Source organism: Lepeophtheirus salmonis, chromosome 10 (assembly GCF_016086655.4).
Source record: "Lepeophtheirus salmonis chromosome 10, UVic_Lsal_1.4, whole genome shotgun sequence".
NCBI lineage: Eukaryota > Metazoa > Arthropoda > Copepoda > Siphonostomatoida > Caligidae > Lepeophtheirus > Lepeophtheirus salmonis.
This window is the reverse complement of record NC_052140.2, coordinates 18664952-18953309: the sequence shown is the minus strand read 5'-3', so window position 1 is coordinate 18953309 and position 288358 is coordinate 18664952. Positions and strand designations below refer to the sequence as shown.

The 288358-nt window shown below is 30.7% G+C and overlaps 1 protein-coding gene and 1 long non-coding RNA gene across 13 annotated transcripts; one reads left to right on the top strand and one right to left on the bottom strand.

Moving 5' to 3' along the window:
* Nucleotides 1-96923: 96923 nt before the first annotated feature.
* Nucleotides 96924-286307, top strand: LOC121125441 (uncharacterized). Of its 12 annotated transcripts, none has more exons than XR_011781991.1 (6): nucleotides 96924-97054; nucleotides 209490-209543; nucleotides 241893-242623; nucleotides 244730-244903; nucleotides 269827-270005; nucleotides 285244-286307. XR_011781991.1 is itself a non-coding variant. In XM_071891334.1 (3 exons), exons 1-3 carry the CDS (start codon nucleotides 258316-258318, stop codon nucleotides 285458-285460), a joined length of 486 nt encoding a protein of 161 aa, XP_071747435.1. In that variant the 5' UTR covers nucleotides 258301-258315; the 3' UTR covers nucleotides 285461-286307. The 12 variants fall into 12 exon arrangements, 1 of the variants encoding a protein (XP_071747435.1); XR_011781993.1 differs by lacking the exon at nucleotides 241893-242623 and adding an exon at nucleotides 227502-227634 and having other exon boundaries at nucleotides 96929-97054; XR_011781990.1 differs by lacking the exon at nucleotides 241893-242623 and having other exon boundaries at nucleotides 96934-97054.
* On the bottom strand, nucleotides 210212-210806 carry LOC139906448 (uncharacterized). Its single transcript, XR_011782000.1, has 4 exons — nucleotides 210668-210806; nucleotides 210570-210586; nucleotides 210438-210517; nucleotides 210212-210354 (listed from the first exon to the last, which is right to left on the bottom strand). It is a non-coding gene; the product is annotated as an uncharacterized lncRNA (long non-coding RNA).
* Nucleotides 286308-288358: the final 2051 nt, after the last annotated feature.

The window sequence follows — 288358 nt, the reverse complement described above, 5'->3', positions numbered from 1 at the left end:
ATTTCACCAGCTAAATATTGATGCCCCTAATACCACCATCAATTGGTCATTATGTCCTAAGCTAATATCAAAGCTGTCTGCATGGACTTCAGGCAGAGTTTGGAGGTTTTCCGTTCGTCCGATGGTTGCAATTTTGTGTAATGATGGGACGATTGAAATAAAATTTTATACGATTCCAGTCAAAATTAGTGATGTCAATTTTTTAATAATAAACATTAATTTAAAAAAATACCATTTTGCTATCAGGGGTGTCGGCATCATTATTTTTTAAGGGGAACTTGGGTTTTTGGATTTTTTCTTAAATAATCCACAAATTAAAATTTTTGTGAAAAAGTTTTATTTTAAATATTAAATAAGGGTGTAGGGTTACAAGGGAATATCTTGAAAAATAAAGTAATAAAGGAAACTTTTACGATCACTCTCGTATATATATATATATATTGATGTAATTTTTTTTATTTGTCTGCAGTTTTTGTAATGATTATTTAACTCCATAGTTTCTTTTTCTTCTACATACAATTATATTCAAAATCTGATTGAACTTTCTTTTTTACTCATAAGAGATGGAATGTAACATTGAGCATTTGTTGGAGAGTCCAAATGGTAAGTCCTCCGAGTAGAATTGAGGATCAGCATTGGAGTAATTCTTGCCAATGCCCATGTTTGTTTTTTTCCTTCTCTCATTTAAAAAAATTGTTCAAATTCTCAGGGTTACCATTTTGATTGTCCATTTTTTTTAACATTCCTAAAAGACACACGATTTTCATCAATAATTATATACTTCATTGGTACTGATACTTCATCTTTTTACCCTTCTCTTCTCCTAATAAACAGTTCTTTTTGAATATTTTAAGATCATGGTAATGCCTATTTGTCTATTTCATGCGCGACAAAGTTGGATTATTTCACTTCTTTTGCTTTGTTCAATTTTTGTTCTTTATTTTTGTTTACTTTTGACAGAATAGTTGTAGTTGCCACTATTAAAAAGCAAAAATTAAATTCATAAATAAATATCTGGAAGGCTTTAATTTATCTGCAACACCTTGAACAAATTATATGATTATATTACAAATAGAAAAAAGATAATTGAAAATGAAAAAAAACTAAACAGTAAAACAAACATATAAATTGTTTTTATCATTCTTTGCAATTGATGATTGTTCCAATATGTACAGTAGACCGGTTTGGTTTTCTGCTTTTTTCAAATTTCGATTATATTTATTACAGAAAAGTAGTAATATCATTTAAAAATAAACTGCGACAAATTGCATTGTCCTGTGTGGTCGTGTTTAGGTACCATTATTTTGATATACATTCTTTTAACCTATAAGCATATTTTGAAAGTTTTATTCTAAAATTGTCATATGGAACAAAAAAAAAGTTAAGAAAATTTGATGAGCCGCGTGTAAAGCGCATTCTTTTTTTTTTTTTTTTTTAATAGATTATCGCAAATGAAAGATATAATGAATATTTTCTTATGGCATTCTGTCTGTTTGCTCCATGGGTAGCCTTGGATACAAATGTTTATTAATATTTTGTATAGTCTAGAATAATGTATATCATAATCAATAAATGGCAAATAATGATTAAGGCTTTATTTTAATCCTTTTTGGCGAAATATGGAACTTTTGTCTCATATTAACTTAGAACTTAATGTGCTACTTAAAGATGACATCGTAGGTAAATGAAATTTTGCTTAGGTAATTTTCATATCATAGGACAACTCCTCTGCAGTACCCGTATAGGGAATGCAAAAAAGTTCAAAATGAAACCGGTCTAATGTACAGAGCTCTTTAGGAAAGCGAGTGTAACTTTTGTTATTCTACTAGTTGCAAATCAAATTAAAGTAACTGCATTGGGAAGAAAAAACAAATTATCTTTGCAACATAACTCTCCATAAGGTAAATTGAATGCAAATATCTAATTAAAGTTTATTTTCTTAAAAATGTGTAAAAATATTTAAGTATGAGAAAAATTTAAATGATTTTTCTTTGAGTTCAAGATAACTCATTTATTGTTTAGATATTTCTTTAGCCAGTGTTTATCAAAGTGGTTGCAATGTCACATTGGGAAGGTTCAAAATATATAAAACAACGTGACGAAAGAAGCTTTTTACCTAAAGTAGACTCCAAGGAATTTCAGTACCTAGTTTTAATTTCAATCCAACTGCCAGTCCAATATGTGGGTTTATTGGATGTTACTTTTCTTAATCTATTTGCTGGAATTCGTTCCAGTAACACAGCTTCAATTACCTCAATGTTCTTCATCATCAACTCCTTCAAGGATTTCTGCCACCGTGTGGAGGCTGTGATTGCTGCCGAGGCTGCCATATTGAGTGAACACGTTCACAAAGTGGTGTCTGAAAGTTTTGTTTAAAAAAAGTTCAAAATTATTTACCAAAAAAAAATTAATGACATTTTTGTAAAGTCAGTCATTCAGTCCATGTTTTCCTTCCGCACTTTGTAGGTAACCCTAAAAAAAGACCTTGATTCGTCACAATTACTTTGACCATTAAGGCGATATATTATAGTGGAAGAACAAAGCAATATAGCTGATGCTTCAACTTTGGAAATATTGCAAAGGAATGTAATAATAAATCGAAAAGTCCACCAGAATATAGAAGATGGCTAGAAAGAGAAATGAATAGAAAAGACGCTAATGGAAATAGCTTCCAATTACAGAAGAGGGACTTAGAGAAAAGAGCCTAAGCAAGAAAATCATGGTGGAACTACTCCAAAGGAAGGATAGGAATACTTCGGTCTCCCTTGTGGAAGAAGAAAACACGGAAAAGACACATACACATATATAAAAAAACAGCACTCAACCTCATAAAATATTGTAGAGTACTATGAAGGTCCATACAACAAGGAGGGAGGAGAAAATACAACGCATGAATGTGATTCGGAGATTAGAAATGGGGTTCAGGCAAATGAGGGAGAGAAGAAGTGAAAGCAACGAAGTACAAAAATAAATAATTATTCATATCTATCATACTAATACAGATGGACATTAATGGACTATCTTCCCAAAAAAGAAAGGGATATAGATTAAATATTTAAATATACTAAACTATCCCAATGTATTCTGCCCGGCACATACCAGAATAAAAAGTGATTGCAAATGGTAGTTTGTGTCTGAGAACTATAGAGTATTGTACTCCAATTCAGTTACAACTCAATATGAATATCCTTCGAGGGGTGTGCCGATATTGACCTTTTTATATAAAAGAGCGGAAGATGGTAATTTAGTCACGATAGCATTAAACAGAACAAGAAAACCTATTTACATTATGGGAGTTTACATACTGTCGAGTGATACAAAGTTCCTTGCAAAAAACTTCAGAAATATGAACTTAATCCATGGAAAAAAATATATAATTGTGGCTGGATATTTTAATATCTAGTATGGATTTCACATACCTATTGGATTACAAAAATAGTGGGTCTCTAAGTGAGTGGAAAATGTAAATGTAATGATGGATATAGCAGATAGAACGAAGAACTACAAAGAAAAATTTGAAAGAGAAAACGCCAAAAACACAACAAATGTAAAATTGATTCCATTTATTTATGCATATGGTGGAAAATTGAAAGCAAGGCATGTTGACAACGGTACAGAAGTATTGAGTCCCTAAAGTAATTGGTCGAGAAAGAGTGGCGATCAATGTCGAAGCAGTACGGTGTCAACGTGTGCAAAGCGTTCCGGGATCGTGGGGAGCGTGCAATTGAGGCTGAACGTACTCAAATTCATAAATAATTTTATCCATTGAGTATTCAAGGGATGAAGTATTTGAAAGGGATCTTGGTTCTAAGAAATGCGGCACCGGGTAGTTTAAAGTTCCTTGAAGGCCAGTACTTCACCTGGACAATACACCTGAGTAATCAACAAGTCCCGATAAAAAAAAAATCTTCATATTTCATTTAAAGCTGCTAGGTGTCATTAATTATTCAACGTTCATTCTGTTCCAAGACTTTCTCATGCCTTGGTACTCTATTTATGAATTATAGTCATTATCCATTAATTGTACATAAACCACCACAATTTTGTATGAATAAATTAAATAATAATTTTATTGTCATAAAATTCTTAGTTGTTATTTTTAAAATACGTTGATATTATCTGCTTAGAATCAAAAAAATAATTAATATTGTGTTTACTAACTTTCTGAGCATGGGTTTTATAGATACATTTTCGTGGACAAATAATGGTGAATAAATAGACAATAACAATTCCAGAAAATTAGACAATCATGCATTATACTTGTAGTATCAGTTACATCGAGATCCATTAATTAAATTAGTATAAATATGATCATTACTTAATAATATTTATTGTATTGATCCAGAGTAACACAGAATAAGTATATTAGTGTAACATTATACTAGTATGTGTTAGTTATTCTCTCCAACGACTAACATCTTCATCTAGGATAAGTTTATATTATTATATTTTTGAATTAAAGGCATCTGTTGGGCAGGATTTTAATTTTTTTTTAAATATATATTATTATATGTACTTTAGAAATAAGTATGACTTATTTGGCTTGGTAATAATAAAGCCTTTTGCTTATTTTGAGATGATTTTTTTATTGTTGAACTGTCATTCGACCATCTTTTAGTCTCTGATAATGTACTATTGCATCTAAAAAGATACTTATGAATTTGTACATGTAGTGAATCAAGGGCTTCCTAATGTTGACATCAACGACACTGTTAAAAATCTCAAGATGCAAAAGAGTTTTCTTTTACTCATCATTCTATAAAAGTTACAAAATGCCTATAATATTACCTATAAACAACTACCATTTTTTTATTTATCCAATGATTTACGCAAGTTGATAGAGCTCAACCATGTAAAAGCTATTTGATAAAATATGAATAATAGGGGTTGATTAGTTTCACCTTTTAATATAAGTTATTTATTTTGTGTCTTCACCGTAAAAGTTTTTATGGAAATTATGAACAATGATGAAACAACAGAATTATTTTTTTCCTTTCACTCACTCAAATGACTTATTTTGAAACATATATATATAAGTCGAATTTAAGAGCAAAAAGAGTTCAGTTCATTAACATCTCTATGTGATCAGGATCATTCTTACGACATATATCATATAACAATTCAATGTTACGAGTATATCTATACATGTATATTCGTAAACGGAGTTGTTCACAAGTTATTTTTACGACCAGAAGTAAAATCTCAATTGTTGAGAGATACGCTCGAGAGAAGCCTCAAATGTAAATTCCAATGTCTCCATATCAAGTTGCGAGTTTTGGGGTACGTTAGTTAGTGAGTTTCATTAAAATCTAAACCTTGTTCATCTGATAACGGATTCTAGTCGAGTTACAAGTCTTTCACATTGAATCCTATTCAAATCTGAAATTTCTTTTTTCTAGTCCAAATCAAGTCCTTGTGTAGTTTGAAGACCCTATTTAATAAGAATGATGTACAATTAGTGTTCAAATTAGTGAGTTGTAATTACAATGAATTGACAACTGAATAAACTAAATAATATTTTTATCACTTCACTTCTATTAGTTGAATCTAACTAAAGAAAACAGGATGCACTTTTAATAGATTGCATGATAAATTCAAGACCTGTAGTAAAAGATGTCTTAGGGTAATGTTTAATAGACTTACTAACTTACGCAGAGGGCGCAGCCAAGAGGAAACAATTAGTTGTTTTAACAACGTGGCTCTTTTGGTCAGAATTGGATCCAAATCGATTGCAAAATCCTATTTTGTATATATTAAACTCCACACAAATGCTACTTTTAACAAATTTAGTTTTTTTAAATCTGCTTTATTCTTTTTATTTTTGATTACATGATTATTTCACTAATTTGTCAAATCTTGTTTTTTGATTATGTTTTGTAGGTGAAGGTTTTTTATTTCTTTTCTCGATTCCCTTTTTTTTCTTTTTTGTGGTTGTTTTTACGTACATAGTACTGAGGCTGTGTAATAATAAGAAATTACCGAGAAAAAAAACCCAACTATATATGCATATACTGTACAAACTTCAATGATTATATAATTCTTCGTGGAAAACTTTTCGAGCAATTGTGATCGATTGAGTCCAGATCCCTTTCCACCTTCTCCAATAGTAGAATCTTTGCTATACAAATTTATTTGAAGTATTATAAAAAGATTGCCATAATTGAATTTCAAATATCTGCTGTGGCTGTCTCCAATCCAATTTTCTGATGGAAAGAGAAATCATGATGTCCAAGAAAACTTCTACAATGTACCAAAAAAATAGAATCATTTCTTCTTTTTAACTGAGCTTCCAAGTTTGGTTCTATCATCCCGGACACATCATCGACATAAATAACGAGGGATCAGAGTGCACCAAATATAGTACTTTTGGTTGATTAATACTGCAGTTATTTGCATTAAAATAATTTTGAACATAAATTAGGTAAACAGTACTTGATAAGCGATTGTGCTTTTCCATTTTGACACCTGACCAAAAATTAAAACAAACACAAATTAATTTTATTTGTAATCTAGTCATCGGGCGTGATTCCATCATCCAGGATCCGGATAGGGTCAAATTTATTACTAATTTTAGTGCAAGATATTGTGGATCTATTATACGTTAAATATTTACAAAACTTACACCGAATTCAAAATATTTTGATGTGATAGCGGGTTTTAGCTCATTTATTGCAGCCACAAAAGTAGAGGCAGTGAAGGGCAGCCTTACCAACAACTTTTACTAAAGCAAATTGGGTTGCTCTCTTTATTTCCAACAGTCACTGCCGAAGATAGTATAGCTAGTAGTATCTGATCCGGTTAAAAAGTGTTTGTGTTGTAGTTTTCAAAATATGTGTGTTTAAGCAGGGAATCCAATGTTTTTGAAAACTCTCTCACAGTAATAGCTTCAAAACGCTTGTTCTTGTCTATTTTTAATCCCAGCTTGAATATCTCTAGAAATATACAAATTCTGGTCCTATCTTGTCATTTACAATAGATTCAATTTGAACTATTACAAAAAAATTCTGCTTTTGTCTTTTATTAATATTGTAAACGTTGTTGTAATGAGTTCTAATTATGTTCTTTTAAATAGTGAATATCTTTATTATTCAATAGAAGCATGCTAACAGTTGGTGATAATGACAAATATTTTCTTTTTAACTCTCCATTAAGTACTTGGGGTATTGAGTTATAAAAATTCTTCGTTTTCTAATAAAATCTACATTTTATAGCCAATAGTTTTTAGTATTCTCCTGAAATATTGAATATGACATTTTGCAATGAATGATGTATTTCAATAATTTTTTGTTTAGGATTTATTTGTATATTTACAACTTTTACTCACGGTTTAGTAATTAAATTAACTGTTTATCTTCAATACTTTCTTTTTCTATTCGATTTCTTTGAATATTATTTTTTTCAGTGTGAGGACTCAGGACGTAAAGTTAGGCACAAAATTATGATAATTTAACTATACTTTTAATACTTCACGCAACCTCATCAAATGTGCTGTATACTAATTTGATTCCAAAAATTTGTATCACACAATGAATAAAAATGGTTGATAAATTAAATGGCATAATGAATAAGATCTTTCAACTTTTTATCATGTAATTAAATACTTTTATTTTTGGGGTTTCTCCTTTACTCAGTAACCTAACTGGATTGTAGAAAGAATGTTTGCTAACAAATATTTAATGGAAGTTTAAACGTAGAATGAAAAATATAGAGGGTGCATAATCTATTGGTCAAACGTGGGCACTTAATTTGACCTGTGTAAAATAGCTTGTTGAAATTTGTACTAGTTGGAAAAAATTGACCAATTCCTTTTTCGAAATATTTGGATAAAGTACGGAGCCCTTCTTGGAATCAGCGCTGGGAACAACAAGATATCAATTATCAGAACGTGCTAGAGACCAAGATGAAGCCTTGGATTGCCATGGTTGCCTATTGGAAGCCTTACATGTTGCAGCAGTATTTGGCTCCCTACCCCACCAAGAGAAAAATAAACTTCAAATGGCTTCAAGACAATTTTGACAACTTCATCTTGCCGGACATTTGGCTTACAAACTTTCCAAATTTGAATATAATGGATTTTTTTTGTGGAGCCCGATCAATCAATTGAAAAATCAACCGAACTCCTTGCCACACCCAAGACGAATTTATCCATGGAATTAAGAAGGAATTCCAGGATTTGGCCAGGGACCAAGTGGTGAAGGCCTGCTCGCACTTTTGGGCTGCAATAAAGATTATCATATTTCTTTATTTTATATAATAAATCAGAATCCATGAAGCTTTTAAAATCTGGTCATAGTTTTTTTAGTTGGAAGAATGATTGGAGAGAAAATTTTGTGAAAAAAAATTATTTTGGCGGCAATGTATGTGTAATAATTTTGATTTTTTAAATACTCCACCGCAAGATCTTTGTTCCATCTCTCAACTAAAAGTAAACAGAAGTATGCCCCATGATCTATCATTAATTAGAAAGCCAACCCATGAGATTTGTAAAGTTCAAAATATAGCAACTTTTGAAGTAATTGTGTGAGTTGATTATTTTTGTCTCAATTCAAATGATGATAAAAACAAAGAAAATCCTACCTGTGCATGCCTTCAAAGTCCTTATTAAACAACGGCTGTTTAATGTAACTGCCATAGTAGTGTACGTATAAAAAGACAAACATTTCAATATTAATATTAATAGTTGCTACAAAAAAACTTTTTATATCTAAATGAGAACACCATGACATTGTTTCCATTAGCAAAAAAATTCAATACTAATTTTATTGCACAACACAATTTCTTTATTGTTATTTTTTACCCAATTAATTGCTATCATTATTTATAAAATAAAACAAATTTATTTGAGTCTTAGTTAGATCCATTAATATTGCACATTTTAGTCTAGTACTGATAAAAGAACTTTGATATATGTTTGTATAACGTCTATAATTTATACTCAAATTTAATGACCATGTATTACGTACTTTTTTAAGAAATTGCATCTAAAGGGGATTTCCAAGGCCCTTTGCAAAAATTATTAATTAGGAAAAGATAAAAACATTGGAACTAATATTATGAAAGAAGTTCTTTTAAATATATAGTTTTTGTAAAAAATAAAAGTAATTAGTAATTTTGTTAACCTTTGTACTATGTAGAGAAAAAAAATGAATTAATTACAATGGTCAATGTAAAAAAACTTTTAAATTCTTATGTGTGCGTTATTGAAAACTATACATTTTGAATTTGGAATTTTAACAAGTTTAATTGTACGGGATTGAGCCAAACAAACCTATTGGATGGTGTCCACCGGTCCAAGGACAAAAGATGGATTTAAGATTGAAGCAATCAATGCGAGGGTGCTTTTTATAATGTATGGTGTGAGGTCTTCCGGGTCAGCTATGCCTAGAGATTTGGAAGGGCTATTGAGGATGCACATAAATTTTTTTCGTGTTTTTGACGAGAAAGGATCAAACGGTAGGTTTGGAATTGCTTATATGCATCTTTTCTTTAGAACTGGCTCGTGATCCTCTCTGGATCTACAGGTTCTCCTTTTTTTTCCCTCAATTTTTTGTTTCGTTCTTTTTTCTATTATCATATTTTTATTCTTATATGAGTAGTGGAAATGAATATATTATTCTATGGAATATGTATATGATAATCTAATGAAGCTTTAAGATAAGTTGTGTTTAAAACAGCCCAAACGTAGCATCAATATTACAATAATTGAATTGAAGTACCAACGCCAGTTTAACAATTGAATTTGCCCTGTATGATCTCAAGTGTCTTTCATATACAAAAATATAGTGTGGTGTAATATGACTCCGTTTTTTAAGTGTCAATGAGGCTGTAGAAGTAACAGCAGACTGGAGGTGGTTACATTCTAGAACCAAGATTCTAAAGTTTGCATAAATGACTCTCAGTCGCAAGTTTGCGCTTGAAAAGTGAGGAACGTGCGTTTGTCGTCGAAAATATATTCTGTCAAAAACTGGTTTGACAGAATATTATATATAATTAAACAAATTGCAATTTGTTTTTCAAGTTTAAAAAAAAGTACGATATATGAAAATCTGTGATCTACTTCAATGTATTAATCCTGAGATATGAGCTCACTAAAGACATCTAGCAAAAAAATCCAAGAATTTTTTACTTTACTATATATTTACATATTTTAAAATTTTTTAGTATAAATTTCAATGCACATTTACAATAATTTTAACATAACTTAAAAACGCATAGGAGACCATTCTAAGAGCTATTTAGCACAACCCATATCAGCCTTACTAAATTTTTGATTAAATAAAAATGCTTGGGAAGTTTTTTATGAGGTAATAAAAAAAGTATGCTATTGGTTGTTTTGGTATTTTTGGAAAATGACATTTTTATTTAAATGAACTCTTGCAATATTTTGATAACGGAGTCATTTTTTATATTTATTCAGGCCTTTTTGATTATATTCAAAGCTATTAGAAACTCTTTTCGTCTAGATAATAAACAAAATTAATAGTATTACCTCATGCTACGCATTACTTGTCATTAAAGTCATAATGATTGAAATGTAATACATACATTTATAAAAAAATAATCTTACCTTAGTGAATTAACAGGACATTTTTATAAGTTAAAAATGTTGGTTACGCTGTGAAAGTTTGTCCACAAGTCATTTTTTCTCTTTCTATCTTAAAATTGGAGTCATTGACAGGAGAAAGTTGAAATTCAATAATTGCAACCTTTAAATAATAAGGAAATCACCTCTCTAAGTGAAGCGAAGGAAATAATACGTGGGTTCCTATGTATATTTCTGACCTCAAAGAAAATACACGTTGTAAGCTCCATCTGTTGTATCGAGTTAATACCTAGGTACTTATTTGTATCTACTTTATTATCACGTTTTGTTATTTACATATGATTTGAGTATTTTATGGTAATTTGAAATACTTTTTCTTGGAAAAAAAAAAAATGGAACTGAAGAGTGATTATTTTTGTGCTATCATTTTTATAACTTTCGACATAGTTTATCAAGGCAACAGTGTATCTGTGAACTTAGTCCCTTATATGGAGACTGTGAACCATTCTACAGTACAATAAGAAACTAGTATAACGAAGTCAAGTGAGGCCGGAGCTTGCTCCATTACGAATTTCGTGAAGATTGTCTAAAATGCCGGAATACATGGAAGCTGTGTGTATGAACTAACAAAACAATATGGTCATGTGACTTACCGGTTGACCTAAGCATCTTCAGGAATAAGCATAGCTAGTACAGGCGATTGCATGAAAATTTAGCTGTAAAGAAAATTTGTTCACGTTTCATACCGTGTAATCTAACAAATTATCAAAAAAAAAAGTTTGTGTCGATTTGTATCAGGAATTGCTTACAAATTTCTTGGATGTGCGTTAAAGGCTTTGTATAATAATAATACTTGTGATGAAACATGGATCCCTACATGCTACAATTGATACAAGCCTTCTTATAATCATATGTCAGATTAGTTAGGATCCAATTTATTTAAATTTACTTTATTGCCTTATTATTAAGCAATATCAGATATTTCATTATCACAGAACATTAAACATTTCAATTTCAGTTTTTTTTTTGTGATTTATGCATGAATAGATTTCGATATAAAATTAATATTGCTCGAGCATGAGACCCCTTAGAAAAAATATATATTATTTTGATAAAGAAAGATTAAATACCAAAACGTCGAATAAATTATTTTTTTTAACAAAAAGATTATCAAAGTGCAAGAAGAATTATCCTTCTAGACAAATGTTGCTTGAAACATATAAAATGAAAAATATTTTTTTTTATAAATTGCTCATATTTGGTAGCAAAAAAAACAACCAAAAAACAATTAAAAATTCTTTATCAAAATGTCAAGTACTCCACATTCATAAATTTTCAAAAACATGATTTTTTTCAAAAGAAATTCAGCTAAAATATATTCCAATAATGAATAGTTCCGTAGTAACTTTCATCTTAGTCGAAGCTCTTATAAAAAAATTATATTTTAATGAAATTGAAGTTGGAGGATTACAGTATCATAGTACTTGATTTAAAAACATTAAAGTCTGAGAACGAATAATTGTTTACGTGCTTGTAGAATAGTTGGTACATATTTAATAAATACACTTATGAAATATGGTTATGCCAGTAATGGCTAAGGTCATAATTAACTTTATTATATTTCCAACTGAATTAAAATACAAAAGCTATCTTTTTTTTATGCCATTTAAAAAATAAACCCTTTTTTATACAAAATTTAAGTAGGCAAGACTGAGGAGAGTTACGACACATCTTTTTTATCCCGTAGGGACGTCAAGTATACATTTTTATGTCATTTAATTTCTCAGATGGAATGGTACTGATTAACAGGGTACTGATTTACATGTCTAACATAACAACCCCTATGTATTTTTTTGTCAGCTGTTAATTCCCTTTTCTAACTTGATCCGTTTGGAATATTTCATAATTTATTCTTTTTGATAAATAAACGATGTAACAAGATAAAATACACTTATGCTGCTCCGTTTTCAAAAGAAAAGGAATACCATTTCTTGTTGATCCTTCGTTTAATAATATATATTCATATCTCTTTGTCTAAAATGCCACACTTTTTAGATAGCAAAACTTTCTCCTATTTGTTATACTTCTTGTTTCACCCTTACACCTTATTTTAGGCAATTGTTTAAAGGGAATGTAACAAAATAAGCCGATTAAAACGCCGTAGCTCATGGACAACTCGCTCGGGTAAAGTTATTCTTTTGAACTTAATGTGTGTACGTTCGCCCCCAGGTGATCACTAGAGAAGGAAATATATTTTATGTTTATGGATTTCAACAAAATACTCTTAGGGTAGATAAAGTAAATATAATCCTATAATGTATACTTAGTCAGTGCAACTCCATCTAACCAATTAAACGAACATTAAAAAAAGTATCTTTATGATGTTTGGTTATTAAATTTTAATATATTATTACATATTGAGATGTAAATTCTTTTTTATTACAGATCACTGATCAGTAAAACAGATTCCAATAATGTACTCGTAAAAACTGTTTTGGGCTACAATTTGGCTAAAAAGCATGTTTGATCAAAAGTTTACTTATGTATCCATACATTAAATGTTAGTGTCTGTCTGTGAATGTGTATGTTTGTCCTTCAATCAATGGAAACCAAAAGATGGATTTTCCTGAAATTTTTCATTTATGTTTTATACGCACCAGAAACAGATCGGGTGACTTTTTCTAAGTCTTAAGGGCCAAGCCCGCCTTACAATATCTTTTTTTTCTTTTAAATATTCCTTTAATTGGTTATATGGAGTCGCACTGATTAAGTTTAAGTAAACATTGTAGTATTAAAATTATTCCATCTAACCTATGAATATTTTTGTCGAATCCGTAAATATACATAAAGTATTATATATTGAGTTCAAGAGAATAATCTCTCCTGAGCGCATTGTCACTGAGCTATGGCACTTCCTTTTTTTTTAAAAAGTATTTTACCTCTAAACCCTGAGGGACGGGGTATTTGGATATTATACAGTTTTTTGATACTCAAGTAAGCATGGTTGAAGAACGTAATCTGCTTCATGGACGAGCGGCCCACAACCCGTAAGTGGAGGTGTATTATTGTGTATTAGAAGGAAAATAAAATTTAAGAAAAAATAATAAAAAATAATTTTTTTTATTGTTTTGTTCTAGGTCAGACGCCGAACTTGCATCCATGATCCCTGAGCATCAAGAAATCCTCCTAATATCCCAAAATACAACCTGGCTCTTAGGTTGTCCAGGTGAAGTACTGGCCTTCAAGGAACTTTAAACTTCCCGGCGCCGCATTTCTTAGAACCAAGGTCCCTTTCAAATATGCTTGAATACACCCCTGTATGGGTTCTTTGATACTCAAGGAAGTGGATGTTGAAGAATTTAACCTGCTTTAGGGATCAAATGTCCACTACCAGTGGGTAGAGGTGTATTATAGCATATTAAGCATATAATTTCGTAATGATCTGAGCAACGCAAGACAAACCTTCTGTAGTCTATAAATATTTCAGCAAAATCCATGCTTTGGTTTTGCTATTATTCCTGGACACATATATAAACAGACATTCGTATTGAACATATAGAAGATGCTTCAATACAAAAGAAAATAACTCTTGTACTACAGTTTTGCCGAAAAGTTGATGAGGGAGACCCCGTACTATCCTTGGCTGAAAATAAAATCTGGAGTGAGGGATAAACTATAATTGAGATATTAAAGAATTTCGGGGAATTGGTATGGATACACTTTACAGGGTTGATCTTACAGGTTTGATATATAATCTAGTAGTAAACATTTGATTATTTTCAATCCGGAATAACATTCGTGCAAATTCACAGAGTTGAATAAGTAGACATTTTTTACACCGTTGATTCCACAGTAGAACATCCAGATAATGTCTATGCTTTAGTGAGACATGTCTTCTGAACAAAAAATCCAGCTGGAGACATGGTCTTGGGCGTTGTGCCCACCAAAGGCAATGTCTGCCCTCCCATTTTTTCGGAGAGGAAGGAAATACTTAATGCAGATGCCTACATCGAACTTCTGGATAAGAAAGTGGTACCTAAAACTATGGCGATAAGAATTTAAAGGACAAATAAATTTGAACTCGATCACCGGAGGAAGATGAAAATAAAAGCTGTGAATACTTTGAAAAGAGTTGATGAGGATAAGCTGTTATGTACTCCTGATGCTGAGAAAACAACTTAAATGCCAAAACTGTTTCCAGGTTGGACATGCCCACCTAAGGTGCAACAGAAAACGATTACAAATCAAGGAATACGAATCTGTATAGGGTCTAAAAATTGATGAAATCAAGAACAACAAAACTGATAGGGAATCAAAGCGAGAGGGTTCAATATAACAAAAGTAGAAATTAAAAAACAAAAATTGCAGTGAGTGTCCCACTCTTGAAGAAGACAACAGCAGCCACAGAACCATTACAGCCTGTAATGGTAAATATGTAAAAAATCTCAATGATAAATCCACCCTTGGTGTTGACGACAACATTCTTGCCAGGACTCAACTTCTAATAATAAAGGAGTAGAAAAAAGGTGGACGACAAATATACTTCCACTATAGATTGTTCACAATCATAAGAACGATATACATGAAATGAGAACAATGGACATAAGATCCTTATGCCTATAACTTAGGCGAGCGCTGGACAAACTGAAAAACACCTTAAATACTTTCTGAGACAGAAACCCCCTAAGAAACTCTCTTTTTACTCTCACTAAATATTACATTTTGCCAGTTAAAACACGATCTTCTTTTGTGTGAGTCTGTATGAAAACAACATAAAAAGAATGACCATATCAGTCTTTTCCTTGAATTTAAGCTATACAATATTTGAAACGTAAATATGACGCAGCTAGATTTATAAAATATGCTACCGACATTGTCATACTTTGTGATACAAGATGTAATTTTGAGAATCATCACTCAATTCCACCAGAATACCTCTCTTTATCGTCCTTCAATACTATGAATCACAAACCAAAACGTGGAGCAACTTTACTAATCAAGTCGAATCTAAACCCAACCGAGATCGATATCACTGCGCAGAGGGAAATCCCATTAAAGCACATTGTAATCACCTAGGTGTTAACTTTGAAGTGAAGTGAAGTCTATTTGGGCCGAACACTGACAACACAGATTTATACCAGTGTAAGCTTCTGTACAATGTCTCACACAGGCCAAAAATTATAATAGAAGATTTTCACAGGACCTGAGACTCAACAAACAAGGCAGCAAAATTTCATGCTGAATTTACAAACGTACAGTCGTCATTTATTATGTCCTTTGGGTTTAATGACGTAGGAGGCAACATGAAAAATTTAAATAACACCTACTTTTTTGTATTTCTGCTTCCGCAATCAATGTTACATAGGATTCAGTTTCTGTGCCGGAAAAAAATAAATCTATACTTGCTTAAAGAGAACGGTAATACCTAAACAAAATCGAATCTATTTCCAAGATCATTCTTATAGACGAAGAAAAAAAAGGGCGAGATATATAGAAAAAACAATCTGAAATATAGAGTCCTAATGAAAATTAATAATATTGATGGGCCGTCACATTCCAGATTACAGTGTATGTGGCCAAATAATAATAAAAATAGAAAAAAAAACAACAATAAAACATAATGCTAATAGATGTTAATGGCGTGAAATCGGATGATCCGAAATTCATTTGCAATGAGATCAATAAATTCTACTCTAAACTCTACTCATGTTATGATTGCTAGAGCCATAATAAAGGGAGGAGATACCAAACGAATACTGCTTCCTTTTGTAAGGACTTGAGGTGTGAACCAAGCGATGATGCTGATACATCCGAAGTGGGTATGGTTTGTTTTTTCTCGATAAATAGAAATAGTATAAATAAAAAAAGACGAATGATGTGAAACAAAGAATTTTGGTTCATTTATTTTTCAGAATATTATAGCGGACATCCCTTTGTTCACGAACAAACAAAAACTGATCAAAAGGAACGGGAAATAAACTATGAATAAAAAGAAGGAATATCACAGTAAGGGGGTCAGATGAAGTTAATGCCTGACCGCAGCAACACCCCCAGCCTTGAGAAATTATTTTCTCAGAACTATTGATTGAATTTCTCAAAAGTTGAACATGTTTTATAGGCCGAGCAAAAATCTTGTCTTTACTTGTCCTCAGCTTCAAGTTTCGAACATTGCCATTTCAATGCTTCATTTTTTGACAACACGAGGTAAATGCCTAACTAGACAATGAATATTATCTTCAGATATGAGAACGATGCCACTTACCATCACTCCATCGACGCAATCCCTCAATTTATCTCGGATTCGTAGCTGTTGCAAATATTATCTGGCAGTATCGTTTCCAAAATGGTCCAGAGGACGACTCAAATATTTAGAAAAAGTTTTAAAACTAACGCTTTATCATGAAATTCAAGAAGGGCTCCTAAAGGTCGAGTTAGATATAAATAAGATGGAGTGATAGGCTCCCAATCTCGGGAATTGGAACTAAAAGAAGTGAGTTATCGTTAATTTATCGAGAACTCTATTTCCGTCAATATAGTATACATCTTGTCATATGCCAAAAGTACTCTTCCAAGAATAACCTTTAGAGGATTCTTAACATAGGAAATAAATTGCACATAGAATCCTCTTCAAAACGGGCTTATTGGTGTGATAAAATTCCATTCAATGGAATGAGTGGAATAGAAGTTATGAACTTCTATTCATTAAAACATTTTGGAAGCTTTGACAAAATTGCTTAATTATCTAAAATTGTAATTTTCGGAATTCTTCTTGGGCTAACCATTTGGCAAAAGGCTGCTAAAGAACTTATCAGCATCCATTCGTAAAACCAATTCCTAAAGAATTTTTGACTTTGGGCACCTATAATTAAACATTTATATGACTTAACTGTGGAAGCATCATATTTTATAAGAAAATGGCCTCCAAAATCAACTCCTACACTAGTAAACGCAGGTTCAACCCGAACTCTTCTTTAAGAAGCGTAGACATAAACAGAGACAGAGGCTATGTGTTTTGATGCTTACAAAAAAAGGCAAAATTGAATAGCAGAGGAAACAAATTTCCTTCCACTCATAATCAAAATCGTTTTTTGATATTTGTAAAAGTAGTTTTAATCGATGAGTGAGAAGAAAATTGATGATGGTGGATTATTATATTTTTAACAAACAGGGATTTCCCTATGAAAATGATTTGATATTTTGATTCATCTAGTAGAATTGTATTATGTAAACGTCCACCGACAATTACCAACTTCCTCACAGGATCCCAAAGTGGTGCAAGAGAAGAAAGTCCTTTGACAAATAAAAAACACAAGACAAATCTTCATATTCTTCTGGAAAACCTTAATGTTTCAACTCTTCAGTATTGAAAAACCTTGAATTACGATTTCTTTTGAAAATCCACCTCTGACTCCAAGTTTTAAAGCGAATACGTTTCCAATATTTGTTAAACCTCACGAAGATATACTTCCTGATTGTAACAACATTCATATACTATTTACACAATTCTTCTTGAACAAAAGATGTATCGTTAGACATAATTGATCCTGTCCAGGCCGTGACCATTAGAAAGTATAAGCAATGAAGGTCCATTCGAATAAAAGGTATTTAACTCCAATGAAGTAAACGAGCATCCACAAATAAGGACATCTGGAAGATTCTGCTCACTAGGAACATAATTCCAACATAAGCTACCGACCAAATCTTGAATTTCTGGGACATGATTCCCAACGATTATTTTCCAAATATAACTTCAGTCCATAAATAAAATGAGATAATAGGTAAATGTTTACCCCTGAAAGAGTCGAGCACATAACAAACAAGCCTTGATCCCATTAATTCTGCTTATAAATTTCAATAGAGACAAAGTTTTCCTTACCTTTGTCTCTAGGCACGAGATTCACTGATGAATAATTGTGTTTGGACGAAACTGTCATTCGCAAAGCAAACATTAACTATGCTCCCACAAGCGAGGTCTTATTATTTTTAAATAATGCCCCAGTAGCTAACTTATAACAAAATCATTTTTGTTTCTAGTTTGTGTAGGGATTTTGAAAGTATAAAAATCTTTAATACAGAATACTTAGTCGAACTAAAGTGTGCACAACTTATCTTTACTGGCGCACTCTCTTTGGAAAACGCCGGCACTAATGCAAATGCTTATTTTTGTTAGATAGCTAGTTCAAGTCTGCTGCAAAAATGTAAAAAAATGAATCAATTAACGAATTCAGGAGAGACAAACTCGGTGGAACTCGGTGAGACGTTCTTTCGCAAAGTTATGATGGAATTTGAGGGCTGTAAAGGTCTAGAAACATTTTTACAGGACTTGAAGGTCGACAATCTAACGAACATATGGTTGGTTTTCCCAGCCTTCGTCATGGTGTTTATCACCAAAGACTACATCATTCCTCCTAATGTGTTCCTCAAAGGCTTCAGGTCATTTTCCACCATACATATGTTTTCTAATTTCACATGAATTCAGATATACAAAGCAATGAATTAAAACAATTACGTTCAAGGAGGTGAAATTAATGTTTCCAAAAATAAAAGTGAAAAACATGTGTATTAAATGATTTTTTTATTTTTGGAAAAAGCAATTATGAAGATGAATTCAAGTGTTTGTGTCAATGAATGATCATCGTCAGTGAGAGCAAATTAATTTGCTCTAAAACATTTGAAACAAACATCAGTAGTACAGTGTTAGTCTCCGAATCCATTGCAAGATACGATAAGTTTCATTAATCATTAGAATGTTGAACAAGCATTACATTGCTTCTTTCATTTGTCTTCTCCTCTCCATGACTCTGGGAGAATCATTTCCCTGGTCAGATTATGAGAGTGACATACAGATGGATCCAATGGAGAGAATTCATAGTCTGACGGGATACTCTGAGGAGGGAAGAGACAAGAGAGGTGGGAAAATGGTACTCTGTGGACACAACTTGTTCAATGCTCTGAGAGTCGCATGTTCTTCAATCCGAGGAAAGAGGTCTGCGGATGGCTTTTCAGAAGAAATTATGGGTATGAATGATCTTCGTAGTAACATGAGGAAACGAGCAGGGCTCACAGATCAATGCTGTGCTCAGCCTTGTTCATTCACAACCCTTCTTAGCTTTTGCTAAGTTACTCACTCGCTCTCTCTCTCTATCATCTACGTATATGTTGTACATAATATAGAAATAAGTTTTTCTTACATAATTCGATGTTAATTGTGCTTTGCTATATTATATTCATGTACGGATTCATCAATGTTTATCATTATTGTCATACCTATCTATAATATATAATTAAAATAAATGTTAATAAAGTATTTATGTGAGCATCAAAAGATTTTTTGCTTATTTATTCAAAAGCTACGAACCAATTCTTAAAGAAATTTCTTAAATTAAACGCTGAGTTTAAACAAGTAGATGTTTATTTTTCAATTTAAGAACAGAATAAAAATGATTTGAGGAATAACAGAAACTTAGCCGTCTGGTAGGAGTCTCAGATTCATCTTAACTAATTTATCTCGCATTAATATCAGCAGATGTCATCCTTCGTATGAGATCAACGGTGGGAGTCAATGAAATAAGTGTGAGTTGCCCAAAAACTATGACACAAGTGAAATCAAAACTTCCAAACTTGATGGAAGGTCATGGAACGTGAGAGGCACAGAGAGGTGTGAATTTTGTTGTCATGCTATTTATATTATACTTGTGTAGTAATCTGAAGAGATAGAAAAATTATTAAGGATGGTAGCTGGAAAAGAAAGACGACGCCCATATATACTTGTCAGAGTTAAATGGGGGTTTTAGAGGGGTGAATATGGTAATAAAATAATGAAAATATCCATTCATACCGACTCTGTTACTGTATACTCAATACTTATGACATTAGAAATGCAAGTAGATAAATTTAAAGTGTCCGGAATATCGGATATGCTTGTCAAGAGTTGGACTATTAGGAGAGCTCCTAGTAGAACATGGAACATGGAGTTGGTAAAGTCTTAGAAAAATTTAGCTGAAACAATGCCCCAAGTCACTTAGATTTGGGATGTAGTGGTAATGAAAAGTAGTTGGAGGAATTGGTAAACTTTGGAATAAACTGCAGACTGAATTTTGCAAAATAAACCTTGGAGGAAGTACCAAGAGGATTGGTTCAGAAAACGGTGAAAGAATGTGACAACTGCAACTTCATTGACCCAACACCAAAAGGAGTAGCAAAGACTCGTTCTCTGTAGAGTCAGATGGGCTATTGACGTCACTCATGTAGGAAAATACATTTTCTTAAAATGTAGTAGACTCTGTTTCTAGTAGGTTTGAAATATGGAGAGCTTTTAATACTAAAATGGAAGATTAGGTATGTCAGAAGATCGGAGAAATATTCAGTCAAATGGGACTACCAAGAAAAATCATTTGTGATAATGGTAGAACATTTAGATAAAAAAAATTTACATGAACACTCCACAGATGGAGCACAAGTCTTAAGTTTAGATGCGTCTATTGACCCTCATAAAATGGAATAGTCCAAAGAAACCCCACAACTGGTACCCGATATATATCCCAAGTATTACTTCTTTTAGAGGGAGTCAGATAGGATGGTCTCTGCCAGCTCACACAACACATATACTCCTTGAAGGCCTCCCTCATCCAGTACTCGGAGAAAGTCTTTCCCAATGACATGGTCCACCTACTTCCCTTATTAATCAGGATGCTGTTAAAGATGGACAGATTTACCTGTATGACCATGTAAATAGTGTTGTTTCAGCCCTTGTTTATTTGGTGTAGTCCAGTTTTAGCACCGTTCATTAGGACTGTCGGTCCTAGGGGCTATCAGTACTAGAACTGATTAACAATGAAGAAATGAAGTTGAGTGATGTAATCAAGGACGTAATCTTATATGTTTTAGGACTAATATGTAGGACTGAACTGTACCAGATTAAGACTGAACTTGACGGGACTACAGTCTTCAGTCTTAAATAAGGATTGACACGTTATTAGTTCAAAATAAACGATGCAGTAAGGAAGTATTCTACTTAGCCAACTAAATTTTGATAATTAATTGATGACATGATCACTGATCATCGTTACGTTATTTTCAGGGTTCGTGAGCCGGAGCTACATATTTTTTTCTAGAAATCAGAGTCATCGAATTTTATAAAATTGGAGTTGGAGCCGGAATCGTACAAAATTTGAGTCGAAGTTGAAAATAAATAGTTCTAAATAGTTTGGAGTTGGAAGGGACAAAAAAAGTTTTAAAAAAAAGAAAAAAGAAAGGATTACATTTTAGTATTGTACGATGTCATGTTTACTTTTTAGACTCATTAGGAATATATATTATCAAAAAAAGCTGCTCATTTAAAATCAAATATCTGAATGGGTTCGTTATTACGTGTTGTGTCAGCAACAAATAATTAATAGTACTATTTTTGGAAAATGCAAAAGTTTATGATATGAAAATGATCAAAACCATCACAAGCATAGAAACCACGTCTGAGAGAATGTCATACAAAATAAGGTAACACTAAGAGACGACACATCTGATGACAGGGATCACAATATACACTATACTGCTTACAAATAAGTTTGAATTTTTAAAATAGTGAGGAGCAAAGCTACAAACTCTTGGCAAAACTAACACCACATGATTATTGTTTGTACAAAGTAAAGTCTACTCAACACCTTTTTGCTATTTTGTCCACTGGAAGTAATATATACTACTTTTTAACTAACTGAATTCTGTTATGTTCAGAAAAAGTTGAATACGTTACAAAGATAAACTTTGAAGTAATATCATCTGTAGTGCCATAAAAAAACATATTGTAGGATAAAAAAATCACCTAGAGAGAAAGTCCACTTAACCTAAAAGCAACGTTTCACCACTTGTTTCAACCAAATCTTTTGGCTTTATATTGACCCTGTAAGCTTTTGGTGTATCTTTTGTAGGCACCCAGTACATATTTGAATTGTTACAGCGAAGCACTTTAGAAATACCTGATGGTGATTTCCATGTCTGAATATCTTCATAATTGCGATTTTCCATAGTTTTGGTTATGCCACTCTTATTTCTCAGTTGACTTTGTATATTTCTTGTATATAACTTCTTTAGAGAATTAGAATTAAACATCGCAATACCTTTTGACATTAAAAAAGTGTTGCATTTTAGAGGAAGGGGCCTGTGGCTCTGGCGACAAATATAACAATATCTTGTAGTATATCAACATTGTCTTTTGTTTAGTATTTACAGATGCAAGAACGTTAATAACTTTCCTTGATTCCAGTATTGATGAACTTTTGTGACGTAGAAAATTTAATAAAAAATATAAAATATCGAAATTTTTATTATATTTAAAATTTTATTGGTCTCATAAAATTGTATGTAATTTTATCTCAACGTCTTGCATAGTGTAAAACTTCTTTAAAAAGACAGTTGAAAATAATAAGAAAAAATAAAGATTCCCAAACACATTCTTCTTAAAAATAAAATTATGATAATAAAAAATATGATCTGTTCTGAGGGGAAGGAAATAAACACAATGCTCCTACGTATCAGGCAAGGGCATCGGTAGTAAATAATCCGTTTTGGATCCTCAAGTCTCAACCGAGTCCAATAAAGTCATACATTATAAAACTCCTCAACAAATATTTAAAAATATATTTCATGTAAAAAGGAGTTGATAATTTTTTTTAATTTTCTCCAACTTATATAATAAATGACGCACATTAATGCTAAAAATATATCTAAAAAATTATACAATTTCCCAGAAAATAATTTGGTAGTTATTGGGTTAAAGGTAATTTTCTTCTAATTTTAAATAGGATTTTATTTTCTCTTTTATCTATATGCTTCTTTTATTTCAAAAATAAATAAATATATATAGATATCTACATAAGGAATAAACATTATTTAAAGATTTCATCTTGTAAAACTATTATAACCCAATTTACTGTCACTCTGAGAAAAATTCTTTTTTTTTATTACTTTTGTATCAAGCTTATGTCTCAAATTCAGCAGCATTGAATAAAAAAAAATTCAATTTATAAACATGTATTTATAGATTTGAAAAAGAATGCAATGTAGCTAGTGTCGTCTGCAGGATTATATATATATATATTATTTTTTTTCTACCCCAAAGCACAAAGTCTTAATTAATAAATATTTAGATGTACAAAACTGAAGCTCCAAGTCTAATATTTGCCCCCAAAAAAAAAAAAAAAAAAAAAATAATAATAATGCTGGATGTTTTGAATATTTTTGAAAAAAACCCTCAGTTAAATTTTTTGAAAAAAATAAGAAATATTACATTTCTGCGAAAATAATTTCAAAATTTCCAAAGATACACAGTTGTTCACGAAAAAGTTAATTTTTAGGAATTTTTTTTTAAATCCACAACTTTCCTAAAAGATAAAGAAAATAAGGTTAAAACGAAATTTTAAATATTTAAAAAAAAAAAAATCAAGAAATAGATTTCAAACTTTTCTCCAAAAAAATAAAATGTTTTTTTTTGCGAGAAAATTCCTAAAAAATAAAAAAAATTAAGAAAAAAAGGTTTAAAATAAATTTTAAATATTTGAAAAAAAAATCAAGAAATAGATTTCAAACTTTTCTCCAAAAAAATAAAAAAAATTTTTTTGCGAAATTTTTTTCAAAATTCATGCTATTCTCAAAAATTGAATTTTTTTGAAAAAAAATTGAAAAATCGAATTTTTTGGAAAAAAATCAATTATTAAATTTTGTAGTAAAAAGGAAAATTTCTCAATTTGGGGGAGACTACAGACCCTCCAGCTCACCCTCAGCGAATGTCCCTTATTGTTGATGCTTTAAAGAGAGCCGCCAGGAAAGAGTGGCTAATAGGTCTGAAGAATACGTAAAGAAGAACTGTATTGCCTTCAAGGTTTGAGGCCATAGTTGAGGCCGAAGGAGGGCACTTTTTGAGTAAGTTGTTTAAACAAAGGGAAATAAACTACTTGTACTTTTTGTGAATCTTGATAAAGTTGAGTTTAGGAAAATTCGTTTCCCAAAGCTTTTGAAATAACTGGAAAAACTTTATTTCTCTTTTTCTTAAGAATATTTTTGACAACATAAAAATAAATATGGAACAAACTCTTTATGTACCTATATTTGTAAAAGAAATAGGCTTTATTCAACTTATTTGTTGTACGAACTAACCTTTGAAAAAACAAACAATTTAATGCACGTATGGTTTTTAATACAAGATGTCTTTCTTTCAAAAAAGATAACCCTTAATAAAGCCTATTACTTAAAAACAGTTATGCATAATACACTGGGTTGGGTAGCAAAACGTGGACCGTTAATTAGTGATTATTTTTTGACATACTGGTTCAACATGTTTTGTTTATAAACAAACTATAATAAAGATTTCGTCAGATTAGTCAAAAGGCAGGGCACCTTAAATCCTGGATACTGAAGTTGAGGTTGCAAGGATTACGGTCATTGTGATTTCTTATTGGAGCCTCGATGAATCGCCTCCCTAACAACTTCTTTGTGTCTACTAAGACCACCAGAATTGCTATGATTTGCTTTACATGGATTTTCCTTGTAAACAACGACCTAAGCCACCTTCTAACAGGAGTCATCAAGGCCTGAAGGCTCGAGAGTTAAAGAGGCAAAGACAAAGGCTTATGACCTGAATAAAGTAAAAAATGATGTGTTCATAATATGAACTGTTGAATTATGACCACAATTCTAATAAGTTAAATCAATTTTTAAGTTAATCTATGGTCATAAATTACGAATACAATTTTTAAATTACAATTTTAATAATTCTTAAAAAAATATGACTTTTTGACTGACGTGCTTGTTAGCGAGTAAAAAGTGTTAGGGAGAGTAACAAGTATAGGTCGTAATTATTCGAGTATTTTTTCAGAAACTCTAAATACTACACCACCAAAATTCATCTTGTGGCACATGACTAATTGATACTATTTTGGAAATTTGTAACCTTTAATCATTGTCCAACATTACATTAATAAAAATGGTACTTATTGGATAGTGAAACTATTAATTAACTTTAGGACAAAGAGTAACTATTTCAACATATATTTTCAGATATTGTCAGCGTATGAATAATTTTGAACATACCATTTTTTGATCAACTCTATTAATAAAACAAAGTTTCTCCTTAGGGTATTTATAAGAATATCACCTCTTGCTTACTTTAATCTAAAAGAATGTTGTATAAAGATAATTATGGCATTTTCTAATGTAATCATGATATACAATTTCACTCAATTGAGTGAAACATTTTTTTGTTTACAAAAATATTGCAAATCGACGCGTAAAAGTATTTAAAAAAGAAATATTGATTAAACGGAAGAGCCATCTAGTATGTATAATATAATTTATATATGAAAGAATGTATTAAATGATGTCACTGGGTGCACTGTTTATTGTGCTTCTTGATTCATATACCAATATATTACAATGAAAAAAAAGTTGTATAATATAAAGGGAGCACTATACAAAAAAAAAAAAAAAAATGACATTTTGCAGGCGTTTAGGTTGAATCACATTAAAAAAGAACAAAAAGCAAAAAGTAATTTCAAAAACCACTTAAAAAACTGAATGGGACTTTAGATAAAGACTTTAGCAACGAGCTAAAGTACTGCTTGCTCATCAAATCATATTATTTTTTTGCATTCTTGAGGAGATAATGTTTATTTATTGAGTGAGTTGCTACGTGTGAGTCTACTCTTGAAAAAAAAAAAAAAAAAAAAAGAGGATAAAAAGAAGGATTTGTAGTAGTGTTATCTTCTATAATATTGAAGCAAAATTTGCATGTTTCTTCGACACCTAATAACTCCGGAAAATGCGGGGTGCAATCACTAGTCCTTTAATAAAATAGCCAAATAATTAAGAGATTTTACAAATGAGTATTGCTCTGATTATTTCTATTGTTGGTCACAGATAACTCATGAACACAGTTAACAAAAACTTCTTAGTTTCATTCCAAGAATTACCAAGGATATAAATTATTTTGTGGGCAAGTGTAATTTATATGAAACTTATCAGAAACAACAAAGGAAATGTATTATAATGGCTTGGGGAAAAAGTATTTTCATATTATTTCCTCTATTTCAATGTCGTGTTACTATCATTCGATTATGCCGTGTATGCCGGTTCTGTTCGATAACTTCTTGCCAAGGAGAATACACCTACAAAAGGACTTTCTCGTAGAAGTCCTTGTCACGATTGGAAAAAAAATCGTACAACCAATTTTCATAGGTCTTTATTGAGGGCAAATTTGTAGTCCAAAGTGGATCAGCCATAGGCAGGAACAAGTGAGAGTCACTTGGTGACAGGTCTGTACTGAAGGGTGGATGAATAAAAACTTCCCATCCGAGCTCCAAGAGCTTCCGGTGTGTCATCAAATATTTGTGGAGCATGGCGCTATCTTAATGATGTCCTTTTTACAACAATGTTGACGGCTTCTGTTTCATCACCAGATTCAAACGGTTGAGTTGTCCACAGTAAAGAGCAAAATTGAGCAGGGAAAAATATAGTTCGAACTACTGTTGTGTAACATGAACCAATAAAGTATCGCCCCGTAAACTTTTCAAATTTTCTTGGTAGCTTTCAGGTATTAAAACTATGAAATATGATGAATTTCTTCCTTTGATACCTCCATACTCGGCCAATCACAATACATGTACGATAATTCACGACTCAATCGACCAATTACAATACAATCCAAAAAGTGTTGGAGGTTATCATTTCAAGAGGGATACGAGGTTCTTGATAAGTTTGGAAAATAATATAAAGGAGGATCCCACTAAGCCCATGAATCGTCTCACCAATGACTTCTCTGTGGCTTCTAGGACCATCAGGATGGCTATAAATCACAATTTTGAATTAGTTTCTTTTAAGGCAAATGGGTCAATTATGAAAATTTTATCTGACGAGAAGAATTTCCCTTTTGATCAATTCCACAACTGCTGGAACTACCGTTGGGTAGTGGAAACATAAGAAGAGTTTCATGGGGTCTAGTTTCATATAGGTGGAAGAACTGCTTACCACAACAAATATTCGGCCCAAACAATGGTCCTCGGCGTTGTGGCCTCTAATGGGCTCTAATAAAAAAAAAAAAAATGACTGTTCTTTTTCAAGACTGGACAGAAAATCGGCCAGGAGACCTACTATAAGGTGCTTAGCTACACTATCTTGTATGGCTGGAAGACCAACTATCCGGGGGATAACTACATGTGGACTCCGGATTTGGAGTATATCACACTTGACCAAGTAAGAAAAGTTGTACATTACAAGAATAAAGGTCCAAAGAGATTATGCCCTTTGGGTTCTTCACCACAATTGAACCCAATGCACTTTTCTATATAGGGCATTTTGGAAAGAAAAACCAATAGGACCTCAATAAACACCCAAATATATATGATTTGAGAACTTTAGAAGATATAAAAAAGACGACATATAGAAGAAGAAAAAATTACTACGATCTTATTTATAACTGTTCTTTGAACAAGAATCACAGTTGTCTTACCTAATAGGAGAGCGAATAAGGAAAACATAAATTTTGCCGTTTATCTTTATGTAATTTTTCAAAAAAATCATCAATATTTTCTTTAACAATTTAGGCTTTTCAAAAAAATCAATATTTTCTTTAATGATTTCTTTTCAGTAGAAATAAACTATTCTTGAATATAATTAATTTCTCTAAAAACAAAGAGTTATATAATACTATTAAACATGAATTTATTAATGTTTTTCAACCAAATAATCTTTGTACATAAAATCTTAATTACTTACGCTTCAAATATACTCTTTTGACTCAAAATTGATTGAAAAACCAGAGGGGTGATTCTTTTTCTAATAAATCTTAAAAAATGGTGGTTTTAGAATCTTTAAAATTGTATTGTCTCAGGATTGGATCATTGCGTATACAATATAATCACTCCTTGGAAATCAACAAAAGATTTTGCCAAGAATTAAGTGTTATATACATTAAAAAGTCTACGTTTATAGTTAGATATGAAAATTGTGTGTATTTTGGGCAGGTTAAAAAGAAAATATCAACATGCTAACCTTGAAAATTTATGAATCTTTTAGGAAAGTGCTACTTTGATGTCATAGCCTTTCATAAAATCAGCAACAATTCGCTGTGACAAGGGAGGATATGGAAAAATAAACAATCAAGAACATTGGCAAGAACTATTCCGATGTCGATCCTCAAACCTACTCTTAGTACAACAAGGATTTACAACTATAAATTCCAAGGAAATCCTCAAGGTATCTCTACGTTTTTATGAGCATATAAGAATATTCAATCAGGCTTTGAATATAATTGAATGTAATAGAGAAGGAACTTTACTAATTAGGAGTTAAATAATCATCAAAACAGCAGAGAAAAATTAAATTCATTCCCCCAATTACCAATTTATAGAAAAGGACCAGCTAAACAATATACATGATTTTAATTACTACTTAAAGTCAACTTTTATTCAGATACAATTTTTTAAATAAATAAAATAATTCACTTAGAAGTTTTCTTTGTACCTAGCTTAAGTTGTTATGTCATTGTGGCCAGGTGCTGAGCCTTGTTGCCAACAAACATCCCCTCAGGAGTAGTTGACATCTAACCAGGGCTTCATTTAATCAACTCTTGGCACTTCAGAGGCTTCAAATTCAAAGTCCAAAGCGAGCCAGAAGTCTTCAGTGACAATCCTGCTGTATACTTTACTTCCTAAAGAGGCTCTCTTCATTGTTTATTAGTCTTCTGCCCCAACAAAAAAACTCAAAAAAGCAATCCACAATGTCTGCGACTTCCTTTACAGAGTGATGGGGGAGATAAGATCTGTCATCCATTGCTTTTTTGCTTTCGATTCCAAGTAATAAGGGCTCTTTGACTCTCTAATTGGCGAGGTACAATTTTTCAAGGTACACTATATTTTTCTTTTCAGAGTTATTTTCAAATAACACGAATACATATCATGAATGCCCTTAAAAAACCCTTTAGTACAAAGTTAAGGTGAAAATCATCTAATATCTGTCAAAAACAGAACCTAATTAACCACAGGTTGCTGCAAAATGGAAAGTTATAAATTTACATATTTACATAAGTACACGAAAATTGAGGTTATTTATATACCTTGGATATACAAAAAATCCAGTAAACTTAATATTTAAAAAATAGGAGTTTCCTTTATCAGGATTTGACTCTATCAGGATTGCTGATTTGGTTCCTACTCAAAGTCAGCTTAAACCTATAAAAAGTGTGAAAATACTCAAAAGTTTCAAATCAAAAATTCTTCAATATTAGTTTTGATACGAAAAACATGAATTCATTGCACCCAATGATACTAGAAATGAATACAGAATTTAAAAGTGGTGAAAAAGTGAAATTTTATCGACATGTGTACAGAATGTTGTATATAACAATGACCTCTTAAAGAATTATAAATAAATATAATGAACAGAAACAGTAAACAGAAATCTATTTATTTCCCCAATATATTGCTTTAGTAATGGGTATCTCACGTTGTATAAGTGCAAATGATTTGCAGTAGATGGCGTTAGAAAGATAGGCTTTGTTTAAAAAAAAGCTCTCCTCTACTTTTTTATATTTAATGGTATTTATGGTCCTGACACTGTAATAGTAAATCATATGGTAATTTTGCTTTCGTCAATTCCGTTCCTGTTATTTGGATGTCAAAGATACATTACGCTCTTGAAGGCCCATTGTCAAAAATCTGGGTAAAGTAATGGAAATTGTCGTTTCGGAACGACTTGTAAGCACTGATTTGATTTTCAAAGAAATAAACATTAATGGAAAAAACCCAATAAAATCCATTTAAATTCAAGGATTTATTTTTGCTACACCTTATATATTTATAGTAGGGATGTTTGGAAACAGTTGAAATTGTCTCTGGTCTCCCCTACATACTAATTTTATTTACTATATAATGAGCAAAGTTTTCATTAAAATGTCAAAATACCATTTAAAAAATGTTTGTCATTAAAAAGAACTTACAATGATATATAAATAATAACTCTTTTGATAAGACCTTCCATGTCTAAACATGGTTACTACAGTTGTAACAGGGGAAGCTTACAAAAATCCTTGTTTCTCTAATATCAAATATGCTGCAGACATAAATTTGTCATATTGTATGACTAAATATGAGTTATTGTTGAAAAAATCAATAATTTTATACAATCTATGTAATAAGCCTATTTTCTTGCACCATGAAATAAGCTACAGTCATAAAATTTACATCACACATTAAAAAAAAAAAAAATACAGATTATTGATTAAAAAAATCAATATTTTTCTTAGAGATATTGAATAAAAACAATTTTGTGAGGTTGAATGTGGATTCTTTTGAAGAATCGATATTTTTTGTTATAATGCAGTTAGTTTTTCAATGTATTTTCGTTGAGAAATATCAATTTAATCATTTATTATTTTGCTATTAATTGATATAATTCAATCAAAAGTCACTCGCTCGGGGAGTGGACTAGAGGAACTGTAGCTCCCCCCCCCCTTCCAAAAAAAAAAGGTATACTAGAAAATGTAGTGTTTAAAATTTCATTTTTCGATTTTTTTTTCAAAAATTTAAATTTTTAATTTTTTTCATAAAATTTTGTATCTTGAAAATCTAAAATTTTAGAATTAAAAAAAAAATTTTTTTGATTTAAAATATAATTTTTAAAATTGGTTTCAGAAAATTTTTATATATTTTTACATTTACATTTTAATTTTAAATTTTGAAAATTTTCTCAAATAACTTTGAATTTCGCATTCAATTGTAAATTTATAGAAATTCAATTTTTTGAGAATAACTAAGGTTTTTTAATTTTTTTCCAAAAAGTTTAATTTTTGTACTTAGGATTATCGATTTTTTTTTCAAAGTTTCCAAAAATTTTAATTCATGAATTTCTGTTAAAAAAATTTTAAAAATCAATCCCCCAAAAAAAAAAAATAATAATGAAAAAAAATGTATATATATTTATATATAATCTGTAAACACCCTGCACTGAGGATAAATTTTGCATACCATCAATATGCATAATACTTTATATAAAGGGAACTGCAGCAACAAATGGCGCAATTTTCCTCGTATTGTATTATTCTATACAACTACACTTCACATGAAGCATTTTCTTAGCCAGAGTATAATTCTGAACAATTTCTTGAATTTTAATTTTTCCTATCTTTAATACTGATAAGTGATTGATTTATAACTACTAACTTCCATTAGTAAAATCACCTTCAATTTCATCCATCTTTGTCCTTCCGAAAGAAACTAGCCCCTTTAAGAGATTTCTCGAAAAAATGTGGAATAGGATTTTTCTTCTAAAGCTTGAAAAGTTATGTTTAAGTTAAACATTTGTTTGAACCTTTTAATGGGCACTCCACTCCAAAAAGCAAATAAAACATAATCATAAAAATTTATAAAAGCCAATTTGATTAAAAAAGGAGTGTTCTTTGTTAAGCCAAGGACTTTTCAGTCCGTGTATTATCTTACTTCCGGGCAAAGATAAAAACAAAACGTTTGGATATTGCAACGTTGATACACGCTGGCAATGACACCTCGGACATCGTCATACAGTTTGGTGTCAACGTCTACACCATTTACCGGGTTGGCTTGCGCCTGGAAGATATATACCGCATCAAAGAATGTTCACAAAGTGATAGGACAATTAAGATAATTATCATAGGTGCCAAACACTCATTTGAAGATAATTTGGCAATGCCCTTGAACGAATACGCAAAAAAAAAGTCCTTCATTGATATACCAATTCTAAAGTGGCCAAGGTTGCAGTAGGGAAGACAAATAAGTATAAGATAAATCCATTCCTCACTCAAAAATATCAACAATTACCATGCATCAATGAGGTTTGAGTCCTTTTAATGTCGTCAAAGATCATGGCGACTGGTGGTTTTTTTTTCTAGAAAAAAGAGAAAAATCTAAAGTTAAAATAAAATTATAATTGTAATTATTTTGCAGATATTTCAGTCCTTGTTGCAACCTGTTACGACAATGTCTGAGGTGTAATTGCAGGTACCGATAAAAATTGCAATCTCCAATGTTTTTGTTTCACTCTTTGTCTAGAAATGAGACGTATTTGTTTGCATATTTCGTTTGAAAGATAACGACCTGCAGATTTGACTAATGTGTCACCTTTACGATTAAAACTCTCTACATCTCTAAAAATTATTGTATAATTTTATATTTTATTGGGCCGTGCAAAATTATTTACCGATGATGTAAATATACTTATTAAGAGGTTTTGTGGCAACCAATCTGATTGTTTCGTATTTTTACTGTTAAAATAAACAAAAATCCTTCATGTGAGAGCGTAACAACTTCCACACGTGAGACCATGTCCAATCAGGAAACAAAGAGGATCGGAATTGCAGCCCTCCTCCGAGCGGGAGTGCCTCATAACAACATTAAGGAACAGGCTGGGGCCTCGTTGAATACACCAACGTTTCCAAGCGCTTGGAGGCTGGGGGTGATCTCAAGCATTCCCGTGGGCTGGCAGGAATCCCACTGTCTCAACAAGGCAAGTAAATGCAGTGTTCAAGAGGACTCCCAACAGGTCCATTGCCGACATGGCCAGAAAGATGGGAACGTCGAGATCAACTGTTTCAAGGGCATTGAAAAGGGCTGGAGGAAAGTCCCTGAGGCGTACTGAACGCCCACTGCTAACTGATTGTTAGCAAGAAGTCAGACTTGAGCGGGCCAAGAAAATCTTGAATGATATCAAGAGCTCATCTGGACGCATCATCATTTTTTCAGATGAGAAAACTTTTACGGTCGATCCTGTTTTCAACAGGCAAAATGAGCTTTGGAGATGTGCAAGATAAGCACCACTATGTGGCAACAACAAGCACCCTGGCTCGGTGATGATGTTGGGTCTCGTGGCCTCCAACGGGAAGGCCATGAAACTGGTATGGTTCCCCACTGGCTACAGATTAGCAGCAGAGGATTATGTGAAGATTCTGGCGTTCAAGGTCCTTCCGTGGATCAAATCCATAGTCGGCAACTCTCCTTGGGGGTTTCAACAAGATGGAGCACCCGCCCACGCTTCCAAGAAAGCTCAGGAGTGGCTCAAGGACAACATTAACTTTTGGCCCAAGGACTACTGGCCCCCTCAGAGCCCAGATCTGAACCCACTAGACTTCTCTATCTAGGCGCACGTGGAGACCAAGGCCTGCAAAAAACGATACAAGAACATAAATACCTTAAAGGCTGCTGTCAACAAGGCCTGGGCCTCCATGGACGCCGATTACATCCAGCAAGTCTGTGGCAGCTTCATACGTCGCCTGACCAGTGTCATTGAGTCAAATGATGGCTACATTGATTAAATTTGATCACAAACTATTTTATTATTCTAAAAATGTATGAATAAATTGTTTCTCAAGTCATTCGAAATGTCATTATTGTCCGCGATATGTTCTGAACAAAAAGCAGTAAATAATTCCGCACGGCCCGGTAGCTTAGGATTTCATTAATTATTATATAATCAAATATGCAACCTCCAAAAATGTACACTTTTAATTAAATTATCGAGGTGAATTCAGTAAAGGGGGAAAAATTACATTCGTCAAATAATTAAGTCACGTCATCTGTTACAGCTCTAAATGAACATTTTTCGTATACAATTTGGACAAAAATTATAACTAGGTTCTCGTTTTGGTTTTTAAGAAAATGAATGAATGAGCGCCAGAACGGATGCACGGAAAAAGTCATAACTAGTATTATTAACCATTATTTTATTGTTGGTTGACAGTCTGGAAATTATGGACCGATCAAAGACTATCACACTGTTTTAGAACTCACTTAATATACTCTCTGGATTGTTCATAATACAAAACCGGTCAAAAGTTCGTATCTCTCAAATATCTTTAGATGACGTCAATTGTGATTCAAAATTGAAAACAACACTTAAGTAACATAAATTTCAATTCCACTTGGCAGGTCCTGGTCTAAATCATCCTTGAATAACGAGGCCTCATTCTATTATTTTTTCTTTTTGAGTAAAAAAAAGTTATTTATTTAACGTTGTTGCTTCCTTTAAATATTGTGAGGAACAATTATCTCTAAAAGAATTATATAGCAATATATTCATAATTATATTCAAAGACTCAAAGCCAACCGTATGATTATTAAAAATAAAAGATAACCCTTGAGTCGTTCATTAAGTTTATAAAAATTAGTAATAAATACTTTTGAGTATCATTTTTAAACATTTTTTAATATATTCATTTATTCAAGGAATAGCTTAAAATTACATAGACCATTAAAGAGGTGACCAGTGCTGCAGGCCCTTTTCTGCTAATTAAAAAAAGAGGAAACACATAGGCATAATTACTTATTCTCTGATCTCCCCCCTCCCCCGAACAACTCCGATAAAGTCGTTTAGAGCAATATTAGAAAAATTCATAGTAGGATATACGCTATAAATGATTAAAATTGTCTGTATTTCTTAGCACAACGTTTTTTTGGAGTTGGAAAAACTAAAGTGTAAATTTTCTTATTGTGAAGTATTGTCTTTATTATTTAATTCCTAAGGAGTGTTCTTCCTTTTTTACTAAGTTATGTTATTTTTGAAACCTGATTTAACATATGTGTGTGGTCGTAAATACAGAGAATAACCTTTGGGCTTGTTTGAGGAATTACAATTGCATGCCATTGTTGTACTCAGAGTGGAATTGAGGATCGACATGAGAGTAATTCCTTGTTTTTTTCCTTGTCCCTTTTCCCTTGTATCTAATTTAATTAAACGTCATAACAGCCAAGCTGATCTCCTTAAAAATATCTTTAAATTGACAGTTACCATCATGATTTTCGGTTTTTTTTAACATGTCCAAAATAGACACGATTTTCATCGTTTCACGTTATTATATCTTGCACTACATATATATTAAGAAATGGAGTTTACTTATAGCCTTCTTTGTCCACTTGCTTGAGATTGATAGATCTTCTAAAGCATAATGGAATTCGTGGTCTGATGGCTTTCAGCCCAATTCGGAAATTCATACTCTTCCTAACTTTTTGCAGTATATACTTAAAGGATTTATAGTCCCTAAAATAATGTGATATTATTATTTTTTTCCATTGCCAAAAGATGTTGTCCTTGATGGTTGATGGGTAACCTATAAAGGAGTTTAGTAGAATGTTTATATATTTACATTGTATAAATAACAATAAAGGATATAAATAAGAATAGGGTTTTTTCACATGCGAGTATTTTGACACCAAAGCTATATACCAAGTGGATTAAGAGATTAATTATTTTACTGAAAGTACCTGGAATTGCTCAGAGTTGTTATTGAGCGTTGACGAAAATACTTTGTTTGACATAATAGTATAGATTTGCTTGATTAATATAGAAGATAACTCCGAAACAAATCTGCAGTTCTACTCTCCGTTTTACATAAAAAAAACCTCCACTTAGTTATTTTTCACCAGTGATGAAAGTCCGCTGTATTATCTCGCTGGCCTGTTTTTTTGGAATTAGTAATTTAAAGTAAGAAGTAGTGAACATCCTTTCCTAAATAGATTGAACATTTATGTCTACACATAAATGACAGAGTCTAACCCTAATGATTTGTTATGGATTTATAATTCTAAGTCCTTGTTGGACTCAGAGTAGAATTTGGGGATCGACATCCGAGTAATTCTAATAGTGTGATGTTTATATATCCTTTTCTCCTTCCTCCCATGTCAAAGCTGATTGTAGCTGATCATATGAAACGTCATGAGTATTATTCTTTTTCTCCCACAAAACATTCTTCAAATTGTCAGGGTTACCATGTTGATTTTCAGTTTTTTTTTACCTCCCTATTATACACTGGATTTTTTCACTGCTTATTACCAAGGACCCCCTTTTTGTATAAAATAAAAGTGCACGAAGAGAAGGTGGGATCAAAACTGATGGTATCATTGAATTAAGATCCGTGTTAACATCAACTGTCAGTTATATGATGATTCTTTTTTTTTAATCACTGCTAGAAGGAGGAAAAAATTCTAAATATCATTAGTGCAGGAAAATATTCTAATTATATTTAATTTATATATAAAAGGAGCGGGGATCAAATTGTCGCCAAAATATTTTTCTACAAAAAACAACACAAAATATACATTTTTTAACTTTTTTTATTGAAAATCAAAACTATGACGAGTATATAGGTATAGAGTAGCCATTCATTCGATATAATCACCGTTGGCATCAATAACAGCCTCAATACGGTCTCTGAACCGGCCACAGGCTCTTCTGACCATCTCATTGTCCATGTTGCCGAATACCTCCTTGATGGAGTCCATCAGGGTAGCCTTGCTGCTAAGGGAATGTCTGTTGGTATGTCTCTCGACATAGCCCCAGACAAAATAGTCCAAAGGATTAAGGTCGGGAGAGTTAGGAGGCCACAAATCCTTGGTTACAACGTCATAACAGTTCTCGGTTAACCACTGCATGGAGATTTTGGACACATGACAGGGTGCGGAGTCCTGTTGCCACACCCAGGGCCTGTCTCCGGCCTTCATGGATCTGGTAGGGTCATCCTCAACCATCTTCTTCACGTTGCCGACAAAGACCTTCCTGTCGGCACCCTCCTCCTTGGGTGCCCTCTTTATGGTAGCATCAACATCCCAGGTGCCTTCTATCTTCTTACGGGTACGCTGAACAGTCCGTAAATTCACTCTTAAGGTTGAAGCAATCGTTGAATTGGAGATTTCACCTCCTTTATTAACCAATGCCATGACTACGGCGGACCTTGTAAGCTCCTCGTTCCACTTTTAGCTCTTTATCTCCTCATAGAATGACGGCATGATGCTAACTGAACTACATATCGTCACCTGACAAGAATAGCTTTCCTATTTGGTAACCAGTTTTTTATTTGATAATTTCGTCTTCAAGTTATCAAGGTTTAAAGTAGGCGACAATTTGATCCCCACTCCCTGTATATATATATATCTTATTTGACATTTTTAAAACAGACAAAAAATAGGAAAGAACGCTTACTTTAGAAGTAGATATGTACACCGTGGTGACATATTAAACAATGCACCAAGAAGAAGAAAGAATACATGCAACAACTGTATTTCCTTTTTTAATTTATAAACTTTTTTTCTTATTTAATAAGATTCCGCTACATACACTTGCTTTTAGAAATGAGTCCTCTTTCGACAATTAATTACATTGACAGTCAAACTTTTCTTATTTATTATTGATTTTTTCTAACAAAAGAAAAGTTTGCCTTTTCTCAAGATAAATATAAATACAGGGAAATGTTTCATCACACTTTTTAAAAGTGACGTCAAAGAGTATAACTGTTACCAAGAGTAGCTATATATCACTTTTCTTTACTGTTAGAGTAACGCTGTTACATTCTATAACTTTATATCTGTCTGTCTTGTCCTGCAGTTCTTACGTAACATCAAATTTGAAAATTATGGCAAGGCCGATTTAATGATAGTATAACTGTGTATCTCTATTACTCTTGGCATTTTATGATACACAAATGGTGGTACTATATCATTTTCAGTGATTTTATTGAATAACGTATGCAACTATTTCTTCCTATCTACAACTTCTTAATATTAGTTTGATAAAAAGGGTTAATTCATCATGATTGTATGTACAGGGTGGGCAAAAGTATCGGGACAATAGATTCAAGTAAGTTTAAATACTAGTAAATAGCATTTTAAGACAAAATATATTACATAGTAAATTTACATTGAGCAATTAGCTGTTGTATCAGTCAATATGATTATCCTCAGCAATGAGTATCAACTGTAACTGTGTCATATAAACCGAGCAAGACTTTATTACAACTTTCTTTTTGAAATAGGACATGTTCCTCTTTAAAGATAGCTTTAGGGATCTCAATGAGCTATTGAGATGTTCGTTTACTTTCATTCTCAGCTCTGACCATAACTAGAAACCCATATATGTTAAGGTCAGGGCTTGGAGATGGCCACTCATCAGCTTCGATAACAACATGGAACTGTCTGTCGAGGTAATGCATGACAGTTTGGGCAACATAACAAGGCACTGAGTCTTGAATTCACATGAACCTTATATCCGGAGGGATGTGGTGCACAACATCTTCCTTTAGAAGTTCAAGTACACAGAAGAGATCAACTTAAGACTGTTGTAAAAAATGTGAGACGGCATTACCTTTCCGTCGTTGGTGATTAAGCCAAACACCATTATCTTGGAGAAGAATTTGATTTTCATCACAGGAGGAAAATTATATATATCTGTCCTTTGCCAGCCAGGAGTTATTATTTGGGCTGTAAGTGGCGTCAAAGGTGGAGTTTGTCTAATTACTGAATAGTTTTATGACGCCTGGATTTGATTTAACAAATTGGATTAGTTGCCTCTTGGCCATATGATGTCCTTCATCTTCGTGTTAATGAGGTGACACTTTCCCTTGATGTAGGACATCAAACCTAGGTCGTCCTTGATGACCCTGGCCACCATCCTCCTATTCATAGACCTATTGCTAGACTCAAACAATTACTTTTACGTGCTGCTTAATGGCGGAACTAAAAAGATTAAGTATAAAAAACAAAAGTTGTTGTCCTTCGAAAGTACTTTCGGATGAAGTTAGAGCTTAGAAAGATAAACACACTAGATTTGAAAAAAAAAAAAAAACACAAAACAATTATTAATATATCCAGATACTTCTGACTACCCTTGTATAGTTAGTTAAAATAGCGGATAAATAGTTATTATGTAGCCAACTATATTTGAACAAATGATTATCACATTGTTTTCGTTTCGTCACTTGGCTTATAACATTGGTTGACACATCTCTACTTATTTAAGTTTTGTGTTCATCACTTTTGTAAAATAACCAGTTATTTTGGTAACAATGGCTGCAACTAATGCTTTTGAATGGTGAGTACATTTATCCTAAAGTGTAATTCATTTTCTTAATTTATATCCTTGGAGTAATTTTGTATGTTCATTGACTTTCTTTTTAAATTCAACTATTGTATTACATTCTTAACACTTTTTTTCTATGAAACATGATATATTAAGAGCTATAAAACATAACTGAATAGTATTATTTGCTTTCTAAAATTATTAAAGGTGTAGTGTATTTTCCTTTTAGCTTTTTTCATTAATTTGTATAAGTTGAATCTTGTATGATTTGAAACAGCGGACTCTATGTATTATGAACTCAACCTAGATTTCTAATAATAATTTATAAAAATCATGGACTTTTGTTTAGAAATCGTGTCATTTAATACTCAGTCATTTATAAAATCATCAATGCAATCTATATAATAAGTAATTTTTCTCTAAGCAATAATTAATAGTTGTCAACATGAAAAATACAGAAGGCCGGACGTGTACAGACGTTTTTTCACCCTGAGAAGTTCACCTCCTTCTTTTCACTCCCAGACAAGTCCCTCCCGAAGCAAATTCATTACGAAGAAAGTTCATACCGGAGCAAGTTAACTGCTGAGAAAGTTGATAACGAGGAAAATTTTGATGAACTTGCACTGGGGTTAAAATAAAGAGGTGAACTTTCCATGGGTGGAAAAGAGGTAAGTGAACTTTCCGGTAACAAAAGCCAAATATCATATATTTTATTTTCAAAATTTGCCCCCTCCAATAACAGTCGAGGTTGAGAGATGATAAAAAAAGGTAGTGTTATAGTGGTGTATATAAAAGCATAACATCAGTTGGTAACATGAATATTCTATAGAAATGTGATTATTTTCGTAGTCTTATTTAATGTTCATGCCATATCATCACTCAATTTATAACTAATAATAAAAAAAACCAAGTATCTCTATTGACAAAGCTGGAATAAACTAAGCTAAAAATCAAAAGGGGAAAATAAGATCATGTTCTTGATATTTCTACAATGAAATAATGGCCGTATTGACTTTTTTTTTGTCAACCAGAGGCGTGTAGAATACTTAAATATTACTCTAAACATTACTACATAGTCTCCACGAATTAACCCTCTCAACTAAATTAAGAAGGTAAAATATGCAGTACACAAAAATAAGTTGTACAAATAACATAGCTTAATAATATGACGCCATTAGTGATATAATAAAAAGCGATATTTTGCGTGGGGAAACTATTTTAATTAGATCATTATCAATACCAAATTTTCATCCAATTCTGGTACCGATACTATCTAAATGGACAATTCCATTACCGATTCTGATTCTTTATTATTTATGAATGATTATTAATTACAGGCAGGAAAATATAAATTAATGAATCATAGTTAGTTGTTAATAAATTTAAATAAAAAGAGGGAATAACTGTCCTTGGGCAGGAGTAAGTTAATTTCTCGTGGCCCATATTATGCTGTTCAACGCCCATCCTGTATTAGATATTTAAAGTCAGCCTCCTCCCCCCTCAGCCTCTGATCTAATTTCAACTGCTTCACTGATTAAAAAAAACAAACAATTTTGACATTGACGATAGGCTATTTCCTATTATTCGGTTCGGCTCACATGAGATCAAACTGTCTTAAACTATCACTAGTTCATAAATAAGTTTTTTATACTTGCCATAGGAAATGAAGTATGTATAAACCAGTGCTCGAGTCTGGACTTGTGTCTTTTTTTAATGGGCCCAGGACAGATACTAATGACTCTTAATTGACTCTACGGACACGATTTCAGTTCTGTTATAAACAATATTGTTCAATAATACACATACAAAAAAGAAATATTTAGTGCAAAAGTTACTTAATTTCTTCTGAGTCAACTGCTCTAACCAATTTCCACCTGTTGTGTTTTGATAAGGTGTGTGAAGACACAATCTAAGTAATCATCGTATATGAAAGGTGACGGGTTATTTATACTATCAAATTAAAGGTACTTTACATGTATACACATTAAAGATTATATGAACATGATAATATCACTATTAAGAAAAGGAAGCGAGAAGGAAAGAAGATCTTATAATCCTTATTATATACACAACACTATTGTTAATATTTTCAGTCATTCTAACAACTTCGATTTAGAATGAATAAGGACTATATTTTATTGACTAAAATGTAGGGATGTATTGTTACCAAAATTTGGAAATCAATTCAGCACTGAATCAACTGCGGAAATCACAAAATAATCGTGCCATAGAGCAACCTTTGATAAATAATTGATGCTGGAGATCTAATAAAATATTATCCCTCTTGTTTAGATAAAGGTTTAAAACTTTTTGTCGATTGGTTCGCAATTTTAGGAAGTTGCAATATGAATCAATTTCACATATTTAGTTTATTGTTTTTTATTTGTTTTTCCAATAGTTTATAGTTGCTTCAATGATTTCAGAATTTAGTTCCAATTCAATTTAAACGCTGTGTATTTGAAGTCATTTTTTTGAATGATTTTAAAAAGGTAAAAATATATTTTAGTCGAGTAATTAATTTTATTCTTTTACCATGTCTCAAATATCATAATAGCTTTCATGGGGAGACTTTTTTTTCTAGAGACCTAATTATAAATTTAAATGATTATTTATATATGTAATGTATGTAATCTCCCTTGAATGAATAAAGCACCCTCAATTGTCTGTCAATGAAATCATAGAGTCCTGACGTCTTTATTATAGAACCCATAGTCCGGGTTAAGTATAAAATGTAGATAACTTTCGTGATGAAAGATGACTCCGTGTGATCCTTGTAGAAAGAGCATAGCATTTTTCGACTTGTTGGTGAATATTTTTGACGTAGCTAGACGATACCGAAGCCATCTCTCTCTTGAATCGGTGATTGGAGTTCTCATGACCGATCCCCGTCCCACTTGATCGATCCCTGTGTCCGTTTTATTCAGCTTTTGGAGTCGTTTGGAAACTAAAAGAATACGGGGGTTTTATGCTTTCCTTTTCACGAGCTTCTTTCGAACATATTGCATATTGAGAGCCTGTAACGCAATCTAAAATAGGTATGCCGACCCATACTTCCTTTTTTTTTGTCTTTTTATATGTTGCATGGAAATGATACAGTTGGTCGTAACAAATTTTAAAGAAGACTGACATGGTAATGAGTATATTTACCCATAGGAGACAATTCCCCCATGCTTCATTAGCTCATCTCTACTTTCGGAGAGTTCATTTAAATTTACAGGCTTATTTTGTCCCAAAAGTGGAAGAGCAGCCAACAAAAAGGAATTTCTAGAAGATAAATCCCTTTTCAATTAGCCTCATTCTTAGGTATAGCTGAAAAAAAACTCTCCTAGGCCCATCGTGATTATTTCCTCAAAATAAGAGCCTGTGTTGTTCTTAAAATATTTTTGTATTCTTTTAGCCCAGGAATTCGAACACAGCCTTAATCGTCTGAGCCAGGAATAGTTTAAGGACATCCACTGTATTTTGATATTACATAAACGGACCCCTCAGTCCCTAACTAGAGTATGAAGTATTTCATCTGCTATATAAGGGGTGTTTTTCATACTAAAGGAACTGTCTTTTAACATAGTCAATGTATCCTCTAATTCCTTCCGTCTTTCCTTCCATAGTTGATTTTTTTCATGCAGATATATTCCAAATATATATAATGTTTGGGCTGAATTTTCCTCGGGAAGAACTTTCTCTGTAATCAACTTGTTTTTGGATGAAATTTACTCCCGATAAACTAGTCTTTGGGTGAAAAGGGCGCGGTGAACTTAAAACGTAAGACAGAACGTTTCCCTGTTCCGTACATATATTTTAAGTAGCATATTAAGGACCGTTACAACACCCAGAAAAAAGGGATTCTGCGGCAATTAACCCGTCGCTGCTCCTACTTGAATTTTATAAAAGACTGAAGTATCTACATATTAGCAAGATATTCAATCAAATTTTAAATAATGAATAGATATTATAGATTTAAATAACCCGTAATGAATGATGAACATCAATCTTTTTTTATATGATTTATTATGTCATCAAATATCTAAAATAATTATATTATTTTCAAATATATCAATATTTTTAACAAATCTCAAAATCTATTATAAAATCAATTTGATTGAATAATTAATACTCTTTTTGGACTAGATAATATACACCAAACAATTTAAAAAAATAACTTTGAATCCCATTTTTTATTGGCAATACTTTAAAAATGAATTGAGCAATACACATATTTATTTCTTAATGAGGTGATTACATCAATCAAATTTTCAGTCAGCTCAAATTCCGATACCATTTTATATGATTTATTATGTCATCAAATATCTAAAATAATTATATTATTTTCAAATATAAAATCAATATTTTTCAAACAAATCTAATTCTTTCATTTAAAATCGATCATTTTCTTGTGTTTTATAAAATCAACCTCCGGTTTTTGATTGATTAATACATATGAAGTACACTAATTAACACTCTTTTAGTGGACTAGGATAATATACACCAAATTATTCATAAAAATAGTTTATTAATACTTAGAATCCACATTTTTTATTGGCAATACTTTAAAATTACCCATGTTATGTTACATCTCTTCAAAAAATCCTTAAATTATTTAGAATTAAATTGTGGACCTTGATCCATTCTCAACTTTGTAGGAATTCCAGTCTCCTTTGAGGATAATAAGGAGATGAAAATATTTTCCAAAAAATCAACATCCATTCTACAATTACAATTTTTTACAATTACAATTTTTAGGAGCTCTCTTAAATTCTTCTATGTATGGGTTACATACATAACCTATCACCATAAACAATATAATGTTTACCTTTACTCTCAAACAGGTCAGCAGATGCAGTTTCGAACCGTTTTATTGGAGCCGGATCAGACAAAAGTGATTTCTTTGGTAAAGATGGTAACCTTTCTATACATTTCCTACATGACTGTACAATTTCTTGAATTTCTATATCCTTTTTGGTGAGTAAACCGTTTGTATAGCTCTTCCCTTTATCCTTTCTATTCCTTTATGTGAGTAATGAGTAAGGGTGATAATTTTGGTAAGAATAGAAAAGCGTGCGAGGAGAAAAGAAGAATTACTTATGGCATCATTGATTAAATAATATACATCTTCTTTTATCAATCATGAACGTTATCATTCCCGCCTTTATTATTCAATATTAATATAATATGAGATGGTGATAGTCGATAGAGTACTGAATATAATCCCCAAAATGACGTCGCTTTCTGTCTGGATTTATGAAAATGGAGGCCCAGGAATTTGGAAAATACTTACCGGATGAGAAACAGATGGTATGTCGGATTTGTCGATATAAATGTGCCTTTAGTCCCCTGTCTAGAATTACACGCCACTCATTATCCTCATCTCATAACAAGAGTATGGATATTCATCTATAAAATCAATTTGACGATGAATACATCAAGTCAGACTTTAACTTTGATCTCACAACGATGATTATTGCATGTAATATAACCTTATCCATTGCTAATCATCTACGTTCAAAAAATTTATGGGAAATACAAGGGTATACAAATTGGTTCCCGAGGATCCATCATTAAATTAATGGAGGATGTTAGTATTGATGTCATATATAGAAATACATATAAAAATGCTTTGAGTCATCCACACCAAATGATGATCAAGTTATCAGTAAAAAGTATTTACGAATATAGAAATGGAACTCTGAATTTTGTACTATCTCACAGTAAGTATTCAATTTTTTTTTAAATCTAACGATAAAATATGATTCTATTTTAGCTAAACATATCAAAAATTATGATACACAACTCAGTAAAGGGCAAAAACAACTGCTTAAATGGTCACAACAACGGGGGTAGTAGCTTTGGATGGTTTGCAACTAGTTTGTCTGAGACTACTTACTTCGCTTTAAGACTTGGGTATGATAATTAGGTTTTCCAATATTACATAGTCAATAAATATTACTTTTTTATCACTAAAGGCTTACGATGAATTTATTTATAAAATTTATTTATTAGTATATTTATTGTCTAATTTTATGATTTTGACATTTACTTTATTATTAATAATTAGTTAGATCTCATCGGTAGAGATATATCTATCCTGTGCACAATTGTATATAGCAACTTCCACATGAAGAAGAGGGGTGATTATCTTTTTGATTAAACTCCACGTCTCGCTTGTGTATTGCAACCTAAAGTTATGACATATTTAACTGAATTCCGATGTTAAAACAAGAAAAAATTATCTGGATCAATCTATTATTTCAATCTTCTGTATTTATAATTTATTATTATTAATAGTTATATGATTTTAATTGTTTAATTTTGTATATTTAACTTAAATGTTTAATGGTTTATTTTTTAGTATGTTGATTATATTTAATTAAAGCCTTCTTTTTTAAACTTTGAGCTTCAAATATATTTCAAATACTCTACTTTGTCGTTTCATTAGCTATTATTCTGAGAATAAGGTTCATAATGAATTACAATTTCATGGAGTGTGACGTTTTCAAATCTATTGTAACGGATAAAAAACGTCGAAGTCAATTATACGTAGTATATCTTCATTAAACATTTTGCTAATAAATACATTCGTTATACCCTCAAAAATCATAATAAAGCAGGCAGATGATAATCACATCAGTATTTTAAACAATGATACCATATGTCTTTTTTCCCCCCTCCTCCTTGCACGCGTTTTTCTCTACAATATTATCAACTATAGTAATGAGGCTTTTCCAAAATCTGTTCCGTTTAACTTTTGGAATTATCAAACAATTTTTATTTATATAAAAAGTCTCCCTTAGAACTCACTACTCAAAAAATAAATAAATACTCGCTCATCTAATATTCGGTTATTTTCTATTATTTTACTGGCTGGCCCACATGAGATCAAACGGTCTTGAACTGTATCTAGTTCCTAACTGATTTTATATGTTTGCCGTAGGAAATGAAATATGTATAAAAAAGTGCTCGTGTCCAGAATTGTGTCTTTTTTAATTTAACCGGAACGAATACTGATGATGACTTTAACTTAACTCAGAAAATATGGACTCAACTTCAGTTGTAAGCAATATTGTTCAACAAACATAAAAAAGAGAAATATTTAGCGAAAAATATACTTAATGGTTTCAGAGTAAACCACTCAACCCAATTTCAACTGTTATACTAATAATAAAGTTATTTCTAAATTGTTACTTTCAACTAAATTTCATGTACTAACCTACAAAGTTGTAAAATATTTTGAAGTACTTCCCAATCCCTTCTCTTCTTTTTTTGAATATGTCTAAACGACGTTGTCCAGTCTAGCTATTTAATTGATTTATAACCTTAATTTTTGCTCGAAAAATGAAATCAAGTAAGTCATTAAGGAGCCCATTTCAATACTTAAAAAAAAGATGGATTCTTGTCTGTTCTGATGCATCAGTATTTAGTAATTTTTAATCGAGGTTTAGTGAACTTGATTTCTTGGATTCTTTTTTATTTATTCTAAGGACTGCAGAATACATCGATAACTGCAAAATTCACGCAACCTCATTAAAATGCTCTGGTACTAATTAATGATCAAAATTCGCATAAACTAATGAATATCTTGTAGAAATCTATATAAAAATATAAATTTAATGCTCCTTCCTGTAAGAATAATCAATTCTATCTTGTTAACACCACAAACTCACATTATTTGAAAATAAAAATTTATTTTTCCTCGATGTCTTATATTCAGCATTTTAATTGATATATATGAAAGTAAAATGGATATAATCGTTAAAAAATGGAATAAAAATTAAATGGGGTAAATATTATAACCGTACAAAATTTTTTCATGTAATTAAATCAGTTTTATTTTTGGTTTTCTTTTTTCCCAGCTCACTAACCGAGTAAAAAAAGGATATTCAATGACAAAAGATTAAATATAATTCTTCAACCATATTTTTTATTCATTTTTATGAGCTTTACTAGCCTGAAAAATAGCTGTCAAGGTTAATATACAAGTTTTGTATTCCAGATTAAGATTTAGTACAAATCCATAATGGTAATATTTTTTCTCACTACGATAGAATCAAAAAGTATATCAGATAGCAACTTTGATCTATACTGTATTCTCCAACAAACATATTGGTACGACTCTTGGGGTTGATCGCTACACCATCTACCGAGTTCGTAAGATGGAAGATAACTTCCGGATTCTAATTGTTATCAAAAACTGTTCCAGCTGTGAAATGTTTAGAATCCAAAATAACAGTAATAAAATCACACTATCCCCATGATGTTAAAAGGTTATTTCCGAGTCGTCAGAAGCACTGCATGATAATTTTTTATTTATTAAGCTTCTAGGACTTACTTCCAAAAGTTTTGACTTGTTTTGCAGCCTTTAGAGTTTGTTGTGCTGGTCCTTTTCTGCAAAGACGAATCATAAGGTCTTATTCAACTACCTTACGCTTACTAACACGGTACAAAAGTGTGGAAGTAATATTTTTATACATAGAAAATATCATTTTAATAAAATAGATAAATAATCGTTTTTTTTAAGTCATTAAATGTTATATTGACATAATTTTCAATAAAAAAAAGGTCATAAGAAAACATTGCCAAATACTTCTTATAAAATAACATCATTTGAAAAATTGGCACCACATACCTCTGGTTGTTTAGGGTTAACAGTGTGTCAAATAGCCAAACAGGCCGTCACATATCCGACCCCAACGTGAATGAATTAGCAAAAAATGTGAAATTCATATTTAAAACAAAGAATATGACATCTTTCCCGGGTTTGGGCGTTTTTTTTGTCCACTGGTTAAAAGAGTCCATCTATCTTCATCTTCTTTAAGGTTGTTTGAATAATGTTCCAACAAGATGAAGCTCCCTGTCACACGAAACAAAAGACCAAAAAATTATGTACTTTAACCTTAATGCTGTTTGTCCCAAGAACAAGTGGTCTCCTAGCTCCTTCGATCTTAATCCTTTGGATTATTCCATTTAGACAAAGGTTAAGAGAGCTGCTTGCACAAGGCTAAAGTGTCTGTGATATCTTTAAAGAACACTATAAAGCGGCATGGTATGACTTGATGGAAGACTACATCGATAATGTTTGTACTGCCTTCAGAAAGAAGGCACAGGTCGTCATTGAGGCTGAGGGAGTCCTTATTCTTTTAAAAAAAATGTAAATTTCAGTTATAATTCACTAGAAATAAACTTAATTAAATTCTCACTCTCTTCAACTTGTTTTAAATAATGTTTCAAAATGAATCTTCAGTGTCATCTTAAATTTGATGCGTTAGGTATGTGCTCTTTAACATAGTATTTAGCTTATGTGAACATTAGGTTATTTCAGGCTTGTAAGTGTTCCGTTCATTTTTTTTTCTCGTTTTACATTGATAATTCAGACATTATTTTCGCTCCGTTCCGCGTTCCAATCATAAAGTAACACGATCCTTGTACAGTATACATACATAAAGTAGTGCCCTCGTACAATGAAGTTGTGCAGTTTTTGAGGTACAAAAAGGTCGGATACTCCTAATAAGATTGCTATTTTAGATCGAACATAGATAAGAGAGAATGCTTTGATGTATTCTAGGGTGCCAAGGCTTTTTTTTTGTGTGATAAGTCTATGGGAATCATATAAAAAAATTAATAAAACTGATGTTCAAAACACCGACTAAAAAATCTATAGCTTATGACCAACTCTTAATGGTAGAGAGTCACTCTAATAAAATTGCATATTTGTAGCACGTCAACCCAAAAGGAAGCTCGAATAGTTTTTTCAAAATTGAAAATGGAAGACATTTTGTAACAAATTATTGTTCATTTCAATGTACAAATGAGTGTGATTAATCCATTAAAGGCACCGCAAATTGTACTTAAAGTAATCAAAATTCACCGCCACTTTTATAGAGCTAGGAAATTAATAAATTATCTGCAGGGGAGGAGGCTTTAGGTCCTCTCCAATTTCAAAAATTGCCTCTGAATTTGCATAGTCGAGTAAACTACAACACCCCTTTCAAAATTACTTTGACCTATGGGAACGGAACGCTAAAACCTCACTTTTAGCATTAAAAAAAAAAAAAAAATGCCGTTCTGTACATTGAAGGCACGTTCCATAAAACACCGTTCAATTTTTGTGTTTTGTTCACAAGCCTTGGTTGGTTATTTAATCTGAAGTAGTTGTCATTAAAGTCTTCATTTAAATTTGGGGACTCACAACATGATCTAGATTACGTATTTATTTAAGATATTAATTGAATATTATAGTGTATTATTTATTTCTTGTTAGATATGCCTTATTATGTTGTCAATGACAAATTCATTTAATAAGATAGACAAATAATAATATTTTTTGATCAATTGAAAAGACAACAACTTAATAATAAGGAAAAAGTAACAATGGTTATTTTTAGAATTATACTAAAGAAAATTTAGGAACCTACAGCAATAAGTATTCTTGATCTTAGATTTATGATGCCTAAAAAAATGGACTACAGTTCTTTCAGTTCGTCTTAATCAAAATTTGTTGGCCTGAGGACCGGTCTTTGTCGTTCTTTGAGTGTAAGTACACCAGCTGAAATGATGTATTTACTAACTTTGTACTTTCAGCTGTTCAAAATAACCTCTTTTAAGAGACAAGGTAGCTAAATTTTAAAGTAGGAGGTGTGTGGCTAGAACTTATTTGTATACGTTCTAGCTATCATTTATTATTTTGTTCGTTTAAATATTGTTTAATCCTAGCTATGAGTAAATTATATCTATATAAATAGCTAAAGGACCGATGTATCGGTCTTTGGGACTATGGAATGTTAAAAAAGATAAAACCGATATATAAAAAGACTCAAAGGGAAAAAAAAGAAGACGAATAAGGCAATCAGTCCTAGGACCGATACAACAATGCTCATAAGACAGTTTAAAATGTTCATGGTATTTTTGACATTGTAAACAGTCTTTATAAGTACGTCTACGATCTTGGGAATGTATTTTTTTTTTTTTACTTTCTGCAATTCACAATAAATAATAATTTACTCAAAGAAATCAAAATAATACAACTCCAGCTTGCCTTCAAGATATAATTTAATCCGTTTCGACATAAATAAAGTAGAAACAAATTATTATCAAATATTTGTAAGGAGAGCTCACACTCCCTGTTCTCTTTTCTTTTCATATCTGAAAATCATATAATTTCTTTTTTGTGCACAATAAATATATATTTCTTCCAATTTTTTTATTGCCTTTAATGTAATTTTTGATATATCATAGATAGGTTTTCCTATTAAAAAACAAAGGCCTTATATTTTGTACGTCGTTTAAAATTAACTTTTTCTTTAATAGACTCTTTTGTTCAAAATTCTTTAAGATCTTCATTATTACATAAAACTTCCTCATTTTAAGTTATTCTTTAATATTATTTGAAAAAGACATTTTAAGGCCTTAATCGCCTTATTAATCTTTAATCTTTTGTAACATACTTTATTTTCTGTAATTTGGAATAGATTAGTAACATTATGAATTATGAGATAGTAAAAAAGTTTTAAAACCCCATATAGGTTCAGTATATTTGATAAAATAATGACAAAAATGAGGCAAATATATAAAAAGTTTAATATATAAAGTTTAAAATTAATAATATAATATAAAAACTACAGATTATATTGGTCAGATAGTGTATTATTGTAATGTTTACTAATATTAATAAGTGGAACCCCAACTGATGGGTTAAATGAACACTAAAAAAAAAAATATATATACGTTAATGTAAAATTATGAAAAAGTATTCTACCAGTACTACCAATACTCAAATCCAAGTCAATTCCCAAACCATCTCGTTATTCAGTAACCTTCATTAGATAACAAATTTAGCACACAAATATATTTTTGTTACATTAAAGATCTAATTTTGATTTGAAGCTAGTTAAATAACATAAGTACTTTATTTTATTTTTTTAATTTACCCTAGTACAACTATATTTAGAAATTACTTGTATCATAGAATGTAAATCACACCATTTTAAGTACAAATTGTTTCTATATTGTCCTATTTTGTGATTTTAAATAAGTTTTTGATGATCACATTTGAAGAATAAAAGAATATATATTTTTTGATTTTTGTATATTCTTTTTATACATAATTTACTAATAATAAATTTGTTGACGAAAAAACAACTAAAAAAACAAATGAAAAAATAAAGAATATTTATTTATTGGTAGCATGTTTTGGAGCCACACTACTCAAGCAATGACACAAGTTAGAGAAAAGGTTGTAACATTTTGTTGAAAAATATTTGTACTATCTATAAAACTTACAAAATAAAAAGATGTTTTTAATGAAAAAAACATCAAGATTTCCTTTTTTTCGAAAAATTTAATGATTTTTTTATAATGACGGGTCTATGAAGGACGTTTTTTAGTTTTTGTAAAAGTGTATCAGTATATTAATAGCAATAATTTTTATGCATTACTTATTCTCTATATTTGCCTTCATTCCAAACTATGGAAGATAATCTACGTAGAAATGAGTTGCATGTTGTACAACATTGTATCATTTTTTTCGGATAGTTCGTCCCACGCAGCTTCGAAAGCATTTCGTTGAGTATCCAAACTTTGATAGTGCCGGTCTTTAACCAACAGCTCTAGATATCTCTATACAAAATAATTGCCGGGATTGGCATCCGGACTTGAAGGTGTCCACATTTTTTTGTCCCAAAATCGAATGTGATGTTCTTAACATTCTTGAGTTTGGTGTCCGGTGTGTATGGACGCCCCACCTTGCTGGAAAATGAACAAGGGCTTACTTTCTACCAATAGAGGGGCCACAGGTTCCAAAATCCTTGAAATGTAATTGTCCTGGTTCATACGGATAAATTCAGGAGGAAAAATTAGGGAAGTTTGTATCCGGAATCTCCGGACCAGACCATAAGATATCGGTTCTTGATAAAAACAGGTATGGTGTTATCATCCAAGGACAAAATATTGGACTTGTACCGAACCCGATCGTTTTGTCTATTATATTTATGGTTCAAATCCAATTTTTTTTCATAGAAGAATTTATTTTTTGTCCTCGGCGTCCAAAATGTAATAATTCACGTTCCACTCTCTTCCGTCTGGTACAATCATTGATGTTTTGAACGTATTGTAACTTGTAGGGAATCATTTTCAAATCGTCATGAAAATTTCTAGGCGATGATGATGTTGAAATTCCTATTTCATCACCCCTTTTCTACATCGATCTTTTCAGATTCCAATAAATCTTTTTTAAATCTAATTGTATTTTTAATCGAACATAATCTTATTTTTCAAGATAAAACTTGATAAATTAGAAATGTGATTGTTCCGTGTTTAATAACAACTTTGAATTTATTCTATAAGTGGTGCATGACGTCTGAGGGAATGACAAATTTTTTGATCCTATTTATACGTTTTGATGAGGATTGATTTTTTTTTTCAATATCAGCCAATCAGATTCACGATTGATTGGTTTTGCACCAAAATAATTACAATGTAAAAGGATAGGTTTACAACTTTTGAAAAACTGTGTACAACATACATGCACAATTTGCACTGTAAACAGTTCAGTTGGACCTAGTATATTCGCAAAAATAATGAAATCCATATGAGGGGAATCTCAATTCAATATTTTTTCGGTTGTTCTGTTAATCAATGGGGATTATATTGAGGATATCATCTGAGGCAAAGTTAAGAAGCTTGTCTTCTTTAGAAATCTTTGCACTCCGAAGAATTTAGAGGAAAAAAGACCTGAAAAGAAAAAATATTTTAACATTTCATGAACTAAAGGCATAATCCCCTTTTGTAATTATCGTTTTTATTACGCTTTAAAAAAAGTGGCAATGATATCTTAACAACTAAGAATAGGAAGTATCTGGCAACTTTTTCTCACTCAATGAATCAAAGAGATTCTTCATACCTGAAAAAATACATGAATATATAAATATTAAATTATAATCAGTAACACTGCATTAAGTAGGAAACGTGACATTTTAACTTAAAATACAGTGTTTGGTTTATGTTAGGGAATAATCATAGTAAACATATGTACCGCACCAAGTTACCGTTGTGACTACTGAGCAGCTACGTCCGAAAGTATCTAAACGGCTCTCGGAAAAATAATGAAACCCCACTTTCATATGTTTCCGAAGGATGAGTTACTAAGAAAACTTTGAATTCAAGCCGTACCTCACCCAAATTAGAAACCTTCAAAATATTTCCCCTTTGTGAACTTCATTTATCTCCTCTGATTGTAAACTTGAGTCTGAGGAAACAAACAAACTTCGTAATAAATATCCTACATATTTTGAATAATATTGAAAAAAAATGCAATTCCTTCCCAGTTTCAAAATCTTACTCTTCATTAGTTTAGATCAATACCAACACTAAGATCCCTATCTTATCTATCATAATCTTGGCTCCTAGAGGAAAATGATTTTTTTGAAATGACATTAGGAACTTTCAGAGGATTCCTACATTATCTTCTTTATAATAACTTTGAATGAAAGTTGATCGACCTCGTTTAACCAAAGAAATAAATGAAAAAATTAAGGAAATGAATATTCTATAATCGTACATTTGTGAATTTAAATGTGGGATTTAGTATCAAAGTCGATTTTAAACTGTAGACTCAAATTTGGTAGGGGATTTAAGAATTTAGAGTACTTTTGCGCGTGTAGTTTTTAACATGTTTTAGTTCTAGGAATAAAAATAATCAGCTTCCATTTCAATGCCTATTTGTATATTATTACCAACAATTGTTCACCAAAAATTTGACATATTACTTAATATATAATCGTACTTCAATTTCTTATTGTGTTTTTGATATTGAATGATTTAAAATTAATTAAAGTTATTGATAATGTAAAAATATTGGATATAATGTGAATTTGTTTACATATGAAAGGGATAAAAATGGCTGATTATTTTCTAACAAATTGATTGGTGTGGACTTAATGGTCCATCTGATATTTATGTTCCTGAGGTGAATTATAATGTTGATGATGTTCCTCGAAATTAAGAGTCATTGTCAGAGACGTTGAGGGTAAAAGTCATCTCTACAATGAATATATCAGGAGATTCATCTATTTAATTAATAAATTAGAGGACCAAACCGACAAGATATTTATTTTTACTCACACAATGACCATCTACAAATGAAATACAAGCTTAAGTCTTTCCTCTTCCTTTTTTAATTGCTCCCTTTTACTTCGATCTCTTTATGTAGCTACTCCAGGCAGCTTTCTCTTCTTTGTTGTTTAAGCATTCATTGATTAACTAATCGGTATTTTAATAATTTATTTAAGAGATTGAGGTTTTTGAAGTCCCATTTATCAATAAGGGTTTTTATCTTCTTTACAACTGCTTCCGCCATTCTATTATTTAAAAGGTAATGTTTATTTGATAATATTATTATATACAAAAAATCATCTTATTTTGTCCTTTGATTGAGATGGTATGCTACTGATTGTTCTACCCCGATGAACATGAAAATGACATATAAAAAAACAATGTATGGTTTGTGGCCTACAAAGTGTTTATGAAGAAATGAAAAATGCAGCATTTACATTATTTAGTTTTATTTTTGGCCTTAAAGTAGCAAATTAAATTAAAAAAGAAACAAACTAAACTTGAGAGAAAAAGCTGTCAGTTGCCAATAATTACAAGATTAAATAATTTCTTTGACATGATGTCAAACAACTTTCACAAACATTATTATTCAAATACTTTTATTTTTTTATGAAAACAATTTTTCAAAAAACCTGGGATTGTCACACAATTATGTTTGACCTATCTATAATAAATAAAATAGTTGCATTTTTTCACTTAAGAATTAAAATGATTATTCATATTTCATATGTAGTTGTTTCTGGCTTTTGACAAAAAAAAAAAAATTTTTTTGTTTTTGTCAATTTTTTCAAATATTGAGTAGATTTCTGATCAAGGTTTTGTGGACAGAATTGTAAGTATTTTATGATAGTTTAACTAAAAATTAAAGTTTTTTTCTTACTAATGGAGTGAAAGAAAAATAATTAACACAAAACCTCCCAACAAATTTGAAGTTCAATATTTAACTCATAAAATCTTTATGGGTTTATCAAATAAACGTAAAAGACTTATCAAAACTAGTAGTAGCATTTAACTACAATTTTATATGATGTAAAATTACGAGATTTTTTTTTTTATACACATAGTTGTAGAGGCTACTTAGATTCGGTGACGACAGAAACCAAAATCCCCGTAATACAAGTATTTTTTTTATTCCTTTAAATCTAGATTTTATTCCCAATAATTTTCCATACGCTGCTGAAATATTTTATATAGAAAGTTCTGCAAGTTTTTATCGAGGTTAAGTGAATTTAATTAACTGTTTCACTAAAATGCCGTTTTTTTGTTATTCCTTCTGATTTTTTGGATTCTTATTTTTTGTATTGCTAGGGCTCTAACGTAAAACGGTAACTATATTAATTTATTAAATATATTATTGTGGTTTTTATTTGGTATAATACACATAACCTCATCAAAAACTAATTGGTACTTATTTGATTCCAAAATTCACAAGAAATAAATTATTTTTTATAGAAATATTTATCAAAAAATAAGATTTAATTTTTTTACTATAAAAATGACAAATTATTCCTGGTTAAATCTCCAATATCCTGGTGATTAAATCATTTTGAAATAGGGACTTATTGTTTCTTGATATCCTATCCTATATAATTTATGGTTGTTTTTGTGCCTGATGTACGACACGTTTAGAAAAAAAAATGATAAAAATGCATTTATTTCACAAACGGAGCAAAATACAGACTTTAAACACAGAATAATAGTTGTTCAGAATTATAAATAATGTAAGAAAGGCTAAGTTCCGTTCTGATAAAACCAGATTTCTAGGCTCTGAGAGGCAAGTTTTTTTTTTGCAAATCATCAAACAAGATCGTTTCCCCGTGTATCAAAGTTTTTTTCATGTTTTGTTTGTCGATTCCAAATTGCACCAAAAAGTATAAAATCCAAAAAAGAATAATTGTACTAGCGAAGAAGGGGAGAACATATATAAAATACGATTGACTGAAATGAAGGATGAAGAGGATTAGCGAGACAATCTGAGTCTGTATCTTCAATCTTTATAATGCTTCAAGAAGGAACATGGCAAGCTAGTAATGGCAATGAGGGTAAATAAATCACAAGGTAAAACATCTGATAAAATTGCTCTATATATACTAAAATCAGTATTTTCACATGGTTAATTATATGCTGGATTTTCAAGAGTGTCAAAAAGAGGCGCAGATTGATTATATTTACATCAAATAGACATAAAACAAAACAAAAATTGTAAGTAAGGAGGTTTTACAATAAAATTTACCTATTATATAAATAGTATTTATGGTAGATTGTTTTAATTTAGAATTTTACATAAAAATTGGTTATTTTTAAAATAACGCGTTCGTGTTAGTATTCATATAAATATTTTTAGTCTTTTATTTAATATTTATAAATGTAAATTGGATGAATTAGTTGAAAAAGTTAAAAAGTAAAAAGAAATAAATAATTACTATCGTATCATATTATTAAATATGTTTTATTTTTGTGGTTTTAACTAACCGTGTAAAAAAATGATTTTCAATTACAGAGTCTTCAGTATGATTGAGTGACCTTTGATGTGTAGTATTGAGCTTCATCAGCCAATTTACAATCCTATAGGAACTTTTAAAAAACCCTAAAAATATTGTGGGCCACAGTACTTTTGTATTTGGTGCTATCCATTTTACCATTTATCAGATTTTCCATCACTTTCAAATATCAAACATAATTGCTAATTAAGAAAACTTTCCACATAAAGGAAGCGGGGATCAAATTGTCGCTAAAATATTTTTCTACAAAAAACAACACAAAATATACATTTTTTCTATGACGAGTATATAGGTATAGAGTAGCCATTCATTCGATATAATTACCGTTGGCATCAATAACGGCCTCAATACGGCCTCTGAACCGGCGGCAGGCTCTTCTGACCATCTCATTGTCCATGTTGCCGAATACCTCCTTGATGGAGTCCATCAGGCTGGCCTTGGTGCTATGGGGATGTCTGTTGGTATGTCTCTCGACATAACCCCAGACAAAATAGTCCAAAGGATTAAGGTCGGGAGAGTTAGGAGGCCACAAATCCTTGTTACGACGTGTTAACAGTTCTCGGTTAATCACTGCATGGAGATTTTGGACACATGGCATGGTGCTGAGTCCTGTTGCCACACCCAAGGCCTGTCTCCGGCCTTTATGAACCTGGTAGGGTCATCCTCAACCATCTTCTTCACCTTGTCGACAAAGTCGGTGTCGCTGACCTTTCTGTCGGCGGCATCCTCCTTGGGTGCCCTCTTTATGGTGGCATCAACATCCCAGGTGTCCTCTAGCTTCTTACAGATACGCTGAACAGTCTGTAAATTCACTCTTAAGGTTGAAGCAATCGTTGAATATGAGATTTTACCTCCATTATTAACCAATGCCATGAGTACGGCGGACCTCGAAAGCTCCTCGTTCCACTTTATCTCCTCATATGATGACGGTATGATGCTAACTGAACTACATATCGTCAGCTGACAAGAATAGCTTTCCTATTTGGTAACCGGTTTTTTATTTGATAATGTCGTCTTCAAGTTATCAAGGTTTAAAGTAGGTGACAATTTTACCCCCGCTCCCTGTATATCGAACACTTGGGGCTATTTCGTTGGGATTTCTTGTAATGGACTTGTGCTCCTGGAATTTACTGATCACAATAAATATTTTAAATACAAAACAACAGCTTAATTATCTGCGCATAAGATTCCATTTTGTTTATTTACATATAATGATTAAAGCAAACTATTAATGTTCTTGAGTCAAATGAACAGCTCAAATTGTTTTTTGTAAAAAATTAAAATTCATGTTTCTTCAAAAAGTGTCGAATCAATATTGAGATATATTGTATAACCATTTTAAACATAGTAAAACAAAAAATATACTCATTGCTAAGTAGAAACATATAAATAAAGTCCGTCTTTATAGTGTTACAAAAATTGGTATTTGGCCAAGATGAGTGATTATACATTTGTATAATTTATGTTTTATATGTAATTACTCACTACTAGACAAAAATTACTTCCTATAACATTTATGCATGACTCTTTGTCATAGAAAAATTAACGAGGAATTAATTATTGCTAAAATGAATATAAAAGACACAAAAATGTACTTGAATATCCTGTTTAGAGCATTATATTTCCTCAAATGAGTTTTATTGATAATATATAATTGTACGTACAAGTTGTGATTTTTGAACAATTCATCATTTGCACTTCTTAGAAATTCCTGTTTAATAAAAACATAAGTCATGTTACTTAGTAACCATTAATTAATGGTAATATTTCATTATTTATATGGCAATTAGTAAGTTTTTTATATTTATGAGTAATTCATTAAAATCTAAACCCTTTGAATTTTCAATTTCAACAATTTATAATTTATAAATAAACATTAGAATTTCAACAAAATTAATACAATAAATAGATATATGTCTGAGCTCTCTTAACCATTAGTATAGCCACCCTCAGTGGGAATTATGGTTTTTAGGCGGTGGTAGAAAGGTCTGGTTCCCACTGCGTATTTAGTTCTCTTTCATGGAATTCCAGTGTTGGCTGACAGTGGCATTGAGAGCCTCAGTTTGGATGACGGAAAATGCAGATCTTCAACTCGACATGCATCCAAAAGTTGTAGTCGAAGGACTTTGCATTAGGGCCTTAGGGCTCAAATGTCATAAAAGAGAGCAAAAGACTCATTGAAAACTCATTCTACTTAGTCTTGCAACGGAAAAGATGGGTTTCTTTCATTACTGGTGTTTAAAGTGGCATTTCCGCCTTAACAAGGCTCTTTCCACCTAAATTTTTGAAAGCATTCTGGACGGTCTGGTCTTAATTCCTGATATCTCCATAGGTCCTTATAAATAAGGGCTTTGCCTGGCATGTTTTCTTTAACTCCTCCGTTTTTCAATTTTTATGAAAGCTGAAATTTACTTTGTTTTGTTTCTAATTGTTTATGCTTTAATATATCGAAATATAAATTAATTTCAATCACGGAACTTTCATTATTTATTGAATTGGTAACTTTTCTGACTTAATTGGACCTCTTGTTATGACTATGGGCGCCAACATTATAATGTGGCACTGATTTAGACGTAGGATAATATTTCGGATCGAAATCAAAAACCGATATATTAGCCTAAATATCCAATATTTCCATCATTTCTATGTTGAAGAAAATTTTCAGCGATTTCAATATTTGCTCCGATATTCTATATGATGTCATCAGAAAATAGGAGGGAATGGAAATTAAGTTTTTGTTCAATTTTTCTAGCAAGGAAATACTTAATCTTTTATGAATGAATGAATGCATCTGTTTTGACGTATGCACTTCTTAAAAAGAGTACGACAGAGATATTACGTTAGGTAAAAGATAAGATAAGATGAATTACAACGGCTTGACAAGTTTATTTTCTAATTAAATCATTCTTTTTTTAAACAGATTTTTTTTATCTTGCTAAGATAAATAAACCGAGATCAAAGGGATGTATCCGTAACTTATAACGCAAATATTGTTATTCAAACAGACTCTCAGATGTGAGTTTTTATCGATAAAATAGATCATTTTCCAACAAGGCGTAAAACAAGATCATTGAGCGATATTTATTAAATTATTGCAACTACGAAATTAGCGGTCTGATCCCATTGGCTAGTTTAATTTAAATGTTTGTCACTGAAAAGCTAGAAATTAATTTTATATTTTGATTATTTTAAATATTTTATGCATAGGATATGAATCTGTCTGTAAACGGGAAAAAACCCGATAATGGTACATCTAATTATTTCGAAAATTTTGGATCAGATTGGAATATCGGATCGACCAATATTTTCTAATTATATATTAGATTTTTTGACATCAGTCCATTTCTACACTGAAATCTTATGAATTTGTGATTGTATCAATATAGTCACAAATTACTCTAATTTCAGGTTCCTATATTTAAATCTGAGCATAGTTAGACTTCATCATGATCAATAACGAGAGAAACATACTCAAGGTCTATGGTATTTATTTAACAATATACATGGAAATATAATTGTATATAATTCAGTCGACGTCAGCTGGAACCATGTTCTCGATCTTGTACCTCAAAATGGCACAGGGGTGTCTTATGTTAGCAGGATACAACTTTTTTTCCTTAGACACGATGCTGTTATTCAAGGCATTTCCAGAGATTTCAACTATTTTTAGACGTAGAACTCCAAGGTGTTCATGTCGAGTGAGTTGGGATGGAGGCACGTCTCTACGTCCAAGAAACTTGGAACATTGGCTTGGACCAAATGTTTGTCGGTGTAGGTCTTGGTGGAACAAATATAGGCGCCTGTCCCCTACTTTGTTCATCCACGAAACGAAAGACTTCTTGAAGAGGCAGACTTAGTCCTCATGGGCGAGCCATTACTTTCCCGGGAGGAAGAAGGGGGATTAGTCCCAACTGTAATTATATGGTAAGGTATTATCTCAACTAATTCTATCAGTTATCTGACAAGGGATCAGGATATAACTCCAACCTACCTTGTAGTCTGGAAGCTTAGGATCCTTTCAGAATCAAATATAATGATCCCTCTATTCGGGGATATTTTTAGTAAATTTTAACTGTGAGATAGTCTATTGTAATCTCATTGCATACAATTTTATGTTTTTTGTCTTCTCTACGACTCATGCCAAGTGTTGATTTACTTTTTTTCTTTTATTTTCCAAACCTCTTGGTACTCCTCAACAGTTCGTGTTTTATTGTACATTAACTCATGGTTTTTAGTAGTACTTAATTTTTTTCCTATCTGTAATTGTACTTGTTCATGTGGACTTAAAATAGTTTTCCCTTGTGAGTCTTTATTTGGGACGGAAAAAGAAAGGCGGCAAGAATTCATCCTCTCTCAAGACAAAGACAAGTAGCAAGATAGAGGAGTAATGGACTCAACTTTGGCTTGAGTGCATATTTAAAGACTTGCCAATCGACTTGTTGTCGCGATCATAAACTTACAACTTGACATGCAGTTGAAAGGTCAGACACACAAATGGACTTGTAAACGACAGATAATTTATACAAATTCAAGAAATCCTTACCAATGTGGATACTATTTTATTATTGGCGAATTGAAATGAACCAGAACAAATCTGAGACTCAAACTAGAATTTGTAGAAATATTTATATGTTTTTGGATTTAAGTGCAAATAACTGAGACTGGACTTGTATTTGCAGAATAAAGACTTTTTCCAAACCTCTGCAATTTGTTAATACACATAATAAATTATATAAAAAAACATGTACCGGGTGGTCCATTGAAATATGAACACTTACAAATTCAATTATTAATGAAAGTTGAGTGATTGATATTAATTCCTATTGCTATATATTAAAGTATAAACAATTAAATACACAAAATTAGCTCTCTAGCTTACCTTCTAGTCGAAAAAAGACATTCGAACGTGATCATCGAATTCCAATCGTGCATTCCAAGCAGTTGGGTATCTCCAGAACCACCGTTTACGCCGTCAGCAAGTCAAAAACATTATAGAGAAAGTAGGGGTTATTAAAAAGGGCCAACTCGATCCCGAGAAGTTAAAAAACTGTCCAGGCCAATTCCTTCAAGTCCATAATGAAGAGCCATTACAGAGATCTCAGGGTTTCATACTAGAATGTCCAGACAGCTATAAAAAAGTGGATGGAAAGAGCTTTATGAGAGAGGAGATGCCACATTAACAGCAGCAATGAAAGAAACCCATATGATCCTTTGCTAGACAGTTTTGGATGAGTTTTTTGAGTCATCTTGTACTATTTTTGACACTTTTGACACCCCTACAGCCAATATGCCAACCTCATTAACTACACCTTTTGGGTTCATGTCAAGGGGAAGGCCTAGAGTCGCCTTTATCTAAACATCCAGTACCATAAATTTACTGTCAAACATCACTGGGACACCATGTCAGAAGTACATCTGCAGTGAGCGCAAGCCTTCTCCCGTTGCATGAGCACATCATTTTACCTGCCCTTGTGTGCTCAGGCACACATCTTTTTGTAGTATTAATGTTCTTGAAATTCTATTTTTAATTAAAAAATGGTATATTTTTTAATTTAAAAATTCAAAGTGTTTAGATTTTAATGAGCCACTCGGTACATAAAGGGCCTTGTTGTATCTCTCAACCTTTCCTCTAAAAAGGGGAAATAGATAAAGGCCCAAAATCATTTGGTATTGAGCTCATTCTTGCAACTGCAGGATTCATCTTCATATTAACTATTCCTTGCCTAACAAAATATTATTCAAGTTTATCCAATCGACGTTTATTGTACTAAGAAGAGGGATAAAAGGTAAATCATCTATAGCTGACAAAAATACACAATTCTATTTTATTTTAATTGAATAAATCCATGGCACTCATTAAAAGATTTTTATATCCAATGAAACGAGCTTTCTAGTAAAATATGACATAATAAAAATATTTTCTAATATTTCAATTAGTGATTGCATATTGCAAATTTTTTCTCATTATGTACGATATATTTGCCCATAAAATATCCATTGATTTTATTATACATAAAATATTACTAATTTTACACAAAAAACATCAAATTGAGTCTAATTACATTTGTATTCTTCGACAAATTATCGTCAATTTCTATTGACACACCATTCTGATTAATCCTTTGAAGGTTTCGCAACTTTGCACTTAAAAATGGTCAAAACTGTATCCTCATAATGAAACAATAAGAAATGAATATATTTTATTCAAAAGAAGCCATATGGGGGCCAAATTAAGTAAGATAAACATTATGTAGGTTGCTTTGCTTACATTGTCATTTGAGGGACACAAATATCCCTAAATTTATTTAATAGTGACATGAATTGTTAGAAATCTATTTATTTCCTACTATTAGCAACATCCACAAATATATTTCTGATTAAAATGAAGGAACTTTATTTTGATTTAAAAAAAAAACCAAATCTTTAAAATACCCTAAATATTTCCGAAATTACTGTTACTTATTACTATTTCAAGGACGACATATTCTATTTTGCTGAAGGGTATCAAAATTTCATGTAAATACCATAAAGAGTAATTTAATATTTGTAATGTATATTTTTGGATTGATGTAGGTATGTATAAACTCATTTCTCAGATGGCGTCCAGGGTAATAAAGAGTGAAGGTGTACATTGTATGTAGATAGGCGGTCAGAAATCTCCTTCCAAAGAACAGTACAATGAGTTCTTACTTACTCTGTCTAAACTTTTCTTTTTACAAGAAGCCATATATATTTTTGAAAGTAAATGGATCAACATATATTTTTTTTACCAAGAATAATTTATTTCACCACTTCTAAAATGACACACTTTTGAGCATAACCAACAAAATCCTTAAAAAACAGACAACTGAAATTCGTTTTCTTAAAAAAACAATAGTATATAATGAGATCTTGATTAATTCTATATAATACATAAATATTAAGTAAAATCCTCGACCCGAAGAAGGAGTGACCACTAATAAGCATGTTGATCATTGAGTATATTATATCTTATATTCCAAAAGTTGACGTTCTTTTCATGACAAACTTATGGAGGCCAGTATGGACTTATTTGAATGTGCGGAGTAGAAAATATTTACGACAATTTTATAGAGTTTTTATCGGCAGGGAATCACATCGATAACCAGTCAGGTTGAAACAAAGTCCCCCCTTTTAGTATACAATGTTGGCTTACTTTCAGAAATTGGTGAAATATATGAAAATAGATTTCTTCCTCCATGCCACAGATGCAGAAATTTTGCATCTTGTTGTCTTTCAAAAATTAATAGGTAAATAATGAAATGTTCTCCATCTTGTAGTAGAACCATTTCTCCTGTGGACTTGACTTGTAATGGAGTTTCCAAAAAGTAAACCGCTCAATATTAACAATTTTATAAAATATACAAAATGATTTATTGGGTTACAGTTGATTTCGTTTTAATTCTCAATGTCGAGGAGAAAAATGATATTATCAAACAAAAGTACCCATTTCATCATAATTTCAACTTTTACAACATAATCACCATCATTGAACTTTTAAATTGTATTAAAGCGCACCAATTTAAAGCTCCAGTATGGTACCAGATATGTTTACATCAATTTAAAGACTGTAGCATCATTATCAATGGATTTATTTGCGCCGCCTTGTTCGTATGCCTGGCCCAAAGTCACACAATATTGGCCACATGGCGTCGTATTGGGAAATTATCACAAGATTTTTTTATTTTCTATAGTTTTGTCAGTCGATTCTAACTAGCACATTTCATAATCATAAATATCAGGGTTGGCAAGATATTGAGGTCCAAACTTTCCTCTGGAGTTAAAATCCCCGCCCGTGTCTTAAAAACATGTTATTCTCTTATTTTGTTAAATTCTGCAGATGCTGATGTATGACAAAGATATTTCCTTATTTGATTCAAAAGATAAGAGTTCAAGGTTACAATTTGTACTGTTTATAGTAATTTTATAACGACCCATAGTACGAAATTACCGTAATATTGAGTGGTTCCAGGAATATTGTTATCATAAAATTACCCCCAACTATACTATATACGTATTAATTCATTTACCGATCTGTCTTATCCATAGATGGGATTACCCATTTCATAAAATAACCCTTGAACTGTTGAACAAAGATTACGTACGTTGAAGCTGCCATTGTAAAAAAGTATTGGGAAATTAGAAAGGGTCCTTTATGGTTCTTCAAACGGCAGTGATGTTTTTTTTTAATTTACCACGGGGTCCCAAGTTTAAAATGCACAATCTGTTGACTGGGAGCATAGGAGATTTATAGGGAGTAGTGTTGGATGGGTCTAAAAAGACTACAGTCCTAAAATTTGTCAGCCCTAGTACTGGTCCTTATCGAGCTTTTATGGAAACTATAGCAGCATAAATTACATAATTACTATTAACTACGCCGTTTGAATTTCTATTTTTTCATCATAATTAATAAAATCTTGAATTGAAAGAGAGAAAAGATACATTCAGTTAAAAGTAGGAAGTGTGTGACTTAAACATACTATTATACGTTCATTATTTTCTTAGTTCTTCAATCCTAGCGGGGAGTGAAGATATTAAAAAAGTAGCGAGGACCCTAGGACTGAAAGAGCGATGTATCGGTCTTTAGGACCAATACGTTGTAAAAAAGATCAGACTGACAAAAAAAGACTGACAGTAGGAAGGGGGGGGGGAGACTGATTAGGAAATCAATCCAACACTAATAGGGGATTCTTTAGTTACTCCTGTGACTGGGGTGCAATTTTGGAATGTAAGAAGTAGACATAGACCGACATTACAAATTTTTCAATCCAATATCTGATCCAATAAAATTTAAAAAAACAACAACGATACGTTGCAATAATTTACTTTTTTGAAGTTCATATTCATGAAGCATATTTCCTTCTTTAGGAACGACCAGGCACGAACCAATTCACATAGAGTTCAAGACGATATCTTCTCCCGTGCTTGTTGTCCATTGACTACGTCATTCTGGGAATTTTTTTATCTTCTGCGTTCATCTTTCTAAGCTCTATCTTCGCCTAAAACTGAAATGACGTTCCATAGACAACAGCTTTTGTTTTTTTTCACTTAATCTTTTCAGTTACCTCATGATGTAGCACGAGGTCAAATTTGAAGTAATTGCTAAAAAATGTTGAGCCCTACAATGATGCTAAGGCAATAATAAATGTACAAAATATGAAAGAAGCACCGTTGATGACGTTTGGAATCAACTGAAGGCGGGAAAGGGGCCTTAGCAGTCCTCATGAGGTTCATACAAAGTCAAAAAGTGAACTGGATACTTCATAATTTGGCTCAATAGGTCCATCAAAGCAAATTCTGGCATCTCAATAACTACTCATACTCAGAGGAGGACAGTGGTCAGAGTCATTAAGGACGACATTGGCTTCAAGTCCTACATGAGGTAAAGGCGTCATCTTCTTAACACAATGAAATATACTTTGACCATTTTTAAATCAAAACTTTATTCAGTGATGTGTCAAACTTCACCATGGACGCTGCCTTCAACAGAAAGAATGAACACTGGCTTGGAGAGGACAAAGGTAATGTTTCTCCAGGGATGAAGATCAAGATCATGTCCGAGATAATGGTATTTGGATTGATCAACAGTTACGAGGATGTAATACCGGCTCACAATTTTGACAACTGTCTAATGTTGACCTCCTCAATGTACTTGGACCTTATAAACAATGTAGAGATACCATTGCTGTAAGCCACATATCCTCCAGGTGCAAGGCTCATGTTGATTCAAGACTCAACGCCTTTCCATCTTGCTAAACTGTCATGCATTAGCTCAATAGCCAGTTCCACGTCGTTATCACAGCTGATGGGTGGCCTTCCAATAGTCATGGCCATAAATCGTGTGATTTTTAGCTGTGGTCAGAGCTGAGAAGCAATGTAAACAATGAGCTACTTGAGATTTCTGAAACTCTCTGTCAATAGGAACATCCTGCTTATTCAAGAAAGATGAAATTAAGGCCTACAGCTGGTCATCAACGCCAAAGGTGATCATAATGAATAATACAACAGCTAATTGTTCAATTTAAATTTCATATCTTATAAACTTTGGCTAAACTGCCCTTTACTTTTATTTAACTTACTTTAAAATATTGTCAGGATTTTTCCGCCCACCCTATGTTTATTTTGTTGTCACCCATTTTGAAAAAGTAAAACTATTAACGAATCCATACATAAGTTAGATACATTTTCGATGGGATAAACCAGCAAATGAATCAATACATAATAGCTTATAATACAATTAATCCTGCTGATTTATTGATTTAAGGGAAATATTCTGAAAGGTAATCCTTTACTCACGATGTTGAGCAAAGTCTTTTTATAGGAATTATAAGATACAATTTTTTCTGAACAATACTATTTGGAAATGTATGAAAATAGATTTATAGTTTTTTTATTTTGTATATGTACAATGTACATAGGCCACACTAATGTAAAAATATATACTAGTGAGATGCTAAAAAAATAACTTATTCAAAATGTATACAATGTGCGGCAACGAATCATACAGTCAGATTTAAACTTGTTTAGAGCTCGTACACCTTATTTAAAACTATTTTAAGTTAAATTAGCTAATTCTATCATAATTTATTTTATAAAACATCATTTGTTTTACGATCGAGAGCATCGATTTATATTTAAAAAAAAAGATATCCAACTTGCTCGACGCCCAAGTCAAATTGGCAGAAATTGTCTGGATCGTGGGCTCCACGGAGAGACTTATCTTCCAGGTAAAGAAGCTAAAAAAAGATGACCTGTGCCTTGCACGGAAACCTTGTAGCGGTTGTCTCAACAATATTTGATCTCTAGCCTTTTTGGACTCGAAGCCCAATGAAAAACATAAAAAGGATGGCCAATTTTTGAAGTTTGAACTAATTAAAAAAACTTGAAGTCTCCTTGGGATCGGAAATGCATTTGAAATATTGCATTAGCTACAATTTTACTGGGGATTTTACATTGGAAGTAGCTGCAGATTTAAAAGAGTCAAACTCTCTTGTAAATCAGATGGAGTTTTCGTTCTATAAGTCAGTCTTAGGACATTTTTTACAAGTACAACGACCAATACTTCCTTTTAGAATAAGGATAAGTATTTTTTCCACCTGGTAACTGAGAAGATGTCCCACACAACCTACACTTACTTCTTTCATTGCTTATTTAACCCGTCACAAAATCCCAAAAACTCCGTAACAAAATATTCTAGCCATTAAAATAAGGATCTAACCGTTCCTGAAAAAGGGTTTAAGTACAGAATACTTTCATGTACTCTTGAAACGGCCGGGAAATACTGCAAGGATAGGTGAGCAGATTGTTTTTTCTGCAGTTTAACAAGCAAAACAACCGACCACATACTGTGGGAATACAGCAGATTAACAAAAACCTACAGTGGCGTACAAATAATCATTGAAGAAGGATTTGCCCTCCAACTTTCGTAAAATGATTTTTTATCAACAGAAAACGACGGAAAAATTGACACAATAATTAAAAGGCACAGTATAAAATATGAAAATTGCGCACTACAAGAGACAATAACTTTAATGGCCTTTTACCTATATTAAGATTGTATTTTAAGACTTTGAATGGGATTATTTGTTAATTATTATTTTATTGTCATGCAGCTATCGACGGTTTTTGATGATTGAAAGGTAAATTTGCATTGTAATACATGATCACAAATGGTGATTGAAATGAACGTGTAGTTTTTTTTGTTTCTTTTTAATGATATATTTTATTTGTTAAATTATAAAATCAATGTAATCTGTACTAAAAAATTGTTGAATAAAACTGAATACCACAGTGACCAAGAAAAAAAAATTGAAATTTATTTCCAAAAAAAATAATTTTCTCTACATAGCTATGTTTTTTTTTAAAATATCATTTTTGTATTATTTTTACAAAAAATTTACTGTTTTAACTTTTTGAATTAAAAAAATATCCAAATACCAAGCCCCTGCAAAATATAACCCTGCGTATGCCCTTGAAAGGATTCTGGTAAATGGACTTTTGACGCACCATCGCGCCCGGACCTAACTCCCTCAACCATGGGGTGTGGTGTACCCTTCAGAGGAAGGTTTGTGCGACCTCTCAACGTAATGTGGAGTCCCTGAAAGCTGCAGTGGACAACAAGTGGGAGGATCTGAGCGATTACTGCACGATTCGCTGCCGCACACTGTATTATGAAGAAATAAATTACCTCAATTATGTTGTAGATAAAAAGTAATGAATCACATTATTTATTCCAATCAATTTAACATTATATAAACTATATAAGAATCCTAAAATATAATTTAATATCAAATTATAAGAACAATATTATATTATAGGTTATAGTGTTTGTGTATAATCCTATACATAGTTTTTGCTAATTAAACAATTACTCTGATAAAACAAGAGGGATATTGTACAATCCAAACTTCGATAGTATTTGTAGAAATATTTATCTTCCTTCTTTTGAGAGGCATTCTATCAATATTCTCATGAATTTGATAGCAGCTTATAATTGGGTAAAGTAACGTTTTGATGATAGATAAATACCACCTGATATTCATTAAAAGTTTATCATGGAAGAACATTTCAACACCAAGTTTTCTTTCTGCTACCCTAATATTAAAAAAAAAAAATAGTAATACAAATACAATTATACAACTTAAATACAATTTTACTTTTTTCTGTCAGCTGTCGAGAGTCTACTTTGTATGCCCCTTATTAGTATTTATAACTTTAATTGGTTAAACTTGAATTATCTCTGGTTAGGATATGATAAATTCATTTAGTAATCAAAATGCAGAATAATTCTACAGTTTGAAGAATTATATTTTTATATTGCTAAAGTATTCATTTTAAACCTGAGAAGTACGGGCTCTTAACATTCATTAAAATTACTTATTTCTCATTAAAATGAGAAAAGCAAGAGTAGAAAAATGTTTTTACATGTACATAAATATTCTTTCAATTTCATCGTATCATGCATGCTATTTATACTTTTGGAAACACGTTTTGTTGGTCGGGATAAATCATGGGAAGATCCTTTTTTATAAAAAAAGTTAGTTATTTTCAGTTTTTAACTATTTTTTGCTGAAACTATTTTCCTGGCGGGAAGTCGTCATATTGTATTGTGATTTAATAAAATATTATTATAACCTATAACCATTTTTTCTATTTTCCAAATACATTACTTGTGGGAAACAAATTCTAAAAAAATAACATTGATTTATTTGGAAAATAATCACACCTGAGATGATATAAAATTAATATGGTAACCCTGATTCCAAATACACAGTCACTGTTCATATTTGCACTTTTGAAGAGGGCTGAGTCAACAATCTGCCACGAGAGAAGAATCATTGGAAATTCGATGACTCGTGAATCTTGAATAAGTATATGAATGGAACCTCTGTGAAGGCTACATCTTTAAAACAATCCACTAATATTTACATTCATCTCCACCAAACTCACATTGATCATGGATGGAAATCAATCTTTCTTGAAGCTTATGACCTTCATTCTGCTTCGCAGTTCCGGCCTTATTTAATTTGTCAACTTGACATATTCGGGACTCAGTATTTTAAAATGAATTTGTACCAGCTAATTATCTCTGAGAACTTGGATCTGTGTCCATCTCGGTGAAGTTATCTATCTAATTTATAAGTTTTACTTTTAAGACGAGATATTGCGTCTGCACCAAAAAAAAGGTTAGAAGTGGCTAACGAGATATGTTGTTTAAAATCTGTTAAGACGTTAAATTAAATTCTATAATTTTTTAAGAAGTTAATTTTTAAGGCAATTGGTAAGAAATATATATTTATAATATGTAAATATAAATGTAATTTGCTTATTTAAAGTTAAAGTGGCTAAACACATCAGGGAAGAACTTGTATAAGTAATTTATGGGATTAATGCATCAAATCCCATATATATAGGGGTAGGTAAAAGTATCCGGACATATTTTTAATTGCTATAAATAAAAATCTAGTGCGTTGATCTTGCTAAACTCTAACTTCACCAGATATTAATGTTCATAGACAATAACTTTTGTTTTATACCTTGTCTGTTTAGTAGGAGGGCCATCAAGTTCCAAGTAGGCAGAAACTCTGCAAAATTTATAAATCAAATCCAAGCATCATAAAGCTATTCAGTGATGAGTCAAACTTCACTTTGAACGCTGCCTACAACCTAAAGAATGCCAGCTGTCTGGCAAAGGCCATAGATAATATTCCTCCTGTGATGAAGACCAAGTTTTCGTCTAAGATAATGGTTTTTGGCTGAATTACAATAGACAAAAATTTCATGCCAGTCCTCTTTTTTGACAACGATCTCAAAGTGACCTCCTCAATGTACTCGGACCTTCTTAAGAACAATGTCAAGTCATGACTGGTAGCTATGAACTTCATACACTAGGTTAACACATTACTTCATTATGTTTAAGGGTTACTTTGAAGCATTATTATGATGTTATCTAAAGTGGTTGGAGCTGATGTTGTAACGCAAATGAAAGGTAAACATATTAAAAATATTTTTTTGCAGTAATTTGAAATCCGTAACTCTTATCTAATTCACATTTTTGTCTGATTTCTAATGAAAAACGGGAATATTTTTTATTTTTTTCTATTGTTTTTTTTTGTATGTTGTAAATATGAATATGTTAGAGAGTATGACTATGATAAAGTCTATAAATTTAAGTGGAAGAGTTCATATTTAATGTAAAAATAAAGGAGTGCTTTTATAAAGTCATGAATGATTATTTTTATGAACTTTTTTCTCCTTATCATCGAAGTATTTCATTTTGGACTGATATCTTGTCCAAAAATTGTGTTATTCAATTATTTTAAAAACTAAGATCCAGATTATTGAACTTCACTCTCCTCAATTTTCTACCCACCTGTAAATTCCAAAGTAATCTTAGATGAACGAGATGGTCAAAGCTGGTATACCAACAATATCTATGGATAAAGATTCGCGTATAACTACTTGAAAATACTCTGAATCAGTCTGAATTGGATCTACCTACGTGAATTCAGAGCCTTTTGGAAAGGGGGTCGTTACTATTGATAAAAACGCGTTAAACTTTCCAAACCATGTCTTAATTATATTATTGTATACAACGTGGTATTGACATGCTAGATAATAATGTAGCTAATTATAGAATTAAATTAATAACAAAAAGAGGGTACTGGGCAAAGTATAACTGGTTATGGAACGTTCAAATGGTAGTTTGTAATCTTTAACAACTATTAACACCAAGCCACATCATCAATCAATTCATCAATTACTGACAATTACAATTGCTGACATCGCTCATGATCATGAAAGCGCAAGACAGTTTTATGTGAATTCGCCTCAAACATGTTCACCTTGCATTATTTTGCCTCGAGCTTACTTGCCTTCAAGCTTTCTTTTGCCGTCATACATGTTTGCCATGCCGCATACCAACCACGATCACTTTCTTCAAAAGTTGTAAAATAAATCTTATAACTGTAAATATTGACATGTTATTGGTATTTTTTTTTAAATTCTTAGTTCTAATTACTTGAAGTCAGGGCTTAGTTATGAAATAATGACTTAACTTCCATAATTCCAATAAAATAAGTAAAAATCCTTATTAACTATCCTTATATTGGTTTATTGACATCACACACGAATCAACCGAGGCTGTCGGTTTTAAAATTGAATTGTGTATTATTCCCAAATCAAGCAAAGTAATTTGAAGCCTTACAAAACCCTTCAAGGATTGGAGATGGGCTTTCTTCACTTCAGATGGTCTTAGGTCACCCACCTTACATATACAACAAACAAAGGATTGTGTCATTGAGATTGGCCATTTAGTCTTGGCTATATTTGAGATAGTGATCATCATATGTTCACTGATTCTGCAGAAGTCCAAATAGATTTCATCTTTCCTTTCATTTCACTTTATATATAGAACTTCCGAGCTATTTGACAAGCCAGACTATCTACTGAATAAGATCTATTTTATAACTTTTTACGGCGAAAGTACTGGGAGGCAAGTATATAACATGGCAAACATGTTGGAGGCCAACCTGTTGACGGCAAAGAAGCTGGACGTTGAGTGCCTTGGAGGCTACGTGTTTCAAGCCAAGCTGCCTGTACCCGCCCAAGATCATGCCTTAGCACTTATCTATATTATATAACAAAAACAGTTTTGCAATATGATGGATGGAAATATTATGTTATTTACATAAATGAGACAAAGTCTGTATGTTATTATTGCGAAGAAGTCGAAAAAGAGTCATTTTTTGCTTTAACACGTGTGACGTAGACCGTCAGCGGCAGTGTTTTCTTAGCAAATCATACGTGTGAAAAATGAAATTTAATTATAAATAATGCAAATTTAATTCGTGTTATATTAAAATATACAGAAAAATAATTTTTATTTATTTTTAGGAATTATTCCAGACCGTGCTTTTAAGTACGTGGCCAGTACGTTCATCTGAGGGGCTCGAAATGAACTTTTATTTGTTATTGTTTATATTTAACTTATAAAATAAAAACCATATGAAATTCAAATGTAAGGGTTCGTTTTGGAAACCATTGGTTAATGTGGATTCAAGACTCAACACATTTTTGTATTGCCAAGACCCTGATGCATTACTTTGACAGCCAGTTCCACATCGTTAGCAAAGGTGTTGATTGGCTTTCCAACAGCCCTGCCCTTAACCAGTGTGATTTAAGTTGTTATGCAGTTATGGTCAGAGCTGAGGAGGAAGGCAAAAGAGCTACTTGAGATTCCTGTAGCTCTTTGTGTAGAAGAATATGTCTTGCTTCTTGATATAATAAATGCATGCACAGCCTTTATGTCCTGTTTACAGTTGGTGATCAATGCCGAGGATCATCAGAATAAATGATACAACAGTTAATTGTTTAGTTTGAACTTCAAATGTAAAAGAGTTTGTCTTAACATACCATCTTCTATTATTTAAACTTACTTGAAAATATTGCAGAAATATTTCTGCCTTCCCCCTCTATTTTCTTCGAATATTTGAATTTTTTGAGAGGTAAACTTTGAATCTATGCATACTAAATATAATAAAATAAAATGCTGTCAATATTAAAATAAAATATGTCTTTTTTTATTAATGTCAAACTAATATTATATGCATACTATAAGTCTATGTACTCGTAAATATATTCAAATAGCGTGCCAATATGTTTTAAATGAAAAAAACGGAAAGACTAACGTGTTCATTGTCACAATTTGAAAAATGTTTTTGAGAAGAACAGCTTTTATATCTATTTTCCTAAAATGTGGTCTTTTTTTTAAATTATTGCACAGCCATATAATTAATTATCAAGTAATAATTAAATAAATATCTGGAGGAATGACATTATACAAATAAAAACAAACATTTTAGTGTAAAAATAGACTTCCAGAGATATACTAGTTTTTCCAATCTCTTGCAATGTCTCTATTTTAGAAAATTCTAAAAAAGTGTGCAGTATTGAAAAAAAAAAAAAAATTATGAAAAATAATTCACAGTATTCATATAAATATTTTGGTATGAATCTAACTATGTCAGATGCGAAATCAGATACAGCTCCATATACTCCCCGTATTTTGATACTAAAAATAGTTCATCTTGCTCTGAAATCTATTAAAATGACTCTTTCAGGTTAAACTGTGATTGGATCTCTGAAAGTAAGTTTTTTCGCAACATATATGGATGACTGAACGCAATGACGCAAATGGATGACTGAACTATACATCTTCTTACGGTCTTTACACGGTTTGTAAAATAAAATGCATCCTGCCCAAAATTTATCTAACTGAGTAGTAAAATGTGAATATTAGTATTGAGAGCAGCTGATCTGTCATAATATTTCATGAGATTAGCTATTAGCATCATTGAGAAATATATACATGAACTCAGTCCATATTCAGCAATGATATATGCAGAAATTACGACGATGTGAATCCTCAATTCTACACTAGATCCAACAAGGACGTCTAAATCCTTAACAAACCCACAGTCAAACTCTTCTTCTTTTATGTATTATTGATTACTTTATACTTATATGTTTTCTCTTCTAATTTTAAATAATAATTTGAGCAAATATGGATAATAAAAAACACCTGTTCAGGTTGTAACTACAAAAACCCCTCCCTTTTTCATTGACGGTAATAAAATATGTGTTAAAAGGTTTTTACCCTTTTTCATATTTGATATGATCTAAAACAAGGTTGATGTGTGCGTTTTTGTTGTGTTTTGTTTTGTTTAAAAACAAATATTAATTATAATTTATTCAATTTACTCTGTGTGGTCAAAAAAAAAAACCCCGAACTTTTTGTCGTTTTCTTTATTCTAGTATTTCAAGGTAGGTCAATCCACGATTGGTTAAATATACAAATTGAGACTATTAGGCAATTATAAATTTTTAGTCTTGACAAAAAAACAATGTGCTTATATTTAATTTAAAAAAAATATTCCAAGTAAAGTTTACAAAACATTTAATAACAAATATAATAAAATACCCGGTTTATTTTTGTTAAAGCTGGGAGTTGTACCCGAGGAGACTTGGGACTTGACAGCGAACTTATACAAAGGTTATGTCGAGGGCTGGATCTGACCTGCGGGCAGTAAATTAGTTTGTTTGTGAGTTTTTTTTGTTATTTAATATTACTAAAAAGTTACAGATTGATTTAGATTTAACTTTGTAAGAATTGAAAAAATTTAATAATAAAAGACCATTACATTTAGAAACGTCAAGGGTGGAGGTCATACAAGTAGTCACTTAATACTTAGATGTTCTCTCCTCAAAAATGAAAGAATAATAATAGGTTGACAAAAAGAATAAAATGACATGATGAGTAAGGGAGTACTTTATCATCTAGAGCACGCACTGACTTGGTACACATACTCATTGTTAACCCTAATTTAAAGTCATATTCATGATTATTTACTTATTATTTTAATGATCTTTCAATAGGTCAGATAGTGATGACTTGATTAATTATGAGTAAACATTATATCATTAAATTTACTCCATCTGTCTCAGGAATCTTCTTTGAAGTCAATTTACATAAAGGATATATATTTTTCTCTTGGAATGACTAGGCACAAACCTCCGCACCCTGAGCTCAATAGCATAGTTAATCCCCGGTGCCTTGTTCATTGCGCTACGTCATTCCATTTTTATAATATGAGCTTTAGATACAAACACTTGTTGTTTCAAATATGTCCTAAACTCAAATTTTATAACGTGTTTTTGCATCGATTTGTTTGTAATCAGTATTACTAAACAAATGAAAGATTGATTTTGATAAGAATTTGTAAGAAGTCATTAAATTTAGAGAAGTCACTGGTCATATGCCAAGGTCAGAAAATATTCATACTCAAAATTCACTATAACTTTTGACAAAATTATACAAAAAGACCAGACTAAATATTAACATTTGAAAGATCACACATAACAAACAGAGTTATATTACTCTTATAAATGTTTTTTTTTTTTTTTTTTAATTTAAGGAAAATGATTTTAAGTGGAGGTCTACACTCTACTGAGTGCCCATTTTAGTTTTACCCTCTTTGGGCTACGTAGACCATTGCAACATTTGATAAGTCGTTTACAAATTATGTAAATGACTACCGATTGGTATGACCTATGAATATATTCAAACAATAACATACATACTTGTGTAATTTGTGAAATTTTTTGGAATGTCTATGCAAAACAAGCTCAGAGTAATTTATTTTTTTGCATCCCTATGGATAAATAATTGTTTTGAAAGTAGAGTAAATAATTAATGTAGAAATTTGGATATTTTTCAACTCAGTTTAAGAAGGAACGAGTAGAAAGTATGTGTCAAGGAGCTAATATATTTGCATGCTTCATTATTCTATAGTAGCTTGTGATAAAAATTGGCAAGACTCCACGACATTTTTTCCCCTCTAAAAAAAGTAACTTCATTATCATAATTGCCACATTAACACTTTTGCCTAAAGAAAAATAATTATATTCATTCAAAATACTTCTTTCAGCCTTGAAAAAAATATGTTCATATAATACAAGGAACATAAGTTCAAGATAAAATTAATTTTTTTGAGATTTTTTATAAAAAAACCCGTGTTCCATTGAAATCTGAGCACCTACTCATTAAACATTGAATTCAATTTGAAATATTGAAATTAATTCATATTTGCTGGGGGAAAAAAGCAAACCTTAGCCCTCTAGCTTACATACAAGTCGAGAAAATTACACATGAACGCGATAGTCGAATTTCCATTCACCCACTTCCAGCAGTTGGGGTCTCCAGGATCAACGTCTACGCTGTCATCAAATTCGATATGTTCGAAAGGAAAAAGGGCTGCTCTATCAAAAAGGCCCAACTGGTGCCGGAGGAGTTAAATAAAAAAGCCCAGGCCAATCTCCTCAAGTCCATGAGGATCAATGCAAGATATCTTGGGATTTCACAACAGACTGTCTAAAGAGCTAAACAAAAAAGTGGGTGGAAAGAGCATTCATTGTGAGGCTGGAGAGTAGGGAAGGTCGTACTTTTCATTTTTTTCAAAATCAAAATTGAACACAGGTTGATTCTATTTTTAATTACTAAATTATATATTGTTGAACTTTAAAATTCAAGGTGTTCAGATTTTATGGACCACTCCGTACTAATTGTGAACTCAAAGAAAAAAAATTATAATAATATAAATAATAGAATTTGGATTATTAAAATAATTCATATCAAGTAAGGGTCTTCGTTTAGAGCTAATCACTAAATAATAATATGTTACAGTTAGACAGAAGACTAGCTCTAATATTTTTTTTTTCTTCAAATTTTTCATTTCCCTTTTGACAGTCGAGGTAACAAGTGGATAATAAAGCTTGTGGGACTTATTTAGAAAGTTTTATACGATTGAAAGTATGCCCGGCATAATTTACGAATTTAGTTTTGTAATGTTTTAATGCAACATCAATGTTGAACATTTGTTTGCTCTAAATATTCGTGTTTTATAAAAATCAAATTCATTTTTTATTAATATTAAGGACAATAGAGAAGGATTGCTCTGATTTTGTGAGTTAAAATGGGACACTCAAAGAAAAGGAGAAGAATCCTTTTGTCTATCATAATCTATCTCTTTAACAGACTTTTATAAAATATTTTATTTCATTGTTATACAATCTCATTTTGATAAGATACACAAAAAAACTTTACAATCGAAAGAATAAGATCTTTTGATTTAATTATCCTGCTTTTCATATCACAAATATGAAAAAAATAATATTTGTACAAATTTTGTACTTTCATACAGGTTTTCAATACATATTAACTTGATTTGATTCAAATACCACTATTTATATCTGATATCAAACAGTAAATCAATTCTATGTGCTAAGACTTTTTTTCTATTGATAAAGTTTCATTAATCATTTTTGAATGATTGTTTCTTAAATGAATAAATCAAATATAACAAGATGGGGAAAAATTAATTCCGTATTTGTTTCTTTATTTTCAGGCTTTATAAAAAGTGTTACAATCAACAGATTTAAGCCAGATATGCCTTGTTCTGTTCCATAACTTATTGGCAACAATAATCCAACTTTATAATGCCCTTCTATTAGAAACCCTTATCCCAATTGCCGAAAAACTTGGACAAACAATTTTCACAGTGCTCTAATAAGGCCAAATTTGGAACCCTAAGCGCGTTGTCTATAGACAAGAACAGGTGATAGTCACTTTGTGCCAGCCAGGTCCGACCTGTACGGTGGATGCATAAGCACTTCCTCTTTAAGGTTCTAGAGCTTCCTGAGCGTCATCGAAATTTTTGCAGGCTGGCGTTGACTTTTCTTGTCTCTTATTCAGTAATGCGGCCTGTTTTTGTTCGATCGCCGGCTTCAAACACTGCAGAGGGAAGAATGGAAAGTGGGAAAAAATTTCTATATAAAATCTGATGGGACCAATAATAAATAGGATATTCTTAGTTAAAAAAAGGGATGGAGAAATGCGAAGTTACTTTTTCCCCAATTTAATATATCAGCCTGTAGTCACTTCTTTTTATGATACAATCTGTGACGTTTATCACACTGAAATATATTGAATCAAAAACTACATACCATAATAGAATCATCAATAAAAAATGATGAAACTTCATCAAATACATAGGTATATATATAAAAAAAGAAGACGTAGCACCTGTATGAAATACTACTTGATGCAAATGATAAACACTGATTCATAATTAGAGTCAAAGTAATAGGTAACAAAAAATCCTGCTAAATTTTGTACAATTCATTTTTTTGTATTCATTAGAACAAAAAAAGTAGGATATTTATAGAAAATATCTTGTTATAATAAATTTTAATGGTTTATTTATTGTTTATAATACGGAAATAAGATTATTTAACAATGTAATGAAATATTGAAATACTTTTAGGGTTTTTTATGGAGGGATGGATTTTTGATAGAGATTAACACTTAAATGTTTTTATTTGCTCGTCACATTTCAACATACGGTGGAGTATTTGATCTCTCATTAATTATTACCAACTGATGAAGATTTTCTATTGGATTAAGGTCTGTTAGCTGGCTGGCTACTCCATGACCTTAATGTGCCTCTTCTTGAGCCTTTTTTTTTTTGTTGTTGTCATGATCGTACGTTTGGGATCCTTATCACGGTCGAAGACCCATTACATGGCTTATTTTCATTGGTCTGGTCTAGGGAAAGAAGGTTGTGGCCCAATATTTACCGGATGATAGAAGGAACAGTCTTCCTACCATGCAGTAAAATCGTCCCTTCCCCCTGGCAGAGTAATACCCCTGAAGCATAATGTTTCCACCCTGATGGTTGACGGTAGAGATTGTATTCTTGGGGTTAAACTCGGCAGTTTCTTCCTTCAAACACTTTTATGGTTCATTTAATGCCTTTTACTGTTAAAGTTATGGACTGTTCTTTTCTTTGTCAGAGGGCAAACTTACAACATCGGTGAGGAGTCAAATTATTATTTTATCTACATACACTAAAGGGCTGTGCAGTTAACTAATGTTAATTTTCTCATTAATTTTTGAAAATTTATTAATTATTTTTTGACAGTTTTGTTCATCCAACCTTTGTGGATAAACATTCCTTGATAAGTATTTTTCTTTTCGCCATCATGAGTGAGCAAAAAGCCAAAAGGCAGCCCTTCACAGACCTCCTAGAGACTAAAGTTGTGGCGGCAAGGATTATGGACATTGTTAAGTGGTCAAAGGGCATGGTTTTCAAGGCGGCCAAGATGAAGAATACCTCTCCTTTAAGAGGGATCCAGAGTTATTGTCCTGCTTAAAGAAGAAGATCTAGGAGGACCCTCCATATCGATGAATCCCCTATCAAAGGGCTTCTCTGTCGCTTCTAGAACCACCAGGAGGGCTATGAAGGGTGACTTTGGATGTTACACAAGGAAGCCACAGCACCTATCTTACAGAGGTCAAGAAGGCCAGGAAGCTGGAGATTCTACGTTTTTCTGCCTAACCCCTGTATATATAAACAGCAATACTATTTCCTTAAAAACAATTCATTAAGGGTTTTATGGATATAAAACTTATATGTTTAGGCCCCCAAAATGACTGACATCAACCATGCTGACGTCAAATGAAAATTCTCTATATAATTTTATTTATGGCGTCTCAACGCCTTTACATTATAAAAAAAGTGTATTTGCCTCGCCACTGGTTGTGTAGCTTTCGGAAAAAAAGATAAAATGGATTTTTTACATATTACTATGAGACTAAAAAATTCCATACGAACAAAACACATAAATAGACAACATTTTAAGAAATGAAGTCGTGCAAACTTTTACCCGTAATGAAGCATGAAAACGTGACCGTTTACTATTTGTTATCTCATATTTTTCAACTATCAAAGATAAACCCAAAAAAAGAATAATAATAAACAAAAGAAAGACAGACGCTCCATGATTATAAATGATAAATGTCATGTCTGGCTTAGACGCCTATATGAGTTTGTTTATTAATGAATACACCGTAATTTACGTTGCTTAATTATAATACTAAGTGCTTGCATATTCATATAAAATATTCAAGTAGATTTAATATACAGGCGTCAATTTAATCTTGACAAAACTTATATAAGTTTTTTTTTACCAATCTCTTAAACATTTTTAAATACTAGACACTTAATATTATGCCAAGTGATGGAAATCGTGTGTACATGCCCGTGCAGATAAGTTTGAAACCAAGCTTATTGCAGTCTAGAGTAACAACAGTGATATATACAAGTAGCTTTTTTATCTGGAGAGGTTCTGTAGGGTTTATTTATACCCTTCCAAGAATAAAACATAACAAAATTCCACTTCATGAGAATGGAGCACCAAAAAAGGTCTACTGTGATTGAACTCCATTGCGCAGGACACTCCACACCTGATATCCTCAGACTCCCTAGTTTACCCAAAAAGCAACGTCTATACCATCATCTAGAGGTACAAAAAAACCAGTTATGTCCACCTGATCCAAGCACAATCCAGAAAAATATTGGTGATTTAATTTAGATTTAAAGAAATAAGACGGATTTAAAAAAGTCTAAGGTTGTACAATATCCCACTTTACTATGGAAGGTGAATTCCTTAAAACACTGTGCGGGCGTGTGGTATATCTGAGATCTGATTATGGTATTCTTTCAGCTATTCGAACATGCGTATAGATATACATACGCATATAACATTTTTGTTTCTAAATGCAGAACGATAACAACCAAATAATTATAACTTACGAAACTTATGGAATTTGATTCATCAACCCACTAAATAAATCAAATAAAAAAGCGTGTTCTAATTAAATGTACAGCCGGTAAAATATACAAAAACTAATTTGCAACCCACAGTACTTTTTAAGTTTGTTGATCTGTAAAAACTATTTTGATTTTTTGTAGGCGATAAAGAAGAAAACAAAGTACACAGGTTATATAACACGAACCACCGCCTACTAAACTTTTTCGGGCCTTACTTTTTGTGACTTTGTTTATCTTAATAACAAACATTTCACCCACTGTATCATAACTGTTCATATGTTGAGATTCTCTGAAAAAGTGTATCTTGTATGTTTTGATCTACAAAAACAAAAAAAGTTTTTTTAAGCTTATATTTTTCATATAGGTAGTATATTATTTAGAATTAACGTAATTAATGTTTTACATCATGGAAAAGTTATTATAGATATGTATATAATAATTTGATGATCTAGTAAACGGTATCATGTTTCAATACATTTTGCATTAAAGTTCATGTGAATGTATTATTCATAATTGCAGTTATACCTAGATGTTCACTTCTCAAGAATTAAGTAATAATGATAAGAGCTTTAGAAATATAAAAATCTGGTCAAATTAACAACTAAAAAAGCCGCTCCCAATTTCTAGGACATATTTTATATATCTATGGTTTTGTCCAATTATATTAAATACTATTTGAGGTGCGGCCGGTTCCTTGATTATGAAGTATAATATCAACCGATTGTATTTACCTTGAGGAATAAAGTTATTTTCTTGAATATGGTTACATACTAATTCATTTATACATGGGTGTACTGCAAGCAAAGCAAGGCCTTCAGGTAACACCAACAAAATAACAGATTATTATTTTATTTTTTGGTAAATTAAAAACAAAAAATTAAGTAAAATTCATCAATACAAATGGGAGAAAAATAGAACCCAAGTTATCACGATCCGGAAAGGAATCTTAATTACTTATTATTTTGAATTATAACTTTGATTACTGAATTGAAACAAATGAAAATTAGATTTGTTTTTTCTAGAGTCAATTATTTATGTAGCTTATATATATATTATATCCCTTATTACTTTTATAAACGATATATATAAATTTAATCAAGCCTATCTTTGTTTATTCCTTGATTAATATTAAATATTGTCAAATTACATTGTGAAAAATTAAGGATAGTTATAAATATTAAATCAGCAATAGTTCTCGAATACATAAAAGATATACATGTTAATATGTGGATCATCAGCAAACTATAATAATTTTTTTCGACAGATGTGCGGATTACATTTGTGCCTTTCGACGAACTTTTCATCATTTTTATCAACAAATTATTCTTATCAACACTTTGGAGGTACTGCAAATAAGAGTTAAAGTAGCCAAAAATGAGTTGGCATTGAAAGGTCATATTGGGGACGATATAACTTTTTAAATGAAATATAGGTTCTAAACTATAGTTAACATTCTTGGGTATCTTAACATATCCCTCGAATTTAGATAAAAAGTAAATTATTGACTCAAACAAATTAATTAAATATTGGGTTGAATATATATATACATCTGTTTTTTAAATAATCAAAATATGTTTTTAATTTTTCAGGTGACGTTCTGATTCAGTGGGTATGCACCTTACTATGTCAGAGGCAAAGTCCCGTAACTTTCCCTAGACTCTTGGTATTTTGATATTAACAACAAAATATCTTGCTGTGTCATCTATTAAAATGCCTCAAAAATCTTCTACTCTGATCGGCTCTCTCAAAGTGAGTTTTTGGGCAATATATGCCTTGGAATATTTTTTTTCAATCCTGAATGACTTGAGTGAAAAATCGAGGAAGAGGACAACACAACATCTTATCTCTGAACAGAACAAGCTGAGACGGTTGGAACGTGCGTGCAAAAAAAAGGTTCTAAATTTTCTGACGGCCATCCAAAAATCGGGCTATGTTTTGCTCCTTTCCGATGATAATTTGTTTATCGTTGATGCAACTGTCACTAAGGAGAACAACAGATATAACACAACCAAACATCTAGACAACGTCTCAACTTCTGTGATAATCATCTTCAGAATAAAAATCCAACTGGAACCCTGGTCTTAGGTATTGTGGAGTCTGCCCTCCCATTTTTGAGGAGAGAAAGAAGTGGCTCAATGCAAATGCTAAGATGTAACTTATGGATAAGAAAGTGCTACCATGTGCCATACTTTTTTTCCACTCACCCACTTATTTGCTTGAGTAAATTTGATCTCTTATTAGTATCATTTACAAGAAATATGTAGTTTCTATAATATCAAAATCTCTGTGTGCGGAAAACTGCCCTGTAGAAAAATGAGTTCGCCATAATACACAAAACATTACTAAAATGTATTAATAAAACAATGTTCCTCACTTTGAAAAAAAGAGACACCATCAGAAAGCTGGATCATTACAAAAGTCGCCGGTGACTGCAAGGCCAATTACATCTCATTTTTAACGAAAATTTGGTATACTGCAGTTGAAATGGGATCGGCTTTATCAATCCTTACTGTACTTATTTATAATGTGTAACCATATCAATAGGTAAAGGTCACATCTATCAATGTATATATCTCAGATGCCAAAAGCAATTGAGTTGAATATTATTTCATGTTTTAGATTACCTACATCGTTTTACTAACATATTACTCCAGCATAATTGAATTCGCATGAATGATTTTAATGGCTTTAGTTATTGCGAAGATTATAAATAAAAATCGAATAGCTAATTTGTTTACTAAACAAAATTTAAATGCATTAATCGTAATGATGCATTATATGAAACGTTAACAAAATTATTTGATATGTAATATACATATATATTAAATATTAAGGTAAATATAAGAAACTATATACCCTTGCACAGAGCTTGATTAAAAGTGATACAATGCAAATTTTACTTAGCATCTAATATAAACCTTCCAATAACCTTGAAACTGCTTTTGAGCGGAATCACAGAAAAACAAACTTTTAAACTACGAGATTCTTATAGTAAATATTAATACTGTGAAATTTAATTGTTTCTTTTGTTTTTTTCTGGAGAAAAGTTATTTTTAAATTAGAACCATAACAATATTTTGTGGACAATACTTCTTTGGAGCAAATGGTGCACCTCATATACAGGCTATCTTTAACACGAAAACGTTTCTTCTTTAAAAACAAGTTTCTCACCCACGAGTTATCCGATTAAAAAAAAATTAGATTCTTAAAGTTAGATATATTTTAATTTATTTTATTGAATAAAATTACCTACAGTCTCAAGTACTGTATCTATACAAGGCCGAAGTCCCGATCAGGCTTTCACTACTTGGTCCCTTGGCAAATCCTGGGAATCCTTTTTGATCTGATTCATAATTTCGTCTTTGGTGCTGTAGGGGGTTCAACTGGTTTGTTATTCGATCTCCCAACAGAAAAAAAACCATCAGATTCAGATCTGGCGATTTTGGAGGCCAAAAGTCGGGTATTTGAGCTCCAAACGTTTTTCTTATGTATTTTTAGTCAAGATCTGACCCTTCCTCATCTTGTATGAGTAATAAAAAATATTTTTGTTAATCCAAAGCCAGATCAACGACGCTGACCGGCCAACTTCTCGAAAAATTGCCGCAGTGGACTTCCCTGAGTCCTAATTGACGATTATTTGAATTCTAGTTACGAATTTTAGTGTCTTGACACAGTCAATTCGACTTTTGACCTCATCCTTCATTAATGTTGCCTTAAAATTACTTTAAAGGCCTCAAATTCATTCCTAAATTTGCTATGTTGTCGCTCCTGGAGCGGATTCCAAGGATGGCTCTATGTCTTTTCCTAATATTTTGGACATTGAAATCGTAATAAGATTCTATTTTTTTAAAGGGGATTCAGGATTGAAAAAGCTATATAACATTAAAATATTAGCCGCCTTGATTCCCGTGTTTTCCCAAAAGAGCATACCAAATTGGTGACATAGATAGTTTACACACCTCTTATATATCTATAACTGGGATTGTTATTATATTGCCTTCTTTGTCAATCACATTAAATAATTTTAGTTATTAATTTTTTTGTATAACTTCTGTTTTTCATGATCTCATCTCTGTTATTGTCTAAGGAACAGATTCTGTTTTACATTAATCTAGTATGTATTTTAACTGTAAACGATACCGTATTGTCATCTCAACATAATTACTTAGTAAATACAGGGGATGGAAGGTATCTATACCGACATTTTGGATCACTCACTTGAGAAAACATTGGCACTTAGGCAGCTGAATTTTTGTTGCTAGTTATCTTGTTCAAACTTGCACCAGCTGGAAAAAAATGGAATCAGTTAACGATATCATTCTCCCAAATATTTGTGAAAGACAAGAATTCAATCCTTGAAATCCACCAAAGGAGTGATAATAAAACAATTGCTCAAACTATGGGACTCTTTAAGATTTTCGTTTGCAAGGCTAGTACGTGTTATTGTCATGCAAAGAACGTTCCCAGTACACTTTATGGTGTTTGGGGTGGTCAGTTCTAAAGTTCACGTCATACCTCCTCATGTGTTCCCCTAAGGGATGAGGGTCAACACTGATGCCTACTTGTACGTGCTAGAGACCAAAGAGAAGCTCTGGATCGATACAGTTGAAGATGGGGGCCTTACCTGTGGCAGTAGGCCTAAAAAAAAGTATCGAATGGCTTCCAGTCTATTTAAACGACTGTATCTCGCTATACTTTTGACCTCTATACTACCGGATTTTAATCCAGTGGATTTTTGTTTTGTTTTGGGGCTAATAGAACAATTTAGCGAACCCCCTGCAACACGAAGGGCGAACTCACCAGTCGGATCCAGAAGAAATTACAGAATATGCAAAGGGGCCCAGTTGTTGAGGTCTGCTTCCGCTTTCGGTCTCGTATGGAGACTGGAAGTGACTTTTTTAATTAAAAAAATATAGAATCCATCTAACTTTTAGAATTATTATTTTTTTTTTTAATTTGATAACTAGTTGGAGAGAAAATTGTGTTTGACAAAAATCATTTTCGAGACATAGGTAGCTTGTGTCCCTAGTCCTTCTTATCCCACTATGAAGTGAGCATACCTGCTACTATATTTCCAATATTAATTTTCTCCATTTTAAGCGGCAGTTTATATGATTTACAATTATACCTATAAGTATCTAGACATGTTTTAAAATGATACCCTTTGAATCATAATATGATTAGATTCATTTGAAATGAACACAATAAAGTGGTGTATATCAAAAATAGAGTTTGATTACCTTACTTCATTTTATAGTGTACTTGAAATTTAATTTCTATTATTGGTCTCAGTTCCAAAGTTTTGGAACATAATTATTTGTGATTTTAGCGTTTTTAACATTTTGTGTGATATTGACATCTCAAAATGTATAGGTCTCGTACTGTTAAAAGATACTACAGTAGGTTTACCTGGCGTTACACGGGAAAAAAATAAAATTAATTAAGAACTCTTCTGCTTAACATAAAAAAAAATTATAGACCGTAAAATTCTAAAAAAAAATTCTCATGTTGCTTTATATCACTATGATTATACTAAGATAGAGGCATTATATAAGCACTCTTCTTTCATGCCATGAGGAAGCAGTTGCTTTATTCTGGGTCAGACGCCGAACTTGCAGTCTAGTGCCCGCTTCACTAAGCATCAAGGAAACCTCTTAATATCCCAAAATACACCCCAGTTCTCAGGTTGTACAGGGTACTAGTCCAAAATAGAATTAAAGGTCTACCGTTGCACGTTTTTTGGGATCAAGGAACACTTCCAATATGTTATGATACACCCCAGCCCACGGGTTGGGAAGGTTAACTGCTGGGTTTGAGTAAAGTTAAATTTTTACCTCGCCGTTTCCCTGAGCATCAAGGAAATTTCTAATATCCCAAAATACACCCTGGCTCTCAAGTTGTACAGCTAAAGTTCTGGGCCTCAAGGCAGTTTAAACTGCATAACTCTAATAATAGGTTTTACTAAAATAAATTAATAAAGTTAACCGTAGTCCTTGATTGAAAAATAAAAAAATAACGTATTGTATGATATCGACCTCTCAAAATTTAATTTAGTAGTATTGTTAACATATATCATCTTCCTACTAGTACTAATGGTTACCCTAATTGAACACTAAATTTGTATTAGTACAGATTTTTAACAAACACACAAATTAACCAAGGCGAAAACATAAGCTTAAATTTTGATGTTGTGTATAATAAAGAACTTAGCAACATTGAGAAGAATAATTATAATTTAAAATTCCAGGGAATTTAGTATCTTAATAATAAGATATGTTTTTTATGTATCTTGTACAAATATTATAGATTTACAATACATTCTTATAAGTTTTTTTCCTATAAAATCTTAGATTTCTAACACTATCCAGCGTAAACTGATTGCACTTATACAACACAGGAACCACAGGAATTTACTAAAGTAATCCATTAGAAAAATAATAGAGAAAAATTGCCACGAGCATTAACGCTTGAGACAAGATCAGGGGTATTTGACAAATGTTTCTTTGTATCCAAAAGACTATTTTATTATGTCAGGGACAAATATAATGTCCCAAAAAACTTTTTAATCGTCATTGAAATGGGAAGCGACGTTCAGCAATTATTGAAGCCAACATTAGTGCAGTTAAGCTCAAAATTGAAGCTCACCCACGTAGTTACATCTGTCAAACTGGCTTGGTAGATAAATATTGATGAATATCCCGCAAGTCGGTTTGTGAGACTGATCTGGGCCTCAAATAAAGAACCTGTACCAAAGGCCAAGGAAAGATAGCCCAACAACGTGAGAAAAGACATGAGACATGCAAACAAAAATCAATAAAGTGATAATAGTTCAAAGTCGTGTTTTGGTGTTCTTTGATGGAAAAAATATTTACTGTTGATGCAGCGTCAAATTTAAGAAGCACCAGATGCATTACCAAGAGATCTGAAGTGTGGAGTACCCATTCACTATGTTTGGAAGACACCCTGCTTTTGCCATGATGTTGCGTCTTGTGGGTTCTCACAGAAATATGGTTCTACCCTCGTGTTTTTAGTATTTTTTTAAATGCATAATTTAGTCTGAATTCTTATTTTTTATTAAATAATATTGTGTTTTTGCCAAGGACTTTTAATATCCCTTTACGAAAAAAAAACCACAACTAACAAGAATTTACATATTCGAGTTTGCACTTAAAAAAAGGATTGCATTCACATAATTGTCCTTCATGACACCCTCTCGTCACTTAAAATGAATTTAATTATAGAGAGCTATACATGACCTTCACTTGTGACGGTGACATTAACACTAATGAGTAGGCCAAACTAAGAACTTCCTACATAGAAGAGTATTTTTTTAAGGGGTCAAAATATTTTTTTTTTCTCGGAGTCGATATTCATTCGAAACATTGATAATTGAATCCTTCAATGCTATTTTTCTTTTAGTTACCTTTCACCAGCCTTACGGAGACCTTAATATACTTTTATGGCCAATACGCCAGTATTAGGGGCCTGCACCAAATTTAGACAAGTCTGAGTCCAAAAAATAGAAAACTACCGAGTCCAGGAGTTTTATTCAAAATACTAGTACACAACCCTTGGGACGCCTCCAAGCTATATAAAGACGGTAATTCATGACTTCTTCCATCAATATTGGTGTGACCAATATAAAAAGATCAAATTATAAACATACGCATACTATGCTCAATAAGCCAAAGTCGAAGTGTATCAAGCTCGGAAGAGAAAAATTGAGACTCATTCTACAAGACTACACTGCACATGACTCTTTCCTAGCACACCTAAGCAAGTGGAAAGACATAAGCTCAACGTGCAATGGTTGTATGGAAGAATTGCAAAGTGCAGACCATCTCATCAATAGATGCCCCGCCATATCTTACGAGATACATCAAGCCATGAATGAGGAAAACGAAGACTTTACCGTTTTAAAATTTATGAAATACAAAAAAAAAAAAAAAATTATTGAACAAAATTTGAATGTAAACTAAGTTTTAGAATCTACTGTTTTAGCAAAAATACCTCGTTTTGTGGTCGTGTTAGTTGCTTTATATTTGTAATATTTTATTTTATGTATGTATGGCAAGCAGTCATAAATATTTAACTAACTAACTAGTTCACATCCCTGATTGTGACCAATGAAATATTGATATAAGTAGATCCATTTTCCTACAAATTACTATAATTTTTAGAGCTTTTATTTTGAAAAATATACATATATGGATATTCAAGGTTGGCAGAAAACGTCATTTCTTCATCGTGAGTGAGAAAAAAGCCAAAAGGCAGCACATCTAGATATTGAAGTTGAGCTAGCAAAGATTATTTTCTTCTTTGTATGTCGTGCCTCCTAGACTTAATGACCTTCATTATAAGGTGGGGTGGTGTCCTCTTATATGAGGATAATCCGAATTGCCTTTCATGGCAGCCACGGAGAAGTATTGGCGATGCGATTCATCGATTTGGCTGGGTTCTCCTTGAGCTTATTCTCCAAGATGAACAAGAACTCTAGATCCCTCATTAAATTCTTATCGCTACTCTCTACTTTCTTTGAGAGATCTTCTCCTTCATTATTTACTCTGGCCACCATGAAAAACCAGAACCTTGGAGCATTTCACAATGTCCATAGTCTTCACCACCTCAACTTCAATATCTCGGTGGTCTGAAATGCGACAGCTTTTGACTTTTTCTCTCTTAGGATGACGATATGACGAAATGTTTATTATAGTTTTTTTATGCACAAAGAATGACTGAGCCAGAATGTCAACAAATAATAATTGAACCTTCCTTTATTAATTAGAAAATTAACACATTAATTAACAACCCACGTTTTGCTATTCCACCCTATAGAAGTACATTTTATTGTCTTATCCATAATTAATTAATACTCATTCCTTATGTATGTGAATAACTTAAAGGATATAACCAATTTTACTAAATTTGGAAATTCTTTTTGTAAAAGATAGAAGTTAAGTTCATCCTTTTGCTATACGAGTAAACTGTGAAACCATTAAGAAAAACTTTCTCCATATTTCAGGATTATTTATAGTTGTTTATAAATTGTATATAAAATTTGTTTAATATTACATACAATAAATTACGAGTACAGAGTGGGCCTATTAATTAAGTAATGAATGTTATAGACATTTTATAAAAAATAATAACTCACTATTTTTACTATAGTAATAACAAATGATGTCTTGTTAAAATCCAAAACTTATATTGTGAATATAACTTTAAAAAATGGATTCACTTTTTTCTAGATATCTTATATTCAAAAAAATATTTTTAACAGTATTATTTATATTATAGATTAATGGACAACGTGCTCAGGAGAAATTATTCTCTTGAACTCAATGAGTGTCTTATTCGTTCATAGAGAAGTAGATATACTTAAAGTATACTCTTAGTGATGCAAATCGTGTGTATTTTGGACATGTTTTAAAAAAACAAACCGAAAATGATATGGTAATCCCGACAATTTTTGAAGAAGGTTTTGGAATAGAGCATCTACAAGCAGCTTTGACATTAAAAGAGGGTACCGGGGAGAGAAGAAAATAAGCCAAGACGTTGGTAAAAATATTTCAAATGTCGATTCTGAATAAAAAAAAAAAGTTATTTACACGGAAAGTACTTTATTAAATATAAATTAATAAATTGATGGTACTGGGCCAACTTAGATTATTATTATTTTTTTCTAATTTATCAATTCTACTCTAAATTCAACAAGACTTCCCAGAGCATCAATCCTAACTTTGATGTAGATAAATTGTACTTCCCCTATAGCAAAGAAACACACTCAAGCTATAAAGTGTATTACCTAATGCTTGACGGTAGGGATATTTTTAGTAAGATTAAAAATAGCTCTTTCTTTCTTCATTCAATTTTTTGTACATAAAAGTCTCTGACTGTTAAAATTAACGTACTATTAAAATCATAGATCCTTCTTTTCTTTATTAGTGGGAAACTTACAACATTTGCAATCGATCAAATACTTATTTTCTCCCAAGTACATATACTTTTATGATGATTTCTTAAAACTTTAACAGGTTAAAACTTTGATGGTACATACAATATTATAAAAAAGTGTTACGAGTGGCAAAAAAGATCATTATTTGTGTAATCCATTTCTATTGAAATTAAATCAAAATTTCATTTCCTACAATAAAAAAAGTTGCATTGCACTTATTGATCAAACAACCGTGCCTATTTAATTGAAACTTCCAAATTCTATATAGTTACAAATGAATAATCCTATTTTTTAAACAATTCTCTTTGATTGTTTTTGAACTTTTGACCACTAAGTGCATCAATTCATTATTACTTCAATATTTACAAATTAAAACAGTCCTTTGTATTTTGTCACATAATTAAATTTTATTAGATCGAACGAGAAATAAAATTACATAAAGGAGTAGCTTCATACACAAGCCTTTCAATACATGGGCTTGTTATTGGAATTTTTAATTAAATAAGGTATTTCAAGGTTGTTAAAGTTTTAAAAATTGAAACTGTCTAGGTTTCTTATGACGATTCATTTACAAAGCATTTTGCTTTACAATTATTTTGGCATTTTTATTCAACCTATTAATATGCCAATGTTAGCATTTTGTACACATAATCTAAGTATTTTATAATTACTGCAGTTAAAAAATTTCAAAAAAAAAAAATACTTAGCGACGTAGCTCAGTAGACAAAACGCTCTGATAAATTATTTTCTTTAACTATATATTTGAATGTTCGATACTCAGTTTTACTTATGACAATCGTGTATATTTTGGGTATGTTAAAAAAAAAAAGTAGCCAATAGTCAACAAGGTAATCCTGACAATTTGAAAAATGTTTTGGAGAAGAGTAACTTCAATCACCTGTGACAAGGGAGGATCGAGAAAAGAAAATAAAGATGGAAATTTGCTAGAATTACACAGATGTCTATCCCCAATTCTACTCGGAGTCCAACAAGGACTTACAATTATAAATCTCACAACATATAATCAAGGTTACACTCTGTCTTTTATGAGCACACACGAATGTTCAATCAGGTGTCGAATAAAATTGAAATCTCGTACTAAAATGAGTTCATTACACCGAAATTAGATAATAATGACAAATGCTAAGGAAAAGAAAAATTTATTCTGTTGAGTACGAATTCCAAAAAATAAAATATAAGTAAACGAATTACATCATTTCTTGGTTGAACCTAGGGTAGAAAATATAGATATGAGAGTTAGTATACTATGTAGAATGTGGATGAACTTCAAAGGCTATTTATAGGTCAGATGTAGTAATTATAATACTATAATATTTACGTATACTTAATCAGTGCAACTCCACCTCAAAAGTTAAAGGAATATTAAAATAACTAACCTCCCTCCTACCTGAGTACTTACTTTGTAAATATCCCCTAGGATAAAAAAAGGAGCCAATTTTTCGTGATAACATGAACTTTTAAATTTTTAATAAGTATTCCATAATCTCATGAAAGTAACATTTTGTCAAGATTTCTGAAAGTATTCTTTCTCTGAGGTATTTTAAATGCAAAAGTTATAGTTGGCCACAAATGAGACTGTTTTTGGTTGATAGTACTCTAAAGCAGTAGTTTGTTTCTAATATTTACTTGTTTTTTTTTTCTTCTCCTTCTTTTTCAAAGCTGTTTTCAAGCTGAAAGGTTAGAGTTAAACATCTTAAACTCTGAAGGGATGTAAAAAAATAACACTGTAATCCTGAATGTTTAAAGAATAATTGATTATTTAGTAAATTATCTATAATTATCATATTACCGACAACTAAAAATATAATGCTCAACGTTTATAGATAACATGAATTTATAAGGAAGTGAGGTATAGTCCTTATCAATGACCAAGGATTCTTATTATGATGACAGATCCGTTTAAAATAAACATAGGAACTTTTAGAAGCCTAATATTTTTTTATGATAGTTCATAGTGATGGACTACCGGGTTTGAAACTTGACACTTACACACTTCGAAGGGAGAAAAAAATAGCCTGTCATTCTTTAACTATACATAAAAAAAACAAAAAACATTTATTTATTTTGCAGACACATAGCCAATGTTAAATTGATTATTCTATTCAAACACCATTGACCTCACAGATGGCAACAATCCTTTTCCAAAAAGAGTTGCAAGTATTGTGAATGATGTTTAGGTCCATTATAGCCCACTCTTTGTCTACGGAGGTTTTCATAGCTTCAACGTTCGGGTGAAGGATACTACAGGACCTCCACTCGATGTAAGGCCAGAAAGAAAATTCGAGGGGATTCACATCTGGACTGAACGGTGGCAACATTCTCTTGTCCCAAAAATCGATGTTGTTAGCTAAGAACGTATGATTAATTTTCTCAGTGTGAGTGGGAGCCTCAATTGAAGCCACTTTCCAAAGAAATCCACTGAGAAATGTTGCCTTCGTGACAATTTATTTTTTTGAAAATACAGCGATTTGATCTCAACACCCTGTATAAACTAATCATGTACATGTTTTTTTTTTTTAAAGCAGAATGGATTGTCTATTTGATGTACTCACGAAACTCATTTACACGAAATTTATAGGTTTAAAATAAGAATTTATTCGAATACGTGCCATGCAAAATGAATTTGTTGGAAGATTAAAAAAAAAAAAAAAAAAACATTTGTGAAAATGAAGCTGCCAAAAAAATAAAAATAAAAAAAACACACACACGTCTGCCACGTTGTTTCATTCTCTATCTAAGTATTTTTTAAGAATAAATTATGACAATGATGTAACATTTCCCGTTCTTGTATATTGCCCGTCAATACAAAAGCAAACTATATTGATTTTTCTCAAAATGGAGTGTGGACTACTTTTGTACTCTTCGACAATTTATCATCTAGTTCTTACAACAATTTATACTTATTAATGCATTGGACGAGTTGAAAATCAGCCAATATTGATAATCACAATAAAATAATGAGAAATGTATTTATTTCATTTGAAAGGGCAATATTGGGCCAATATAAGTTTCATCAATCAAATAAAAATTATAAGTTAAAGATAAAAGTCTTGTTTATCTTAACTCATCCCATCCACTAAAATACAATCCCTATGATTGACTCAAAATATTGATTTATTTTTTTGATAGTCCCTATCGGCACCAATATATGTCTGTTAAATCAAATAAAAGTTTCAAACTATAGTTAAAATTCTTGGGTATATTAACTCATCCCACAAATTTGAATATAAAGCATAACAATTAATCAGATAGGTCTATAAAATATGGATACTAATAAGTTATAGCTATAAGATTCATTTGTCTTAAAAATATGAGTACAATGCCCATAATTGACTTAAAATATTGATTTGTTTATTTGAGAGTCCATATCGGGACCAGTCACAAACTTCTTAAAATCAAATTAAGATTTTAAACTATAGATATAACTCTTAGGTATCTTAACTCATCCCACAAATTTGATTAATAATCATAAAAATGACTGAAATATGTTTATGAAATATTGATATATTTTATTTGAAAGGCCCTATAGGAGCCAATATGAGTCTCTTAATAAAAAAAGGTCATAAATTATAGCTACAAATCTGTAATATCTTCATTTATCCTAAAAATTTGAATACAATGCCTTTAATTGACTAAAATATATCTATGAATATTGAGTTGGTTGTGGTAAATGAAGTATAAAAAAAATTAGTATTTTCTCTTTTTGTTGTCTTGGTTCAAGATTGTTTTGATTCTGATGCATCACATTTACTAGGTCAATTATCTTTCAGTGGGATTTCATTAAATATATATATTTTTTAAATAACACTTTTGACTTCTTGTAAGCTTCTATTCTTGAGGTAATGCCCAATATAGAAAAGGAGTTTCTCACTTTGAAATGTTGGATACTGTGGTTCAAAATTGAGGTGGTTGATTTCACTCTGGACCCCTACGTGTAGTAATTTTTCCGGATTTAAAATTCCACCATGTATATATACTGATTGTATGAAACATATGCGGTGTGTTCAAAAATGAAGGTGACTTTGTACTTTAAGGGAAAAATATTTATTTATTCGTCAATGTTGATGTTTTCCTCTTCAATGTAATCCCTTTCAGATATAATACACTTGTTCCAACACTTTTTTCAATCCTCAAAGCACTTTTCGGTATAGCCTTGAGCTTTCCCAGCGACACTGTCTTTATCTCATCAATCGTTGCATACCTCTGTATTTTCATAGGTTTATTCAGTTTTTGGGAAGAAGAAAAAGTAACATGGGGCCAAATCCGGAGAATATGATGGCTGAGGCATGATTGTGGTGTTGTCCTTGGCAAAATAAATACCTCACAAGCTAAAAATAAATGAGCAGAAACATTATCGCGATGCAAAAGCCATGAATAGTTACACTTTCATTCCGAAAATCTTCTTCGTATTGCCTCTGGCAAGTGGCAATTAACTTCAAGATAATACTCTTTATTGACTTTTCGACAATATAGTAAGAACCCCAGATGTAGTACGCCACGATTTTCACCTGTTGTTGACGTGGTTAGACATCCAGAGCGAGGCTTATCATTGAAATCTTCCCAGCTGTCTTGGAAGACTTTATACGACTTGCAAACTTTTTTTTTTACGCAAAACAGTTTCACAATATTATATTGTCACATTTCAGGTGTTTTAGAGGACCTAATTGTATTTTTTATAGAAAATTTGAGGGATATTCTTTGATCCATTTTGTGAATAGCGCCAATTTAGCCAAATACTTCTAACCGTTGTGCCTCTCACACACAAACTAAACATGTTACATAGCTCAAACAGTAAATATATGACCATGGCGAGTGTACTAACATAAAAAATCAAGCATACCAAATGTAGGTTGCCCGTAAAATTTGAAAAGTCACCTTACTTTTTGAACACACCTGGTATATATTTAAATAATGTAATACCTGATTGGATTGACCATTCGTTTTGAATACTGGTAAAATCCATAATCCTGTTAAGAAAACCCCTTGTACTGGGACATCCTTGATCCAGGAAGGATCTTTGATCTTTCCTATTATCGCTGATTGAACTATTTTACAAGTTACAACATATTAAGGATTATGAAACCGCCTTGTATGCTTTTAACCTGCGCGCACACAAAGCTATATACTACAAGTATTATTACAACAACGATGATGCGTAATGATGTGCTCGTACGCAATATATATACATAACTATTATAGGACTATTTTTTGTTTCACAAAAATAAAAAATGATTAGTATTTTGTACAAATTGTGTGGAAGCAGAGGTGTAAAAATAGTGTGAAGTTGCTCTTGATATTTTTGCTATTGATTGATGATATATAATTTACGGTAGGCGTTTTTTTTTTGTATTTCTTTTTAATATTTGTTAAAACATTCTATATGAAAAAGAAATTAAGTCCCATAATTTGTTGTTTTGTTACTTGCACTTATTACAATATATATCTCATATTAGCACAAAAAAAACACACCATACATCTGTGTCCTTGAACCTACATATTTGTGTGTATCGAGTTGTATAATGAATTTATGATGGGTACATACTACTCTTTGTATGTAAACTGCTTTAAAGAGAAGGAAAAAAATACAAAATAATGATGAGTTTTTTTTTTAAAGGTCAAAAAATATATGTGTAGTAATTTCCGTATTCTAAAGGGTTGTCCAGCAAAACGTGTACACATAATTAAGGTCAATTTTCTCATTAATAAAGGAGGCTTTAGAGATTATTTTTGTTATTCTAGTTCAACAACCATCCTTTCTGCATACACAAATAAAAATAAACATTTTGTCATCTCGTCATCATGAGTGAGCAAAAAGCCAAAAGGCAGCGTATCTCAGATCTCTTGGATGCTCAAGTTGGAGTGGCGAAGATTATTGAAATTGTAAAGTGCTCCAGAAGCCTGGTTTACAAGGTGGCAAAGATTAAGAATGATGGAAAAGACCTCTCCAGGAAAGCAGGAAGTGGAGGGCACAATTTGAAGAGGGATCGTGAGTTCCTGTCCAGCTTAGAGAAGAAGATCATGGAGGACCCCACCAAATCCATGAATTGCCTCGCCAGCGACTTCTGTGTGGCTGCTAGAACCATCAGGAGGGCCGTCAAGGGCGACTTGGGATTGTCCTCATACACAAGTACCCCACGCCACCTTCTGACTGAGGTCATGAAGGCCAGGAGGCTTGAGAGTTTAAGAGACTAAGACAAGTGGCTCCTCCCTTGCCAGATTGCTGGACGGTGCTATGTCGGGACTTTAGAGAGGAAAAACAACGAAACTCCGCACCCAAATGTGGACTCACTGAAGGCCGCCATAGTGGCTGCCCAGCACAACTTTTCTGAGAAGTTTGTCATCAAATCTTGCAAGGATTTCTGGCGACGTGTAAAGACTGTGATTGATACTGAAGGTGGCCATATTAAATGAAGAAGTTTGCAATCCCTTATTTACATGATTTTTTTTTTTGTTATTGAAAATAAAACATAGTAAAGTGTTATCTATAATATTAAAATACTATTTTTCCTGTTTGATAGAGATTCTCTATATAATCAAATGTTCAATGCCCAATTCTTTTAATAATATGTAAATAAAACTGTGCATTACATATTTTATAATTTTGATATTAAAACCAGGACAAAAAAAACAAAGAATATTTACAGGATTGAGCAGCAAAAAGTGAACTCGAGAGAAAAAACATATATATCACATTTTCTTTCATTGAAGTAAACTGGACAACAGACCAATCGATCAACCTTAAATTTGCCGTGTGAATACTTAACTCAATATTAGTAACCTGGTTTCTTAAGTTTGCTTTTTTTAAAACCCCAAAACTCTCTGTTAGCAAACTGGGATATTATACACCTCCAAAATATATAAAATTAATTCTTACTCTTTTAAATCTTGTCCGATATTTATTTGTAAATTAAGGAATGATTAATTAATTACTTTTTCTTAAAATTGTCCCTTTATAGTCCATTTTGATTTCTTAGACTCTTCTTTTTTCAATGTGAGGACTGAGGTGTACCACGGTAGCTACAAAATTATTATATTAGAGCAATTATTTAATATAATACACGCAATCTCATAAAAAATGATGTGTTAAAATTTGACTCCTCAAAACACGTATAACCTAATGAATAATTTATACAAAATTGTACAAATAATAAATTTTCAATCTTTTTACCATGAGAATAACAATTGTGTTGAAACAACAAAATAAATGTTGCATAAATCCTTAATTGATTTGGTCCAGTCCAGTCTTAGAACAAATCCTATTGGTCTCTGGGACTGTTTCTTAAGACTGTTGGTCCTTTGGACTTTAAATACTAGAACTGATTATATAAAAGAAGATTTAAAGTTGAGTGACGTCACAGTGACCAAACTTTATTAGTTTAAGACTGATATGAAGTATTCAACTGGACTAGAACGAAGATTGAACTGGACGGGACGTCAGCTTTTAGTCCCAAATAAGAACTGAAACAGCATTAGCTGAACTCATGTTAAGATTATTTTGAAATAAGGATATATCCTTTCTGGATGTATTATATTTATACATGTAACTAAATTAAGAATAAAGAGTGGATAATTCAAAAATCTAATGAACGCTACTTTTTTTACCTTACAACTTACAGTTTGATTTTAAAAAGAAAAATGTGGCAAACAGGAAAAACCATTCTGTCTTGTAATTTGCGAAAATAAATATTTTCTGGGTGATTTAAAATGTGCCATTTTGTTTATAAAAATCTGTAAAATAGTAATATTATTTCTTATTTGATCTTTTTTTTTTTTAAATACCCCAATTTTTTATTTAATTTTTTTTCTTTTCCTCAGCTGTTATCATTATAATTTAGCTCCTGAGCAGTGGCTTTATTTTCCAAACACATTAAATTATATTCAAAACTTCATGGAATATTCCGGTGTGCTCATAAAAAAGATGGAGCGTAACCCAGGGGATTAGTTGTAGAGTTGTAATTATACGTTCTTGTTGGACATAGAGTAGAATTGAGGATCGAGATCGTAGTAATTCCTATCACTGCCCTTGTTTATTTCTTTCTCCTTCTCCTCCCTTGGCACAGCTGATTGTAGCTAATTTTATGAAACGCCATGACAGTTAAGCTGCTCTACTCCAAAAAAAAATCTTGGAATTGACATGTTGACTTTTGGTTTCCTATTTTTAGTTACCACAAAATAAACCTGATTTACATCATCAATTATACATAAAATCAAACCCACTTTGTAGATTCGACTTCCCCAAGGAAGGTTGTCTTATAAACAAAATTTCGGAATATTTAAATGAATTTTCCTTCTGCCAAGATTTGACTTAAGGCATTTTATGTACCCAAAATGAGCTTTAAAGTTTGAATTGAAAACTTTTTCTATTTGTAAAAATCGAATAAATATTTTGAAATCTGAATAAGTTTGAGTACATTTGGCAGTACATACATGGGAGAACTATTACATAATTACACACAAAAATCTATTGAAATGGCTTGTTCCATAATAAAAATCCTTTTTGAATAATGTACATTTTTTTCTACGTCTTAAAACCACCCACTTACAAACAGAAGATATGGATTGCTTGTATCACGTGTGAATAATCAAATTCAAAGAATACTCGAATCAACTTGGTAATCATTATTATTAATTTATTTGTGGTTGCTTATTATGTTGTTTATAGGAGATTTAATGGATTTTATTGGTGTAACACTACTTTTAATAAGGTAAAAATTCTTAGAATAATTTTTTAATAGAAAAGACAATATTTTTTAATAAGGATAAAAAATTTATATATTCTTCGAAAATTACCCCACAAAAAGGACATTTTTAAAATAAGATCATTAAAAAATTATGAGGGTATTACTTCGCTTACACGATAATACTCTATTCATTTTGTTGTCAGCTGTCGATTCACTCTTTTCACTATATACTATATGCTATTTCATAATGTATTCTTTTTTATATATAAACAAAGTAATAAGTTATTCTATTCATATGCTCCGTTTCCAAAAGAACAGGAATACAATTTCTTGATGAGCGCTCGTAGTCGTTGTATCTATGTATATTGATCATATTATTTTTTTCTATCAATAAATTTTGGCTATCATATGGAAATACACATGTATAGCTACACTTTTAGTAACTGATTGAGAAGCAATACTATATACGGTGTCGAATAAAAAACTATGTAGGATTTTAATATTAATGAAAATAATGATAGTCTTGGAGTACATAAGAAATAAAAAACAGTTGGTATGATTGACTTATTGCTAATTAACAAATGATTTTGAGTCTTTTTTCTGTTTCCTTTTGGAGGGAAAGTTGCCTTATATAATAAAGGTAACGTCGTGTTGTTCCTGACTTGATATATAGTTGCCATTTTTGGGGTTGACATATATACTTAATTAAAAAAAATAATCCAAAAAGTCTTGATGAAAAGTCCATGCTCAAGTGTCAGTTTATCGACTAATTGTTTAAGCTTTAATATATCGAAATATGATTGAATTTTAATCACTTAATCTTCATTAATTATTACATTAGTATATATTCATTTGTCAATGTACCACCCAATATGTAATCTTGAATGATGGAAAGTAAGGCAAAGGATTTATGATGTAAGTCCCTGAACCGCAGACTCCTAGTTGTATATCCAAGATTCATACAATAAAATTATTTTTGACAGTTTTTCATTGACAAGATATTTAAACTATTTTAAATATTTGTGAGATCCATAGAGCGTTTTCAAATTTCAAAAAAATCCGATAATCCTCTAATGCCTTAAAAAAGAATGTTTTCTTTTTCTTTTAAATATTACTTGATCCCAATGAAAAGCAGTGATATGTGAATTTAATCAAATGTTATGTAGTTACTAGTTTTCTTATCCAATTCGGTATGAAAATAGGTAGGTATTGTTATTTTGGTACTTTTCCATACTTTTTGAACTAAAAATATTTAAAAAAATCGTTAAAAGCAATTCATTTACATTTTATAAGGCACTGGCCGGTGTCTAATTCATGTGCCATGCCATTGACCGTTACCTTGCCAATTCTGCCTTCAATAGTGCCTTTAACTGCCTGAATCAATTCTTTAGAGCCTTGATTTGGATCTTTTTGAAGCTTTTGGCGCAGTTACCAAGTACACACTAGAGTGGTTACATCCCAACACTCTAAAAATTTCAAATGGTAATTTTTCGTGAGTGGATTGCTAAAAAATTCCAGCTTTGTGTTGTTGCGGTTTTTATGGTTAAACATCGAAAAAATAGGACAAAGGCGCGCCATTAAAAAAGTGGTGCATTTTAGATAGAGATGCATGTATATATTGTGAGAAGAATTGTCACGGTAAATTGTATAATTCCAATCTTATGAAAATGATTGAGCGAGAGAAAATGCCTTGCACATAAAATATATTTTAAGGATCTCTAATTGTAATTATGTTAAATATATCGTCTTTATAACCTTTCACTCTTTATATGTTTTGAAAAAAATCATAATTTGAATAAAGATTTTGTCAAACCCTTTATTTTGAATCATGGGAGAAATTAAATATTAAATTATGTTATTTTTCTTCAAGGCACTCCTTTATGAGTATCATACATGCCAATATAATGCAGTTTCCTATAATAATACATTCTCTTTGAAGCAAATGAAAAAAATATTTTTTTAAACTAGGTGCACATAGTGATATAAATAATTACAGAGCCTCAAATATCATTCCCTACATCAAAAAAATACATTCATCTAGCTTAAAAACAAAATAACAGTCTTGTTTGTTATTCATAGTACATTAAAATTGAAACATTTGTGAATAAACTGAAAGTGGTAATTGTTGGAAAACATTTTTTCAAAAGGACCGTTTGGCAAATATAGCCCAAAAATAATATGACAAAGGACGACCTCTGCAGTTGGCACAGGCCTTCCTCACCACCTGGAAGCCATCATTGCGGTTAAGGGTGGCTAGATTAATGATTAAGAGAGTTCATACATATATATTTATAGTATTAATTTAGTTAAAATTCAAAGTGTTGAGTTTTGAATGGATCACTCGGTAAAACTTTTTTTATGTTTGAGAACAAGATCCACTTGGATCACCTCTATGTCTTTACTACTATTAATTAACAATAGAAATAAATTACCTAAATTTCACACAAGGTAAACAATTATGTAACTTCATGTATCAGATTTCGTAGCTCCTTTTCTCCATATTTTTCATGATAACATAAATAATATTAAATCATTTTAATCAGTAAATTCAATTTTACATAATGAGTACCCTTCTTTTTACGTTTATCATTATAGTATACCGACAATATACATAGATACAAAAGAACAAACAACGTTCGCCGTCATCAAGGAAGAACCTTGAGGTGCCATGGATTTAAGTAGAAGAGATGCTATTGCATTAGGTTCATCAAAGTGTATTCATACATACAAAATATTCATCAGGAGCGTGGGGTGCTGTAGCCCTCCCCAAATTAAAGAATTTTTGCTTTTATACTAGAAAATTTAATTTGCAAATTTTTTTTGTGTACAGTTGTAGATTTTTGATTTTAATATTTGAAATTTAATTTTTCAAATTTATAAATTTATGTAATCAGCTGTGGATTTTTGAATTTTTTGTTAAAAAATTAATTTTCTGTGTATAGTTATGGATTATTAAATTTATATTTTATTAATTTTGTTATTTAAAAAAAAAAATAACGAACACGAAGCACCCCCTAATATATAATTCTGCAAACGCCCCTGTGCATGTATATTGTATACTCACCTATAAGCATAAGTGCCTAGTGATACCACCTATACTCAACAATTATTTGCAAGGTTCAATGATACATATTTGCATGTATACATACGTTAGAGTTGTTACGACACCAATACTTTCGGACGGGTACCCATATACCTACTTGAAGTGACGTTAGGCAACTCACATGATGTCCCTGACGTGGGCGTCAAAATGACGTCGGTCTCGTTTTCAAAAGAGAAAAAAGGGTGAAAAGAAAAAAATAGAGATTAATATATAATTGAGTTGTTCTTTTTGTAATTTGAACACTTACACTCAAACACAGATACCGGGTGATTAAAAACTTGTTTTTTTAACCATCCCGGTATCTGTATTGTCAGATTTAAATGATCGTTAGTTTTAAAATATGCTGTGACATCCCTAATGTCAGAGATCTTAACAAATAAAATGATGTCTTTGAAAACTAATTTTTACCGCAAACATTTTTGCCGTAAGACATGTTATCTGCATTTATAGATCTTAATTATATAGGTTTGGATTTTGCCTGTTATCTTGACTGCTGTATGTGATATAGTAAATTATAAAATATGTCCTACCCGTAAATAAAAGAAAAGTAAACCGACAATAAATAATGTAAACCTGATAATTTGAAAAATATTTAGGAGTAGACCAACTTATTTGTAATTATGTTTCATTAGATCAGCTGCAAAGATCCGTGAGATGGAGTAAATATACACAAATCCCAATCAAATATCAAGGTACTGAAAATATATATAAAATTGAAAATAATGTTATTCTAAATTTTGTGTAGGATCTATTAGGTACGAGAAAAAATAGGATAATTGTGGAGAAGTATCTTATTTCGTCAAATTGTGAATGATGATTTATTGTCTATTTTAAATAACTAAGATTTTATAATGTAACAACACATATGAAACATATTAAGGCCTTATATATAGTAATTTAATATACAAAGACGTTATGATGTATATTTTGATGAACAATAAATGTTTCAGTCCTTTTATTTGTCGGTTCTATTTTGACATCCAAATAAATGGCATTAATCAACAAATTGCCTAATTATTTTGCAAAAAGTTTTATTTATTCTTATAAGAATTGGTTAGTTATGTGCCCAATATAGCCGGCACCAACGCCGCTCAATGTATAGGTAGTACCTCAAGTTAGATACTCCTTAAACCTACTCCATGATTGATAAAATAAATATAGTTTTGAAATCAAACCGTTGGATATCTCAAAGCAATTAAGCAAATCGCCAGACATAGACCATGTGATTAATATTTGGCCAAATATAGTTGTCTTCACGATAACTTTTTTGTTCGCTAGGGAGGTTGTTCTTGAACATTACTTTATGAGTAACAATCCAACTTACATAAATTGAATTATGCAAAGGGAAGAATAAGTTGCATATGTCATGCCTAAAGAAACGAGAATAAAATAATTAGTAGTTCCAACTTTCTAAAAAAAAAACACATTTTGGATAACGATGAGGGTACACTCTTATTTTGATCTTCATCAATTGCCATAGAAATCTCCAAAATTTTTATTATTTATATTTTTCTAATAGTTTGGTTCGTCCAAGTGAGAATATTAGTCCTTAAAATCTATTTGACTGTTATTTAAAAGTGAAAATACCACTTCACTTTTTTTTTTATTAATTTGTACGTCATTTCTGGAGGAGAGTAATAAATGTTGTCATTTATATTTTGTAAGTGTAGCAACAATATTGTCGTCTTATCTTTCATAAAGTGCCAAATCGAGTCAGACGTAAATGTTTAGTTATATATGAATTATTTTACTAGATATATATATAGAGCGGGAAGATTTGGGCCACAGGCTTTTTGAGCTTGGCGAAATTAGTTGGATTTTGATTTAAAAATAAAAAATCAGTCATTGTCGGAGTGAACATGATGACAGTTGGGAACATCAGTGTGGCCAAGGTGAATAGGAAATAAGTCTATATGAAGGCATAAAGTAGACGAAATGGTTTGAAGAGAGAGGAAACAATTGGATAGTCCCTAGAGGCCAAGATAAAGGAAGATCCAACAGCATCGATGTGCCACTTGGCTAACAAGTTCAACGTGGACGAGATCTCCATCAGGAGGGTAGTTCATAATGACCTCGGCCTTAAAAGTTTTTCAGGACTCCAAGAGGTCTCCTCACCGACAGGATAAAGGCCAGCATCAAGAAGCAAGGACCAAAATGTCTACCAATTATATTGTGGCAACCTGGGCCAAGTTCTGACCTCGTATGGAGGCTGTGACAGAGACTGAAAGGAGCGAATATTGAATAAGAATTTGTCAAGATTATTTGCGAAAAGTTTTTTTTAATTCTATTTTTTGTTATAAAGTTATTAAGGTATTGGTTTTGCTTCTTGATCGCGGAGAATTTCCTGACAGACAGTCCCAATTATGATTTGATGGGGATTTATAAATGAAAGTCCTTGATGGACATCAGAGTAATTCCTGTTTACATCCTTGTTCGATTCGGAGATTTAAGTGGTGATTATTTCCTTCATCTCATAGATGTTTGTAGCTAATTTAAGAAACATAATGTCACTTTAGCTGCTCTTATCCAAAAAAGTCTTCAAAATGGCAAGGATACCATGTCCATTTTTTATTTTTTACATTAAAAAAATCTTAGAAATTTCATTATAAAATATCCTAGTAGAAAAAATGTTATGAAAAAAAAACTGTTTTTTATAATGTCTCAAAAATTAAATTGATTGTGAAATATTTTTTTGAGTTTGTAGATACTTGATGAAAAAATTAAAATATAATTTTTTGTCTGCGTTATGTTAAAAAGTACAAAAACGAGAATATATTTGTATGCATCGAGTTGTATAAAAACGCCATGTAAAAATGAATGAAATTTCATAGGCGTGCGTTTAGGTCAATTAATATTTTATACAACTGTATTCTACAAAATACCCAAGTGTGTGTAGCCAAGGCTCATATAAAAAAATCTACTATTTTGGTTGTAACTTGCACAATTTGCTTATAGAAGTTACAACTTTTACACCGGAATGATGAAATAATGAATTTGATTATGGTTGAGGCTTAGCAACAAGAGTGTGTAACTAAAGATGAGCCAAAGAGTACTTTAGTTTCTAGTCTAAAGTACATCCTGCTCATCATGTCATATTTAAAAATAAATCATCAGAATGTTATTTTTTCTGTTTTTTGTTTAATTACTGACGTGAGAACATCTAAGTATTGAATAACGAAGTGGCAGTGTGCTCATAAAAGACAAAACGTAGTACCGATAATTTCTTGAGGAGTTTATTATATTATTAATACAAAATTTGTCTCTTCATCGTCGCATAAAAACTCTGGCCAATGCTGGGTATCACCGTTTGTAAATTATAACTCAATAACTTTTCATTTTAATAGGTAACGCTATATTTATATGAATGTAAATTAATTGATTACTTTTTAATCTAAATGGTTAGTAGGTTGGCTTGAAGTAACGTTCTCATTTAGCTTTATGCATCATTATTTATGCCTTTTATTTTCACACATTCAATATTTTTATTTCATTAAATCAAGTTTTATAAATTCATCTTTTAAAAATGTTAGTCATTAGCTAATGGAATAGTTTAATGTATTTTCATTAAATGTGAATCATTCAAAGTTCTGAACAGTATGTTATTGATTGCTATAAAGTAAGTTGCTAATATTTCAAATTAAGGAATTTTATAAATGAAGAAAAATATTTGGTTATCTGTGATTTTATTTCAACTCAGTATATGAATTCAATACAGTTTTTGGAAAAAAGTAATTTGGGGTTTCCCCCTGTTCTGTTTGATAACTTGATAACCAATATTCACAGACTTCTAGAAATGCTAAATTTGTAATCCCAAGTACGTTGGCCATAGACAAGAACAGGTAATAGTCACCATAGCTGGCCGGTTCTGTTGAATCACCACCTTCAAATGGTCGATTTGTTCACATTACAGAGAAGATATGAGTGGGGGGGGGGGAAAGCCGTTTGAACCACTGTTGTGCAACACAAAAAGAGTATTGGCCCTGCTTACATTACAAATTTTCTTTGTCACTTTTGACTTGTTTTCCCCTTTCAGGTAGTAAAAATTTAAAATATGGCGAATTTCTCCCTGGAAGACCACTTTACTCGACACTCGATAATCCACAACTGAACCGACAAAGCACAATAGTTCATAAAAAATGTTATAGGGTACAATTACACCTTTACAGCACATAATCGTATGATCTGATGCGACCAATAACGAACATGATAAACTAAGTTAAATAAGAGCGGGGAATACGAAATTACTTTTTCCCCAATCTAATATATGGCTTATCCGATAGCATGTAAAACTTAGTAGGTACTCAATACATGAAATAATGCAGTATATGAATCTTCAATCCATAAGTGGTTTTTTTATACATCAATACAACCATTTTGCAATTTGTGGTGTTTGGGAGAATTGGGGAAATTATGCCGCAACTCTCATTCAAATTTGGATTCACCCCGGGCTGTCATCATGGCAGTTAAGGACCAATTTTTCTAATCTTTTAAAAAAAGGTTATATATGCTGATAGTTAGAAGTCAATTTATTTCGAATCAACACTTTGTCAACAAATGGACTTACAAATATAAATCCATAATATTTTTGATTATTAGGTGCTATTACACAACCAAACGTCGAAAGTTAGAGTGACATAAAAAAGGCAACGCGTATGACACCTTCTTTGTACACTTATAAGAGCCAGAAAGGCTGCAGAAACCATTGATATCTCCATTGGAAATGGCTAAAAGAAGCCCATTAATGGTCCATTCACTCAAAAAGGAAAAAAAGATTTATCTAGTAACCATAAGTATGACTTCTAGCCTACCTAACTTTTTCTTTCCTCCATCACTGACCTCAATCCCTGGACTTTGCAATTTGGAGTATCTAGGAGAATAATTTCTACCACATAGGATATACCTGAATTTTATATTTTACTTCGAATTATTTCATAAATGGTTTTAATAACTCCTGAATTTAGTCGCTATACAAAATAATAATTAGAGATGTGTTCCTCCTCAATCATAATGAAGATACATACTAAGACTAACTCGCTATTCCTCTTCCTAATTCTTTTTTTTTTATTTCTTATTCAATATACGTTCCCTCTTAATCCATTATAAAAATAACCTGTTTTTTTGGATTTTAATTTTTTCCCTGCATTTTCGAATCGATAATCCATAACTTTGAAAAAACATTAAGACAAGAAGAATTATTTTTCTTTTATTAAAAAAACAAACCAACTCTTTAGCGGAAAAACAAACTTACCCTCCAAAGCCAAGTAATTTGGTCTAATCATAATGAAATATAGCTCTAGGTAAGTGACACAGAATTCAGAACAACTTTTATTTTATTTCTAAGGCCTGTACCTGCCTCTCTTTTAGAAATAAATACCCTGGCTATACACTTTCATAGAAGGACATACATATAACTATATTATTATAATATAGTTGATACTCATATTCTTTGATACAATGGGCATAGAACTATTAAAAGAAAGACTTGACATGATCAAATTACAAAAACATAAGTGTATATAATTTAAAGTATTAATAGACATATACTGTCAAAAGCGCTGAAATATTATTTTTATCCTATACTGTACTCTAATATTTAAATTTGACTAATGCATGAAATAAAAATAAGTAATGAAACTTGGCAAATGAAAGATAGTAACATGATGACTTGATGAATGAATAAGAGACATACAACACAATTGCGACGCATACATAAGTGATGCACCAACATAAAAACAATCTTGATCACAGATCAACAAAAGAAGACAGTCCTAATAAATTGTATTACATCATAAACACAGATACAGTCCAAGGATTCAGCCCTTGGAAGTTGCTTTTCTTTCATCATAGCTAGTTTGTCATTTTTACCAGAAACTATTAGAAATCCTGAAACAGAAGGAATACTTATTTATGCGTCTCTGAATAAATTTTCTTCACCCAAAGATTAAAAGAAGAAATACTTGAGAGAGAAATAACTTTTTTCATTCACAGAAATCTGACCTTTCATGTATGCAAAAGATTGCACCTATAATCAGAACCCATAATATTGAAATGCCTCTGTCTAGCCAGACTCCGAAACATCTTACTACCTTTAAATTTGCTCAAACTATCAATAGTCCTAAGTCTAATAATGTACACTCAATTTCAAGAATCATTCAGACTTTTTTTTTGGGTTGGTCAACATACAAATAATGAATAAATATTTTCTTTGATCATTATTTTTTGTATCATTGATGATGACTCCTTTTTTATATGAACAAAAAACTTGACATAATCACGTCATGATGTCATATTTGATTACGTCAGAGTTTTTGTGCAATAGTTAACTCAAACATCCTGAAAGTCTAACAAGACAACATATCCTAGTTGATGTTCAAACAATTATTTCAAATTATTTGCGCTAGGTTTCGATCTGAGACAATCAAATGTTTTGCTGGTTTGAACAAAAAAAAAAAAGAAATGATATATATAGACAATGATGAAAATCCAGTGTAGAATGGACATGTTAAAAAAAAGAAACGGAAAATCAACATGGTAACCCTGACACTTTTGAAGAATGTTTTGGAGGAGAGAAAGAATAATGATCATGACATTTCATTAAATCAGCTACAATCAATTTTATTTACTGTGAATAGTTTTTGATTTTTGTTTCGTGCAAAAATGAATATTCTAAATTTAATTTTTGAATTTTTTTTATACATCTCCTCGTTTTTGAAATTTTTTGACAATAGTTGTTCATTTTTGAAATTTTTTTAGAAAAAATTTAATATTTCAATTTTTTTTTTTTTTTTCAAAAAAGTTCCAAAAACCAAGCCCACCAAAAAAAAGCATTCCTTCGGATCTTCTATTAATCTTTATTTTTGTACAACATCATTTTTATGTAGACGCAGCACATGTGTTACATATATATTTAAGAAGAGTGAGTTAGTTAGTGATGAGATTATGAAGATGTCTTCTAAGAATGTTATCAGTGCTTTTTATGACATTTATTATTTCCTCTTATCTGTACTTTATATCGTTTTTAAAGGCTGCTAGTCTACTCATTTTTATGACTTGAGGAGTAGGAGGAGGAGGGGGGGGGGTGATTTTTATTAAGTTATTTTCCATTCTCTCATAAATTGAGTAACTTAGTGCTTCTTAAATGTATACGTGTAGAAATTCATTCCAGTGATGGATTTTTGACATCCCTAAGTTAAAGGCAATCTAATCATTGCTTTTAAGTGATAATATTCTATCATTATTCTGACTGTTTTTATTCGATAGACAAGTCGAACTGTTTATTCACGCGCAAGTTTTGAACCGAAACCCAACAATATTAAGTCTAAAATTATGCATTTTGCTGAAAATTATACATTGGGCCAACATTGTTATAGTTTTTCATAGACAAGTCCTGAGAATAAGCTATATCAGAATCAATTCCTTTTAATGGAAAGGCAAGTATTGCTCACATAATTGAGCTCAGTCTAGATACGTGCATTTCTGAAAATTAATTACCTGGACAAGTATATTTTCATGAATTGTAGATGACGACAACTATCATTGTTAAATTCCAAATGATGGTAGTTGCGGGGATGCTGAAGAGAATGAATATAGACAAAGGATTGGTGACGGCGGAGACCAGGGAGCTTCATGAGAATACCTCTGATGATTCGATTTCGACTTGATGTAATGCGTTGTCGGTATGGTATCTCACTACATCATGACCTAGTTCTATTGAACACACACAAAAAAAATTAAGTTTGTACATAATATTCTAGTTTTAGAAGGATACTCACACGCATAAATCCTATTAATTAAGTAATTGTCACTGATGATGATGCACCATGCATCGCTTCCGTTGATGTTTTGATTTTATTATTATTGAGATACATTGTATAGGTATGTTTCCATTTTTTTATATGCTATATTAATATGTTGACGATATTTCTATTTATCGATAGTATATACCTGTAAAGACAGTACTTAAAAGGACATGGTAATATTATTGTGTTGTTTTTTTTTTCACCTTGTAATAGTGGTAATACAGTATCGAATGCAACAGCTTTTGGTAATATGGGCGTTGAAAATGACGATAAATTAATGGACATCGTCGAGTTGGAACGGCATGTGAGCACTTATTAGATTGCCCCGGAATTGAAAATTAGCCAGAAAACTGTTGGGAACCATCTAATTTGGATAATCCAAATATGTTAAATTTATTGTCAAAATAAAGCGAAAAAAAGCTCCGAACTTTTTATTTCACCGATTATGAGTCGTTGATATTATTATCTTCACTTTGACATAATTTCTATTTTACTTGTGAAAGAAATGAGCCAATAAGATGCCTTGAGACTGACAGATCTTAATGATACAATATTTAATTTGATGGGTAATGCTTTACTTGGTCAAAAAGGCTTACTCTTGAGAGATAAATGTATTTCTATATATAAAAGATTGCCTTATGAAGTATAGATTCATGAATTTCATTCCGGTTTAGTGATGTTACTAAGATGACAGTTTAAAAAAAGATTTATTGTTAGGGAAGACAAATTTGACAAGCTTGGATAATGAAGAAATATTATATTATATTTTTTACCTTATCTAATATCAAAGAAGACAATTTTTTGTTTCAAAAGTAATTTTTAATTCATTGTATAACGATGTATTTACCTATTTTAAATACGGATTAGGGCTTGATATTTAATAAAACTAGTCTTTATAGAGATACTTTTTCATAAACAGTCAAGATTTAAGACCTTTTAATTCTCAGTCCAATTTTGAGATGTCCAAATAAAGGTCTAAAATTCACTATTTTTCTTTATATACATGGTTTTGTATCAGTTCATATTTCATTATTTAGGCTCCTAAGATGGCAGATATCAACTATTCTTCTGTCAAATACAAATATATGTCGCAGTATATATTCCTATTTTTTGAGAAAGAAAAAATATGCACAGCAACGTAAACCTCAAGAAAGTAGCCCCTTTTTTTATTTGACAACCCTTATTGACCCCATAAATTACCCTTTCAATATTAGAACAACAAAAATGACAACACAAAAACTCGCTAATTTATAGGATAGGTTTTTGCTGACTCAATATGGTTAAAGGTTTTGGAGGAAAACGTATGTTTAGTTTTTAATATTCATTTTTTATTATTCAAATGTCACTTTGTGGCTATTTTGAAGACATAAAATACCCCATATCATATACTGGCAGAAATTATAAATTTCCAAAGCCACAGCTTTTATTTTCTTAAAAAATCATGACTTTTTCAGTACCTATAAGGTAGTTTGAGCTCTCTGGGATTATTCCAATAAAAATATGTTTCATCAAACGTATAATAATGAGTCGTTTATTCTCAAAGTAATTAAGCAATTGGTTCATTAGTAAAAAATATATATACCGAATGTGCACCAAAAAATTGCAGTAGCATTTGATCATGACTACGTCCCTGTTATTTCTAAATACGAGATTTGATTGTACAAACAAACGACAGCTGCCACAAAATTAACAGAGTTCTAATTTTAAAAATATTCCAAGTCTCTGATTGTAAACATGTGCAGGTGTTTGCAATCCCTTCCGCGCCAATATCAGTCCCAAGAAAGTTGTAGATAACTTTGGCATCTCCATCCGTAGTACCTACAACATAAGGAAGTCTATTAAGAAGCCAAGAAAAACTAAAACTTCTGCAGCAACAATATTGACGGATTCTGGCCCATCTACAAACGGCCCTCCTCCACTCCTGGCCTCCACCCCTAGACACTGCATTGATCATGCAAATTTGGATTCGACTTGATTTGACATCATGAAAGGGTGGTACGCCATGGACAAGGCCTTCAGATTCAAGTGCTGTCAATCTGTTAGCCAGCGTATATATGCTGTTATTGTTTGTAAAGGAGGACCAATTGCATATAAAATGTAGCTAAATGTTATATTTTAACATATCAGAGGGGGGTTTAGAGTTGTTTATTCTTGATTCCATAAAAATCACGTCTACCTTAATTTAGTCATGTCATTTCAATTTTTGGGTCCCCAGTTCCAACTCTGTATATTGCCATGACTAAATTAAGGTAGATTTCTAAGTGTGCTGCCAAATATTCAGTTGCCTAGTTCTATTGATATGTACGAGAGTAGTCTCATATGTTTCCGACCGTAAAAAGATACAAGACATGTTACTGCCTAGGAGCGTTGGTGTCATTGCTGCAAATCGGAGCTGGAGCCGTCTTTCGATCCTTCTTTTACTACCCAAAATACTTTCCCTTATCCGTATAGTTGAGTGTAAGATATTTGGAGCTTATACTGTGGTCCTGATCCCCTTTTCACTGGCTTATTGCAACATCCACAAAACCACAAGGCTTTTAAAATTGAATTTATCATTGCGAAAGTCCAAGGAATTATATACGCAGTGAAGATTGGTGAAAGGAAAATTCCATTATGCCTAGCGGCTCTCGTGCCCCAGCAGATAGAAGTACTAAAAAACTTCAGGGATTCGGGGTTCCTCTTGAAAAACACAGTTTCGCCAGGAACATTAAACTAATAATTATAAGTTTATCTCAAGTCTTGTTTACGACAAGCTCACTTCTCCTGCTTTTTTTTTTTTTTGCCTTCTTTCATCAATTTACATTAGACAGTAATACTGTCAGTATGTGTATAAGTGCTCTATTGTGTGAGATGAAGAGTGATGACAAATAGTCCAGGGAGTACTTTAGTACGCTTCTTGCATAGTCTGCGTGAGCGGGGGGAGAGATGGAATAGGTGAAATATTTGGTAGCAAGGCTAATGTTTGTGCGCCTTCTCTCCCTTCTCCTTTTTTTCTGCGTACATTTGTATTTGAAATTAAAAAGAAATATTCTAACGACTTTAAATTACTAACTGAGAATTGTTGTTTTTTTTATAATAAAATTATAGAATATTAGAGTTAGATCTGTTTAATGTTAATGAAATAAATAAATAAATATATACCAGACCTTTTTTTTTGAATTTTTATTTTTAGTATTGTGTGTTTTTCTCAGGGAAAAAATTGTTCACGATAAACTTTTTATTTTTTGGCTCAATTACTCCGAGTTGGATTGACTTAAATGCGTCAAATTTTAACTCAATTAGCCTTTATAATATTGTTTAACCTATTTAAAGGTTACATAAAAAAATATATATATTTAATGACGGCTCAATACTTGATTTTGTCCATTTTTACAAAAAAAGTCATATCAACTCATTCAAACGACTGTTACATAACAACTGCTCGTTCAAAATGGGTGAAACTTTTTGTGAGTAACTGACAACAAATTATATAAATATGACAAGCTTTTATTTACGAGTGCTGCTATCTTCACGTTAATGTCGGAAACTTTTCAGACTGCCATAGTATATTAATATTTATCTTCAGCCGATGGCTGATGAAGTTTTGAAAAAAGTGAGAAACGTTTTAATGTGGTTAATAATATTTTTTGAAAAATATATATTCTAGCAAAACTTACGATGATGAAAATATAAATTCATATCGTTTTTTTCAAGTTACTATTTTTTAATAAATTATAAATAAGAGCTTTAAAAATTGTCAATATTTAATTCATCAGCTCTTTGAAATCTAAATATAAAAATATATTTCGCTTTTTTACTTTGAATAAACACTATTTAAGAGACAAATTTTAAATTTTTTGTTCGTTTCTACTAAATTTGTCAATTTCTATTTGATTTATAGGTTATTTTAGACATCCCTGATAAACTAATAGACTTAAAATTAAGTGATCGAATGTTTTATTAAAATTGATTCATAAGTATATTTTTTGTAAGCTGTTTTTCTTTAATTACGCCTTTACAGCATTTGAAAGCAGAGCTAATTATTTGCTTGACTTACAAATGCATACTGGCCATATATTTTTGTTATTTTCCACTTACTAAATGCTTTTATTTATACGATTCTGCAAAAAAAAAAAACAATAACAAATAATTATATATATAGTATTTTCCAACTATATTCTAATTATATGTATTAGGCATTTTTTCAAATATTATTTCTAGGACTCTTAAATGCAGTGGATAAAAAAAAAATTATTTTATTCCCTGCCAATTTTGTTAGTTTGGCCTCTTTGAAGGAAAATAAGTGTTTATAATTTTAATGGGGGAAACAATTAGAACCCTTGGATATATTTGATTTAATTTAATTATATCTGGCTTATTTGGGTAATTCTCAGATGAAAATTTCTGAAAATGTTTCCAATAGCGTCATCCATTTTAATTATGAACGCAGCCTCTGCTTACCTCGATGAAGGTGATCTCTAGGTGACTACAGCCACGTCCTCGACAAAGGCTATCAAGGAAGGGATACTTGGGTGGTGAACTTGGCAAGTCTTAGACTCAACATACAGCCACATATTTAAGTCTAAAGGATTGAAGCTGGAGCTGTATGGGTTCCACAACTCCTTGGAACAGAAGGGCAGAGTTTCCCAAAAGAAGTTTTGCGGGATATTGTCAGTATGAGCAGGAGATCTATCCTGCTGAAACAATACATTCCTTTTATATAACATCTCATTAATCCAGGGATTGAAATCTGTTTTGATGTTAGGCACATAGTCAGCCTCCGTCAGGTGGTATACTAACGGGAACCATGTCAGGATATGGCAATTCCAGAACAGCCAATATAGCCAATACTGATCACTTAGCCTGGATGTTAGGTTGTTGTGACGAGTCAGCCCCTTCCTCGTGGTTTCCTAATTATTGAATCGATCATTCTAGCGATTAAATAATTATCTATTGTCCAAGTTAGTTATTTTATTAGTTAAGTTGATGATACTGTATACTGCCATGGCCACAATGCGGAATTCTTCAACATGAAGTTGTGTTGCCTTCTTTGGATAGGCCTAAATCGTTCTTTTGATATCCTGGGTCTTGCAACCGCCTCCAGCTTTTCTGTCAAGTCTGTCACCAGAAGTCTAACCCTTTAAGCGCGTAAACTTACTACAACTATTTTGTTAGACCTAGTATTGGAGTTTTGGAAATCTTGGGACACAGCCTCCTCTCCTGAGTGTAGGAAATGATTATGTGAATTGTAATATTTCTTTGAGCACAACAAAAATCTAGAACATACAGCCATGACTACAACAAAAGAGTGGATCAAGAAGATTCATATTAAGGTCATGGAGTGGCCACACATGTCTCTGGACCTCAATTATACGGAATATTTTTATCTGTAGGCAAACTTACAAAATTTGCAAAAGATCAAATAAATATTTACTTTACTGTATGAGGACGATCAACACAAATAATGCTAAGGTTCTTCTACCTGAGCTGTATATTCGAAAAGGCATCTGAATCATAATGCCAAACTTCCAACAGAAACTATTTGTTGTCCCTATAAATTTTGTTCCTCTATGGGATATGTCATTGTCTGGACAATATTTTATGATAAAGTGAAGCTTTAAGTACCATTTTCCTTAACAAAACTAATGTACATTTATTTCAAAAAATGTATTTGAAATTTTGTCAGTATGTAAGTAATTTATCATGCATGTTTAATTTATAATAACAACTATCATTTGAATCTGCTAAAATATTTAGTTGAAATAATTTGCATATTATGAACGTTCAATTTGTGACTACTAATCTTAAATATGTTAATCATTGTTTGTTTTTATTCCTGGACGAACAGTTTTTAATACAAATAACTATACTACATAGTATTAAGCCAATTTTTCTATCTAATATTAAGTGATTTCTATTTAACCAATATTTGTTTTTAGAATCAATATCAGAGTGTAGTGTGGTTTCATATACTGTCACTATAGTGACACAGGACTAAACCACAGCTCCTAGATCAGCTCTTATATCGTTTCGAAAACCGATATATTGGACAAAATATACTATATTTGCATCATATTGATTTCGAGAAAGTTTTTAAAATTTAAAATATTGGCTCAAATTTTTTGTTTTAATACAATCAGAAAAAAGGCGGGAATGGAAAAAAATTGTTTTCCAAGATTTGTTACTTGGGATTGCTTAATCCATTGAGAACTCATACTAAGATTAATAAATTATGCAATTATTACGAATAGAGTTGAGTAGTTTTTAATGAAAAACTACCTTTAGTAAGGAAAAAAACGATTGTTGCGTGTGTTCGTTCTTTTTTTTCCTGTTTTTATTCTTTAATAGGTCGTTCTTGTGTTGACTTCTCCTTCTGAAGCAAAATTTCTCGCCTATCTTTTGTACAAATTGATTTAAAATGCATAATCTAAACAATAAATTTAAATTGTAATATTTCTCCTGCACCAGTGCTATTTTAAGTACAGAAATTTTTCCTGTTTATATCTCTTTTATGTTACTAATCGATCATTGATGCCTTTGAAAATGGGCTCAACAGTTGAGCCTCTTCTCGTCAAAAAAGATCTCAATGCGTCCACAGGTTCCTTTGAGGTGGTTCAGCATCTTTTTTTTAAACACCGCTGATGGACACTTGTTCAACTTACTGGCCGTGTCGTTTTATTAGCAATGGACAGCTAATAATATACTGTACATTATTGCTCATCGGATCATTGTAGAAAAATGTCTCTTAACCTAGCATAATTTGCGTATAAGGATGAGTAAATAATAAGGATTGTCCCTATTTTTATCTTCAGATTTTGAATCGAAATAATTTAGTTTAAATTGGTGATTTTCAAAGATTTGCTCTAGATCACTCCCACGAAAATAGAATGATCTTAATCGGGCAATTAAAAAATTCGGTCAAGACCGATTTTATAAGTAAATGATTGAATTTTGATACATTACTCACTTGATGTATTTAATTATGTTAATAAGTCAGCTGATACTCCCTCTCCAGACAACGATATAGTTATATATATATATTTAAGTAAATCGTGTATATTTTTTAATGGCCCTCGTTTTGGAATTGGTAATCTGAAGAATATTTTTTTTCCCCTCAGCTGTTGAATAACTATTAAACCCTGAGTTGAGTACTTCCTTTTCTACTACTTGTAGTCATATTTAATACTGTATTAAACATTCAAGGGTGCTCTTAAAAGACGGAAATCAACCTTGAGGATTTAATGTGGAGTTATAATAGTTTGAATCCCAAGTTATCTTAATGATCCTTTGGAGTGTAACCTCGCCCACATTCATCTGCCTGGTTAAAAGTAAGACCAGAAGATACATTCTGTTGTCTAGAAATACTCTCACGGAGATTTCTGACTAGCTGAAGGTATCCCTTAGAAGTATGTCAATTTTGGTCCATTTATAGCCCTATTAGACGTAGCCACCTTACATCCCTGACTTGAACTGGCTTGGGCTTACGTTCTCTCCAACACGTAGAGTTAGGGGCTGTCAACATCAGCCATTCAGACATCGATGTCATAAAGGCTTCCCTTAATTAATACCGAGTCGGCATGAGATAATAAACTATTGCAATGAGTGTGCAGTCTTTATGCGCCACTTGAAGCTATCATCGTCTACCTGGGCCTCCGTCAAGAAAAGTTAATTGCTCTCAAGGAGTGTGAGATCACAATTGAAAAAAAAAAGACTGAACTAAATACATATAGTTCAATAGACAACGCCCTCATGACAGATTATCATCCTGTACTCAATGTTCCTGGGTACTATTATATATGTCTTTATTTAGGACTGAAAACTGCAAGTCTGTCCAGTTTAGTATCGGTTGTTCCATTTCATTTTTGCGAATCAGTTCTAAAACTTATCAAATTCGTTCCTTTGTTACGTCACTTAACTTTATTTCTTCTTTTTTTAATCAGTTCTAGTTCTGAAAGTCCGAAGAACTAGCGGTCTTAAGGACCTCTTTAAGAACTGGTCCTAAGACTGGGCACAACTGGACCAAATAAATAAGTAATAAAACCTCACTATGTGTAGGTTTGCGTATCTGTAATTCCTAGAAACGGAAATATACCTAGTGTATATGTACCTTAAAGTAAGTTCCTAGCTAAGATGAAGTTATTTTAATACTATAATGTTGCCTTCTACTTAATTATTGCAACTCCATCCAACCAATTAAAGAAACATAAAAACAACTATAACTATTCTTATTTTGATATACTAGTACATGTTATTTAAATTGTAATTGAAAAGTTTCTTAATTTCTATGAAACAGCCTGTATATCTGTATATAATAAATACTGAGAAGTGATGATGTATTCCCATAAATTTGATATATAGGCTATAAAATAGTAATACGTGTGGATAAACCGATGCAAATAATATAATTGTACATGCATTTCTATAAAGACTTTTCCCACTGAACAAAAACATTTGCAGCTTCTAGGAGCTTAAAATTAAGTGACACACCGCACCTGCTAGCAACAAGTAATTCCTTGTCTAAATACAATAAAAATTCCCACACAAGACGTGGCTATTTATGAAATAATTCTTATTCAATTGAATAATATATAATTATTGATTTTTAAATTAAACTATAGTCAGAATAATCTTCCCATCCATCATTGGAATTTTGAAAGGCTATAGAAAACTATGTTTCAGTTTAACATCTCGGAATTAATATATTTATAGCATTAAATTATTATTATTAGAATAAACAATTAAAAAAACTAATTCCTCACATCATCACTCTATTTATCTTATCCCGATTATAATAACACATATGACGTCAAGATACACTTTTCTGTCATTATCTCTCATACTGTATGCAATTTTTACCTCTCATCGCAGAACTTACTTATTAATAAATTCAGTTTAAAGTGTGAATTCCTGGAGGTTGACTAGTTAAGTATGGAGGAATATTTAAGTATTTCATTTAGAAACATTCAAAAAAAAAAATATTTCATTTTATAATCGCACCAAAATTTAACCCAAATGAATAAAAAACAGGCTGTTGGTTTTCTTAAAGGGACGTCCGGGATCTTACGTTAGTGTCGGTGTCATTTTCAAAAGGGAAGAAAAAGAAAAGAAATGAAGTACGTGAGCAGTTGCTTCTTGATACTTAATGATAAAAATCCAGTGTAGAATGGGCCTATTAAATAAAATGAAACAGAAAATCAACAGGCTATTGTAATCTTGATTATTTGAAGAATGTTTTGGCAGAGAAAAAAAATAATGCTCATGACGTTTCATTAGATGAACTACAATCAGCTGTAACAAAGGAGGAAGGAGAAAATGATATATACATGGACATTTGCTATGATATTACTCTGATCTCGATCCCCAATTCCACTCTGAGTCAAAAAGGACTTACAATTACAACTTCGCAACAAATCCTCTGTGTTACGCTCCATCTTTTATGAACACGCACGAATGTTCAATCAGGTTTTGACTATAAATGAATCTATATAGAAAAGGTTGTTCCCCACTCACAAATTAAATAGTGATTATAACTGCTAAGGCAAAGAAAAATCATTCTTCAAATATCCAATTCCTATAAAAAAGGGACGGCAAAAAATATACTGGATCTTCATCATTATAAATAATTTTTGATGTCTGTTAGTTGCATAATTTAGTGTCGTATGAAAACTGTGTAAATGATAATTACAATTTTTGTTTTTGATTGAAACTCATTCATATTTAATTGAGTTGTTCTTTTTGTAATTTGAACACATTGAATATTCAAATATATATATACTGGGTGATTATTAACTTATTTTTTAATCATCCGGTATATGTATTATTGGGCTTAAATGAAGTAAGGGTTCAAATAGACTGTGATATCCCTAATATGAGAGGTCCAGTATCTTGATGTTAACATCTAGTTGCAAAGAAAAAAGCTCAGAGCTTTCATTCTTTTATCGGAACGGAGAGGTTTTTGTATTATTATAGCGTTATATTCACGTAACAATTTGCCAATAAAGTTCCATATGACTTGTGTCTGTCCCTCGTAAAGACGCAACAAGTTATAAATAGGTTAGGGACCACTGATCTAAACTACACTTTCTTTACAAGTGTACTTATAAAAGGAAAACAACTGAACCAAAGCGTTTAAAACTTGAATTACACATTTATATTTTTTTATAGTTAAAACGTATTTGTCAGTGGCTTTTAATAAAATAACTTTGTTATCACAGCTTAATTGTTCTTTATACTTCTTATGTAACTCATTTAACTAGATAAATAGAGTAAAAATTTAATAAATTACCCTTAATAGAACCCAAACATAGATAATCGAGGATTTGTTATGTAACTTAGTTAATCGTGTGTGTGTTTAGTTTATAAGCGTAGGATGAGATTATGTAACAAATAGTAAATACAACCATGTTTTGTTTACAAAATGATTATGTGAAAATGGAGTTTAAAGGAATTGTTATCAAATTTTTTGAACGATTTCTCTTTTCCTTTATAGTTGAATAATAAGCAAATGATTTCGTGTTGTTAATTGTTTTTTGAACTTGGAGTCGTCTTGATTTCCTTATTTTTTTAAATATTGTATATTTTAAACAACTTGTAGTACATAGTTACCTTAAATGCATCTTGCAACCTTTTTTCCCAAAATATACAGAAAAAAAAATCCTTTTTTTTCAATCTATGAGTATTTTCCACATGAATAATCCATCATGTTGAATGACAATGAATTGCTAATTGAAAAGTGATTAGCAGTTCTTTCATTCCAATCATTGTCATGTTTGTTTATTATTTTATTTAGTTCAAGTACTACAACAGTAAAGATTCGAACTACATTCGAATAACATGCTACAGTGTTTTGTTTATATAATGATCATTAATGAATATAATTTAAAAAAATTTACTTTTCTGCACAAGATCACTCGTTAATATATCTTTTATGACATATATAGCATATGAACATTGCATCGGATCAGACTCTAAAGCAGCAATTAAATCATTACGGTCGATCGAGACAAAGAGTTCCCTTGTTCGAGATACGAAACTCTTTTGAGGTCGTTAGCTGATTAGGTTCTTCTCTCCCTCTGCGGGGTAAGAGACCACAGTAATGTCACTGAAAATGAGGTGGCTGATATGCTAGCCATCTAGAAGCTCGGGAAACCTCCTACCCGAATTGTTGGAATCAATTGGTAATCTCTTAAGGAAAAGGTATCTGCCTATTATATAGACAAATGACAGACACTTTGGTCGAGCCTTGACTATTGCCGTCAATGCCGTGCGATGCTCTTAAGATATCTCTTGGATTTTTCAAAAGGAAAACTAAACTCCTTGGCTCAGTTTAAATCTGGGCATTGTCTCTTATGCCGACACTATCACCTCATGTACGATTAAGTTAATCCACTATGTCGTGGGTGTGGTTAAAGAGATGAAGAACCACTTCATCTGGTATATGAATGTCCTAAATTTATGTATGAGCGGACACAGCTTTTAGACAATATTCGACACTTCAGTTTTTAATGAATTTTGATATCTGTAGCTGGCTGAACAATGGCCTATCCCTAGAATCTAGATATTCCTGAAGTTTCCTTTTTCACAAAAGAAATAGAATTCGACAATATTTTGGAATTGTTGATGGGGATATCTACTTGTCGTTGGACTTAATGAGAGCTAATATTACAATACTGAAATTTGTTTCTACAATTTATAGACTATTATTAATTAAAAAGAAATAAAAAGCGCTGGAGGGAAGTTTCATTAACTATGAATGGTCTGTTTTAAATGATAAACTAATTTCAGAAATGTAAACTCTTTATTTTATCAATTTTAAAATTTATGTTATTTTAAACATCTGTATGTTGATTAAGTGTGTGTTTGGTAATTTTTTTTTGAAGGTAATAAAGTTACTGTTACTTTTATGTGTCTGCTTTGTGGATAATAAACCGCCCGAACTTCGACACAAGAAAAAATATAACTCATAAATAATATATAATAAGTATAACTTATAAAAAAATAAATGAAGATAGAAAATTCACTGAAGATTTACTTGTTTAAAATGAGTGATTGAATTCAATTTTTTTAAAGTATTTAATGTAATGATGACTTAAACAACAAATTACGTGGCTTTATATTTATACAAAAGATACGTCATTAAAAAAATTACATTTTTAAAATATTATTATTTTACAGGAAAACAATTTAATATCAGCTTAAGTGTAATTTTTTATCTATCAAAATGAACGTGATGGTTAATTATTAACTAAAAATTACGAAAAAAGTCCAAGAATTTTTTATGTTTTCTTTACTCACATATACGTTTGTATATATATATATATACTTAGACGTGTACAAGCACGATACATGTGTTTACCTACATTTAATGAAATATGTGGGGTTCAAACTTATAAAATATGGCCAACATAAACAATACTAACGTTGCATAAAAATGTTATATCCCTTAGTGTCATATGAGGCATTATTGTTATGAAAAGTCCTCCAATTGTCCATATATTCGAATAAAGTAAGTTTAATAATAAGTAATAAACGTGAGTATATTCATGGGAGTTTCATTTCTATTTAGCATATTTGAATACAAATTATTTTCCATGCAAAGAATAATCTACAATATGGTAACCATTTTATATAATGAAAATATTTGTTGATAAAACCATAAATTAATTATTAGTGATGTTACAGATCGTGGGTTCAAATCATTTATCAAATTGCCTAAACTGAGAAAAAAACCAGGTTGAACTTTTGGGAATAAATGAAAATATAGTGTATGTCCCTTTTAGGTGTTTTCATTAAGTTCCATTCTTGGTTGCTTTGGAGCAAGTGACTCTAAATAATAATGTGAGCTCAAATAGGGTTCAATGTATAACTATTTTCAAAATAATAATCTAAAGTTGGAACCAAGACAAATAATGAAGGGGCCCACAATGTTTTTTTAATTTTTTTTTCAAATGTCCCCTTACGTTTTGACAGCCGATGTTGCAGAGTGAATAAAAAAGTGAGAAAACTTCCTTTCAAAATACGTCAAATCACTTGTAAAGATTCTTCCAAAAACAACAAATCTTGTCCCTGAATTTTTACTGACCACCTTGAACACATTCTACCAAGTGATGGTCCATGTTTATAAAATTAACAATATACAAATGAAAGAAAAACACCTTTAAACAGAATTGAAAAAGATTTTTTACTCCACCTCTAGATATGTCTCCTTAGGCAACCGCTTAACTCGCGTATAGCAATAAGAACAGTTTGTCTTAACCCCTTCCTGCTTGCCCTGATATTAAATACCTGGGTACACTTGTTAGAGAAAGTAAAAAGAACTGGATCTCCATCCTGATCTAGAAATTGTTTTCGGAATAGACCAAATTTAGATGACAATCTGTGAAAAACCATGAATGGTTAGATCTAAAAACTTTATGTAGCTGCAATTTAACTATAGATAGCCCGCCAAAATGATACCCCTGGTTTATTTAATACTGAAGCAATTAAAAACTATTTTTTTGGATTGAACAGTAACTTTATAACTTTTCTTATACCCCCAATGACTTTAATTATTCCAAATATATAAAACATGTAAGTTTAACAATATTAATGTTAAAGGTTTTTTTAAAAGAATAATGTCTAAATGAATTCACATAGTAGTAACACAATTAATATAGTAATGTATCCCTCGTTTCACAATAAACAGTAAACAACATTGACCATTCTAGTGCTAAGGACCCCTTACATCACTACAAATTCACTAGATATATTCAAACTATTTTCCAAAACTAATTTATATGTATTGAATAATTCATATGAAGTACTTCTGAATGAATAAATAAGCCTTAATGAATTAAAAAGGTTTTTTTTACTTACGCATGAGTTACCAAGTATTATTATATAAACTGTTAATTGTTATTCTGTGATGCCATCTTTTGATTAAGTACAAGTCGTATCCAACATGCCAGTAATATGTAGTTTAATTATCTCATAAATATACAGGCTGTACCAACGAAACCTGGCATTTATGATGGTAAAATTATGAATGCTTATTTTTAGAGAAATATACATGTAAAAGTTTACCTTCGTAACAGCAGTGGGCTGGAGGGGCTGTATTCAACACCCCCCAATTAAAGATTTGTTGTTTTGTCTTAGAAAATTTAACATTTTATATTTGAATTCTAATATAATTTTTTAATTTCTATGGAAAAAAAATTAATTTTCTGAGATTCTTTGATTACAGCTTTGGATTTTTGAAATATTATTTCTAAAATTTTTAATTTTATTATTTTTTCGTCAAAGATGACAACAATCGACAAGATTAGTGCTTGCAGAGTTAAGAAATCCCCTAGGGGAGAGTAAAGACTTAGGATCGGCACCAAATGTACTGCTACGGGTGTCCAAGGATATTTGGCCTCCTATTTCCGTCGGCCTAATTCTGATGAATTATTTTCTTGTAAGATACCTTGAGTCAATAATAAATTGAGGTAATCGTAGAAAAAAAGTCTGTGCGGCGTATTTCGCCTACTCTTTTGGCAGAACAGCAGAGAAAAGTCCTTGTTGAGCGTGCAAAAAATATCTTGAACCACCTCAAAGGGAACATGTTGGCTCATTGTAATCTTTTCTGATGAGAATACCTTTAATGTTCACCCTGTCTTCAACAGGCAGAATGATTGAGGAGAACCATTTGGGGATCTAGCAAAAGAGCACCGATATGTCTCCAAAACCAAACACTGTCCTTCATTTATTATATAAAGCCTGCTTGCATCCAACAGGAAGGCCATGAATCCCGTTTGGTTCCCTTAAAGATACAGTCTGAAAGCTGATGAGTACGTCAAAATTATGGACACAAAAGTTCTACCATGGATCAAATCCATTGTTGGTAATTCTCCCTGGGTGTCCCAGCAAGCTGGAGGACGTGTACACACCAAAAAGAACTCTCAAGAGTGGATCCAGTCCAACATGCCTTTCTGAGAAAAGGACTTCCGGCTGCTGCATAGACCGGACATCAACCCACTTGACTATTCCATTTAGGTTCAGGTGTAGTACAAGGCCTGCAAGAGACGCTACAACAGTACCCACGCCCTGAAAAGATCTTTCGAGAAGGTCTGGCCTCCATGAGTGTCAAGTATGTCCAGAGGGTCTGCAGAAGTTTCCACCACCACCTGGAGCTCACCCTCAATTCTGAGTGCGGATACATAGACTAAAAAATATTCCATTTAACAATTAGTTGTTTATAAACTGATTTCCTAATTCACCCAAAATCCTGCCATGGGCTTCAATACTTTGTGTCTTAAAATGGGTAAATAATAACGGTGGGCGATATGTCAATGAAATATGTTTATTTAAAAATTAATCTTCTCTTTTTCTAATTTTTTTTTGTTTCAAATGATTTTATGTTGACATTCTACGTATCTTCCTTGCATAAAAGATAGCAAATGAATCTTAATGTAAACAATAAATTTACAATATGTAAAACATTAGTTCAGATATTAGTGTTGAAACTGTTATTAAGCCAATATTTGGGAATCCTCGATTTGGTTATTTCAGGGTCTTGTTACTTATGTGAAGTCAAAATATCCCAAATCTACATTTAGACAAGTATAGATTGATTTTTGGTCATAAAGTGATTGCAATACCTTACAATTACTCAAGACATCCCAATACTCAAAGGTCTGATATACCAGGTGTACAGCAGCCAAAAGTTAGGATTTTGCAAATATTAGAAGAAATAAATTTAGCCACACTGGTCAACTAATTTAAATTCGCTCGGTTACATCGTATGGATGCAAATTGAAAAAGAGGCATACACAAAGAGACAAATGTACTTTTTATGCATTAAAAGATCAGTTGAAAATGCATTATTGAGCAGTATGAACGAGTCTGAGATTAAGAAATATAAGGTTCAGCAAAAAAAAATTACGATGATCGTTTTTTTTTATTTAATTATATGTATTATTAATTTTTCTTTGGCAATCAGAAAAATTACGGTAGGTCTCTACAGTCATTTCTTTTAATATTTTATCCACATTTGACATTCCTAAGAGTGATGCATCTCTGACATCAAAACTACTGATGGGTATCAACAAATCCAAAATTTGGTATCAGCGCCATAAACATTATTCCCAATTTCAGCCACCTGGCTTGCTTACAGTCTTGTTCGAAGAAAACTGTACAATTTTTGCATAAATTTGTTTCTGACGTCGCTCAAATAATATAAAGTTAAACAATCACCAAACTGTCTTAAGAATTTTGTAGTACAAAAGCTTAAATTTTTAACGCCCTCTAGCGTTAATTGATTGCACTTACACAACGTGAAATACACATTATTAAAGTCAACTTCTGGGAAAAAATGGAATTCTTTTTACTCCAACTAATAGTAACATTGTAAAAAATAAATTTTCTCTAACAAAGTGTTCAATGACTAATTATGCACTATTTTTTACAAGCATATTTATTAGAATAATAAGATATAAAAGAAAATAATGGCGTTTTCTGGAACTAATATAAATATAATTGAATCATCATGTTTTGAGTGTAACCAATCATTTTTTTTTTTTTTGGTTCAATTTTTTAACAAACCACACTATATACCCATTCATTCACTCCCTGTTAAGAATGAAAAAGTACACACACACAAAAGTTCGTGAAACCTTTTGAATATCAAATTAGTTATTTTCAGTACAAAACAAATGTTTTGAATGAATATATGCACTAAAAATTAATTGATATCTACATCTCCATATTCATGGGGTTTCCTTAACGAACCTCTTTCTTATTTTTATTTCTACATTTATATGATAACCCAAGTCTATTTTGTGTGTGTGTACTTATATATTCAGTCTAAAGAGCAATGGAAGAATACCATACAGCTCAACATTAAGGAGTGTTATATCAGGGGCTTGTTTTTGGAAAAAGGGCAATATTCAAATTCAAAAATCTTTAGCTTCTTTCAAAAAATACAATTTCTAAAATCAATAACTATTCTTAAAACATTTCAAAAGCCTAGACCTGTGTACAAAAAAAAATTTAAAACTTAATTTTTAAATATTACATTTTTGGGAAAACTAATATTAAAAAAAATTTTAAATATTATTTTTTTTCGAAAACAATTTTCAAATTCTACAGCCATTCACAAAATATTAAATGTATTACAAAAAAAATTCAAATATTAAATTTTATACTAATAAAAATCAAAAATCCATAGCTGCTCACAAAAAGTTTAATTTTTAAAATTTCAAAATTAAGTTTTTTGAAAACTATATAATTATTTTTACCATGATTATTACAATGATGGACGCTCATATTGCAAATATAGAGATGCACAAGAATATATATAGAAACTGATTGTTGCATTGCGTGAATTCTTCATGAATAAAATAACTTTTATGGCAATCAACAGTGAAGGAAACAAGTATTTGATCCTATAAGCCAGTGGTGCTCAATCTGTTCCTAACTACCGACCGATCAATGCTTGACAATTTTACTGCAGAACTAATAATGTAAATAAATAATTTTTGCATCTTTTACAGGGGATTGGAATTAAGACAGACTGACTAATAAGGATTTTATATTGGAATGAGTTCCAGAGATTAGCTAAGCCACTTCATCGCCATATTGACCTTCTGTTTGGGCCGCTCCTTTGTTCCAACGACCATATATTTTAAATACACATTACAGGATCCATTTTCAGTCGCCTGTCTTAGGGAAGAGCGATAGAAATTACTCTACATAGTGTTAGATATTTAATATAAAATACTCATTAATGGGCGACGGTTCGTGTTTAGGTTCTTTGAGAAAGAAATATAAAAAAAATAAAGTATTGATGTGCAAATCAGGATTTCGATAATCTTTTATATTATATTATTATTACTTGTTTGTCGATGCTTAATAATTGCGTTACATGCTGGGTATTACCGCTAGTTTAGAGGATAATGATTTATCCTCTAAACTATAAAAAAATTCATATTATTTTCTCCTACGAATATCTCAGAGAATTGACAAGTAAAGTGGGTAATAAAAATGGTAAATAAGTTTTTAATTTGCTCAGCCATACTTATAGAGCATTTTATAACCAACAATTACAAAGGAAAAAATATAGGTCAATATTTCTAAAATAGTCATTTAATAATTATAGGTTAATAGACGTGTTCTGATCTATATGTATCGGAATGAAATTAGATAACCGATATATCGCGCAAAATTTCCATTATCTAGATTGTATTAGTATCGTCGGACATTCTTAAAAATATGATGCAATCTAAAAAATATAAGATATGTGTGGGAGAAGAATGTTCAATTTTTGTAGCCGGTGAAGGTTTATTACACAAAGTGTTTACACTTAGATCAATGTAGGATTGCATTTGTTATGAGCTATGTTCTACTTAACCTTTCATATGTGATCATCCTTCTTATAACACAGTTAACTGAGTAAAAAAGAATATATTTAATAAGAGGGTAAAAAATTGCACAAATATAATAATTAGGCCTTTTAAGTTTTGTATATTTTCTCTGACTATTCCATACATTTGGCACACGTAAATATTAATTAAATTACGTAAATACTTGTTTGGATATAGGACACGGAGACAAAACGTATCCTTATTTTAAAATAACTTCAAACATGAAGTTAAACAAGAAATAATATACAGTCTGTACATAAAAAAAAGATGAAGATGAATCCAATAAATCTAACGGAAAAAACAAATGAACGGCTTTTAATAAAAACAGTTAATTAAGTTTACAGTACCTCAATTAAAAATTACTTGATTTACGAATTAATTCTACAAAAGAGATTATCAAGATATATAAAGAATTGTTTATAATTGATTTTAATGACTCATAGGCATACTGAAAAGTATTTGTGATAAAATATAAATTCAAAAGCATTTTCATAAATTTGGAGGTGTATTCTATCCCCGTTCTCCAACGGAGGGATGGACAACCATTTAGTAAACTGATATATGAGTAATAAGGAAATATTTTTGATCTGAGCTCATATATATTTGTATTAACAAATTTTGAATTAGTATTAGAATGATGTTTTACACACATTTTCATTTTTATGTGAAATCAAACACTTTCTTTAAGGACACACATTTCAACAGTACTTATTTCAAAGTGTTATTAATTTTAATGAGCATTGCACTTTGAAAAACAGTTTAAAGTGTACAATTATTCTATTTTTGAGTTTGCTTATAGAGGTTTGAGTATGGAGTCAACTCTGGACTTCTACCCTTGTATTACGTACACTATCGATGTCAAAATGACACTTACTAGGAAATATTAATCTTGGTACAAAATCTGAGTAATTGTTTGTTTCAGTGATCAAAATACATAAGAGTGACTATTCAAAAATAAGTATGAAGCGTCAAAGGCATTGAGGAAATTTGCAAAACTTTTTGTTTTTGGGAGAGTTGCAATTTTTTTTGCCTTAGGACGGTTGCACAGTTGTTTTTTTTTTGGCCCAATAGCTCCAAGTTACTTTGACGTTCACATGTCAAAATTTAACACAACATTCCTAAATATTAAAGATGGGACCATTCCAAAAAAAAATCCTATGCCGACTCTAATGTGATTCTAATAAAAATTCCCGATGCCGATTCTTTAATATTTTAAATAATAGTGAAACAATATCATTTTACAATCAAGGGTGTACACAATTTATATTTTTTTTAGTGGGGGTTTGACTTTTGGAACTTTTTCGATAAACTAGTAAAAAAATTTGAAAAATTAAACTTTTGGAAAAAAATTTCAAAAATTAGATTTCAAATATACGATTCAATATTTATAATTTCTTCAAAAATCCACAAAAATGTCAAAACGATATTTGATATTTCTTTAAAAATCCTAAAAAAAACTATTCAAAAAATCATAGTTATTCTCAAAAAGATTTATATAAAAAAAAAAGTTCATAGCTTCAAAGCTGGTGAAATTTTTTTTTATTGTTTTATGTAAAAAAATTTACGAACTCCAATTGTTCACAAAAAAATAAAAAAATGAAATTTCTAAAATAAATTTTTTCGAAAAAAAAAATCAAATGCAAAAATTCCTTATTATTTGGGGGGTTCTATTTTTTTCATAACTTACAAAATAATTAATATTTAAAAACCATTAATAAATAAGAATAATAATTGCAAATCAAACATGATTTTTCTGATATCTATCCCAATTCCAAAAAAAAGCACCAGATTCTTTCATTCGTGATTCCGATTAATCGTCTCATCACTACTAAATATGTTTGCTACTGTTTGTATTTAACTCAAGGTCATACCAATCAATAGTAGCACGGATAAGTTCATTCTCATAACATTCTTCAGAGTATAATGCTGGGTAACAAACATACTTGCTGTAAAGTGTATGTAACCCATTCATAAAATATTTAAAAACAATGCACACTATTTTCATCTGTGATCTAATAAAATATGATATTTTATTAAAACAACATGACTTTTTTAAACATCAAGATGATGGAATGAAATTTTCATGAATTACAGAGTACAGTATTGCCAAAAGATGATATTTTTAAATACCTTCCATTAGATGGTATAACATGAAAATCGAGTGTATGAATATCTTCCTACGCTCTCTCGACAATAAATGATAATTCTTGAAGAAAAAGAAGAGAGGTTAAAAATTAAGAGAAAGTTATCACTGTTTTCAGACCTGTAATAACTCATTTTGAAGATTTTTTTAAATGATTGATTTAGTATGTCGTATAGGACATCTATGATATATGAAAAAATATATTGAAATTCGCTACAAAAAAAGAGTTATAAACAATTGTCGATTTATGATAACTCAATTTGAAACAAATACCGTTTTATTAACTTGTGATAACTCAGTTACCTTACTTCTCATACATCAAAGGAACCTTCAATCTCCTGCAGGTTATATATTTTCCTCAATCAAACTACAGAGAAATCATCCATAAACGTAAACTGTCATGTTTTAATGAAACTATATATTTACTTAATTCGAAAGAAGACTACTGTTATCTATGGCACAACCGAGGAGCCAATAAAGTTAGCAACGTAATCTAAAACTACCTGAAACACAAGGATGAAGCTGGAGTTAAAGCATCACCTTGTTCTGTGACGGATCTTTGGGACAAAATATGATCACATTATTGCCTGCGATGCTACACTACTTTGTTCAGCTGATGGTTCATATTCACACTGTCGACTTCTTCTTTTTTTGAAGCCCACCATGGCCAGTGCCAAGGTGATAGTATGCAATTTACTATTGCACGAGTCCTCAAGGATACATACATACAGCTGCCTTCTGAACTGGCTTCTGTGGTACACACAGCTTGAAGAAAATCGGAGCCATATATTGCTAAGCAAATGGAAGTAACTGCTTTTTATGATTTGAAAAACTAATGCAGGATACCTCAAAGTTATCAAGGCACGATTTGTCCATGGGGACGGAATCAACTGAGAAAAAAATCAAGAAAGTCAAGTCACAAAAAATTCTTCTCTCTCCATTTTTGTAGGGTCTTCACACGCAACGAATGGTCCCTCTGAACTGAGTCTGCTACCCCAATGAGGTATCACCATCCAACTACCTCCAGGTGTTGTGTATAAGAAGCTGTAAAAAATTGCAAAAGTGAAATACAACGACTTTAAATCTCTATGGACAGGTGCTACTCCCTTGATCCACACAGTAGAGGCATGAACATTTTTCGAAAATTTACCTTTCTTTCTGTGAATATTACAACTATATTTTTTTGTATTTTGACATTACTTTCCATTACCGAAAAACAATATTTTTGTATGCTCCATTTATAATTGAGTAAGTACATTAATAGTTCTATAAAACAGCGACGAATTTTTGCTTCTTTTAGTATTTGGAATGTTTTTTATAATACCCATCCAATTAAATAGCAATATACAATCAATGTGATATTTTTGTGTATTAAGTTACATATTAATGCCCAATTTGAAGATTTAATACAATATTATCAATGAGTTTAGTGTGATATTTTGTATTTTTGTATAGTATGTATCCTATTTCCCATTTAAAGTAAGCAATATTAGTAATGCATTTTTCCTCATGCCACTGTTATACATTTTTTTTACTTACATATATACCTTTGCATACGTCTATTGAATATTACTAATTTTTGTAGCTAAATATGGCAATCACCTTTTTTTATATCCAGCTATTAAATTAATAAACTTATAGTACTCGAAATTTATCTTATTTTCTATAATATACAATTATGAATGAATACTAAAGTGCTACAAGTCAAAAAAATGAAAACACACGTTTTAAAGGGAAAAACATTTCATAGACTTGTAATATCTTGATAAATTTGCAATGACAACAAACCGGTTAAATTAATTGATATTAAGCAAATATTTAGAGAAGAAAATGGATGTTTCACATAAGTGTCCTAAAATTAGTAATTATATTGAATATAGTTTAATAGTTATTAGTAAATTAAAAAAGTACAAATTCTTATTTTCTCTCTACTGAGTTGTGGGGAAAATGAGTTAACACAAGTCTGCAAAAAAGCAACAAAGTATTTTCCTAAAAGATTGAAGGTGCAGAGTCGGATTAAAATTTATGTATTGTGCATTGACAAGTTAGTTAAAAATATGGGAAAAAATTCGATACATAAATATTTTAACGGTGTCATTTTACCTTTTATTTGATCCATTACATTTTATTTGTAATTTTTAAGGCTATTTTTAAATTATAAAGGAGTAATTAAATGAAACAACATATTGAAAAAAATAAAAAAATAAGAGGGTAAAATACTCAGAATTTATATACAATAAATATATATGATTGATATATAATTGATTTTCCCCAATAAAATGATAAAAATCCAGCATTTCTATGAGAATCTCCTAAAGACTTATAGACTTCCGTACACGTCTCATGCAGGTTTTTTTCACCGTAAATCAGCATTTTTTGTCATACCTAATGTATGAATATATGATATCCATGAGGAAGGACTATATAAAGAGCACCCTTTTTTAAAGATTCAGACATTTAAACTTTGCTATATTGCTTTACAATTTTTTAAAGTTTAGGTAATGTAGCTCTGTACGGAATAAAACTTGTGGCATTCTAGATTCAAACTGTCAAGTTTTCAATTACGCACCCAGTATTTGAATCTTTTTACTTAAAGTTATTTTTGGTGGTCGTAAAGTCATTACTGACCTACAATGTCACCAATGATTGTGTGTAGCTTAAAATTATTGTTTTATATCTTTTAAAAAAGTATTTAAAGAAAAGAAGGAGTTCAGCACGTCTTATTAAAAAGAAAAGGGATTAAATTTATATATAATTATTGCAAAATTAATATATGCGTAATAACTCAGAGATAAAAAGATCTTTTTGGAGTAAATATACAACACATAATATGTGTTGAAGAAATTACAAATTCTATTATCCTTTATTCAATGATTTATTTATTTATATTAGAAGACATAATGTAACAAATCACTAATTTGATTAACTTTACATGTCAATTTGACAGGTATTGTATTATATCCTTTCATATTAAATCTTCATCAACTAAAATATATGTATTGTTGATATTTTAGTTGACTTATTGTGTTAACTTAATCATCTTACTCTATTAAAATGGAATAATACCTGACAAATTTTGATTAAAGAGAACAAATTTTGATATTAGTATCTCTAGGGGGTGTTAGTTTTTGGAATGGTTTTGATAAAAACATTCCAAAAATTAAAATATTTTGTAAAGATATTTGGAAAAGAATTAGAAAAATTAATTCTTTGAAAAAAAATTCAAAGATAAGTTTCAAAAATTAAGTTTTTTTGAATAAAAATTCACAGCTATTCACAACATATTATTTTTTTTCTACAAAAATTTATAGTTTTCCCAAAAAATGTTTTTTTAAAATTTATAGTTATTCCAAAAAAATTAAATGATTTTCAAAAATCCACAGTTGTTCAATAAAAATTTCAAAAATTATATTATATAATCCACAGTTATTCTCAAAAAATAAAGTTTTTTGAATAAAATTTTGAAAAATAAATTAATTTTTAAATATTTAATTTTTTGTAGTAAACGATTTTCAATTAGTTTGTAAAACTTTAAGTATCTTTGAAACACGTAAATATTTTGTTATTATTTTTAATTGTGGTAAATTTAAAATAAAAATCAGTCTAATATTTTGTAAATTTATTAAAAATCATTTTTTTAATATTAAAAATGAAGCAATTAACCCTCCATTAGTAGGTTGGGATATTATACACCCCGATATTTATAAAAAATGTTTAAATAAAATTCATAATTCACACAATTGACCAAAATCTACGACAATAATTCTATTCTGAAAATTCGGAAAAATTAATGTATATTTTATAGAAATTTTTATAAATAATAAGTTTTTCATGTTCTTAGTATAAGAATAACAAATTTAAAAGATATAGTTATAATAATCGTTTAACTGTTATAATGTAATTAAAAATGTTTTATTTTGTGGTTTTTTATAATCTTTTCAAACAAACCGCGTTATACAAAAATTTCCACTTACAGAGGGTAAATATTTACTCATAAATTGTATTGAAAAAGTAATAGGATACAGCTTTTAGAAAATGATTAAGTAAACTACATTTGTTAACAATCCTTTTAAAAATTAGTTTTCTTTAAAACAAAACTTTATTTACTATATACAATTAAATCAAGCTTAATTTAAGCACAATTAAAAAACTGTATGTGTAAGAAATTTTCTGTATGTGTGGACCCCCAATAAATCGGGGGAGTATAACCTTAATAGGCACTTAAATACACCAAATTACTCTTTCATAAAAAGTTAATAATAAAAAATATTTATTTGTATATAATTATACATATTTTTTTGTTCTGTACAAATTACAAAATAAAGTAACTTTTTTCAAAGTATAGTTTGGCATTTGATTATCTCTTACTCTGCGTTATTTGTTACCAAATATATATGGAGTATTCTGGCTTGTTTTTCCACTTGTTTTGAATTTCAATTACGATTAATTCTGAAAAGTTTTGGATGGTACGAAGATAACCTATGCGAAATTGTATTCATTCCCAATGTCAAGTTTAGACAAGACATTTTTTTTTTTTTTTTTAGTCTTCCTTTAATTGGAGAGATTGAGTTGTTGTTTTGTAACTAAATATTACTTTATAACATTTACGCCATTTGACCTAGGAATCGTCTTTGCCTGTTTACATCAACTATATTTCCATCTTTAGGAGCGCACAGGGGTGCAAACCTACGGACATTAAGTTTAGTTGATTAATTTTCTCCCTAGCACGTTGTCCATTGAGCTACATCGTTCCGTTTTCTAATTTTCAATGTTTGAAAAGAGACAAATGTTATTTGATTCGTCCATAAAGATTAAATGCGGTATTAATCATTATTTTGCATATATTAATTATGATAGACATGATACTAACCTATGAAATACATTTTGCGTCTTTTTTTCTAAAGCCACCTTATGGAGAAAAAGAGAAAATAAAATCATTACCGCTACCTGAAAATGACCTTGTAAGTAAAAAATGAAATTTTTTTATGGGTTATTTTAATACCGCATGCAAATTTTTCATGCTGACTATAATCGAAATTGAAAAAAGGGTAAAATTAAACCGCTCTAATATACAGATAATTTGGTTGTCAGCTGTCAATGTTTTTGCTTGTGTTCACCTAATTGGTGCACCGTATAAGGATGATTGATTGAATTAGAAATTTTGTTTTTGTTAAGTTCTGAACATTGGACAGTTTATATTTAATGTCGAGGTGGATCAAACTCGAAAATAATGGGCTTTGGCTAAGTTGGGCTCCGAGATATTGGTTTTTGGGACAGCCTGTTGGCTTTTAGGCAACAGTATGAGAAGCAATACAATTTACATACTCATTACTGTCGTCACTTTTTAAAAGAGTGTCTAATACTTTTGCCTTAAACTATTTTTAATCTGAAGGACATTTTGCCTTGAAACCATTTGATATATATATATGATATTTTGTCTATATATATAATTATGTGAGGTTTTTTCTTTGTTATTGTTTATTTTGATGTTTCATTGGAATTTATAAATCCAAATATATCCTGTTTGTTACTGTAAAATGTATGTAATGTTTGTTTTCTCTTTAAATAATGATGTAATTTTGCTCTTACTTCCTATAATCCTTGATTGTCAATCCATGAGCATTTTCCTATTATGTTTAATTATAAGTAATTGATAAGCACTTTTTCTATTGTAATCGTTGCAGTTTTTTTTCCTTATTATCTGTTTTGTCACTGATTCAAATTCATTACATAGTTAGATGTTAATAGTATGTTTGCATTGAAATTTTCGGGCATAATTTCACTATTTATACAATAGCAAACAACTATTTAATGTTTTTTTATAGTAATTAGCAATACATATTTCTATTAAAAAAATCAATGGGAATATCAATTATTGCCAAAAATGAAATAAAGCTTTATTAAAAGCATTTATTTATATATTAAAGCGAAATACTCTAGAGGAAAAAATGTCCTTGGCGAAATGGCTTAAGGCAATATGTTCTGAGGGAAAATAGTTCAATGCAAAGTAGTGCAGTTGAAGCTCTTTTGTATGCTCTGAATTGGAATACCTCCTGCATAGTTCAATGAAAAATAGTGCAGTTGAAGCTCTTTTGTATTCTCTGAATTGGAATGCCTCCTGCATTGTGTGAACGTATGCCCTTTTTTGATATGATGTTCATTAGAGTATATTTTACATTTCACTGTTTCATTGATTCAGATGGAAAAATACGTTTTTATGATATGAGGAATTAATACTATTTGAATATCCATAGATTTCTGTAAAAATTCATCCAATTTGAACTATAAATGAAACTTCTTTATTCTCTGTGCTGACCAGTAGAAAATAAGAGTCCTCCATATTCATTACACTCTAATTTACGAATAAAAATCGTGCTAGCATTTTGAATAATTATAGTTTGTTGTCATTTCTGGAGGAATGCAATGAATGTGGTCATTCATACTTGTAAATAGTGTGACATTTACAAATAATCAATGACGTCATCGTTAGGAAATTATTCATAAGGTGTAAAATCAAAGATAACCTCATCAATTGGGTTTTAAAGAATTAGTTTACATTTGAAACAAATGTTTGGCTAGAAGGTGCATGGCAAGGGCTTTTTGCGTATAAAGTTTGACGGCGGTATTTTTGATTTGGGATTAGACCACCTCTTCTTCAATTTTACACAGGAATCTATAGTAATTTTGAACCTTTTCTCCTCTTGTTTCTTTTCAGAGGAAAGGTTGCGGGATATACAAATATAAATGGTTAAGCTATATAATGAAGCAAATGAGTCCTTGAAAATTATAAACTATTTCTATATGGAAGAGTAAATATTTTTCTCATATTACTTCATTGTAAATATTTACGTTTTGAATTAATAATTACTGTGTACTACTATCTCGTTCATTATTCCCACAGACTTTTAAAAACAGGAAAATTGTTTTCCTCACATAAGAAAGTTACATCAATTAACCGAATAGGTATGTAACATGTATGGTTCTTCACTCTTGAAATATCAACTGATTCCATTTTACCTAGCTTTAAATTTGACTGAATGTACTTCTTTTGCTATTATTCCAAACTGTAAAGAAATATATGCATAGAGATAACAATATGCGTGAATCATTGAGCAAAGATTTCAACTTACAAAAAGGTATGCCGTCACATAAGTTGGTTTTTTCTTACATTAATAATTGGCAATTGCAACTAGAGAAAATTTATTTAATTCTAATGGTGAAATACAAAGTATTTTTTATAATTATTATTCATCCATTATTTACTATATCTAATCATCACTCATCAAAAAATAAGCTAATCGAAAAATAAACAAATACTCTAAGAATTCGAGTCAAATCTTGCAAAAAAAAAAGTTGTTGGTAAGCATTAATATTTCTTTATCTGTCCTTCCATTACTACAAACCCCCCATCGCTCCTCCCTCGTCAAAAACAAAAAAAAATGTTGTTTACAATGATGAAAATCCAGTGCAGAATGGACATATTAAAAAAAAGAAACCGAAAATCAACTTGGTAACCCTGACAATTGCAAGAATGTTTTGAAGGAGAGAAAGAATAATACTCATGACGTTTATTTAAATCAGCTACAATCAGCAGCTGATAATAGAGGAAGGAAAAAAGGATATAAACAAGGACATTTGCTAGAATACCTTCAATGTCAATCTCCAATTCTACTCTGAGTCCAACAAGGACTTACAATTAATTATAACTCCGCAACAAATCTTCGGGATTACAATCTGTCTTTTATGTGCACACACGACGTTTAAACAGGTTTTGAATATAATTGAATTTATCAGGAAAAGGATGTTTACTACACAGGAATGAAATAATAATGACAAATGCTAAGGAAAATAAAATAATTTCTGGTTACTACCAATTAAAAATTAACGGGCCAGCTAAAAAAACACATGGAATTTACATCTTTAGTTATGTACATCTTCAATAGCTTTTCCAAACATATGGTCATAGCTGACAAAGAAGACATTACACCATACATTATTTAGAGAACTTTCGATATTATTGCATCCATCCTTGGCCCTTGAATTTGTGGCCACCAGTCAATCTATTTTTTTTTTTTTTTTTTTTGCCTCAAACCCCTACACATCCTGAATCAATGCATAAATTGTAGTTCTAACTCTAGTAGTCAGGTGTGTCCAAAGAATTATATATATTTGGAACTTTTCCAGAAAAAAATTGAAAATTTCAATAATTTAGAAAAAAAAATTGAAAAATTTAACAAAGTTTGTAACGTCAAATTTTTTAAATATTAAATTTTGTGTTAAAAAATATCAAAAATCCATATCAATTCATAGAAAATTCATTCTTTTGGAAAAAAATATCAAAAATGACATTTTTTGGAAAAAAATTTGAGATATTGGAATAAAATTTCCAATATTAAATTTTTCGAAACAAAAATTTCTAAGATTAAATTTTAAATTAAGAAGAAAAAATTCTTTAATTTTAAGCCCTTCACTATCTGCATACCCCCATGATGATGTATTTGCAATAATAGAAAAAATGTCCTGAGTTTTCCTTCTCATTTTTACAGGTGTAATAAAAAGTTAACCAATCTACTTATTTCCTTTAGTAGACGTTGAAATTATTATACAATATTAGAGGTGACCATGTAATGTAATTATACCAAAGTGTGTCAGCAACGATTTTCTACTCTCACTGAAAATGTAATAAATGTAATCAAATACAAGAATATAATTATAAAGAATAATTCAAATACCTAAATATATTGCTTTAATAAGTAAGAAACTATCAAATAAAATAAAACCATTGTTTACTTTCTATGAATTACGGTTGGCCCAACAAATACACCAATTGACGTTAATCTAAAGATATCTGGGTCCTGTGTTTTCCCTACGATTTTTTTGTTGCCTAACTTTTTTCTAAAATAATAAGTTTGGGTTGTTTGAAACAGAATAATATATAAAAGGATGAAGATAGAAGAAAACAGACAGACAGAATGAGACAAAGTGAGAAGTGAAGAAGGGAGATATTGAAAGAATGAAAGCATAAATGGTGTTTTTTCTTTCGTTTTTTTGTCAAAAAATATGTCATGTAATATCAATGTACTTGGTTATTTTATGTCTAATTCTTAAATTTAACACTGACCTGTTGGATATTTTTGGATTCCACGAAGGAAACAAAAAAACAACAACAACATATTAATAAATATAAGATTTATTACGTAGAAGTAAACCAATAGACAATGATGATAACTTGACACACGAGTATAATTCGTTTTATTATTAAAGCTTAGTCCACACGATAACGTTTCTAAAATGTGTTATTATTTCTTTAATTTATATTCAAAAAGTTTACATCTACACAAGGAAATAATTTGCTTAACCGTATCAGTATTGAATTCCCACATGTTAATTATAGAAATTGCGTACAAAAAAATATTGTTTTGAGAGGTAAAGAAGGCCAACTTTGTGTGTATGCAAGCTCAACATGGATTCATATTTTTCATTTACCTCAGAAAAAGTTTCTTCATGAACGAGTTTTCAAATATATCCTAAATTTTTTTGAATATTAATTGACAAATAATTGTGCTTGTACCTTTTGCTTTATTTTGCAAGGAACGACAAATCTTAATTCCTTCATATCCACCATGGTGATATACAAATGATGAATTATAGTACCAAGAAATCTAAGTCCCTTGAGTGATATATTTCTTAGAGTAAACTTATGAAGGAACAAATATTATAAAATATATGAATTTAGAATCATAAATATACTGTATACATCAAAATTTAAATTATATTTCTTTGTTGGGAATGAAAATATGTTTAGATTAATGAGGCATACGCTAATGGAATATACTTCCTGGAACAGTAATAACAAGAATGGAGTAGCTTATATTGAAATAAATTATCTTTAAAAAATAGAAAGGGAAAACCGGTTGTTCTGTGTGCTCTTTTTGCTTTTTTGTTCATTTTTGATAGGTCGTCGTGATGTTAGCATGGTGTAAACTGTTTTAAAAATGCATAATAAATTAAATATATTTAAAGTCAAGTAAAAGAATAATATTTTTCCTGCAATAATGTTAATGAAAGGAATGAATAAGTTTCTTTTTACTTTTAACTAGTTTTGCATCTAGAAATATTACAAAACATGAATTGGTCACGTGTTTTAAGATGTATTTAAAAAATATTTGTACAATATAATTTTTAAATAATTTTCCAAAAGCATTATAGTTACTTTATCAATTGAACTTTTAATCTAATTATTTCACGTAGATTAATCTTTTTCAGTACAATTTGATTCTCATTTGAGTTTTATTCTGTTTATTACAAAATTAAGAAAACTATTCAAAGATTTCTATTTTTCTAAAAACTTTTGATTTTTGCATGGAAATCGGTGAAAAGAAGCTTCTTTTTTGCCTATTTTCCTGCAATTTTTCTAATTTTACCACATGGAACTACGATTGGACTTTAGATGGCAATTAAATTTTTACATAAAAATACTGTTTTAAAATTTAGTAAAAAGGGAATTCAGAAGACTTATACTTATAGTCAGGCATTCATTTTGTAGATCCAAAATATTCCAATGTCAGACTTGTAGCTCACTCACTATTTAAAAATTAAAATACAAGTATTTATTTAATTTATCATTTAATGTATTTATGAAAGACTACTAAAGAGTTTACATAATATTTGTTCTTCGTTAATATTAATAGAAAAAGGACGTGCTTTTGAGGTTTTGTCGACTTTTAAAATTTCCACTCATCCATATATCTAGTAATGGATGCAAGAGTACAGATAGCACAAACGTCAACAAACTTCTACATAGTGTTCCCATGAGTAGTTTTGTGTCAGCCCTGATTGATTCGGTCCATTATATCTTCAGACCGGTTTTAAGGCTGTTGGTCTTTTGGACTGTCAGTACTAGAATTTATAAAAAATAAAGTTGAGTGACATTATCAATGACCAAACTTTTTAAGTCTTAGAACTGATACTCAGGATTGAACTATAACTGATGGAGACTGAACTAGACGGGACTGCAGTCTTCAGTATAACTGACCCAACTCCGCATATGAGACAATGTAAATTCTAAAATTCACAGAGAAAGTCCTTTTAGAAATAATATTTTGCTATAAAGTGCTCCAAATTGAAACAGAGGGAATCCCAAGTTTGGGGGAGTTAGGAGTAATTTTAGAGTTTTTTTTGTTTTGTTTATTCGATATAGCTCGAGTACTAATTGACAAGGTTTGCACGTAGCACATCCCTACTCAACGCTATTAATCATCTCATTTTTAAAACAAAACAAACATCATTTGTTTGTTTCAAGGTCAATAAAATTTTCTATTTATTTTCAATGTACATTTCCTCTCGAAACACCAATAATGTCCAAATAACATTAAAAACCTTACTTTTAAGCTACTTTAGCATTTATTTAAAAACATTTATTGTTGTCTGACATTAAGACCTTCTTTCAAACTTAATCCAAGATTGACGTATATTCTAGTGATTCTTTACTCTTGCAACGAAATAAAATTAATGATTTATTTAATGAGTCATTTTTTGTTTCATAATCCCTCAGTTATTTCACTGGGTTGTTCATCTTGGCCAAGGACGGATTTATCCATTTAACTTTTTGAGAAAATCCATTTTTTTGGGATAATACTCCCATAGTTTCGGAGTTATGAATAAATTACGGAATTAATTACCGAGGTTTCGAATAATACATTGTATGCGTTTAAAAAAATAATATTATATTAGATGAATATGAAATAATATTATGTGACGTCAGTGTTGTTGAGCTACCCATTTCAGGTCCTAAACAAGCTAGTTGTATAACAATAAAACCTTATTTTATTTATATGAAAGAAAATAATGTACTAACACTGTTTATTTTGACTTAAAAATGGGACATACGAAATTTGTGATTGACATATTGTCTATCAAACTACATCCTAACAAATCCTTATTTGCACAGAGTAGGGATTCAAAAATTAGCAGTCATATAAATGTTCAATTAAGTTCGTTTAACTTTTTATTTTTTAGAATTTTTAATACACTTTTTTGGATACTGAGAGATATGGTAGAGAAGCTTCATCATTCGAAATGCCATCCACTGGTCTCAATGACGGCCTTGATTCTGGCTCTAAAGCGGGTTCACACTTTTTTTTGATATTCTTTTCAGGGTAATTTGTCCCCTCCTTGTCGATAGCAGCTTTGAGGGAGTCCACATGGGGTGAGAAGGGTCGCATTGGTCTTGATTGGGGAACTATCAGTGTAAGTCTTTCTAAAATGGAGGATAAACATAGGTATTCTTACTGTCTATATTGTTACTAGATACAGAGTGGGGTTTCTGTTTATTTCTTTCATATCATAGCTGCTCATAGCTACATTTCCTAGCTGCATTATTGGTTTGTCTGGGTAAAGTAAAGTTATATTGAGTCAGTCCCTATTTGCTTAGTCTAATCCAGTCTTAGGACCATTCCTGTCGTTCTTTAGGTGTATTGGTCCTCCTCCAAAGGATTCTTCAAATCAACAGGGTCACCATATTAATTTTCCATTTCTTTGCATTTAAAATGCCAAACATGTTGATGATGTACAACCCTAACAATAACTTTCTATTGTCAAAGTAGATTTATTTTCTCATAATCTCTTCTTGAGTGTTGTATGTTATTTTAGAAAATGAGGTGTTAAATTATTTATGATCTATGAATAATAAATGTGAAATATAGAGCTCTACTTATAGGATAAATAGAAGATAGTTATGCTATGTATATATGCTCTAAACATGCACTTAAATAACCCCTTGACGTCGTTTATTTTTATAGCATTGATTTAAGTGCTTTTTTTGTTCATAATACATTTCTGGTAATGTTTCTCTCAGGTATACTATTGCTCCGCCTATACAAATGTAATATGACTCTTTATGTGCAAATGAATAAAAGAATTTGACGTCATTCAATAACTTATTTATTATTAAAAGTCCATATTCTATTAAATCAAACAAGATAGAATCTAAATTTAAAATGAAGTTTGTATAGGGTGCATCTACGTAACTTCATTTAATTAATTAGTTATATAGTTGAATTTGTCGTTCTAAAAGAGACGAAATAATTCCATTTCCGTTTTATTAAAACCGGTTTTCTGTTTGAGTAACAAACCCAAGAGTAAAGGGAGTCTTCTATCATTTCTGAAAGTGACACAATGCAAGATCGAAGTTGGACCTCTGTACAATACATGCTCTCCTTCGATCCACTTTTTAAAAGGACCACACCAGTATACACCCACAAAATGGTAATCCAGACGGGAATGCTTCCAAATGAGTGCCCAAAGTGATCCAAACGAAAGTCTCAGGCAGCGGTTATGGTATTTGTTATGGTTTCAAGTGAGAACCACATCATACAACGTCCATTCTTGGAAGTCGGCGTGAGAGTCAACACAAATGTGTACTCAGACGTGCAGAAAAGTGTGCGGATCCCTTGGTGCAATTAAATGGCTGCTGACAGACGCTGGGTGTGGCTTGAAATTTGTTTCTTAGCAGTCTTGCACACTTTTTGCGGTGGGTGCCCCCCTCTTGGCTGAAGATGTTAGGGCATCATTATATGTGTCCTGAACAATCCGTGTTGTTTGATCTTCACATCTTCCTTGAAGAAAATTAGGGGCATCTTCTTCCTGTCTGACATAATACCGGTCCAGAACAAGACAATGGTCAGTTTCTGGTACCTGGGGATGATATGGTGCTCCTGAAGATGGTTGTAAATGGTCTTGCCTAAAATACAGCCTTTTTGGGAGTTCTACATGATGGCCCCAAGGGTGAACAATTTTGTGCGAGCTTCCTTTTCCAAGGGACTCTTCACCTCTGCTAAGTAATCCGGGCAACGGGTGGCTATTTGAAAAAAATTTAATAATTTATATTAAATCATCATATTTTTCACAAAAGTTTATCCTAATTAATCAATTAATAAACTTAAAGATTTATTCCTAAACTTATTCATGACTCTAGACGTAAATACAACATGATAGTTTATTGTTAAATATTTAATTTATAGTTTGACAAGTTTTCAACATATTTACACATTCTAAAAACTGTCGTTACTTCCTAATCATATGTTCATCAACAAAAATAAAAACAGGTTTAAAGCCGTTGGTAACGTTAGTTATTGATTTCGGGAGTAACAATAAATTTTTATTGTATTTTATTATATTTATGATTCAACCTATGGAGAAGCTATGAAATACAGGTACTTTTATTAAGAATAACATGTCCAGTGATATTATGATCTGACAAGAGGAAGGAGTTTTATTCATGGATTAAAAAAATTAAATATCTGACTCACTACGATTAGTATGGCTCAAAATAATAAGATTTACCAATATCCTGAACAAATAAACTTGAAATTAATATGGTCATCCACATAATGATTGGGAAAAGAGAAGCTTTGATGTGAGCTGTTGCAAAACAATAGCTACGAGAAACTATGAGCTCAAATAAATAAGCACAAATCCCCAACCCCGCGTCTTGCAATGATATAGGCCAGAAATTACTCCGATGTTGATCCTTAATTTTCAGTCCGAGCTCAACAAGGACGTAGTCTTATAATTCCCCACAAAATTCGCATTGTTACTCCTCAACTTTAAAAAAAAAGTAATTACTTTATACATATTGTTTTCGATTTTAGAGTAAAATAATAGCGTTGTAATAGTTTTGGAAAATAAATAAAAGTAACAACTTTTCAAGTTGCATTAAGAAACAAAAAAAAAAAAACTACCTTCCTGATTATCATATTTTTTTCACCTATGCAGAAGATGATCATTATTTTATTTTCTAAACTGGATATCATTATTATTCAATAGAGAACTTCTTCATATACAGTAATAACTAGTATGTCTGCGCATTAATTACGGAGGGTAATAATGAGGCTTTACTCGGTAGTTCTAAGGGGCAGACCTTGTTGGACTTGGTGTAGAATTGAAGATCAAAGTTGGTGTAATTCTAGTTTATATATCTTTGCTATATAAGGAGTGGGAGTTTTGTTACTTTCCTGCCTCTCACGACTGTTCTCGCCTGATTTAATAAAACACAATGACCGATAAACTTCTCAACTACAAAAAAGTCTTCCAAAAGTTATAATTACTTTGTTATTTCGGTTTATTTTAGAGTACACACGATCAAATAAAATACTTTATGTAAGTAATATTTGAAGTATGGTTCAAAATATATTGTCAAAAGTGACAAAATAAAAATATTAGACGTTAATAAAAACAATATACAACAAATAATTCAAAAAATTCTTATAAAACTTTTGTTGTTGTACAAATTCAAAATACCTTTTTATATTTTTTCAAAAATTATAAATTTTTGTATTTCAATAAAAAAATTCGTTCAAAATGTCCCCAAAAAGTTTCTTTCAAATAAAACATCATCACAATAAAAAATTCATTCTGAGGTAGGCAATTATCCTCCTTTAAAAGTAAATCCTATTCACGGATAGTTCCGTGTCATATACTTGATCTTGCCCAGTCTTAGGACTGGTCATATTGGTCTGACTTTTAGTCCGTATGACAGGTCCTTAGGACTGTCTGTCTTTGTCACTATCTTTGGAATGTTTCCTAAATATGCCATTTTGTTTTTGTTTGTTTCATTTTGCTAAATCATATTTATATGAAATATACGACAAAAGTACTGCATATACCGAGCCAACCGTTATTATTTACCCATTTTAATACACAAAGTGTCTTGTAAACGCATGCCACGGAATACGCCGCAGATCCTTTCCTCTTACCTTTTTTTGAGGCCTCGACACTGCTGATGGAAGCTTGTTCATCTTCCTGCACATGTCACCAATTAAGGAATTTGGCCTTTTCTTAAAGGTACTTCAGGCGGTTAACTAACAAGGAGGGTTGGGGTTTCTACCCACTCATGGAAAATTTCTATGGTCCTGCCTGATCTTGAACTGCATGGATACATTGTAAATCGTCTTCTTCGAGGCCCAAATCTACTCTTGGATGGCGTTCTAGGAAAATATCCCTTGGAGGAGTGATGCAATCACAATGTTCTTCTCGTATTATGTGCTCAAGGCAGCAACTCGGACAATAATGCTATTAGTAATCGATATTGAATTATGTGTTGAACAACATTATTCATCGAAAAATTGTAAAAAAATTACACTAACCTCTCAAAATTTGTATAATAGTGATGTGATGAGTAAATAATAAGGGTTGGTCTGATAACTTGTATAAAACATTTCCGTTTTCATTGTAATACAATATTACACGAAAATATTATATATCTACATAGTAATATAATTTATTTTATGATATAACAGAATAATTAAAACAATGAAAAACACCTTCTATGACGTCACAAAGGATCGATTTAACCTTCTGTAAAGACTCAAAAGTAGTGTTGGGCTTTATGGGCAGCGGTTGAAAAAAATTAAATTTTAATATTCCGCTCATATTGTAATTGTTACCTAAAAATGATTTTTATTTCCCAAAGCTGTCAGTAATATTATCATATTGCTTAAGACGGAGATAAACTTTGAAGATTGGTAGTGGAGTTATCAAAGGTGGTTCATCTTAGGATTTGCAAGCCTAGAAAAAAAAGTTAAGGTCTACTGTGAATTTTTCCTTGAACCACTTTCATTAAAATACACTCAAAAATCAGGATTATAACATAAATTTGACATTCAATGAATAAAATCACCGATAGCTTGGACTACACGTTTACAGAGTCCCAAAAAACGTCCAACTGCCTTCTTGACCATCCCAAAAGGTAAAGTTTAAACAGCTTAGAAGCTGCCCCTTACGACTTGTATTGCTGTGGTACCGTAGATATTCATTGATAACACGATGGGCAGTTGAATGGGACGCTACCTCGATGCTGTCAGCGATTGCATTCATCGATTGGCCGAGATTCTTTAAAAAAAATCGGTTTATTTTCCTCAGCACAGCAGAGCTACCGACGATTTTACTCACTTCCAGTTAACAAGGCTTCTGGCAAATCATAATCTGTGAGTCTTAACAACAACTTAAACCATAACAACCATTTTTGCCAAATCGACTAGTATAACCTAATTCTTCACGGGTAACGCGTTGTCGATTTTACCATGTAAATTGCACAAAATCCAAAAAAGTTTTGGTTCTTGATTAAAAAAGTTATGAACATGTTGCCATAACGAAGGATAATGAATAACTTGACGTGATATAGTTACATTTGAAACAGACTTACTCTTTTTTTGTGTGTGTTTGTATTAAAACCGCTTTGTAAGGGGGAAAAGAATAGGCCAGAGTGAATTAAAGGTTTTTTAAAAAACTTAACTTTATGTGTAAGCCCTATTTGACCTCATAGTAGAATGGAGGATTGACATAGATTCTGCCTATATCATTGCTAGATATAGATTGTTTTTTTTTGTTGATTTACTTCATTTAATAGTTGATTGCAGCTTAGTTAATGGCACGTCTTGACAGCAAAATTGATCTTCTCTTAATTAGCGTACCTGCTCTTCATATTATAAATAATCTCCGACCAAGTACTTGCGAATAACTATTCCACTAGATGCATATATTCAAAATATATATACTTTAATGTTTTTCGACCTTCAGTATTTGATGCTGAATTTTCAATACATGCATATATTTGTTATGTATTTCATGGATCAATGAAGTTCAATTATAATTCTTTTGATAGGACCATTTATGTAACTAGCTACACTGCAACGTATAAGTCAATTGAGTATATCTCCAACAAAGAATCTTCTCAAGTATACACATTATTCGAATTATATTATATAAAAGTATAGTCCAATGGAGGACACTTTGAGTATTCAAGTATCATGACTAGTTTTTAGTCAATTTCAAATGAAAATGTAAAGTATAATAAAAAAGAAAGAAAATAAGTTTTAGAACACTCTTTATTCACTAGATTTTGTAATTTTTAACTAAACTTAATAAAAGTTTTGTTCTTCACTTGTGAAATTTATTGAACTAAGTTCATCACTTATTTCTGCTCATAAAATAAATTCACACTATAGTTACTAAAATTTTCGATAAAAATACAATTTCTTTATCATATGTTATATGAAAATATCATAAAATTCAAATAAAAAAAATTTAATTTGTATTATTCTAAAAAAATATTTTAAAAACCATCACTGAGGAGTCGAGGAATATATATTAAAAAGCAAAGTTTGTCTGAATGTTTGCTGGTACATCATTTTGTATTGATACTACTTGAACAATGAAATAACAATGTAGCAACGAGGGTGTGTATTTCTTACTCAGCCCGTCATCTATATAAATGAAATCAAAGTTGATATATCTCTATGAATTAATGAATGCTTGAATGAAGGATGATGTAGTGCTTATAAGTGCCCCTGATGAGCATATACACACAATACAGTATATAAAAAAAATGACATTTAATTAGTAATTTGTCGGTACTTATTTATTCGGTCCATTTCAGTCTAGCCTTAGGACCAATTATATTGGTAATGGGCATTTTTTGTAAAAATATCAATGGTTTATTAAGCCAAATATGAAAAATGTATTAATATTATTTTACATTTTGTAAAAATATTATTTTTGTAATTATAAGACAATAGAATACGAATATATTATATAATTTAATTTTATTAGATACCGGAATTAAAAAAAAAAAAAAACTCTCATTGACGTCACAAGTGATAGATTTTTCTGACTAATGGGACTGAACTAGACCTTTGTCCTCGGTCCTAAATAAAGACCGGCCCAATAATAAATAAATAAAATATGGAGCACTTTATAAAGTCAATGAAGTCTACTGGGCTTTTAGTTTAACCCATATTAAAAAAGGAAAAAAAAGAAGTACTTTATATAAAATTAAAAAAATTAATTTGATGAGGTCTAATAACAATTTGAATTACGCTCATTTTCCATATTCAAAAATCTATATTAATTTAGCAATTAAATATGTTTGCATGTTTGCCGTACGGTCAATTTAAAACGTATTTTTGGACCGCGTAGATCCTTGATCTAAGTAATAATAATACGGGCACGTTATAATTAAAAAGAAATTGTAATGTACTGTATTGAGTTTTATAAAAACGGTATGTTATAAAAAATATCTCAGAGGTGTTCTGCTCAAATCATATTTTATACAACTGCTTAGAATTGTATAAAATATGAGTTGAGCAGACATTTTAAAAGGTTGTATGTATAGCAAAAGCTCACATTAAAAAGAAAAGATAAGGAAGTACTTTATATCATATCAAATAATAGTGCATTTGACTTTTGATAAGGTTAAGCAACAAACGTGTGAAGCTAAAGCTTAGCCACAAAGTGCACCAGAGGCATAATACTCATTACGTCATTCTAAACAAGCAAAAAGAAGAAAAGTACATTTATTTAGTGTTGTAAATGCTAAAGATTCTTTACCATGCGAGTTTTTTATTGCTTTTACCAACATGAACAATATTTATTGATTTACAAAATCGTTTATTATTATTCTTTCAGTCTGGAGGTGAGAACATTTATGTATATTTTTTTAATAAAAAAATTATATCTCAAAGATATTGAAATACTGGAAACATATCACAAAATACTTAAATAGAGTAACAGTTATTTTTAGGGTGTTGGGTTTTTTGAGTTTTTTCGAATAAAAAATCGAAAAATTAAATTTTTTTGGAAAACAATTTTAAAAATTAAATTTTATATAAAAAAAATTCAAAAATTTGAAATCAAAATTCATAGCCGTTAACAAACAAATTAATTTTTTAAATTCTTAAAACTTCTTTTCAAAAATCCTCAATTATTCAAAAAATATTATGAAAATCCATTGTTGTTCACAAAAAATAAAATTTTTTGGAAAAAAATTTAAAAATTAAAATTAAAATATCAATATTTTTTTTAATTAAGGATGGAACATCCACAGTTATTCACAAAAAATTAAAAAAATAGATTTCAAATCTTTATTTTTTGGATAAAAACATTTCCAAAATCTAGCTTTTTTTTAAATTTCCAAATCTACTTTGTCTTTTTTTTTAATTCAAAAATCTAATAACTTTACCAAAAATTAATTTTTTTGGAAATTTTTGCTTAAAATCTACTGCTTTTCATAAAATTGGAGAAATTTTCAAAAATTAAATTTTAAATATTAAGTTTTCTAGTAAAAAGCAAAAAAATTCATTTGATATTATTTATTTTTTTAGGGGGGGACTACAACCCCTCCAGCCTTTCTCTGTTTTTCCTCTGCAACCACATAATAAGCCTTTTGACAAAGCTCTTATTACGTCAAAGCTAACTAAGTTTGAAAATATTTCCTGGCAAGATTAAAGGTCAATAATTATATCTGCCTCTGTAAGATTTTCTGTTTCAAAATCCATAACTTGGATAGTAGGTCCTGGGTCAACGCCCTTAAGGTGATTTAGTATCGTATTTCTGACCTCCGATAGTATTGTACGTTGAAAAGGATTGTCCGACGGAATGAACATTTTTAAGTGATGATTTTTTCATATTTTTGATTTTGTGGGATTTATATTCTATATTAATTGAATAAAGTTTGTATGTTCGTCAATGCTTAATAACTCTGAACTTTGCGGGGGACTTCCGCTGATAATTAATAAGGTTCTGAATTGATACACTGTAAGCATGCTCAGACTAAGCTGATTTATTCCTTTTTGAACGCGAATAAAAAAAAATTAAGAAACATATTAAAAACACTCATTTGTACATGTTTGTGTGCTTTTTTGGTATATTGGTGTCATAGTTGTGCCGGGGGTACTGATGCATTTTAATCGGTACTAAATAATATTGGAACGAGTACGTCTAACCGTACTACGTCATAAATAACTGTCACGCCAATAAAGTTACCACCAAAATTAAATTGTAAATTTAAAATAAAAATTCTCTTAATTATTTTACTTTTGTTCTAATTTCAACCTAGGCGTGACCTTAAAGGCAACAAAAAACAAAAGTTTCAATAAGATTTATTATAGAAATTGCTAGAAATAATAAAATGGAAGTAAGCAAGTGAAAGATTCTGTAGACAATTGTTGCAAAACATGAAGATAAAGTTTGATCAAAATTGTCTTGTATAACGTCAATAAATTTTTAGGTTAATCATCTCCCCTTATACCCAACAATAAATTCTCTGGACGTCTCTGTATACGCATAGCATTGCTTTGTTTTATAATTTTAGTCAGAAAAGTATCCAAATACTAATAATAACTTTGGTACTGGAAGCTTCATTTACTGCACGGATTTATTTGTAATTCATTTTAATGATAGATTGATTATCGTGTTAAGATTATGTTTTCTGTTAGTGGTAAATGTTTTAACAATAGTAATATGCACTTCAGTCGCCTAACCTTGTATGAAATATAAACAGATAGTTGCTTTGTCAACATTAGATATTTAGGGTTATACAATTTATTTTATTACTGGACACAAATTTTTTATTCCTTAGACTTAAGATACTTATTTACTCTGGCCAAAAAAACCCTAACATCGACATTGGGCTATACTACTTTTCTACCGGAATGACTACAAAAATAATGTAATCAAAAGTAAATCAGTATTAACTGTTAAATCAATTTCATATAAGTCTTTTATAAAGTGATATTGTAAATATTTAAGAAAAAAAAAATATCCCATAAATTAGTTGGATGCACTTGTTTAAGAGTGTTAAATGTTAAATAGGGAAACAAATATGAGCAGTAAACTGCTGTTAAATGAAGTTTTTTTTATTCTTGAAGTTTAAATAAATAACAAGGACGCTGTTGGAATTTTTTCTTTGTTAAAAACAGCTCTTAGTATTAAGGAAATATTAAATAGTGGCTAATCAGAACTTTTTTAATGTTTTTTAGTGTTTTTGTATGAAATTCGTGACCTAATTTGTATTTGTTAAAGAAATAAAACAGCCATTGACTCTCTAAACTATTTTACTTTTTGAAGAAAAACATTTCGTTTTTATCTCTGTGCTTTTATTTTCGGTACACCAGGATTTTATAATAGGTCATTTATAAAGTGCATGTAGGGAGACGAGGCATTTAAATATTCTGTATTTCACAAGTAATGTGTATCTCTCGTTGTATATTCGCTAGATGGCCTTGCAAAGATAAAATTTCGTACTCAAAAACTTCTTAGACAGTTATGTGATTGTTTGAATCAATATTGATTGAGCACTCGTCAAAGATAGATACCAGAAAAAAGACAATACGCCATATTTTACAGTCTTTTTTCGAACAAGGCGACAATTCAAGCATGGTGGCTAAAAATATAAAAGTATTTATATCATTACACTGCAACTCCCAATTACGTAGTATTTTGGTTTCTTCATTGCCGTTCCATTAATTTTGATGTGAAAGATGTACTACGCTCTGGAAGGCCAATTGTCGAAAATGTGGATTCAATAATGGAAATATTCGAGTCCGAGTGTCAACAATGTAACGCGTTTTGATTGCAAAGGAGACTAAAATTAATAGATTTATTTTTAATACTTATTTTATGTATAATTTATAAAGATTCATTATACATTACTATTATGACAATACCTCTCTGGAGAGTCCGGTGTGAACCCCCGAGATCTCTATTATGGCCCTTATGGACTTGAGGGGATTGCTATGGGCTACAGTTTTTGTTATCATTAGACATATTTGGAAGTAATATACTAAGTTTGGTATGCCCGGCAAGGACACAAAAGAGTTTTGCTTACAAGAGTAACTATTTTATTTTCTTTAATATAAATTGGTTACAATATTCGGGAAAAGTAGGTATCAATATTTTGTATTTTATTATTTCATTACTCGTTTAAAATAACAACTTTTTTGTATATTTTCCGTAATGTAAGAACAACCATTTTAGAGCTCTCAAAAAGAATGGAAAAACAAACAAACGTGCATTGATATTTTTAACTAAATGACAACATATTTTGTGTTGAGAATATACATTTTTAAGTAAGGGATTGTTTCTCTATATGTAGTAATTAACAAAGGATTACCCGGTGTTGGTTGAGCGAGGGAGAAAGCCCAAAATCCCATTGACAATGGTCAATATTATTGTTATGTAATCTTTAGACTCTTTTGGCATGGCGAGCATTATAATGTATTCATTATATCTTCTAAAAAATAACCCTCGATAACTGATTCAATTTTGAAAATATGTAATAGACTGTTTTTGTGCATTACTTATTAAAAAATTGAAAGTTTCCCTATATTACCGTTCTCCTCTATCTCGTGAAACCGTTCTATTTTTTTATTTGGATTGAGGTGGTCTGTTCTTGATGGCTTTTCTCTCGAGAAACAAGGAAGTGAACTTTAAATCCAAAATTTCCGCTTGTGTTTCCCCCGCTATTAATTTTGAAAATTATTATTTAACAACATTTTACTTGATTTGTTAATGTTTTGTCACCTTGTAAGATCGAAACACATGGAAAAACATATCTATATTTTGAAAGCACTTGTATTCAGTTGAAAAAAAAGGTAACTACTTATGTATATTTTTCGGATTTAGCAAAATTTCTTGTAAGTGCAAAATTTGTGGGAACAAACAATATTAGAAGAATATGGTATAGAAATTTAGGAGGAAGATTGACACTCTGGTGCACGTAAAAGCAAACTTTGTGACATTATCTATTCTAATAATTATGTAAGTCCTGTAAAAAAAAAAAAAAAAAAAAAAAAAAAAAAAAAAAAAAAATTACAAAGGGGCTTCGATATTTATTTTAATTATGGGAAGATTTAATGAAGACAGACAAAAGCAGTTCAAAGATGAAACACGGCCAATGGAATATTTTTTCCCTTGATTATTTAATCAGATGCTTTGTTTATGAACAGATAATATTAAGTTTAAAAAAAATATTGTGTTATGTATTGTAATGTGGAACTTTATTCCAAGAATAGTCGGTTGTTTGATAAATTACGTAGCCTCGTATATATTAGATTTATGGAAATTATTGTAATCCATCTTATTGTTTTATATCGCTAAATGCTTATGAAATTTTAGTAAACGTATTAGAAAAAAGAAAAATAATAAGAACAATCTCAATACAAAGGTAAAAATTTGAATATAATAATTATTGAGCTTTTAAAGCTTTGTAATTTAATTATTAAATCAACGAATTCTTGATTTTCTGTATGTTAGGCTCTATTTACAACAAAAAATTTATCAGATATTTTACCATTACATTAATAAAGAATAAGAAATGACCTCATTGGGAGTGTAAAAACAAATCATCCGTTTAGCTTGTACAATCTGCGTGTACAAGTTGTAACTTGTTTTACTTAATTGTACATGCCGATGTACTCATTTTCACTTCTCTACATATAAACACAAAATATTATTTTTGGTACGCCAGTCCTTGTATGTCTAGTTGCAACCTTAAAACTAAAAAAGTTATATGGATTAGACAAAACGAAGATTTTTTGCACATTGATATTGTTTCGTATCATTAAATTTCAGTCTAGTGGGGATAATTTATTTTTAATTTCCTAGTTCCATATTAAATAATAAATAATTTTCTTTACTTAACTACATAATTATTAAAATAGTTTTCTTAAAACAAGTTAAAATTAATTTCCTCTTTACTTTTTTTTAATATCAATATTTTGCCATTATTCAGTTATTGTTTTTTCGACTTTGAAGAGATCCTATTTGTAATATATTTATCCTATAGATCCTTATTGCGTCAATTTATTTCTCCAATTAAATATCCTGGATTTAAGGGATCCATCTCTAATTTTGACTAGTGAAGTTATAGTTTAGATAGATCATTATAAAACTAAAAAAAAATAAAAATATGCGATAGGTATTCTCATAGTTTGTACCTTGGGAGTGGAGTGTAACATACATTTTTCAATGAGCCCTCTATATGAGTAACATACACTTATATTTGGTTTTAAATAATATGCTTGTTTATGGAGTTGTATCATTTTTGCCACAAGAAAGCGCAGCTCTCTGCCGTTTTGTTTATAAACTAATAAAAGTGAACAACGCTCATAGTCCATTGAATGGCTAATTTCCAAAAATGTGTTCCATTGTTAGAAACTAATTAGTTTGTCAGAATATGAATAATAATTTTAGCTGATATTTATAAAATTCAATCACTTATACATTATTCCTAATATATCAAAAACTCTTTCATATTTTCTAGGTAAGCTGTTGATTTCTTTTTTGTAACCCATCTACACTGTCGAAACAGATTGCATCATAAACCGAAGAAGGCCAAATTGGAATTATAAAATTGTTATATTTAATAAAAAAATTAAATGGGTAAAATCCCGAAGAAATTTGTATATGACTTTGATAAAAATCCCTTTTGCTTGTATTGAACATTTCTTTATGTGGAAGAGAAACAGTTATATTTGAACTATTGCATATTAATAAGTACTTAAAAACCATATGAAATTTCTAGATTTATACAAATAATTTAATTTTAGTTTGATTACTGATGGCCAAAGTAGAAAAATATGTCATCCTTGCAAATTTAATCTGTATACACATAAAATACAACTTGTATGTGCTTTTTTATGGATGCCCACACCACTGGGCCTAGGATAAGCCAGGGCCCGATGGGAGGGGGCTTATTCCACAGGCAAATAAAAAAAAATGTTTTTGAGCTTAAGGAGACAAGATAAGGTGTTAAATTATAATTTAAAAAGATATTAAAGTCTCAAAAACAACTATAAGAATAAAAACATTTCCAAATTAGTTTAAAATTAAAAAAATTATGAGAAAATAAAATCAGAATCAGATTAGTAATTTAAAAAAAAAATTAATTTGTTCCCAATATTATTTAACAACCGAAGTAGTAAACTACATTCAGTACATTCAAAAATTGATTGAACATTCGTGCATGCTCATAACAAAAGGAGAGTAACCTTTAACGACTTGTTGATGAAATATAGTTGTAAGTCATTTTTGGACTCCGAGTAAAATTGAGTATATAAAGTGGAGTAATACTTGAAAATGTCCTTGTTTATTCCCTTTTACCTTATCGCAAATGATTGTAGTTGATCGAATTAAACTCTCTCCTCAAAAACGTTATTCACATTCTACCGTCTTGATTTTTTTTGACACGTACAATATACACACAATTTACATCACTAAGAATAACTCCTTCCTCTTGATCTTGAATACGTGATTAGAATGAGTAGGTACTTAAATAAACTTTTTTTTTATCAATTAACTCTTCTCTCTGTATAATACTTTGTATAGAATCTCTTTATGATCATAAAAGCATCAAATTTAAGGCATAAACGTATATGCATTGAATACATGGGTACCTAAAAGTACACCCAGGTATGAGCAGAGATGAGTAAACGTACATAACAACAGCACGGTGTGTGGTAAATAATTATTTGAATTTTAAATGAATCGTTTTTACATATTTCATTTTTACAGCTACCTCTTCCTTGTCAATTAGTTGTTTATTCAAACTTTTATGAGTATGAATAATATACGTTTATTCATTTTCTAATACAAGGTATAAAGTTCCGTCATATGGAAGAGTCTTGATATTTTTACAGATATTAAGATCGACTTAGAAGTACCATGCTTAGACAAATGGTTGGTGGCACCCCTGATCGAAAGAGGTAGTTAGTAAAGGAAAATCTATTATTTAGAAGGAATCTTGGTGAAAATTTAATCAATAATGAGCTGAGCTGCACCAGAATGCAAACCAATATTAAAATCTAAATTTGGAAAATAATCTATTGATAGTTTTTATCCACTCCTTAAATTGTTCGATTTCCTGACACATAAACTACCAACAGTTCAGTAAATGTTACAAAGTAAGAAAATTGGTGTACAGTAAACGACTAAAATTGTGGACTTTTTGATAACTAAGAAATGAAGTAAAATTTTGCAAGAATGGAAAGGGACCCCTTGATGAAGGCCTCGGACATGGCCGCCCACTACTGCTCAGTTATTTTGTATTGACTTCTAGCCTTAGATTTTTTAAATGTTCCTTTTATTGGTCTGATGGAGTCGTACTGATTAAATATAAGTAAGCATTATTCCATTCATTTTATACAAAATCGTAGAAAATATTTTTACCTCTAAAAAAACCCTAAACTACCAACAGAAAATAGTTTAAAATATGTCTATTTTTATTTAAAGCTCTGTTTGCAATTTGTTCTATTTTTTTATCTCATAAAAACATCTTTTTGAGTATATTTTTAATTTTTCAAACGTTGATATGAAAGATGTTTATATTTATTTAAAATTTTCAAGTCTCCCATAATAGTTGACATTTAGATATTGGAATGATATGTGTCCTATGGTCCGTACAAAGTACCAAAAAGGTTAAGCAATATGTTAGATATTTATTAAAAAAATATTGTTGATTAGCATCACCGTAATGTACACATAGAACATGGGGGCTGCAAACTTTTAAGTATGTAACAACTCAGCAGCAGTCCATTATTGGAACAGTAGGATAAGGTTAAGTAATTGCCGATATAGGTCCTGTTGTTATACTTGGAGATTCAACAAGAAAATCTATTAACGTTTAGTGATAAAATAAAATAAACAAATAAATGTAGGAAGTAGGTTTTGGTCTTTTCTTAATTAAGAATATTAAAACAATACAATAATATATACGGACATTTCATTCCCACTTTGAAGGAGATATTTAATAAAGTGATATGTTTCTAAACTAGTTAGTAGTTTTGTGTAGGACTGTTGAGGGATAGTTTATGACTGTTGATGATTATTATAGGATTCCATCCAGAGCTGAACTTGAAGCAGGTGAGGGTAAGTGATCCTGCTAACAGGGATTGATGGGCCGGAAGAAACTGGTCTATTGTTTATGTAGATTAGAATTGTGCAAAGACGATAGGAAGATAAATGAGGATGAGGAAATTGATGACAGAGAACGAGTAAGAGGGATGAGTAATTGTTGATGAAGAAGAGAAGGAGTTATGAAGGATTTAATTCTATTTCCCAAGGTATGAATAGTACCCACGGATTGGGATTCTATTCTTACTCACTATTCAAGAATTATCATAACGATTTCTAATCCATAAACACAATAAATCTTTTATATCCGTCTCACATCTATTACTAATCTCCAGCCCAACTGCCCAACCCTCCCTCTACAGTCGTACACAAAAACTACTCACTAGTTTATAAACATAAACACAATCAATATCCTCCTCCAAAGTGGCAATGCAATTTCCGGGAATGAATTTCATTTACTGGGATTGAAATCACCTACAATCGTGTTATAGAAAGGAATACATTATGTATCCAGTTAAAAAGATAATAATTTTATTTAAAACAACTTTAGTTAGTTTTGTAATTGTTTGACTCATAACTCGCAATTTTGGTTTCATCGATTCAGATCCGGTAATTTTGATGTAAAAGATGCACAACGCCTCTGTATAACCAAATATGGATAAAATAATCAATATAAGTAAAAGAATTTGCAGGAAATTGTGCGAAGAAAAGGAAAGTAAGCGTTTCAAGAACTATTGTTATGTTGAAAATGGCATACAGTGAAACTGTTCTGAGTAAAAAATGCGTGGTATTAACTCTTCCAAGATGGCCAGGAAAATGTCAATGACTAGCGTCGCTCTGGACGCCCATGCACGTTGAAAACGTTGAATCATGGAAGAAAATTGTGTTTGAAAATAGTCGAATGACTATCGGAGAAGTTTTTTGAGGATATTGACATATTTGTTTTCTCGTGTCATGGAATTTTTCTTATTTTTAGGGCATGAAACGAGTGTTAGCAAAGTTTGTTGCAAAACTGCTCAATTTTGACAAAAATAATCGTCGTATGAGCATTGCTAATGAGATATTGAAAGACGTCAATGATGTTCATGATTTGCTCAAAATGGTCATAACTGGTTACAAATCATGGGTATATGGTTATATGACTTTTTCTTGGTCCTAAAAATGAAAAAAGCTATGAAAAAACGTATAGCTAAAAATCGCAGAACACATAAAATACTTCTAACCGTTATGCCTCCCTCAAATAAGCTAAACATACTATATAGCTTTAAACAATAAGTGTACGAACTTTTCGGAATCTACTAACATAAAAAAAAAAAAAATAAAATCTAGCATTATATATAAATGTTAACTGCGCAATTTGAAAAGTAACCTTACGTGTTGAGCACAACTCGTAATAATTAAAATGCAATTGTAATTTTGAATTGAGCTCTACCACATATACCGACTACAATTTTTTTTTGTATTTTACAATAACAATTACTATTATGTTTACAATCAGCGTTGAGCCCATGAAAGAAAAACAACACAAAAAGAACATATTAAATGTGACGTCATAGTTGTTGATATCGGCCATTTTGGGAATCTCAACAACTGGACTTTTTATGAATGAGTGATTACATATTTGATGCTAAAATTAACAAAAATAATGAACTACTCCCGTATATTTGGATGTCCAATGAAGTCAAAAAATATCAATATGTAATATCTATTTTTATTGAACATTATACCCAAATGTGTATTATTAGAAATATACACTTAAATCAATATACATTACAAAGTGTGGACCAAAAACTTGCGGTAACATTACTAAATTTAAAAAAAACCGTGAATTTTATTAGATTAAGAAAAGACAACTCAATAACAATTTATTATTTGTTTAAATACTTTATTTATTAATATTTTTTTTATTAAATTTCTTGTCCTTCACAAGTAATAACAGCCTTGAGACCTCAGTAAACAGATTGGAAGCTCTTGAAAATGAAGACTGTATCCATGGGGTAGCACGCTGTTATGATAGAAGCTTGGACCGAATCCAAATTTGGTGGAGAGGCGCAACCTAAATTATTTTCCATGACACACGACCTGTCAAGTCCAGGGGGTAGAAGTTAGGTTTATTTTTTCACACCCATAATTTATTTCAAAGATTTTGAGATACTTGAAAAATAATACAGACAATAGGGTAATAAAAACAAATAAAATACACACAAATATTTGTAAAAATATTCAAGACCTAAGGGTAAATATATGTATTTAAAAAGCCAATGTAGTGTCTTGAAATATTTATCACGCCCCTGTCAAACATGGAGCTTTATGGCGTAGATGCAGAATTGAATTATCTAGATCACTGTGTGATTATACCGGGCAGTGCAAAATTATTTACCGATGATGTAAATATACTTTTTAAGAGGTTTTGTGGCAACCAATCTGATTGTTTCGTATAGTTACTGTTAAAATAAACAAAAATCATTCCTGTGAGAGCGTAACAACTTCCACACGCGAGACCATGTCCAATCAGGAAACAAAGAGGATCGAAATTGCAGCCCTCCTTCGAGCGGGAGTGCCTCATAACAACATTAACAAACAGGTTGGGGCCTCGTTGAAGAGAATTTATAACGTTTCCAAGCCCTTGGAGACTGGGGGTGATCTCAAGCATTCCCTGGGGCTGGCAGGAATCCCACTGTCTCAACAAGGCAAGTAAAGGCAGTGTTCAAGAGGACTCCCAACAGGTCCATTGCCGACATGGCCAGAAAGATGGGAACGTCGAGATCAACTGTTTCAAGGGCATTGAAAAGTTCCGGAGGCGTACTGAACGCACTCTGCTAACTGAACGTCAGCGAGAAGTCAGACTTGAGCATGCCAAGAAAATCTTGAATGATATCAAGAGCTCATCTGGACGCATCATTATTTTTTCAGATGAGAAAACTTTTACGGTCGATCCTGTTTTCAACAGGCAAAATGACCGTGTTGTGAGCTTTGGAGATGTGCAAGATAAGCACCACTATGTGGCAACCACAAAGTACCCTGCTTCTGTGATGTAGTTGGGTCTCGTGGCCTCCAACGGGAAGGCCATGAAGCCGGTATGGTTCCCCACTGGCTACGAATTAACAGCGGAGGATTATGTGAAGATTCTGGCGTCCAAGGTCCTTTTGTGGATCAAATCCATAGTCGGCAACTCTCCTCGGGGGTTTCCACAAGATGGAGCACCCGCCAACGCTTCCAAGAAAGCTCAGGAGTGGCTCAAGGACAACATGAACTCTTGGCCCAAGGACTACTGGCCCCCTCAGATCTGAACCCACTAGACTTCTCTATCTAGGTGCACGTGGAGACCAAGGCATACAAAAAACGACACAAGAACATAAATGCCTTAAAGGCTGCTGTCAGCAAGGCCTGTGCCTCCATGGACGCCAATTACATCCAGCAAGTCTGTGGCAGCTTCAGACGTCGCCTGACCAGTGTCATTTAGTCAAATGGTGGCTACATTGATTAAATTTCATCACAAACTATTTATTATTCTAAAAATGTATGAATAAATTGTTTCTCAAGTCATTCGAAATGTCATTATTGTCGCAATATGTTCTGAACAAAAATCGGTAAATAATTATACACGGCCCGCCATATTTTGTCATTGGATGCTAGTATGAAAAAGTCCTTTCGGCTTACGGAGTCTTCAATGCGTTCCTTTACTAACTCTCTAAGAGTATAGTAAACAGGTTTTAAAACTGGGCACTTCCACAGAATGTGTGAAGCTGCCTCTCTTTCTGAATTGCAGAAATAGTAATTAGGGATATCGGTTAGGTAGCTTGATACCTCCAGTGTTATTGTCACTACTCGATAAGTGAACCATTTTTGAGAATGAGGACTGTGTCCATGGGGTACCAGGCTGTCATCACGGTAGCTTATAGTGAATCCAAATTTGGAGGTGAGGTGCAACATATATTCTTCTCCAACAAATAAAACCTGTTAAGTCCAGGGGTTGATAAGTCTGAGCTTCAGGAAGGCCACGTGGGTGGCCGTTGCACTGATTAAATATAAGTAAACATTATAGTACTACAATTATCCCATCTAACCTAGGAATCTTTTGGTGAAATCCATATACTTATAGTACATTTCTTTCTCTGTGAATCACCGGGGCACGAACGTACACACATCAAGTTCAAGACAGCCATATTTTTGTTGTAGAATTTTCAGTTTTTCTGGACTGTAATGTCCCTTACAATACTATTGTAATCTTTGATATACTTTTTGATGATGTGAACAGTCAGATGGAGTTGCAAACGGTCTCTGCAGCCTTCTATTTGCGGAAATCAGCGCAGAGGAAGAGGACCACAATATGACAGGGAAGAAGCCAGTCATATTGTTGGCTGTATAAGAGGAAACTCCTGAATTGACTTCATGATTATGTAAATAGTCCGGATGAAAATGGCAACGGTTTCTGCACCCTTCTTGGGATGATACCATTTTTACGCTTACAGACATCGGATACAAACAAATCTTGTTTATTTTTGTCAATGCTGACATTTAATTGCTTGATGAAACGTCCTTACTATAAATAACAAAGATAAAGTTGTAATTAAATGCTACTTAAATTTTTGGATGCCTTTTCTTTATATCTCAACACTATTTTTAAAAACTTTCCTCTCAATTCTTAATGGCACCTATGCATTAGTTTAATGTAATCATTTAAAAAATGACCTAGAACTATGGTATTTAATGGAAGCTGATATAATATTGAGTCCTCACACAAAAATGTTAAATTACAATTTCTTCATTAAACTGATCTACACATTTTCTTTCAATCATATTATTCAATAGAGTCAAGTATTTTCAAAAAATTAAGTCAACTCGACATAATTAATAATTATTTAAACACAAGATGCTTTTATTCATTATACATTTTGTTCATACTCTTTTTTGACAATCTTTAAATCTATCTTTTTGACATATGTATGTAGATGAAATGTTGAAGCATTTTAAATAAGTAGGAGTCTAACAATAGCATTATTATTCTTTTAACCCTCAGTTTGTGTCCGAAGATATAATATACTCCTAGATTAAAAAAAATGTTTATTTTTTATTTGAATCTACAATGCATCATCACCAATGCTCCTTTAATAATAAATCAGATAAACTGGGTGATCATTGGAAATTTGAACACTTATTAATTCAATAATTAATCAATGCGGAGTTATTGCAAAGTATTCATTTTCCGATATATTTAAGCATAAAAATTAGTTATAAACAAAAACAAACTGAACTATTTAGCCTACATACAAGTCAAGAAAATATCAATTTGTATTCGAGCACTGCTTGACGCTGGAAAAAACTCAACAAAAGTCTCCAAGCAGAAACCATGCCTTTGGTATTTATGGCCTGAGACGGCAAAGCAATCACTCTAGTATCGTTCCAGGTCTGGTATAGGCTCACATGATCCGACTATGTGACTGAATTCCTGGAAAACCTTTAAACATGGGTGGAGGTAAACTATCCTGAAAGCCTGCACACACATAAAAAAAAGCACAGGAATAGTTGGCCAAAAACATTCCCTTCATCCCAAAGCACAGCTCAGTTGCCGATCCCATAGACTCCACCCGTTGGACGTATGTTGATTGGAAGGACGGAAATTTGTGTTATCCAAACACTGAGGCCCCCCATGCCATTGTCAGCCAACATGGGGACCCTATGACTGTGGACTACATCCTTCAGCAGGTGACATGTCTTATGTAATCGCCTGGAAATCATCATTGCCTTTAAGGGCGACCACAATAATAATTAAGACACATACTTCTATTTATAGCATTAATTTTTTAAATTATCATGTTAATTAATATATTAATTGTATCTTATTGAATTTTAAAATTCAAAGTATTCAGATTTAGATGGGCACCCTGCAGCTTCAATGTACTATTTACCTTGAAAATGTCTGCAAATCGTATATTAAGGTATTTAATGTCAAGGTTTAGTGACTATATTTAAGTATACTGATTTAGATTCGTTCCTGTGTCTTTTGAAATTCTTCAATGTAAGGACTGAGGGGAACTACAGTTGCTGAAAAATTAACCTATAGCTAAATTTGTAGCCTTTATTTTATATTATAACCGCAACCTTGCCAACACTGATGAGCATTTATTGGTTTTCCAAAATTTGCTGGACGTAATAAACCATATTATTAAAAACTTTATAATAACAATAAAAATAAATGTTTTTACCATATGAATAATAAATTATAAATTGTTAAAAACGCAAACTAACCTATCTGCCTAGCCTAGCCAGATCTGTTATGATTATTTTTACACAAGGATTTATTTTTTTAGATGTCATTTATTCATAAAAGTATTTTTTTTTTTGTTAAAATTGATATTTACGAGTTTTAAATGAATGGTATATGTAGTTTTAAAAAATTATACAAAATTATAATTACAATTATTATAATTGTTCATCATGAAATTAAACACGTATTTTTGTAGTTTTTTTTACCAAGTTCCATAGCCACGTTCAAAAAAGATGTCACTAACGGAGGCTGAATCAAATTTATATAAATGAATAACATATAATCCTTTCTAATCTCATTATTAAACTGATAATTAACTTTTTTGAAGCGTTGAGTCATTAATCAAAGGTATTTATAAGGTGAGATCCATTAATGATTTTTTGTACATAATATCTAATAGGATTTTGTATATCTAAGTATAAGCCTATATATATATTTGTAGAAAACATTGGGTATAATGATAATATTAGCTTTTCCCCCCATTAAATCTTGACATAATAATTTGGAATTTTGTTGCTTTTTGGAATTAAAATATAATTATTTATTTTGCAATAATTCATACAAAACGCATTTTACATTTCTATGTTTGAAATCTGACGTCATATTATGTGGTCTGTAAACAAAAAAGTAAGCTTCAAGCTTGCATGAAATTGAATCTCGATTACGTTTGTACGCTTCGACGAATTACTGTCAGTTTCTATAAATAGATTATTAATGTTAACCTTTAAAGTAAACACTATGGAACATAACTGTGCTTAGGAGAAATTATGTTCTTGAACTTAATGTGCGTAGATTTTTGGTCCTTTCAAGAGGAAGAAATATATTAAATGTACGAGGTGTGTTAAAAAAATAAGGGGACTTGGTATTTTTTAGGTTATAATGTTTATTTATTCATCAATGCTTATGTTGTCCCCTTGAAAGTAATGCCCCTCAGATACAATACACATGTACCAACCCTTTTACCAATCCTCGAAGCCCTTCTCATCAGCTCTTTTCGGTATAGCCTTGAGCTCTTCCAGCAATGCACTTTTTATATCCTCAATCGTTGCAAATCTCTGTCCTTTCATACCGGTAGTTGCATAAATACGCGGACTATTTGTGGCAAATAATTAAATGTGTAATAAAATTCGTATGACGTATTTTTTTTGAGAATTATATAATACAGAATTTATTCTGGTATAAAATTTAATATAATTACTGAATATAACCGCGATCAGCTGTTATGAGACCCTCCAAGCACTGGCGGAAGGCCTTGCATACATTGATGATGTAATGGTATTCCATGGCTGCCCATTGCTCATTGACGCTGGCCTTCTTCTCAATTTGCCACCACACACTGTAGTCAAGGGAATTCAAATCAGGTGATTGAGGTGGCCAAGAGGTGAAGGCCTCCTTCACCTCATCCACATTGATTTTCCGTGGTTTGCCGGTCCGAACACCCTCCTTCAGATATTTTCCCTCGTTGACAAGCTTGTGGACCTTAAACACAGTAGTCCTGGATAGTCCAGTCTCCTTGATTATCTCCTTGACAGACCTACCGGAGCGGAGGAGAGTGGCAACTATATGACGTTGTCCTCGTCATTCATCGTAAACGACTTTGTTTGATGCGATCAAGAAAAACAAAAACAAAGCCAAAAGATTTACCAAGTTACTTGTGCGGGATTTTTTCATTTCCGGTCACGGAACCTCGAAATCTAAGCGTTTGAAAATTAGTCCGCGTATTTATGCAACGTCCAGTAGTTATCGTCTGTTTTGGAAACAAGAAAATGTCCCATGGTCCAAGATCCAGTGAATATGGTGGCTGAAGCATGATTTTGGTTTTGTTTTTGGCCAAAAACTGCAACAATTATTTCAGTCGAAATTATACAGTTTTGGAACAAACTTTGCTGACACTCGTTTCATTCCCAAAACAATTAAAAAAGTTTTATGGCAGGAGCCAACTGATGTCATACCCCAACGCAAACCCCAAATGTGAATATAAAGCTTATAATTGACATAAATATGTCTCTTAAGTATTGGGGTCTATGTATTTTCTACTTTTTTTTCATTATTGTTCGAGATTAATTTTATGCTGAAATACCACACATCTAAAGTATGAGAATATACTTTTAAAGATTTTATTGGGATTTTGATATTTTTGATACTTATTCTACTAAAAATAAATACGATTTTGTGTTTGGGATCGGTGTCTATCTCAGGAATTTGAAGACGTTATAAAAGACAACTATCTAGCTCAGAAATTTGGGATTGTTACTTTAATCGCTGGAGCATTTGTATATTATGTAATGGAACAGAAATGAATATTTTGTCAAAACCTTTTAAATGTCTCACTTTTGCCGGATAGTGACTTTAAGGGCCTCGGTGTTTGAATGATGGACACTTCCTCTCAAAATGTACACTCCAGGAGCAAAAGGTGTGCTCAAGCCTTCAAATAAAATCTCAATTCTTCAGTTGGATGTGCTTAGCATGAGGGCTGTATAGGTAAAAAAATATAAAAGCTAAAATAGTGTAAAAAAGAAGACCTCAACCTCCTTAAATATTCTATATAGATGAAATACTCAGAAGAGTCTTCCAACGGAGGAGATGGGTGTCAAAATTGCATCTCCACCCTCACAAGACCCATTCCATCTAACTTTTGTGTTTTAAAATTTTTCATTAGCTATTCATTATTTCTCGACAGTCTGGTGTGAAACTACCAAGATCTCTTTCATAGGCCTGAAGGTCTTGTGGTTAAACTTCCAGTCACCTTTATTAGTATACTAGAGGTGGTACCAGGTGTGGGGTTGCAAGGGGTTACTAAGCGTGGACAACCAGGCTAACTTTGTTTTAATAATATCACCTTTATTAGTATACAAGCAGCAGCGTGGATAACCAGGCTAACTTTGTTTTAATAATATCCAAGCAGCAGTACTGGGATTTGGCCAAAATTATTAGGCGTCGACAAACAGACACACTTTTCTTTCATAATACTTTCAAATGTATCTCATTAAGCATAATGATTTTTTTTTTTAATGGAATTCCTCTTAGATTCAAATATGCAAAAGTGCATGTTGGTATAAATATACGCGAGTGGACGTTTATACAGACAAACATTGTTTTATTATTATAGATATATGTTCTATAATGTAAAAGATATATTGAATTTTAATATTGCTAAATCAACAGAGTTCTAAAAAACAGAATGTATTGTGGTCAAACAAAATGATACTTTATCAATTTTTCCAATTTCCTTGTCTTGCTCTCTGATTGAAAAAATAATTTTTGATTTACAAAAGAAAATTAATGTATCAGCACAAAAATTAATATTTTTATAGTATTTCATATTTTTATATATACTACATAATAAGATGATCTAAAGGGGAAAAAATCAATTTTCTAATCAAAGTAGTTCAATCTAGATTTACGTCACTGATACAACAAGCCCCTTTCCATCTAAACAATATTCTATATTAAATAAACATTTATCTACATATTTATGTTACGTCAACTTGGTAGATGTCTCCAGTTTTGGGGACTTAAACAATCAAATTTTCTTATTAAAAACCTTTCTTTATTGAGATGAAAAATATGTTTAATTAATGATATGTTTTATTATGTTAAAATGGGACACTGGCAAATAATATGATTGAAATCTTTACTTTTTATAAAGTATATCTTTTTAAAATCAACATTATTATTTATTAGCAAATCATAATAAATATATAAAATTATGATGACATCATCATTTCTAAAATAGCCCAAGTGTCTTATTTGTCACAGTAGATATTTTAAGTTGCATTTTTTCTTGTTTCTAATTGGGTCTAATGCTGTTTTAAAAGACAATTATCTGAAATTCTTACGCACTTTTTAAGTCCTTAAAATTTTCTTTTTTAATATTTGGGCCATGTACATTTGGTTCGAAGCATAATTTCCCCTCAAATCAGTTATTATATTAACAAAATAACACCATATTCATAGACTTTGTTTGATTCTAATTTAATTTATTTAATAAAATTACCCCCAGCCTAAATTACAGTATTGATGTTGTACATTAAAATATGAAAAATTTTGAATTTAAAATTTAACAACATATAATTTATATAATAAAAATATAATTTCAACAAAATTAGTACTTTAAATACAGCTTTTGACTCATTATTCTAGCTGTCCTTTGCAGCATTGATGTCTTCCAGGCAGCAACAGAATGCCATTGGATGTATTCCTCTGCAATGGCGTCCTAGTTCGGACTGACCGTTGCTTTAAGGATCTCGGTGACATGATTGGCCTGGGCTGTTTTTTAGCTCCTCGGGATCCAATTTGGCCTTTTCGACAGAGCCTTTCCTCCTTTCTAGCATTTCTGACTTGCTTACGGCATAAACGGTGGTCCTAAAGACACCCAACTGTTTGGATAATTCCGTCGGGTGTTTTCCAACGTCTAAGACGGAAGCAAGAGAGCTCTATTTTGTTTTGTTTTCTAACTAACTGTTTTCTTTAATATATTAGTATATTCTTTAATTTCAATCCCTGAACCTTCATTATTTATTTAATGGGTTAAGATTTCCATGGAACACCCGGTAATGTAAAGTAATCTATAGATAGCAAAGGTGTATCAAGTGATATGAACATGATGAACTATGAAGGAAGTGACAATATAATATCTATGTGATGGATACTCCTTCGAAAAATGTCTTTCTCTGATTAGATAGAATAAGAGGCCCTTCCTCCATATTTACTGGACGGCCTAGATTAAACTAAAGTCCAAAATTTTCAGGATTTAATGTCTTTACATTATGGAGCACTATACAATTACTGGAGACTTAGATAATAAGGTTTTTGAACTTGTTATAATTAGTGTTGTTACAGCCCTTATTTATTCGGTCCAGTATAGTTTACTATTAGGAACCGGTTTTATGAGTCATTGGGACGGATATTTTGGGTTGTCAGTACTAAAAATGATTAAAAAAGAAGAAATAGAGTTGAGTTCCGTCATACTGGACCAAACTTAATAAGTTTTTAGGACTGAAGTAGAACGTACCGAGACTGAACTGAACTATAGTTTTTAGTCGTCATATATTACATCAATCTTTCAAGTTGAGTAAATCATTTTCAGATCTACTAAGTTACCAAGTTGTGACAAAAAGAATATTTTGTTTTTTATGTTATTATATGATGGTTTTTCTGGTTTTTTATTTACTACTATGGAAAATATATAGCTCCAATTTAAAAAAAAATCCCTCTTTAATGAGTTTTCTAACCATAAATTTATTTCAAATCCATTTCAAAAAAAAAAAAAAAAAAAAAAAAACACATTTTTCCCTTACAATTTTTGTGAATAAATCACAATAAAATCCACCATGATTTTAATATATTGTGAGCATATGCCACTGTGTTTCAAAAGGATATTGAAGTGGCATTAAAATTCATTATGTGTATACGTGTAGACTGTTTCAAAATGCAGTCAAAAAGGAGTTATATAAATAAAACAACATTTGTTCACTATATGGGTTAGTCTAAGATAGTGTACAAAAATTAAAGCCATATGATATGAATATTAACTGAGCAGTTTGGGTTTAAATATTTAGGAGTTCTAAGACATTAAGAATACCTTTTCACTTTCTTAAATAATTCACAAATCCTTTATTTATTGATTGATTAAGAGCTATAACAAATACTGCAAAATTCTTATTTGATTTAAAAATTTGATGAATTAATATGCCCATGAAATACAGTTTTTATAATTTTTATAATGCAGGTCATCCAGCTTCATAAATAAAGGGTTGATCTGATGTAGTTGTAGACTTAATTTAAATTATAATAAATTAGAAGTTAATTCGTTTATTGTCTTCAAACTCAGTGAAGGATAGGTTTTGTGACTCAAAGTTCCTAATATAATGTTTTGACTCATTTAAAAACAAAACAAATGAGAAAAAGTAAAATGGAGCATTGGAGAAGTGAAATTTTGTTACTTTTTGAAGATGGGTCACTGTTTATCGTGCCAGGGACGTATTCGCCGCTAATAATGTCTTGGTTGTTGTGGATAGCACAGGCAGAATCTGCCCTTCCATTTTTGTGGGGAAGTAGGAGTGGCTTAATGTAGATGCTTAATTCGAACTTCTGGATAAGAAAGTGTTACCTTCTGCAAGAGAAAGATTCGAGGACAACTTTATTTTCACTCAAGACGGAGCTCCGTGTCATCACACTTTTAAGACGCCAACCCTTTGGACTACTTACTCTATTTAGTCGGCTTTGAAGGAGAGGGTGTGCTCTACTCCTCATTGGAGTGTTCAGTCTCTAGAGGCTTTCAATCAAAAGGAGTGGACCAAGATCGAGTTTGACTAAATAGTGAATGTCTATAAGGGATTTAGGCCTCAAATTATGGCAAAATTTGGAGCTGAGAGCTTTCATATTGAATAAAAGCACTATTTTCAGATAATTTTGTAAAATAAATGTCCTCACAAAACCTGACATTTAAATTTTACTCTTGAAAAATTGAAAATAATAAAATGTGTACCACTTGATAAGATCAATCTTTTCGTAGCAGGGTGGGCAGGGATTCAATCTAGAAGTGAGATTCTAAAGTTTTTTGTTTTTTTTTATGAACAGAGAGGTCCGTTCATCACAAGGGAGTAGTGATGAACGTACATCTGCCGTCAAAAAATTAATGTAAAACCAAAAATGGTTTTACATAATATTTTATACAATAAAATTCATTACAATTTAGCTCATGAGTTTTTATACAGCCATTTTTGAAAGTCAGTTTCTTTCCTTTAGTTTATAATATACTCAAACAATTTTGCGTGGAGTTTTGTTGATTTTCCTCTCTAATATGCTCTACAAAGAAAAGCCCAGTGAGTTCAAATCCCTCCTCACCTCTCAAGCCCGGGGGCCTTTATAAACTCTTTCAGATTATGGTGTGGGGTCCTTGTTAATTAGGACAATCTCAACTTGCTTTCAATAGGATCGTGATAATATTAGATCCACGGGGAAGTCGATGGTGGGACAGTTCATCTATTTATTTTGGTCCTCCTTGTTCTTCTTCTCCAAGCTTGACAAGAACTCTCGATCCCTCTTTAAATTATGCCCTTCACTTCCTGCTTTCCTTGAAAAGTCTTCTCAATTATTCTTCATCCCGGTTACCTTGAAAGCCTGGCTCCTAAAGTACTTCACAGTGTTGATAATCCTCGCCATCTTTATTCCAGCATCTAAGAGATTTTTCATTGCGATCCCCTTTGGCTTTTTGCTCGAATAAGTGTTAATTATAGTTCCTGTATGCACAGGGGTTGACTGAACTAGAATGGTATTCAAATATTAGAAAATCTTCCTTTACTAACGAGTAAACTAATATTATTAAACAGTCCTTGAGTCATGTTGTACGTTTCAGGGGTAAATTGAAAAGTATGGTGATAAAATTTAAATTCAAAGGAATAAGATGGATTTTTGTAAATATTAGGTTGTATTACATCCCAGTTCACTATCGAAGGGTTACGTAATGTAATCAGACAAGTAATTCTACAACTAAAATGCACGAAAAGTTTATTTTTCTGTATAAGTCATTTGTTATTATCAACACAACGTTTAAAATCAACATTTTGTAAAAATTAAGTATTTACAGTATCTTAAACTCACTTAAATACTACGAAAATACCATTATTAATCAAAATTTCATTGTCATCTCATTTTGAAACAATCTAATATACAAATTTATGTACATTCAAGTAATTGAATTTATTTGTCAACTTATTTATTTGATAAAGCTTTTAAATAAAATAAACAATATTTTTTTTTGTATGTGTACACAGTATGTATTAAAGTATTCTATTTCTCTCATCGTGAAATACTAAGTATAAATATACAAATATAATTATTATAACTCTTTTATCATATTATTTACTCTTGTGAATATTTATCCTTATTTCTTCCTTGGGGGGGTGTTTATCCACACCAGAGGCTTAGATACCTTCGTTTATAGCATTTTTGTTACACTTTCTTTGTAAATTCTTTAACATTAATGCTAAACATCGTATAAAAATATACAATCAGAACGGGCACATGTTAAAATAACTTTAATTTGTGATGCCCCTGTAATACTTTGCCAGTTTAGATCTCCTATTGCAGTCTGTCCTAAACGTTTTCTATGGATGGTGCATTGCTCAACGAGAGCCTGGCCTCTGAATTCATCAACAAACTGGAGAGGATAGAGACGGAATGTCCTTGAAAAGGTCGAAAATTGTACCAAAGCTGTGTTCATCCAATTATAAATTTAGGACATTCATGAGCTAGATGAAGTGGTTCGTCATTTCTTAAAATACACCCACAAAATATTGGGCTAACTTCATGGTGCATAAGGTGATATTGTCGCTCTAGGATACAAGTGGTAAACTGAATCAAGGAGTTCACTTTTCCTTTCGAAAAATCCATGAGATACTTCCACCTCCAAAGTCTAACTTTTGGAAGCATGGTGTGGCATTGACGGCAATAATCAAGGTTTGACCAAAGTGTCTGCATTTGCTAATATAATGGGATGATACCTTCTCCATAAAAGATGACCCAGGGATAACAGAAATTTGGGTACGAGGTCGATTCACAACTCCATTTCTGGCAAGAATATCACCCATCTCATATCCATTGACATTACTGAGACCTCTTGCCCAGCAGAGGAAGACAAGTACCTCGGTAGCAAACGACTTCAGAAGAGATTTTTTTTTTTCACAGACAAGGGAACTCCTTGTCTCTATCGATCGCCAAGCTCCAATTGATGTTTGAGGGCCTAACCAGATGTAAAATCCCCCTCATTTCTGCAAGCAATACTTTTTACACTGACGAACACTATATTTTTCATTTTCTCTTTTTTTTCCCAGAGATATTAGACTTTAACTTCCAGACTGGCAAACTGTGTAAAACTCAATAATAACCTTCCATTTTTTGAAACTTTTTAGTTTCTATCATTCCTTTATACGTTTTTGTTTTAAAATAAAGAAGTCAGGGATAGCATTTTGCCGTTCCTTATGTTTTAGGTCTATTCAGCTAATAACATAGGTCCTTCGGACTGAGAACTGATTAAACAAATAAGTAATAAAATGGAATGACGTCATCAAGAACATAATTTAATATGTTTTAGGACTGATATGCATAGTGTAACTGGACAGGACTGCAATCTTCAGTCCTTAATAAGAACTGACACAACACTAAGGAAGACCGTAAAGTTAAAAGTGTTTAATCGACCCTCTGTCTTTAACATGCCTGGTCGGGGATTGATCGAAATATTGAGGGAATATATTATGGAAAAATAGAGGCAAATTTTTTTTAATGTTCAAGCATAAATAGGGGTTTCATGGCCTGTCCTTATCTCCCTATCCTAGTACTCTATTTGTAACTAACTATCAGATGAGTTTTGTATAACTCATGAGGGTTCTACAGTTTTGGAGGGTTGACTCAAATGAAATGAAAAGATTCTCCCTTGGGACACAGATATGAATCATTCAGATTAATTTTAATTAAACAGTAAACAGAATAAGGTTGTTTCGAAATGATTGATAACGTTTTTGGAGTGGTTATCCTACTCCAACAACTTCCTGGAGAGCTCCTCTTCGTTCACTAACTTCATTATCCACAGAACACTCGCTGATGAATACTTTATTAGTCAAAACTTCTAATGAATGGCATTGTCAGAAGTCTAAAGCATCACAACAGTCATAAATAAGAACCCTTGAATAATTAAAAGGAAAATGTGAGATTGGGAAAGTTTCGTGAAAAGTGTATAGTTATTCCTAATCCATCTAACCTAGGAATTATTTTTGATTTCCATATACCTGAAGTATATTTTCTTCTCAAGGAACAACCGAGCTACAATCCTACACAGGTTAAGTTGAGGAGAATAATTTATCCCAAGAGTTCATTGAGCTACGTTGTTACATTCTATGTTTCAACAGGACTATTTTTTATATTTATTCTACAGAAAAACATAACATACTTATTTTACAAAATATGAACCTCAACTTTTGAACGCTGTCTAACTCCGGAAGTAAATTCATTACAAAATGGGGTATCCCCTTTTTTTTTATATACAAAACAAATTGAATAAGTTAACTTGGTTCAAAAGATAGTTTCTATATATATTTATAACAGTATTCATAAAAATATAATATTTTAAACATAGTTAATTATATTTAATGATAAACTCCTACGATTTTTCATGGCCAATATTCGTAGGAGTTTAAAAAAACTGAATGAGTCTTACATATCTTTGATAAATAGATAGGATCTCAAAGGTTGTATTTTTTTAAGTAATAATGGATTTGTGTCATGGTACACGTCCTTTTTTGAACTTGTAATAACTTGAATTATTTACTAAAGTAATTAAGTTTAAATGAAAATAAAAGCGGTGTTTCCTTTCGGCTTCAATCAATGTCGCATAAAGAAGCAAAATGAGTCATTTATTACTTTAGTTGTATAAAATTTGACCTGCCCGGATTTAAAAAAAAGAAAAAGTAAATTAACGTTGTAACAAAGACAAGAGAATAAAATTCTGGAGGATAGCCTTTTAGATGTCATAACGTTTTATAAGATAAGCTGCGAGCTCTTATGAGAACAAGGAAATAAACACAATTCAAACAAGAATGTACCAAGTGGTTATTTAAAATCTGAAAACCATTAGTTTTAAACTTCAACAAGATATAATTGAACAAAATAATTTCAAAAAAATTCATATCATAAATAGATGTATATCTGACAAAGTATGGTGCGAAATCCCAAGATCTCTTGCATGGACCCTCATGAACATGAGGAGATTAGCCATGGGTGCTTTCTGTAACTCCTCTGGATCCAGTTTACCTTTTTGAAAGATACCTTCTTCCTCTCCAACGTTTTGATCTTGCTGAAGCCAGAGACAGTGGTTCTGGAGACGCCCAGGGTCAATGAGTGCACGAATGAAAATTCCTCGATCACGGTCAAGTATCATTTCCTCGACTTTTACTTCAACTAGAGAGCTCAAACTTGTTTTGTTTTGTAACTAATTGTTTATGCGTTAATTTATAGAGATATATATGAGTTTCAATCACTCAATCTGTATTTACTATGGAATTAATAAGTGTTCAGATTTCAATGACCACACAAAATGACTTTTGTTTTGAGTTTGTGAAAGGATTTTGCAGAATTCAGACTGAACTCATTTATGGGGATAAATTCCGATATGTATTTAGTTTATTTTTAAATTTGGCCAGGTGTAGTCGTTCATAGGGGGGCATTCATTAATCATGTGGTTTTATATTCACATAATTGTTATGTCTTCACCTACTTTCATGTTGAATTTCATTTTTCTGATATAATTTCCATACAAGATTCGTGTAGTATATAGTAATATATTATTTTTCTAATAGATCCCTTGAGTAATGTTATCTCACCATGTATAAGTGTAATCAGATTACGCTGAATGGTGGTAGAGATACCCAATTTCTTACTAAAAAAAACCTTCTTTCACAGTTTGTGATTGAGAATTGATTGAGCAGTTGTCAAAGATAGATACCAGAAAAGAGACAATACGTCATATTTTATAGATTCTCTTCAAACAATGCGAATACGCAAGCCAGGTGGCTAAAAATGGGAATATTGCTTATATTTTTGATATTGTAATAACCAATTACAGGTATTTTTGATTTTGCCGTTTACCTTTCGATGATGTTGATGTTTCAAAATGTACCACGCTCAGGAAGGCCAATTATCGAAAATACGGATAGATTAATAGATATTCTCGAGTCTGACCGTCATATGTAAGCACTATTTTGATTGCCAATGAGATAAATATTTATAGAAAAATAAATCCATAGGAATAATATATGTATTTTTTCAATATTTAATAGATTAACGTGGGCCGTTTTTATGTAGTTAGATCGCCTTTATCGTATTTTGAAAACGGGTATTGTGAAAAGTTATGTTCTGACATAAACATACTTTATATAAAATAAGTGTATATTTTCGTATAATATATTTTATGGAGTTTGTGAGTACGACTAACCTGATTTGTACTATCGTGCAGAATAAAAACCTTAATTGTTTATATGAAAATTAACATTAATCTGTTATTAATGATTATATTTCATTATGATATAAATATAAAAAATAGATAATGTATTTATAAGGAAAGACTCTGTATGAAAAAGAAAATACAAAGTTTGATATGTGGGACCGATAATTTTTTGAAAAAAACAAAGTTGAACTATATTATTATTATAAGCTAAAAATAAGAGTCAAGATTCTTCATGAATTTAATTTCTTACCATAATTAGTAATAATCAAAACAAACTACAGAACATTTTAAATAAGGTTTATTTTTGTACTCTCAAATACCAAAGAGTTATCGTAAATAAATACATAATTAAACATATGGTTTAAAATTGAAGCTTTGGGTTAAGATTACATTGCAATGTTATTAATATATATATAAAATAGATATATATAAAACTTATGAAATCAATTCTATCTGAGATAAAAAAAAACACATTGACAAAAAAACTATGATAATTGAGAAAAATTAAAAAAGTGAGTCTCAAATTGAAATCTATTATTGTCTTTAAAAACAAATTTATAGCCCTTAAATGGTGTCTTGAAATTGACAAGAGGTACTTAATTTTTTATCTAGCCAAAATCCACAAATTTTTCAGTAGAGACGGAACTCTAATGGAACGTGCGTCATATCTTGCTACTGCAGTAATAACAATTGCTCTCAGTTCCTGAGGATGTAACACATCCTTGTTTGCTATTACGGCTTTAGACTGTAGTAAAACAAAGTCGAAAGCCTTGTTTTCCGATAAGACTCATCTGTTTATAATCAATAATCAACCTGCTGCATATGTCTTGCTCCTGTTTAGTCGTTTGTTCTTAAGAATATGTTTAAAAGTATACCATATTTTAGATTTGGAAAATTTAATATAGTTATTTAACCTTTCATAGACCAAAGAATGTTATTTTTATGTTGTTTTATATTATAATCTTATCATACTGATATTAAAAAAACCTAAAGGGCACGAAGATGAAATGTTATCCTCAAATTGTTCTTTTTTCAATTCATATGTAGTATACATACAATAAACATTCATGTAGTTTATTTTCGTCACAATGGAATAACTATAAATCAAAATCTAATTTACAAAAGAGGACTTCAAGAACGCCAGGGAGGCAGAGTTAATCGATATAAAGCTCACCATCTTTGACCCGTCCCAAAAGAGGTCTTTTGTCTCGATAGTGAAGGACCTTGTAGTATTAGACAAGACAGTTAACAGTTTTTTATGTGCTAACGATGAAATCAAATGCCATTTTTATCAGATACAAATCTGCTATATTTGTGGCCCCACAAGCCCTGATCTTAACACAATGGATTATTTTGTATGGGTACACCCAGCAAAACTAAGATAAGTCTGATGACTATCATTAAGGAACACTTCGTATTCATGTTCAGGGACCACGTCATCAATACCTGCTCCCACATCAGAGGCTGTATGGAGCCCGTGATCGAGGCTGAGATCAAATATATCGGGTAAGCCTCAAGACATACGACATACAATGGTTTGTTTTTATTTAAATAAATATATTAATTACGGATTTTCATGTTGATTTTTGTAAATACTAGAGAAATAATGGACTTTATCTTTTAGTCTTGTATAGGTTCATATATTTAGTGAACCGTAAAAATGCTGTTCCTTCCAAAAGAAAAATGTCTTGGAATAATAAATATTGGGATTTTTATAATATATTTCAATAAAAACTTCAAATCAAACATACCTATTTAATAATGATAGTACATATATTCCCTATTCTGAAAATAAATATATTCTCAGTATGGATTCTCTTTAATTTGAATAGAAAATATTTCTATCTTCATATTTCCATATATGAAGTAACTAAAGAATTGGGTTTGATTATACAATTCTTCTGCTTCATATAAAAAATAATCATATATAAATTTATAATTAATATATTCAATAAGCAAATGAATATGGTAGATCCGGAATAGTTGCAACCCTTTTTTATTACTTCATCAATTACCCACGGCTATTTGACTCCAATTTCAATAAATTTAGTACAAGATTTCAGCATCTAACGGGTGATAAATACATTTGTGAAGATATATTTTATTTCAGAAATACAACATAAATTTATAAATTATAATACACTTTTGTAAAATTGATCAAATTGAAAAATCAATTAATTTAAAGCAAAACTTTGCTTCGAATTAGACGCACTTTCAACAGATTACAAGACGAAGAGGCACTTGGGTATAGACATTACGGAAAGTTTCCTCAGAGATATTGCCCCAGTTCTAGGTGGGACATCGGGAAAATAATTTTTAATTTGTGATTTATATTTATTATTGATATAAAACTATTTCATATTTTTCTATGTTATAAAAATTAAAAAACCCCTCCCCACAAAAAATAAGGAATTTTTGAATTTTAAATTTTTTCAAAATTTTTTTTTTGTGAACAACTGTGGATGAAGTTTTTTTTTTTTTTTTTTTTTGCAAAGTGTTATATTTTGTTAATAACTATAGATTTTTTAATTTTTTTGTGGACATATTTGTATAAATATCGAATGTGAATAGCCAAGGGATTTTGAAATTTTTGTTGAAATATTTATACAAATATCCAATTGTATACTTGAAAAAAAAATTTCAAACATTTAAAAAAATTAAAATTTAATTTTTGAATTTTTTTTAAATCTTTTATTTTTGAATTTTTTTTAAATCTTTACTTTTTGAATTGTTTTTAAATCTTTACTTTTTGAATTTTTTTTAAAACTTTAATGTTTGAATTTTTTTAAATCTCTGATTTTTGAATTTTTTTTAAATATTTAATTTAAAAAAAAAATCAAAAAACCAAGCCCCTAAAATATAATCCTGTTGATGCTCCTAATAGCAAAATTAATATTTTTTAACTAATATTTAAATTATTGAAGAATCATAATCGGCATAGCTAATTTTTACTAAAATTGCACCGGAAACGGGCTTACGATTTGTTTGGGGAATCATCCCATCACTACGTGTAGACGTGTTGGTCCATCTTCACACACTCCTCAATGAAAATTGAATGGCATCTTCTTCTTGTCTGACATAACACTGGCACACACTATGACACTAGGCGACTTTGACACCTGGTGATAATGCAGTGCTAATCAATGCTCTCAATGGTTTTATTTGGGGGGAAGGGGGATTGGGGATGACCTCAACGGAAAACTAATCTTTCAATGTCACCCCTGTGCATGTGCCTGTTTGTCTATACCATATAATATAGGCAAAGGGTGGCCAATATAATTATAGTCGACAGCTGCCCCATCTTACGTAAACCCTAAGATGTAAGAAACTACAATCTATTTGATCATTATTATAAACTTGACGGTTTTCATGTGTAAGAAAAAAAAAAATATAAAAATACCTGAGGTGGAGTATGAAAGGAGCACTCCCAAATAAGGACTATATAAATTTTTTTTTAAAGGCATGAGTTGTAACTTCATAATTTCTAAAACCTTTATCACGATGGCCACTCCCACCTCTTTTGATTTTTGTATTTATATATCTATAATGTCTATTTATATTCAACATTCTACAAACTACACCACTAATAAAGGGAGAAGTGTTGGCTTAAATTTAATGTCACGTATTTTCCATTTCAAATGATTTATTTATAAAATTATATATTCAAAATAAAGTTGCTAAAATTAGAATTTTGATGGTGTATTACATTTATAATGAATATGTTTAGCATTAATACAATTAATTTTACCGAGTGGTCCGTTAAAACCTTTGAATTTTAAACTTCAACATGATTTAATTTATTAATTAACAATAGAATTTCACTAAAATTATTACTATAAATAGCTGTTTATCGGAGCTCTCAAAATAATTTATGTAGCCGCCCTAAGCGACAATAATGACTTCCAGGGAGCTGCATAAGATCCGACAACCATAGTGCATGTAGTCCTTTATCATGCCATCCAAGTGATGACTGACATTTACAGTGACTCTAATAATTATCACTTATCTTGAATAATTATGAGCCCCTAAATGATATGAAATTTTGAGGCTGACAAATAAAATCATAATAAAATGAAATCATTGAGCTACGAAAGAAAATTAAATATACAAATTTTAAAAATGAGTAAATATTTCATAATATATATTTAAAAAAATAATAATTTATGATGCCTATTAGATTAATAATTGCATTTAAGGGAATATAAAATAAAAATTGCTACAATTAATGTATAAAAGTAATTAATTTAGTCAATAGAGTAATTATCTATAGAGATGTATTATAACTTATAACCATAATTTTAATTACTAAAGTCATTACCATAAATAGTTTGTTTCCATAAGTAATAAATGTATTTTTCACCGACTAACGTATTGTTCTTTGAAATATTTTAACCAATAAATAATAGAGTCAGATTGGTCAGATGGAGGAGCTACACTGTTTAAATGGAAGTATACATTTTAGTTCTACAATTAATCCATTTGACATGGGAAATTAAAGTATATATACATATAATATCTATATTTAAATGTAGAAGTAAATAAAATGTATCCTAAAAAAAGATATATATTTTTTCTGGTTATTATAATGAACATAATTTTTTATTTTCCAAAGCTGATGTCATTTTTATTTAATTTTTGAAAACCGAAGATATAAGTATAAAGTGCTAGCTAGTGGGTGTACTCAGGAATGGAAAAGAGTAACAGTACGTGTAAGTACAGAATACTAAAGTTTACCGGAAAGGAAAGAAAATCACGCATTAACAAAAAATGGGTTAAATACTCATTACCAGTAAGACATATTATATAATCATATAGTATATAATAATTAAAATACATAAAAAAATCCTTTGACCTATAAATTATAAACTGTAAACAATGCTTTCGGATTTGGAGAGTTCAATAGATTGACTTTTTCTTCCTCACTTTCATGTTGAAAATTTTATAGAAGGATATATGATGATGTTGATAACTTACCCCAACACATGATGTAAATAAATCTTCACAATTCAGTTTTTTTCTCCGTCCAATTCTGCCTCAATTATTATTATATTATCTGGAGATGTATTTTTTAAGGCTGGACAACTCCTGCAAGATGAACCCCGAACATTTTTTTGATAGATAGCGCAATATATCTATCAACAAAGTACAGGGGGTTGCTCTCTCTAATAGATGCAATTGTCTTTGTAAGCATAATTACAGATTTTGAGATATTGTCGTCTCCGAGGAGTTTCTTAATTTGAGTAAGATCCGTATGTGGAAATTTCACTCGTTGTAAGACCCGTACTTTTTTTCTGGCCTCAAAGAATTTATGACACACTTATGAAATAATTTCCAACACTTCATTGCATGTACCACCCAAATCGTTTTACCAATTAAAACATTGCTGGTAGAACATTTTCGAATTGCCCTGTTTCCTGTTGGTATTTTGTTAAATCTGCAACTACCAATGATGTGTTCTTTGTCGATAAGAATGTTTCTTCTATTAGATCTCTTCAACTGCATTTCCCCCAATCTTCTATAAATACTGTAAATTCTCTTATGAGTCCCACAACTATCATACTTACCTTTAAAATGGGATATCTTTTTTGTACCTATACAATCTTGAGGCTAAACTACAATATGAAGACTCCAGAAATCATTTATTTTTTAATTGGCAATCTCAGAAGGCTTTTTATTATTAGTTAATTCTATAATACATAAGATTTTAGTATAAACTTATAACTGATTTGTATGCTTAAGAGGGACAGAATGTAACAATGGAGATTTGTTAGGGAATTATGAATGTAAGAGTTTGTTAGACTTGGAGTAGAATGAAGGATTGACATGTTTGTTTTTATATCCTTCCTCTCACAGCTGATCACAGCTAATCTAATAAAATGTATTGGTAGCTAATCTGCTCTCCTCCTAAACATTTTTCAAAGTGTCAGGATTACCACGATCATTTCATTTTATGTTATACGCCGACATAACATATTTTATGCCTCACAGAATATCTTCTTCTATTGGAATGACCAAATATCAAACATATTGAGTTCAAGTAAATAGTTTTTTCCAAGCGCATTGTCAACTGAACAACGTCACTCCATTCTTTATTTTAAATATTTCCGTCAAAATAAGTTTCAATATAATTATTGTGTTGGCTTGTATAGCTAAGAAACATTCGTGAGATCATTTTTGATATGAGCAGTCTACAAAATGGAAATCCTATAACTTTTTTATTCTTGTGTGTATTTACTATAATCTGTTAGAAATATATCTAAAATTTTCCGCAGTTGAGTTTTTTTTTATTATTTAAAGCAGAGGAATGTGCGTTTTATAAATTGAAATGAGTATTGTGCGTTATTGCTTTTCCAAATGACTATTAACCAACTTATTTTAATCTTTTAATAAATATTTGGGGGAGGATTGACACCCTAAAGAAAATTTTACTCAGTCAAAGAAAAGAACAAATACCACGTCATTAAGAATTGTAAAAAAATATCTTGTTAGCTTAATGAGTTTTTCTTCAGTACAAAAAAACTTCCACGCCTGCAATATATCCCCTTTTTAATGCCAGAGATGGCATTATCTCTTTGTAGAATTTACCTTGTTGAATTCAATTAATAGGGTAATTGGATATTACATAATTAGTTTTACAATCATTCAAGACATCCAGTGCCTGTAGCAGGCACCAGAGTAGAGATGGGTAGAGCTCTTATTCTGCAAGTCTATGTATTTGAATGTTTTATTTTTCAGGTGGAAAAAATACTCTATTCAGTTGATAGGTTGAAATAACACTTTAGTCCAACTAACGTAGAGAATATTTGCTTGTGCGATTAAATCAAGTGCAAGTTTTCCAAATATGTGCTTGAGTACAAGTCAATAAGCAAGTCTTGAGTCTAATTCCCACCTATATAGAATATTATCCGAGTAAGTTTGAGCAATAACAACGTCGTCTTCCTTTTGAATATTAATTTTTCAGTTTAGAAAAAAAAATAATAATAATAGTTTTAGAACATGTTCATAATTTTTAGTTTCTTTAAGTTGAGTAGTTGCGTAAAAAACTTCCTTATGGAAGAAGGTTAATTAATACATTTTCTAATTAGACGACAACAAATAGTAATTATTAACTGGAAATGACATGAAATAAACGGAAATTAGTTTTTTTGGTGTATATTATTGGATCAAAGTAGTAGACGAAGATTATTCATAATGATTATGTATAAATATAATCAATACATTAATGACTCATTATGTAGGATACTAAAACAGTCAAGATTTCATTGGCTATAAAGAGAGGAACTTCATGGACTTGATTGTGCTTCATAGTTTATAAACCTAATTATCAAGATATTTTATAATGAGTGACAATTTCAATTAGTGTGAGATGAATGTGTCACAATAGACAAATCGATAATATTTTTAAAAGACATAGTCTATAAGTCTACATTAGATAGAAGCACTAGCTTTTTACAGAAGCCCAAAGTCTAAAAATAATCGAAAAAGCAAAGAAGTGGAGGTCTCGAACAAAAAAAGAATCTTGTGTCCACATTCAAAATTTGCATACATTGGACTATTTTTGATAAACTCTCCTTTAAAATAATATCAATTTTATTCACTTAACAAACCTAAACTTGCTTAAGGTTTGCTTGTGTAGGAGTAAAACTTATAGCCGGCTTTGATTAATAGAGATAGATGATAATAGTTTTTTGTAATTGCTACCTGAAAATAATTTTTTTATCTTCTAAAGCTGTCGTCAATATTTCTTTATTTTCATAGAGAGAACATTTAAGTATAAAGTAATCATAATAGCGTGCATTTAAAAAAATAATAATGATAAGGTTATGTTACGGAGTTAAAAGTGTGAGTCCTTGTTGGTCTAGCAGTAGAATTAAGAATCACATCCGTGTAATTCTTGCTCATGTATTTCCTTAATGCGCTGTGGGACTTGTGGTTTCTTTGTTTGGTTGTCAATCGTCATTTATTACACATCAATATCAATAGTAAATATATTATTGGAGAAAATATGATAAACTCTATAACTATCATGACTTAAAACAAATTTATAAAAGAAGTTCGTTAAAATAATAAAAGAAATTAATAAAAACTATATTAGGAATGATTTAATGCTATTCCTACTTGTGTTTATTTTTTTCATCTCATGGTTGCTCGACGTTTATCTAATAAAACGTCATGACAGCTCTGCTCATTTTCTCATCAACACTGTATAAACTGTCAGGCTGATGACATTAATATTTTCTGTATCTTTTTTCAAAACATACCATTTTTCATACGTCTGAAAGGGTATCATGTGCAATATTATCGGCACCCTACATTTTTACTCGTATACTCTTTTATTACAACCAAAAGAGAAAAATAAAATCCCTAAAGGAAAAAATTATAGTAGTTACAAATGTTTAACGATAATTAAGGATATAAATTTTGTCTACTTTGATAAACAGAACAATTTATATGTTTTATTTTAGAGGCAATAAGATAAAAATACGTGGCAAAAGTATCCCTATAATTAATAGTCAATTGTGTAACCTTTATGTATGATAACTTCAACTAATCTTTTATTAAAATATACAATTAAGTTCAAACAAGTTGACAAAGGAATATTTTGCCACTCTACAAGAATAAAAGACTCGAGTTCTTTGATATTTTTGGTTATTCTGGCATGAACCCGTTCTTTTAAATCACGCTCAATATTTTCAATAATCTGGATTGAACGAAATCCGGTCGGTTCAAAACCTTAATCTTACTTCTTTTGAAGCCACGACGATGCAAATTTACTGGACCTTTGGAAGAAAAGCTGTCCTAAAACATGATTAATCCACTACCAGGCTTTACTGTAGGTATCGTGTTACAAGGAGAGAAGGCATTTCCAGATTTTCTCTTAACGCACTGGGTTGTGCTGTGCCTAAAAGCTGGATTTTTGTTTTATCTGAACAGAAGGTCATATCTTTTTCCAAGTGTTCTTTTATAAGCTCACTTATTGATCTTAGGTGTCGAGGTTTGATTAATACTGCATTTCTTGGACTTCTACCATGATAGCCTTCATTATAAAGCATTCTACATATCGTTCTTTGTGAAATAACTATCCATTTTTATCTAAATCATCTAAAACCACCTTGGTATTAGTATTCTTCCCTGGCCACTTTTCTTTGCAAGTGAGGAGATAGTTTTAATGGGCAACCAGTTCTTTGACGATTATAAACTTTTTCATATTCTCCATATTTTGTAATTATATTTTGAATAGTTGATTTAGAAACATCCGATTTCTTGAAAATCGATTTACATCCAAGGTCTTCGTTATTAGTTTATTCCAACCAGCAGGGATAGTAAGAGAATAAAATGTAATCGTATTAATATCATATTGCAGGTGTGTGCACATGGCATCAGACGTGCATAAAAGCTACACTGTAAATAGTGCACCCTAACGTGTATAATAAACAATTAAATATCTACTGAATAGCAATTTAGTAGTATTAATGACATATGGGAGGTATGTACATATGGCATTGAATACGTATCATTGTTTCTGTTTGTATTTATTATTATTCTCTAATGTATATCAGGGAGCTGGTCCCTTTCATTTCACTAAATGAATTCCTGTCTTTTCATACCATGTAATTTATCATTATGAGTGAATTTATTCCTAGTAATATTCATCACCGGACATTGAATTCTCACTTTCAATATGGATATTTATTGACGCCATACAGTGTCAATCCAGAGCAGAACATAAAGTTGGTGACAGTAAGTGATCATGGACAAGGGAGGGAGGAACTGAGCTTATTATTTAAATAGATCTGAACTCTGAGGAGTAAAAAGGATGATAAAAAGGGATGATTAAATTGATGAGACGGAGTTGAATAAGTAATATACGATCGAAGGGAAGAGTAATGACGGGACTTACTTCTGCTTACCTAGGTATGAACACATCCACAGATCGAGATTCCATTTTACTCACAGTTAAATATTTATGATAACGTCATTTCTAAGCCGTAAATCCTTCATATCCGTCTTCCATCCATCACTAGTCATCACTCATCTCCAGTGACGACTTCACAGGCCTCCCGGTGCAGCCCTACAAAAAAGCTAATCACTACCTATGGTTGTATGTACCTATCACTAAATATCCCTCTTCAATTTAAGAATGAAATACCTGCAGATGAATTTTACAGGATATGATCCGTACATTAAGATATGAATGACATGAAGTTTGAAGTGCGTCGTGTTTAAATATATAATTTAATTATTCCTAGGTCCCGATTGACATTCTTTATAATATAATATTAACACTTATTAAATATCTGATGAGGATAAATCCTTCAAAACATATACGTTTCCACTCTCAATTAATACTTTTCTGCCACAACCAGTTAAATTATTACATTGATTTAATTATTGTTATATATCTCAAAACAAGAGTTAGCAAAGAACAGCCAACAAGCCTCCAGTTCCCTCGCAAATATTTTGAGGTTTTTACATATAAATAGTTTAAAATATAAATAATTGTAACTAAAAGTATGTTACTCTATTATCGTCTATCGTGATTATATGGGCACAGTAATTCTCCATACACTAAAATCAATATTCTTAGCCTGAAATATAAAATATTATTATATTTTTTCTAAGAGTATCTTTGATATAAATCAACTGTTGATAGTAACATCATCCATTTTCCCATAGTCCATCTTTTTTCTTTTCTCAGACCTAAAGGATGTATCATTCTAGACAAAATTTAAAGTTGTAATTGGAATAATTTTGTATTTAGGTATTCTATTATAGGTGAAAAATGAAATAATCTCTATAATTAAACCCCGTATTAACTAAAGCTAGTAGTTTTTTTTTCCCAAAATCTTTAATCAATACTTCTCGACATTAATGGGTCATTCTTAGTCAACAAATTAATGTAAAGAACACTGATTAGGATAATGGCAAAAAAAAAAAATGGATGGCTGACAAAAAATACATACTAAAATATAATTTTAGTGAGATAAGGCTATGATGATCTTATTGTTACTCTGACAATAAAGTTGAGCTGGGCTTATGTTTTTTACTCAATTTGTTAGTTTACTAGTTAGTGGCATTACAGAAAAAGTATTCCACCGATTTGCATAAAACTTTGTAAACAGATTATCTAAGTCAACAGTAAGAGGCAAATAAATTTTGAGAGGTTAAGGATACCGTTAAAAGGCTATAATTCACAATATCTTTGAAAACCATTTAGGTACATAACTTAATTTAGAGTTATTTAGTTAGTATAATAAAGATAGTAAATTTTTGTTGATAGTTACACAAAAATAAATAATAAATTTTATGGGGAAATGATTTTAGATTTGCGTACTATTGACTAGAAAAGGCATTCTAGTGATATTATATATCAATTTCTAGATGCAATTTGGATAACAAAAATATACTTATTTTTTGTCAAATGATTAGAAACACACATTAACTAAACTAAAAGAAAAAAATTACCACAATTATCAAAATTATTGAGGCCCATATTTATATATATATAAATCATTAGTTCTTTTGATATATTATATTCCATTAAGATCTATGAAAATAATGACTATTATAAAAAGCTGTTGCCATGTATATGAAAATAACATTTTGAGAAGAAGCCACAGTAATATTTTTTTCTTTTCAAATATCAATATTGACTTGACCAACCATTAATGAGCATTTTGTATATATTATTTGGACATACATAGTTACTGACAAAGATGTTATATAACATTTGATGAGACTTTGTGTATTCATGGTTACGTTAAATGACTCAATTATTTTTAATCAAAATCATCAAAAATGCACAAGAGCTTAATAATACTAACAATAATTGATGCTTCGGGTGAAAACTAAAATTTTACATTATTCGCATTAAATATTAATTTTGATGTATACCGTCAGTTAAAATACATTATTCTTATGAATTGATTTTCACAAAATTAGTGTGTGCATCTACAAGATATTATTTGTGATTATTACAAATTTAATATTATTATATCATTTTTGATAAAAACTTATATTATATATTAATAAATTTTATGTATTAAAAATGTACTAATTAATTTTGATGAAGTTGAATTTGATTTATTAAATAACAACTGATATTACATTACTAACAGTGCGTGTCCCTTAAATTGGAAAAAATAGAAATATGAAAAAGATGACTTAAAAGCGAACAAATTAACTTAACCTTATTTCAATAATTTGCTTATAATTATAATAATTTCAACAATAGCAGAAAGTTATATTTTATTCTATACGATATTTTTAGGAGCAAACTAAAAACTTTCAGTGATAAAATTTATTTGAAGTAATTCAATGTAGTATGAGTTTGAATGTATGAAATCCGGTAAGAAAAAATATTTGTCCCTAAATTCATGATAAGAGAACAGATGTGTTAGCAACAAGCACCCGGATAACAGATGTAAATTTAAATATCTAACGAAAGACTAATATGAATAAAACAAGTTATTGTGGGAGATATTTTAGTTTACATAAGTTATCCGGGCAACTAGTTCATAACACATCAGTTCTCTCATCATGAAATAAAAGTCATTTATTTATTTCTTGCCAGATCCAATGTTTAAAAAAAAAATACCAAGTATAAAATTTGACAAATTATTTTTTACTGTTTCGATTCAACTCGATCCCTGGAAGTAGTCTATTTAATAGATGTTGACTATAATGTTCGGAGAGCTGTAGAGAGAAAGGCGAACGCCCACTACCAAAACAGGGTAGAGACCATGAAGGTCAAGGTGGAGGAAGTATGTGCCAACATTCTGACAAAGACCCTCCAGAGAGTCTGTATTAAGTTTTGAATACGCTTGGAGCTCTGTATTGCGGTAGAGGGCGGAATTTTTGAAAAATATTATAAAAAAATGTACAAGGACTTTTGATGCATACAGTATTAGACCTTATTCAAAAATATGCTTTTTATAATTTTGACATGTTTTCACATTTTTTCCCCATTATTTGGGGATTTAAGTATGTCTATACCCTGCCTCATCGACTTTGAAGTTTTTCCAAAATGCCTTTTGTGGTGATTTTGCGTAGTTTTTGAAGAAAAAGTATAGATAAAACGCACAATTGATTGCCAAAAAAGACATTAAACATTTCGTTTTAAAGTTGAAAATGGGTAATTTTGACACATAAGACGAAACACGGAATGGTATCTGTGCAAAGTTTTTCAAGTATCAAAATATATATTTCTGACAAAAGTCGATTATATTCGAATAATATAAGTAGTTTTATTTGTTATTTAAATGGTTAAATATTTTTCAAATTTTAATCTATGACTTTTTATGAATTTTGATCATTATTTTTATGTATTTCCAGGTAAGGTTTTAATATTTAACCATAAATCCTACAAAAAGGTAACTATTGATAAATACTTGAATGATAATGACTATAAATTAATGTTTTATTGACAACGATATGTGAAAACTTTTTACAGTATTAAAAGATCATCAAATATTTGTATAACTATCGTATGGAATATCACATATTTTATTTCTGAAAATTATAATATTTTTATTTTTCAACAACAATGTAAAATGATTTTTTCTCTCGATTAAAATGTAGTTATCTTATATTAATCCTTCGTTAGTGAACATCTTGATTATAACACAGTAAGTAAAACGAGGTAAAAAAGAAATTCTAAAAATAAAATTGGTAATTAGGTTTGATTTTGCAATCGTAAATATTAACTAAAATACGAAACATACTTGTATAGATATACGACATCGAATAAAAATATAAAATACGTATTTTAAAATAATCTTAACAATATGAGTTTGATATTTCAACGAAAGAAAATATGATGGAAGAACGATGTTTAATTGATGGAGAACGCGCTCGGGAGAAATTATTATCTTCAACTGAAAGTATGTCTGTTCTCGTTGCGTCTCGGTCGTTTGTCAGGAAGAAAATATACTTTATGTCAATAAACTTCATAGAAAATTCCTAAGTCAGATGGAGTAAATATAATCCTAGAATATTTACTTATACTTACTTATTAAAACTGAATCTGACAAATTATAGGAACAATAAAACGAAATTTAAATTTCTTATTCATAGTTAAAATATTAAATTTGTATTTTTGATAAAAAATTCTATTGAATCAATTAATACTTGATGCATATTCTAAGAATCAAGTAAGTAGGTATCAGGTTTTGATGGGATTGCCTGTATTTCAACCTGTATTTGCCAGTAGCTAACGTTGTACTTCTCAGTCCGTATATTGAAAAATAAACAAGTCCTAGCAATGAATAGGAAACACAAAGGAACAACTTTTCATTAAATCCGTTAATTAAATACAGTAAACCTCGATAAAATGAAAATTTTAAACAAGGGTCTGTCAAAATAAATTACGAATGGCACTTAATCAAAGTTAATATGTTATGACCCTACTGATAAACATTTGCTATAAAATGTAGATTCAAAGGAATATGAAGCACTCCTTTAAACAATGAGATGTATTATAACCCACTGCATTAACCAAGGGTCAATATACATTGAAAATCCAAATTCGATACATCTAGAATAGGAGGTTTATGTGATATTTATAAGATTGGGGGACATTCACAAACCCTGTGGTCACTTAAGGAAGGGATTTGTGTAACTGACATCATCAGGAACAGGAGACAAAAATTTATAAAACTACAAAAAGGTTTTGACATGTATCTTTTTTGAAAAAAAAAAAAATCAAACTTTTCAAAAAAATTTAACGCCGAAAGCCACATTGCCATACATACACTTTGCAATAAGACACAATAGCGAAAAAAATTAAAAATAAAATTAATGTTGATTAAAACTGCAAATCGTTATAATTATCTACTCGAATACTAGAACGACAAATACATATTGGTAGTTGTAAGAATAGATAGAGGAATATCGAACAAGACTTGACAATGTATATAAGATGCCCAACACATTCGATCCCAATGATGAATTAATTTGAATTGCCATTGAGCATCAATCTTTTATTTTTTGACTTGATCCCTTCTTTAAAATTTTTTTATTTTTATGTGACGGTTGTCATGATTTATGCTAGACCCATTTTAATAGCAGTTCGAGCCATCTGTTAACCATCTTCATAATGGCATCAATAAATGATTAATTAATGCACATTTCATTTTTTATAATTCATTGCAAAAAATTAGACAGTATATAATGTTATTGTTATATGAACGTGAGAATCATAATTACAAATTAATGCCGTATGAATTATCATATTTTTTATTTAAATAACCATAAGTGTGTGATTTAAGGGAATAATATTTTTGGCCAAAGTGTCCGTGCACATGAGGGGGGAAGAAAAATGTAACTCCACATGGAACAAGGTAAAGAGGTTAAAATTTTGCGAAATAGAATGACTTATGAATGATCCCCTATGAGTAATTATTCCTTGCCAAACTTAAAGACCACTAAACATATTTTGAAATTTATCCAAATAAATGGATTCTGTATGATTTCTGCAAAATCCCTTTACAAACTCAAAAAAAAGAAAGAAAAAGTGGTCTTGCTAAACTGGGTAGTCCATTGAAATATGAAAACCTATTAATTAAATAATTAATGAAGGTTGAGAGATTGAAAATAGTTACTATTTCGAAATATTAAAGTATAAACAGTCAGTTACAAAACAAAGTAATCCTGAGCTCTCTGGCTTACGTACAAGTCCAGAAAATAACATTAAGAACTGATCGACCAATTTCCATTCGATGGAGACGAAGAATGGTTCTTTCAAAAAAGCCGAATTGGACTCGGAGGAGTTAAAGAAAACATTCCAGGTCAATTTCCTCAAGTCCATGAGTGTCCATACAAGATATCTTGGGGTTTCACAACAGACTGTCCAGAGAGCCATGAAATAGGGATTGAAAATAGATTTGTGAGGGAGGAAAGGTCATTTTTGATAACAGTAATGAGTCATTTCAGTTCCTTTTTTACACTTTTGCCCCCCTACAACCCTGATGCCCCCCCCCTAACTACAACTTTTAGGTGCATGTAAAGGGAAAGGCATACAGTGCCCTTCATCTAAACACCAAGCCACTGTCAGCCATCACTGGGACGCCAAGACAAAGGTCTATATCCGTAGTGGATTTGAGGCCTTCCGCCGCTGCTAGTCTGCCATTATTGACGCTAATTGCGGCTATATTGATAATTAAGGGAGGTTAGACAAATATCTATTTGTATAGTTATTTTGTTGATATTCTATTTTTATTTAATAAATTATATCTTGTTAAAGTTTAAAATTCAAAGTTGTTCAGATTTTAAAGTACCACCAGGTAAACTAAATGAAGTCTTTTTAGTTAAAAATAGTAATACTTCCATCCCAATGAAATATATTGTACCTTCTGTAAAATCTAATTGAGTCCTCTTGCCATCTATTCTATAGTTACCCTAGAGTGGCCCCTCCGTTAGGCAGCAGAAGGTTTAGTGTTCAATAAATTTAGAGTGATGATCTCAGTGAGCCACTGCCTCATAATGATTGAGCCAGAAATGGATGAAAATATTAAGCTGGATTGCATAATAAGACTTTGCTTGTCTTTTTTTATTGTCTGATTAATTTTAAGTTACTTATTTTACAAACAATAAAATAACTTTTTGTAATCAAAGTTCCACATGTTTTTATTCCATAATTAAAATTGTACTATTTTACCTAGGAGTCGTTCAAGTATAACATTTTGTAATAATGTAAGAATTTAAAGTCATTTGTACTAGTGTCAGAGCACCTCTGATATTTCAACTTATTCAATAATAATTATTTATTTGACTTTTATCAATGCATATTCAACAATAATGGTATGTGTTATATTCAAATGTGTCCAATGATTTTGCTTATTAAGCTGTCGCGAAATGAAACTTGCATGGAAATTTTGTACTTGTATATTAGCTGTAATTGATATTCTTCAAGAAGGGGCAAAAAATCTTCATTTTCTGATGTTCAAAGAACTAAAATAGTGACGTTACACGAAGTAAGCTGTTCTGAGTGGAATATTGCCGTAAAGATGAGCTGTAGTAAGACAACTATACCCTCTGCCATCAATGCTTTCTACTAAATTTGGGATTTATGCGGACCGAAAGAGAACAGGGCGCCCAAAGAAAACGTTCATATTTGATGATGCCATCATGAAGTTGATTGTTTCAAGATTTTTGAGGGGTTTCTGCTATCAAAAAAAGAAGTCTAATCTGATTTGACAAAGGGTGCTTAAAAAGAGTTTGCGCTTTTTCACGTCGTTTGGGTAAAGAACTTAACTTTAAACGAAAGATATGAAATATATTCCATTTCTACTAAAAATAAGAAAATATCCCAGGTGCTCTTTTTACAAAAAAACTGTATTATCGTTCGTTCAAAAATAAATAAAAACTTTTCAAAAGTATGCTGTTAAATATTGTTCTTCTTTCATCTTTCTGCGTCAAGAACTCAAAATAATTCTACAACTTTTTATAACATCATGATCCTCAATCATCATCAATACCTAATGAATAATTAATCCTTATAAAAATATAAAGGATGATCTTTTTTTACGATAGACTCATCGTGGATTAGAATTTCATTTTTCATAAAAATATTGCTTGAATAAGTTGGCAGAGAGCAACATTGACAAGTGTGTATGTAGCTGTACACGATGATGCGTTTACATACAATTTATTTAGAAAACAACTCTTTTTATCCAAATAAAGTGTTTCTATTATTGAATTTGTCTTTTTTTTTGTGGGTGTAAAAATATTATGAAATATTAAATTTTAGATGGGCAAAAATTACTATTCTGCCATTTTTTAACTCTAAAAAAGATTTTTTTTATAATCATGGAACCTCCTTACTTTAATAGGAAGAAAAAACCGTTGAGGGTTTCAAATTCTAATATGAAAATTTCATTAGATAAATTCTGTATAGACGCATGGTATCTATGATAGTCCACTCTAAATCCTTGATGGGCTTACTGAAAAATGGAAGATCCTATGTGAATTAACTTATGCCTTTGACAATGCTTGATTCAAAATAGGATGAGTGTTTATTTTCCTTATTCAAGGGTTGAACCGTGTTGACAGCTAATTTCCTCTCTTTTAAATCTTTAAATTGTTATGAATACAAAATTATAATTCCGGTTTCTTTTTTCTACATTCCAAAATGAAAGGGTTTCACAACTTTAAAAATCATTACATATTTTTTTTCATTTTTGCAATAAATAATTATTATATGCATGAGCATTGCTCATGTATGAATCAAGGAATGATAAATATATAAATATCTTTCACATCATCGACCTTGTCGTAATATTTGTTGGCACATGGTATAGATTACATATATCACTTGCCAAGATCAGCCAACACTACTTAAAACAGTACATCATTTATATAAATATGTTGTACATATTTTCATATTTTAGCCTTAAACAAGAAAAAATATTTTTTATCAATGATATTTCACAGATATTCACATGATATGAGGGAATTGATAAGTCAACTAAAATTTTATGTTGCAATACTACATGTTTGGATTTGAGTAAATTTTGTGATAATATTTTGATTTGTGTTGTTATGAGAGCCATTCAAATGGAGCAAGTCGTTCTGTAATTAAAGAAATGATTTTTTCTAGTGTTTCACATTTTTCAATTTTTAATCTGGAATGACATTGATCCAAAATCACAGAGGGTGACAACAAGACATCCTATGTCTCAACAGAGTAAGGTGAGACGGTTGGAAAAGCAAAAAAGATTCTAAATTTTATCAAAGGCAACAAAAATTAGAAAAAGTTTTGCTCCTTTCTGATGAAAAAAATATCACTGTTGATGCCACTGTTTATAATCAGAACAGATGCTCATCCACAACACAACATCCCAAAAATGTGTTAGCTTCAGTGATCCATGTCTTCAGAACAAAAAATCACGTGGTCAGCATGGGCAATGTCTCTCCTCCCATTTATTGTGCTGAGGAAGGAGCAGATCAATGCAGATTATTAAATCGTACTTCTGGATAGGAAAGTGCTTTCTTGGACCACATAAAAGCACAGGGCAACATTGTTTTCACTCAAGACGTAGCTTCCTTTCATCGAACCGCTAAGTCTCAAGCCTTCCTAAAAGACAACTGACCAGACTTTTGGGACTTCAACATGTGGCCGGCCTCCTCTCCAGACGCAAACCTATTAGACTACTATATCTTGGAGGGTCTGGAGGAGAGGATCTGTACTACTCCTCACAGGAGTGTCTAGTCACTAGATGCTTCCATCAAGAAGGTATGCACCAAGCTCGAGTTTGACTATATAGTCAAGGTCTCCAAGGGATTTTGACCTTATATGGAGGCAATTATTAGAGCGGATACCTCACATATTGAATAAAAGTTGTGCTGAGCACTGTCATAAGATAATGTTGTTGAATAAATGTCTCTTGTATATTTTATTTTTTTGAAAGTTTGAAAAAAACAAAATGTGTACCACAAGATAAGATTAATCCTTTATATAAAAGAATAAACAAAATTTTTATCCCTTTTTTTCACGGTTTTTTCACAGGAAAAAACAATCAGAGAATATCGTTGGCAACATTTTGGTTGAGTCATTTGTTGAATAACGAAAATTAGCACTGTCGTCATGAAACAAAAAATAATTCTTGGAAAGATGAGGCCACACGAAATTATATTTATGTACCATCTAAATAATATTACATCCAAACATGTTAAGTTCTTCCGGGAATGACAACATATAAATTGCTCAAACTGTTGGAATACGTGAGACGTTTCTTGCAACTGATTAAATATTATGTCAGTTTAGGAGTTTTCCTCCCAAATATTCTTCAAATTATCAGAGTGACCACGTTCATTTCCTCTTGTTTTTTTTCTTCACAAACCAACATAATATACATTTGACACATTTTTACTGATAATCTTCGAGCCTAAATGTATTACTTGTCCTTAATTTGAAAATTTAAACGTAATAGAGAGAAAGAAACATTCTAGTTGTTATTGTCATATCTGTCAACAGATATAACATATATCAAGGTTGCCATCGTATGCTTATCTTCTTGTTTTACATGGAGATTTAGACAATAAGTACTTAAATATAATTGAAGACCACATGTGCCACGCTTTTAATGACTTTTTTCTTATCATACCAAATGCAAGCAAGACTAGTTTAAAACCTTGTAGCCATTTGACCAAAAACCAAATTATATCTCATCTTGCTCGAATAACTTTCTATGCAATGTTTCTCTATTTCATTTTCTAACATAAATTAGATAGAAACTGTCTCTAAATATGTTTATGATATACATAAAGGGGCATTATATACAGTGCTCACTTTATACACGTTAAAATCTATATGTACGTACACGCCTGATATATTTCAAAGTATTGAGTAGTTAGGTGTTAGTATATACATACAAAACAGAGTAATACTGAGGATTTAATATGTAAGTTATTACAGGTGGAAGGTTATTCTTTTTTCTATGTCGTCTTGAAAAAATTAATCTCTCTGTTAAAAATAGTAGACTGAGTGACTTTTAAAAAACTTTAACGGTTGAATAAATTTTCGGTTCTGAGGTTGGATCCCTCACAGAAAGGGGAAATCTACTCCGGAGGAATTGAGGGCAAAATTTTGGAAATGGATCCATGTGTTAGATGAAGAGTAAACAAAGCGTTTCAAAAGGATAAACAGGATTTGAATGATGTTGCAGTTGAAGACCTGTCAAAAAAGGAAGGAAAGGTCAACAAGGAATTCAAAATGGCATATTCAATACCGATAAATGTAAACCCAATGTTGTATAAAATAGTTTTGGATTGGAAAGATAAAACAAATAAAAGATTGAAGGGATTGATTCCCTAAATTGCTTTTTTTGTGCATATGCAACAAAAATCATTTAATTAAATAATATTCAATAAATAGTGGCAAATTGCAACTTTTTTACATCTATAAAAAGAAAAATCTCAAAATCAATATTTTTTTGTTGTGGATCTTCCTTGAAACTTTTTTCATCATATACAGTTTTTTAGACAAAAAACAAAACAAAACAATTAAGGGTTGAAATACATTTGTATGGCTATAAAGATAGTATTAGAGATGTAAAAATTGTAGAAGTCTTCGTAAACATACATTTAACAATGCGCTCGGGACACATTTTCCTCTTGAACTCAATGCAGGTAGGTTTTGCGCCTTGGTTGTTCCTAGAGATGGAAATAATATACTTTATTTATTGGACTGTCGAAGACAAATTCTTAGGTCAGAGTTAATATGATACAATAATGGTCACTTATATTTAATCAGTGCAACTTCATCTGACCAATTAAAGGGATTTAAAAAAAAGGATAACTTTGGGTGCTTTGAAATATTGAACATCACTTTTTAAAACAAAATGATTAATAAAAATAACCAAGTTGATTGAAAATTAAGCAGAGTGTAACTCCAGGATATTATTTTATCTAATACTGAATATAGTAATGTAAAAAAAACAAAAACTATTTATGAGCACTCCAAATTTCTATGATAACTGAATTAATATTGAATATTTGGTCTTTTTATAAAATTGGAAAAAGAAAAATCAGTTTTTAATCCAAATATGTAACTATGTCTACGGAAATATTCAGTTTAAAAGTGTGTGGGCAAAGAACTTGATTTTTGCAAACCAAAATAGGAACAACAAAAAATATTTGTTTCATGTTTTTGTAAAATAATTCCATATTCATATATGGAACTGTCTGATAAATGATTCTTAATTTACCTTGAGAACAAGATAAAAGCAAATATGGCAGTTTTCAAGATAAAAACAGTTGTCTCCAAAGAATTGTTCTTTTAGGATTCAATCATTTTTAAAATCACATACTTTTTTATTTTGTCAAAAGTAAAATTAGATTTTTAAAAAGAAAGAAAATCTTCTTATGTATTAAAAGCAGTCTGAGGGTTCTCTGATATAATGCATACCATGAACATATTTTATACTATATAAATTAATTTTCTACAATAAAATGTTAGAAAAATTAAAAATATAGATATATAATTAGATGCGATGCCTGATGAGTAATTTAGTCTGTAGACTACTCACTAACAAAAATATTAATATAACTTTATTGCTATGTATAGTTCAAAATATGTTTATGATATACATATAGGGGGACTATATACAGTGGCCACTTTATACACGTTAAAAGCTATATGTACGTAGACGCCTGATATATTTCAAAGTATTGAGTTGTTAGGTATTAGTATACACATAATACAAAGCAGAGTAATACTGAGGATTTAATATGTAAGTTATTACAGGTGGACGGTTATTCTTTTTTTTATGTCATCTTGAAAAATTTAATCTCTCTGTTAAAAATATTAAGCTGTGTGACTTTTAAAAAACCTTAACGGATGAATAAATTTTCGATTCTGAGGTTGGATCCCTCAAAGAAAGGGGAAATCTACTCCGGAGGAATTGAGGGCAAAATTTTGGAACTGGATCTATGTGTTAGATGAAGAGTAAACAAAGCTTTTTAAAAGGATAAACAGGATTTGAATGACGTTGCAGTTGAAGACCTGTCAAAAAAGGAAGAAAAGGTTAACAAGGAATTCAAAATGACATATTCAAAAATGACAAAATTTTATGGAATTAATAGAAAACCGATAAATGTAAACCCATTGTTGCATAAAATAGTTTTGGATTGGAAAGATAAAACAAATAAAAGATTGAAGGGATTGATTCCTAAAATGTCAGAATACCGAAATATTTTCGAAGTCCTTGGGCTTTCGGGAGAACAGATTCTTCGATTTAACGATTGCAAAAGCGGAGCAGGTTTTTATTTCCTCACGTTTAAAGACCATGTAAATGTAATTTCAAAGTTTGAAAATGTAAAGGGGAGTGTAGAACTGGAAGGAAATGTATTCTTCACAATCGGAGGTCTAGATACTTGAGAGTTGCTCAAAGCCAAAGGAAGTAACTGGAAGAAATGGGGTGGAGATAAATTTGATAATATTGAGAGAGATTATGGTGGAATATTTTAAAACCATCGGCCAGTTTGAAAACAACATACTGTAGCTCTGGAAAGGGAAGAAGACGTAAAATTTTCAAAAAAATTCAATGAGATATTGACAGGGAATCTCAAGTTGAAAATAAAAGCCATGAATAAACTTCTAGTGGTTATACCAGTAGGGGACCTTAAGGTCGAACGTTCATCTGTGATGCAGCAAATTCAGTGATATACCTGTTTAAAAACGGCAAATTTGATTAAAACTGACATATTGTTAAAAGACACTTTAGAATGCAAATGTATATGTATAACTTATTAATAGGGAAAACATTTTTCACAGATATGAATCTGTCAATCTTGCAGGAAGTTAAGTGGTCACAATTGAAGCATTAAGTTGAATTAAATTATAAAAATTATGATTAATAATGGGGAAGACGCAATTTTTTTTTTTGAGCATCAATGAGATATCGTCAAACAATTTACGAAGTAAACCACTCTTAGTAGAAGCCAATCCACAAACTTCCTCATTTTTAATTGATAAATTAATTTGTAGAATCCTTTTGATATTAAAAATTCTTGGTCTTTTAACTCTTTGCTAGTTAATATCCTTTTTATAATGTGATTGGTAATGTGGTGAATAAAAAAAGCGTATATAATTACATGATAAACAGTTGATCTATTTTAATACAAAATGATTATAATTTTGTATCATTTTTTTAACTATTTCACTAATTTTTAAACGTAAATATCAACAAAAATGCAAACAAAACTTGTATAAATATAACAAAATATGAAAAATAAATCCTTATTTTCTAATAATCTAGACAACATGACTCTAAAAAGATAAAATTGGATATTTTTAAGTAAATTTTTATTTATATTAATAAATCATTACTTTATACGAATTTGGGAAATCAAATCATTACCTATTGTTTTAATAAAATTCCATTACAATTTTTTTAGTTACCATTTGATGCCATAGTTGTCACATTGAAAAAAAAAAATAGAGAAATCCTAAGGAAAAACAAAGGAACACTCTTAATCAAAAATGAAAAAAGTTAATTAAATTAACTTAACATCGATTAAAATTGCTAAATATACGAATAAATCCTAAACGGTGCATTACTTTGCTATTACCTTTTTCAAACTTATCGACTCTGTTCAATTTGTTTGGAATCAAGTGGACGCAAAACTAATTTTTTACGTTTGTTATGCAAAAGTTTTCATCTAGGAAAATTAGTTTATTTATACAAACTTAATATTATTATGTGTAGCATAAATTAATTTGATTAATTAAAATAACTATATAAAATGATATTATAAGAAGTAATACTTTAAGGACTAGAATAACAAAAACTGTCAAACAAGTTTAATTAATAAATGCATTTAGATGGGTCATAAAATATTATAAATATATTTTTGTATATAATCTATATTTATAACGTGTCTAGTTTTTGTTATTCTTACTTTTAGATTATTAAAAACTTATATACTAACTTTTTTAAAAGATATTAAAACCATTTTTTTTTAAATTGCTATTTCAATTGGAAACTTCTATTGGGACACTCGATCTTTAGTTTCAATATAATAACCATTTTTCATCATTTATGACCCTTTTCAGCAAATCAGGATCATAATTGACGTCTATTAACAGATAATGAGCAATGATCATGCGACAATTCCTTTGATAAAAATGAAGCAGTTTTGGAAAAAACTTCGCTGATACTTGACTCACTCCCAAAACATTCAAAAAAATTATGGCACAAGCCAACCGATATATCAACATTCTCAGCAACTTTTCTGATTGTAAATTTCTCCATTGTTTCAACCTTTCCATTCGTTTTTTACTTGCATGGTCGTCCAGAAAGAGACTCCTCATTGCCATCATCCCGTCCATCTTGGAAGAATTTGTACCACTTGTACATATTTTTTTTACTCAGAACAGTTTTTCCGTATTAAAGTATTCAACTGTTTTGGAGCACTTAATTTTATTTTTTAAATAAAATTTGATGAATTTTTTTAATCACGTTTTTCAGTTTCTTTTTTTATGATACGAGCACTTTTTTTTCTCAAAATATCTGTCTCCCTTTCACTTTCCATGATCTTCCTATTTCATACTAATCATTAGGGGTAGAAAAATAACAAGGACTCAACAAAAACAATGTTTAATAGAAAAAAAAAAGGTTAGACCATCATGTAATTGAGCTTCCTAGAATTTTCAATTTGATGTATTGTACCAACTGCTGGGAAAGAAAAACAGATTTTGACAAAACACGCAACCACTCATCTACTATGACGTCAATATTAAGAGCGTGGTGGAAGTCAAACATCAGTCGTATATGTGTTATGGTATAACCTTGTATTTCTATTAACCTTGGGGTACAGGAATTTAGAGAAAAATTTCTTTCTAAACAATAGACTAACACCCTAAGGAAGAAACAGGTAGCTCAATATTTAAACTATAAGAAACCATTATGTAGAATTTTAATACAAATTATTCTCAGTTAAATATAATCCCGCATTAAGTTTTTTATATATTTAAATAATATTCTTTTAATATTTTCTATATCCACGTATCAACTTTTTCAATAATATTCTTTTTTGTTATGAAATGAAATTATATATATTTAGTTAATAATCTATTATTTGGGGACACTTCGTTTAATTTAACCAGGCGTAATAGTTTTATTTTTAAAGAAGCTTTGTTTTTTTACAAATCAATATTTTCTCACAATAGAGCAAAATCAAATAGATTAATTCAATCAAAAGACGTGATAGTAGAAATATATTTCAAAAATAAATACTATTATTTGATAAAGTATATAAGTAATTTTTGATAATAGTGGTAACTCATTTTTATCTATATTTATACTTGGTTTAATATTGATTCTAGATCATAACATATTCACTTATTAATATATTATTTTTATTCAGCGTGTGGAGAGACTTTGCCAAAAAGTATTATTGCCGAACTAAGACATTGTCAAATGACCACGTTACGTAATGGACAGTCGTTTTTGAATGAATATCTTAATAAAGGAAAACTTTTCAGAAGACAATAATTAAAACTATTTTATGATGATTCATGCTGCAATACTATGTAATTAGGATTACCATTCGTGTAAAACCATTTTGTAAAGATAAATGTTCAATTATTTACCATAAGTTGCTTTGATTAAGTGATGACTAATTATTTTATGATAACGCTCTCACAGTTGGTTCAAACTTCTTATAGAGCCATTCTCAAAAAAGTGTTTAGAATTGTCCAAGAACACTATATACAAAAAAGATTTTTTTTAAATAAGAGAAAGAGTCAATCAATCCATATTTAATGTTAAATTGAGAATCAAATTTGCTGATGCTCCTTTGCATTTGCTTCTGATCGACACTACTCAATCCCAATGTCTTCTCCAAATCTTTAAATAAGAAAACGTGTTTCAGAGAGTGAAGAGAAAAGGAAAGAAACAGAGGGAAGGATTGATAACGTGTTGATCTTATGGTGGAACATTTAATTTAAATTTTAATAATTTGGAGACAACTTTTTCTAAACTCAAGGCGGAGCCACCCCAAGACATCACATCCCGGACTTCTGCAACTCATAATGTGGGGCCCTCCTCTCCAGACGCGAACCCCTTGGACTAATCTATCTAATTGAGGGTTTGCTACTCTTCACAGGAGTGGCCAGTCTCTACATGCTTAAATCAAGAAAGAGTTTACCCAACGTGAGTATTACTATATAGTCAAGGCCTCTAAGGGGATTTAGCCTCATATTGAGGCAATTACTAGAGCTGAGGGCTCATATATTGTGTTAAAGTTGTGCCAAGCACTATTTTGAAATGATTTCGTTAAATAGTTTTCCTCACAAATCACTCCTTTAAATTTCACCCCTAAAAAAATTGAAAATAAAAAAAGTGTACCATTAGATAAGATCCGCCTAGTATATAAAAAGATAGAATGGAAAGGATGTTTAGTACTGCGGAAACATAAAAATATAATAGGAACAAGTTTGGTTAATTTATACGTATGCTTGCTAAATTTCCGACTGATTTGTTCGACCATGTTGGATTCTATTTGTGATAACAAAAAAAATAAAGATAAAAACTAATTATAAATATGATAAAAATTAGGGGGGGGGGCATTAGAAACTTTTAGGGTGGCTCTGATCACGTCACTGTATCAATGAGCTCTATTTTTCATTCGTATATACCAACATTAATACAACCAAACTTTGCTGTAAATATATACATGTATACAATGTATCATATACAATATATAAAACGTGCTAAGATAAAGGAGGAACTATCAGTGATGACTTCCAGGGACCAATTTACTCCTGTATAACCAATTATCTGGTGAGATTTTATAGTTTCCATTACTATTTAATTATCTTTTTATTTGAGTTATAAAACTATTATATTATGTTTAAGATAATTTCTTTAGTATATTATGCTGTTAAATAGGGATTTTACGTTTGTTTTAGTATTTGTACAAATGAGTTATTACAAAAACTATTATATTTTAATATAAATTTATAGTACAACCTATCATTTTATCCTTCATAATAATGGATTAATATAGATATAAATATAATGATTATGGATGCAATGAGTGTATGTAATTAGCTATAGATTAGTGTTGTCACAAATCATATGTTATCGAACCGGTTCCAACACCCAAAATTTGGATATGTACTTTGATAATTTTTAAGAAAATTAAATTGTCGTTATTGATTTATTTTATGAATAAAGAACTGGCTTTTATGATGTAAACTATTTTGATAAACATTTTTATAGGGCTCCAAACAATAATAAATAAACAATATTTTACAAAAGTCTTCAAAAATAAAATGCATAATATTTAAACAACTAGGGTACAGGATGGTTCACATACATTGGTAAAATTTTAAAGGCTAATAACAAACTAGAGTAGAACCATTTTTTTTTAAAAGCTTTATTTAATGGCATTGAAATATTCATAATGAGATCTGTCTCTCTTTATACCCCTGCCCACACGGCAGCAGAAGCTTCAACTGGCCCAGGCGACTTTTTACGGATCCAGCTTTACAATTGTATACCTTCTTCAGGGCCTCTACAGACATGATACTTAGCACAGGCCTAATTTTTTACCCATCTAAAGACATATAAATTTAATGGGTTCAGGTCCAAAAAGGTAAGATTCAAAAGTGAGAACATTTGGTGCTGTAGACATCCTGCACTTTTTTGGCCTTGTGGGGCAGTGTACTGTTTTGTTGGAAGGTGTAATTTCTTCATTGTTGAACATCTTAGCCATCAATCAAAATCAAATTGAGCGCAGTAATCAATATTGAATTTATGAACATTGGTGTACCCTTGACGCAACTTTTAACTTTTCAAACATGCTTTAATATAAGGTAATCTTTATTTTTAAATTAAATTTCCCACCAAAGAATAAGGAAATACTATTTTGAAGTTTACTGTTACAATTGTATCAAATTAAGTTTTACGTTTTGTTTTGAATGCAATAAAAAGTACATATAGCTATTATAGCTATTTACATGTAGGATATATATATTGTTAAAAATGTCAAAAAAAAGTAAAACAATTTTATTTAAAATGGTTTTTCCTATTTTAAAGGCCTTACAGATATGGAATATAATAGTTAATTTTTTTAAATGTTAAAAGATAGTCTTGAATGGTTAAATGACAACACAAACGTTAAATATCATTTAAATCCACCAAATCCAAAGGGGGAGGGGTCTTTATCTAGTGCTGTAATTATACAAGAGTTTTTAATCTTAAGGAACACTCCGGTAAAATTTTTCAACAGTGTACGATTCAACCTCAAAATTTGAAATGTATGTGTATATACAGATCCTCCATCTCCGATAGCAAAAGTGATCTTGCGCTATCTTCGTTCATAAAAAAATTAATAACTCAATCATAATGTGCAGGGGCTTCAATATTCCTGCAGTAGACTGGAATATTCTGACACCTTATTCTAACTCAGCAAATTTACTTATCCTGGCTTTTCTTGACTCCTTTCTCGACCAATACATCACGGAATCTACACATATTAAAGGAAACATGTTAGATCTTGTCCTCTATATTTCATCATGTAATATTAAGACCGAGGTAATGATGGAGGTGTCCCTCTCAGATCCCTACCTATTGTTATTGATGCTGATTACATCGCCAAGTTGAAAAATACAGACGAGTTACCCACCCACACTCTATATTTTAAAACCTCCAATGACATAGCAGTCCAAACGAGCTTGTTATCCATTGAGTGGGTTTAACTCTTCTCTACCCCGAATACCTCCTCGAATATTGTACCAGGTGTTGAGGACATGTGGTCTACATTTCGTGATATACTTCACTCCCTTATTGATAAGTACGTTCCCAAAAAATATAATAATAAGGTTCTCCATGTACTAATCGGAGCATCATCTTATTATCAAAGAAGAAAAGAAAATATTGGTGTCGATACACAAAACTCCCATGTCCTCAGATCCTAGAAAGGTATAAAGCTTTCCAAAAGGCTGTTAAACTTCTGGTGTCTTCGAGTAGGCGTTATTTTGAAAGTAAATTGTTAGCTAATTTTCATAAAAATAACTTCAAGCCTGTTTTTTTCTTTTATGAATTACAAATCTGGGCCGCTCAATATGATTTTTTGAACGAATTTGAATTGGATGACAGTACTCGAATGACCGATTACCGTAGCTTTACAAATCTTTTTAACGACTTCTTTCACTCAGTTTACTCAACAGATTCTGAGACTCCCTACATTGATCAACCACTCCCGGATAACCGTCCTCGCCAATTCAATATTTTCTTTGAAGAATTATTTGTCCTAAAAGCCAATCCCTCAATAACTCTTTCTCGTCGGGTCCTGATGGTATTTTTACTTTCTTCTTGAAGAAGACTAGTAATGTTATTTACTTCCCTCTTACAATGATATTCAACAAGTCGATACAGGAGGGAGTGGTGCCGTTTGACTGGAAATACGCCAATATTATCCCGATACACAAAAAAGGAAGCCATAAGGATGTTCGTAATTACCAACCAATTTTCATCACAAACCAGATGTCTCGATTAATGGAGAAAATAATCAATTCTAAAGTGAGAAATTTTTTGACAAACACAATTTGATTTCTTCCTGACAACTTGGATTCTGAAGTGGAAGGTCTTGTTTTACAAACCTTTTATCGTTCTGGGATGATGTCTCTCGAAGTAGGGACTCCTCACTGGATACATATGTCTTATATTTTGACATCAGGAATGCGTTCGACAAGGTGCTGCATGGTAGGCTCGAACACAAACCATAATGCATTGGGATTATGGGTGAACTATGTCAGTGGATTTCATCTTGGCTCAAAAATTGAGAACAGCGAGTTCTGATAATCAGTATTGGATCAGCTTCAGTAGGGTTTCCATCCTCTGTACCTTGGGGGAGTACCCGTGGACCTACTCTATTCTCGGTCTATATTCACGACCTGTGGGACAACCTCTGATCCAAAATATATATTTATACTGACGACACAAAGCTTGTTTGCCACTCAGAAGAGGAGGCCAAACATGACCTCAGAGAATTTCTGAGGTCGATTGACTGATGGAGAATTCCTGTAAATCTTGAGAAGAGCTCCATTATGATTTTTCGGGGCAGTGCTGTTGATCTTGGAGGGATGAAGAATGTGGGTGTGTTTAAGGATCTTGGGGTGCTAACATCTTATTATATGAAATTCAGCAACAATATTGTAAGAAAACAAATAGAGCGCTTGGGTTTGTTAAAAGGAGTTTTAAAACCAGAAATGTGAAGCTGATAAAAAAGCTTAATGAAGCATATTTTATGCCTATTTTAAACTGCACTTCTAAGTTGTGGAATCCAATTTATAGAAAGGAAATCAAAGCTCTTGAAAATGTACATAAAGGATATATTATGATAGTATGGAGCAATATATCCTATGAGGTTTGTTTTCATCTAGTCGGGCTTTTGTTGCTTGAAAAGAGTAGTAAACTTGAGGATGTGGTTATGATGTTTAAAGTTATTAATGGACTGACTAATTGTAATATCAAGCCCAATGTATTTTGTAAGGTGTACAACACTAGGTCGTCTTCTGATTTTTATTTAGTTCAGCCATCGACCAATACTAATTATCTCCAACATAGTTTTTTTATAACACTATACAGGTATGGAAGAAACGCCTCCCCAAAGAGGTGAGAAGAACGTCTTCACTTTAGGGTTTTAAGAGACTCTTTAACAAATTATCTAATTTAATTCCACACCACATTATATCATTTCCTTTTACCATATTATTTGATAAGATTTTATAATATTGTTTTATTATTCTTTATCATAATGTTTTTTTATATTTTATCACGAGTCGACTATATTGAGCTTTTTTTTAGCCACTAGCCTAAACCAACCCAATAAATAAAAAATATATATATATTTTTTTGATAATCAATCTAAAGCAGTGTTTCTAAAAACACAAGATATATATATAAAGATCTTCTAATACAAATATCATTTAAAACTTATAAAATTTGTCAAAATATTATTAAAACTTTTTGAATTAGCTTTTTTTTACGGTACTTAGATTTCTATTACAAATTAATTCATGAAAAATAAAGAGTTGGGGAAATAGTACAATTTATGACAGAATGTTATACAAATATAATTAGATGACTATTTTGCGTAACAGTAAAATGACTTGATGACAATTTTTTAATAGAAACTCCTCATTATTCTTTGCTCTTAAAAAATTGAAACATAAAAAAAATATTATTTTTTTTTCACTTTTATTTTATAGATCAATCAAGACTCGGCAGATATTATTTTGTAATAAATACAAAGGATACGCAAGGTAAGAGAGATGTATATAATGAATTGAATGAACCAACTTACTTTGTTGCTTTATAGAAAACAAATCTTATCTTTTAGTATGAAAAAAAGTGATTTATTCTTGTCCTGTAATCTTTGAAAGATTATTTCCTCTTGCATATAAAGATTTATGAAATTAAAAAAATATACATATATATTTATTGGTCCCAGCAATAGTGCTAGAGTTGTAAAATATATGACTTGCGGGTATGTAAAAAAAAGTAATCAAGTTAGAGTCATCCAAATTGGCACTTTCTTTTGTTAATCTAAGAAAAAAAAATAATGTGCCATTTTTGCAATAGTTGGCGACACAATAATTCAAGCTATTGGCAGGAAGTTTTATAGAAGAATAAATATTCTAATTTGGGGAACCAGACTAGGATAAATTGGGAGAAAATAAATGTTATTTAAATGCAGTGTAATTTTAGAATACTTATCTACTTATAAAAAAAGTAAAGTCGTCAGTGTCATCTGGACTCCCTATCGATTTTTATAAGACTTTTGCTTCTGACTTAGCTCTTGTCCTTGAAGTTGATTACAAGGAGATCTTTGATAAAGGTGGTGTGCAGGATTTCATTTGTTCAGGACCTTAGGTGATGTTCCCTAAAAAAGGGAAATATGTTTTAGATATAAGTAATTACAGACCAAATACTCTACTTAACTTATCATATTTAGTAAAAAGGGGAATACTAAATATGAGATTGGCATATTTTTCCCATGCATTATTATGAGCGAACAGTAAGGATTCATGAAAACAAAACCAGCCGAAGGCATTCCTTTTATTATTGAGGATTCTATCAGATAATTTGAAAATGAGAAAGAAGATTTTTGTATCTTTGACACATTTTAATAAAGTGTTTCACTCAGGTTCCTTTACTTTTTTACTTTGGCAACTAATCAGAGATTCATTTCCTCCCCAGTTCGTCTGTTTGATTGCCACACTCCTCGTTGACTTCCCTGAAAAAAAAAAATGTTACATAGTTCAAGAGGCTGTAGACACAGAGATTACTTTTCTCTTCCATATTCCTACAGGTGGTCAATAGTCAGCACAAGGAATTAATAAGTAATGACAAGATTAAAGGTCTTAAATATATAAATTAAACTTACAAATCATTTTGGTCTCGCAATTCTCCTCTCTTTTTGGCTTAAAGATTGACGTCTCAGGTTTTTGCATCTGCTGAGATTTATTCCATATAACGAAAAAAAATCAAAAAATAGATCGTATTCTTGATGACTTATATTGTAGTAAAATAAGACCGTAGATATCAAAAAGAAGAATTGAGGCCTCTATTTACATTTTGGGGGTTGGGATGTTTAAACACTGAATCCCTTTGGAAATACTTGAACTATTCGTGGTTTTCCAGGCTGGTGAAAAGTGAAGACCTTTGGGTTCTAATGATAAAATATAACTTCTTTATGCAGACAGGATATCAGCTGAACGAAAAGAACACATATGGTTGTATTAGAGCTTACAAAAAAAAATAGCGACTTTGGACTCCTTATGGGCCAAAATGGTGTTCCGTTTTCCGTAAGTCCTTCCTTTACATAATAATGAAGAACTATAATTATCACATCAACTCACTTCATTTGGACAACTAAAGGGTAGGAAGCCCTTCTTCACTTACCACAACTTCTTGGTGAGAGGCTGTGCCATAAGCAACGACGTGAAACACATCGGGACAACCTGAAATTGATACCCCACACGTACGATAATATTGTTCCGTCGACATTGAGCAATTGAACATCAGTAGAGTCAGGCAGACCTTTTCTGGAAAAATCCTGAAGAATAACCTGAGATATTTAATAAAAGACGTCCATAGCTGTTAGGTATCTCCCCCCCCCTCTATTCTATGTAGTGCGGAATGCATTCTTCAAAATCTCTTCACAAATTCAATACAAAAGGGTTTTTTCTTTAAATTAGCTACAGAGCCCATTATTTACAAATAATAAGACGGAACACGGAACCACTGGAGAAATATTAAACACTTTGTAAAATCAAAGTAGAGACCCTAATCTTTATTTTCTATAGTTGCCCTATGGCGGTACCCATCTCTAAGGAAAATAATGTAATTGTAAATTTCCATTGATATCATTATCCTCTCATGGGCTGTGATACGCAGATGAATAAACAGATAGGCAACAAGGCTACATTTCATTTAAATATTTTTATCTTTCTTTTAAACACTTAAAAAATAATTGATCGTAAACATGTATAAAAACGTAAATTTGTTAATTTTACAGGAAGCTGTTGTGTTTAGTGTACGGATGATTTTAAAACAAAAACATAATAGAAATTTTTCAAACTTTGTGCTTCGTATTTCTTTTTTTTATCAAAGGGAATGGTTGTTCTCAATTTTTTTAAAAATCATCAGCTTATCACAAAAAAAAAAAAAAGTTGTAAAATAATTTTAAAAAAATAATTTTTTTGGAAAAAAAAATTCTAATGAAATATTTTTGGAAAACAAAAATTCAACTATTATATTTTTTGGAGAAAATTTTCAAAAATACACAAGAAAATTATATTTTTAAGGAAAAATAAAAAATTAAATAAAATTTCAAATATTAAATTTAAAAAAAAGATTTAAATATTAAATTTGTTAATAAAAATTGAATTTTTTTTTTTTTGAATAGAGTATTTTTTTATAATTTAGAAAAGTAACAAATTGTAACAAAAGTATCTAAATTGTAAATTATACATTATTTTCCTGATGTCGATTATGATACCGATTCCAGAAAAAAATGCCCAATTCCAGACTCCAATTCCCATCACTAGTTTTTAATGTCTCCATAAAAAATTAACAAAAGAACCTCTCAATTTGCCAATTTTTAATGTCTCCATAAAAAATTAACAAAAGAATTTCTCAATTTTCCAATAGCATAGTATTTATATTTCTATGTTTGTACCAGCAGTATACAAAATATACCAGACTGTGTGAATCCAGAAGATTTTAGTTATAAGGCTTTATTTCAAGTTATCCTATATTTTAATGCAAAAGGGGATATATTACAGAGTCTGGAAATAAATAAAAAACGATACTAATATAGTAAATATACATTCATATATAAACATTGAATATATATTGTTTTGTGACAGTTTTTTTCATTTAAAATACTTGTAAATAAATGTCTCATATGACAAGTATATTATTTATCCTCTATTGACTCTTTTCAGAATATTTATTAATATTCTAATAAAAAATAAGAGAACATATTTCGATAAATATCCATGTGACATCTTTATTCCTTACGAAGGAGTTATTCAAAACTATATAGATCCACCAATTTTTGAATAAATGTGGCTTGCGAACATCAAAACAATCTTGAACAAAAAGAAAAGAAAAATAGGTAATCCTTATTTCCTTTTATTTATTTCATATAAACATACCTGGTGGACCATTGAAATCAGAGCAATTACTAATTCAATAATGTATTAAGTTACGGGGAAATTAATTAATACTTGGATATATTAAAGCATAAACAATTATTTACAAAACAAACCAGAACTCTCTAGCTTACTTACAAATCGAGATAACAATACTTGAACATGATCTACGACTTTCCAATCCATAATTGAAAAACTACCAACTAATTTGGGGACATTTTTTGTTTCTTTTCGGAAGGTAGGGTGTGATATACATTAAATTAATTAATTATATATGTGTGTATATTAAGGTAGGTGGTTTTTGAGAGGTAAGATCAATTTTTTCGAATTTCGATGTATAAATTTTAATGTGTCAATTGTATCAATGGTAATAATATTGTGAAAAAAGCCCAACTTATAATAAGTCTAGTCAAAAGAAGTTTAATATTATGAGCTCAATTTACTCAAAATCGTGTAGGTTACAATCATAATAAATTTCTGGTATGAAAAAATGTGAATAAAATAATGAATTTGTTTCAAAAGAAATCTATTATTTGTCCGATCGATGGATTCAGTATTGTGTATTTCATGTTCTAAAAGTTTGATAGATTTACGTTAGATGATGTTAGAAAGATAAGATTTGATACTGCAAATTCTTTTTATCAGTTTTTAGGATTTTTTGATTCAGTGAGGAAACGTCAAAGATGGACACCAGGTAAGAGACAATATGCCATACTCGAAAGTGTTTTTTGAGGAGGCTAAAAACTTGATGGTATAATATAGTAACAGCGAATCACCCGCAATTTCTATTTCATCGATTCCCTTTTGATAATTTTGTTGTAAAAAGTGCAAGCCCTATTGTCGAAAATTTGAAAAAAATCATGGAAATTGTCAATCTTGACCGTTACGTAAGCACTATTTTGATTGCCAAGGAGATTATCAATAATCAACTCTTTTTTTAAAAAATCAATTAAAAAAATAGCGGATATCTTTTACCACACCAATTCACAAATTTATATTTATATATAGTTTTAGTTGGACTTGGGAACTTACAAAATACACGTATGTTCAATTGTGTGAAATTTAATAGTTTTTCAGATTACCAGAAATTTACCGATATCTTCTTATACTCAATTTATAAGACTTTCATTTTCGACCCACTCTATTTTATGATGGTTTAAAAAAAAAAAATAATGTAGAACGTAATTCAATGAGACTTAATGTTTTCACATCAATACATCCGCAGTATAATATTACTGGTTTCTTTTTTCAGCCTAATATTGTTCATTAGATGTTTGTATTATGTAGAGGCACACCGACATTTATGATATTTATTACATTGCATTATTGTATATGAGGATCTATTAGGACTACTTTATTATAAAAGAAATATATAATGAGAATCAATCTTTATTTGTTCGAATTTTATACTCAAAAAGGAATTACTAGTATATCCATAATTTTCTTTGTATCTTTTTTTATATTAATATATTTTCCACAAAAAATTGTTTACAAATAACATCAGCATTGTTATTTTTAGTCATTTTGTGAGGCTTCACAACCAAATTTCATGGGGGAAAAAACCTTATTGTATTAGAATTAGGAGAAATCGTGAATTGGCTCGCACATATATAGTCATGTAAATCGTGTGTATTTTTTACTGGCCTATTTACTTAAAATTGGTAATCTGAAGAATTAATTTTCTGTTCCTCGAGAGTTGTTATTTTATTTTTATTCCTTAGAAGTGAACTTCCTTTCTTTAAAATATTTAATACCTGATTGAATATTTGTATTTGCTCATAATAAAAAGAGAGTAACTTAATTGATTTGTTGAGTTATAGTTGTAAGTCCTTGTTGGACTTGAAGTAGAATTAGGATCGACATAGAAGTAGTTCTTGTCAGTATTTCTTGTTCATTTCTAGATCACCCTCTTCCATTTTCACAGTTGATTGTAGCCTAAAGAAACATCTATAAATTGGCAGGGTTACAAAATTGATTTTTTTTAACTTGCTGGAAATACACACGATTTTATCACTACACATATATATTTTGCGTTTGCACGCAGTTTACAACTTAGCTTTTTGAATAATTTAATTTATTTAGCACAACAATTTTTTTCTGAATAAAAACTGCAAAGGTTTTGTGGCTTAAAATGTTTTTATTTTTGGGGAGAGAATCTTATCTTTGTTATTTTCTTGCTTCCAAAATTTCTGCGTCATATACTCCAAAATCCAAATTTTTTACAATTAATTTGACCGGATGAGATGTATTGGTAATACCTCAAGGGTAACCACTAAAATTATAAGTAGTAAATTTTTTTTTTCAGATAATATCGAGGTCAAGTTAAGTGTCATAAATAATTTGGGAAAAAGTAATACTACTTGTGTATTTCAAATCCTTCCTGAATTGTAAAATAAAGATAGTAATATATCTAGGAAATATTGGAGTTCAAATGGAAATGATATATTTCATATAAATTTAATGATGTCATTTTAAATTTGTTTGTGATAAATAGTTGATCAATTGTCCACAAATTTTGGTTAAACTTTTTTTTGGATAATTTTCATTTATCAAAGAAGAGAAAGAAAAAAAAATTTCTAGTTTGTTGAACTCTGGCATTGTTTTTAGTGATGCTAAAGTTTTTTTTTACTGTTGAGGCTCTATCCAACTACTCTAAACGATCAAACTTTGTTCCAAAAAGATATGAATTGCCCTGTAGAGTCTATTAAATGCACGAACTAGAGTAAGTGGTGGTATAGAGTGCAATCAGATGTTCCAGTAAGGTGCTTATTATTTCGATCAATCGGGGATCAAAACTAACCGCATTGAACACGTGAACACATTCCAAAAGAAAATCCTTCATCCATATTTTAATTTTAATGTTTAAAGTTCACTCTAACACATCCAATTTGATATAAAAGTGGTATGAAACTAATTTCCTTCACTCTTGGAGCAATAAATTATAGTTTGCTAGAAACCCTATCCTAATTTTGATAAACTGAGACCTTCCTAATGACCGAGAGGTCTATTCAAATCTTAACCCTTTTGAATTTTAAAATTTAGCAATATATGATTTATCAATTAACAATATAATTTCAATAAAATTAGTACAATAAATAAATTTGAGTATGAGCCCTATTAATCATTAATATAGACCCTTAGCGGCATTAAGGGCTTTCAGGGGGAGGCAAAAGACCTGACACCCCCTGCAGATGTAGAACTCTTTCATAGCGTCTAATTGCTAGCTGACAGTGGCTTTGATGATCTCGGTGTTTGGATGACCGACAATGCATGCCTTCACCTTGACATGTACTGAATAGTTGTAGTCAAGGAGATTGACACCAGGGCTGTAGGGGGAGGCCAAAAGTGTAAAAAAGTGTTCCAAAGGACTCATTCAAAATAGTCTTACAAGAGAGAAGATGGTTTTCTTTCATTGCTAGTGTCAAAAATGGCTTCTCCACCCTCAAAAAACTACTTCCACCCATTTTAAATAGCTCTTTGGATTGTCTTGGTGATATCTCATATCTCTTGCATGGATCCTCAAGGACTTGAGAGGCTTGGCCAGGGCTCTTTGCTTTAACTCCACGGGGTCCAGTTTATTTTTTTTTGATTGAGTCCTTTCCTCTTTAAGGTGTCAGACTTGCTGACAGCGTGGACGGAGTTTCTGGAGCCTCTCAGCAGTAAGAAATTCGTCGATTACATTCAAATGTCATTTTCTAACTTGTACGTATTATAAAGAGCTCAGTTTTGTTTTATTTTGCAATTAATTGTGTATGCTTTAATTTATCCAAATATGAATTAATTTCAATCACTTTATCTTAACTAATTATTGAATTAGTAAATGTTCAGATTTAAATCGAACACACTGTAAAATGTGACTACATTTTTCAGGAGTATAATTAAGAATATAGCAATATGGAGTTACTTCGATTTTACTTTCTTTCTAGAAACCACGAAATGAGGATTGGGAAAGTAAATTTTAAAAACGACTCTCATTATCATTTCCTTAAAGTAGTGAAAACCCCTTTAATATTTAAAATTAATTTGTTTTTTTTACTTGGTTGTAGTATTTTTCACTAATTTTTATTTATTAAAATATACAAATATCAATTTAAAACAAAAAGCTAAAAGAATAAAAAGTTTGAGAATTTACAGAATCTCGATTTGAATAAAAATACTTCTTATTATTTTGAATATATAATATGTCGAGAATATTTTTAGAATGCTCCTGAAACAGTTAATCAGATTATTCGCCATATTGATCTTAATAATGTATAGTACAGGATTTATTTATATATTTAGTAATCAAATCAAATCAATTTAGTGAAAGTTTAGTTAATTTGATTGTGATACATCCAATATATAATTGTACCTATTATTTGATATAATACACGCAACCTGATCACAATCGGATGGATATTATCTTGATTTCCAAAATTCGCTTAAAATAGTAGTAACAAAAAAAAAAAAAATACTTTTTCCATCCAAACATGTTATTTTTTGTTGAAACCACAAAGTCATGTTTTTTAAATACATAATAACTTTTTTCCTTGATGACTTATATTCCCATAAGTATTTGAAGCTTTTTAAATGGTATTTATTATTGCAAAATGGATGGAAAAGTTAAAAAAAAATGGAATGATATAATTAGTATGATCGTTCAACATTTATATCATGTGATTAAATGTTAAATAATTGATTTTATTTTTTGGTTTTCTTTATTGTCCAGTTCATTAACTGCATTTAAAAACAATATTCACTAATAAAGGGTTAAAATCCTGACAGACAATTATCCTTGTCGTCCTCAAAGACTAACATATCCGAAGATTTAATCTATGCTAACTACAATTATGTCTTCAGAGATTGAATGGTTGCATTAATGCCAAATGCGGATATATTTAGTAATATACACCAAACTTTTAGGTTGCTGAAGAAATATTAAATAATATTTTTTTTGATAAATGATTATTCACATGTTTTAAACCTTAAAAATTATCTAAACAATAATAAATTACTCTGTACCTACATTGGGAATATTATAAGCTTACATAATTCCTATTTTCTGATTATCAAAAACTTACTTTTTATGCATTTATCTTTGTAAAAGATTATGTTACTTTACTTATTTAAAAGAATTAATCTAATACTGACAAATTTCCTTTTAACAGCATAAATTAACAAAAAAAAAAAAAACCTTAGAAATAAGGATACGAAAATACTTTTAAAAAATAGTTCTTTGGAATATGACATTTCCGTTTGACGATTACTACTTCTGACCTTGAACTTTAATGTTTTTGACTTTTAAACAATGGAGATTGTTTCAAGACAGCTAATATTACATTGTATTTTATTTTTTTAGTCATAGAATTCCTCAATACAAGTGTAATGATGTATGTCAATTCGATGTAGTAATTCTAAGGAATATTAATGGTACTATATATTGACTTAGGGAACTTTAGAATCCTTTATAAGCGATTTAATAACAATAGTCGATAAATTTTTATCTTTCTTTTGCTCTTGGATTGAGATAGTCGGGTTTTATTGGTTTGACCTCAATGAGCATGAAAATGCCTTCTTATTTAGCATCAAAGTTTTTTAAATTATTATATATAAAAAATATTTATTTGATTTAGTGCTATTTTTATCTAAATATAAACCACAAGCATTTGTTTTATTTTGGAAATACATGTCAAAAATCGTTAAGCTATATAAAGCATAGCTAAATTCAAAATAAAAAATAAAATAACTAGAAGTCCAAAATACTTGTGCTAAAATTTCACATGATCTACCGAACAATGAATTCTTTCTTCATACAATACTGTATTCATCATGAAAAACTTTGTTTTAGACATTTTTTTTAAACAATAAAACTAAATTAAGATCTTTTAGAGCTACCGAGTTTAAGAGTTTTGAATCTTTGGGGAATAAATGCTATTTCTCGACATTTGAATTAGTTTTTGTTTTATGATAATTTTTACATACTTAATCTTTGAGTTTAATTTACAAAAAAAGAAAAGAATAGAAAAAGGGAATTGACTCTTTGTGTAAGACGTAGAATTAGATTTGTTATATTATCAAAATTGATAGAAGAATACTTTTTCCGTTTATAATAGTGAACAAAATTGCATTAGGGACGTTTTGTATATACATTATATGGGAAAATTTTAATTTTGGTAGAAGAGGAAAGAGGCTATTCAAAAAGTTAGAAGGTTTCTTTTTTAGCGGACAATTTAGAATATTACCGATTTAAATATACTAACAGACCAATTTTCTTTGTTTTATAGTACCAATATCCCAACAATTTTTGGTATTGAAGCAAATTTTACAGTGGAAAATTAACAAAATCTAAACTTTTTGTGTAGTATAATTCGTACTTAGAACACAAATTGACCAACAAAACTAATATTGCAATAAAAATTTTTGTATATTGAGTTTGCAATCAGGGGAAATTATGGATATCATTATTAATACACAGTGAAGGATATACAAAGGTGGTCTAAAAAGATTCCAAACTAACAAAGATACAAGATATTGTTTCCGTACTTTTTATTTTATTTTTCAATATAGTCTTCTTTTAACTCTAAACTCTTCTCTTAGCGATGCTCTGATCTCTGTAACCCGTCCAAATAGTAATTGGCGTTTTTCAATTGGGAAATAATTGTTCACAAGGAATTTTTTGTTTTTCGGAAAATGACTTCGAGTTGGATTTATAATGACATTTTAATATTTAACAGAACAATCCTTTTTATATCTGTTATTCTTTGAATCTATTTAAAGGTTACACTTTCAAAAACTAATTCTGATTGACAGCTAAATACTTGTTTTTCCCTATTTTCACAAAAATATTCACATCTACCCACTTGAACCGCTGTTATATAACAACTGCGCGACTAAAATACCTGAAACTTTAGTGAATCACTTTTAACAAATGCTAGATAAATATGATTAACGTTTATTGACGGGTGCTGCCATTTTATGGTTGAGGTCGGTAACTTTCATACAACCCTCGTACACCATGCGTTGTTCGATTTCAAATCGTTTTTAATGCCATATACGACCTCCGACTGATCTTGAGGTCATTGGAAATCTCGGTTTGGGGTTTCTGACTTGCAAGAACTTTCATCACAAGAATTTATTTAACTTGCATTTTGTCTTCCTTAAAGATAAATAAAACAAGATTGCAAAAGATTATTATAATATGACGAAACCTCACTTTTGTCCAAATATCTATCAAATTACTTCAAGCTTAAATTTAAATACGACGCTTAAGCTAAGTATTATATTTCTTTCCGATTTACTAAGTATGCTCACTGTCAATGTAAAGAATGGTCTCTCATTTTAATAGAAGGTGTATTTTAAAAGTAGATTAAACCAATAAAAACGTGTTGGGAGGTAGAAAATGCTACGAGTAGAAGCAATAAATTTGGTTGTTTTCGTCCACTCAGGGGAATTTACAACTTCGCCGCATCTAAGGAGGCTTCATTCTTGAAGAGAGATAATATGAAACTTTGTTACCTGCATTCTATCTCACAGCCTTTCTTCCATAATGAAAAAGAAAAAAACGCTCATAAATCTGTTGGTAATTATCCAATTTTTTTCCAACACTGGAAATTAAATAATTTTTGGGAATTGCTCACAGCTTAAAATGAAAAAAAATAATTTAACCAAAATAACATTCAGAACACTGATTATGAGAAAAGAAACAGGAACATAGACAGTGGACAACAAAATATAATGTATATTTTTGTTTTAACAAGGTGACGTCGTTTTATGCATAATGTGTGTGCTCTCATGAATGACGGAGAGGAACGCTATTGATTTGTTGGAGAGTTGCCTCCTGGAAATCTTTGGCAAAAATCTCCCCTTGGGATAAGACTCTGATATGTGTAGCATATGATGTAAAATTTCCATTTTTTCTGTTGAAAAATAAATATAGAACCAATGTGACAAATGATGTGCTAAACAATAGCCCATCTAACCCTCCATTAGAACATCCTTTTTTATGTAGTCAAAACGTCACATTAAATATTAAACAAATTTATTAAATGATCCACATAGACTCAACATTACGCTACATAAATTTTTAATAATTTTCTAACTATTTCATCTATTTTGTACAAGCAAATATTGCCTTAAGTTAAAAAAACATTTACATGAGTTCAAGGAAAGGAGAAAAAAAATATATATCTAAAATATTATTAAATATTAATTATTTTTAACAAAATTTGAGTACCAAAAATATAATTATGAATTTTGATAAGATTGAGTGTAATATATAGAATAGCAGATGATATGGGATTAGTACCAACTCTTTAATTGAGCAAAGAGTGATAAAAAGAACAAAAGAACGAATTTAAAGTGAACAAATTTATCAAATTTACCAAATCTTGATTAAAAATTGCAAAATATACGAATTATTAGGAGACATTTCATTAATAAAGAGTTAACGTCACGGAACCTTAGTCTCATAAAAAAATACTTGAAGGGATCAAATACTTTTTTTTGTCAATTCTAGTTATAGTTATTTAGTAACCTTGGTACAATATAAAATGTTTTAAATAATCAACAATCAGCACATGTAAACACACACTCTATACATAATTGATGAATGAAGAAAAAATGCATAAAATTTTTAATGATTTTTTAAAAAGCAAAAAAAAAAAGTTTCATGTAAAATATAGCCTATATGCATATTTTATAGGCACACATATTGTTTCGTATACACATTAAATTATTCGATAAGTTGAAATATGCATACAGGTGTATACACTAGTGATGGAAAGATTTTAGAGAAATTGGATGCGATTCTAATAAAAAAATTCCCCATTTCGATGCTGATTCAATTTTGAGAAAAAAATTTGGGAAATTAAATTTCAAATATAAAGTTTTCTAATAAAAAGGAAAATTTCCTTTATTTTGGAGTGGGAGACTAAACTTTTCATAACTTAGAAAAGTTGTAAATAGTTGAATACTAGTAATAAATGAGAATAGAAATTGCAAATTAAACATTATTTTCCTGATGCCCATCACAATTAAAAAAAAACAACGATTTTCCGATTCCTTATTCCGATTGATCGTTCCAACACTAGTACACTCTATATAAGTATATATGTCCATAACTCTTGCCCTACCCATAAAAAGTAGATTACTCAGAAACTATGGCTTGCGTTTGAATTTGGATTTAATTTGTTTTATCAGATATAATTTGGTCTTACAGTGAGGGATTGAGCGTTGTTTACTTATTAGTAATTTGTTTATATACCCCAAAACAGTGACATAATATTGAATCTGTTATTATTTATGAGTTGCTGCTTCTTATTTGTATATTACTACAACTAAGTAATTACGCTTCATCATGCAGATAGGATTTTCTTTTTTAGTTTACTCATGTCCTATTGGAGAAAGGTATCTTTAATGTTCTTACTTGTGACGGGGCTAGGTAATGTTGTCTTAAATTATTTTGCATCAGGACATTTTGCTTCAGTATAGTTTACCTTAATATATAAATAAATAAGATTTGTACGTCGTTTTTGGTATATTTTGTAAAAATTGATGTTCCCTTTGCATTTTTAATCAAAATATGTAATTTGGTGCACCATAAAATGCATTACATGTATTTTTTTTCGCAAATATGCCCCTACATTTCCATTTATACACTAACAAAATCTCATTATGTAATGAATTCAAACCAGAGACGAAATAAGTACTAAAGTTATTTAATAAGGGGAAAACCAGAGCAAAGAATTCGAAACCAACAATTGCTACTCACTTTTCCGTTTATAATCCATCATTAGACATGATGAATTATTCATAGTTGTAAAGTTTCATGGATTGACGAACAAGCATATCATAAGTCAATAATAACATAATTCCATCATTATTCCAACAGAAAATACATTTAATGCATTTTATAGTTATAAATATTACATATTTTGATTTCAAGCAAAAAAAAAAAAAATGACATGTAAACTTCGTTTTTATATTATGCATTATAAAATCGATTCACAAACCCATATTTGCCAAAGATAGAAACTGTTTTTTGTCTTATAATTTTTTTTCTATGGTAATGTATATTACTTATATTTAAAAAAAAAGAGTATACAGGTTTTTTTATGAACTAATCGATTTGAACTGCTTATATCCCATAAGGAAATTGTTGCCCCAGTCAAAAAAAATGGAATAATCAAAGAAGATACAAAATTATTTTTTAATTCTTCTTTTTCTTCATAAAACAAAAGTTTTACAACAACTCAGTTTCTTTGTGGAGTTGAAAGATTTCAACTTATAGTTTTCTGTGGAAGATACACAAAATATGAGTTTTAATCTTTATTTATAACTGAGTAACTTCAAAGATTATCGAGAACCGTTAAAACATTATAAAACAAAATATATTATTAAAAACCCATAAATTTTGTTTATATATAAATCAATCCCTTTGATAATAAGATCAAAATATTAACATAGTTTCATTAAATTGAATGTTATTTAATTCAAAGTTAACAAAATTAGGAAATCTACTCCACAATGGTAATGAAGTGTAAGAATGGTGGAAGGACAAAAAGTTGTACTTTTGAGACAAATCCTTTGGTCCTCACTTTTTATGGTATATGAACTCCTTGACTTTGGAATCAGGGTTTAGTCAAGGTTTTTTTTCGCACACCTAGCATTGTTTTTGCCTACTTTTGCACTTTATTTTCCGTGTGGGCTAAGTCTCATCATACTGTTGTCATAGTTGGTTTACCTAATTTATACACGGAAATATGTTTTGATACTTAGCAAGGACTTCCTAAAGGCTGCCTCGGAGGTAGTGAGATGGATATATTCCGATATATATTGTGAATAATGTTATGTCGGTTATTATTTTTTTGTTATAGTCCAGTCTTAGTAAAGGTCATACATTCCTTGGGAAGAGTCCATAAGACAATATATCCTTCGGACTACCATATACTAGTAGGACTGATTTAAAAAAAAAATCAAAAAAAGTTGATGAAAGTCGTACAGGACAAATTTTTATTCGTTTTAGGACTGATATAAAAATGGCTGCAATAATACAATTTTTTTTTTGTAAGGATTGTAAGAAAATGGAAAGACTTTTCCATCCAACTATTTATTTATTTTTTGAACAACAATGTACCTGTGTATTTCAAAACAAGAATTGGATAATAATATTGTAGATCTTTACAAACTTATATCAACATAAATACTAAATACACATATGCCTGAAGATACAGTTGTGTTTCAACGCAAAAACTATTTCAAATCTTTGACACTAATCATAATTATGTGAATTAATTTTTTAGACTTGATAACATTAAACATTAATTTACATATAAAAAAAAACTAAAATAACATTTAGAATGATATTGATTGTATAGTTTACCTTTTAAATGATGGGACAACTAAAGCCTAGCGTGTTCAAAAGATAGTATACATATATATGTTGTGTTCAAGTTTTAACTTGTAAAGTATACCCTTGTCAATCTTGAACAAATACACTTATTTTACTTTATATTAACAATCAAAGCTTAAAGTGTCTTCCCTTGGTCTCTACTATGGTCTCTATCCTAGGACTAAATGGCCTTGAGTGTCTTTTTCCAGTATTCTTTAGACATGTAAGGCACTCCTTCTCACCATCAGCTTCTATGGTATCCTCCGTGACATGGGAGGGCGTGCAGATCATCCTCTTTATGTCACTCATGATTCCATAGTTAAGAGGGCTGCATTATGCTGAGGACGGAGGCAACATTGAATAGGGCAAAAATTTGCCATGTTGTCTTCAAAGAACTTTTGTTTTTGTCCTTTTGGCTTGCAGGGTACTTCTCAAGATTCTTGTTGTAGTCCTTGAAGCAAGGAACGATGTGGAATATCGCGTCACAACTCATTCCCACCTCAAGAAGCAATGTCAGTCAGTTTATTTTTTCCTCCATCTTAGTTTTCCTGCGTCTGATGAATAAATTTGTTTCTCAAGAATTGTATGTTTTTATTGATCTTTCAGTTACGGGGAAAGAAGGTAAATTAAATGTGATTCAAGAAAAGCTTTCCTTATTTTCATTCACAATTCCCTTTATGAATATTACGCAATATACGAAAATTATACAAGTTGCAACCAAAAAATGAGATATTATGAGAATGGTTTATTGTATTTTTGCTGAAGATAATTAATTAATTCTACATATTATTATAAATAATTATGTACGTTTTGGATTTTTGTTCCTCCCGTTCAGAAAAACTATAAAAAACTTCAAAAATGAAGACACATATAGACTTTAGAAATAAAATAAAAGTTTTGGCTATATTTCATTCCGATCAGACCATGTATCTGGGCTCTAGAGGGAGAGTTTTTTTTCGTTAATAAGTTGATTTTTTTCATGAAAAGGATCTATTCCACCTATCTGAAATTTTTTTTAAGGCAAAGCTTGTTGCTTCAAAAGTACAGTCAAAGAATTAAATAGCCAAAAATCGAATGATTGTACAAGCAGAAAATGTGAGAAAGTACATTTGTTAAACACGAATTAAAAAAGGGAAGTAGGTTATACAAGGAAGAAGAGGATTACAGAGTTATTCTCAGTATGTATCTTGATTATAATTGAAGTAGAAACATGGCAAGTTATTAATGGTTATTACAATAAATAAATCACAAGGTCAAAAATTCGAAAAAAAATAAGAAAAAAATAGTTTTTTTATATGGTCAATTATTTATTGCATTTCCACAAGTGCCCAAAAGGTGTGCAGCTTTGATTATATTTACATCAAATGGATGAAAAAGAACTAAAAATTTTGTTTACAAGAAATTTTTAAAATCGAAATTTAATTATCATATATTTATAGTTTAGAATACATTGTTTTAGTTAAATAATTTTATCATAAACAAGCTAATTATATTGAATAAAAAATTCATTGGTTATCTATAAGATAGCGTGTACGTAATATTAAAATATTTTCTAGTATATTAATAAATTTAAAATGACAATAGTTATATTGCATGTAATAATTTAGTAATAAAGATATTTATATCAATTGAATGCATCAATTTATTTTTAGTAGTTTAATAATTTGGTAATTCAATAAAGCGTACGCAGAAATTGTAACTTGTATAATTTTTATAGAATTAACAGTGTGGTACTTTATCATCGTTACTTTTTTTATTAATTTTTCACGATAGTTACTTAATTGATTAACTTATTGTATTTATTTATTAATGAATTACTTATTACCCATTAACTTCTGCAATAAAACGATTTTTGAGACGGGTCAGAGCCTTCAACATGCTATAGCAATTTGATGAAGAGCGGGGCAAATTTCGGTACAGTTAATAGAGATGGCTGCCTTGAGGGCATTGATAATTGTAAGGAAGATTTTCAATTTTGGCATAGAAATAAAAATTCAAGGAATTGAGATCGGGAGAGGACCACACCGATTTAAATTTGTTACAGAAATTTTGAACATTCTAGAGATACAATTATTATTGACCTCGGCCACTTTTATAAAATGGAGCCTAATCCTGCTGTAATAAAGATCCCGCATTGTGATAGTTTTCATAGATCCAAGGCACTCGGAAATATACATTGGTGTGAACTTGTGGCATTTACAATTTTAAAAAAATAGGAAGGGATTGTATTCTTTTGCTGAAAATTACCCCAACGACCCCGGCACCTTCTTTATGTTTGATGATTGTTTGGTCGTTACTCTGTTCCTGTAATCTTCCTAAAAAAATCTTACTAACTTCAACGATTCGGCCAATTTCCCCTATTGTAATTTGCGTCTTTAACAAGTCGAATCCCCATATTCATTTTACCATTTTCTCTGCCACGGTGATTCGAAATGAAGCCAAAATTGATCAAAAATATATACTTTGACATGGAATGACGTCATAAAAATTTACGGTACCTTCTTCAGTTTGGTGTAGTAATGATTAAAACGAGGTAACAATAAATAAAATCCACGCTGTATATGTTTTGTACAAGATATTCATTTACCAACTATTTCTTTGATTTCATTTTGATCTATTCAAAGTATTTTGTTACTATGTATTTACCATTAATGTTAAATATTAGTCCTAATTTCATAATTTGTTATAACTTTTTTTGAACAATTTAATGTGTCAATCAATTTGTTATTTACATCTTTATTTTCTAATATTACTCCAATAATACATTGGCCATCCAATTAATAAATCATTATAGAACTAACCTCATTTCAAATACATTAAATTGTTCATTTAAAATTGTTAATCTCTTTTTTTGGTTGCTATTTTTAAATTTTATTTAACAAGTTATTATATATATACACAGAATAAATTATATATGTTAAGATTTATTGCAAAATTATAGTTTTTTCTAGATTCCGAGATATATCTCTCTATGTGTCAAAAATGAGAAAAAATTCTTATCTTCAAAAAGCAATAAACTATATTTAAGTACAATTTAACCATAAATGAAGCAAAACATGTTGTGAGTAGTTAAAAATCAAATGAAATATTCATTTTCTTAGTAATTACTTAGAGTAATTTTTATTTTTTTAAATACACAACTATATATCTTAATAGTTATTTATGTTTCTAAGTTAAATTTTTTATTACAGGCCGAAAGGAAGATGGTTATATAAATATATCGCTTGTCAACACAAAAACGAGCTAGAAAGGTTTTTCCTAAAATTGAGTGTAGAGAGCATTTGTATTATTTGTCTGTTCGAAGTCCAAAAGAGGTCACTACTGGTGCGTATTCGTAGCATCTCTTGGCAAACACACACTGACTTTTGCAAGATCAGATTTTTACTTTGGCATTGGATTTTTTTATTCACCGTTCAATATTAGGATATTACATAAAACCGTAGCTAATATGTCTATATAAATACATGAATAAAAATTATAGTTTAAATGTCTAGCTTCAGGGTATACAGAATTCAAGTTTTTATACATTTAAAAGTAAAATCTGTATAAATATACAAAAGCAAATTAGTTTGTAAAAATAAAATAAAATTTATATGACAATGTAAAATTAAAATTACAGAGACTCATTAAAAAAATCAAGCAATCAAAAACATAAAACGTATAAATGGTTTTTTTTTTTTAAATTCATTATAATCTTATTGTTTTGCAAAGAGAGAGTTGGGAAGTATTTTATCTCTCTTCTACCATCACCCAAGAATTGCCGTTTCCCAGGGAAGGTATTTTCAGGGATAAAGCTGCATATTTTACTGTAGCTGCCTGTAAAAAAACTCCTCAATTCGTAGGACTGTAGTGGTTCGTACGATGTCATCTTTTGTGCAATAAGAACCTTTGCATTGAGAATGACGAACTCTATTGGTTTAAAATCTGAGATACTCCCGCGTCATCCAAGTCCAAAAAGGATAATCCCCATCCAAGCATTCGTCGTCCTTTTTGAGAGGTCTTTCAAATTATACGTTATAAAACGCTTTAAAATGCTGACCGTTTCGCATTCCACAAACGCATGGGCTGTCGAATTGAAGATTTTGCCATTGTTTTTAAGCGGTCTTGTTAATCTGATACACTCCTCATAGACCACTTCGAAAGTGATGTAGGGCCAGGACATTTTAGATGCCAAGGCTTCGTCGCTTATGCTCTTTCAGAGATCTTAATAGGGGGTATATTAATCTATTATGAAGAAAAGGGTAAAATGGCAGGTGTTTTTTTGCTGTTGATAGAAAGACTCGAAATCTTCTCAAGCCTTCAATGAAATTTTGTCAAACTTCAATTCTTTTCACAAGTTGTGGCTCAGAATTACCTCCTCTTGTTTGAAGGACATTCCTACCTGCAAATTTTCCATAGTGTAATTGGTTCACTTTCCACTCCATTAATAAATATAGTTGGTGTTTCATTATACAATAATGCAAGTACTGGATTAAAAAAACTTCCTGGGTAGGAGCTGTTTAACAGCTCTTAATATTTTTTTCGTGTAATTGAACCAAACGCTTTAGTGATGTCAATCGCAATTACAGCTCAAAAATTTTTTATTTCTGCAACCGAGTCCATTCAAACACAATTTTTTTTAGAGACATCACATATTTTCCTCTTTTTAAAAAAAGAGGAAACCTTCATTTGAACCCCAAAATATTTTATTCAGAATTTCCTCTACTTCTCCAGCCATAACCCTGGACATAATTCTGTAAGAATCCTTGATACCGTAATGTTTCTCTAGTGGATAAAATCGGAACCGTCTCCCTTCTTCAGAATTAGAGCTATTCTTCCCTTTTGGCAGTCAACTGGTCACCTTGGCTTTATTTTCCATCGTTTTACCGATTTTTAAAAAAGAAGGAACAATTTCAATAAGAAGCATTGAATAAATTTTGCCAATAATTCCATCCAGACCTGAAGATTTGCTATCTTTATATTATTAAGTAATATATGTTTTGATATTCTCCTTAGTAAGCACTTTTTATTCTTGATTCAGCGCCATTTTACCTTTTTGGATAAAGAAGTCTTCCAGAACGAACGATTCCCTGGAATTTAGGATGAAAGTATTATATAATATCTTCAGTGTTAGTTAGGATTTTTCCATCAGAAACTATTTTCTTGAAATTAAGTGCTGAGTTTTTTTTTTCTTCTTTTATTTTAGACAGATAATTTAATCTACTCGACGAGTTGTTTCCTCAACTTTTGCGATTCTAAAAAAAATAATTGAGTCTGTCATAATCAATTGGGCAAAAATTGAATTGCTATCAAGAATGTTTTCTATTTGAACTTGGTTAATCTTGGTATTCCTTCGTTTTTCATATACAAATTGTGATGTCACTGTACGGATTATTTTTGTAAAAGCATCAACTAGCGCTTTTGAAGAGTAGGTGGAAGAATATCCCTTACTCAAGATGCTTCTCATTCTCTTCTTGAATCCATCATCCTTGATCATTCATCTCGATGTCCCAAAACGAACGTTTTGAGGCAGATACCCAAAGTTAATTTCTACCATTCCATGATCAGACGAGAGCTCAGATCAATAAAGTGCGTTCTTAGTTAGATGCAGAAGTTGTAGAGAGATTAGAGTCCAAGCAATTCTCGACATTCTTTCTCCTCTAGACCAAGGTATCTGTTATGGATATAACTGTTGGGGTTGCTATTAGGACCTATGTCAACGTTAACATAAAGATCGCCGATCAATATAAGTGATTAATAACTATCCAAGTGGTCTTTGATAATTTCTTAATAAAATGAAATACACCATTCATTCGGTCCGTACGCATTAATTAAATAAAATATCACATCACCATTGCAAATAAAAATTTTGTGCCCCTCACTCAGAAAATAATGTTCTTTGATGCAAGATGTTACTTTTAAATTTCTTTTATATTAAAGTTAAGACTCCTCTTCTTAAATCATTACCCGCAAAAAAGTGGAAGAAATTCGTTGATAGGCACCAAAGACAATCATTTCTACATGAGGAAGACACAGAGGATTTTGTTATCCTGTAAACAGATTATATCAGCATCAAATGAAAAAATGTGTTTCATTAACGTATGTCTTTATATCCAGTCTCTTCCTCTCCTGTGTCGAGGGAAATTATTTTCTTAATTGATATGTTCATTTTTGTTAATTAGCGATCCTATGCTTTGGGCTGTTTTGATGGAGTTTTATCTATGTCCATAGAATATTCGGAGTCTAATTAATTTTTTTTTCTTGGAAGATTGTGAGCGAGTTCAATATTCTAGAATAAAATGTTATTTCAGGTCCATGTTTGATTTATTTTCATTGGTTTATCCATTTTTCTTATATATTTTTTCCAATTCATTTTAAATTGAGTACCTCAAAGAGGAATAATTTTCTTGCGATCTTTGAACGTCGGAATCTTCTTCATCTGGTTCCAGGTTATTTAGTTAAATATGCTCGGTTTAAACGTACCTTCGGTCTGTATTGCTAGTTACATCATTCTCCTTCAGAAGAAGGAGGTTGATTCTGATCGGAGAGTTGTTCCTTTGTTGATTTTGTTTCTGAGGTTAATTGTTCCATATCTTCGACACTAGCATCTTTTTGTTCTCCAGTAGTTTCTTCTTGAATTTGAGGACTGTTGCTCTCAACCATAAGGGGCTCTGGGGTAAACCCATCGGAAATGGGTATATTAACAGCCTGTTCATACTTGTAAGTTTCTAATCCTTTTTCAGTACAATATTGTTTCATATGCCATAATTTGAAATTTTTTTGATACTGAAGTTTAACTAAAGAAGGCTTGGTTTTTTATTAGGTATCCTTGAATGGTACAATCCATGGTATGGTTGAAAGATCAGTAATTAACTCCCCATATAGTCACTGTCACGCCATAGTTCCTTATAACTTCTATATTTTTATTCAACCTTTGCATCAGAAGGCTTCTTCATTGGGTAAACATCAACGACTTCATCAAAATGTTTCATCCACTCAATCATTTTTTCTTCATTGAGCCTCATGAAAGTATTGATCTATGTCTTTACTGGTTTTTTCTTTTTATCCATGTTGATTTTATCAATTCCTTTAAGCTTGAAGATAATTGTCTCGAATAGCATTAACATTCTTTACATTCAATTTTTTGCTTTCAATATCATGGATCCTTCCCTGACATCAGCAGAGAATCTAGTTTAGAAGTAGGCTTGACTTTGTCCTAACCTCGGATTAGCTCCTGCTAGCTTATGTTCCATAAATCCATATTCTACAGCAATATAATAGACATGAATATGCTTGATATTATCCCCTTTATAGGGTAACCTCTTTTCATTTTCCATTACGAGAACGAACGTCTCCCATTTAAAACTCTTTCCCAGGCTCACTCAAACTGAAATATCCTTATGATAGGAAATATTTTCTTTTAAAAACACTTGTATATCCTTTGCCGTTTAAATAAGTTGGTTCAGCCCACTTCTTTGTCTAAGAATGGTACAGACTTTTACACCCTTCAGTTTTAACCATCACGATCCAAGTTGTACTTTGATTTTGAGATACAACAGCTCCCAGTTCAAAACTTTCCTCGGATTCATATCAGTCTTCATGCTCTATCGAACATCAAAGGCAACCAAAAATAATATTCAAAAAAAAAAAAAATGTAACTAAGCATTGAAAAAAGAACAAATATTGTAACCAAGTATATGTGGGTACATTTGTACTCATAACGTCTATTTAGGGTGTAAAATGATGCAGTCTCACTAAAGTTAAAAGAAATAAAATAAAAAATTTCAATCTATGAATAAAGGCTGTCGTTATCTTAAAAAATACAACCAAAAATAGTACGAAAATCAGCTACATAATTATTATACAATAAATGTTGAGAATCGTTCAACACTTAACAAGAGCTAATTTGAACTCACCCAATCAACGTTCAGAGCAATGAGTAGAAAAAAGAAGGATACATATCCACAGCTGACAACAAGATACTGGTATTTTTTTTTGTATTTATTAGTAAGGTACCCCTGTATTTTTTTTTATCTACGTGATTTGATATGAAAGATTGTTTTGGTCTTATTTTATCATGTATTATTCTTTGAAAGGAGCTCTGATCAAATAAGTTTTGGATATCCCTTCATGTATATAATATACGTACACCTAATGACGTCATTTACTTTATCTAGAGATTAAAACAATTCATTAGCTTATATTTCTCCCGTTCTGTATGTTGATTTAATTTAATATACAAACAAAGGATTCCTTCATCCATTTAAGTTAATTACATTTCATAATATCATTTAATCTATTGTATGATATTTCGTACCCATATATGAGTGTGATTTATCTTCAACACCCCATATTTGGTTTTGAAAGGTGGTTAATGAGTCTATCTTGTTATTTTGGTTGTCTAGACATTTAAAAATGTCACTTGAAGGTTTGAATGATTGTATGATAATATGCATTTTTTTTTTTTTTTTTTGGAAGATAAACATAAGTGACTCTATAATGGAACAGAAGATTGATGATAAAAAATACCTTGTATGACTTGCAGCCAGTATTGACTTTAGAGAAAGGAGGAGGAACTAGACACAAGTACCCAAGCCACATTTTAAGATGTAATAAGAAAGAATCCAGAAGCTTTAACCCTCTATTACTAGGGTGTATGTTAAAATCAAATTCAATTATAGCCCTACTTTTTGGATGCTAGAAAAAAAAAAATTCCCTCCAATAATTTTTGTTATTTTTTTATGCACTATCTGGAGGGGAGTCCTCATGAGACTTTCTAGACATATCTTTTCTTAAACAGTATTATTTCCCATAAAGAAGCTGCATAAACCATTGGTTTCTAAATAATAAAAGTAGTGTCACACTATCGACAATAACATACAAACTAAAAAAGAGATTTTCATGTAATTTGATAGATGTCTTTTGAAGGTTTTTTAGTTTAAAATAAGGTTAATTAAAATAAGATTTAGTTATTATTATTTCATTCTTGACGAGAGAGTTATTTAAATGTAGTCCTAATTGGACTTAAAGCAGCATTTATTAATTAGTCATTGGTGTAATTCTTGGCTATGTCTATAATGAAATATGATTAAAGATGATTCTTTCAATTATTTTCATAACCATATTAATTTCAATTTCTTTCGTTTTTTTAATAGTTGCAGGTTTTTTTTTTATCCACTCAAGAGACTGAATTATATTATTATTATCTTAAGAGTATTACAGATATATCCTTTTAATATAATGAAGGTATTACTGAAATATCCTTGTAATATCTTGAAAGTATTATTTTATTTTCATTTTCTGTAGAATAAAATATGGGAACAATTAGAAAGAGGGAGTTGGATTTTATACGAATGAACAGAATACAATAACCGAAATTATCTATGAGTTCCGAATTATAAACTGATATCAGTTTTTCTCTCAGTCATCTAAATTTGTAAATTCATAAAACTTGAATTTTGTTATCCTACTTTTTACGAATGAATTGAAGACTATTATCGAATTCATCTATGAGCGCAAATGAAGTTTTATTAATAGTACTTTTAATTTGGGGATGGTTTAAGGGTAAAAAATGATTCTTAACGATAATAATACCAAATTACTATAATCCTAGATATTTCAGAATTCAGATGAGTGAGAAAAAACTGAAAACAGTTTTGGATTTTCCGCAGAAAGATAAATTCATTTTTGGGCTTGTATTTATTTAATAAAATGAATGTTCTCCTGTTTCTTTAATTAATCACAATCTACAATTTTCTACTTTTATTGGAGTTCTAACTAATTAGTGTTTAAGTAAGTAATTAATGATTTAGAAATTAATTATCGATTTTTAAATCATGAAAAAAAAAACACGTCATTTTTCCCTCAATTGAGTCATAGATTATTTTTCATTAATAAACATTATATATTAAAAGATGTTAGTGTATAATTTATATTGATACTTTTAGTGTACAAGTTACAATTTTGTAACTTTTATTTTTATTTTAACTCGTTCATATACTTAAACACCCAGTCAGTTACTTAAAATATATACATAAATAAACATATTAGTTTAAAATTAAAGCTTTGGGGTAAGATAACATCATAATGATACTAAAATTTACAAAAAATACGAATGTACTTAGTTAAATATTTATTACTGCTTGCCATACATACCGGGCCGTGCAAAATTACTTACTGATGATGTAAATATACTTTATAAGAGGTTTTGTGGCAACCAATCTGAATGTTTCATATTTTTACTGTTAAAATAAACAAAAATCCTTCCTGTGAGAGCGTAACAACTTCCACACGTGATACCATGTCCAATCAGGAAACAAAGAGGATCGAAATTGCAGCCCTCCTCCGAGCGGGAGTGCCTCATAGCAACATTAAGGAACAGGTTGGGGCCTCGTTGAAGACAATTTACAACGTGTCCCAGCGCTTGGAGGCTGGGGTGATCTCAAGCATTCCCCTGGGGCTGGCAGGAATCCCACTGTCTCAACAAGGCAAGAAAATGCAGTTTTCAAGAGGACTCCCAACAGGTCCATTGCCGACATGGTCAGAAAGATGGGAACGTCGAGATCAACTGTTTCAAGGGCATTGAAAAGGGCTGGAGGAACTCCCACTGCTAACTGAATGTCAGCAAGAAGTCAGACTTGAGCGTGCCAAGAAAATCTTGAATGATATCAAGAGCACATCTGGACGCATCATCATTTTTTCAGATGAGAAAACTTCTCGGTCGATTATGTTTTCAACAGGCAAAATGACTGTGTTGTGAGCTTTGGAGATGTGCAAGATAAGTACCGCTATGTGGCAACAACAAAGCACCCTGCTTCGGTGATGATGTTGGGTCTAGTTGCCTCCAACGGGAAGGCCATGAAGCCCGTATGGTTCCCCACTGGCTACAGATTAACAGCGGAGGATTATGTGAAGATTCTGGCGTCCAAGGTCCTTCCGTGGATCAAATTCATAGTCGTCAACTCTCTTTGGGGTTTTAAACAAGATGGAGCACCCGCCCACGCTTTCAAGAAAGCTCAGGAGTGGCTCAAGGACAACATGAACTTTTGGCCGAAGGACTACTGGCCCCCTCAGAGCCCAGATCTGAACCCACTAGACTTCTCTATCTCGGCCTGCAAAAAAACGACACAAGAACATAAATGCCTTAAAGGCTGCTGTCAACAAGGCCTGGGTCTCCATGGACGCCGATTACATCCAGCAAGTCTGTGGCAGCTTCAGACGTCGCCTGACCAATGTCATTGAGTCAAATGGTGGCTACATTGATTAAATTTGATCACAAACTATTTTATTATTTTAAAAAGGTATGAATAAATTGTTTCTCAAGTCATTCGAAATGTCATTATTGTCCGCGATGTGTTCTGAACAAAAATCGGTAAATAATTCTGCACGGCCCGGTACATAAAATAAAATCGTATAAATATAAGGCAACAAACACGACCACACAATGGTGTATTTGTCCTACGACAGCAGATTCTAAAACCTAGTTTACATTAAAATTTTGTTCAATAATATATTTATTTTTTTACATTTCATAAATTTTAAAATACGAATGTCATCGTTTTGTTCATTCTTTGCTTGATGCTTCTTGTAAGTTGGAGTGGGACGTCTATTGATGAGATGGTCTACACTTTGCAATTTTTCCATACATACAGTACACGTTGAGCTTGTTTCCTTCCTCTTGATTAGGTGGGCTAGAAAAGGGCCATGTCTAGACAATGAGTCTCGATTTTTCTCTTCCGAGCTTGATACACTTCGACTTCGGCTTATTAAGCATAGTATGTGTATGTTTCATACCTTGATCTTTTTATAACGGTCACACCAATATTGAAAGAAGAAGACATGAATTACCTTCTTTATGTAGCTTGGAGGCGTCCCAATAGTAAACTGGCTTTGTCTCTCAGTACTCCTCTTCGCTAGATGGTCTGCAAATTCATTTCCTGTATTATCAGAATGTCCTTTACACCATTCTAGATGTATATTTTTCTTATTGACTTTCTCATTGGGTAAAGATCTCAGGGATCTTGAAGTGCTGTTGCGACTGTAGTTGGAAACTTTTTAATCATTACCTCCGATAAATTAGTCTTAAGCCTTTAATTTATGCAAGTTCAGAGTCCCAAAATTTGGCAAGACATAAATATCATTCTCAGGATCAAGATAATTGAGTATTCTTTCGTTCATAAGTCAGGTTGCCCCGTCTTGCTGCCCGATCCAAAGTTGGTTTTTCATGATCCTGAAGAACTAGGAGAATACTTTTGTGCGGCAAACACCTATGAAGACCTTGCCCTATATCTTTACACCCAGTTTGATAATGAAAGGCGACATAACTTGACAACCTCAAGAACCATAAATTGATGTAGGTACTACGATGAGTAGATATTGCTGTTTATTTTTCCGAAGCGTATGGGATTCAGTACTTTGATCGTAAATTATCTTGCTAGCATCTTTAATTTAATCAAAGAAGAATTTATTATCTTAGACAAAAATATGCTAAAACACAACTCAGCCCATATCTTACCAGGATTAAGATATCAATTGCCACTAAGCTAATTTGATCGATATTTACAGACTACCTATTACTACGGATAATTTTATTTCAATTTAAATTCACGTAAATTGATATATTGCTTCTATGATAGTCAAAATAATTTTGAGACAATCAGCTAACATATTTAACCTATAAAAAGTATTAAACAAATCCTAACCTATTAATCAAGATATAAAAAAATTACAGCAGGTTGATTATCTACGCCATGCGTATCATAAGAACTCTTGACTCATTCGGTAAATAATTTAGTTTGTATGATGATAAAACGGCCAAACTGATTATCCAAATTACTTATTCATTATTTTAAGAATTTTTTTTCGTATATATACAATATTTGAAATTATTTTTAAATTAACATATGTCTAAAAAGCAGGTAAAAAAGTAATAAAGGTATAAATGTTAACATTTTTTGTTTTGTTTTTTGCAACTCAAACACCTGTTACTCACATTATATACCTTGTAGGCGTAAAACAAGCTTATCAAAAAGTTAAGTAACAATCAACCTTCATTAATTTTTCCAAATACCTATATCTGATATTTTCATTGAAAACGTAAATGTTCTTTTATGCTTGATTTCCAGAGTATATTTATCACAAAAATTTAGTGTGTGTGCTATATATTTCACTAAATATCATTAATAGTATTCATTCATATATAAATTAATCTTTTTCCCAACAAAACTATGTTTTTGGGGTTATGTTTGAGGTCGTAAAGAAGGTTCCTACAACGCTTTATACAAAACTAATGATGCTTGAAAGACAAGAATGGCCTCCCATCAAGATCAATTCCGCTCAACAGTCTTTATCACCTTTGACCAGTCAAATGACTTCTTTGTCTGCTAATTTGGCTATTGAAATGGAGGGTTTGCCCTAAAAAGAGTGTTTGACAGCTTAGGGGGTTAGCTTGACAAACCTACCTTTTCAAGAACGACCCTTGAGACTAGGTATATCTTACATACGCTAGTAAACTTTAGTGCACTACTAGTCAACTATAGAGTTGCTTCAGTCCTTATTAGGACTAATAATCTCGGTTGGATGTAATTATTTATTTATTTTGATATTGATATCCTCAGAATTTATTTGTATATTTTTTAAACTTATAATCGAAGTTTAGTAAATTAGTTATCTTTTATGTTTAAAAGACCTTGAGTTAATTTTCTTTTTACTTTTTTCAATGTAAGAACTGAAATGTCCGAAGGTGGCTGAAAAATTATTATACTGTAACTATTATTTCATATAATACACGAAATCTTATTAAAAACTCAAAAGTACAAATTTGAATTCCAAAATATGCGTCAAGACATAAAAAGTCAATTCCAGGTAACCCTGCTAGTTTTTGATTTATCAGCAATTGAGATTTCGTATATTAAACAGGTTTGTGTCAATCGTTATTTAGTCATGAAAATTGTAGTCCCATTAAGTTCAATCTTGGTCCAGTCCAGTTATGTCCTAAAACAGATGAAGTTAAGTCCTTGTCAAGTGACTCAACTTTTTTTGGTTAATCACTTCCAGTATTCACAGTCCAAGGGACCCATCCTAAGAACTGTTAAAACCATTCTGGGTTTAAATACAAAAATTCTGTAGTGTAAATACAAACTGGGCTGGACCAAATTAATAAGGACTGACACAATACTAGCAATAGATTCGTAGGTATGCAACTAAATAATTTAAATGATCTAAATTGCAATTGAAATAATCTAGCTTTTAGCTATAATTTGTTAAAAAGTTTTTTATTTTCATTCTCAACTTAATATGATGAATAGTGTATGTATACTTAAATGCAAATAATCAATTCAACTTATGAAATAAACTTAGTAAACTGTCAAAAGTTAAATTAAATAAAAAATGATTTGTCAGTTTTCTTTTGATAATTTGTTTCAAATCAACTTATCGTATCACTACAACTTTGCTTCATAGGGGCCAAATGAAAGTAGTCATTATCAGGCATTAAAGTTGGCAGCATCATTATATTTTTTTCTTTGAAAAAATTGTTTAAAAAAAAACAAGTTATTCAAAAAGAAATGAAGAAGTATAAGGTCGGGGCTTTGAACCTTTCATTTACTTTCAAAAATAGGAAAACAACCTTAATTTAGTAAAAAATCAATGTATTTTGATAATTTAAAATGGAGCAAGAACGTAACGATATGGTAAATATATTTCATGACGCAACGTGTCTCACTTGAGATGGACTATTATCGTGAAATCAATGTATGTAAGTTCGATTCCCCGTCACTAAACATTATTTAGTGACGGAATTCGAAGACTGTACCAAGGTCAGATTGAGTATTTGTAATATTATTATGATTATATATTCTTAATCTGTGTAACTCCATATGCCCCATTAAAGGAACATACAAAAATTATTTTTCCTCAACCATCAGCCACAATCTCTTCTCCATGGTTTGGGAAGTGTATTCAGTTACCTTAATATTACTCTTCTCCGAATTCCTGAACTTCTCATTGATGGGTTTGAAGGGCCAAACCATGTTGGCTGAGCATGTTAATTGGTCATTGAATCTGGTACATCTTGTAATCTTGTCCATTTTTTTAATTGTTAAATTCGAGTTTGATTAAATGTATTTTGCAATGAAGTCATTACAGTGCTCTTTTAACCATTCGAGCAACTTCTTAAACATTCGATTTTTTCGAAACTTTCCAATACAAATCTGATTTTTACAGATCTTTCTAACAGTCACTTTGCCTTATTTACTGACCAAGATCATCCCTATACACACCTCTACTTCTACTAGTTGAAGTATACGACCACAAATATATTGTGTCGAATTGGCCTGATAATGAAATATTCATCATAATTTTCAAGTGATTACGGTCCTTTTTAGATCTCCATAGTGCTGAATAAATAATTAGTGCTCATATAATTATGATGCTGAATAAATATTATTTTATCGTTCTTCTTATTTCGAGTAAGTATGTCTTAGTTAGTAGTTTTATTAATCAAAATTTAGAAGTCAAAAACCCTATATAATCTATATGGTGCCTCAACATAAATACAATCTTACATATACATATATGTAGACAGCCAATATCTTATAGATAACTTTAAATCAGTAATAATCTCTGTATTCAAATTTGGGGGATGAGTTAAGATATCAAAGTATTTGAGTTATAGTTTGTAGTCTTTATTTGATTTGAGAGACTTATACTGTCCCCTATATGCCCCCTTATAAATAACAGCTGTCAATTTATCTTTTTTTTATATTCTGATGATCAATTTTGACTACTTTAAGTGCAACTTGTGATATACCAAAAGGGTTAAAAAGGAATAACAATGTACATTTAAATTGACTATAATTTATTTGTTTAAGAATACAATTGTAACTTACTATCAATTTTAAGAAATATCACCCTAAATTGCTTTTATTGGGACGTGCCACACATTTTTTAGGTTAAAAGCAAATTGATTCCATTAAATAGTTCATTTGATCATAGCATCGTTCTTTAGGGGACACAAGCTAACTGTGCTGCGAAATGCCATGAAATACAATTTTATATTCAACCAGTTATCAGTTTAAAATAAGAAAAACAAATTCTGAAAGCTTTATAAATTTGATATATTTTATTTAATAAAATAATATACAGTCTCTACAGAGGTGGGGAGAAGTATTTACACTAGATTTGTTTTAGATGTATATCTTTATGGCGTACTTTTTCTACTGATTGTTGTTGTTCCTAGGTATTGAAACAAATGGTGGCCATATCGACTAAAAAATGTTAAGAAATAGATACTGCAAATTATTATTGTAAAAAAAAGTATTCTCAATAAAGAAATATATAAAATTATGGAACTTTAAAGTGTAGTTTAAATACTTCTTCCCACAGTTGTTCGGGAGGCCAAAAGCGCGAAAAGGCCTATATCACTTTGTCCCTTGGTGAATCCTGGAATTCCTTTTTTATCAGACAGATAAATTTGTCTTTGGGGTTGCAGGGGGTTGGGTTCGTTTTTCATTCGAACGCAATCCCAAAACACACAAAAAAACAAAAAACAATGAGATAAACCTTGACCTTAACCTTGAAAGTCTCACTGGGTCCCAAAATTTGAGCAATTGTTACTCCTCAAGCGGAGTCCTAGGAGGCCTCTGTAAGATTTTCAAATATTTGTGGTAGATAATTTGTCCATTGATTTTTTTTTCAATGTTGGTGTAAGTTTGAAAAAAATACCAAACAAAAAAAAAAAAAAAATCAGCTACCTAAGTGCCCGTTTTTACTCAACAGAACACGCCAAAGTACCGTCATGGATTGCATGCGCACCGTTTAATTAAATGCATGGTACATACACTTTCTATTAATATACATATTACAAGAATTACAAGAAACTCTGGTGTTTTAAGATAAATAGTACATTGCGTCATTAATTATTTATAATGCTTAGGCGTCATCTGTTGTGACATGAACATATGTGTTATACGTCATGTATTTCTTTTAATTAAAAAAATGCATATATGTATTGTAACACCATTACTTAATTTCGTAAAAATGTATAAATATATTAACATTTATTCCAAAAATAGAATTAAGGGGGAAGACATTTGTTCGGAATTTTTTTTTATAAGTTATATTTAGACCAGCAGTTCCTAAACATCCTGGTGGCGTAACCCCTTGATAAAATTTGCCAAATTATGGTGACCCCAAGGATAAATTTAATATTGTTGATCTTCCTTCACTTTATTTTGGAAATGCCATATTTTGCTGTTGATACATGCCGCAAAAATCAACACTGTTTTTTTTTTTTTTTTTACATCATAAGCATTGTTTTTAAAATACTGGACATTTAAGTGGTTTATTTCTCAACTTTTTATGAATTTAGATTACAGTTAAATAATGCAGTAAGAGAAAATCTTTTGCAAAATTTCATTTGAGTAGAAGGTAATCTTCATTTAACACATCTATGTAATTTAAAGATTAAAATGAGATCCAAGTTAGTTATGTCGTTGAAAAAGATTAAAATACAGCATTCATAATTATTTTTTTAAATTAATTCTCTATTATAGATATTATTCTTATCTATAAAAAGCATAATTAAATTTTTCTTGTAAGTTTAGCCTATGGAGAAAACAGAGGAAAGAATATAAAAACAAATTTATCTTTCCTTTCTGAAAATTAAAAAAAAAAGATGCGTATAATAATTGGATCATCAAGTTGTTTTTTCCCCTTCTTATTCAATTCAACAAATGGTGTATGCAAAATAATTCATACATTTCATATGAGATTTCATTAAGAAATGTCTTTCGAAAGAATGTTATGCAAAATAACTGAGCACCTATATTCAATAAGAATTTTTTTGTAAAATTATTATTTGATCAAGATGTGCAACCTAAAAATAACCTAGTAAGACAAATGAAATTTATAATAGATAATTTTCATTAATACATTTCTGCACTAGCCGTAATTGAAATTCGAAAAAAAATCGAAATCAATTGTTTTACTTGACATCCTTTTTCATGCAAGTTTAGGATGTTTAGCGTCAATCTTACTTTTTATTTTGTTGGTCTTCATCGATTTGAATGTCATAATTTTGTTTCAAAAGACACAAAGTTTAAAATTCTTGGATATATTTTCTTTTCCTAATACTTACCTCGCGATTGAGGCATGGTCAATCCAAAACTTTTAGCCTATAGATTTAGGTTAATTTGATTATTATCATAAGGTAATATTGATGCTAACACGAGAATACAACACAAGGACCTTCGGCATGAATAATCCTTTTTGAAGTGATCCATGGACCATCCCAGGCTGATTTTCAAGTGATTCCATTCGGGTTTACGACTCACAGGTTATAAGCCACTTTTACTAAATTTTTACTAAAATACTTTTGTAATAGAGGGATTTGTTGTAAAAGTACACGTAGTTGTAAAAAGAAATTGTTACTCACGTGTGAAATTTCTAGTAATTCGGAATCCGACAGTGTTTTTTTTTTAAATATCTAAAATTGTCGGGTTATACATTTCACACTTTTGAGCGACCAAAGCTCTTATTGCCAATAAATTGTAATTTGAGCAAAAAATTCTTAGAGTTTACTTAAAAGAAATATTTTTGTCCCTGTAGTCAGATAAGGCGTTTTTTCTTTAAATATACAAACGATGGGTGGTGTTTCCTGGGTTCAAGCTATTGACATTGTCAAATATACACTTTCAGATTAAACGAAATATATAACTAGTTTAAAAAAAATTGTTCGGAGATATGAAAACTTTCAGTGAGGGAGACCAATGTATTGATTATTATGTTTTAAATTGTTCAATTGTTTAACTAATTCTGTAATCGTAAGAATGTGATTTTTTTAGCGTAGTTCTTGGCTACGAGATTCAATCTTAACCTAAAATGCTTATTCATGTTAATATAACGCCATTTCTCCTAGCAATTCATATTATATGTTTTATATATATTTATCTTTGTATTTGAGGTATTTTCAAAAAGTAAGATGACTGTATATTCCTTACTAAGGAATATGAAATGATTTATGCATCAATACTTATATCGTCACCATCAAAATAATCCCTCTCAGATCCAATACAATCGTTCCAATCCTTTTTCCAACCCTCGAAGCACTTTTTGGTATACCCTTGAGCTCTTCGGGGGATGCATTCTTTCACTCACCGATTGTTGCAAATCTCAGTTTTTTACAGGTTTTTTCAGTTTTGGAATCAACAAAAAGTTACATGTTGCTAAATCTGGTGGGAGAAGCATGATTGCAGCGTTGTTTTGCAAAAAAAAATCCAATGTACTTTTGATCAAAATTAAGTAGTTTTGGAAAAAACTTCCCTGACAGTCGTTTCATGCCCAAGACGTTAGAAAATGAGAGACAACCAATATGTGAATATACTTAGCAACCTCTCTGATAGTAATTCGAAAGTTTTTACAATCGTCTTTACTGCTTTAACGTTTTCATCTGTTGTAGAGGTGATTGGGCTTCAAGAGCGAGGATCATCATTCGCATCTTCTCGGCCATCTTGGAAGAGTTTGTACCACTTGTATACATTTTTTTTACTAAGAAAAATTTCACCGTATGCCACTTTCAACAATTCGATTCTGTTTGCGCATTTAATTTTATTTTTACACAATTTTTTATTCATATTTTTAAATAGCAAAATATCGCCGAATACACACTATAATTGCAAACTATATGCCTCTTACATACAAAATAAATATTATATATTGTTGAACGATGCCCCCAAAATTTGAAAAATCATCTTAACTTTTGAACAAACTTGGTGTATCTACATGTAAATAGGAAAATAAATAAAATATATATATAAAGTTTTTTTATTATTTCTTAATTTTTTAGCAGAAAAAAAAATATATATAACGAATCATGGGTGTGCCTGTTCTCATGAAAAACGATAATAACACTACGGATGAATTGGAAAGTAAAAAGTTAAGTTCTTTGTTGGACTCTAAGAGTAATACAGATCGATATTAGAGTTATTCATACCTATTTTCTTGCTAGGTGAGGATGGGGTTGTATGTTTCTATATATACTTCACCTCTCATAGCTGATTATTGATAATCTAATAAAAAGTCAAATTCAAACTTATTTCTTTTAGAATAAATTTGAGTATAGGTTTGCATAGTATAAATGAGTATGTAGCAAAAAATGTTGCAATTTTTTTCGTTTGATGTATAACTTCTTATGCATATTTACGCTTCAGAGCAAGTAGGTGTATTAATAATCATAACAAGGCTCTATATAAGTTTGTAAGAGTGAATTTCTCCAATCCATAATACATATTTGTTATATAAGCATAATTATAAAACAGATCTGCTATAATTTTCAATTAAAAGTTTATGGTTCTAAAAGTATATTTATTTTTTTACCCACAATATATATATTATTTTGTCTAATTTACCTAATTTTTTACTCAAATTTGATTTTTCTTTTCAGTTACTATTTGTGGAAAAACTACTAACTTGTGTATTCTGGAAATAGATTGACTTCAAACAAGAATTTGCTGGTTTAGCCAAAGCTATAAAGTGTTACAACTTTTCTTGATCTCCTTTACAATATTGATCTACTACTCAGTATATTTGAAAACTAAACAAGTATCTTATTGATCCGGTATGTCAATTTTATTTATCCTTATAACGTATAATATTTCAGACAAAAGATTAAGAATCTTTTATTTTGTGGATTTGAATACTTTTTGACACAAAAACACGCAATTAATAATTTATAAGCAACAAAAAAATAGATAATGTCATAATTTTGAACTTCTAGTATTTAAAAAAATATACTATTGCCTTTTTAAGAAAGTACAAAACCATGTTTTAGTGGGATGTTAAAAATTTAGTGTCAAAGTATTATGTTTGAAAATAATATGAATATCAGAAAGAATAGTTATGCAACTTTTTGATTTTTTTAGTATCTCAATTTTCAAATAAAACCTCAAAATTTGAATAGAAATCCTTCCTTTGGACCCTATTAAAATAACAAAACAATTTTGTACTTATGAAATTTTTTGCTAATTATTTGAATCCCTTAATTTCAAACGTGTCACATTCGTGAGCTACTTCTAATTGTTAAGATCATACAAATTCTGCCCTGAAATTATAACCAAATTTAATGTTTTTTCATCGTTATATTCATAGATGAATTTGAAATTTCATGATATAAATTTGAATTTCCAATGCTATAACCTATATTGTAACTTGTACTCTTGCCTGAGATAATTTTCCTTTAGTCTCTTTACCTTAAAACCACTTTGCAATAAGGATATTTTGCCTTAATATATAAATAAATGAGGTTCATAGGTCGTTATTTTTTATTTTTAGTTTAAATTAATTTTCCTTTCAATTTTTTAATCAAAATATGTAATATTTATTACTATAAAAAACATTAAAAAGTTGTTTTTGTTGGAATAATAAAAGTGGGATTATACCCCAAATTACAATACCTACTATCAAAATCTTACTATCTAATAAATTCGAGCCAGAAAGAAAATAAAAAAAATAAACAAAGACAGTTCGAATGGAAAAAGTGCCAGTTACTGCTTTATTATTATTTATCGGTAGACTTTATGGATTATTCAAATTCGGAAAGATTCATGGATATAACAACATGCAAACCTTTTACCTCATTTATTTATGTAGTAAGGCAAACTATGCTTAAGGCAAAATAGCTTTAGGGCAAAATGTCCTATGATGAAGTGGTTTGAGGCAAAAGTTCCTAGCTCCAATCAAAATTAACCCAAGAAGCGTTTTTCCATAATCAAAAACCAGAATGAACATTGAAAATCATTTATGCTGTCTTTGTAAATTGAAAAAAAAAAAAAAAATATTTAATAGAGTAAAGTGAATAATCAAAAACTTACCCAAAGAAAAAAGTCACAAAATTATTCAAAAGTTGAATACAATATATATTATTAAAGGAAAATGTCACTCATATGAGATGTCATTGTGAACACATAAATTCACAACATGTTATATAGGATAGTTTTTTATATTTGATTGTTTCTTCAAATTCCAATATGGCTCTTAGCTAATCATAAATTTGTGTCTAAAATGTGTGGTGTGTATAAAAACATAATATAAAATTTGTTCCAACAATCAAAGAAGACAAGCTAAGGGGATCAGAGAAGGGTCATTATGTTAATTTAAGCTTCCAATGCTTTACTTAAGAAGGCGAGGGACAAATACTGCCCTGTTTATGTTTATATATTGATAAAGGAAAATCTTTTATTATGCAATACAACTTCAAATTTTATCCGCTGCGTGTCCATCATTATGAGCTAGTAGATCTCCTAGATCATCACTCCCAAAATTGCTGAACAATACAGCATCTGCTACCTTACGGAGGAGATCGCTCCGGGACAAATACAGAATAGGGATCTGAATAATTTTACAAAATGTACAAAAAATTTCGTACTGGTTCAAAGTATTATTATTTGTAAAAAAGGACCATGTAGCTTAATTATAGCAAAACCACATTTGTTCAGTATTTTTTAAAGGATTTTGGAGAACACATCCCACATGCATTAAAATAGGGTGGTCGGGGGTGAGGCTTAACTGATCAGACGTCTTTTATTGAATATCTCTGGTTATTCTCAAGGATTCTTTCATAAACAGGTTTCCTAACTCTGCTAATGCTCAAAATACAGTGAAGGGTCGCAATTTAACTGAATGAACTCACAACAAAAAGTTGTGGGAGTTCTCCGAATGTGGATTTGTTTTTATGTCTAGATATTGAATGGTAGGCAGTTTTTTTTTTTTCATTTCCTCAGTTTAATATTATATGACACAGAAATCCAAACATAAAAAAACATTATATTTTACCAAAGGGTCCAATGAATCCATTTTATATATTTATTGAAACACATAATGGCGTGACGGAAATAAATATTGCAAAATGAATTGACAATTTGTCATAATATTTTTATAAATTAACTAATTTAAATAGAGTTATGGAGTTTTTATTGGTGAAATTTATGTCAATCAATTAATTGCATCAATTTATAATTTTTATATATAAACAGTTTTTCCCATTATTTTTCATAATTTAAAATTGGAAAATTCTTTGATCGTCATTAAACCCATTGGGCTAGAATGCATAAATTTGAGCGAATAATTTGGAATTTGTGAAGTTTGTTCAAAATAGGGTAATTAAAACTAGATTTATATAGGAAACAAAAAGTTTTAAGATCTTTGATAAATTCCCAAAACTAATTATCTAACCAAGTTATTAAACAAAATTATAATAAATAGTTTATTGTTTATTTAATTAAGGATATTTTTTTATATTGTGTATCTAAAACCTCTCAATAAAAAAATAAACAAACATCAGTTATTAGAATACCAAAGTTTGGTTTATTTAATATATGAAGAATAATTATATTGATTCAGATTTTTTAACTTTGTAAAATAACCTTAAATACGTTCTATCAATAGGACATATATATATATAAAACCTTTCTGATTTTTAACATTTTGTGCGTAACAAAATATATTTGAATATACTATCATTACTTTTTGATTATTTTCTATCCCTAATAAATGTGAGTCAAAAAATATAGACGCAATAGACTGGAACACAAATTACAATCTGTCTAAGTACATATATAAAAGTATATTAGATACATATATTAAGATGGATACACTCTTCAATAATGAAAAAATAATATAAAAAAAGATTGATTTCCTTTTTATGATTATTTTCATTTTTTTGGAGTACAAGCTCTGTCCTTCCACATGGCAATTATCAATATTAAAAAAAAAAAAATGATTGTTATAAGTGTACCAAAAGATTAAAGTATATTGATATAACCTGTCCATTGAAATATGAACACTTAATAATTAATAAAAGTACAGTTATTGAAATTAATTCATACTTCGATATTATAAAGCATTAGAGTTATATATGAGTCTTTTGAGTTCTTTTGAACTCTTTTTTTAGTCCCTTTACCGCCCTAAATCCTTTATGCCAACCCTCGACCATATCCTTTAGATCAATGTCGAGTAGAAGGCCTGTAGTTTCCGTCATCCAAACACTGAGACCCTCAAAGCCAATGTCAGCCAGAACTGGCACACCATGACATAGGAGTATATTTGCAGCGGATGCCAGGCCTTCCGCTTCCGCCTGGAAGCCATCATTGCCGTTAAGGGGGCTACATTTATAATTAAGAGAGCTAGGACACACACATTAATTCTTTTGATAATCAATAAATTATTTCTTATTGAAAATTAAAACATAATAGACCACTCGGTATACGAAGCAAATAATCGAATAGTACCATAATTTTTTAGATTTAAAAAAAAAATGAATTTGTATCTTGTAAGGAAAATTAGATAAGGATTTTTGTGATTTTTCATAGCAGATAATTATTCTCTCATAGCTATAATATTTTATAATTGTACTAATACCCGTCAAAGTCGTTCCGAACATACAAACTTTGGTCTACTAATGTAAAAAATAACACCTGGACAAACTTTTGGTGTGCCCCTCCATTTTAAACATTTTTTTCGATATTGAGATATTCTTTCCTCGAAAATAAAGTAATAATAACAACAGAGTGAAAAAAAAAAAAAATACAATTTGATGAGCAAACAATTACTTTCACTCATTGCTAAACCTCATATAAAGTCAAATTCATTATTTAAAACCGGAATTTGACATTCTTCTCGCTTCTTTTTTAATAGGAGTTGAACTAAACATTTTTGAGATGTATTTTATTTTATACAGTTCACCCTGTATTTTATCCTCCTTTTTTCTTTATACTGTATGTATATATGAATCAGATAATACTACATATATATTGTGCACCTCGTGACGTCTTTTCATACATTAATTAATTATTTTGTACTCGCTTTATGGGTCTTTAGTTAAATCAATTTTATCTTCTCACAGACCATTTCATGACAATTAGCATTTTTTCTTTTGGCAAAAGAACATATGTTTTACTCAATTTAATAAAAATTGCATCTCATGTTCACATACTGAAATACCCTAATTTCCTTAATAACACATCGTTTTAGATTGGAGGAAGCAAAAGTTTGATGTTATTATAATTACCAAGGAGTGCAAATTTGTTTGATTTGTAAGGATGACATTATGTAGATGTGATTTTTACGCTCGACGCAATTATACCAATATTCAAATTCATAATGATTAATAGAAAACACTCTTCAGAAAAATATATATCAATCGTTTTAGGTTATATTATGTTGGGGTAAAAGTAGTTTCATATTTTTGGCTTTATTGCAATGATTTATGAGACGTGTTATAATCATCTGATTAAAGTCAACCATACCCCATTCTGTTGGATAACTTAGTGCCAACGAGAATCCAACTTCATAAATCACTTTTCCTAAAAAACCCTTGTCCCTAATCACAAAAAACTCGGAGAAACAATTTTCACATGCCTCTATTAAGGCCAAATTTGTAACCCCAATCGTGTTGGCAATAGACGGGAAAAGATGGTAGTAGTCACTTGATGCTAGATCTGGAATGCAGGTTGGATGCATAAACACTTCTTATCCGAGCTCCTTGAGTTTCTGGCGGGTCATCCAATATGTGAGCAGCCTGGTGTTGTCTTGATGAAATACGATTCTGCTCTTATTCACCAATTCTTTTTTAATCTTAGACGATATTACGACTGCTAACATGACAGTTTCTTGATATTTTCGATAATTCTATGCACATTTTCGACAACAGGTCTACCAGTGTGTGGTTTATCATTCACCTCCACTATACCAGAATAAAATCGTTCGAACCACAGTTGTGCAACACTAACTGAAAGAGTATCAGCCTCATATTCATTGCAAATTTTCTTGGTCGTTTTTCACGCATTTTTTAATATGTTTAAACTGTAACTTCGTTGCATAATGGAATCTTGTAATTATACATTACAGAGATTAATTTGTTAATTAAATACTACTGCAAGTTTTTGGCACAAACTCTGTATGCAATTACAAATATATAAATACCATTATTTTGAGTGAGTTAGAAAATAATTAACCCGGTAAGTATTACAGGCTAATTATTAACTTTTTAAATAAAGTGATTACATTTTATAATAAATAACATGTATATCTATATTGATTATTCCTTCATAGAAAAATATGTGTTTATTCTCTTGTAAAGTAAATATCCCAGGCAATTTTTTTTAGGGCTAATGTTACGCTGTTTCAATTATGGATAAAAAATCTTTAAATATGTATCTGAAACAACAAAAACAAAATGTCAGCCTGAAAAAACAAATTTATTCTTTTCTCTCTTTTAATTTCTGTACTCTAGACAAAAATCTCTGTTTATCTTTTATATACTTAAGCACGTTTTCAGCTTAAGAAAAATATACATAAATAAAAGTTTGAAAGCCTATTTTGTAGATCAAATAGGTTAAATTATTTAAAAAAATGTTTATAGAATACGTATACATATATTTATGAAAAATAAAGCGTTGTACTATTAGTTATGTGTCAACTCGAACATTTTTAGATTTGGATAAATACAATTTAAATTAAAGTTGACTTTAGATGTGGTGTGTCAATATGAAAATAATTTTGAAAAAAAATGAATAAGTCTAATTTTTTTGACTTCATATTTACATACAATCCAATATTTCATAAGCATATTTTCGTCCATTTCAAGCTTTGTATTAATTAGTAGAATGATATAAGATACCCCAGAGTTTTTACCATAGTTTGGAATCTTCATTAGATTTAAGACATTTATATCTGTTCCGGTATGATTTTTCTAACAAAACTTATTATTTTTTTGCAAAGATCCTTCCTGGCTACTTTAACTGCATCTTGAGCCACCTCTTTCTGTTAAATGAGTTTATTAATTTCCTCAAAGCAATAAACATTTTATTGTCCAAGAGTACAAGTGTAATTTAGTCTTAGTTTTAAGAAAAATCAATTTCTCTTGCTTTTGTATGAACGGATTGTATGGATTTTATTAAGTTAGTTTGATGTTTATCACTTAACCTGATCAAGTTTCTGGAGTTTAGTGGCGCTCTCTCAACATGGCCATTAGACTTCCAGGTAATTTTGGTGCATACTCTTTGCCTCTTTGAGATTTTGTCGCATAAAAAATTCACTGCTTTATTTTTTTACAGGATTGATCTTATTTAAAAGTAACCATTTTACTATTTTCAATTTTTAAGAGTGAAATTTAAACAAGTGGTTTTCTGATGATATTTATATAACAAAATTATTTCAAAATAGTGCTTGGCACAACTTTAATACAATATATGTGCCCTCAGCTATAATAATTGTCTCCATGGTAGGCCTAAATCCCTTGCAGACATTGATTATATTGTCAGACTTTGTCTTGGTTCACTCCTTCATGATAATAGCTTATAGAGGTTGTACACTCCTGTTCAGGAATAGTGCACACCCTCTTCTCCTGATGTGCCTGGATGAAGTATCCCAAAGTGTTCGCATCTGACAAGGAGGTTGGCCACATGTTGAGGTTGGGTCTTAGTGGCACAATGACACAAATCTCCATCTTGAGGGAAAACAAAGTTGTTCCCGAACTTCTTTTTTCTCCCAAAGTAGCACTTTCTTATACAGAAGTTCGGTTTAAGCATTTGCATTGAGCCACTCCCTCCTCCCCTCAAAAGCAGGACTTTGCCTGTGCTGGCCACTGGTTTTTTATTCTGAAGACAAGTATGGCTCACTGAATCTGAGACATTGCCTGGATGCTCATTGCAAATGGAAATTTTTTTTCATCAGAAAGGAACAAACCTTTTTGTGAATTTTAGTTGTCATTGAGACAATTAAGAAACGTTTTTGATATTTCCATGTTTCTCAGTGTGCTCCTTTAGAGATAAAATGTCTAGTTCTCCTCTTCCATAATTTTGCAGCAATTTCATTCTGGATTGAATATAATAAAATGTTTACCATAAGATAAGATCAACCCTGTATTTAGTTTTTTTCTTTGCTTTATGGTCTATAGCTGAGAAACAACATTGAAACTTAGTTATGGCTCAAAACTGTTTTATTATATCATACAATAGAGGTAAATATTTCATATGACAAAATTTTTAAGAGGAGAAATTATAAGAGGCAAAAGTTTGAGGCAAAAGTACTAGGCAGGTTCAATGGTCATTCGTAGGTACATTATGTTCCTCTTTCAGTTTTCCTCTTCTTATTTTTAAACTCATATCGATTCTTAACAGCTTGGTTCGACTCGAGTCGACACATCACTATATATTATTAGTAACATTCGTTGGCATTTTGTTATATAAAAGTTACTCCTAAATATGAATTACTATAGAGGCAATAAATATTTAAAAAATAATCATATTAAATTTTTCAAAATGTGTACATTTGGGTAAATAGTTTGATGTTCCATACACATTTATACAAATATAAAATTTGTAACGTAAATTGTAATATTGCTTTTAAATAATTTTGTTCATTTTTTGTCAAATTCAAAATATTTAAAAATCTCAAGTATTTTTAAAACTCCCTCTTATTGTCCTAAATGGCCCAAAAAATATCAAAGAAACATCATTGGTTATATTAGACGTTTTACTTGCTAAATTTTAGACTGATCTGTTCGTACATTTTGGATTCCATGTGTGATGATACCAAAAAAAATCTCATAGATACATACACAGGGCTTGAAGATAAAATTTGCTTCCTATTTTGGTAGCCTTGTAACCAAATGTCCTCGTCATATCATTTTTTTTTAAACCACGTAACAGAAATACAAAATACATTCATTCAGTTTAGTGTTGTCACAATGGAGGAACTATACTCGTAGCTCCCGGACAAATGTTCACAGAGGAGGAATGGAGATGCACCGTAGTTCTGTGTCTAATGAATAATGAAAAAATCAGCAACTGTAACATCAGTAACACAATAGGGCTGAAAGTACATAACATATTGAAAATCAGGAAGAAAGTGGATGATTTAAAGAACCCTGTAGGACTATTCCAAGGTCGTAGAGGTCACAAGAGAACTCCAGGAAGATCAAGGACGACGAGTTCATCGAGAAGGTGTGCACGATTGTATTCCAGTCACCGACGAGGTCCTTTGTATCAATGAGAAATGAATTTGAAGTCATCGAAAAAGACTATTTGAGTATTTGTCAACGAAGATATCAAATGGTAGTCTTACAAAATGCAAACTTACTTCTTGAACCCCGAGCAGCGATGATCTTAATCTGATGGATTTATTTGTCTTGATCTACTTTGAGGAACTCACTCATTGACGTCCACACAACTTAGGCAATACGGTTGCCACAATCAAGGGTCACTCTGCATGCTTGCCATGTGACCTATTGATCAAGGCCTGCTCCCAATTCAGAGGCCGTATCGAGCCCGGAGTCGAGACTAAAGGTGACTATATCAAGTGTGCCTCCAAACACATAACCTACTATGACTTTTTTCTAAATAAAAATTACGGATTTTATGTCGCTTTTTGTAAATACGAGAGAGGACGCTGATTTCAAATTCCCTTGCTGTATGTATTCGACAAGATTTTTTTCGGGTATTTGTGTCATAAACAAAAAAGTTTGTTATTTTCCAATGGTTTCCCTCGGTTCATCTCATTTTACGTAGTTTATTTCTAGAATTAATGATCGTTTTGCTACTAATATTTTGTTTATGTAGTATTCAACCTATTTCTGATATATTTAGTTCTGATCAAAAGTTTTGGATAAGCTCTTATATTAAGATGTAAAATAGTTGTAACTTTACATTTTTTCAAAGATTTATTTTATGTTCCTTTTTTTTGTGAAGTGCTCAGGAAAAGTGCTTGTAGAGATTGTAAAAACTATTTTCTGACAAGAAAGCTTTTATTTTTAATATATATTACATACAACCTCGGCATCAAAATCTTTACAAGCAGAAGGATACGGATTTAGTAAACAAAGAGAACTAAGGCAAAATAAAAGAAGATTGTTTATTCACAGTTATGAATTTACAAAATTTCTGTATAATTTATTTCGTAACCCTTTATTTTGAATTGTAAATGCAATCTTCTGTTGAATATTTATCCATCTCAAAAATCAAATCAAATCATATCATATCAAAATTTTAGTTGATATTTGATATAAATCTACCTACATTTTTCCCTAAGTCGTTGTTATTTGTTGCGATACTCAACAGTGAACAAATGGAATATCTGCATATTATCATTTATAATTACGGATTTACAATCTAGTTTATAATTTGGATAAATCTGTTCATCTCACTTCATTTGTACAACTAATGGATAGAAAGCCCTCCTTGAATTCTCACTACCTGAAATGGAGACCATACACTCCGGCTATATTTGCCATGTCTACTTAGAGTATCAGTTCGTATGAGAAATATTTAATAAAACATTATTAGCTGTTGATTGATAAGAAAAAAATTGGCCTGGTCGCCTCCATGAGCACATAACACGAGAAGAAGATTGAGATCACAGTGGTTCTCCGTGTGGGATTGTCCCAGATGGCCATCGGGGAGCAAACTGGAAGAAGACGATATAAAATGTATCCATTCGGTTGAGGGTCAGGGAGTTGGGGTATATGTTATACAGGTTACTTCATTTAATTGGGGTTTCCGTGGCTTTATGTGGACGTGGCTATCCAGTCGAAGTACCCTTAAAGTGTGCATTAAAAAATAAAAAGTAATAAGTTTTTTACGATCCTGAAAATCTCTTGAATCTATATTAAGTTCTGTTGAAGTTTGAGTACCTGAAGCCATTTGAGTTCTGAAGTCTCATATCCTTTAGGTCCAAAAATAGTGTTATTTCTATTGTTTAGAAATGATTTTTTATTTTTATAAATTTTCCAGAATAATCAAACGCCATTTATCCAAAATATTGTAGTTATTTGTTTCTTTATTTCATCAGTTGGACAAAGTATTTATCGCTAGCAAAAAAACATAAGATAAAGAAATACAATGCCTTCTAACAAAATTGATTTTCTTTGACGATTAATACTATAGAAAACTAAAGTAAATTTTTTTTTCTGTTATAAATTATTTTAGAACTCACAAAATAACCTATTTTCTTTCTAAAAATAACTTTAGATACAAATAAATAGCTTTTTTTAAATATAGGAAAGCCTTACAAATGTTTACCTCTAAAGTAAATGAGATGAGAAAGGTTTTTTCTGTATAAAAGATACAGTCATTTTTGTTTTATGTCTTTACTCAGCCGTAACATACGAGATTGATAAAAAATTTTATTTAAAGAACCTTGATAATATTTTTTATCCTCTTTGTGTTCCTCAAGGAGCAGTTTATTTCAGTTCAGAAAGAATATCACACACAAGAGATTATAAATATTAATTTTGTAAATGTGAAAACAAAAGTTGAATCTACCAAAACAGTATAATTGAAATGAATTAATCAAAATTTGTCTGAATGTACAGACAACAATCACAGAGTGTATTATACCGGATGTAAACCTGGAGATTACAGACTTAGAATGAAAAAAAAAATAGTCTAGCATTAATTAATTACACGTTTAACAAAAGTATTTACCAAAAATTTTCGGATACATAGGCAATGTCAATTTTTTTTTATTGGTCCGCAATTGGTATCACAGACGGCGATAAGCCTCATACAAAAAGAGTTGCAAGTTTTGGAAATGAAGTTTGGGTATATGGCAGTCCACTATTAATCGACAGAGGCCTTCATGACTTCAGATGTGTTGTTGAAAAGTCGCTGACATCATTCAATATGGGTCATCTTCATAGTGGCTGTGAGGATGGGCCTCTCTAATCTCACCAGGGACTTTCCTCCGAACTTTTTGACATTTATGAACGCAACCGTGTGACTAACGTTGAGATTCTTGGCTTGGGCGTGCAGTAACTTGTTTGGGTCCTTAATGATGCAGCACAAATAGAGTTGATGTCCTAAGCTTTGAATCTCGCTGTGAAAATATTTTTCGTTCGATTTAAAAAAAATAAAAGGAGAATGTGTATGAGATACATGGATACTGATACAATTACAGACAGCTCCAATTTACATAGAACCTCTCAAATCAATATAATAAAAGTTTATAATCTTTAGCCCAGTAAATATATAGTGCGTCATGATGTATATATTAAACATATAGCATCGAACGTTGTTATTGGGAAAGCTGTATATGGAGATCCCTGATGTAAATATATTGTATTCATACTTTTGATATCTGAAATAATGATGTCCTCATATTGATAAAATATTGCATGATTGTGCATGTATACAGATAGCAGTTTTTCTTTTTATTTTGTTATCGGTCTACTATGTACATGATTCTAACTCAAATAAATTAACGATATACATAAATTTGTTGAAATTTAAAACAAATATATGCAGGGTCGTTCTGGTAAACCTTGATTACTTTTAACTGCGTTTTGATCAATACGGGAAGCAAGTAGAGCTTTGAAACTTTATTTACAACTTGTAATATTACAAAAAAAAAAAATCATTCAATGTGTCAGCCATCTTTGCCAATCTATAGCTCGATCCGATGCCTAAAGGATTTGCAGGTCTTGATCACGTCTACGGGGGAGACTTTGTCCATATGCTTGATGATGGAGAAATTCATGAGTCGATGCTTTAGTGGGAATTGGCAGGAGCCTTCCTCTCCAACTCTCCCTAAAAGAAGTTATCCATAGAATTCATATCGGGAAAGTTAGAGGCCCAGATTTAAGGTTCCAAAAATTCCACCTTCTTTTCTTTATACAAGTTTTGGGTCTAGCACGCCTCGTCAGTGGGCGAAAGTCTTTTTGAAGCAGGAACTGTACACATTTTGCCTCATCCTTCATCCAAGGATCACTTGGTCAACAGGAGATCCAATTACCTATTGTTACCCACCCTCTCCTTTGGATTAAAGAAGATGGGGCATGACACTACTCTTGCTCCCAATGATCCCAAAGGTCATGATGCTAGCCATAAACTTGGTATTAAAGACGTGGGGGACAATTCTCTTTCTTTGCCAACAATCTCTCGTTCTGGATGTTATGGGATCTGTCAACAGTCCATTGCTACTCATCCGAATGAAATATTATTTGTTTAGCATGGGACTTCAAAATTATCAGCAATTTTCTACTGTGATCACCCCGAGTGGCCTTCCTTTTGTCTGTAAGGATATATCTTTAGTAGACGCAGTATGATTTAATCCTCAGGTCAGTGTTTATGGGCCCGGAGACTGATGTATGGCTTACTTGGGGCTTTTTGAGAAAGAGTGAATTGGAGTTGTAGGAGATAACGTCAAGGAACGTTTCGGACCTATGAGGAATATAGGAGTGCCTTTTTTATCACTCTGGTACTTGTTGGCTTGTCTCTTATCGGCCCCTTCCTCTTTCGAGTGGGTGTAGATGTTGTAAACTGTGATTTTTGGATGTCTGAGCATATTCTTGATAAACATAGGGATGTGTCTCATACACCGTAAAAACACTTTTTTTTTAATTAAAAGCTGAGCAACTAACTTAAAGCTAACAAATAACTTCTCAATTTAAAATTGAAATAGCAGAATGAAATACTTTCCTTATTGTTTAGGATGTAGTTAAAATATTCTAGAATTACCTGAACGATCCTATACGTTGGTTTGTTAAAATGAATGTTGTTTGTGTATGTAGATGATATCTCTTAAGATTAAAGTACGCATAAGTCTTTCCAACCATAATATTTTTTTCTCCAAACTCATTTTATTATTATTTCATTCTGGAGGAGAAAACACTTTAAACAAATTGATTTAAGTATTGAGTAGTTACGTTTGAGCGTGCTAATAAAAAACAGGGAGTAACAGTGAAGATCTCTTCCAGAATGATCTTTTATGTTGCCATAGTATTGTTTGTCTTTAAGCTGACGCCTAATGACTCTGAGTAGTACAAGGTACTATTGCTTTTGATTAAATAAATCTTATATTTTACATAATTTTGAGTTAATTCAAATGAGGTAATCTAATATAATAAAATTTGCTAAAAGAGTACTTCGCTTCTTATGCAGTGAAATAATTATATACAATATTCCTGTGTATTTTAATGTCAGAGCTTTTTATAACCTAACTAATTTTAAATAATAGTTAAAAAATAAATTTCTAGGAATGACAATTCCATTGCCCAATAAGCTTTTTCCATGGCAAATTTTCCAAGAGCGAGTAATCCCACGGCAAACTTTCTTAAGGCAAATTTTGGTAAGGCGAGCTTTCCTATATTCCTTTTTAAAACTTTTCTTCCAAAATAATAATATCTACACCAATTGCATATGTTTAGAACACGTTTACTTTGTATTCATTTTGTTTCTTTTCAGTTGTCAAGCATCTTTTAACACACATTATTTATTTTCAATTTTTATAAAATTATAAGACTCATGTAAAAAATTCACATGGTCGTTTTTATATCTTGACAGACATAAATGATAATCTTTTTTGTAATAGCTTAGAAAAGTAACAAATATCTAAATAATAAATAATAATACATAGGAATTGGAATCGTAATTTAAACATTATTTCCCTGATGCCGATTACAGAAAGACACAAAAATTTAGATTAATCTTCGTATTACTACTTTGTATACAATTGTTTTTTTCATACCATTAACCAAAAAAAAAATATATATATATTGTTTCCTTAGATGTTGTCTTTCTTAGAAAAGAATGAACTACAATAATAAAACAATCTTTTTCCGTATCCAAAGAATTAACAACGTTTTCATACTATTGAAATTGCGCAGGTTTTTGTTTGTCGTATCGAATAACTCATTTATGTTGTGATCCATGTAGTAGAGAACTGATAATATAGAATTGAGCTCAAAAAATGATGTCTTCAAACAGCTCAATATATAAGAAAGAAGATTGAGCCTTGCAAAGAGTCATTCTCCGCTGTTGATGAAGTTTCCAAAGAAAAGGAAGTTAAATAGGAACTGACTGCATCAATCTGTCAGATGGAAATTAACAGAGCTTTAAGTGGTGCGATTGCACAGACTCCAAACAAATAGGTTCAACTGAAAAAAGAGGGACACTTCTTTATCAGCAAATGTCATAATAGTACAGCATGCTGCAAAAGTAATTTATTTGTTGAATGTGTTTATGTTTAGGATATATTAAATCAAAATATTTAACTAGGATTACCTATGTTGGGAATGTTCGAAATTACTCACATTTTATAATGTTCATTCAAATTGCTCGCTTTTTTCCTTACATTTTAGTTTCATAAAACACCTGAACCCTCCAGTTTCAGAAGAGCTGCATCACGGTCATAAAACACCCCCAAAGTTACACATACATTTACGGAACCCTCTAAGTATAATAGCAGAAAAAGTTCAATCCCTTGAGTTTTGTTAATAACGAAGGTTGTTAATTCTCAATGAAATAGTGGCGGTGAATAATGCCCCATCTTCTTGACCAGTGGTTCACTTACACAACCCATTGTTTGGGGTGTATTATAGGATATTGAAAGGGGTCATTGATGCTCAGGGAGGTGATGGTGGTGTTTAGTAATCCACCTATTAAACCTGCAGTTATTTTGCATCAGCCGTGGGTGGGTTGTATTCTAGGTTAGAAAAGGTATTCTTGCTGTTCAAGGAAGCGATGGCAGTGGGTAATGATAGGCATTCTGGACCAGTGGTTCAATTGTACTACCTGTGGGCTGAGGTGTATTATAATATATTAGAAGGGGTCGTTGAGACTCGGGATAGATATAGCACTAGGTTTAATCTCCCTTAGGGACCAGCTGTCCACATGCAAAACCTGTTGGCCAGGGTATCTGTTGCAAAATAGAATTGATTCTCTCGTGGCAATTTCTTGTCGTATAAAAGTCTGATTTAGTACATACAAAATAAATTTCAAAGAAAATAAACTAGACTATCAAATTGGTTGCATTGAAATTGCATTATAATAAAATCCTGAATGATTAAATTCCTTGCGATGAACAGTTTAATAATGAAATGAAGCACAATCATTCACCTGACAATGTAAATGAAGTTAAAATGACCATTTACCACTCTTATAGAAGTTTTATAGATTGCCCCCTCATTTTTCAAAATGTCCAATCTTCTACATTGCCTTTAACATATATATATATATATATGAATAAACCATTTAATATCCTAAAGCAATGCATTTTTACTCCCCTTAGTATCTAATTAGTTGTTGGAGAAGCAATCAATCAAATTATTTTTGTAGTTTATCGGAACAAAAGTTTGAATTTAGTTATCTTGTATTTCTCATTACTATGTAAATTAATATTATTCTACTTATTCAGTAATATGCTCTAAGTATTGTAAAAAATTGTGTAAACAATTATTGGAATCAGTAGAACCATTGATGATATATACTATGGTTTTGTGTATGTATGTTAGGATTATAAAATAATGGTGCTCAGTAACTATGTCTTACACTATTTTACTTCAAGACATTTTGCCTTAAGCCAGTTCACCTTAGGACGTTTTGGCTCAAGAATATTTTCTTTTAATAAATCAATCAATGAGATTTAGAATCATGAACCCAAAATTTCAATACATACTTCAATAAAATATCAATGTGTAATATATTTGAACATAAGACAAAATAGGTAATAAAATTAGTATAATACGAAATACAAAAATAAATAAATACGGCAACTATTCGAGTAGAAGAATTAATAATCACTTCCCTTTTCGTAATTGACATTAGCATGATAGATTATTCATACTAGAATATACTTTTGTATTGACGAAGAAGAAGATTACGAAGCAATATCATTATTCTAACAGAAAACAAACATTGAATGCATTTTATAGAAACAGATATGACATGTTTTGACTTTAAAAAAATCAAAGGAAACATCAATTTTAAACAATAATGACGTAGAAAAATTATTTATTTTTATTTTAAGGCGAAATATATTTGAGGCAGAATAACTTGAAGGCTTAATGAAAAAGGCAAAATGTCCTTAGCCAAAATAGTGAAACGTAAAATTAGAGGGGACGTAAAAGGATAGATTGAGGAAATTTAATCTTCATTTAGTATCTAGGACAGCGTTTCCCAAAGTCGGTGATACCACCTTCCTGGGGGTGGTGCTTCTATGTAGGGGGTGGTAATGCAAAAAGGGGAGATATGGGGCGGTAGAGCAAAAAATTGGGGATTACACATTATTACATGAACCAAACAAATTGATATAAAAAATTTAATTACATGGTAGCACTATTGAATATGTTGAATATTATCCGGTTGATATGATATAAGTACGTTATATTGATATTGTATTATTGTAGTTTTTTAGTGGAGCATATATATTTTAACATATATGTACTCAGTATGATATCACTCTCTAATGCAAACAGACATCTTAGAATAAATACTTATACTTTAGTTAAAAAAAAAGTAAGATCCATAAACTAAACTCCAAATCATCTACACTAAAACAACAAACAAGTACTTAAATAGCTTCCATTAATTATAAAACTATAGAAAAATATTTTTTCCATCAATAATCCTTTATTTCTTTAACTATTTAAACCAAACAGTCCCTGAGAGTCATGAAACCTATTTGTCTGCTGCTTCGAGAAATGTTCAAAACGCGAAAAACTAATGGAAAAATGGTTCTAATCAGTTCACAACAATCCCCTAACGGTTTGCGTGCTTCATACAACATATCATTGTTGATTGCTAGATCTGGTAAGGCTTACACGATTTGGCAGTAAGAAAGATTATGTACACAGTTGTACATAAATTACCAGCCCAAATTACCAAGTTTATACATCTCACTAAGAAGAATAGTTAAATGGCTGAAAAAATGGAAAATAAATTGTGCAGCATTGTGGCTGCAACATAATTTCATAATTTAGCTTACACTTAGATGAGTTCATTTTACTATATGAATATGTGTTTCTTGTTGATGTTTTTTTTATTTTTTATCAAAGATAAAAAGTTGGTTCAAGAAATGATATTTCTAAGAAATATCATAATAAATACTGAAGGAGATTCAGTATTTGATATCATTGATATTTTTTTCAAGAGAACAACAACCGGGTGGCTAACATTCTTGTGGTGTAATAGATGGTGCACCATCCATGATAGGTCATCATCGTTCTTTCATCAGTTTCTTATCAAAACATACTTGGTGTACTTTTAGTGATTTGTGCAATCCACTGGCAGCATCTGGTAGAATAAAAATCTTAGTGGAAGACATCACAAATACTGTTATTACATCAGTACAGAAGATCAAGATCAAAGATTTCTTCAATTCAATTCTGTTTTGACAGTTTGACATTGATAATGATGAACAGTTTTAACGTTTATTCCTACACACAGAAATTACATGGCTATCAAAGGGAAACTTCCTGATTTTTTAAAATTCTTTTTTCGACTCTAAAACTAGCCATTGTGATGATCTAAAAAACATCAAGGAGACAATACTTTCAGTATGCTAATGAAACATTTAATATGAGTATATCAAAGTTTACTTTTTGCAATTGTTTTTTTTTAGAACCACTAGTACAACAGTGAAAAGTTTGTTCCAAAAAGGGTTGAGTAATAGTATCATTATCCCACACATGACTAAGATTTATATGCTGAAATATTGCACACCTCATCTAATCATGAATTTGAGTATCAAAAATTATCCAATTCTTTCTGGGTATCTGTAACATTTTTTTTTTTTTTTTTGCTGTTTTGAGATGGAATAAGCCATTTAATTTTTTTAGTAGCTTAGTTTTTAACAAAAATTAGGACACGAACCCTATGATTGACTAAAATATGTCACATAAATACTTAGATGCATATCAATATGTAATAGAAGGTCTTGGTATAATATCAATTTCTTGATTTTTGTTCCAGATTGTTCTTATGTTGACCCACAATATTTACTAAATATTTATTTCTCATTGCTGAGAAAATAAAACCTTCTCTAAATTCATGCTTAATGTTTTTTTGCTTCATGTTGCCACCTTTTTTTATATTTCAAAGAACACTCATTTTTTTCCAAGCTATGTTTACAATATAAATGACTTCATAAAAGTCATATAGGAGAGAAATAAATGACGTATAACGTTTTTCAAGGAAATTAAAATGTCAAACTAAGTAACTCGTTATTCAGCTTAATCATTTTATACGGTGTGTTATATATAATATACAATCATAAAAAGGCCTCTTTGTATGTAAATATTCTACTAATAATATATTAATTTGTACAATATGAGTACTATACGTAATGACAGGAAGTTCTATAACCTATATATATATATATTCATATAATGTGTATATTGAAAAATAATATTTAACAGGATATACTATAAATAAACACACCTTACATAAAACTACCCGTATAAATTAATTATGTTACCTAAATTATTTCAAACACATTAAAACCTGAATGTAATTTTATTGATTATTATTTTTTTAAGGTTTTGGGTTATTATACAAATTGAATGATACTACAAAACTTTTAAAAAAATAAGAATTATATTTTTTTGTATCATTTGAGAAAGGGAACTTTAAGAGAATTTTGAAATTAAACAACATAACTGTAAAATTAAAACTTCTGAAACCCTTTACATATAAAAAATGTCGTAAAATAAGTCATTTTCAAATGGCTATATAGAAGAAAAAACGCCCCTTGAATACTGAAACTTAAATTTTTAATAAAATACAACAAAAGATTAAATTAAAAGATAAAAATTGGACACCCTAGAGCACACACTAAAATAAATATTTGACGGAAATTGACCTTTTATTGTACCTTTTATATGACCTTAAAACTGTACTATAAACTAAAAATGTTATTTAACTATTATGGTTTTAATGATGACAACATTTGAAAGTTTCTTCTTTTTACTTAAAAAATAAAGTTAAAAAAATTTATTCATGGATGTAAAACTATTTTTTTTCAGAGAGCTGAAAAGATGTTCTTCCATCCAAAAATTTACAATTTACTCAATTTCATGAATTAACACCTATGCAAAGTACAAACATTATTCTAATTAAGCCTGCGTTCGTGAACATTATTTTTGAATTTGGTTAGTAAAGTAGATATAAAAGAAACCCCAAAAATTAAGCGTATTATATCATATAGTAAACAGTTGAACACTTATAATGAATCCAATTTGACTCGTAAATATCTATTTTAATGCTCAAAATATGACTGCAAGACATAAATAAAATATAAAGTGTTTTTTTTTAAATCATTTTAAAAACTTTTGTTGAGGATTCAACAGTATATAATTTGTTATTCTAAAAGTAAAAATTTGAATTATGCATAAAATTGCATGTATTTTATAAAAGATTGTATCTCTAAAATTAATTTTGTACACCTCATTCCTCATGTTGAAAAAAGAAGAATCATATCAATCAATTTTAACAAAATGATTTTTTGGTTTCGTATCCTATAAAAAAGAAAAGAGTATTCCAATAAACGATGATCGATCTTCAATAATTTTTTTATTACTATATATATTACTTTCCATTCACACAATTAAAATAGTTAAATGCACTGAAATGTACAATTCTTCAAAAAAACTAAGTAAATGCATAATTTAGTCCTCTTAAGTTATTAAAAATCACATAAATTATTAATAGGGGATTTACAAGCTCTTAAAAGATAGGGAAAAGTCCCCATTAAAGGATAAAAATATAAAATGTGATATATGTACTTCAAAAAGTTATTGACTTATGGAAAAATGATTTCTTTTTTATATGCAGGCATATTGATTTTATCGTCTCGACATTGAAATCATATTATCTCCCCAGAGTCAGAGCCAACCTAATACCTTTAGACTTATGATGTATATTGTCACTGTATATTTGCAGAAAAAAAGTATTAAGTTTGTTTAATTCGACTCGTTGGTATAAATGGAGAATGTCACCAACCTGTACCAAAACCACTTCTGTGACCACGGCGTAAAGGTTATTAGATTAAATTTTTTACAGGTTGATTTCTTGATTGGGGGCAAGTTAGTAACACAATTCAAAGAATTGATCTTTGCATGAGGAGTCTATTTTGTAATGTTTCCTTTGAATTTTTTCAGCTACCCTACTTATGTTTGATCATATTTTTTTAAATATTATCAATAGTTGGAAGACGAGGGTTATTGTTGAGGGGTTCATTAGAAACTAAATTAATAAGATCACCAATATTTCAGCCTTCCCAAAAGTTTAATGTATTTTTTATTTTTTTGAGTACCTTAATTAATTGTCCATTAAACAAAAAAATATTTTTTTTTTTCTATTTTCTCTGGTTAATTATTAAAAAATGTTACAAACCGACATTTTTATAAAGAACTTTCTATGACTTATTAAACTTAAAGACATTCCAAAGCAAGGAAAGGAACAAAAACAACAACAACGTAACTGTGACAATTGAAAGAATATTAAAAAGAAACGAGCAACTCCGGTGTTAAAACTTAAGTGTTGCTTCGGTCCTTATTTTTTCAGTCCGGACTGTCGGTCATTGAGAACGGTCCTTGGAATGTCCCTACCAATTTTGATTGTTTATTTTGCCAAATATGAGATATGTATTAAGATTGAACATATTTAACAAAAGATATTATTTTTTTCACTGTAATAGGAGTATATTTGATATTATTTATTATGTTATATTACAAAATATTTAAAAAAAGGAAATATACAATCAATGACATCATTCGGGATTGATTTTATCTTATTTAAAGATCGACAAGTTAAAAACACTATTAATTTTAATGGTACTTTAACAAAACATTATTTTCACTTATATTTTTGTAAAAAATCTCAATTTAGCTCTAAAATTTGTTTAGCGATTATTGAAATATCTTAAAAGAAGGTCAATAACACTATGCAACAAAATTAAGGCTTTGGAGCACCCGCAGGCTAAACCCGGATTTAATATTGTTATTTATGCCGTAGAACACAAACATAACCATTTAAACTTTCAATCCGTTACATGTTTGGACTTTAAGACCTTTTTTTAAAACAATTTTGAATGGTTTTACTACGATTCAGTGCCATATTTCGACAAGAAATAATAATAGGGATGAAAATCAAAGTAAATACTAATTTGATAAAAACATTTTTTTAATTTTAAAAAAATTAAATATTTATTATTTTATCTTGATTACAATTAATTCATAATGTATATAACCATAAAAAAGTTGAGTAAAATGAAGTACCTTATTTAGAAGCTAATTTTTTTTCTATAAGTGATTTATATTGTAGCTGAAGTTACAGAATAGACCTTATATTTCAATTTGAAAAATTTAAGAAATTTAAATATAAATGCACTTATGTAAATACAGATTAGAATAATATTTCGAAATATTTATTATTTAAATGATTAGATCTAAGGGAAAGGAAACAAATTTATTGATTTTTCATATTTAAAATAAGTGAAAAATTGATAGTTACAAATTTTAAAGCGATTATTTTTTCCCCTTTAAAGATTATTATAGTTTATGTTCATGCATCTCACCAGCTCATTTTATAAATTTTTTTTAATAAGTATTAAAAACTAAATTGACCAAAAATCAATTAAAATCGACCTTTTTTTTAAAGGCATTTTTTTAAAACTGAAATATAACACCTATTTTATAACTTCAGCTAGGATATAAACCACTTGAAAAAAAAAAAAAGAGATTACCTCCATCCAAACGCCCTACAACATCAAAAAAGTCAATTACATACCCAAACAGCGAAGAAGAATAAAACCTCTTCTGCAGGATTGTGTATGACTTCTGGCCTGATTCCAAGTGGCCCTCGTTCAACTTTTACTGCAATCCTTCGTACTTTGTAGTGTTTAGAAGTAGAATGTCTGCCAACCATGCATACAAATTATGATTCGCTGATGCCATCATAACAGCATTGTACGTCATGAGGATAAGACCTGTATCGTAAATAATAATTCCATATATGGGAAGAATTGGCAAATTATCATATAAGCATTTAACTTTACAAAAGCAGACCATAAACCAATTAAGGGCAGGATCCATACCCTATGTTTGTGCTTGACCTAAAAAAGATCCCAAACTCACAGATCTAAGCCCCTATTACTTTAAATGGTGGGGAATGATTGTGAATAAAACTAGTTCATTCTTCATATCAATATCAAGTCTTTGAAGTAAAAAAATGTTAATTTGATAAGTTATATTCTACAATGACTGCACGGCTCCGAAAGTCTTTCAGGCATCGTAAAGAAAATTGCTATAAATGCATAAGATTGAGAATATAAGGAAATATTTGCAAATATAAATGAGAAGTTTTGTTAACAAAATTACAATGTAATAATTGTAGTCCAGTTAGATTCAGGGTGTGGAAAGGAATAGAGAAAGCGGTGAGAGTCTTATTTTCCAAAATATTGGGAGAGTACCAACGCAACACGCACAACTTTACAGCTTCTTGCCGGACAGCCAAAACGTGGCTTTGAGGATAGCTTCCAATGTAATGGTAAAGTTTCAGACAATGTTGGTGAAGAGGGTATTCCTGGGATGCCTTATCTTAAAAAAAGTGGCAAGGTCCGCTTAATGTGAATTTATTTAAAAAAATCCTTTGCTGGCAAATATTGAGAGTCATGGAGACGTGTGTTTATATATGTTGTGATATTTTTATTTATACAATTAAATAAATCATTGATTTCTTGCAACATTTTTTAGAATATTTTGATAAGAAACCTCGAATCTATGTATGATTCGAATTTACAAATATTTTATTTCTCCTAGTGTGGTTTTTATTTATTTTAACGGACTTGAATAACTTTATGTGCGTACATTATTGCGTTTATATCATCCATTTCTCTCCAGTAATCATTGCGGTGTTAAATAAACAATATATAAATCTAAAAAAGATAAAGTTTCTTTGTTTTAACTTTCATGCTACTAATTGACAACATCTTTCTTCATAAAGTTTCTATAATTATTTTAATAATAATAAAGGCTTTGTTTATAATTAATTAAAACTTGAATACATTATTTATTGTGATGTGGATTAATATTAATTATATATTTATGTAATTTTATTCTAATATCCTAGAGTTATACCGGGTGGTCCATTAAATTAAGAAAACTTTGAATTTTAAGCTTACATAACATGCAATTCATTAATAAACATAGTATTTCAAGCAAAGTTAATCTATAAATAGATGTGTGTCTGAGCTTCCTTAATAACTAATTTAGCTGCCGTTAGAAGCAATGAGAGCTTCTAGGTGGCTGTAAAGTCCCGCTGAAGATGTAGTATTCTTTAATGGCGTCCTAGTAATTGCTGACAGTAGCTTTGAGGTACTTGGCGTTTGGATGACAGACACTGCATCACTTCCCCTTCAACCAAAAGGTGTAGTCCAGGGGATTGGCACTTCTTTCATTGCTAGTGTCTAAAGTGGCATTTCCATCCTCACAACACTCTTTTCACCCACTTCTTGATAGCGCTCTGGACGATCTGGTGTAAGAATATGATTTCGCTTATATGGACCCTCTTGGATTATCCTGGGCTGTTTTCTTTAACTCTTACTGGCTTAGTTTGGTCATTCTGACAGATTTCTTCTCTCTCTCCGATGTTTAAAATGGCTGACGGTGTAGACTGTGTTTCTGGATAGCCCCAAATGCTTGGAGTGCGCAAATAGAAATTTGTGTATGACATTCATTTGTGATTTTCTCGAGTTGTACGTAAGCTACAGAGCTCAAATTTGTTTTGATTTATAACTTTGATGAATCATAGAATTAGTAAGTGTTCAGATTTTAATGCACCACCCAGTAAGTATATGATTAAGGGAGACTGATACCAGTTGCAATAAAAGCTTTTCTCGAATATGACAAAGGGCTACAGACAAATAGTTCAGATTTAATTGTGTAATATAATACTTATTAGTACCTTTGATCATTTGATTGTATCCTGGAACATTTCTACCAAAACAAAAACCACAAAAAACACGACACATCATCAGTTGGAAGTAGATAGCCAATTCTTCCCAAATATAGAAGGTTTGAGGATACCAATATGTAAGATTTTCAAAGAAAATTGCATATACGTATACACATGATAAATATACTAATCCGTCCTGTATATATGTAGAGATTTTAAGAATATGAAAATTGAGGATTGCACTCTTCTTGTAATCTCTATGTGAAAAGATTCTTTTATTTTCCGTAGCATATATCAATATGACTTATACTCGAAGAGATAATAATATGTATAAAATAATCACGAGTGCTTGAAAAAAGAAAAGTAACAATTAGGCCTTTTGTAGACTTATAAGTATACGTCTTTGTTGGACTTGCTTAGAATTGAGGATGGACAACTCTGTAGTACATACCTATATCATTGCATGTATATGTAGAGTGTGGTTACTCCTTATTTCCTTAATCCTACAGCTGCTCGTATCTTATAAAATGAATTGTCAAAACAGCTTACCAGCTCTTTTCCAAAATATTATTCTAATTATGAGATGACCAAGCTTTTTTTTTACATACGGCGTTAATACAATTTGAATCATTGCTGATATATGTATAAATTATTAGGACAAGCTGTCCATTTAAAAGACAAACTATATTCTAAATAACTTGCTACAAAGAAATTTTTACTCTTTATCACTAAATTTTAAAGTATTATTAAATGATGAACAATTTTTTATAGACATTTAGTTTTGTAAGTAATCAATTATTGTTTATTTCTTTTTCAGAATTTGAAGACTGACAGATACTTTTCCTCAAACATGTCTTCATTTTTCTTAATGAGTCTAATTGTTTTATTTATGTGTCTTTCTGCTATAAATGCTGGTAAAGGGAAGATCTATTACGATGAAGTTGAAAGACAGAAACAATATGAAGAGGAAGAAAAAGGCAAAGTAGCTCCCATGAGGTATGTTCTTTTGTGTTATTCCTATAGTGTAGATGTGTTATTCTATTAATCCCTTAACCAATTGAGCTATTTTTCAATCCTTGTCAATTAATTGGGGAGTTAAATTTTAACAAAATTAAAATTATTTTTCAATAAATCACCAACGCTGAAATAATATAAAATAAACATATTTGCCAAGATTCCTGTGAAACAGCATATTTACCGTCAATATTTGAATTCTTCATTAATCATCGTTAATTTCCTTCGAGAGATAAATCATGACAAATTTAAAAACCTATAGATGTTGGATCTTTGAATGGATCGATCCTCTAAAATGGTTACATCCTTAAAACAGTTAATGATTCCGATTAAATTATTCTGGTAAAGTCATTATGATCATAAATTCGTCAATTTCAGATATTGAGGACACAATATTTCTAATTTAATATCTCTATACAAACATATTATCTTGCCGAGCAGTTGAATTCGGGTCTAAGCTCCCTTAAATTATTGCTCTTTTATATAATTTAATGTTTCCTTTTTAATACAAGATTTCAGATCTGGTGCAAAAAGAGAAGATAAATTGAAAACGGGATATCTCTTGTAAAATCCTTTTTGAGAATACCGAAGGGAGTCTCTTTATAACATCAAGCAATTTGTAACTTTTTTCTTAATTGCATAAATATTCTATGGATGAAAAATTAACTCCTTTTTTGACATTTCTTTTTGAGCACGGGGTGATTTTTTTTTTCTATAAGTAGAATATTTATGACATTACCATTTTTTAAAGAAAGAAAATAAGTTTTGAAATTAAGTTGTTTTGATTACTTTTGATTATTTTTGTTTTTATTGGAAACCTCGTTGTAATTTGTTACCTTTTCTCTCTAAAGTTTAAAATTTTCAGCTATTTTTCTATAAATTGTCCAAAAAATGTGTAATAAAATAAATATGTATGTAACAGGCAAGGCGATTCCACTTGTGGATAAGGGGTTCACTAGCGTAACCTGTAGTCAGGGGTATATTATAATATACAAGAAGGGGTCTTTGACGATAGGTTTTGATCCAATTGAAGGACCAGTTGATCACCTGCACAACTTGTTGCCAAGTTATGTTTTTCAAAATACAATTGAGTTTTTTGTGACAATTTTTTATCATAATATAGTTTTATTGTCTAATTAAAATATACATTTCAAAGAATGTCCACTATTTCAGGAATATCATACCGTTTGATATAATACACCCCATTAAGACTTGAAATATTGAATGGACCACAGAACCAATTAAGTTGAATCTCTTGAAAAATGGCCAAATGAAACAAAACTATTAAATACTAATTTATTTCAATTTTAGACCAAATAGAAAAAAAGGCCAAATCCAATCTGTCAAGGACAAACTGCTTAAAAAAGCTAATCTGGCAAACTTGTTAGTTTTGATGATATTAGGACAATATTGATAAAAAATACTACTTGAAGTGAGAATGAGTTGTGGTCCACATCGTAACATTAGACGTTCCCCTATGTTGACTGCAATAACAAATTGGCCATCCTTGCACTATATTATCAAATTACTTCAAATGAAATGGTATCTTAATCAAATTCTAAATGATCAAATAGCTTGCATTGAATTGTTCAATAATCAAATCACCCGCAATCATTTTAACTGGCAGTGTTAATTGCTCAGGTATTTTGCAATATGCCCGTAACATATATAAATTTAAATATAATTATAATATTTTTCCGACACTAATTTTCTTTTTTATGTTATTCTAAACTAAATAATCGTCATTATTTTAACTAACTATAAAATAATAGTGCAATTTCAATCTCTAGATTATTTCATGCTGAATTACAAGAAAGAAGTATATAAGTACAGAATAATGCTCGAAAAATAATACACAATTATATATCAGTCAGGTTCTAGTACAATTATTTAGTGCTATAAAAGTCCTTATTTTTGTTTTGGTAACTAAAAAAGCTGAAAGGAAATAGTTTTTAGCCACGTCATTTGATTTGTCAAAGTTGTATTATAATCTATATCAAAAATACAAGATACATAAAGTTTAAAGTAGGAGGTTGTAGCTAAAACGTATAATAATAAAGTATCCTAGCTTTTAATAATTCATTTCTTTGTTTTAATTTCTTCAATCTTGGCTAAAAGTGAAGAAAATAAAGAATTAGTTTAACCGTAGGACTGAAAGGTCGAATCAATCCCTAGGACAGTTAAATAGTAAAATAAGATTGGAACGATCAAAAAAAGAGTGGATAAGCTGGGAGGGGGGTTAAAGATAGTTGAGGAAATCAACCCTAGAACCGATCCAACACTAACTATTGTACTTGAATTTCATAATATAATAATTATTTTTCTGTTTTGTTTTTTTACATATCTGATTTAATCATTCAAGGAACTATAAATCAGAGTGAGAAAGAAAAAAGTTAAGGAGGAGAAGAAGAGATAGAGCCACTTGTTCCATTCATTATCTTTTCTTTACAATTAGAGAAGTTTGAGCATGCCTCCTTCGCAAATTGGTCTTTCCACGTTGCCAATAATTTGCTGTTTTTCTGACCCCCAATAACTTCACTTTAACTTGGGTACATTGACGCTGGGAACCCTTACAGGTTCAAAAACTTGAATTACGTGAGCGGTTGTTATTTGCTCGTCCATTTTACTGAAATAGTCTCTCTCTATCTCAGATTGTTTGATCGTTAAATTGGAAATGTACTTATTAGTTATGTAAATAAATACTATATGATCATTGACCTATGTATTTTTTGAAAGACCAAATTAATCAAAGGATTTGTTTTATTAATTTGATGAATATTATATATGTCATTTATATAAGACTCCCCCCCACACACACACCTCACACACACTTTTGAATAGATTCGACGTAATCGTAAGTATTTAAATTATACAGATGATGACGTCATAAAACAAACAATTATAATTATTTCATTCACTCAGACATGAGTACATAAATACTAATACAAAAAGGGAAACACCCGTACTTACGGGTCAAAAGTAACATAGTATATATACGCATACTGTTCTTTTTAAATTCTATTGACCAAAAATAATTGTAAACAGGATATCTGATATATATTACTCAAACTTATCCTTAGTAATCATAGGATTGGTCTTGAAAAATATGTAAGATCCGAACAGGGATTTTCTGTAATTGAAAATTTTTATAGTATTGCTTTATAAAGATAATACGGGTCTTGGATCCAGATTAATACCACTACTTTACAGGTTAGCTAAACATGTACTATCCCAAATCTGGGATCCAAACCGCTTCTTAGTTACTCCGACTTTACCTTAATTGATTCTTGGAGGAAAATACATTAACAGTCGGGTTGTGCAGTTATTTCAATTATATTTTACCACAAATCCAGATAATACCGGGTGGTCCATTGAATTTTGAGCATCTACTCATTCAATAATTAATGATGATTGAGTGATTGAAACTATTTAGATATGTTAAAGAATACACAATTAGTTACAGAACCAAACTCTTTAGCTAACATATATGTCGAGAAAATGACAGTTGAATGTGATAATGAGTTTCCATACGCTCACTCCAAGCAGTTTGACATCTCCAGGGCCATCGTCTACACTGTCAGCAAGTCTGAAACGTTGGAGAGGAAGAAGGGCTCTGTATAAATGGTCAAACTTGACCAGGATGAGTTAAAGATAACAGCCCAGGCCTATCTCTTCAAGTTCATGAGTGCCCATGCATGTGAAACACCGGACTCTCTAAAGAGGTATGAAAAAGTGAGGGTGGAAATCCCACTTTTGACACCAATAATAAAATAAACCCATCTTCTCTGCTGAAAGACCCTTTTGAATTAGTCTTTTGAGCTCTCTTTTGACACTTTCGTCCCCCTATTTGCCTGATGCCAACCCCTTTGACTACACATATAGTTCATGTCGAGGAGGAGACCTGCAGTGTCCTTCATTCAGACACTGATGCCCTCAAATCCACTGTCAGCCAACACTAAGACGCCATGACGATCGAATACATCCGTCTAGAAGACATCATTGACGCTAAGGGAGGCTACATTAATGATTAAGAGAGGTCAGCCACACATTGATAGATTATTAACTTTGGTTGAAATATAATATTTTAATAATATATAAATGCTTGTTAAAGCTTAAAATTCAAACTGTTCATATTTTAATGAACCACTCTGTAACTAATTATGATGTTCCTATACTAATGCCATTGGGTTATTTATTGCTTCACCATTGTAGTAAAAATGTAACTTAAATCTGGAGCCTATTTTATTTCGGCCTGAACTTTGGGAAAAAAGCTCATAAAAAATGAAACAAGTGTCCACCAATTTTTGGTTTCAAATCAGGATCAGAAAGTACGGGTACCCAAATTTACTCATATATTTACGTCTAATATCTGAACCGAAAATAATTCGAATAAATGTGAATCGTGCTATTTTTTCTTTCTAGGCCATTTACAAATATATTCCTTCTAAGAAATGACTGGTTCATGAATCTAATTAATTTATTTGAAGGAAAAAATTTAAACCTCTAGGAATACTAAATAATTCATGTCTATAGGGTCATTATTTACATTGCAATATCGTAAATTATTAACTTTGTATAATGAAACTGTAATAAATATTGAATTTAGTTTATGCAATCATTTTTAAATTTATCTGTGTAAATGTTTTAGTAACTTTGTTTATTGAAAATAAATGAGTTTATACTTTATGAAAAAGTTTTATAATTACCATTTTTGATTTAGTATATGTATTAGTTGAACCTGTCAACTTTGTTAGAGAAAACGACAGATAAATAAAACAAACTTTTTTGTATTTTTTTTGCAAAACAAATAATAAGTGGTTCATGTAAACGTTGGGACCCGAAAAGAAAAATTTAAGTGTGCCTGTTACTTTATTTCTTAACCAATTTTTTAACATTTTTACAGAAAACAACAAAAAATATGAATTCGACATTCAATTAATAAAATCCCTGTTAGCTTGAACCTCAAATTCACACAGTCCCACTGCTTTTTTGAGCACCCCACTTGGTAAAGGTTGAAAATCACTCCTAATCCCATCTCTCAGGGATCTTTTGGTGCTGTGGGGACCATCATTACATTCTCATAATCAAAAAAATCAAATGTTATTTTGCTAATGTGACAGGGTGACCGTCTGGCTGCCAGATACATACATATCTTCTTAACTATTAGTCACATTTGATCATACGATAGGATGTTTTAATAATTTTAATGCAGCTAATCTACAAACGCTTTTTGCACAGTATTGCGCTTGACGGTTTCATTCATGAATTATTGTGCATCGAGTATGGAAGTCTCAAAGGAAGATTTTCATTCTAACCTTTACTTTGAAGAACTCTTCCATTCGAAATTGGCGATCGAACGGAAACGGCTAGCATTGGTGAAATGAGACAACCATATATCATCAGGCAATACATATCTATGATGACGCGTCAGAAGCTTGGGGAGCAAAGATTGGAAGTTCTTATGGATCATTTATACATTTTGGAAGTAGTAACAAGTGACTGCCAACTATTCTTGTGTATTGCCAAAGTGCTTTGGGGTACTTATTTTACCTTAATAAAACTATTGGAAAATTGGTTGTTTGAGTTTTTTGCCATTAGGGAGAAGGGCTTCTACGAAAAAGACATTATGAAGTCAGATTTTTCTTGGCAACAAGTCATCAAACAGAACGTGGCATACTTGGCCTAAATTGGATTATTGTAACACTTTTAATGACAGGTTGAAATAGAGCAGAAAAGAAGAAATTACCTTTTCCCCATCCTTTTTTACAAAATACCTAAGGTTTTATCACTTAAAATGAAAACACTATTTTAGATGAGGATTTGATATATAAAAAATAATTTTACCTTAAAAGACATATAGTGCAATAGTTTCAAGAGGTTTTTTTTTTTTTGCTAGCAACACAAGTCAACAAAAATTAAACTTTTGTTTGATTATGAAGTAAAAAAATTATATATTTCTTGACAACTGTTTACAATACCATAATGAACAATTTTATAATATATTCAAAATAATAAATTATTAATTATTAGGATTTATTTGATCCATAAATAGTTTATTGATTATGATAATCGTTTATTTAAGAAAATAAATTGTTAATTTGTTTTGTGTATTTAAAATAACAAACATAAAACAAATATTTCATTAAAAATTCAAATTTTACACTTATTCGTGAAGTTATAAAAGAGTGCCTTTGCGGTTAGTTTCATATTGAATTTTTAAAATTTTCTTTCGACACCCAAAATGGCCGGAATCAACAATACCCGTTTCATGAATACATTGCACATATAACTTTATTACGGATAATGTGGAAAATTGGGTATTTTACAAAATATCCGGCCAATGTAAAAAATGCCAGGGCAATTTATAAAATTTCAAATACAGTGGTAATTTTACATCCATTAATATTTTCCGGTAAAATGTGTGCGGGTAATTTGATTATTAAACAATTCATTGTAGGCTATTTGACCATTAAGGATTCAATTATTATATAATATCATTATAAGCAATTTGATAATCTAGTGTATACTCATTGAAATTTATGTTGTATTCCGACAACCAAACTATCGTATGATAGGAAATTGCCACAAGAGACTCCTTTTCCACCTGCACAACCTTTTGGCTGAGGTATATTTTGCAAAATAAAGTTTTGCCTAATGTGACTGTTGCTATTCACACAATGGTTTCATTGTGTGAATACAATATACATTTCAATGAAAATTCACTATATCAGGGAGGTCTAACCTTTTATTATAATAGGCCCCATTGCCACTTGAAATATTTTAATAAGGCACCAAACCTATTAAGTTAAATTTAATGAAAAATGCCTACATACCACAAAAATAATAAATACAAATTTATTTCAATTTATGAAGTAATAAAAAAAGACAAAATCTAATCTTTCAAGGCAAATTTATTTAAAAAAAACAATTCTGGAAACCCTGTTAGAATCTCTAAAATACGGGATCCCGTCCAATTTTTTTAAATTTATGCAAGTATTGATGGTGTTCTACGTTTTTTGATGGTATTGCGATAATTTTGCTAAAAAATACAAGATGAAGTGAGAATAAGTAGTCGGCTGCACTTAAACATTAGTCGGGCCGCAATGCAGTCAGTGATCTACAGCTTGGACATCCCTGCAATAGATTATCAAATTGCTTACGATGAAATTGTTTCTAAATCAAATCCTAAATGGACAAATTAATTGAAATGAAATTGTTCCTTAATTAACTCTTTCAGACCCACAAGGAATTAAAAAGGAAATCAAAAATTTATTGATATCTTCGATCATATTAAATTTTTTTTTAAATAACTTGAATAGATTCGCCAAAATTTGATGGGGCACTGGTGTCTCTGAGGGTGTGAATAGTATTTTTTTATTATGTATAAACAAAATACTAAAGATACACTAAGGAATTTAATGCTTAACATTTTTTAGTTATTTTGATATACTTTTTATTTAAAATGAAATTTTGTAATAATTATACTATGAAAAACTGATTAAAATTAATTTAATAACTGCTTTACATGTGAAACATAGCAAAGCAATATCTATATCTTACAAAGTATAAAGCAAGATTACAACCCATACAAATTATCTAAGTTCAATTTTCTATATTTTTGCTTGCACAGTAAGCTTATATTTTTCTTTTTTGTTCAAACTCCGATAAATGTTCACTTTGATTGTCCATTATAATAAATGCATTTTTTTCTGTTTGGCTAGCCGATTGGGTTGCCCTCTTATACCTTCCTAATATTTAATCAGACACTTTTCAATTACAACTTTTAAGTCAAGAAGTGATAATTTATCTGGATATTTAATGTTATAAACGATATTGAATACTCTATCTAGAAGATTCTTAGATAAAATTGTGTTGATGAATGAATCTTAGTAGTATGAAGCAGTTCTTTGATCTACGCGATCGACTCCCCCATGACTTTGTTGTAGAGCTTAAGAGTTGTAGGATAATTATTTTCTTTTAAACCTTTCGTTCAAATAGACTATCACTGATTTTTAATTTATAAGTTTTATCACTCGAATCATCCTTGAGATTATTATAAAAAGTAAAAATTTCGAAGTATCGTAATAATGGCGTGAGTTTTGGGCTTCGGGAGTCAATGAAATATCTTATGCATTCCTTTTTGCGATAACCTTTTCATCAGCTATAACTTAAGTATTAGAATCATATAATGAACTGCTTATGTCTTCTCCATCAATGTATGTTTCGTCTAAAATTTTAAATTTGGTTACTAATAGTTCTAAGCGTTAAAATATCTTCTTCTTGTTTTGTTTTTTTCATTTATGAACATATCTACCCTCAATAATAAAGTATTTATAGAGATATTTTTATGAACATATATTACTTGCTAATCTGTCTACAAATAAAGAATACATTAATATGAATACTCCAAAAGAAAAGAAACCAAAGATACGTGTCTCATCCTGAAAATTTTTTGAAATATAATAAAAAGAGAAAAAAAATCTTTCAAACCCAGAGGGACACAAGAGTCTTAATAATTTTAAACTGACATAACATTTGCATTTGTCATCAAAACATAGAAAAATGACTATACTATACAAATATTAAGAAATCAATAAAAAAATATAAATTATCCATACATGAAAAGCATATGATAGGTATAATGTTATTTTAAGGAATTCCAAAAAATGACATAGTTTGAAGACTTATTTATAACGAATAAAAAGTCCTATGATAAAATATTTTATAAAGTGTAGAGATCTACTATTATTCCTTCTAATAATCTAACAATATCTTAAATGTAATGAAAATTAATGCAAGGACAAATGAAGACATATATGGGACACCAGTGTCCCGTCGATGCAATAGGATTAAATCCTCGATGTTCAAATTGCTTGCAATGAATGATTTAAAATTCAAATTACCCATAAGTATTTTTCCTAACAAAATAAATAAACGCAAATGACAACTCTAATGGAATTTTTATGTATTCGACGGGAATTTGCACATTGCTTGTAACAACTTTATTAAGAATTGTATTTGAGATGACTTACCGGTTTGAAAAAGAAGACCAAAAATTAATGTGGTAACCGTGACAATTTAAACAATGTTTTTATAAGAAGAGGAGATTAGTTGTCAGGAAGTTTCATTGAATTCGTTCTTAGTAGCTATAAGTACAAATTCCAATACCTATGTACATAGGAAGGACATGGGCAAGAATTATTCCACGTTGATCTTTTAATAAATACTTACACTTATAACTCTAAAAAAATCGAAGTTACTTCCAATTTTCTATGAGATTACACACTTTTATTACATTATACTTCGATGTTCTCTATTTAATAATCAAAAATATTGATAGGATGTTTGGCAAATATAAAATCATTTTCATGTTGCACCAACAAAAATTCTCATAGGCGTTCATAGTCATTTTTTTACAATTTTAACAATGCAATGGTATTTGATTTTTATGATATAATAAACTAAATATTGATATAATAATAATATTAGTCTATCCGACATACAAATTATGATAAATTTTCATCAATCACCTAACATATAATTAAGTTAAAAAATATATAATAGATAATATTATTATGCCGATATATTAATTAAGATAATAATCATGTCATCATTAATATTAATTAGATATTTATTTATAATTGCTAAAAAAATATTAATAAGCTTTATGAGCTGTGGATATATATTTAGTCGATGCATTTATTGCATAACGAATTCGACCACAATTATATATATCTTATTATATATATAACTTCAAATTAAAATCTAAGCATGGATATTATATTTTCTTTGAGGGAATCAGGAATACTGAATTTAAAAAGTTGTCGTTTGCATGTCAATATACATTATGTATATAGGTCCGGAAGTAAAACGTGGACTTTCGAGCTTTCCTGACCTTTGTCAGATGGTGCTGTGGTGTATGTCTGTTGATAAGGGTTGTATCAGTCCTTGTTTAAGATCAAAGACTGTGGCCCACTCCAGTGTGTTACAATAAAATACAGTCCTACATGTCTGTCATTCAAGAAGTTAAAATCAATCCCTCTTGACTTGAGGGCGTTTTTGCTTCTTTCATTATTCTGTTATATAATGGAATAGATTATATAATATTACAAAGCATTAAAGTATGTTCGTATTATAATACCAATAATAATATTTTTTTTTGCAAGATATGTTCAATAATCTTAACACATATTTACCAAATCATTTATCTTAATAAATCAAGGATATTTTTATGAAAAATTATAAAGGCTCACAGTTAAGGACCTGACCGAATGAATAAGGACTGATACAATACTACATATGATGACACTCTCAAGGTGCCCTTCGGGGCCCATTTGATGGTCCTAGTAACTACAAAAAAGTCGTTGGGAAGGCCATTCATCGATTAAGTGGGTTCTTCATTGGTCTTCTTCTTCGGATCCTTCTTTTAATTGTGCTGTCCACTTACTGCTCTTCCGGAAAGATCTTCTCTATCATTCTTCATCTTGGCAATCATGAAAGCCAGGCTTCTTGAGGCCTCCACAATGTCCATAATCACCACCACTAAACTTCAGCATTGAAGAGATCCGAGAGTAGTTGATCATTGTCTTCCTTCTCCCTCAGAGGATAAAAGGTTTATTTATGTTTTTATTGCCGAGTTCTTTGATTTTTTTTTCCTTTGAAACATGAACACTTAATAATTCAATAGTTAGTGAAGTTTGAGTAATTGAAATTATTTCAATTTGTAAACCATACACAATTAACTGCAAAACAAGACAAAATTGAGCTCTTTAGATTATGCACAAGTCGAGAAAATGACATTTGAACGTAATTGACGAATTTTTAGCAGTTGATTGTCTCAAGAAACACTGTCTACTCCGTTAGCAAGTCCGAAACGTTTGAGAGGAAAGGGCTCAGACAAAAAGGCAAAACTGGACCCGGTCGAGGTAAAGCAAACACCTCCGGCCAATTCTCTCAAGTCCTTGAGGGCCCATGCAAGCGAGATCAGGATTTCACTCCAAACTGTCCAAAGAGATATCCAAAAAGAGGATGGAAATACCTTTGTGAGGGTGAAAAGTTCACTTTTGACATCAGTAATGAAAGAAACCCATCTTCTCCGTTCCAAGACTCTTTTCAGGTATTTTGAACTCTATTTTGACACTTTTTGGGCCTTTAATCCCTGATTACAATCCCCTTAATTACACCTTTTGGGTACATGTTAAGGGGAAGGCCTGTAGTATCCATCATCTAACACTAAGGCCCTCAAAGCCACTGTCAGCCAGCACTGGGACGCCATTAAAGAGGTCTAAATCTTCAGAGGGTGCCAGGCCTTCCACCGCCGCCTGGAAGACATCATTGTCGCTAAGGATGGCTACATAATTGATAAAGAGAGCTTAGACACACAACTATATATGTATAGTATTAGTTTTGTTGAAATTGTATTGTTAATTATGATATTATTTCTTTTTGAAGTTTAAATTTTAAAGTGGTCAGATTTTTATGAACCACCCAGTAGTTCCTCCAGACATTCATTATACAATTGTCTTGATTCAATTCCGGTTTTAATTTGTAAAAAAATATACTAATATAAAAAATAAAGCTTTAGTGGGTCAAAAAAGGGAGAGAAAAAATAGTTTGCGTTCCATTTGTAGAATATTACATGGTTAATGACATATTTTCCCTTCACAAATGTTTCTCCTATATGACATTTGAAGAATACATTTCTAAGCAATACAAAATTGTTTCTTTATTCATATTGTTATCTTGAATATTTTGTCAGAAAGACGAATGGCTTGTCATTTATCATTTGACTTGCCAAAAAAATATATATTTTAATTACACAAATAGTATTCCCTTCTTCCTTTAATATAAATTTCTTACAAAATATTTTCAAGTATTTCATTATTGTAGACGTTTCTGCTCCTTCATACAGAAAGTCAAAAACTTTGAATGAAATGGAAGTCTTATAATAAAATTGTATTTAACTACAGCTTGGAGTAAAAAATCAAGGAGGACTCCACCAAATCGATGAGTCGCCTCGACAACAATTTTTTTGTGGTTCCTGAACCATCAGAAGGGCCGTGAAGAATGACTTAGGATTGCCCTCTTACCCAAGGACCCCACACAGCCTTCTGACAGAGGTTGTGAAGGCCATGAGACTTTAATATCCATTTTTTGCTACCTATCCCTGTAACCAGCTTCGATCTTGGTCTCAGGGGGCTATTGAATTAAAAAAAAATAGTTTTCTTATTTAATTCAAAAGTAGATAAACAATATCCACAAATTTTTTCCTATGTTAAATGTGCTTTCAATCAGGCCTGGGACGTTATTCTTAATACTATTAATGCAAAATTATTCTAACATATTCTTAATTATACTTAAAATTTTTCGAATCAAAAGATATAAAATAAAATTGTACGTTAGTAAAAAAACTTGAATCTATCTAGCTGAACACAATACCGGGCCGTGCAGAAATATTTACCGATTTTTTTTCTGAACATATTGCCGACAATAATGACATTTCGAATGACTTGAGAAACAATTTATTCATGCCTTTTTAGAATAATAAAATAGTTTGTGATCAAATTTAATCAATGTAGCCACCATTTGACTCAATGTCACTGGTCAGGCGACGTCTGAAGCTGCCACAGACTTGCTGGATGTAATCGGCGTCCATGGAGGCCCAGGCCTTGTTGACAGCAGCCTTTAAGGCATTTATGTTCTTGTGTCGTTTTTTGCAGGCCTTTGTCTCTACGTGCGCCTAGATAGAGAAGTCTAGTGGGTTCAGATCTGGGCTCTGAGGGGGCCAGTAGTCCTTGGCCAAAAGTTCCTGTTGTCCTTGAGCCACTCCTGAGCTTTCTTGGAAGCGTGGGCGGGTACTCCATCTTGTTGCAAAACCCAAGGAGAGTTGCCGACTTTGGATTTGATCCACGGAAGGACCTTGGACGCCAGAATATTCACATAATCCTCCGCTGTTAATCTAAGCCAGTGGGGAACCATACCGGCTTCATGGCCTTCCTGTTGGATCTCCAAACATTTCCAAAGCTCACAACACGGCCATTTTGCCTGTTGAAAACAGGATTGACCGTAAAAGTTTTCTCATCTGAAAAAATGATGATGTGTCCAGATGAGTTTTTGATATTATTCAAGATTTTCTTTTCACGCTCAAGTCTGACTTTCTCGCTGACGTTCAATTAGCAGAGGGCGTTCAGTACGTCTCAGGGACTTTCCTCCAGCCCTTTTCAATGCCCTTGAAACAGTTGATGTCGACATTCCCATCTTTCTGGCCATGTCGGCAATGTACCTGTTGGGAGTCCTCATGAACACTGCCTTTACTTGCCTTGTTGAGACAGTGGGCTTGCTTCTTGCCCCGGGGGAATACTTGAGTTCACCCCCAGCCTCCAAGCACTTGGAAACGTTGTAAATTGTCTTCAACGAGGCCCAACCTGTTCCTTAATGTTGTTATGAGGCACTCCCGCTCGGAGGAGGGCTGCAATTTCGATCCTCTTTGTTTCCTGATTGGACATGGTCTCACGTGTGGAAGTTGTTACGCTCACACAGGAAGGATTTTTGTTTATTTTAACAGTAAAATACGAAACAATCAGGTTTGTTGCCACAAAACCTCTTAAAAAGTATATCTACCTCATCGGTAAATAATTTTGCACAGCCCGGTAGACCTTTTCAAAAAAATATTTTTATATATTGTTATATAGGCGTACTTGTTTTAATGCTATTGAATATCAAAAGTATCAATATTGATTTTTTTTTTTTTGGTAAGAGTTTCAAAAACTCTGCTTCATGTGCTTCAAAAATGTGAAAAATGCCTATTTTAATGTTATATTATAGTTTCAAATCAAAACAATTGTTAATTTTTGTTAAAAAATGTAACTATAATTTAAACTTCAAATCATTTAAATAATTTCCTACTTTGGTTTTGTTTTGTAGATCAATAATTTATAATTTAGAAAAGAGAGGGAAATCAACACACAGAATATTAATTCTTTTTCTTCAATTTTATTATATTTCTACATATCATCCTAAACATAAAAATTATTTAATATGGATTTTAATCCGGAATTGCGTTTTTTTAACAAGTTTAGTTTAACTTCCTAACCAAGATCTACAACTAAAATTTTTAAAATATTTGATTATTTGCCTGACCAACATGGTTCACCTTGAAGTCGTTGACTATAAGCTTCAGAGCTGTAAAAAACTAGATTGATCAGTTAGGGCAGTAGCAGAAAAGGTTTTACCGATGTATCAAATCCATTACGGTCGATGTTGAGGATCCTGATGTTAAAAAAAGTATATCTCACAGCTGAAACAAAAAAATATCAATATTATGTCTCCTTTAAATCTTTGTTCCTTATTTATAAGTATCTTTGCGATATAACTTTTGCGTTAAGCACACCAAAGTTTAATGCTCTTACTTGGAAGACACACTCACTCTTATTGCAATCTGCTAATCCAAAAAGAATTCACATAATGATGTATTCCCAAATCAATACCTTCTATGGTTCAATGAGAGAAAATGTACCAGGATATATAGAAAACCGAGAGGCAGTTCATACATGAATAATGGAATTGTACAATTTAGATATATTACTCTAAAAACAATATTCTTTTGGAAATTTACAATCTGTGATATTTTTCCTTCTAAAAAAAAAAAAAAAAAAAAGAAGTCTTTTTTATAAAAAGTTCTATCAACAATTGTTAAAACACTACTTTTTTTTTGGTTTAGAGTCTTCGGAAAACCTACGTCATGGGCCTGAAAAGATGTGAACCACTGCCTATTCTTAGAGTTCTTTCATAATTATATTGCTATTTTGCATTTTCATGTTAGTGTGTTTTTTTGGTTTTTGTTACTGTAACAACATAAAAATAATCTTTATGTTAGTTTACTAAGTATATTTTCTGGCCTAAAAAAATATACTAAAACTAACAGTAGCTTAATTAATATATTATATAAGTAATTTTATGCAATGAATCTAAAATATTTTATTTAAATAAGTCAATAATTATTAATAAATTTGATTTATTAGAATGTGAAATTTAGGGATAGGCATTTAAATGTTAGATGGTCAGGAATTAACATGTCAGAAAATCAAGGATATATTTTATATACTTTTTGAATGTACAAATAATGCCTATGTACAAAATATATTTTGATATCTGTATTTTTTCAAACTTTTTCGCGTCAATATTACAAATCAAATATACTTTTATTTTTCCTTGTTTTCAGAACTTTTTTAACCACGTGGGAAATTGCCTTGATTTGTATATTCTCCATCATTGGTCTGTTTCTACTCATTGGACTACTATTCTATTTATGCCGCTATGGTTGTGTTTTACCTCGTTGCTGTAAAAGAAAGGAAAAATATATATCTGAAACCCAATTACAAAGAGAGAAGAAAATTGGAGAAATATGGCAGACGCGATATCAACCTGTCCGAGCTTGAGATATATAATTATAGCACTAGTCAACACATGTTTGCCTTTGGATTTAGATGTTGTGTTCCTGATTCCTGTTACTTGTATAAACTAAAAAAATATATATCTAATGTTAGGCGAGATTTAGTGTTCTTGAAGCTTAAAGGGATTTTATGTACTAACAATAGCTCAAAAAATATACAAAACAATTATTTTAAGCAAATAATTTTGGTTAACTTTTAAATTAGTAAATTTCTTACGATGTTCTCTTTTATTATTATAAAGTAGGATGTTTTGAATTTTTCACAAACTATGATTTTTATCAATGCCATCTAAAATGGTGAACTTTTTAGAATTTCTAAGAAAATGCCGATTTTTTGGTACTTATGAGACAGTTTCTCTTACTAAGAAAAATCTAAAAATAAAATTTAAATCTGAATACATGTACTAACGAAATGACATATCCTTTTAGTAAGATCTTTCAAGGCAGAAAAGAACATTAAAATTTTGTGGGAAAAAATATTTTTCAAAAATTACTTTGTACGCCAAAAACCAGAAATTTTGGGTTATAAAACCATTATCATGACTTTCGGATTTAAAATATCAGGAGCACAGTATCTCAAACGTTGCAATTTTTTTGATTTGTGTGTATTGAGAAGAAATAATTTAAATTATACACATATATATCTATCAAAAAAATATATACTGTACTTATGTAAATTAATTTGTAAATGAAAATTGATCAACCCAAATAATATTTGTATGTTCAGTCCGACTCGTAATTTTATAAACATGGGCATTTAACTTTTTTTTTTCAATTGTATAAAACTGTGTACTTGCGTTATAATGAATAATACAATCTATGAGATACTTTCACAATGTTTTAATTATTTATAGTTTTATAATACGTATATAGAGCGTCCCAATATCAATATTTTTTGTATAGGTTACTGTACTATTACCGATGTTAGTACTTTGGTAATTTTTGATATTTTTCAAAAGATTTGTTGGTGAACTGGGATATTATACACCCCATGTTTAGTAAATAATGCTTAAAATCCATCGGAATTTATATTTTATTCCTGATAGTTTTTGGTATGATCTGAATACCTTAAATCTGATCTTATTTTTACATTATTTATCTTAATGAATGCCATAAATTCGGTACTTTGTTTCCTTTTTTGATTTTTAAGATTTTTCTTTTTCTAATGTATACACGGAGACATCCTACGGTGGCTACACAATGGCTACATGATCCATTGAAATCTGAACACTTTGAATTTTAAACCTCAACAAGATATAATGTATTGATGTATTTAATGTATCTCATAATCATTAATGCAGCCTCTCTTAGAGACAAGGATTACATTTAGTTGGCAGAAGGCCTGGCACCCACTGTAAATGTAGTCCTCTGTTAATGTGTCTAAGTGCTTGATGACAGTGGCTTTAAGGGGCTGGGTGTTTGGATGACATTGTTTGGGTCAACCCCATTAGTGACAATTCTTCGTATGTGATCCAATAAGATGGAGCATCTGACACACCGTAGGAGGTAAAAACCAGTAGGGCTAAATAACTAAATGCACTTCTGGACAAAGGACTTCTGGCAGCCGCAGAGCTTAGACCCAAACTCTTTAGACAAATCCATCCAGGCACACGTAGCAACTAAGGCTTGCAGAAGAATCCAAAGCAGCAAACGCGTGAAGAAGACCTCTGTCAAGAAGGTCTGCTACTAAATGAGCACCAAGGACATCCAGAGAGTTAGCAGTATCTTCTGATACCACCATTCAGAAGGAGGCTACATTAACTAAAATATGTTCCTTAGATTCAATTAATAATTTGTAGTTAATAAACTTGTATGTAAATTCACCCAGGATCTTACCATGGACTTCACTACATTTTTGTGTTAAAATGGGGCAATTATAACGGTTGACCCGGTAAATTTTCTGAATATATTTTCAATAGTATGAGAGCTTTAAACGGAGTGATAGCTCTAATGCTTCACACTAAATGTTCCTCTAATAGTATTTTTGATTTTAGAAGCAGTGTTAAATGATTATATTTCTTTATTTAATTGCTTAAATGGAAAAGGTGTAATATTTTAAAATAATTTATTTATCAGAGAAACACCAGGTTCGGATTTAAACACCTACATTTTTGTATCTTTATCATGAAATTATTTATTTTCTTTAATATATTTGTAAAACAATTATTTGATTCTTGGAAATAAACAACATTTGATTGATTGAATTACAATCAAGGATATATTATGAAATAATTAAATATGATATTTAACAGATATTTCTAGTAAGTTATAAACCCTAGAGAAATCCTCCAAAAAGGGTAATCTCAGAAAAACTCTTTTACTGTACATTGAATTATATTGCTGACGTATAAGACATTATGAACACCTTGGCTCTATGGATTTATGTCGACCTCTGGCAGACATTATCTATTTAATAAACAGTTGTACATGATTGGTTTAAACTAATGAATAAAGTTTACCCATATATTAAAAAGTTTTCATCTGTTAGTTGTAGAGTTGAGCAAACGCTTAGCACATAAGCCATATAATTAGAACCATAATCTTTTTATTACTTGAAAGCTAAATTTGATGGCATTCAATTATTTATACTGATATCTTCCTCTTGTTAAAACCCTGGCCACACGGTGCCGGAAGCTTTAGCAGGGCCGGGCGGCATCATGAGGATCCAGTGTTGTCATTGTAAATTGTCTTCTTCAAGGCTTCATAGACGAATAATAAATGGCACAGGTCTCACGCTCAACCCTCGCCAGAGATATAAATTGCATGGATTCTTGACCAAGATGTTGACAGCCCTAAATACGGGCTCTAAAAGTAGAGTTATTTTGAGGGCAAATTTTTTTTTTGCCTTTGTGTGCAGGAGCACAGTCTTGTAGGTATGTGTTAT

Coding starts and splice junctions, on each gene's coding strand:
- LOC121125441 (XM_071891334.1), top strand. CDS start 258,316: ATGACAATTCCATTGCCCAATAAGCTTTTTCCATGGCAAATTTTCCAA. Junction 258,406..269,826: donor CTTTCTTAAGGCAAATTTTG/GTAAGGCGAGCT, acceptor TTTCTTTTTCAG/AATTTGAAGACTGACAGATA. Junction 270,006..285,243: donor GGCAAAGTAGCTCCCATGAG/GTATGTTCTTTT, acceptor CCTTGTTTTCAG/AACTTTTTTAACCACGTGGG.